Source organism: Erythrolamprus reginae, chromosome 1, assembly GCF_031021105.1.
Source record: "Erythrolamprus reginae isolate rEryReg1 chromosome 1, rEryReg1.hap1, whole genome shotgun sequence".
In the NCBI taxonomy this organism is placed as follows: Eukaryota; Metazoa; Chordata; class Lepidosauria; order Squamata; family Dipsadidae; genus Erythrolamprus; species Erythrolamprus reginae.
Window position 1 is genome coordinate 305,355,570 of NC_091950.1, and position 288,358 is coordinate 305,643,927.

General features: G+C 39.6%; 2 protein-coding genes and 1 long non-coding RNA gene across 3 annotated transcripts; 2 read left to right on the top strand and 1 right to left on the bottom strand.

Annotated features, from left to right (window-relative positions):
- Positions 1-61,828: 61,828 nt before the first annotated feature.
- TBC1D32 (TBC1 domain family member 32) lies at positions 61,829-167,909 on the bottom strand. The gene is made up of 34 exons (XM_070733436.1): positions 167,740-167,909; positions 163,445-163,599; positions 162,113-162,274; positions 154,854-155,031; positions 151,447-151,518; positions 148,263-148,388; positions 144,211-144,289; positions 144,025-144,128; positions 143,871-143,932; positions 143,025-143,172; positions 137,705-137,764; positions 136,690-136,789; positions 134,900-135,037; positions 128,386-128,475; positions 127,473-127,615; positions 125,432-125,562; positions 124,514-124,715; positions 122,755-122,837; positions 115,374-115,512; positions 114,750-114,837; positions 111,541-111,659; positions 108,344-108,460; positions 106,426-106,514; positions 101,509-101,631; positions 100,093-100,201; positions 98,979-99,072; positions 95,591-95,716; positions 86,884-86,967; positions 76,600-76,666; positions 73,344-73,459; positions 71,971-72,125; positions 69,692-69,832; positions 65,267-65,455; positions 61,829-62,577 (listed from the first exon to the last, which is right to left on the bottom strand). Exons 2-34 carry the CDS (start codon positions 163,597-163,599, stop codon positions 62,458-62,460), a joined length of 3,909 nt encoding a protein of 1,302 aa, XP_070589537.1. The 5' UTR covers positions 167,740-167,909; the 3' UTR covers positions 61,829-62,457.
- Positions 167,910-169,127: 1,218 nt separating this feature from the next.
- Positions 169,128-189,165, top strand: LOC139161029 (uncharacterized). The gene is made up of 3 exons (XR_011558056.1): positions 169,128-169,176; positions 170,635-170,723; positions 188,797-189,165. It is a non-coding gene; the product is annotated as an uncharacterized lncRNA (long non-coding RNA).
- Positions 189,166-211,779: 22,614 nt separating this feature from the next.
- On the top strand, positions 211,780-226,026 carry GJA1 (gap junction protein alpha 1). Its single transcript, XM_070733437.1, has 2 exons — positions 211,780-212,079; positions 222,441-226,026. Exon 2 carries the CDS (start codon positions 222,457-222,459, stop codon positions 223,600-223,602), a length of 1,146 nt encoding a protein of 381 aa, XP_070589538.1. The 5' UTR covers positions 211,780-212,079; positions 222,441-222,456; the 3' UTR covers positions 223,603-226,026.
- Positions 226,027-288,358: the final 62,332 nt, after the last annotated feature.

The window sequence follows — 288,358 nt, forward strand, 5'->3', positions numbered from 1 at the left end:
ACCCCGCCACTCTTGCGGCCAGTCAGCCTGAAACCATCTATTCTTCCATATAACGCCGAAACCAGCCGTCCCGGCTGCATCAGACTTCACCTGCAAGTCCCCTTTCAGCAGCATGTCTTGTCTCCAAAAAGATACCCCATTGTATGTATCCAGAAATTGCTGCCACACCCCTAGATCCCTCCTAACGCTGGCTGCCAAGCGAATCCTGTGGTGTGGCTTGCTCAGGCCGACCGTCGCCTGATAAAGTCTATACATGAACGCCCTCCCCGGCGCTATCACGCGGCATGCGAAATTCAACAGTCCAGCTAGCTCCTGAACCTGCCTGAGGGTCACCCTCCTGGCTGCTCGAACAACCTTCACTGAATCCTTAAGTCTGGCCAACTTGTCCTCAGGTAGCCTGCATGTTTGCACCACCGAATCGACCTCAATGCCTAGAAAGGTAAGCCTGGTGGTGGGCCCCTCAGTTTTCTCATGGGTGAGAGGCACGCCTAGATCTGTACATAAGTCCTGAAATCCTGACATCCGCCGCCTACATTCACCAGAGCCAGCGGGCCCTGCGAAGAGGAAGTCATCAAGATAATGTACTACCGACCTATTCCCTGTGCCCCTCATGTGGGCCCACTCGAGAAACGAACTAAACTTCTCAAATAAAGAACACAACACCGAACAACCCATCGGTAGGGCCCTGTCTACGAAGAAGCCCCCCTCAAACTGGAAACCCAGGAGGTCAAAATCAGCGGGGTGGATTGGTAATAGTCGAAAGGCCGACTTAATATCACATTTGCCCATCAGGGCCCTCACTCCACACCCTTGAACCATCGATATTGCCGCCTCAAAGGGTGTGTAGCGCACTGAGCACAGTTCCTCCGGGATGTGGTCATTTACTGAGTCACCTGGGGGGAAGGACAAATGGTGAATGAGCTGGAACTCCATGGCCGCTCTCTTGGGCACCACCCCCAAGGGGGATACTCGCAAGGAGGCCAGAGGTGGCTCCGTAAAGGGGCCGACCACCCGGCCCTCCCGCACCTCCTTCATAATCTTTTCGTGTACCACATGCCCCATGCCAGCCACTGACTTCAAATTATCCGATAGGCAGGAATTCCTAGGCCCCTCATATGGTATCCTAAAGCCCTCAGAAAAACCCTTAATCAAAAACTCAGCACCTTTCCTGGGTCGATAGCCGGTAAGTCTGTCCATTAACCTGTCCAACCTAATGGGGGTTGGGCCCCTTACCCTGAGCTCCTCCTGACTGGGCTTTGGGGGTGCCCCCTGATTCTTTGTTGCCGCCTCCCCCCCTGCCTTTGTAACATGCTGAGGTTGGGTGCCTACCGTTACACAGTGCGCAGGCGTGGTGAAAGCGACAAACCGGCCTTGAGCAGGCCCCCCTTGCTCCGTACTCATAACAGTACGCCGTGCTCAGAAAGGACGAACCCGACCCACTACGTTGTGTATGGCCCTGGGTCCCTGAACCCACCGCGGGGCGGGGGAGGGTAGCCTCCTTCCCTTGTGTCAGCAGCAAATGACCAGTGGGCGTCCGCCCACTAGCCGGGGTAGCCGCTTGCTGTGTAGCTTGGACCCATAGATCATTGTGCTTCATGTCCCAAGGCCAATGTCTATTATGTGCGGCGAACCTACGGAATGTCTCGTCGTACTGTTTCCAGGCCTCACCCCCAAACTCCTGGTACGCCTTCAAAATCAAATTTATATACAGTCTGAGTTCATGGGTCTTGTGCACGTCATCCTCTACTACCACTGAATGGTAAGCCAGAAAGGCATATGACCACGCTAATATCCCCTTATCCATCTTAGTGTCTTTTGGTTCCTCAGACCCCTTCTTATCATCTTTGTCCTTGTCCTTTTTTGACTTCTCAGGTAGTAATATACTAAAGATATCCACATATGCCCCACGCCATATTTTTCGCTTAAGGGCCTGGGACATATGCATGCTCAGTGGGATGTCTGGGAGGCCAGGGGCGAAAGGATTATCACTGTCACCCTTGTAAGGGTCAGTGGACTCCGTTGCGGTCAACTCGAAGCTATCCTTTGACGTGTCCCTCCTCCTCCTGCCCCGTTTTGCCAACTCCCATCGGCGTCCTCTCCCCCACACCTGTGCTGCCGTGCGTGAGTGCCATGTCCTGTGTGCCCTATGTGTTTTGCGTTTAACGGCCTGCTGCCTGCCTCGTGGCCCCCTTGGACGGGACCACCAATGCTTAGGCACAGGGCACTCACCCCAATGCGAAGAGTCGTCATCGGCATCCTCAGAGCAGGAAGCTGTCCTGCTTACCCGCTGTCTCTTGCGCTTCTTCTTAGCGTGACGCTCCGATCGCACCTTCTGGGACCGCTCCGCCGATTCTGAGGAGCTCCGCATCTCTTCCGCGCTTGTGGTGCCCGTGGCACCCTCCTGCAGGGGCCCGCTCCTCTTCCTCGGCCTCTTATCCAGTTTCTCGAGTAAAGAAGATAACAATTGCGTGGAAACCAAGAGCGAGTCATCACCTGCACCCTCATTCCTGGCTGTCCTCACGGTAGGGGCCCCCTCATCGGATATGCTAAGCTCTGAGCCACTGGGTTCCCCTTCCTCGGGTCCTGAGGCCCCAGCAACCCTTCCACGTGGCCCCCGTGATGGGGCCTGCTCCTGGCAACGGCCTTTCGCCCTCGCAGTTGGCCCCCTGCGGCTTGCCGCCCCTCCCCTGTGGCCTCCTTCCACCCTGGAGCTTCCTTCTCCCACAGGCCTCCTCACCTGCTTGGACACAGGGGCCTCAATCCAAGCCCTCTTGGGGGCCCTCTTCCTCCCCATACGGCGGGGTTCGATGGGGGGGTGCCCTGCTCGCCATCCTCCTCCCCCGCTGCCCTCCGCTGGGCTCCCGCCTTTCCTTTATGCCCCCGAGCCATTACAGCAGCCACCCTTAAAAAGGCCAACTAATAGCCTCGCACTGACCGCTAGCCCTCTGCCCGCTACAAGCCTGAGCGCTGAAGCCGAATGCCGGCTGCGCTGTCCGCTTCTCTCTTCGGCCTTTGGGCCTTGTCCCTCGCCGCGTCGCTGTCGCCGGGTGCTGCTGCTTTGTCCCATGACGCCAGGTGAAGAGGACTGCGCCACGAGGCAGCCCCTTATATAGGGCTGCCTCCCTCTCGCCTGGTGACCAATCGGTGCGCAGCACACCCCAAAAACATCACTGCGGCCTCCGGTGATGACGTGGGGCCGCAGGCTCTGCCCCAAAATGGCGGCCTCCTTCACCCGGCCACGCCGCAACGAACACCGGCTGGGTGAGTCGCCAACGGGCTATCTGTTGGGACAATATTCCAGAGCATCAGTTACCGAGGTTAAAAAAATGCTTTCTTCTGGGGCCCCACCAGATGGTATTCTCTAGCAGTCAGGCCTCAAAACTGCCTCTCCTACTAACAGGATATGTAGAGACACAGCCGCGAGCACAGCCAAGGTAACAATGAAAGATTAATTGTGATCTTCCAGAACGTTTGCAAAATGTTTCCTGTTCAGATACTAGACAGGGCTGTTATGAACAGAGGCCTACCCAATATCAATTCTCTATAGATATTAGCACTCCAAGTTATTGAACAAAAGAGGCATTCTTGACATCCAAAATTGAAATTCTGATAACCAATCCATACAGTATAATTTGTTGTAATATTTTAGATTAATGGTATTATAATGTAACAAAGTAATAAGCAGTTGACAGTTCAGGATAAACATAGCATGAATAATATTTGAGGCTAAAGCAAGTAGGAGAGATATATCTTTGTAGTCCAAAATGCAGATTGGCAAGCCATCATGGGCCTCCCAAGATATGCCCATGCCCAGTGATGGGCTATCAAAATTCTTACTACCACACTGTGGGTGTGGCTTATGCATTTTGTTTCAATATCTTTCAGTGCAAATTGGGTGCTCTGGGGTGGAGCTCCAAATTTTGCTATCAGAACTGCGTTCCTGACCGTTCCGTAGGAGCCCATCACTGCCCATGCCTCTCCAGCACTCTGCAAGCTGCATTGGCTACTCATTGGTCTCCGAAAGCAATTCAAAGTGTTGGTCATGACCTATAAAGCCCTACTTGGCATCGGATTAGATTATTTGAGAGACCATCTTCTGCCTCGTGTATCCCAGTGGATGGTCAGGTCCTATAGAGATGGATAGATAGATAGATAGATAGATAGATAGATAGATAGATAGATAGATAGATAGATAGATAGATAGATAGATAGATAGATAGATAGATAGATAGAGCGAGCTTATGAAGTCTTTGGTGTTCTCTTAACGTGATTATTTTCTTGAAGACATTGCATTAGCTTGCTAAGCAACATGTTCAGCACTAATAGGGAGTGGGGTTTATTTCTGTTTATAAACAGTAACATGCTTTATCAGAGATGGTGATGTGTTTCTTCTTGGCAGTTCTTTGGTTGTTTGTCTGGTGTTAATCTAATGCAAATGGCATTCAGAGCAAACAAGACACAGTTATCCTAATACATTTGATTCCATGAAAGAAAAATAAAATGATGGGAAAGAAAGGGTTTTCAAGACATTATTCTCTTTACAGAAGTCCATGCAAACTATAGCTATAGATGGGGAAAGCAGAAGAATAAACATGGAGCATTATTTCTTGTTGCAGTAAAAAAGGGTAAAGGATTTAAGTCTTCTTGCCATAACAAAGAAAAAACCCCAAGAATCTAACATTCACACGCACTAAAAGGGGATCTCTTGAGCATGCTGGAGGGCACAGCTTACAAGATTTTCTTCTTAAAACATTAAGTGGGGAAGGATTTATAGTCTAGGATGTTAAGAGAGAGAGAGAAAAAAAGAATTATGAAACTTTGATGTTTTTGTATTTTTGATGCATTTTTGTATTTTTATTTTGGAATCCTTCAGATAAGACAAATCAGAACCAGATTCTAATTTCAGGATGATTTTAAAGGATAGATATTTTTATTTCCTGGTTTATTTAAATATATTGGCTGCCCAACCCCAGTGCACTGAGACATAAACAAACACAGCTCAGTCCACTGGGATTGGGTAGCCAAGATTAGATTGGAGAGACTATAGAAAGGATAGAGAAAGATTGTATTTAGAAAGATACACATATGAAACTAAAATTACAGACATAATAATTTAGAGATATTGTTATATGAAATTAAAGTTAGAGAAAAAAACAATTAAAAACAAATTTAAAGGTTTATATTATAAATGATACATCAATGTACATAATAATTTAGCTCAGCATTTACTTTAGTTGACAAATTTATTTAGTGGACAAATTTATTTAGTTGACAAATTTATTCAATGAATGTGAACTTACTGACCTGCCAGAAGGACTTGCCAAGTATCCCTGAAGCAAATAACCATATGCTAAATTTGCCATGATCTTGTTAAAATTTTCACAACCTGTTATTCAATTGATAGCTGAGAAAATGCTTGAGCAACCCAAAATTGCAAAATCAATTTTGGGTTATTTTTAAAATTCATTTGGTTATCACTTGGCCAAACACTGAGCCCAATTAAGCAAGGGAAGCAACAAATCAGGTAATGGGACTAACCCTCAATACCAGTCAGCAGTGCCACCTGCTGGGATCACCCAAATAATATTGAAAACTGCACTCTAGCCTGTCCTCAAAGTGTTTTAATAGGCAAAATTCTGAAATCAATATGGCAGCAATCATTGAAATAATATGGTAGCAATCATTACTTATGTTTGAATTAGAGGTTCAAAAATTCCCATCCACCATATTCCCATTCTACTCATTATTGTCATCATTCCTCTTTCCCTTTTTTGTAAAGGAAACCAAAACCATTAGTAATTAAGCTGAAAGAAGCTAGAATTCCCACACCACACTGTGTATACCAACAGTATGCACAAAAGCACTGAGTGAAAAGATTTTATCAGAGAATACATGAAATTCCGGATAATCAAAAGAAAATAAAACAGAAAAGAGGAGAGAGAAGAGGAGAGAGAAGAGGAGGGAGAGAGAGAGGGAGAGAGGGAGAGATGGAGGGAGGGCTGGAGAAGAGGAGAGAAGGACAGAGGAGGGGAGAGCAGAGGAAGGAAGAGGGCAGGGGAAGGGGAAGGGAGTAGGGAAGAAGAGGAGAGGAAAGGAAGGGAGGAGAGGAGAGGAGAAGAAAGAGAAGGGAAGGGAAGGGAAGGGAAGGGAAGGGAAGGGAAGGGAAGGGAAGGGAAGAGAAGAGAAGAGAAGAGAAAGAAGTTACAGCTATCTCAGTTTTAGGCTCTAATGTTTTAAATTTATTTTTTTATCTGATGCTGACTTTAAGGACAAGTAAACCAGTTTCCATTTTCTTTTTTTTTAAAAAATATTTTTATTGAATTTTTTAAAAAGACAAACAAAGACATACAACACTAAACATTTAAGTTTCCATTTTCTTAAACATTTTGTAGTGGATGAAATCTTTTCAGTGTGTCAAGATTCGACTTGTCCGTGCATGTGGATTTGTGGTTCCACATAAACTACCATCAAGGTATGATTTCCTTCACTTAATATCTCTGACACATTACTGTATGTCTTCATAGTCTGCAGTTCCCCAGAGAAACCCTGAAATCAGGAAGCTCTGAAACTGTCCAGATATCACTGGTTCGTTCTATATAAAAATGCATGATAGATCTTTGCATATTGATTAGCCAGAATTTTTTTGTCTTCCATTTCTTGAAGAAAATAAAATGGTTCTATCTCACACATTTTGTTTTGTTTCAGAACTGTGCATGTGGACAGCTAATTAAACCCTCAATGGCCCCATTTCCCACCCCCCAAATAAAAAATCACTGCCAAAATCCTTTAAAGCTGTTGGATTCGAACTGCAAAATGACACAAAGATGCCATTTACATAGAGTTTTTTTCTTTGCAGTTGTCCTATTCTCACTCATCTTTTTGTAGTCTAGATTTAGCCAAGTCAAATGAGTGGGGGTTTTTTAATTCGATTTTTTATGCCGCCCTTCTCCTTAGACTCAGGGCGGCTTACAACATGTTAGCAATAGCACTTTTTAACAGAGCCAGCATACTGCCCCCACAATCCGGGTCCTCATTTTACCCACCTCGGAAGGATGGAAGGCTGAGTCAACCTTGAGCCGGTGATGAGATTTGAACCACTGACCTACAGATCGACACTCAGCTTTAGTGGCCTGCAGTACTGCACTTTACCTGCTGCGCCACCTTGGTTCTTAACTGTGTGCTACACTGTAGTCGCTGTTGTTGCATGTACATGAGTTGCAACCTACAAGTACCAGATCCAGATTTTTTTTACAAACCAGCCTTACAGCAACCATAATCATCTCCAATATACTCATCACCATCTTTGATTTCTATCATATCCTGCCTGAAAGTACATTTGAGATACTTTGGTTAATGGAATGTTAAAGCAAGCAACATTGTTAGTGTTGAGTCCTCATACTGAAGAGGCAGGAGGCAGGCTTAGTGACAACAGCTCTTTATTATAGTGAAGTGAATCCAGGAAAGGTCCAGCCGGCAGGCTCTCCTGTAAATAGAGGGCTGCCAGCTAGGAGAACCAATCAGTGCCCTTTATTCCCACTCTGCAAAGCAGACCTGGGTGGAAACAGCTTGCTAACATGCAAATCCTAATACATAACAGTTAGCATGTGTAAAAGAAAGAATGTCATCTTAGATATGGGGGAGAGGGCAAGTGAAGATACCAGTCACTCCTGGTATCTGCTTGACTAGTCCCTGTGTTTTTGCTGGCAAGTTTTTTTTTCCAAAACAGATTTGCTCTCGCCTCCTAAAAACGAGAGAGAGTGACTGATCCAAGTTGGTTTCATGCCTAAAATAGGACAGTCTTCTGGTTTCTAGCCTGATATCTTAACTCTCTACCCCAAACTGGCTCTCTCAAAGTGGCTTAGATATGAACCAATATATTTGGGTGCTTGGCATATGTTGTGGTTAGCTCTGGCCCAGCTCCTGCCCCAAGGACTGTGGATGTGGGGGAGACATCCACATGCTGCAGGCCTGTTTTGCCCCCGGTGGAACCTGCTGATGAAGGCTCCTCTGACCAAGAAGACATGAGTGACAGGGAGGAGGAGAGTGTGGCAGACAGCTCAGAAGGAGATAAATTATCTAGCTCCTCCTTGGATTCAGAACAAGAGTTAATGATACAGCCACGCATGCGGAGAGCGATGCATAGGCAACAACAACTGAGAGATTATTATCAAAGAAAATGAGGCCACCTGTGGTTGGGTGGGGCTGTGGTAATTAGTGAGGCTGCTATAAATAAGCCATTGTGGAGGATTATCTGATCGTTGTGTTTCGTGACTGCTTTACTGACTTTGACCTTTTGTGTGCTGATTTTTCCCCGCTTTGAAACTAAACCAGAGCAAAGTGTGTTTCAATTTGTGAAAGAAGAAGGACTGTGAATTGCCTCACAGCTTCAAACTAAGTATCACAGAACTGATAAGGGACTTGTACAAATTACTAGTTTGTTTGGAGACCAGTGCTCTTTGCTATACCAAAAGAGGGCTTAGTTTAAGTGAATTTTCATTATAAAGAACATTGTTTTGAATTTTCAAACGTGTGTGTGTCTGAAATTTGTACCTGTGAATTTTTGGGAGGAGTCTACCAGAGAGCCCGACAGAACAGCATAGTACCAGTAACCAATAATGTACTAGTCTCTTGGATAACCTTTAAGGGATGATGGGCTCTTTGGGTTTCATTGCATAGTCATTTAGGGACAGATGGAGATTGCTGCTCTGCAGTGCCAGTCACCAGAAAAAATGAATAAAAGAATATGAATAGAAACAAATAAAAGATGATGTATAGTTTCCACGTTTTGTACCTCTAAAGCTTTTTTCCTGCTTAGAATATCTAAAAACACTATGATACACTGATTTTTTACATTATTTATAGAAATGAGCAGTCCTTCTGCACTTTGCATGTTCATAAGCAAGTGCACAGAAATAATGTGTTATAAAAACTCCCCATATTTTTTTTCACCAAATAGCGTAACTAAGTCTTGGTGCCCTATGACATTTTGCCTCATCTTTTCTCAGACTCATTAGAGCCATGTTTCTCAACCTTGGCCGTTTGAAGATGTGTGGACTTCAACTCCCAGAATTCCCCAGCCAGCGTTGCTGGCTGAGGAATTCTGGGAGTTGAAGTCCACACATCTTCAAACAGACAAGGTTGAGAAACACTGCATTAGAGTCATTATGCGCAAGACACAATACATTCATATGGTTTGGAAAACTACCATTTGTACAGCCTAGAGTTTTTGTTTACGGTAATTAAAAACGGGCAAGTAGCCAAACCAGTAAAGTAATGCTGCAAAGTAGCCATGGGAAAAAGAGCCACAGTGAGTAATAAGGCACCTTTGACCTCTTTGTGTGACTTCAGGATAGTCACTCAAATTCTTTCTACCATCTCCCAAATTAAGGTAATTGCTGCATCTCATCACTAACAGTTAACTGCTGAACCTTGGAGATTTTGGCAAACTTCTTTCTGTTTTGTTGTTTAGAAAAGTTGAAATCAACATACACACATACTCTTCCGTACACAAGAAACAATTGTCACCTCAACCTCTATAACTGTCTGGTCCGATTCTGCAACCCCACAAGATAGACACAGATTTCAGAGGATAAGCAGAACTGCAGAAAAAAACAATGATTGCCAACTTGCCTTACATTGAGGACCTTTGTACTGCACAAGTCAAAAAGAGGGCAATAAAAATATTCACTGACCCCTCGCATCCTGGACATAAATTGTTTCAACTCCAGTTTTTCCCCCGAACGCCATCACTCTGCTAAACAAACAATTCCCTCATTACTGTCAAACTATTCACTAAGGCTGCATTGCTATTACTATTAGTCTTCTCATTGTTCCTATCACCCATCTCCTCCCACTTATGACTGTATGACTGTAACCTGTTGCTTGTATCCTTATGATTTATATTAATATTGATTGTTTCTTGATTGTTTATTTATACCCTATGACAATCATTAAGTGTTGTACCTGATGATTCTTGACAAATATATCTTTTCTTTTATGTATTCTATTCTATCCTATTCTATCCTATCCTATCCTATTGCAGTGATGGCGAACCTTTTTTTCCTCAGGTGCCAAAAGAGTGTGCGTGTGCGGTATTGCGCATGCACAAGTTCTCATACCTATAATTCAATGCGTGGGGAGGGCAAAAACAGCTTTCCCCCACCCTCCGGAAGCCCTCTGGAGGCCTGAAACAGTCTGTTTCCCAACTTCTGGTGGGCCCAGTAGGCGTGTGTTTCACCCTCCCCAGGCTCCAAAGGCTTCCCTGGATATGGGGGAGGGTAAAAACGCCCTTTCCCCATATCGTGGAGGTTCTTTGGAAGCCAAAAATGCCCTCCAAGAGCCTCTGTGTGAGCCAAAAATCAGCTGGCTGGCACACAAATACACATTGGAGCTGAGCTAGGGCAAAGGCTCATGTGCCAGCAGACTTGACTCCCCGTGCCACCTGTGGCACCTATATAGGAATATAGCAGACCTGGAAATTTCACAGTCCCCAGGCCACATCTGGCCATTTGGTTACCCCTGTTCAGCCTGCATGAGGTCAATCAGAAATTAGAAAACAAATGTAAATAAGCACACCACACAGGGCAGGAACTGAAGAAGCCAACTTTGTCTTTTCAAAGGTAAACAACTGCATGCAAATTTATACAAAACTCTACCTTCCCTTTTGGTGATACACTTCTTCTTTGTTGGCAATAGCACATTATAACCCTTATTGACTTTCCTATTTTCCTATAACTTTGCTCATTTAGAAATATGATTAATCATTCATATAATTCCTGAATGAAAGAAGGGTATTATACAATTTCCCTGATGACCATCAGTATATTTCAAGTCTTAACACCAACAACGGAACTTTGTCTCAGATGTTTTCCTAGGTGATCTCATTCCTTCGTTCCACAGTAAACTTTGTTCCTTTCAAATTATGTTTATCCCCTCAGAATCAAAAATATTAAGATTTCCTCATCCACTTGGTTGCTTGCTGTGCTCCTTATTTGTCTTATTTCTAACCCCACTTGCATTTCTCTTCCAGCTGAGAGATTTCCTCTTTAGGCCTCTGTGTGAACCTTGGCACAAGCATTTGTCTGGATTTATGAAATGAGATGCATTAATTAAACCGCAGCTTTCCGCTCCACATTTACTTTGCATTTTGGCATAAAATAAAAAGAGAATTGAATGAGGGAGATTGATCCTACCCACTCCCTCCCCCCCCAAGAAATGTAGCCCAATCTGTGGTATTCCAGATGTTTGGACTGGTGGATTGGAACTACAGGCGCTACAGCTCACTACATCTAAAGGGCCCCAAACTGGAGGAAAATCATTTATGGAAGCTTTAAATTATATATAAGGTAAAGTTATAACAAGTAAAGAATTCTCCCAGAGTTCTTACTATGCCTTACTAATTGTAACATGAAAATTGCATGCTTTACAATGATGATTTTTATTTCAAACCCTGAATAACTTTGGAAGCAACCTAAAGCCATGTTTACCCATTCTAATTTTAAAATCATGTTTTTTCTTTTCTCCAAAACTAATATGGTTGATGATGCAATTTACAAGCTGGACCTGACCAGTTCCTATTGGCTACTTTGAAGCACCCCCTTTCCTCCAATTTCTAGGCTCTAAGTTCCATAGCAATTTTGCCTTTGAGTACAATAGAGACTTCCACAAAACCATTCCTTCATATAATATCTGATCAGCACTATGAAAAGCATAGGTCAGATGTTACATGGATTCCTTATATGCATAGGTTTAATGCTCTTTTTTAAAAATGCTAGAACTGGGTTACCTTATATACTCCATCCTGTCTACTTAACACTTCTAGTTTGGCTTAATGCTTTTCTCTAGTCAAGCTATGAACTAATTTTTATTTTAAAAAGTCAGATTACTTTTCCTAGATTTTGGGAAATGGCTACTAAGATGCAACTCTGTTCATAGTTTGAATAGCTGACTCTGTTACATTGGTTTCCTCTCTCACCAGATGACACCCAAAATTTGATTCATTGTTTAATTCTAAGCCAGAATTTCAATTATATTTAAAAGGATCTGAGATTGACTCTCAAATCTAAGGTTGTTCAAATGTCCTCACAATCTCCCTGTTTGCATGGCTGTTTGTGGAATTTTAATAAGAAAATATTGATCAGGCATATCGCCGGCTGACTTACCGGCCCCACGGCGCTTTTGCGGAAGGGCCGGGCAGACTCGGACCCTTCCTATGGCGGCCGCCATCTTGGTTTTGGCCGAAATCTCGCGAGGCGAGATTTCGGCCGGGATTGCTTTGCCCACGTGGCTGGGCATGACGTTGGGTCCGGGCGGGGCCTGCTGGCCCTATTTAAGGGCAGCAGGCCTGGAAGCAGGCCTTTTCGCCCCGGACCCAGCTCAAGAGCAGACACTCGGCTGAGTGCTGCTCCGACGCCATTTTGGGTTGCCCTCGTGTCGCGGCCGCCATTTTGTGGCCGACAGAGGGAGCGAAAAGTTTTCTTTATTTCTCTTCACCGAATCTGCCGATTGAGGCTCCAATCCCTAGGACTCGTGGAGCTTTCTTCCAGAGGATCCCCCTCGGGCCCGAGGGGGACTGGTAACCTCCTCCCGGCCGGGAGGAGGGCGCGGTGGGGCGGTTTGGCTTCTGGGGTCCCCGGTCCTGGGCTGGTTGTAGGCCGGATTTCAGGCCTTTAGGGCCTACCTGTGAGGGGAGGCTTTCTCTTTTGCGCCTAAGGAAAGGGGGCCTAGGGGGTTGGCAAGGGCTTCTCCCCTTCCAGTAATTGGCTCTAGGTAGGGCCCAGTGGTGGGGGACCTTTGCTTGCCACTCAGCGTGGGGAGTTCAATCCTAGGTAGTATTTGAGGTTGCTCCCTGCATACTAGAATTTAAGAATTTGGGATGGCTCCGAAAAAGAGGCCTGCCACTGCCCCTACGGCTCCGCCGGCTGTGTGTCCCAGGAGGGCCCTTAGGCCTTCTGCCCGGGCTCGGGCCAGTAGGGAGGGGCCTACGGGGGTGGTCCCCGAGCAAGGGGGGTGGTTTCGTTGCCTCCTGCCCCTCAACCTGTTCTTTCTCCTGCCATGTCTTGGGCCAGGGTGTTGGAGAGGCTCGACGAGCTCGAGCAGTGGAGAAGCGGTGCGGGCTCCGGAGGGTCCCTTGATCCAGTTCCTGCGGCGTTGGGGAGAGATCCTGCCGCGGCCCAGGCTGGGCAGATGGCTCCGGTTGGACGACAGGCCCCGGCAGGGCCGATGGCGGCTTTCCCGGGCCCCGCAACAATGGGCCCCCCGTGGATGTCATCAACCCCGTACGGGGCAGGTGAGGCTGCACCACACACTACACCGCTGTCCTTTCTTCCTTCCCCCACCCCGGGTTTTCCCCCGGCGGGGGTTGGGAGCGGGTCCAGTTTTTTAGGGTCTTCCACGGGCACCTGCGGGCAGGTCTGGGCACAGCCGGTTCCTCCTTTGGGGCCGCCGGCGGCCGGCCCTGCCCCGCTGCCCGGGCCAGGTCCTACGGGGATACCTGCGGTGCCCGGGGCAGGGGGGTGGGTTCCTCCAGCCCCTGCTGTTATGCCCCCGCTCCCTGTCTTGCCCTACCCCCACGGTGCGGGAGTTTTTGGTGTGGCGGCCAACTCTGTATGGGACCCGTTCGCTTGCATTAAAGCAGGGGCTATCCCGTGCGGGTTGCCGTCCACCCCTTTAGGATGCCACCTTCACCCTTCGGTGAAGGAGGCTATATGGCGGGGAGAATACGTGGATCTTTTTTCGCTTTTGAACCGAGAGGTTCCTAAGCAGGAGAAAGAGATTGTCCCGGGGGAGAAAACGAAGAAAACCAAAGTAACAAAATGCTTCAGCTCTTGGCTGTATGCCTTTCTTACTTATGGGTCTGTGGTGATTCAGAGGCAGCCGGCTATGGCCTCTGCCATGTTTAAATATATAGATTTGATTGCCAGGGCCCACTTCGAATATAAGGGCACCATATGGCGCCATTATGATAAAGGCTTTCGTATGAGGATGGCGGTAGATTCTAACTTGCCTTGGGATATGGTGGTGCCACGCATATGTCAGGGAAGGAAGGGTGTGAGCGTACGGATAGTGGGCACTTCATGGAGGAGGAGCCTGGCGCGGCTTCGCCGGCCAAGGCGACTCCTGGTGTGGCTGGCAAGGGGGCCTCGCCCGCTTGTCATGAGTTTGCTGCAAAAGGGGCGTGTTTTCGTCCCTTTTGTAAGTACAAGCATGCCTGCGGGAATTGTGGGGGGTCCCATGCGGCTTCAGTCTGTCCCCGCCCCAAGAAAGGGGCGGAGAAGAAGGGCGGGGGTCCAGGAAAACCTCCCCCACCAGCTGGGGGAAAAGGGGCCCAGCCCAATTAATGTTTCTGTGCTCGAGGGTTGGTTGGTCGACTACCACCCTCGCCCGAGAGCCGAGTTGCTCTTGAGGGGCTTCTCCGAGGGATTTAGGATCCCTTATGTGGGCGTTAGGAAGGCTTTCATGTCCGACAACCTCAGGTCGGTTGTCGGACATGAGGACATTGTACGGGCTAAGATTCGGAAGGAGGTTGCTGAGGGCAGGGTCCTCGGGCCTTTCCCGGAGCCGCCCTTTTCGAATCTTAGAGTGTCCCCCCTGGGGGTGGTCCCCAAAAAGGCGAGTGGTGAATTTAGGTTGATTCACCATTTGTCTTTTCCAAAAGGGGAGTCAGTGAATGACTTCATTCCTGACGAACTTTGTTCAGTCCGGTACGCATCCTTCGATGCGGCCGTGGCCATGGTTAGGGAGTGTGGGGTGGGAGCCCTTATGGGTAAATGCGACATTAAGTCGGCATTCCGGCTCCTCCCCATTCACCCAGGCGACTTCGAGCTTCTGGGCTTCCATTTTGAAGGTGGGTTTTATGTGGACAGGGCATTGCCTATGGGCTGCTCTGTTTCTTGCTCCCTTTTTGAGAGCTTCAGTACCTTCCTGGAGTGGGTGCTCAGGAGGCGCAGTGGCCTGGGTTCGGTTGTTCATTACCTTGATGATTTCCTGATGGCCGGGCCGGCGCACTCGGAGCAATGTTTTGCTTTAATGCGGGACTTCGAAGCCCTTTGTGCTCAATTGGGGGTGCCTTTAGCCCCTGAGAAGACTGAAGGCCCTGCCACCAGGATTACCTTCCTCGGTATTGAATTGGATTCAGAGGAGCAATCTTCCAGATTGCCCCTGGATAAGTTGGTTAAAATTAGGACCAAGCTTGAGGCGGTCTTGGGCTGCAGGAAGGTTACTCTTCGGCAGCTCCAGGAGTTGGCCGGGATCCTTAATTTCGCCTGTCGGGTAGTGGTGCCTGGTAGGGCTTTTTCTCGCCGGTTGTATGATGCGATGAAGGGGCTACGGTTGCCCCACCATCGTACCCGCTTATGCGCTGGGGTCAAGGCTGACCTCTGCGTGTGGCGGGAGTTTTTGGAACATTTTAATGGGTTGTCTTTCTGGCGGCAGGAGCTTCTTTTGGAAGCGGAGCTGCAGCTGTGTTCCGACGCCGCAGGGACTTGCGGTTTTGGGGTGGTTTTAGGTGACCAGTGGTGCTGGTCGGCATGGCCTCCGGAATGGAGTGCCTGTTCATTGGTTAAGGACTTGACCTTTTTGGAGCTTTTCCCCTTAATAGTGGCCTTAGAGCTCTGGGGAGAGCAGTTCAGGGACAAGACTGTGCATTTTTGGTGTGACAATCTAGCGGTTGTCCATGTTGTGAACGCCCTGTCCTCTAAGAGTGACAGGGTAATGCGGCTTGTCCGCCATTTTGTGCACAGGTCCTTGTCTTTGAACGCCTTGTTTTTGGCTAGGCACGTCCCTGGTTTAGATAACGGGGTGGCTGACGCCTTGTCCCGTGGTCAGTTGTCCAGGTTTCGGACCCTGGCCCCGTGGGCCCGAGAGTCGCCAGAGGTGTTTCCAGCCCACCTGTGGAGCCTGGGCGGGCTCCCGAGAGCTGGAGAGACGAGGCCTCCAGGGCGATCGCCTTATCTGTAGCTCCTGGCACCCTGCGAGCTTACCAGCGTGCAGGTAAGGAGTTTGGGGATTTCAGGCAGGGTAAGGGTTACCCCCATTGCTGGCCTGCCCCGGTTGAGCACCTAGCTGAATTTTGTGTCCTGCTGAAGGGGCGTGGCCTTTCAGTGAGGACTATCAGGTCTAGGTTAGCCGGCCTCGCCTTTCTGTCCAAGGCGGGGGGGGTTGGTGATTTTTCGGGTGATTTTCGCATCCGGAGGATGCTGGAAGGCTGGGTGAGGGAGCGACAGGGGTTCCCCTCTGACACTCATCAGGCCCTGACGGTTCAGCAGCTGTCTTTGATTAATCAGACGTTTGACAGTCTGTGTGCCTCTCTGTACGAGGCCCGTCTGTTTAGGGCAGCGACTTGTGTTATGTTTTTTGGGGCCCTCAGGGTCAGCGAGGCAATGGCCTCCTCGCAGTCTGACTTGTCGCTCCGTGCTTTCCAGCTTACTGATCTGACCTTTAGGCAGGGGGGTGTCTCCCTTTTGGTGAGACATTCCAAGACAGATCAGTTACACAGAGGGGTTAGAATTGAGCTTAGCGCTGCCACCGATCTGTCGGTGTGCCCGGTGGCGGCTTTGCAGCAATTTTGTGGCTTGCGGGGGTCAGGGAGTGGGTACCTTTTTCAACACCTGGATGGTACCCCCCTGTCTCGGTATCAATTCTGGGCGTTAGTGTCAAAGGCTATGTCTCAGGTAGGCATGGATCCCGCCGGCTATGGAACGCATTCGTTCCGTATCGGCGCCGCCACTAGCGCGGCACTTTCCGGTTTCCCGGCCCAACGGATTCAGGAGATCGGCCGCTGGCGGTCAGCGGCATATTTGGGTTATGTTAGGCCCGCTGAGGATCCTGGGCAGGGTTTAGGCTAGGTAACCTCTCTGTGTGTGTCCTCTTCCAGGTTCCCAGTCCAGGCAGAAACCGACGGCGCTACTGTGTGGCCACAGCATGGTCTTCTGGGCCGGCCGCTCAGCAGCCAGAAGCGCCATTGGGACCCAGCTGTCGTTGGGACGGTGGGTCAATGTTGTTTGGATGGGCCGGAGGGGTATGCGGTGGGAGGGGCTCCTACCGACGTTGCTGGGTACTCAGCATCTCAGGGCGGTACCCGGCACGGCTGGGCGGGCGGCTACCCAGGGTCGCGCCCAGATGGGACTGGGTGGTCGGCAACCCATAGCCGCACCCAGATGGCTGGTCTTGCACCTCGGTGGCAATGACCTGTGCCTGCTTGGTGGTCTTCCATTGATCATCCAGGCGCGCGAAGACCTGCGGTGGCTTCGCACGGTATGGCCCACCACGCAAGTGGTGTGGTCAGAGATCCTCCCAAGGATCATTTGGAGGGACGCCATTTCCCTTAGGGCCATACACCGGGTCAGGCGTAGGGTGAATAAGGCCGTGGGAAAAACAGTCAAAGAATTGGGTGGGGTTGTAGTGGCCCATCCCCTCATCACCGTAGATCGGCCGTGGCTTTACCGGGCCGATGGCGTTCACCTGTCAGAACAGGGGAACGCCATTTTCTTACAGGACCTGCAGCGGTCTCTGCGTGAGCTGGCGCAGATAGAGGGGGGAGTCGGGGGGCCAAGATAGAGATCTGACCCCCGCTCCGTGGCAGGTTAGGGGCGGAAATCTGGGTGGTTTCAGCAACTGCGCGTTCTCCCTTGGGCATCTTTGGGGATGATTGACAGGTTCTCTCCAAGCCCATGGTGGGTGCTACCTGCGCACTTGGGGGGAACCTGTCTTTGGGTCCCGCTATTGAAGTCCCAGGGTAGGGGTGAGCCGGCGGGACCCCCCTCATGCGAGTGCATGGCAGGGTCTCAGGTGAGGGAGAGGTCCCTCACCTGGACCAGCATCGACTACGCCCTTAGTTGCCCAGGAATGTTGACCTTTTACGTCATTTCCGCCCCGGAAGTGTTTGTTTGACCCTGCAGGTCCACTGTTTCCGGGTCATAGTTGAATATGTTGATTTATGCAAATGTATGCTAATTCATGCTAATTTAATTAATAAATTATGCAAATTTATTATAATAAAAATGACCCAAGTTTAAATCCAGCTCTGGTGTCCGAGTCGTTACTCCGTCTCTTCTGCAATATCTGATCATAAATTTTTGACAGGCCACTAATAAACAAATGTCCACATTCTCTGACTATTCTTTGTTCAAACTAGGAAGGAAAACCATTAACCAAACCAAACACAGAACAATATGGTATATTTCACTGAATCTTCTATAATAAAGACCCTTCATTACACTGAATTACTCCATTTCTTCAAATATCCTGAATCACCGGTTTTCTTTTTTTCACTCTTGTTGAATTGAGATATTAATATTGCCATAGGTTATTGATTGCTTCTAAACCACTTGTCTTAATTATTATGTAACACATAATATTGATCAGTTATTAATTATGTTTTCATTTGGAGAATTTCATCTGGGTTGTAAACACAAATTTGCTCCACTTTTGAAAGCATGCTAAACTTGTGTACTGCACAAAAGTTCTAGAAATGTCATCCAACTTCTTCTAGCTGTGTGTGGCAGATTCTATCACAAATAAACCTATCTAGGTTTTCTGCTGAACACTGGGACCCATCTGACCATACTATTGCCTATTTTCATGACTTCATAGAAGGTAGTATTTTACATATTGAGAAGGAAACCTTAGGTGATGCCACAGGTTCAATACACATCAAACTTATCATGCAGGCAGCTTGAAAATTGGCCAAGCTCTTTGTCCCAAGCACCCACTTACACTTGCTCCGCTCCACCCTTCCATCCATTAAAAGAAACTGATTGATGGTTGTTCTTGGCAGCACGTGATGCTTGGCAAAGGGCGACTGATGTAGGGGAAGCCACTCAGGTTTAATCCACTTAACATTTTTCTTAATTTATCCAGCAAGGCTAGTACCGCTGAAACAGAACTGGTTTGCTATGCAGGGAGCACAATTTGTAATGGTATAGTTTTCTACAACTCAAGGATTGGAAGAATGCATTTTAGCAGAGCTACAAAAAAGGAGAGACTTCAGCATCTTTTCATCTCTTATTTCCATAGGAAGAATAGAAATGGGAATGGGAATAGAATAGAATAGAATAGAATAGAATAGAGAGTTAAAAGGGACCTTGGAGGTCTTCTAGTCCAACCCTTTGCTCAGGCAAGAAATCCTATACCAGTAACGGCTAATCTTTTTGTTGTTGCATTCCAAAAGTGCACATGCGCATGCCCGCATCCATAATGCAATGCGTGTGTGACACCCCACCCCATGTTTTCCTTGCTTGGCAGATGTGTAAGCAACCCCCTGTGATCCCCCATCCTCCATGTTCCCCATCCTCCTGTGCATGCATGTGCATATCTCATATGCAGCCCGCCCCCTGCGCATGCATGACAGAGGCGCCGAAAATCAGCTGGCCACTGGGAGGCACACACACATGTGTGATGGAGCCAAGCTGGGGCAATGGCTCACGTGCCATAAGAGAGGCGCTGCATGCCACCTCTGCCAAGCCATCATAGCCCTATACCATTTCAGACAAATGGTTATCCAATCTCTTCTTTAACACTTCCAGTGTTGGAGCATTCACAACTTCTGGAGGCAAGTTGTTCCACTGATTAATTGTTCTAACTGTCAGGAAATTTCTCCTTAGTTCTAGGTTGCTTCCCTCCTTGATTAGTTTCCACCCATTGCTTCTTGTCCTGACCCCTCAGGTGCTTTGGAGAATAGTGTGACTCCCTCTTTTTCTGGCAGCCCTTGAGATATTGGAACACTGCTATCATTGTCACCCCTAGAAAAGAAAGGCCAGGAGCGCACTGCATTTAAGATACTGCTCCTGCCTCAACCTATAATTCATTCATAGTGTTAAAAAACGGATTGCTTTTTTTGTCTTTATAGTGTCCCCATCATCTTCTCTTTGTTTGTTTATTTCACAGTTCTTCAAATATTGATATTGAGATCAGGGATTTCAAGAGGTACTTGAAATGATGATGCAAAGACGAACTGGTCATGTTGATCAGTCAAGATGATCAGGTCATGGCTAAAATAATCAAGTGTTGGTTATTACCTATAAAGCCCTACATGGCTTAGGATCAGAATTCTTACGTCTCGTGCCTCATGTATCCCAGTGGCTGGTCAGATCCAACCAAGTCAGCCTTCTCGGGGTCTCGTCAGCCAAACAATGCTGGCTGGCGGGGCTGAGGGGAAGGGCCTTCTTTATGGTGGCTCCAGTCCTCTGGAATCAACCCCCCTCCCAGAGATTCACCTTGCCCCTACCCTTCTGATCTTTTGAAAGTTTTTAAAACACACCTTTGCCAGCAGGTCTGAGGATGAACATTCTGAGCATGAATATTCTGCTCCAGCTGTTAGTATGTTTGTGGCATCGGATGAATCCTGGTTGAATTTTAATGTTTGGGGGGTTAAAATTTTGTAATCATTTTTATCTTGTACACCGCCCTGAGTCCACTGGAGAAGAGTGGCTTATAAATGTAAATAAACAAACAAACAAACCCTTGGAATTTTCTTCATGAGACAAAAGCAATTGCTGCATTATAATGACTCTTTGCATCTTGCTGGAATATATGCAATTCTTTCCCACTGAAATATTTGATCCAAACGGTTGAGGCATGGTTTTGATTGTGTGTGTCTCAGAATTATTATTATTATTTTTAAGTTATAAATGTCGCAGGCATTGGGAGAGCTTAGGAGTTTGTATGCTTTGTACATCGGTTCTAATTCTCTTTAGGATAAAATGGGATTGATTCCTTTTGCTTTGAACAGTCCACAGTATTGTGAAGAATGCCGATTAATCATAACTGGTAATCCTTTATGCAAATAACTAAGAAGCATGAACAGTTACATTTTAGGGTTTAGTACATGCTCCTAACAAACAGGGGTTTTTTTAACATGGAGAAGGATCTGTCTTTTCAACTTTCTCTTATTTCCAATTTTATTCATTATTCTATCTGATGTAGAACGAATCTGTGAATTTGAGTAAAAGACAGCATGAACAAAAATCCATGCCCTTCTCCACAGGCCAAATTCAATACATCAATCTGTTCCAGCATCACACCGAACACACTTTCCATGTAGCATAAATATGAGAAGTGGCAGCTGTGATTCATTGCCGCAAATGTGGTGGAATACATAAGAATTCTAACCCAGTCCTTTTAAAAGCTAAACATTCTAAGCATGGGTGAATCTGTCAGCTTTATTTTCCCCCACATTTCAATATTTGTTTCAGCCTTTTTTTTATCGAAAATGCTGCTGATTGGAGCATGCTTAAGCCCTGTAAATAAGCAAACAAATAAATATTTATGAATGTTGGTAAAAAAATTTTTTTTTTCAAAAATAGAGGAAGGAAATTAAATTCTCCTTTCATCTAACCCTCCAGATGTGATAACAAACTTCCTAAAGTCCCTCGGGGAAAGGCAATTTTGATACACTTTATATTTATTAACAGTTGTCGCTAAGGAGTTCTAAGGCAGCTTTACATTAGATCCTGACATGCCTTTCCACAGTTCACCAATGTGTAATGTACCATATTAGAGCTGCAAAAATTTGAAACGGAAAGAAAATGAATTCTTGGCTGCCTTTCACTCTCACAAATCTGGAGTTTTATAGCTGAGATACAGTATGATGCCTTGATTAATTGTTATAAAAAGGCAAAATCAATATTTTGTATCAGAGATGTTGCAATCCCCCTATTGTCATTGATGATGTTTGATGATTATGTGCCATCAAATCAAGGTCAACTCTTAATGACCTTAATGACTTCAGCAACAGAGTGGTCAATGCCTGGGGTGCCCTACCTGACTCCGTTGTTATATCCTCTAACCCTCTCAACTTCAACCTTAAACTGTCTAGTGTGGACCTCACCCCGTTCCTAAGAAGTCCATGAAGGGGATGTGCATAAGCACACCAGCATGCCTACCATCCCTTTCATACTGTCCTATTTATTTGTATTCATTTCTTTCATTCATATCCATGTCTATATTTATACCTGCTATCTTGTACATGTTTGACAAACTAATAAATACAAACACAAATACTTAGACAGAGTTTGTTGAAGAGATCCCCAAGCTGGTCTCCTGCTGGTTTTACTTGGTGGGATGTTGAGTGTGGATTCAACCTTGTTTTGGGATTTGAGTAACTCTTTCCATACTACACCCACCTCCTCAGAAACAAATGTCCCTATATGATTTGTCCTCTACTATTCTTAGTTGTAATGAGCCCTGGTGGTGCAGTGATTAGAGTGCAGCACTGCAGGCTACTTCTGCAACGTGGCAATTCAATCTCACCAAACTCAATATTGACTCATCCTTCCATCCTTCCAAGGCGAGTAAAACGAGAACCCAGATTGTTGGGGGCAATGTGCTGAATCTATAAACCACTTAAACAGGGCTATAAAGCACTGTAAAGCAATATATGAATCTAAGTGCTATTGCTACTGCTAATTATCAGTTTTTACTAAACAGATCAGTTTTTATTAATAAGGCCCCATTTTTGAAAAGCTGCATTTCATCAGAACTAGCTAATTCTGGCTTACAGGGGGAGTGGGGAATCTTCCCCAAACCTCAGGAACTCAGCACTTACTTACTTACTTACTTACTTACTTACTTACTTACTTACTTACTTACTTACTTACTTATTAGATTTGTATGCCGCCCCTCTGGGCTGCAAAAAATCTTGATGCCTATATGGGCTGCAAAAATTCTTGATGCCTATATGGGCTGCAAAAATTCTTGGTGCCCATTGGATTGCAGGAGAACTTCACAGCTTTTAGTATACTTTTTTGCTAACTAGTGAGTTGTGCAGATTTGTTTTATTTCCAGCATGTACATTTGAGAGTGTAAGGTCTGTTTCTGCATCCGTAGTTATTGGTAGTCTTTCTGCACATTAGACAAGGAGCCGAGGCTTGCTGGGGTTTGCAGACAGAAGTATAAAAACTTCGATTTGCACAGAGAAGCACTGAAAGTAGAGTTTAGTTCATTTTAAATTGGACATTTGTCAACTATTGGCCAATAGGGTCGGGTTAAATAGGTCAGCATTTTTAGAGTGTTGTCAGGTTATTGTGCTCCTTGGAGCAATTTATTCAATATTGGAAACATTTTATCTGCGATGTAGAATAAAAAGTTGGTCCTGTCCTTTCAATCTGTCTCTGATGATGGAAGACCTTTATTGCAGAATGGGTTTCTTCATTAAGGATGATTTTTCATGACAGGGTATTTTTGAGCAGAATTTTAACACCCCTTCAAGGTTTTATAGACTTCTAAAACTGGCATCAATAAGGCCTACTGCTTTGGTTTTACATAAAACAGAAAGAGTAGTAGACCTCATCAGTGGTATGAAAGAATGCCTGGTTTCATTGCAGTTTGTTCAAATGTCATTTGCTCAAATGTCGCTGTCTCATCTAACTACAAATACTTGGATCTGGTGCTGGAAAAATACTTCCCATCTGGTGTTCTTAGATATTCCGGATAATACTTTATTGAGCACAGTTGGATACAATTTGCTCTGCATTTATAGTCATTGTGGATTTCCAAATTTCCTTGATAGTCACCCCCACATTTGAGTTGCATCTGATGAGCTATTCCTTTGGAGGAAAGATGTTAGACTGTGACTTGACATTACTTTCACTGATCCACAGAGCTGGGTAACAATGAACCATTTCAGAGCATATTGTATACTTCCCAAAGGAAGCCAGGCACTGGAATTTTGTTGCAGGTGTTAAATAAAACTTGAAGTCAGTGGAAATTAGCTTCCTTTCTAAGCCAGAAGGTTGTCTGGACCAATTATAACATAACATTTATTTCTGATGTCCTAGTTTTGGAGCCAGTAAAACACAAAGCTTAGGAAAACAGTTATGCCATTATGGATCATTGTCTTCATGTCCAAAATGGCCAGCTAGTTCAATTGTGAAAAGGGATCAAATTGGGATAACACATTGAATTTAAAGCAAATACATTTTGAGCTGTACTTACTTATTTTAAAAAAACATTGATATGGCATTTAAATATAAATAAAGCATTTAAATACATTTGATAGTATTTTAAATTAAAGATATCAGAAACTCCCCAAATCCAAATAATCTAAAATAAAGATGAACAACTTATCGGGGAGACCAAGGAACAGATTAAGGAGGACAGCAAGAGGTCAGGCAGATCTGTGTTGCATCTGTTACAGTATGAGGATATTTTTCCACAGTGGACTAAGTCTATTCTAGGATTATCACACCTATATTATAGCACCTCTCACACAAATCCCATTGCAATGGACTGGAAACTGTGCCACTGATTCTCGCAATTATAATTATACAAAAACCTTTACTACACAACTTTAGGATTATGATACAAATTACTCAATGCTTGCAATTTGCTGCCATCTCTTGCCTAATTATATATGTTTGCCTATTTTTGCTTATAAGAGCCAGGGTGGCGCAGTGATTAGAGTGCAGCACTGCAGGCTACTTCAGCTAACTGTTAGCTGTAGTTCAGCAGTTCAAATCTCACCACAGGCTCAAGGTTGACTCAGCCTTCCATCCTTCTGAGGTGGGTAAAAGGAAGACCCAGATTGTTGGGAGCAATATGCTGATTCTGTAAACTGCTTAGAGAGAGCTGTAAAAAGCACTATGAAGCGGTATATACGTCTAAATGCTATTGCTATTAGTGAAATCATTAAAATTGATTACTGAAATTCTTAGAAATAATTGTATTCAAAAAGCGAATTTCCACTTGCTTTTCAAGGCAATCCACCCATGTATCTATCCATCCATCTACCCACCAATCGATCTATTTGTTATTTATTTAGTCTTAGAAAGCCTCGGTTTCATTCTTTCTAGAAATGAATCTGTCCTTGTCACAAGAGCCTATACATGAATACATTTCCAACACATTATTTAAGAAACCTATGCATAACCCTAATCCATCTGTTGGGAAGGGGGAAATGTTATACATGTACTTGTTAAAAAAATATGCTGATGCAAATGAAATAGCAGTTGAAACAAATGTGGCTAGGGAGGCTTTTCCTTAAATCCATCTTGAGAACAAATCACACCTTTTCCTGGATCAGAAGACAGTATTCACAATCATGCTATGGTAACCAAAGGGGTTATTGAAGTTCATTCAACATGGGGCTGCCCTTGAACCACTCATAAGACGCAACTGGTTTAGAATGCAGTGGCACAGGCACTTATGGCTGTATCTTATGTTATACTTATGCTCCACTTATACTTCTGGTTCTGTCTATAAACAATGCCTTTTGTAATATCCAGGAAGTGTGCCATTTCTGTTGCAACACCTGAGCAATTTGAAACCCAACTATTTCCCACCCACACCCAATCCTTCAGTGCCACATGGCTTTGAACATTTGTTCTCCCTTTGGAAGTAATGTCACTTACCATTTAAAAAGACAAAAAAATCTGCTTCATCTATATATAACACACACACTTGCTATTATTAAAGGCAGGCAACTGTGAAGCAATTGATTTATTGTGGTTCATACCTATAATTTTGTTGTATATTACCTTGGGAGAGTTTACCTTGAAATTTAATTTCTTTTGAATGAATTAAATGTAATTTCAGTTGGCATATTAATATTGTGTGTGTGTGTGTGTGTGTAAAAATAAAATAAGGTAAGGTTAAAACAAAAACCACCCCTAAGTCCTAAATAGCAATGGTTCAACCATTGTTGTTTAGGCCTTTGGGGGGTTCGGGGAGGTTTGTTTTATTTTTAAATCTTATCTTATTTTTCTAATGTCTTACACATATGCACTTGTAAGTGTTCCAAGTAACATTAGAGAAATAAATCAGAGTCCAATGCTTGGCCTTCTTTCAAGTTCCAAGTTATTAACAGAGCCATGTTGGTAGTCAACCCGATACTAACTTTTCCTACAGTTCTCCACCCAGAATCACATTGTGTTCTTTTCTTCTCTCCTTTTGCAGGACATACTTTTGTCTTGTGGGGGGGGGAGCTGTCAGGCCAAAGCCATTATTTTGAGTTAGAGACTTTGGCCTGCCACACGTAGAAAAGTATTCTGAGAATTGAGGAGGGGTGGTTGCATGAGAGAGAAAGATAATACTCACAACAAATTATTTCCAGAGTTTCAAGGTCATTCTTTGTTCAGCTGCAGGTGGAAGTACAAGGGAAGATAGCAGAAGTTGAGAGAACCGAAATGGTCCATGTGATGAACTTGTGGGTGTGAGGACGAGGGATGAACCTTAACTTGGGTGGAGAACTGTAGAGAAAGTTAATATCGGGTTGACTACAGTTCATTTAGTTTGTCGGATTTTACATTTATATTCCAACTTTTAACCCAAGTAGCCTTAGATAAAAGGTATCCCTTCCAATGAATTAAATATTGTAATTGATCTCTAAATATATGGGAGTTCTAAAATTTTTTTCACTTCATATGCATCTCCCCCTGTATTATTACTGGGGGTGGTGGGTGATTGAGTATGAGGTCTTATATTGGACCCAATTACTGGCTTAAGCAAGCTGCAATGAAATACAGGGTGAATTTTCCCTAGAATTCTAGGTAACGCAAGTTGCACAGTGACTGGGTTTATCACTTTCACTATGGGGAAAGGGCCTAAAAATTTGGGTCCTAGCTTTTTGCTACACATTCTCAATCAAATGTATTTGGCTGACAAAAAGACTTTGTCCCCCACTCTAAAAGGGGGTTGAAGTAACCAATGTTTGTCAGCTTGCTTCTTGTAGGCTTCTACCACTTCAACAAGCACCTTCTTGGTGTCTTCCCACCCCTTTTTTAGCTTCTCCATCCACTCTGTTAGGGAAGTCAAAGAGGAATGAAATCTTGGCCACTGGTGACTGGAAAGGGATTAGTCCCCTACTGCTATGGACCACATTGTTATATCCACTTCCGCAAAAGGCAACAATTCCACCCATTCGTCCTGTTGGTAGTCCACATAGCATCTAAGGTACTGTTCCACTAGAGCATTGGTTTTCTTTACTGCTCCCTTAGTGGAAGGCTGGAAAGCTGATCTAAGTCCTTGTGTGAACCCAAAGGCCTGAAAGAACTCCCTCCAGAACTTTGCAGTGAACAGTACTCCCCGATCAGATGACTCTCCTTGGGACTCCATGTAGTCTGTAAATGTGGTTAAGAAACAACTTGTCTAGGTGTCTAGCAGATGGCAATTGAGAACAGTCAATAAAATGAGCTTGTTTGGAGAACAAATCAATGACAGTCTAAATCACTGTGTTCCCCTTGCTCTTGGGGAGTTCCACTATGAAATCATCTCTATTTACTTCCAGGGCTTGCTGGAGTCAGCGACTTGTTGCAGCAGTCTGAGTGGTTTACCTGGTATGTGTTTCTGAGTGGCACAAGTGGCACAACTCCTTACAGTCTTCCACTTCTGCTATCATCCTTGGCCACCAGAATTGTCTTCAAGTGACATACAGTATTTTTAGGAACACAAAATGTCCTCCTGTTTTGGAATCATGACTTCGCTGAAGTATCTCTAATCAGAGACTGACAGGCGCATATACCTTGGTCCCTTTACAAGCCAGTCCTTCCCTCAGGGTTAGGATTTCTTTGTGGTTATGGAACCAGAGATTGTAGCTGAACTGCAGTAGTTAAATTCAAGGTCTTCCGCATTGTTAATAAGGAAATTAGCATGAAAAACAGCTGCAGAACTGATCAGTTGTGCTTCAGAAGAAGCAATAAAAGACCGTGTAAACCCAGAGGCAGGAGGGCAGGATTTATCCTCTGGGTTTATACCAGCTCCAAGCACAGAGAACCCAATCTGCATGTGTAGAAGAAAACAACACAGAAACCCCCCCCCCAATTTTTTTTTTTAAATGGTGGTGCCCACAGACTGGCAATAACCAAACTGGCTCAGTGACATCACCAGCAGGTTGCTACTGGTTCAGGAGAATTTGTCCGAACCAGGAGGAACCCACCTCTGCTTTGAAATACAGTCATACCTTGTCTTACGAACCTAATTGGTTCCAGGGGGAGGTTCGTAAGACGAAAGGTTCGTAAGACAAAACATTGTTTCCCATAGGAAACAATGTAAAGTCAATTAATCCGTGCAATCAAAAAAAAACCCGCAAAAAAAACCGCTGCCGCCCGGCTGTCACCTTTTAAAACAGCCTGGGGGCTTCCCAGCCATCTCCCGAAGCCGAACGCCAAACCCAAACTTCTGCGTTTGGCGTTCGGAGGCTGCTGGGAAGCCGCGCTGTTGTTTTAAAAGGTGACAGCCGGGCTGGGGGGCTTCCCAGCAACCCACCCACCCCGGCTGTGACCTTTTAAAACAGCTGAGCGGCTTCCCAGCCGTCTCCCAAAGCCGAACGCCAAACCCAAACTTCCGCGTTCAGCGTTCGGAGGCTGCTGGGAAGCCCCCCAGCCCAGCTGTCACCTTTTAAAACAGCCGCGCGACTTCCCAGCCGTCTCCCAAAGCTGAACGCCAAACCCAAACTTCAGCGTTCGGCATTCGGAGGCTGCTGGGAAGCCCCCCAGCCCAGCTGTCACCTTTTAAAACAGCCGTGCGGCTTCCCAGCAGCCTCCGAAAGGTTCAGAAAAAAATTGCCTCTTCTTACGAACTTTTTTCGTGTTACGAACACCAAACCCAAACATGGCGTTCGGAGGCTGCTGGGAAGCCGCGCGGCTGTTTTAAAAGGTGACAGCTGGGCTGGGGGGCTTCCCAGCAGCCTCCGAACGCCAAACCCGGAAGTTCGGGTTTGGCGTTCGTAATGCAAAAAAAGTTCGTAAGAAGAGGCAAATTTTTTCTGAACCCCGGGTTCGTATCTTGAGTTGTTCGTAAGACGAGGGGTTCATATCTTGAGGTACCACTGTATATAAATGGTTTAATTGTATATATTTAACCATGTCAATTTTTCATTGAAATTTTTCATTCTTGACAAATGTATCTTTTCTTTTATTTACACTGAGAGCATATGCACCAAAGACAAATTCCTTATGTGTCCAATCACACTTGGCCAATAAAAAATTCTGTTCTGTTCTCTTCTATTCTATTCTATCCTATCCTATCCTATTCTATTCTATCCTATCCCTCCATGGCACCTGACCAGATTATCCCAGGGACCGCCTTCTGCTGCACGAATCCCAGCAACCAGTTAGGTCCCACAGAGTGGGCCTTCTCCGGGTCCCGTCAACTAAACAATGTCGTTTGGTGGGGCCCAGGGGAAGAGCCTTCTCTGTGGCCCTCTGGAACCAACTCCCCCTGGAGATTAGAATTGCCCCCACCCTCCTTGCCTTTCGTAAGCTCCTTAAAACCCACCTCTGCCGTCAGGCATGGGGGAACTGAGATACTCTTTTCCCCTAGGCCTTTACAATTTATGCATGGTATGTTTGCTTGTAGGTATGATTGGTTTTAAAATAAGGGTTTTTTAGTTGTTGTAGTATTGGATTTATATGCTGTTTTTATTATTGTTGTTAGCCGCCCTAATTCTATGGAGAGGGGCGGCATACAAATCCAAAAAATATAAATAACTAAATAACTAAATAACTAACTAAATAAATAAATAAATAATCAGCTATAGCTTCTTCCCCAACACTATCTATGCTGAATCTGGCATTAGGGAACAATGCTTACTGCCTGGGGCTAGGTGACCATTCCATATTGAGCTTGCTTTGTCTAGAGCTACACAGGGTTGTACTGGGATAGGAGACCTCCATGAAATACTAGGGATGTAGATTAGGTTGGGAAATTGGAAAAAGCATCCCAGCAGAAGACAATGGCAAGCCATTTCCACAATTGTTGCAAATAAATATTACCTTTATATCTTCACCAGGAGACATACTTGATTTAAGACTTCAAGACATTCTTACATATATACTTGACTAGTAAAAGGAGAATAGGTGGTGAGCAAAGGAGTCTCCACGTGCTTAATGATGTGCCACATCTTGTTTTCTGGCACTTCATTCTTAGGGGTACTTTAACATGCTTATCACCTGTATTGGATGACATAGTGACAATAATAGGCAGTGGCAGTTTCCAGATCAAGTGACGGATGAAAAGCCTCGGTTTCCTTCATCATTTAATTTAGCTACAGGTTGATGAGTTTCAGAAGGTTTTGCATTTCACCCTGACATGAAAATCTTTAAGATGGAAATACAGTACTCACCCGAAACTTTCCCATGAGTCTGAAAAAAACGAATTAACTGCAAAAGCAGGAGATTGGCGGAATGGGATCCCTTAGCAAAGCAGCTAAACAAGACATTCCATTCTGCCTCTTTTCGCTCTCAAGTCAGATTAGTTTCGTATTGATTCATCATCTTACATTTCCAAGAGCTAGATATTATTTCTGAGAGCTTTGAACCAGAGGGGTCAAAGCAATGAAGAGATCAGCTTTGTTTTTCATCAATAGATTTCTCCCATGGACCCTTCCTCAGCTGTTTTTTAAGACAGTAGTTTCTAAGAAATGCAGTCTCTTCAATTTTCATTCTGCAGTCCAGGCAGAAGTACTTAAGATACATCACTCAAACTAAGGGTGGGTGGGTGGATGCCCTTCTCTGGATATGGACAATTTTAGGCTTGGTTCCCTGTACCATCCCATAGGACCAGAAATGAATTACGGTATATTTCAGAGTACAAGACACACCTTTTTCCTCCCTAAAAGAGGCTGAAAATTTGGGTGCATCTTTTACTCCGAATGTAGCTTTTCTGAAGCTTTTATTTCCAGCTGTAACTAGGTGCTAATGATCTGCCGGGCTTCCTTCTCTCTTTAAAGAAGGTTTTTCCCCCCAGCCCTAAGTCTTTGTACCCTTGTTTTCATCCCTACTCCCTCTGAAAAAGGCTTTTCCAGCCCTAACATGGTGCTAACAATCTTACTGGCTTGCAGCATATATTTTTTTGTTCCTACTCCCTCCAAAGCAGTTTTTTCCTGCCCTAAGTCTTAACAGGCTTGTTTTAATTCCTGCTCCCTCTAAAAAGGGCTTTTTCCAGCCCTAACCAGGAGATAAAATAATGTGCCAAAGCTGAACAGACTAAGGATGCTAGCCAGATGAATACCTGGTAGGTAGATTCCCCCCCCATTTCCCTCCCCCCAAAAAAACTAAGGTGCATATTATACTCTGGTGCATCTCATACTCCAAAAAATATGGTAGAATCTTCAAAACCCTTCTGCTATCAAGGTAGAGCAAGGCTAGACCATCTGCACCCCTCCAAAGATGTTGGATGCAGTACGCACTAGCCTAGCTGGCATATCCGTTCACAAATTACAGTGATAGATATAATTGGAAATATTTGGAGGGTGAGATTTTGCAGAGCGTGTCAGCTGGAGAACTCGGTGGTCTGATTTAGCCAATGGCAATGTCCTTCATTCCTAATGATGGGCTATCTCACTGCACCATATTTTCCCTTGTTGAGGACACAGTCCAAAAAAACCCAACAACCCTGAGACAAGGACAACCATTGTACTTAAATTTATTTAATATACATTTGGATAAATGTAATCATTCTGGCCTCCAGTTAAATATTGGATCATTTTCTATTCCTCGTTTTAGAGGGGTATGTATTATTGTATGCACGAGGAGAAATAAATGAAGAAAAAGGCGAAAAGCAAAAGGTTTCCAAAGCATACATCTCTTATGCTCTTGTAAAACTATCCTTTGTTTCTCCTTATATGAGAATAAGGAGAAAATGGGAGGTTACATTGGCTCTTTTACTTACCAGTATAATTACAAATAGCCACAGTAGATGTTGCTTTGCAGAGCAATCTAAAACAGGACAGATTTTCAACCAATCAATCAACCAATGGGACAGTTTTCCTTCAGAAGTTGTGGGAGCTTCATCACTGTATGTTTTCAAGAAGACATTGGACTGCCATCTGTCAGAAATGGTGTACTGTTTGCTTAGCTGGTGGGGGGAGGGGTTGGACCAGTAATAGGCTGCAAATCCCATCGCTACTGGTTTGCACACGTGCACGTGTGATACTTCTGTACGTGCACAGAAGCATCCAAGGTGGGTGGGCAGAACCTCCCACGACCACTGCTACTGGATCAAAGATCCGGGCCATACCGGTAGCAGCCCAATGTTGGTTTGGACTAGATGACATACAAGGTCCCTTCCAACTTTGTTAATCTGTATCTGTAGCTGGATTGAAAGACCGGTTCAATTTAATGTGCTGCTTCAACTATTCCGGTTGAAGTATCATAAAAGAAGTTACAATAGAATCCCTCTCACTAGAAGTGGCTCTCTTAGCAGTTTACAGAGTCAGCATATTGTCCCCAACACTCTGGTCTGGATCCTCATTTTACCAACCTTGGAAGGAATATAAGGTTGAGTCAACCTTGAGCCTGGTGAGATTCAATCTGCCAAACTGCTGGCAGTTGGTGATCAGCAGAAGTAGTCTGCAGTGCTGTACTCTAATCACTATACCACCATGACTCATAAATGTAGAAGTTGTACAGTATTAATTTTGTATTGTAACACCTTCTTTTCTTCTTGCTCTCTCATTAGATAATACAAAATGGATGCTTGAAGAGCTATGGAAGCTGAATTGGAGAATCCCAGTGGACTTTACTTCTCTATAATGCTCCCCCCTCCCAACAAACATAATAGAGCATTCCTTTCAGTTGAGTATCTCTAGGGCTTTGACTTTCTAATCTACGTTCCAATGCCAAAAAAAGCTACTTAATGGAGTCAGCAAAGTATCCTTCATTTCACATGCTAACATAATTATACTTAAGATCATCTGATTGCAAATTAGAGTCCTAAATGGAAAAGAGATGCCAGATGTTCAAGTTGGCTAAGGAACATGAGACATTGTTGCTCATGCATGTTGGATAATGGAGAAAGCCAAAGAATATAAAAAATAAGTCATTATGTGCTTCATTGATTATAGAAAGGCTTTTAATTATATCAATTGCAACTATACCTACAAAAATCACAATATTGCAAGCAAAGTTATTTCCCATGACACTCTACGGAAATGAAAGCTAGACTTTGAAGAAGTGGGATAGGAAGAATATTGTTGCTTTTGAACTTTGAAAATTGGAGAAGTCTCCTGGGATCTCACGAGCAACCAAGAAAAAAATGGATCCTCAGACAAATCAACTTAGAGCTTTCACTCCAGACGTGGTTCAAATTATCCTTCTTTGAATAGATTATGCAAGCTCTTTAGAGAAAGCTTTAAAGCTAGGAACGGTGGAAAGAGAAGAAGAGAATAACCAGAACAGGGGGATGGACTCAGTTCCTGTGGTGATGGTTTACCATTAGAAGACCAAAAGGATCAGGTTAAAGAAAGATTGTCATAGAGGAAATCTCTATATTTATAGAGGAAATATACAGTATATTCTGGAGGCTTATCTCTTGAAGTCGTGGTATTCCATCACTGGAGGGTTTCAAAAAGAGCCTGGACAGCCATTTGTCTGGAATGATATAGGGTCACCTGCTTGAGCAGGATATTGCATTAGAACAGTGGTCTCCAACGTTTTTTCCACCAGGGACCAGTTTCAGCAAGACAATTTTTCTATGGCCCAGTGGGGGCGGAAAGGGGCGTGGTTGGGGGTGGGATTAAGCATGGGGGTGCTGGTCCTCCCCGCCCCTCTTTCCCGCCATCATCCTGTGGCCAGCAGAACCTGCCTCCCAAGCCCTCTTGCCTAGCGGGAGCTAAGCGCTGGAGAGAGGGGGTCAGGCTGGCCCTCCTGCGTCCCCCCGGCCAAAAACGCAAAAGCGCCCCACGGCAGAAGGCAAAAGAGGCTTGAGCCTCTCGGTCCTTCCCGCCCCTCTGTCCCATCCATCGTCCTGTGGCCGGCAGAACCTGCCTCCCAAGGCCTCTTGCCCGGCGGGAGGCGAAGCGCTGGAGGGAGGGGGTGGCGGCATGAGGGCCGGCAGCTGCTGACTCCACGGACCGGTGCAACATGCCCCGCAGCCCGGTACTGGTCCACGGCCCGGTGTTTGGGGACCCCTGCATTAGAAGACCTCCAAAGTCCCTTCCAACCCTATTGTTCTATGTTCTATATATGTGGCTGCTAAGAGTTGATAGATACCTGCTTGATGCACATAATCAATACATATCAATCAATCCATCAGACTGACTATATTGATGTACAGAAAGAAAGAATGCATAATTGTTTTGGAAAAAATGAATAATACTCTGCAGGGTTGGGCTTCAAAAATTTTAGCAAGCGGTTTTCTGCCCAGTTGCCAGGTGGACATGGCCATGGTGGGTGTGACGTAGTCAGCTTCTTGTACAATGGTGGTGGGGGTGTTTTTTCCCTACCCAGCTCTGTAAAAGTTCATTGAGCCTCTGGAAGGGCAAAAATGGCCTCCCCAAGCTCTGGAGGCCCTCTGAAGGCCAGAAACAGGCCTGTTTCCAGCCTTACTAAACTTCTAGGCCCATTTTTTGCCCTCCCCAAATCTCTGCGTACACCCTGCTCTCACCTGCATCTAAAATGAGCCACATGGGGTCTCCTGGGAGGGGCAAGGCAGGTTGGCCAGAGCCAACCAGGAGTAGGATTTGTGGGTTCTCTGAGCTGCACAGGAACTTAGCTAGAGATTCTCCTGAACCTCTAGTAGCCCACCCCTGCTCTTGTGGCATCATATCTTTTCCTCTTTATATGCACTGCAGATGCAATAGATATTTACATGTGTTTGCACCCTTTTCCCAAGGTTCTCTACAGAAGGGCAGGTAGAGGTGCATCCTTGCAAACTTTAGTTCAGCCTGTACAAAGAACAGAAAGGCCTATGCTACTTTTTGTTTGGAGAGTTAGAGGCAGTTGCCACACTGGAGAGAACTGTGCAGAAAGCATTTCAGTAGTTGTTTAGATTTCTTCCATTGATTAGAATGGACAGACTTTTAGAGGGCAGAAATGGTGCATTCTTTTGCTTAAATTCAATTTGTGAGACAGAATTGAATCCCAGACTCTTACGTAAAAAAGTTGATGTGAGGTTAGCTATTGAAGAGATAAGCATTTTTTTCCCCTGCCCAACTTCTCATTTGCAGTACTGAAATGTTGTTTGAACTTTCAGTCTAAAGTTCCAACATGCACTCTCTGGCATCTCATGAAGACTATTCTTCATAATGGGCTATTTAAAATATGACTTTTGTTCTCTCTGCCCCTCTAAAACAATCAGTTTTCAATTGTTATTTTTGCTATTTCACAATGATATACATCATGACAAGTGAAGACTTTGGTTGGGGTGTGTGTATGTGTGTGTTTCCCCAGGTTTTTACATTTTACAAACATATCAGTATGTGAACAGAGTATTATAGATTTCATACAAGAAAATTAGTATTAATCATATTTGTTTCATTTAACAAGCTTATATAATACTGGTAATAATATACATCTTTATATTAAATTATAATCTTTCATTGTTTAATTATTCAATATATCAATATCTTATTTTTATACCAATCACCCTACCTTCATTATCATACTTTTTAATATGAATAAAATATTATCAATCATGTTTGTTACATTTAACAAACTTATATAACTAATATTAATGGCAACATTTATATTACATTAAGATCTTCATTATTGCTTATTCAACTTATTTGTTTATTCAATATTTCAATATATTATTTTTATATCAATCATCATATTCTACATAATACAACTAAGATATTATTAATCATATCATACATATGCATATACATATTGGATTATCATCTTTCATTTTTTGTTTAGTCAGTAATTCTATGTATTGTTTTTGTGCCAATCCCCATTTTATTTAAATGCATTTATTAATACCACTTTTCATAAAATATTATCCATCATGTTTATTACATTTAACAAACTTATATATTCCTAATAATAATAATAATACCATCATTTATATTAAATTAAAATATTTCATTATTTGCTTAGTCATTTTATAATCCTTCATTTTTTAATTATTCAATGTTTTGATATGTTGTTTTTATATCATCTTCTGCATATCATGTTTTAATACAAATAAAATATTGTTAATCATATTTATCACATTTAAAAACCTACCCACATTCATATTTAATTAAAATTTAGCAATACCATCCTTTCAATTTTAATTTCCTCTCTTGTTATTGCTTCTCCTTACTACAGAAAAATGTGTATTTTATTAATCCCCCTTTCTCTAAATCCTATACCTCTATTTTTTGTTTTGTTATGCCACTACTATATTAAATATATTCCCTTTTCTAACCATCATCTCTTAGCCACTTTAAAGCTCTGATTATTCTTGGCTTAGCTTATCTTAGTTTATCTTAGCTTAGTTCAGTGGAATTTAGCTGAGTGTGTGTGCATGTGTTCACTGTTGAGATAAGCCAGGAGAAATTTCATTATAACCATAATTTCTTTCAAATTGGGAGGCATATGTATAAAATACACACTTGGAAAATATTTTCATTTACAATTCTAAAATCTTGTAGAGGAGTGTGGAGAGAGGCTGAACATAAAGGTATTCCTTTGCAATAAATTATCCAGAAAAAAATAACTAGATTTCCTGGTAGGCAATCCCCTTCATGTTAAGAACTGGGGTATGTAAACTTTTGATCAGGGTCATTTGGGTAGTTTCTGTTGTCATTATGATTGCAAAAGAGTAAACACAGTTGATTGATAATAAATGGCTTCAGGCAAACACTAACCATGAATGGCAGAAAGGTTTTCATTTATCATTCATATTCTTTGAAAAATGGCCAGGAAATCATAAATTCTGCCAGGGTATGTAAACTTATTAGCACAACTGTATTGTATGTTCCTGTGTTGTTGCGGTTGAAGCTGAAGTAGTAATTGACAGGTAGGACATTGTAGCAGATAATTTAGGTTGGACCAAAGGTGTTGTAGTTCTAAATTGTTTAATCCCAAGATTTCCAGCCAGGAAGGAGCCTTTTCTGCAGCCACAGAATTGGAGTTTTTAAGTTTTAATTATTTTTTAAACTTTCATTTTCCTAGTTCTCAACTGAACTATTTTGAGAAATTTATCAACTATTTGGGAACATTTATCAGCCTCACAGAAGACTGATCTATTGACAGACAATTTCTTACCCTTGGTGTTACTTGGGTTTAAAAAGACTAGTAGACTTCTATCCAGGAATTATGGTGTCACATTTCCTGTACAGAGCATCTCCAAATTAGTGACTTGTTACTCAAGCAGTTGAAAAGTATCAACTCCCTACTCCTACCTAACCAAATGTTCTAGTCTTGTCCAAGCCTCACTTTAGCAAGAGTGTTTCCTACAGGCAAATATATTTGTATGGTACTTAAGCAGGCATTCCCTATTTCAGGGGTCTCCAACCTTGACCACTTTAAGACTTGTGGACTTCAACTCCCAGAGTCCCTCAGCCAGCAAAGCTGGCTGAAGAATTCTGGGAATTGAAGTCCACAAGTCTTAAAGTGGCCAAGGTTGGAGACCCCTGTCCTATCTGACTCTCTGGTCTTCCCATTCTTATCTAGACAGGACTCTTATTCTTTCTGGTTGAGGCAGAATACAAGGTTGGAAATATAACTCTTTCAGGCAACATATTTTAACCTGGATCCAGTAATGGGTTGCAGCCCGTATGGGCCACTCTATAGAGCGGTAGTAAAAATGAAGATGCATGTGCAGCTGTGCATGACCGGCAGCAGGCGCATGGACCTGTGTGATATTTGGCTTCTGTGCAAGTGCAGGAAGCCAGATCTCATGTGAAGACACTCGTATGTGCGAGATTTCACCAATTTTTGGTGGGGTTTTGCTTCTGTGCATGTGCAGAAACCCGACTCTCATGTAGATGCATGTCTGCCTGCCTGCCAGATGCCCGCACATCTATACTGGGAGTGTACCAGTAGCACCAAAGACAAGGAACCTCCCTCCTGCCTGGATCCTACACTGGAGCACTGGAAAGAACCCCATGAAACAGGAGAGAACAATATAAACAATATAATAAACTTAAATAAATAAATAAACAACAGAGACATTAACTTATTTCAAGTAGCAGATGCTTTATAAGGCTAAGCTCCAGCTGAAAGCAAAGCTTGTAAAATTGAATTTTCTTTTTCTTTTCATCCAGAATATTTTCATCTCAGAACTCAACCACCACATGTGGAAGAAGGTGCCATTGTTTTTTTTAAAATCTACCAACAATTTGGGCTCAATTTTGGATATATTTTAGCTAATTGGGTCGGTGCCCAATACCATCAATAAAATTGAATTTTCAATTGATCTGGAGAAAATCTCCAGGGGTAGAGACTGGTTATACAGTGGGGAACAAGCATATATGGACCAATCAGGCTCCTTGCACCTTTAACGTTATAAACTTTTGCTGGAAGGAAAATGCTAATCCCATTTCCACAGCAAAGTGAGCCAAATATAGGATAGAGTTGTAAATCAAAAAGATTGTGACAGAGAAAGTATGAATAGATGGCAAAAGAATCAGACAAAATATCCTGTGCCTGGCAGCTAGCATTTTTTACTAAAACTTCATTATTCAATCTATTAGATTTGATTTACCTGAAGAGCTAACAACTTTGTCTCACTCATTTTAAAAGACTTCTTAATCTGGTCATGTGGATTACAGAATTAAATTTCTTAAACAAGACCCATGAAATGAGGTACCAGTTCAAGAATCTGTTTGAATATGCAAGGATACAAGTCCTTTTTCTCCACGTTCCCACAAATGTGGATGCTTTCTTTTAAGATGTTCATACAATGAAGGCAATGAAAGGCTTAGAACTCTACAGGGTATCATAAAGTCATTCATGGAAAAGTGCTTCAGAGTTCTCTCTAAACATTCCTGCTTATGACTTCCTACAAAGATCTCAAGAGCAACCTGTGTATGCTAGGATTAGGGCACAAACATTCACCCCATGCACCACTCAATCATCCAAACAAATAGAATACAATAGAATTCTTTATTGGTCAAGTGTGATTGGACACCCAAGGAATTTGTCTTGGTGCATATGCTCTCAGTGTACATAAAAGAAAAGATACATTTATCAAGAATCATGAGGTACAACACTTAATGATTGTCATAGGGGTCAAATAAGCAATGAGGAAACAATATTAATAAAATCTTAAAGATACAGGCAGCAAGTTACAGTCATACAGTCATAAGTGGGAGGAAATGAGTGATAGGAATGATAAGAAAAAACTAGTAGTAATAGTAGTGCAGACTTAGTAAATAATTTGACAGTGTTGAGAGAATTATTTGTTTAGCAGAGTGATGGCATTTGGGGAAAAAACTGTTCTTGTGTCTAGTTGTCTTCATGTCTAAATGTCTCCATTTCAAGGATGGGAACCTGTGGCCTGCAGGGGTTGCTAAATCATATTTCCTAACTTGTTGACATTGGCTATGCTTGCAAAGGCTGCTGGGAGGTGTGTGCTTCAGCATCAGCAAGAAAGTATAATTGCTTTTTTGTTGTGTGGGGGAAAGCACCACCAGAATCCTGAAGCTGGAAAGTTTAAGGACAGGCCTTTGCTTCCAGGTCTTCTGCTCCCTCTTATTATCACGGAATCATATCTATTTTAAAGTAACTCCCTGAAGAGCTGGGGCATCTTAATAAATGCCACTGCCACTTCTATTTACCTTCCCCACTGGTTCGCATCCCAATGGAAGTGCACATTTTGTGTGTGCGTATTTCACTCAGTAATTAAAATCAAGTCCTTCCGCATTGCAAACAAGGAAAGGAGCACAAAAAACAACTGCGGGGCTGATCAGCTGGGCTTTGGAAGAAGCAATAAAGGTCTGTATAAACCCAGGGGCAAGAGGGCGGGCCCAATTCCAAGCACACAGAAAACGGGGAAAAATTCGGGAATTTTTTGAAAAAAATTCAAAATAAAAGATGGCGGCGGTCGCGGACAGGCACTGACTGAACTGGATCCATGATGTCATGGTGACATCATCAATGGGTTGCTACTGATTTGGATAAACTGGTCTGAACTGGGAGGAATCCACCTCTGCACCACCACCTCTCTAAAACAGTAATGCTGACTAGGCTCAGGTTATAAATATTAGAGGTAGGAAAGAAGATTTCTCTTCTTCTTTTGTTGTCCTCTACTTTCCCAAAGTGAACCAAAACCAGCAAGATTTCATCAGATATAATAAGATGAGAAGAAAATTAGACTGGGATCTGCAAATGAATGATAGATGTATGGCGAATGTAATGTTCTAATCTTTCCAAATACCAGCAGAAGAATTATCTAGTCAAGCCTCTTTAAGATTGGTTAAACTTGACTGATGGAAGCACCTAAACAGAGGCATATATTTGCTGAAAACAAGACAAATAACTCCTCTTCAAAGAATGTTTAAGTATGTCTAGGCACTGGTTTCCTTTTAAAATGGAAGAATATGGATTTTGATTGTAGAGATTAACAAAAATAAATAGACACCAAAGTGAATTGTCTTCCTGGGCAGAATGTTTTAAATCTTCTTCAAGTGTGATTGAGATGTGATATTTTTTTCAGAGAGGGTGGCTTTTCAGGGGGAAAAGACAATCAGGTGTAAATAATAGCATCTGGAGAATGAGGCTGTCAACCAAGAGGTGACATGAATCATTTGGTAGCAAGTAAGGAGCCAGAAAACATCAGTATGGAGCAGTGAATTATTAACCTCTGCACACCATGTGCCTTCCCTATTTTCAGTAAATATATGAGGCTGAAAGGCCGCCCCACTGTCCTTTAGTCATGCTGCAAAAGATTCCATTGATGAAGTCTGGGTTATTAAAATAAAAGTATTTTGATCCTTTTTTAAATCAGAAAGATAACATGATGGGTGGAGGGGCAAACGGCGTTTCCTTAACCTTCATATATTCAAGCATACTTTGCAGGCTTGAGAGTACAAATCCACCCTGCCCTTAATCATATAAATCCAAATGCCAGTTTTCTTCTGAGATGCAAAAATCTACAAGGAGACACACAGATCTGATGGTAGAAGTGGTACCACATTAGAAGGTGTAACATCTTTCAGATAGGGTAAGACGTAAAGGCCTGAGCCAATGGAACAATTTGAAAACATAATGCCTCCACACATCACATCCATGGCAAAAAAGTTCACCTTCCTCAGGCATGTTGGATTTATAGCTCAGCACTGGCCTGAACCTAATCGCTCCAGGCAGGATAGCAAAGTGAAATCCATCAACAATGGCATTAAAATAAAGCAAAGCATTAAATGGCTTGGAAAGCTGAGACAAGGTCTTTATAGGCAATTGTTTGTCAGTGTCCAGCACTTAAGGCAACAGCAATGAAGCTGGGTGGGAATATTAATCTTTCTCTCAAACAGCTCCTTCTGATGATCCAAGCATATTAGAATCTTTTAATTACTTTTATTGGAACATGGACACTGATACATGAGCAGAGGTTTCAGCACAGGTGAAAAAATGCTGATAACAATCCATTTCTAATTTGGACATTGCATTTCTCTCCCCTTCCCCCCTCCCCCCAAAAATCAATGCAATTAGTGATAGTCCTTTGGGTTAGGTTGTAGCAAAAGCGTGCCACTTGTTTTCCCCAAAGTTTTCTCAAGCCTTTGCATCTTTACAAACTGAAGAGTAGATCATCGCTAATTTTGTTATTGATTCTAGCAAAAGAGAGACACACGGATGTAGCTCTTGCTGCTATTTGACAGTATAGGAAAGGTTGCCAACTTAAAAGAAGAAACAGGGTTTATTTTTAATTCTGCTTGAAAGCTTTTTGAGCAGTGTTTAGGTACAATTAGATATCTGGAGAATAAAGGTATAGCTATTTATTTATTAAATTCATATGCAGCTCTCACACTCTGAAAATGACCCTGGTCAACTTATGACTAAAATCATAAGCATAAAAATATTTAAGATATTATATTATTATATCTCAATAGTTTAATTTTTTGCCTTTAAATAGAATGGGCAGAGGAGAAAGAAAACCAAATTATAGAAAAAAGAGGAAGAAAAAGAAAAAAGAGAATAAAACACCAAAAATAGAAGATGATGATGATGATTCCTTTACAAAGGTATTGTAAAAATTTGAAAAAGACAGTGATTGCAGACTGCCATCAGTCAAATCAATAGAAAATGCTAACAGTAAAACAAATGAAGCACAAAACCACTTATATCTAAAATAATATGCTATTTGACTGAATGCAGGGACATCCATCATTAAAATAAAACAGTATTAATCTAGGTATCAGAATGCTGAGTAATGCATCTATTGAAAACAGAACTCTGAGGTCCCTCTAAGAAGTCGTATCCACCCAGATTAAATTTTGTTTCTGATTTTTTTTTGCCAATGTGTAAGACAGAGTATTTGTTGCTTGAGATTTTGAGTTGCCAATTGTTTGATCATTCTGACAGATAGTCAAGGTCTTTTTGTAGGGTAACAGCATTGTCGGTGGTCTTGAATAGTTTTACATTCATCATTACATACCTGGTTTCAGCCAGGTTTGCTTCAGAGTTGACATTAGGATTGGGAGGTTTTCAAAAGTTAATTCCCAGAATTGAAGTCTAACATGTAATATTGTGAAAGAATAAATTTGCACCAATCATTCACCTAGACAATGAAGTCCAGAAAATGTTATTCAACAGCAATATCAAATGGTTGGGTCTGTCAAATACTGAAATTAGGCTCTAAAAAAGAATCAGCTCCAATGTAAGGCATTGAGGCTTGATTACCAAAATGATCAGAATTTGACAAAGTACCAACTCAGTGGAACAGCTTGACTGAAATTCTAAAACCATGATTGGATTATCCCACAGAGTTTCATTGGAAGTGAGGGAAGTGATGCACAAGTTCTATATGTGATAATGCATTTATACCTGGAACTCTCAAGTTATTGTATTTTGAGGTGTTAAAAAAATCATCCAATCTTTGAACTGTAGATTCTTTTAGATTACATCCATTTGTCAAATCCAGGCATCTGTGTCCATTCAAATACACCAAACCATCTATATTCATTCAACCAGTTGTTCTGGAGGGAATGGCTGTAGCTCAAGGACAGAATAAATGTTTTGAATGGAAAATATTTCAAATTTCTCCAGGCACTGAAGTAATTATTCATCCTGAAACCTTGGAGAATTGCTACTTGTCAGTGTAAGCTACCCCAGTCTAGAAAAACCAATGGACTGACCCAGTAGGTTCCTATGTCACAGTGAAAGGTCTGGATCAATAGAGTAAATGAAGCCATGACTTTATTAACACTTTCTTGGCAAAATCCCATGGTATTTTCTGACAGCTTGCAAAATCTCAGGGTTTATTTTCTTTAATGAACAAATAATGCTTTCATTATTTGTGCAAGTTTGCCCTTCACTCAGATAGATTGCGCACTCGGTGAAATAAATGTATTTACTGACCTGGGATATTTGGCAACAATTTTCTGCTTTCTGATAAAGAGCAGACTGGATCTTTTCTTAGAATTAACCAATCCTCTTGCTTGCTATTCAAAGCCTCAATTACTTTTTCCAGCCCAATCCTCTATCTATACTTTACTATTTCCTGCTTTTAACTAGACAGATTGTTAACCCAAATCAAGGCAAATATTAGAACCCTTTTAATTGGGAAATTATCATCAGATCAAAAATTAAAAAGCCTCAAAAATTAAACTCAAAACAACCTGGGTAATTAGATGAATTATTAAATATTGCATCATATTTGAGGTCTAAAACTTTTGCCCTTTTCTCCTCTGGCTGAATTCTTATAGCTTGTGTACATTTTAAATGTGTGATGGACAAAATGCTGCATTGCAGAACAGTATGACCTGTATTTGTTCCTTTAAAAATAAGGCTTGCTTTTCAAAGAGAGAAGAGCTCACTTATATACCTTTATACAACCAGTAAAAAAACAATCTCTTGATTAAAATCGTTTATATATGGATCAACGGAGGAGTCTTTTTTTTTGATGCTGTTAAAATTTTAAAACTATTAGGATAGAAGGCAGTTTTTATTTTATTTTATTTATTTATCAAACATGTATAGGATAGTAGTTGTTTGTATAAACATAACATAAATAAAAAGTAACAATAAAAGAGGGCAATGGGACAGTAGGACAGGGACAGTAGGCACAGAGATGCACTTATGCAAACCCCTTATAGACCTCTTAGAAATGGGGAGAGGTCGACTGTAGACAGTCCAAGGTTAAAGTTTTTGGGGTTTGGGGAAGAAACCATAGAGTCAGGTAGTGCATTCCAGGCATTGATATCACTACATCATGGTGTCATCAAATTATTAATATTATATTTGAACCTCATTTTCATAACATGTCAAATGCACACTACATGCATCACCTCATTTGCATAAGTATGCTTCTGGCATCACTGTAATTTGTACTAGAATCATTGTCACTAAGAAAAAATGGAGACACATACATTAATTTTTCACATCTCGTTTTCTGTATAGAGATCAAATGTAGAGATAATTCTAATCTCTATAATCATTTTATTACAATGCAGAAAATTGCCCAGGTGACCTTTAAGCTTGTGCAGTTTTTGGTCTAAATAGATTAAAGTAGTGCTATTAAATAATTGCAATAGCACTTAAACTTATATTCTGCTTCACAGTGCAAAGAACAAAAACAAAATTAAGAGTTGCTAATTGAATATGAACCTTTTAGACAAAAATGTGAAGGTATCTCTGCTCATTTCTAAGACAAGGAAGCTAACAGAAAGAAGTGTTCAAGTATCTTAAAGTTTAGTTTGTTGTCACCAAAGATCCTTTTCCAATCTCAAGAAGAACTAAGGTCAACTGTCAAAATATCACTCTAGATGTGATAAATTCAAAGTCTCATGTTTATAGTTATTTTTAATGTTATAATCTGTGATACCCTACGGAAAGTAAAGCAGACACACTCTTCTGCTAAATAACATTTTGTACTGATCAAAAATTCAGATGATATGACCACCAGGCATAAGAGCTGCTACAAGATTATTACAAACATAAATTGAAAATGATGGTTATCACCTTATAGCGAGTAGTTTCAAAATATTCCTTTCGATCTAGCTTGCATTTAGAACAGTGGAACATTTAAAAAGTGTAGTCTTCAACTCCCAGAGTTTTCCAGCCAGCATGTTAAGAAATAGTAGCTGAAGTCCATACAATTTATTTATTATTTATTTATTATTCAATTTATTTAGTCACCCAACTCAACTAAGTAACTCTGGACATCTTACAATTCTAAAAATATAAATCAATCAAAGTATTAAATCAATCAAAATATTTACAAAACAATCAATATTTTTTAAAATTACTGAGGTTGAGATATACTGAGTGGGAAAATGGTTGGTCATATCCTGTCCCACTTAAAAATTAGTGATTGTCTTCTGAATCCTATTTTACTGCATCACGAGATATGTAATACCTTGGTTCTGGGGATGAAAAAGAGCCTTGCCAGGAGAAGGAAGAATATAAATGGAATATGAAAGGAGGAAAATAAAAGACTACATAAGACCAGCTTTTACACTGAAGACCCAGTTGATCCCATCCAGATGTGATAGGCATCAAATCCCACAACTCTAGAGACCAGGCTCCTTCAAATTCTGTGAATTATAGTTCAATACAGCTCTAGGGAGTTTGATATGGAAAGCCTGGTTCAATGTCATTCAATTTCCTCTAGTACTGATGGAACTGAAGGATTAAATAAGGAAGATTTGCAGAACAAATTTCCTTTGGTTTTGCAGAAAGTGAATTCTATTTGGATGTCTTGAGAAGAAGTACACAACAGAAACTGTGCAGCATCATAAAAGAAATGAACCACAATGTGAAATTCAGAAGTAGATCAGCAGTACTCAATCTACACAAGATGTACCTGCAGATGAAAATATTTGGCCAAAGTTGGCAAAAGAAGGGCGGCTACGATGTTCTTTTTATGATCACAGCATTGAACTTCATGGAAACTTTCCAACTTTGAGAAATAAATTTCATTTTTTTCTATCTTTTTAAAATTTAATAAGTCATTCATTTAAATTTAAATTTCCAGGGCACACAGGGAGGCATACAAAATTGGGAAAAACAGAAAAGCAGCTGAAAATATTGCCTCAAACAGTATGCTATTTGAGCTGAGGGACTCTCCCAAAGTATTAACTCAGCACAACAAGATATCACAGATTATTTGATTACAGGCATCCACACAATAACTCACAGTTATGATGTGATTCTTCTGCAGTGTAACCTTTCCCATTGTACAGGTAAAATTATTATTATTTTATTTATTATTATTTATTAGATTTGTATGCTGCCCCTCTCCGTAGACTCGGGGCGGCTCACAACAATAACAAAGACAATATAAGAACAAATCTAATAATTTAAAAAACACTAAAAAAACCATTATTAAAAGCAAACATACACACAAACATACCATGTATAAACTGTATAGTCCCGGGGGAGATGTCTCAGTTCCCCCATGCCTGATGGCAGAGATGGGTCTTAAGAACTTTATGAAAGGCAAGGAGGATGGGGGCAGTTCTAATCTCCGTGGGGAGCTGGTTCCAGAAGGTCGGGGCCGCCACAGAGAAGGCTCTTCTCCTGGGTCCCGCCAAACGACATTGTTTGGTCAACGGGACCCAGAGAAGGCCAACTCTGCGGTACCTAACCGGTCACTGGGATTTTGAGAAGGTGGTCCCGGAGATATTCTGGTCCGATGCCATGAAGGGCTTTATAGGTCATAACCAACACTTTGAATTGTGACCAGAAATTGATCGGCAACCAATGCAGACTGCGGAGTGTTGGTGTAACATGGGCATACCTTGGGAAGCCCATGATTGCTCTTCGCAGCTGCATTCTGCACGATCTGAAGTTTCCGAACACTTTTCAAAGGTAGCCCCATGTAGAGAGCATTACAGTAGTCGAACCTCAAGGTGATGAGGGCATGAGTGACTGTGAGCAGTGAGTCCCGGTCTAGATAGGGCCGCACCAGGCGAACCTGGGCAAACGCCCCCCTCACCACAGCTAAAAGATGTTTAATTGTCCCCAACTCGGCCCTCATGCTGCTCTACATGTTGCTTTTACATGCTGACTTGCTTAGTGAATGACAAAGAACCTGCCTGAATGTTCTCTCCAATTATCCCTTATCCCAGTTCAGAGCCAATAGGAATACATTACACAGATGTGGTCACATGTAAAACTACATTGCGCAGAGTGCAATCTAACTACAATTCTCCTAATGCAATGTCTTAAACAAACATGTCTTGATACAAGCTAACGGTTTATGTCTGTGGTGACGGCACAAACAGACAAGCTAGTCCAAAAACCAAATCTAAAAAAACAAGAAAAAATGACAAAACAAATTCAAAGGTCAACCTACGATCTGGGGCCAAAGCCAGATTATGAAAACTTTCCAGAACCCAAGGAGAGAAGATACCATCCTTATATCCAAAGGATGCTGTTTCGGAGAGTGACATCATAAACACACATGCCTAATTAACTTCTTAACTAGGTCAAGAGTAAACTGAAAGAGAAACAAATGAGACAGGGTGGGTTGAAGAGAATGAGAAGTAAGCTTCTTAGTTATGATGAATGCATTGCTTCTTGCTAAGATTTCATACCCATCCAGGGTAATAGTTGAGTTACTGTGAAGGTCTTCAAGGTTGTCCTTTTAAAATAAAAAATAAAAAATAAATAAATAAAGCAAAAATAGATTGAATACTTTGTTGTCTTTTTTTCAGAATGTTTAATCTGCCCAGATGCACAGACTCCATTAGTGACTCTTTATTTTTGCAAATAATTTATTCTAACTTTCTGCCTTAGGTAAAAACAAAAAACAAAACACGTGCACCACATCTCATTGAGTGGATATTTTCTGAAAGGCTAGGCATTCTCTAAATGAATGAAAACACACACTTTTGTCCCCACCGAGCAAAAAAGAACAGCTTTCAAATGTTATTTCCAGGTAATGATGTGCTTGGGCTCGTGATAGCCAATTGTTACATTTTTCTGAACTTTTGCAAGCCGGTTGAGAGCAGAGCTGGCTTTTAAATATTTTCCAGCACACCAGTGCTTTCAGGATATATGTGTAGTGTTGACTTTTGAACTTTGCTGGAATTAGAATCAATCACAATGTGACCAAACTGGTAGATTCTTTCCAACCAAATGGAAGCAGACCTGTTTCGAAATAGAGGCCATTTTATGTTAGATGATCCAGCTATACAGATCAGAGCTGACCAAAGCTTTATAGAGATTCTTCAATTGGGCCAACTTTCAAGTAAATCCCTCCACTAAAGCATATGTGTGGATCAGTCCAAGTAGAGAACCATTTTAGTGCAATGAATCAAATTCACTATGCCTATGAAATACTTGGAAATGGCTTTTTCACTGTGATGTATATTTCTAGACAGTTTGCCTTTGCTTTGGGTTTCATTTACCTTTTCAAAGCCAGATACAATTCTCAACCTGCTGCTCTCTTTTATGTTAAGGAAGAAATAAACTTCTGTACTCCCCCTCTCAATGCTGCTGGGAGTTGAACAGGGCTGACAGAACTCTGAATATAGGTCTGATGTTGACTAGTCCAATATGTATTCTTGAGTCAAATCTGCTTGATTAGAATGTGAAATGTGTAAATTTTGCTTGACTAGAATGTGAATGAATGAGTGCCAGATTGTTGATTCTAAGGCCAAGCCATAGCAGCTTGTATCCTTATGATTTACTGTATGTTGAGTGTTTCCTAATATGATGTGATTGCTTATTTGAACCTGGACTATCAGGTTAAGTGTTGCACCTTATGATTTTTAATGAACACAGATTTTCTTTTATGTACATTGAGAACATATGCACAAAGACAAATTACTTGTGTGTCCAATCACACTTTGGCCAATAAAGAATTCTATTCTATTCTATCCTATCCTACCCTACCCTATCAAGGCTTGAAATTGCATATTTATCTATCTATCTATCTATCTATCTATCTATCTATCTATCTATCTATCTATCTATCTATCTATCTATCTATCTGATTCGATTTTATGCCGCCCTTCTCCTTAGACTCAGGGGGGATTACAACATGTTAGCAATAACATTTTTTAACAGAGCCAGCATATTGCCACCACAATCCGGGTCCTCATTTTACCCACCTGGGAAGGATGGAAGGCTGAGTCAACCTTGAGCCGGTGATGAGATCTGAACCGCTGACCTGTAGATCTACAGTCAGCTTCAGTGGCCTGCATTACAGCGCTCTACCTGCTGCGCCACCCCGGTTCAAATGAAATTGCATTTTCTCTGCTTGCCTTTTTCCTGTAGCTGCCTGTCTTTGTGATATTAGATCAACCTGTGATATTAGGTCAGCCAAGTTCTGCTGCCCCTGCTAACAAAGTTTGGACAGCAAGCCACAATCCTGAAATAGCTAAGTCCTATTCAGAAAAGGGCAAACTTTGCTTATACTATGTGGAAAAGAGCTTGGGAAGTGGGGCGAAGCCTATGAAACTGTCAGATAGCAGAGCATAGTCCACAATGGCAGGGGGTTGGGGAGAGTTAGGGGATGGAGAAAAGACCCTACCTAAGTTCTCTTGATTATAAAATTGATGGGGCAGAATTGTACCTTTCAGACTTACAAGATTGATGTCAGCCTTACAACTGGTTAAATTAATTCTAGTTTATTGTAAAGCTACATTAACAGAATCTTTCTTAGGTAGGATCCCTTCTGAGCCTCTTGTTCCATCCATAATGCAATTGTGGGGCTATGCTATTTCTTATCTGACCATTCCCGAGGCAGAATTTTTTCATCTTATCTCCCATGGTCTTTTTCACATACTGTACATGGGTCTTCTCCTACCAAAATAGTGCTGATAGGATAGGCCAAATATCCCAACTAGATTCTCACAGACCTCAGTGGTCAAAGATGACAAAGCTGCTAAAGGACAAGTGAATGAGTATTATTCAAGGTCATGTCAAGTCTGATATCCCAGAAAAACAAGAATAAAATGCCTTTTGTGGGGGAGAATTTTTTAAAAGCGTAGGTTGGTTTTGCATTGGTTTAATCAACACAGTTTCAATTCCCTGTTAATACTCTAGTCTGGAGGTTCATCATGCTTCCTTTTCTCATTCTTGCCTTCTTGCTTTAAAAGGGACAGCAGAGAAATCATTTTTAAAAAACCTTTTAGTAAAACTCTTGCAAGTATCTTGCTGAAACATGTCTAGATTAACATCTATTGAATAATTGACTCTCTCTACTACCCTGTCCTTCAACTTAAGCCAGAGCATGGCTTTTGAGGCTTCTTGATAATACCTTGTTGGTGGCCACAATTATTCAAAAGGTTGAAGATATGATGTTACTTGCAATAATGTATGAATGGTTTCCAGATTATAGGTTAGGTGCTGACAATTATAATAAAATATGGTCATCCTTTATTGAAGCTGTTGTGTAAAACTGTATATTGAAACATAGAAACATAGAAGACTGATGGCAGAAAAAGACCTCATGATCCATCTAGTCTGCCCTTATACTATTTTTATATTTTATCTTAGGATGGATCTATGTTTATCCCAGGCATGTTTAAATTCAGTTACTGTGGATTTATCAACCACGTCTGCTGGAAGTTTGTTCCAAGGATCTACTACTCTTTCAGTAAAATAATATTTTCTCATGTTGCTTTTGATCTTTCCCCCAACTAACTTCAGATTGTGTCCCCTTGTTCTTGTGTTCACTTTCCTACTAAAAACACTTCTCTCCTGAACCTTATTTAACCCTTTGACATATTTAAATGTTTCGATCATGTCCCCCCTTTTCCTTCTGTTCTCCAGACTATACAGATTGAGTTCATTAAGTCTTTCCTGATACGTTTTATGCCTAAGACTGTCCACCATTCTTGTAGCCTGTCTTTGGACCCATTCAATTTTGTCAATATCTTTTTGTAGGTGAGGTCTCCAGAACTGAACACAGTATTCCAAATGGGGTCTCACCAGCGCTCTATATAGCAGGATCACAATCTCCCTCTTCCTGCTTGTTATACCTCTAGCTATGCAGCCAAGCATCCTACTTGCTTTTCCTATCGCCTACCGGGTTAAGTTAATAATATATTAACTTAACCCTGGTAAGACGGAGTGGATGTGGATTTTGCATCCCAAGGACAATCCCATCTGTCCGTCCACTACCCAGGGGGGAGGGGAATTATTGACTCTCTCAGAGAGGGTCCGCAACTTGAGCATCCTCCTCAACCCACAGCTGACTTTAGAACATCATCTTCTTTTGGCTGTGGCGAGGGAGGTGTTTGCCCAGGTTCGCCTGGTGCACCAGCTGCGGCCCTATCTGGACAGGGAGTCTTTGCTCAGACACTCATGCCCTTATCACATCAATGTTCAACTACTGCAATACTCTTTACATGGGGCTACCTCTGAAGAGTGTTTGGAAACTTCAAATTGTGCAAAATGCAGCCGCGCGAGCAGTCATGGGTCTTCCTAGATACACCCATGTTTCTCCAACACTCCATGAACTGCTTTGGTTGCCGATTGGTTTCTGGACACAATTCAAAGTGTTGATGATGATCTACAAAGCCCTACATGGCATCAGATCAGATTATTTACGGGACTGCCTTCTGCAATTTGAATCCCAGCGGTTAGTTAGGTTCCACAGAGTTGGCCTTTTCCAAATCCCATCGACCAGACAATGTCGTCTGGCAAGGCCTAGGGGAAGAGCCTTCTCTGTGGTGGCCCCGGCCCTCTGGAATCAGCTACCTCCAGAGATTCGCACTGCCCCCACCCTCCTTGCCTTCTGCAAGATTCTCCAGACTCACTTATGTTGCCAGGCATGGGGCAATTAGATCAATTAGACCCCCCTGACCACTAATTGTGATGTATGACTGTGATTGAATTGGCTGACTGATTTTATGATATTGGGTTTTTAGCTTGTAGTCTTCAATTAATGAGATTTGTTTATATGCACTGTTTTATATTATGTCTTGTGAGCCGCCCCGAGTCTTTGGAGAAGGGCGGCATACAAATCTAATAAATAAACAAACAAACAAACAAACAAACAAACTAATAATAATTATTACATTATTTACTTACTTACTTACTTACTTACTTACTTACTTATTTATTTATTTATTTAACATATTTATATTCCGCCCAACTCCCAAACTACTCTGGGCAGCTTCCAACAGATAAAAACAGTTCCCAAACCAATAAAAACATGCATTAATAAACCCTGATTTAAAACACACATACTCAAACTAACATTCCTCATTCACGTCTGGATGACTTAGTATCAATGGTCCCAGATAATTACAGCTTTGCAGAAGGCTGGTAAGGTGGGGACAATTGGAATCTCGGAAGGCAGATCTAATTAAAGGTCAAAATATTTTTTAAAAAATCACATTTTAAATTAATTCACTCTTATCCAGTATGACCTGGTTGCAACCTGCTTATTTCTTCATTTTGAAATGAATCCCGAGTAACTTGCACAGGCTTAATATGAAAAAAATCAGGTGATCTTCTTCAGACATTTTAAACTCTTTACTCATTTATCTTGATTTCCAGTTCCCCAGATTCATTATTTGCATTTGTAAAATGTAAACTCTGCGGATATTTCTCTACAGTATGAATGTAAATTCCCGGAGAGAAAGAAAAGCTAGGTCATGCAGGGCAGAATATACTCTGCTGCCTCAAATTATCATTTTAAATGGAGTTAATAAAGGACCAATGTCACTGCACCATATTTGTAAGGTAAATTGCACAGAAATATGAGTTATCAGGCCCCATTACTGCCTAATTGAGAGCTATGGCCCATTGGAACACGCAGTACTCATTTTATATTCATTGAATGGGATAGACCTATTGGCAAGGATGTTTCATATATGGACTTATAAAGTTTGTATTCTTTTAAATATTCAGAAATGGACTGTGGGAGATTTCTAATTATCACTTCCAAGTATGCTCAAGGCTCCCAAATGGAATTGATGCAATACATGGTCCATAGCAGCAGTGGGTTTCAATTACTCTTGCTACTGGTTTGCTATTGGGAGTATGTATGTATGTATGTATGTATGTATGTATGTATGTATGTATGTATTTATTTATTTATTTATTTATTTGACTTGTATGCTGCCCCTCTCTGTGAAATCCAATTATTATAAATAAATAATCTAAAACCATTCTAAAAAGCTTGAAAAATTAAAAATAATTCATTCAGATTCAGGAACATACCACATACTTATTGGCCAGAGGCTAGGGTCTAGTGACCCCAAACCTGGTGTCATAAATAGGTTTTCAGATTCTTGCAGAAGGCAATTAGGGTGGGAGCAGTACGACTCTCCAGGGGGAGCTGATTTATTTCATTCTTTCTTTCTTTCTTTCTTTTTTTTCTCTTTCTTTCTTCCTTCCTTTTTCTTTTTCTCTCTTTCTTTCTTGATTTGATTTGTATGCACAGAGACGTCCAGGTAGGTGGGTGGAGCCTCCCACCACCACTACTACCATTTCACCTGATCTGAGGTGAACCGGTAGCAACCCACCACTACTCCACATATTGCTAAGATGGATCTAAGGGCACCAATATGCCTGGAAAATCTTTGTTGTGGAAATTAGGGATATGGCCTGTGCAGCTGGTAGTAGATTCGAACAGTGAGGAGGCAGGTGTGGTGATTCAACAGCAGCCTGTGCAGCTGGTACCAGAGTTGGACAGCGAGGAGCATAGAGAAGGCTCTCTACCAGAGGCAGAGATTCAGCCAGGGCCTTCAGAATCTCCAGAGGCTGCCATGAGTGTAGGAGGAGGAGGAGGAGCCTGTTCTCAATGCATTCTCTGCACACAGAGCTGCCAAAAGACAGGAATGGTTCCTAAGAAGGACTACTAGGGAGTAGGCTTGGGGCTAATTGGCCACTCCCATAGCCTATTTAAGCGATGAAACTGAGTGAGCAATTTTCAGGAAACAACTTTGTTCATTCCAAGTCCTGGTCTTTGAAACCCGAGTATCTGTTTCTGCTCCCATTTTGAAATCATCATTTTTCCTGCAAATTGCTCCTGGGCGTTTTGCCAACAATGGTAAGATTGTATGGATTATCTGCTGTTATCTGAAAGACTCTTTGTCAGAGGTGTGCTTTTGTTTGGACCACTTCTTAACTATTAAGGAGAATTAATTAACAGCCATTGCCAAGAAAAACTGATATATACATTATTTGACTTTAGGATGACTGCTAAAGAAGACATTTAGTAGCCGTTAATATTAAAACAAGGTTTGTACGGATGCTGTTTGTGCTGTGTTCCAATCTTGACACCTGATTGCTCAAACTCTTTGGTTTAGATTCTTCTAGTGAATATAAATGGAAGTCAATATACTACAAAGAAAAAGGCAGAATGTTTCGGTGCCACACAGGAATCTGTAGCTCAGAGTTTCCCCACCCCCAAAGTGCATCTTTAAACCCCCCTGACATTTAAGCTGAGGTAATGGAAAGAATCCCAGAGAATCAGGATATATGAAGGAGGGATCTTCCAGTTTTTTTAGAGCAAGTATGTTGTAAACTGATGAACATCCATCATGCCACCGATTTTGTGGGAAATGCCCTTAAGCTGCATATTTGATATACTTCCTGCAGACTGGTGTCCACTATCACTTTAAAATATTCTAATGGTTTTCTTCAAGTGCTCTTTCATCCGAGTTGTATATTAGGAAATGGTGTAAAAATGGAAATTGTGAATGTCATTTTTTTTACTGGATATCAATATATTCATTGTGATTAGCCTTTCCAGGCAATGCTGCCAAAATATAATAGCTGAACAAAATAGATCCACTTCATTGTAATGGTAGTGAGATTGAAGCTCCGGACTTTTTTTTTATATGTATCACAAATTACATAAACAAAAAACAGGGAGAGTTTATACTGCAATCAGGGCCACCATTTTGATTTTGTTTTACTACAACCTGCAGTATCTTTGCAAAAAAGTACAATTAAAAAAAAATAGTTTGACTATTTCCTGGTGAGGCTTAGAAGATGTTCTGCCGGGCTCTATGGTATGAGTCTCCCGAAAATTCAAGGGTACAAATTTCAGACACACACACACTTGAAAGTTCAAAAAAAAAGTTCTTTATCCCAAAAATTCAAAAGAAACAAAGCACCCTTTTTTGTATTGCAAAGAGCACTCTTCCCAAAACAACCTGGTAATCTGTACAATCCCCTTAATCAGTCCTTAAGTACTTAGCTAGCAGCTGTGAAGAAACGTCACAACCCTCCTTCTCCCACAAAGTGAAACACACACACTTTGCTCTGCTTTGGTTTCAAAGGCATGAAAAATCAACAAAGTCCGGAAACAGCAAGGCACAGTCCTGAAGAACAACGATCAGATAATCTTCCACAATGGCCAAGCCAGCATGCTGCTATTTATACCAGCAGCTCTAATTACTGGAGCCCCACCCAAACACAGGTGGCCTTTTATCTCCTGTAATATTTCTTCAATTGGTCTCTTCTATGCATAAGTCTGTGCCTGCGTGGGTCTAACACTTCCTCATCCTAATCAACTGAAGATAATGGAGATTGGCTTCCTGGGCTGTGTGCCAAACCCCCCTCTTCCAAGTCACCCCCACCTTCTTCTTCGTCCGAGGAAACTGCACTCCCTGACTCTGTCGGCAATAAAACAGGGCTATGACATGTTGATGTTTCCCCTGCATCCACCTCCACATTCCTTGGAGCAGGAGCTGGGCCAGAGCCAACCACAACAGAAGAACTAGTGCTTTCATAGAAAATAAATCTGAAACCATTGTCATGTTCAGTATTTCATATGCAATAAGCTTTATAATTCAGATTATGCAATTTATGTACAGCAGAAGCAGCTTTTCTTGTTAATAATTGCATATTCAGCTACAATTTTTTCATGTCATTATCCTCTATTTTGAATAAGGTTTCATTTTACAGATGCTATTTGTTAAGGTGTGTGTGGAACGACCCTTAAATTATCAAGGACATGCACAGAAGAAAAACGTGGGATTCTAGCAGATATCCAGCAGATATGAGTAATTATTCAGTCACACAAAACAGATACTTTAAAGTTCAATTAAAGTTTACTTTTAGAAATAGCAGCCAAGTTAAACAGTCTGGTCCTACACATTCAAATTAAGTCAATATCTCTCAGTATGATATTACAAGCCTGTCTTTGTCTTACACATCAGACATACATTACAGCTTACAAATACAATAAACTATCATCAAATACACAGAGCTTACTATATGAGTCACAGTCCAGCAGAAAGAACTGAGAGAGCAGAGAGAAAATCATGCTTTCTGGCTCCCTCTTAAGGCAACCTGAAACACTACCTCTTAAAGCTATAGTACTACAATACAAACAAGCATTCATTGTTAGCTTGTTTATTGCAAACCCAATTGTCTTGTACATAGTACTAACACTATTGTCTCCAGATAAACCTAGCTAGTAATGAAGAACACTAATGGGAAATATTTTTACCCCGGAAAATAAAAGTACCATTTCAGTAATTTGTGTGTATATTTATGTTTAAATTATCTCACTGTACAGCTACCAAGGCTCCAATGTTTCCCATGACTGCATTTCTATATCCCACTTAAAATACATGTCTTTGAATATTTGTATGGTGCATCTTTACTTGGAGCTTATTCATTTGTAACTAACTGAAATATTTCTGGAGTGAGTCACTTCACCTTAACTGGCAATGTGATATTCATTGGAAATATAGACGACCGCTTCTGCACTGAGTGTACTTCACAGTTGTGAAGGTGATCCAGCAGTTGGATCAACAATCTTGTGTGCAGCCACAACATTCATCGGTTACATATTGACAACAGCCACCAGCTTCAATGCATCTAAAATATACAGTTTTGTTCAATACTGTTATGAAATGGGATAACAAGCAATTAGTATGTCTCTAGTTCAACTAGCACAAAGAACAAATATAAGATATCAGCAAGTTGAATTCCACACAGAATTAAATTTGAAAACTAGATGCTGTTAAAAATATTTAACATCCTGGGCTTTCTAAATCAATGTTGAATTTAAAGGCTGGGAAAGCTCTTCTTCCAAAACAGGTTCTTTTTTTGTAGCATGTTAAATTAGGTATTTTGAAAACATGTGTACCATACAGACTGCAAATGTAATGCTATATTGCAAGGTATATTTGAAGGCAGTGCTACTATAGACATTAAATGTCCCTTTCCTTTTTCTTGCTTACAAGTTGTATTCTATTGCTGTTTCTTTTTCTTCAAAGCATTGCCTCCTTTGATTTAAGATTGTAATTAAGTTAGAATCTTCAAATGCAGTTCTGGGTAAATAAAAGCTGTATTTTTTTTAAAATTTACCATTCTTCTTTCAGAAGAAAGAATGGTGATTCTTAAATGTTTTGGAAGTCTGGAATTGGACAGCGTATAACACATCTGGCCTGCGAGCTGCGAGTTTGACAGCTCTGGTCTAGTACATAAAAATATGTTTACAACTGTAAGCCTTCTTTTTAAAATATTCAAAGCACACTGACAACTTCTTAATCGCTTCTCAGTCTTTAGGCTAAGATCAAGTGTGTGGGTAGTATGTTAGTCATGGAATGGAGGCTGACAATCCACAAATAGAGTTTACCTACATATCAGCCTCTGGCATAAAGTTGAAAAAAAACCCAGCAATCAGGAATGAAAGATCTTCTGAGCATTATTTCTAGATGCCAATTAGCTGTTCAAGCAGCTATAGCTGAAAGCCTCTGCATAACTCTGCGATACACGACTTGACTTGTCAGATATGTATGTATGTATGTATGTATGTATGTATGTATGTATGTATGTATATGTTTTTTTCTGTCAAGTCACCTGGTATACCTAAATATGGGAGGAAGCATATTGCTTCCTTTAATCCAGTGGTTCTCAACCTGGGGGTCGGGACCCCTTCGGGAGTCGAATGACCATTTCACAGGGGTCACCTAAGACAAATGGGAAAATACCAATTTCCCATGGTATTAGGAACTAAAGCTTCTATTCTTGCGCCTTGGAACATATTTTTTACAATCTGACCAATCAAGCGTTTACAGTGGGGGTGTCCCTTTGACCTTCTTGCCAATCAGCTTAAGCTCTGTTGTGAGAATTGGTGCTAGACTTATGGTTGGGGATCACAATGTGAGGAACTATATTAAGGGGTTGCGGCATTAGAAAAGTTGAGAACCATGTCCTTTTATTCTTACAATTTGTCAGAGAGAGGTTTGTGCAGTCATGCTGGTTTCTTATTGGATTTTTTGTTTTTCTTTCCCAGAGGTATTGTGCTGGTCTGGGCTTTTATGATATTTTTCCAAAATTCTTCAATTGTTTTTCCCTTTAGGATTTTTATCTAAGGAATCTTCCCCAAATTCTGAGTTTATTAAAATCAGCTCCTTTAAAATCTAAGACCTTGATATCATTGTGTTGTATTGTTTGTGTTTGCGTTATGTTTAATTCTAATAAAAAAGATGTCAGCCTAATGGATAGGTTGAGAAACATTATCTAGCATTTTTTTTAATCACTAGGGTTGAATAAATTGAAAATAATGAGTATGATTGATTAAATACAAAATGGACTGTAGATTGCATGCCAAACTCAGGTAAGTTAGGATAAAGGTTGATTCAGCCTTCCATCCTTCCGAGGTGAGTAAAATTAGGACCCCTATTGTGGGGGCAGTATGCTGGCTCTGTTAAAAAGTGCTATTGCTAACATGTTGTAACCCACCCTAAGTCTAAGGAGAAGGGCGGCATAAAACAAACAAACAAACAAACAAACAAACAAACAAACAAAGAACTAGGCTCAATAACTCTGATGTTCAATACTATTTCTGCTTATAAGGAACTGATACAAAGCAGATTAATGTCTTTTATTTTTTAGACCTTGTCATCCATTTGAATTGTGAACTACTGCTTCCAAAAGACAGGTCTTCTGTTTAGCTATAACCTTGGGCTGTGATAGCGAACATATGATTGGCGAGGGGAGATGGTTCTCCTACAGAATTCAGCACGCAAGTGGCCCCCTCCCCTTGCCCACCACCAAAAAAACAAGCAGCTCTGTCCCTGTTGCTCACTTGGGGCTGCCAGCTTGCAGCCAGGATTCTGGAGAGAATCCTAAAGTTATAGCATGAAGGTAGAGAAGAAGTGGGAAGTGCTTTTTGTGCCCCCAGTTCATTTGCTGCTGGTCTGGAAAGGAAAAAACACAGCTGAATTAGGCAGAATTTGCACCATCCAGATGCTTCCAAATAGGTCTTCCTATGGTAGCCTCTGTGCTGAACTACGCAACCCAAGCACCCTCTTTTTCCCACAGCGAATAAACTGGTGGAGGGTGTGAAAAGCGCTTCTTGCTTCTCCTTTATCTGCATGCTATAACTGGAGGATTCTGCTTCAGAATCCTGGCCACAAGCTGGCAGTCCCAGGAGAGGAGCAGGGGCAGAACTGCTTGTTTTTGGTGGCTGGTGAAGAGGGTTGGAAAAGAGGGGGTGGGTAGGAGGGTGAGAACCGCCGTGTAGCCCCAGGGCAGCAGCAGGTGGAGAGCTGCTTGTTTTGGATGGCAGGCAAGAGAAGAGAGCCACTTGTGACCAGGATTCTGGAGGAGAGCCACCCCCCATTGAATTACACACCCCAACAGTGATCGCCCACCAAAACATAAACTTCCTCCAAGCTCTTCTGAGCACCCCCTTTCTCCCACAGCTAACATGCTGGGGTGGCCAAAAAGTGCTTCCTGCTTCTTCTCTACCTGCATGCTATTAACTGGCTCTACCTGGTGGATACGGCCACTACCTGGGTAGATCCTGGGTAGCATGGCACTGCAACGGCAGCGTTTGCTGTGTCCAGCCAGCCAACCAGACCTGCCCTCCCCCCACCTCGCAGCAGAGTGGCCTCAGGTAGCAGCTTCTTCTTGGTATTGAGGGAGTGCAGAACCAGTAAAAGCATGCAGGTAGAGAAGTGGGAAGCACTTTTTGCATTTGTTCGCTGCAGGAAAAAGCGGGCACTTGGAGGAGCAAGCTCCATTTGGGTCGGGATCACGGTCAGGTAGCGTAGTTCAACGGGGAGGCTATGACTGGGAGACCCGTTTGGGGGACCTGGGTGGGGCAAGTCCCACCTAATTCAACCCCCTGGGGCTGCCAGCTTGAAGCGAGAAGCACTTTTCATACCCACCTCCCAGCTCATTCGCTGTGGGAAAAAGAGGGCGCTAAGAAGGGCTTGGAGGGCAGGCTTCATTTCAGTGGGCGATCACTGTTGGGTCAGGTAGTTCAGCACAGAGGCTACCGTAGGGTGACCTATTTAGAGGGACCTGGATGGGGTGAATCCCACCTAATTTGGTTGTGTTTTTTCCTTCCCAGACCAGCTCCAAGCAAGAAGTGCAGACAGCAGTGTGAGAGCTGCTGAAGTTTGTGTACCTCTTGCTTGGAACTGGTCTGAAAAGGAAAAAAGGGGCAGAGCTGCTTGTTTTCGGTGGCAAGCAAGCAGAGGGGGCAGCCTCCCACTTGTAGTCGGGAATCTGGAAGAGAACCACCACCACCCTCCCCAAAAACCAGCTACTGAGAACAAGTAGCGCTGTCACAGGAGCTGAGTCTGCACTGAAGGAGTATCTGGCCCCACAGTAAGAGACGCACCGGCCTAAAAGGAGGCTTGCCAGGCCCCAAAACAGGCAATGGGTATGTGTGCAACTTGTGCTGGGGTTTATGCACACATGCGATGGGAGAGCATGGGAATCACATGCACATTCATGGGAGGATTGTTAGGGGGTCACTTATTCATATTGATTTATTTTATTTATTTATTTATTGGATTTGTACGCCGCTCCTCTCCGCAGACTCGAGGCGGCTCACAACAATAAAACAGTGTACAATAAACAAATCTAATATTTAAAAATATCTAAAAACCCATTATTTTAAAAACATACAACACAAGCATGCCATACATAAAACTATATAAGCCTGGGGGAGATGTCTCAATTCCCCCATGCCTGGCGGCAGAGGTAGATTTTAAGAAGTTTGCGAAAGGCAAGGAGAGTGGGGGCAATCCTAATCTCCGGGGGGAGCTGGTTCCAGAGGGTCGGGGCCACCACAGAGAAGGCTCTTCCCCTGGGTCCCAGCAGATGACATTGTTTAGTCGACAGGACCCGGAGAAGGCCAATTCTGTGGGACCTAACCGGTCGCTGGGATTAGTGCGGCAGAAGTCAGTCTCGGTGATATTTTGGTCCGATGCCATGAAGGGCTTTATAGGTCCTAACCAACACTTTGAATTGTGCCGGAAACTGATCAGCAACCAATGCAGACTGCAGAGTGTTGGTGTAACATGGGCATACCTAGGGAAGCCCATGATTGCTCTCGCTGCTGCATTCTGCACGATCTGAAGTTTCCGAACACTCTTCAAAGATAGCCCCATGTAGAGAGCGTTACAGTAGTCGAGCCTCGAGGTGATGAGGGCATGAGTGACTGTGAGCAGTGACTCCCAGTTCAGGTAGGGCTGCAACTGGTGCACCAGGCGAACCTGGGCAAACGCCCCCCTCGCCACAGCTGAAAGATGGTTCTCCAATCAGAGCTGTGGATCCTAATCTCCGGGGGGAGCAGGTTCCAGAGGGTCGGGGCCGCCACAAAGAAGGCTCTTCCCCTGGGTCCCAAATTATGGACCCTCTCTGAGGGGGTCAATAGTCCCCCCCCCCAGGGTGATGGACGGACAGATGGAATTGTCCTTGGGAGGCAAAACCCACAGCCACTCCGTCTTATCATATGGTTGGGGGGCATTGTATTATGAATGTGGGTATGCATGCATGCTACCCCCATGCTTCCCCCTTTTGGCACATGATGGTGAAAAGGTTCACCATCACTGATCTGAGCCAAGTATATTTGTACAGTCCAAAGACTTTGCCTGAAACTGCTTGTGGAATCCACCTAAAGTTTTGCTTTGGTTAATTGCTTCTTATAAATAACTTAAGTTTCAGAAAAAAAACCTCATTTGAAGCTGGAGAGGATGCGAAAAGAAAAATGTTAACTTCTTCCAAAGGTCTTATGCTATTGAACAGGTATAATTCATCAATGTACCATGATGGATACCTACAGATTCATAATGACTCTCAACTGGTCTGTTGAGAATATAACTCAAGATCAAATAAACATGTTACCAATATTCATGTATGTTCCCAAAGTTTTATTTCTTTACATTTAGTTTTGATAAAACAGATAATAAAATCTACATTTGTATTAACAGATCTACAGAAGTGTTAATTTACAACTTCACATAAATACTTTCGAGTGTACAGTACTATTACAAAAAATATTTACAGAAAAAACCAATAACAAACCTTTCATTCAACTTCAAACTGAGCCACTCAGGACCTGTAATTATATTTTATTTTTGAGCTTCCAAGATAATTTTTGCAGCTCTCAAAAGTTCTGCATTCATTTAAATTACTTTTCCTTACTTCTGAACCTTCAGCAATTTAGAAATGTTTGGAAGCAAAGTTTAATAGTATAGACACTGCTTCCTGGAAAATATAAACAGAACATTTAAGTAATTCAGAGCTAGTTTCTGAAACCAAGTGTAAACAAACAATGACACCTGGCTAGAAAAACACATTATTTTTCAGATGATCCAATTTAGAGGATGTTGTCTTGTGAAAATGGTATGCTGAAAAAGCTTATTGATTTGGCTGCAAGGATAGCAACAATGAATACATTTTTTACGGAGAAGGAAATAAAACAATCACTGCCCCCCTTAAAGTACATAACCAAAATTTGAAATGATGTGCTCATCTGCTTGATCTACGTGCTTCGCACTCCAATATTCCTCATGTCTCTTAATAGAATTGGTCGGTAGGTTTGAGCCAAGTTTTCCATATACTCAACGTAATTATTCACCTGAAATCCATGGAGTGCTTCTTCCTGAACATTGTAGGAAAGAAAAATATCATCAGAGGAGGGAAAACAAAACCGCAGAATATGCTATTAAGTTAAGGAATTCTATTTTTCCCAAACTAGCTAATTTTATTTTTTCCTATTAATATTTACTTGGTACTTTGGGGAGTTTAACATGGTAAATATACATCATGTCAACAAAGAAAGCTAGAACTTTCAGTCCTATAGAAGAGAACGAGAAGGGAACTGTGCAATAAGGAACAAATAAGAATTTGAATCAGTAGTATAATAGGTAAAACTTAGAATCAGTGGTATAATAGGTAACAGCAATAGCACTTAGACTTATATACCACTTCACAGTGCTTTACAGCCCTCTCAAAGCAGTTTACAGAGTCTGTATATTGCCTTCAACAACCTGGGTCCATCAATTTACCCACTTTGGAAGGATGGAAGGCTGAGTCAATCTTCAGCAGGATTATTTTCCTTTCTGAGTTTTTGTTCTCTAAAATCATAAAGCAATTAATATTCCTGTTATCTGACAGGTTTGCAGTTACTTGCTTCAATAAGGCATGGGGAATCTGTATGCAAAACCAAGGTATAATGGAAGTCACCAATATAGATACAGATGTTCTTTTGTTACCATGCTCATCTGAATTCCATTAAAATGGAAGATGGTTGAGTGGCTTAACCATCTCATACAAGCTCATTTGTAACCAATTCTTATCCAGAACTAGAGGTAATTAAATAGCAATTTTAATGATGCATTGGTTTGCTTTTGTATTGTTAGCATTGTTTATTTTAATACAAATATTATATTCTTAAGAGTGTAATCCTTAACCAGCTAAATCCAGAGTAGTTTAATTAAGCCTCAGCTGGGATCAGTATGTTGTGGATTTGACTCGTCAACCCCACCAAGTCAATTAAATCAGGATTCTATGTTTTTTCTTCAAATATTTTTCTTTTATAGAATATAAAGACTGTTCTTCCCAATTGTGTTCCATACATTTTAATGAGAACTTTACAAGTTTTGACCTATAATTTGGCCTCTGTATCTTAAGAACTATGAAATCTTGACAGCTTGTCATCCTATGTTAACATAAGGAGAGTTGCTCTGGTATATTGTCACCTACTACATGATGAGAATTAAAATTCTGCCACTACATTTTAAAATTAATGTCAAAGATACCAAATTAATGGAATAGTTGGGCTTTCATATAAGAAGGTTCTTGTAGATAGACAGAGGCTTAATAATATGTTTTAACAATTAATTTGATTTTTCTTCTTTAAAAAATATTATTCTGCCTGGGTATCAAATTGGGCTAATCACAAACGTCAACAGTCATTTCTTTTTCATACACAAAAGTCAAGCTTGGAATTTTGGTCTTATATTCAATTAAAAGATAATAAAAGATAAGAGACAAATATGAATCCCACATAAGGAAGGGAGAGGAGAGATTAGAGAAAAATATACTACCCAAATTTAACAATCACAAAATGACAAATTCAATTCTTCTCTAGAATAGTTTAGCACTAAAGTAGAATTCTTCAACAAGCTCTTGGTAAGATAGTAGTTCTACAAATTAGTATGTCCTTTCTTGAACTGATATAGGCATAGCTGAATGAGCTACAGAACAGGAAATTTCTCTTCTGGTTAGCCACAATCATGAAACATGATGAGAACTAAAATTCTGCCACTGTATTTTAAAATTAATGTTGAAGATACCAAATTAATTGAATATTTGGACAGAAATGCTGAACAGGGATTTTGATATTTTTCCATAAGTTTGCATATGTTTGTATGTATACAGTATAGACCCATACCATATACTCAGTATCATACCAATCTTCCATTTTTTCTTTTTAACCCAGTAATTTTTTAAAAAAAGTTTTTGACCTGCCTGTGATTTTGTTTCTTTAATAAACAGACCAACACCCATACCCTCACGCAGCCCCCATATCCACAAACAGATGTATAAGCTGTTGAGTCATTTACAAAAAATGTAACAAAATTTTTATCAGTCATATACCCTTTCTTTGCATAGTTGATGCACAGTCTAAATCAATTAGGAACATTAAAAATTGCCTTGCTAGATCAGAATTTCAAAGACCTATTTAAACCAATGTTTTATTTCTAATGGAATCAGCCAAAATTCTGCAAGGGAATTATTGATTCAATGTCTGTCAAAGTCACAATGTTTGGTTTTTAGATCATTCTTGATAGAATAAACTAACAGGAATCTGTGCCATGGGAGATAGATATTAGATAGTATAAGTACTGTTTTGCTATAAAACACTGATACGCTTCTTTTTGTCAATAGAGAAGCATATAAGTAAAAATTAACCGGCTGAAAATTACCGTTATAAAACATTTGCTTTTGATGTCTCTGAATAACTCATTTAAAAGTCTTGTAAACTGTATAAAGAGAATAGGGCATCCTCTTTTTCCACAGGCCTTTTGAAGTCCCTCTCTGGCCTGATTGCCAAAGACAGCAACCAAACAATACCTTCCCAGTTAAAAGGAAGAAAAAACTAAAACATTTGTAAAATGTTAATCCAAATATTATTTTAAAAAGCGCTTTCCCTAATCTATGTAACACCCCCCCCCCCGGGATGGGGGGAATGGTAACATCAACTCAGCCATTTTCTACCACAGACCCCTCCCAACCAATCCCCTCAAAGATTGTCCAGTCCTACAAAAAGATAAAGAAGTGATTACTTTAAGAAAAACCTGAAGGTCCTGAGCCTGGGTATGCTGAAGGATTTCTTGTTGTAGATGTTTGAATACAGATATGCACATATATATCTGGTAATCCGGGCCAAGGAAAATGCAAATGGCAATATAATGACAAATCTCTCTCCAATCCATATAATTCCAGAAACACTGTGTGAGCCACTGCTGACAGATCTAGAACAATTAAAAAACAATTAAAATACCAAAATACCAAATTAAAAAAACAATTGTCATCATTACTTTAAGATAGTATAGTTGAACATTTCTGACCAATTCAGTAATCTACTATTTAATTAAGTCTTATTTAAGCATTCCATATGTGGATCACTCTAATCTAATCCAATTCTAGTGACAAAGTATTTTTACTCTTTTCTAATTAAGAATAGGTTCTTTAAAAAAATAGTTTTTCCCTACGGGCCATGTCATTACTGACAGTAATTTGTTTAAATGCAACCTTTCCTCACTCTCTGTTGTAGGCTGCCCTCACCACCCCCATTTTCTTGCAGGTGAGAGAGAGAACAAAGCATCAGGAACATAAACAAAATAATTCAAATTCCTTTATTGGTTAAAAAAGTGAAGAAAATTGGAGAAGGAAAACCCTTAGTAATGATTGAAGGGAGGGACCAAGTAGGTCCCAAGAGTAAGTTTTGAAGGAAGGTAGATGAGAAAGCTCTTTAAAGGTTCAGGAAGAATATATGTTGTCCCATTACATTTGGGAGAAGGCACAGGTCCCTATAATAGCTATCCTATAATGTTCAGAGGTAAGAGGCACATCTTCTGTGATTTGAATGTATTGTTGTCTACACAGATTCCTATGACATTGAGCAGGCTTACATCTGGCCATAGGCATTTGCATCATATTTTTTGGCATACTTCCCATCTGTCAAACATAAACCTAAGTAGGTTTCCACCTCAGCATAAAAACCAATCACTATCCTTTTAAAGCAGTGGTTCTCAATCTTTCTAATGCCATGACCTCTTAATACAGTTCCTCATATTGTGGTGATCCCCAAGTATAAGTCTAGTGCCAATTCTCCCAAAAGAGCTTTAAGCTGACTGGCAGGAAGGTCAGAGGGACACCCTCACTGTAAACGCCTGATTGGTCGGATTGTTTGGTCGGATTGTAAAAGTATGTTCCAAGGTGGCAGAATAGAAGCTTTAGTTCCTAACATCTTGGGAAATTTATCTTTTATCGTGGTCTTAGGCAACCCCTTTGAAATGGTCATTCGACCCCCAAAGGGCTCCCGACCCTCATGCTGAGAACCACTGTTTTAAAGCCACCAACTCAAGTCGCCTTGAGAAGTGTGGCATAGAAATCTAATAATTAAATCAATCAATCAATAAATAAAGCATAGCTAGAACAAAAAAAACACCCCTTCTACATTAAACCAAAATTATTTGTTTGGAAGATTTATAGTAACATTTATATTAATTTAATATGTGTTTCAATGAAGAAGAGTTCTATACTTTTTCAGCAAATCTGATAAACATCTGCTTATAAATTGATTTAAAAAGAAAAAGAAATGTTCTCATCCATATTTAAACTTTAGCACATTTCCTTTGACTATTACTGTTTTGGTTAATCTGCCCTACATATTCACAGCCAAAAGTAATAGTTTGACTTCAGAAAGAAACTTTCAGATATGTTATGAGTTAAAAAGGGAAAGAAAAAAAAATCCAACCCATAAGAATAAATGACACTGTGACAAACACATTTGTTTCAAGGAACCTAATAATGATACAATTCAATTTTAGACCACAATTAATTTTCCCTGATAACTTTAATCATGCATGCTTGCATCTCAGTAACTAATCATTCTGTATATAAATAGTATAGTCAGTTCGTAGGATATATTTCGCAAGACTTTAGGGTTGGGGTGGGCATAGACCAGGATATGGATATATCAGAAGGATGCAGAGAAAGGGAGATTCAAACTGACTGCCAATCAATTCTGCCTGCTGCTTTGTAATAGCAAAACATTTCAAAGAAAAGCCAGCTATGATATGTATTTAATTTTCAAGCAGGCAAAAGAATTCTATTTCAGAAGCTCACAGTTGGATTTCCCTGCTGATTACTCACCAGAAATAAGTTTAATTTATACCCTGAGTTGTGCCCACTGACGTATATTTAAGAATTTGAAGAATTATACTACAATTGCTCTTTTCTTTATAATTTCCAGCTCAGTTTCTCCTGCAACCCCAGGCATGAAGTGATTTCAGCTCTACAGCTGAAACTTACCTACTTGAAAGTGAGTTCTTTTGACAGTTCTGAGAAAGAAAGAGCAAAATGATGATGGTTCCGCTAAAAGTGGAGCTGAAGACTGCAGCTGAATGAAGAACTACAAAGAGGCTGATTCTTGGTAATTCTTCTTCAGACAAGGAAAGGATTTGAGATTGCCCACCAATGCCCCAGACAGTTGCTCCTTGTGAGGAGAATAGCAGTCTCTCAGAATTTAAACCCATAAGAGACGGCTATTCTCTTCACAACAAGCAACTTTTATGCTTTTATGGACTTTTTAACCTAAAACTGTAATTTAGATTGCTAAATATTAGATTTGTTACTATGTACTGTTTTTACCATTGTTGTGAGCTGCCCGGAGTCTGCGGAGAGGGGCGGCATATAAATCCAATAAATCTAATCTAATCTAATCTAATCTAACTGTCTGGAGCACTGGTGGGCAATCTCAAATCCTGTAATTTCTGAAAATGCCAGGAGTACAAAGTATCCTTTTGAAAGTACTGACTGTGGTTTGGGTACTTCTTACTCCCGTCATTTTCAGAAATTGCTCAGAAATTGTTTTTCAATTACTAGGAACTTTTGGATCAACATATTTTATAGTCCTGCTACTGCAGGATTGCAGGCTAATTCTGCCCCTAGCCAGGAGTTCGGTCCTGACTGACTGAGCCTTCGATCTTTCCATATTGGTGGGGGCAATATGAAGACATTGTAAACTGCTCAGAGAGTACTGGAAAGCACTCTGAAATGGGATAAAAGTCTAAGTGCTATTGCTATAGCACTGGATGAGTTTTCTTCTATCTTAAAAAAAGAAGTTTAGCTACAAGTTTAAGGACTTAATTCTTTTTTTATTTTGGAATACAAAACAAATTTCATTTTAGAAAGATACCAAATGAACTAAGAGTCCAGATGAATTTGAAATAAGATTTTGGAATTAATTATAATAATCCTTTTTTCGGAAAAATGTTTTTGTCTTGAATACTTTAAAAATAACATGATAGGATGAGATTTTTTCCGTGAGCTTGTTTGGAGGTTCTAGCAGGGGAGCGCAGCTATCATATACCCTTGACCGAAGATCAGTACACTCCTTCTATCTGGGAAGGTCGTCCACCGAGCGCACAGCTTTGGAAGGGATGCATATGGAGCGGTGAGGGAGGAAGGGGACATCTGCCTAGCCAACCAGATCAGATGAATCAACCCTGGCGATCAATGGGGTGACAGATGTCACAGCCAGATTGTGCTCACATTTTTTCCACTAGAAAGAATTAGAAACTAAAGATTACAATGAAAGGAGAAGAGCAGTTAAATCTATCTGACTAATTCAGAAGGAAGCAAACTATTTTAAAATTGGATAAATTGAAGGATATTTTTGAAAATTGACTGAGAAGTTGCCTCTATAGATAGGCTGTATTTAAAAGAAGCTATAGAAAAACAAATTTCATCAGACTAGACTGAGCCTGATCTGAAAATGTATTTAAAGATGACAGGCTACAAGTATCATGCGGCAAAAGATGCTACACTGGATATACAGGAGAAATCAGTTGAGGCTTTCATACTTAAAATGTCTACACAAGTAATATACCAAAAGACTGACCTGGGTAATTTTGGATTTACAAAAGAAGCTTGTTAAGGCTTTGAAGGATTTTGTGAGAAGGGACAAAGAAAAAAATCAAAAGAAATCAAATTCTAGGACATTATTTGAAGAGACTAAAGATCAACATTGTTAAAAGAAGATATATGAAGTCAGTTTATTTGATCAAAGCTAAAATAAGTATTTTTTTTTTTTTAAAATCAGTAATTCTGAATGGACACTTGATCAGGATTGAAATGAGGTTTTGCGGTTTTGTTTATAGGTAAGAGATGGAATATGGGAAGAATTTGTTTTTGTCATTTCTTTACATATTTATTTTTTGTATTTGCTATATTCTTTTTTATTTTTTTCTACACCTTCTACTTTTCATTTTTGTTTTTAGTTTGTATTATTTTTTATCATTGCAAATGTAATTATTAATAAAATTACTATTAAAAAACAGTAAGCTCCTTTGAACTCAGCAAGTAGACATTATAGGATCATATTACTGAAACTAACCAAATCATTTTAGTTACAGTTAGGCAACTGTCTTTTTTACTGGTACATCCAAGACAATTCTTCAGGCTATTTTTTTTCTTATTACCTGTGATGATGCAAATCCAGACATATGGAAAGCAGAAAAAACAAGTGGCAACTCAGCTTTCAGCAACATCTCAACATAGTGAGCACTGCAGAAGTAGACTGGATGGATGCCAGATGCTGCTGTTTCTACAGGCAGATGTATCTAACCATTGGAAAAAACACACACAAAATGGTTCCTTGTTACACAGCAATTGGAGCAGATTGTTACGATTACTCATAGACTGGCTCAGTTCTTGGAGAGTCCAAACTGAATACTTTGGTTTCCAGAAAATAAACACAGAAATCTCCACAATAATACCTGACAAATGTTAGCAACATTTTCTAGCTTTTAATTATTATTGCTAGTTCAAGAGCATTCTTTCCTTCATCTGATTTTCAATTTACTTGGCAGTAAAGGAGTACTTACATTTACTGCAGAGGCAGTTAAGAGGTTGCAAATGAATATGCAAAACAGCCATGAACCCCTCTATTGCCAGAGGGAGGGGAAAAGAGAGTAGTTTTGAATGAGCTTTTTGGCAGAGAAAAGGTAAGCACTCCATGCTGTTTTCTAGTCCAAATTCAGATAAGCAAAGGCATTAAGACTGTCTTGCATATTATATGCAATTAAGACCTGAAGCCATTATAATGTGTCAGAAAAATAAATTGAAACAAAGATGCACATATATCAACTCATAACTTAATTTCTTTTCTAATCCCCTGTTGTAGTCTCCTGAAAATCCGAAAGTTTGATAAAACATGGAGACGTAGATGGAGGGAACAGCAGGAATATACTGTATTTTTCGGAGTATAAGATGCACCTTAGTTTTTGGGGAGGAAAAAAGGGAAAAGAATCTGTTAATCAGGTATTCATCTGGCTAGCGTTCTTAGCCAGCACATTATTTTATCCCCTGGTTAGGACCTTTATTTGGAGAAAGTAACAATGAAAGAGCTTGCAAGCTAGTAAGAGCTGGGCACTTCATTAGCATCTGGAAAGAAACATTCAGAGCAAATAAAGCAACGGAAAAAAATCCTACAAAGACTTGGAAAACATTCTTCATAGAGAGTAACAATGAAAGAGTTTGCAAGCTGGTAAGAGCTGGGAACATTGTTAGCACCTGGTTAGGGCTGGAAAGAAACTTATTCAGAGAAAATTAGAGCAATGAAAAAACCCTGTAAAGACTTAGAGCTTGGAAAACATTCTTCGCAGAGAGAAACTATGAAAGAGCCTGCAAAGTAAGAGCTGGAAAGATTGTCAGCAGCTAATTAGGGCTGAAAAAATGGTACATTCCGAATATAAGACAACCCAAATTATCAGCCTCTTTTGGGGAGGAAAAAGGTGCATCTTATACTCTGAAAAATATGGTATCTCTTCTCTTTCCCTCCTTCTAGAAAGGAAACTAAGAAGCTCATTTCTATCCCTTCTCAGGACCAGAGTTAAACACAGGACCAGACCATTTTACTAGCCATCAGCAAATGAATGCCTATTCCAAGATGTGTGCCCTTGAATTCCTTACAAAATTATACATGATACCACAGCAGCATGTTTACTTGTTCACTTTCATATATAGTTCCATCACTAAGTGATGCAGGGCACAATGCTTTTTCACACTTACGACCATTGCAGCATCCCTGTGATCATGTGATCAAAATGTAGATATTTGGCAAATGGCTCAGATTTATGATGGCTGCAGTGTCCTGAGGTCATGTAATCATCATTTGCAGCCTTCTAACAAGCAAAGTAAATGGGGAAGCCGGATTCATTTAACAACTATGCTACCAATTTAACAACTAGAGTGAGTCACTTAACAACTGCGGCAAGAAAGGTCGTAAAATGGGACAAAATTCTCTTAACAACTGTCTCTACTTAGCAACATAAATGTTGGGGTCAGTTGTGGTTCGTAAGTCAAGGACTACCTGCAGTATCTAGTTTTGGTATAACATTTTTTTTTTAAATAATCTAGAGAATGAAAGCAATACACAGAGCAATAGTAATAAAAGGGCACTGAATAGCTCTCTCTGCCTGCACACAATTTAACACTGCTAATAAAGTGTGACTTACTTCTCATTTTAAAATCTAATAACTACAATTGATATCAGCCTATTTTTCCCTCCCGTTAGAAAACCGAGCTGATGTCAAATCCACATTCTTTTTTTTTTTTTGTATGGAGTACGTTTTTACGGATGAAATATCCAGTTAGAAAGTCTTTATGTGAGTGCCCTTTTAAAGAGGCTAAATTAATAAGCATTCACTAAAAATGCTCAAAGCAATTTGTCAAGGTTAAGTTTCTTTTGGAATCTTACAGAATTATGCAGCCGTGGTGCCCAAAGAAAGGCTGAAACTAGAAGATAGGAGAACTGTTGGAGAAATGTTAATGTCTTCTCTCGATTTCCCATCATTATTAGAAACACAGAAGATGCAAACCAGTCATAGCATACGTATCCATCCTGTTGATTATCTGTAAGAATAATTAAGGGATTCCAATCTTTTTGTCTTGTCCATTGTAGACAATTAGCGAATATTGACAATAGATTGGTTAGAAAAAGAAAAAGCAACACAGACAAAATATAGATTGTTGGCAAAAAGGAAAAGAAATGGCATTTTTGGAGCTTGATCACCCTGGTCTGAATTTTCCAACAGCTTTATCTCACCTAAGCACATTCTTTGGTCTTTCACCCCTCTCCCCCCCCAAATAAATTGGGAGGCAGCCAGCAGCCAACATGGATTTCCACCATGCTTTTTTCACTTCCAATTACAGAAACAAAAACAAGTGACTTCTTTTAAAGTTTCAATTGTTTTCCATGATAAATCTGAAATTTGAAAGCTTGGTGTATTTGAAATGCTTTAAGTAATGATACCTTTGGAACCCGAAATGCTTGAAACGCTTCAAGTTTTGTTCTTTCAAAAGAAACACAATGGAATACCAAGGCTGTTGTGTCCTAATCACAAAAGAAAACACTGTTTTCACTGTATCTGCCCCTACAGTGATGAACTTGATTGCAGAACTCCGATCAAGTTAGGGTCACCCACATCTTACAATTATGTGGCACCCCATTATTTCCAATAACGAACCCAAATTTGAAGCACAGATGGATATCTATTTTTTTTAGAGGAATGGGTGAAAAAAAATGTAATTTTCAAAAAGAAATGTAATTTCTTCCAACATGAATATATTTCATAAAAACTGGGTCTGCTTTTCCATAGCGAAAATTTATGTGGTCGCTAAAGGCTGAAAATGACTTGATGGCATATCACCATATGATCAATCAAATCAATCAATGTCTATTTTCATTAGTTATAAACAACTATTTTAAAATTTAAGAAAACAAATGAGGGTGCAATGGTTCAATGGTTAAAGATGATAAGCTTGTCAGCTACAAAGCCAACAGCCCCGGTTCGAAACCCAAGAGTCACACAATGGGGTGAACTCCCATTCCTTGCTCCAGCTCCTATCCATCTATAGCAGTTCAAAAGCATGCAAATGTGAGTAGATTAAGAGGTACCACTTTGGTGGGAAAGTAACCGTATTCTGACCACTTGACCATGGAAAATGTCTTCAAGCGATGAAAGGGAGATAAGCACCACACTCTAAAGTTGGACACAACTTGAAAGGAAAGCCTTTACTTTTATTGACAAAACAGCTGGTGAACTCTATCTTATTACAGCAAAAGGATACATAATGATTTTCTTAAAGGTACTTTCTGTTGTTTCAAATATTTTTCACAGTAGATAAGCACTTGATGTAGATCATTTTCTGCATTCTCCTTCAGCAGATTCAAATGTTTACCATAGCTTTAAAAGAAATAAACTATTAAGTAGAAGCAAAACACTTAATTATTATTATTTTAAACGAAAGAAGTATAATATTAACGTCAACATCTACAGGTAGATATATTAAAAGAAACAATTCATATTATGCTTATAAAACAGCCTTGACAATATCTCTTGGATTTATGCTACCAACCATTCTAGCACATTGCCAAACAGAGGAGGAGAACCTAGCTCATATCTCCTTCTGGAGGGACCAGCTGTCCCATTAAACAAGTCCATTAGGCAATTTGAAGTGTTTGCCCAAAGAGATTGTAAGATGAACTGACATCTAAGTGCCTGATCTTCATTTTTAACCCCTCCTCCCTTCCCATATATTTTCTCTTGTGAGACTTCTAAGAACTCTTAAGCTATTTTGGGAGTTACTTTAGATAAAAAATAAGGTTAACGGGCTTTAAATAAAGAGTGACTAAATAAATAATCCTACTGCAATAACCTTATCTACAATCCGAAAGACTGGACTCAGAAAACTGCTTTAGGCTCCTTATAAAAATTTCAAAGAGCTAAGTTGTGTGAATTTTCTAAACACGCAAATTATGCTCTCGGATTATTGCCATAGTCATAGATTTAAAAAATTAGCTTTGTAGCTTTGGAGATGGTTCTAACATTTTTCTGCAATTATTTCCTATTGTTCTACCTTGCCCCTGAGAAATAACATTATTTTCATTGTTCATTACTTTTTATAACATCTAGTGCTCTCTCTTAGCTTTTAATAATAGTATTATTAGTAGTTTGAAATGCAGAATGTTTTTTAATGTTATCGTTTAATTATTTTTTATTGTATATACATAGAGTCATGTTTTGTGACATGGGCAGCCACATAATTATGATATATAAATAAGTGAATTAACAAATAAATTGAATTGTTGTCATTGCCACATTTCTTTATGACAAGATTAAAGCAACTGCTTTAAAGCTCTTTAAAGTTGAAGAGTGCAACTGATTATGGCAGAACAAGGAGTTGGAGAATGGATCAGCTCCTTGGAAATTATCTCCAGAGCAAGGAAAGGACAAGGATTGCCCACAAATGTGTCATACTGAGTCTGTGCACAATGAAATTATAAGAAGTGGTCTCCAGTGGGCTTTAAAACTGTGAGTTTCAAGGAAAAGTCTCAGTTTAATGTCTCTAGGTATCCTGCTTTCTCCTATAGCACACTGATCTGGCTACTAAGGATAAATGGTTTCTAAATTCCTTCTACACATGTCCAGATTAATTCCAAGAAATTAGCAGATACTTTGAAAGAACACAATGTTTCTAGATCATTAAGACATCCATTTCCGGAACATAAGTTTTCAAAATTTGTCTTGCTATGCCTGTTCAACTGGCAACTTGTGGAGCCCTCGTTCAAAGGACTGGGAGGACTGTATATATTACAATGTATTAACTCCATCTTGATTGCATTAGTACGCCTAATTTACCTAGCCATTTCCTCAGATGATATACTATACAGTAGTACCGCTAGATACGAGCTGCTCCACATGCGAGTATTCCAAGTTACGAGCCACGACGGGAGCGAAATTTCTGTTCGACACCTGACCTCAAATTCGGGATACAAGCCGAGCTTCCACTAGGTGGCGCAAGAATCCTTGCTTCTGGTTATCTCGGCGCGGAAAAACAAAGTCTAAAGGAATTCGTTCGAGATGCGAATTGATCGACATACGAGCTCGGTTCTGGAACAAATTAAACTCTTATCTAGAGATACTACTGTAATAAATATAATACAACATAGCGAAGTACAATATAATCTATACAGTGTCTCCTAATTCCATCTTGACTGTACCAATATCCCTAAACCACATAACAGCAATTTTGTGAGGGAAGTTAGGCGGAGAGAATGATTGGCCCGAAGTTACTCACTGAGCTTCTGTGGCTTAATGTTGCCTCCCTAATCAAGGCAAACACCTTAACCACTGTATCATGATGGCTTTTTCATTTACTTTCTTCTCTCCTCCTTCTCATTTTAACATATGTTTTATTTAAAAGAAAATAACAAAAAAGTACATGCTTGATGTCTGATTCCTACTTGCAAGAAAAATTGGTTTTGACTGGGGCTGTGCAAACATCCCAAAGGGGAAAATCATCTTAAGGTACATAGGTACAAATCCTGTTAAGATATTCATGAACTGGGAGAGCCAATGGTAACAAAATCAGATCAATGAATAGGCATAGCAACAAGTCAGCCAATGGGAGCTAAACATATCTGAGTCTGTGCAGAGAATCAAAACTGAATCTAAAAGGCTGGGTGTGGCTCAGCCCATTCTATATTCTCTTGTCCACTCTGAACTCTGCAAAGAACTAAGTGTTCTGTCCTGACTGTGTGTTTGCTTGTAACTTCTTGAAGAATTTACATTGATATTGTATATATATTATTGAATATAAAGAACTTTCTTATTTAAATAAAACCTGCTGCATCAGTCTGCCTGTGTGTGTTTTCTAGATTTAATTTTCTGCAACAAACTCTGATAAATCCTTCCTTAAAAGTAATTCTATTACTTGGATTTCTTGCAGAGCTGTTTCAGCAGCTGCCTGAATCTATATATGCATGCACAGTTGCCTTGCAGGCAGACCCTGTAGAAAGGCTTTTCATATACACAAACACAGGTACATTTTGCAAAAGATATAGTTACTCTAATGCTCCAGTGAGTTCTTTGTGCCAGTGAGCTTTGCCAGGTGTCCCTACTGAATGCTTTACCAGCCCCAATAATGGCACCAAAGTCAATCAATATTCCATGTTTATTTGCAGATTCTCCCTGGAAAATACTGGACTATTATTTTATAATATTCAGTGATATAATAATTCACATTCATTAATCAAAATACGGCATACTACTAATATTTGATTAGTTATTTTAGATTTTGACATTCAGCTTGCTTGTCTCAAAGGCCTTGGAGGACTGTATTTATTATACCATGCTTAGTGCGATGTTCATTCAAGGAACATTTCTTGATTTCTTGGAAGTGCAGGGCTCCAAATATTACAAGCACTTATATAGTTCACTGCCATTATCTTTAAAATAATGTCTTTTCACATCAACTCATGGAAATAATAATAAAAGTGAAGCCTATTATAAACATCCATATGAAATATTCCAGCAAAAATTACCTTATTGTCATTTTAACGCCAAGTTGCTGAATTGCTGTAAGGTTTTTAATCTCCATATTTACATCAGCTGAAAACAAAAAGGGGAAAAACATACAAAGGCTACATTAAAATTCAAATTATCATAATCATTTTAACTGAAAATATAAGTACATTTACCACGATATATTTTAAAAGAGGGGGGGGAAGTAAGAAAGCAATATATTTTTATATATTTATGCATGAAGTGAAAGAAATTCAGTTTTTATTATCACAGTAAAATACACATTTTAACTACCTTTGGCCTTAACTTTTAACAACTGTACTCTGTACAACTACCAATTTTAAGTTAGATATAAAGGACTATTAAATCACAGTTTACTTCTCCCAGAGTAACTATATAAAACAGTATGAGCAAAATTACTCATGGAAGAAATGGATGTGCAAAACAGTGCTTTGATTATTATTCGAGTCATGTATTCTGAGCAAATACTTATATGCAGTAAATGCTGTTGCATTTTTTAGACAGTTTGCATGCTGCAAAGACAGTAATTTAATTTGTAATGTTAAATTTTAAAATTTAAAAGTTTGAAATGTAATTTAACTTAAGGTAAACCGCATCAAACTCTATTGGATATAGGGAGAATCTTCTACTGAGTAAGGGAGCAGAGAAGGCTACTTGTCCTACACTACAACAGTTTATTAAATTTGATGAAATACTTTTGAACTAGACCTTGACACAATGGACCTGACTGTCTTGAAACTATGTTATTTATTAAACCACTCTTCAACCTTGGATATCACAGCAATATTTAAAAAACAAATCCAAAGTTCACTGGAATACAGTCCAATAAAATGAAACCATGAAATATTTCCTTCTTGTTTTCTGCCTCAGGCAGAGCAGAGTACTTGAAAGAAAAAAAAGGAAGAATGAAATATCCTTTCAAAACCTAGGAAACTTCAAAGCTTCCTATACTGTTGAAGAACAAATTCTCTCAGACTCCAATTGGCTTCTTTGAAATGGAGGGCAAATGATTTACTCATTACAATCAATCAAATGCTTACCATGGAGATTTACAGATAATTTACCAACAAGAATATTTCTGATATTTTTTTCCAAGCCTGATAGTAGTAAGCAAAAGATATAATGGGATTATCCCTTCTTCGCATGATTTAAAGAAAGCCAAACTTCTCCCATCTGTGCATACTCTGTCCATTTCCTACAGGAAGAGGTTTATGCTGGAATATCTCTCATTGGTAAAGAGCAACTATGCTCTTGACAAATTTCAGCTAGAAATGGATAGAGTGATATTTAATACACATTTTAAAATGCCCCAATTGGAACTTCCCTGACTATTATGAAGCTAGAAAAAACATTTAAAGTTTCAGGTTGTACACATTTTCAATGTCTGTAGCTTGGAGGAAAGCCAAAAAGGCCTTGAAGGACAGGAGCTGTACTATGGCAAGAGTCAGGTAAGTGGAACTTGAGTGCTGATCAAGTAAATAATTTAAGAAAATGACTCAGAAGCCCCTCCCTAGTTCACATTAATATAAAGTATGGGAATGGTGAAGCACATTCGGACCTGAAAAAAGGTTGTTACTATAGCTGTTACAATAAATGTAATCCTGACCTGCATGGTAATTAGGTTCCCCCCCCTCTAATCTATTTTATAGGGCTCAGAGTAGTACAGGAAGATTATTATTATTATTATTATTATTATTATTATTATTATTATTATTATTTAGATTTGTATGCCACCCCTCTCCGAGAACTCGGGGCAGCTCACAACAATACTAACAAAGTACAAATCCAATATCTAAAAACACTATTTAAAAACCCTTATTAATAAAATAATCACACAACCCAGTCAAACCATACATAAAGCAGTAATTAGGGGAGGTGTCAATTTCCCCATGCCTGGCGGCAAAAGTGAGTTTTCAACAATTTACGAAAGGCAAGGAGGGTGGGGGCGGTTCTGATCTCTGGGGGGCCGGGGCTGCCACAGAGAAGGCTCTTCCCTGCCCCCCCCCCCAGACGGCATTACTAAGTCGACGGGACACGGAGAAGGCCAACTCTGTGGGACCTAATAGACCGCTGGGATTCGTGCGGCAGAAGATGGTCCCGGAGGTATTCTGGTCTGATGTCATGTAGGGCTTTATAGGTCATAACCAACACTTTGAATTGTGACTGGAAGCTGATCGGGAGCCAGTGCAAGCCGGTGAGTGTTGATGAGACATGGGCGTACCTAGGGAGGCCCATGATTGCTCTCGCGGCCGCATTTTGCATGATCTTCAGATTACGAACACTCTTCAAAGGTAGCCCCATGTAGAGAGCCTTGCAGTAATCAAACCTCAAGGTGATGAGGGCATGAGTGACTGAGGAGAGAATCCCGGTTCAATTAGGGCTGCAACTGGTGCACCAGGCGAACCTGGGCAAACACCCTCCTCACCACAGCTGAAAGATGGTGCTCTAATGTTAGCTGTGGATTGAGGAGGACGCCCAAGTTGCGGGTCAATAATCCCCCCCCCCCAGGCTAATGGACGGACAGATGGAATTGTCCTTAGGAAGCAAAACCCACAGCCACTCCGTCTTATCAGGGTTGAGTTTGAGTCTGTTGACACCCATCCAGACCCCAACAGCCTCCAGGCACCTCCAGACAACTATTGTATAGTTGTTAGTGTGTTGTTTAATGTTTCTCTATCTTTTCCTTTTTTCTTTTTCTGGTTTTTTTTTCTTTTATGTGTATGTGTATTATATTTTTTTGGTTTTTTTATAATTTACATAACTTAATAAAAGTTATTTTTTTAAAAAAAAATTACAAACTGTTTAACAACGACTGGGAAATCTCCAAAAGGAAACAAAATAAGTCCCTGCAGTTTTCTTGGCAACATTTTTGGAAATGGTTTACCACTGTCTCCTTTCTAGGGCTAAGAAAAAAATGACTGGCCCAAGGTCACTGACATGGGTTTGTGCCTCAGGTAGGACTAAAACACAAAGTCTCTGGATTTCTAGCCTGATGACAAATCTACTTTTCAAATTAAATGCTACGCTGTAATAGGCATCTCTGTATATTGATGATATTTACAATTGAGCATTATTCTGGGCAAAGCCAAAGATATTTCACAACTTTATAAAATTACTGTAAATTATGCTTGATGCTTCAGATTTTATCACTACCTTAAAATGAAAATAATATATATGATCAACTCTAGATATAATTAAATAAGACATATTCAGTTCGAAGTGCTAACATAACATTAAGTTAGCCAGCATTTAAAAACCACTCTTCAAAGTGAATTATAAATAAGTGTTCCTTTGAGAAGAGTGTTTCAAGGATGGAAAAAAAGATTAACACCAAAAGTGCAGATCTTTTCTCTAGAGGATGCAGTTAATCCCAATGAATCAAATAATAATCACACAAATGAAAATACTTGTAGAAGTCAACAAAAGGGAAAAAAATATTCTTTTAAAAACTACTTCCCCAGTGAGCAAGTGCATTATATTTTATAAGTATGTGATTATTGCTGAGTGTTCTGATAAAATTAAACCATAAATATGGAGTTTTTCTGCTTACAAGCAATGGCAGTTTCATTTTCCTTGATACTGACTTGTGCCTCAAAGTTTTTTCAGGAAAAAAGAGGCAATTATTGTAATGGTTCCCCAAAGCTGTGGTCTAGGTAGGAGGAGACTATCTATACCTTTCTTCCACAAGACTAGGGCAGCTTTGAAAATGCTTTCACCAATCACTACCAGTTGCATTCTATATTAGCTGAAATTTGAGTGATCTAATACAATATTCCAGTCTTGAGGTAATAAAACCACAAATAACTGTTGCCAGGGACATCTCACACCATAAAACATTTCCATCCTCCTCATACAATACAATACAATACAATAAATACAAGGAGCATCAACAATAAATGATAGGCAAAAAAGTTATTCAGATATTGTTTGCAATATTTGTCTCCTAATTTCTTATTTTGTTGCTGCTTAATTAGTCACTTTTAACTTTTTGTGACCTCATACACATACTCTAATCAGAGCTGTCTGTAACTGCTTCTTCAAGTTCTTACATAGAATATGTTGTGGTTAGCTCTGGCCCAGCTCCTGCCCCAAGGACTGTGGATGTGGGGGAGACATCTACATGTTGCAGGCCTGTTTTGGCCCCGGTGGAATCTGCTGATGAAGGCTCCTCTGACCAAGAAGACATGAATGACAGGGAGGAGAGTGTGGCAGACAGCTCAGAAGGAGATAAATTATCTAGCTCCTCCTTGGATTCAGAACAAGAGTTAATGATACAGCCACGCATGCAGAGAGCGATGCATAGGCAACAACAACTGAGAGATTATTATCAAAGAAAATGAGGCCACCTGTGGTTGGGTGGGGCTGTGGTAATTAGTGAGGCTGCTATAAATAGCAGTCTGTGGGTTTGGCCATTGTGGAGGATTATCTGATTGTTGTGTTTCGTGACTGCTTTACTGACTTTGACTTTTTGTTTGCTGATTTTCCCCCGCTTTGAAATTAAACCAGAGCAAAGTGTGTTTCATTTTGTGAAAGAAGGACTGTGAATTGCCTCACAGCTGCAAGCTAAGTATCACAGAACTGATAAGGGACTTGTACAAATTACCAGTTTGTTTGGAGAGGAGTGCTCTTTGCTATACCAAAAGAGGGCTTAGTTTAAGTGAATTTTCATTATAAAGAACATTGTTTTGAATTTTCAAACATTTGTGTGTGTCTGAAATTTGTACCTGTGAATTTTTGGGAGGAGTCTACCAGAGAGCCCGACAGAACAGAATAGAATAGAATTTATTGGCTAAGTGTGATTGGACACACAAGGAATTTGTCTTTAGTGCATATGCTCTCATAAACAAAAAGATACATTTGTCAAGAATCATAAGATACAACACTTAATGACTGTCATAGAGTACAAATAAGAAATCAGGAAACAATCGATATTAATATAAATCGTAAGGATACAAGCAACAAGTTATAGTCATAAGTGGGAGGAGATGGGTGATAGGAAGGATGAGAAGACTAATAGTAATAGTAATGCAGCCTTAATGAATATTTGGACAATGGTGAGAGAATCATTTGTTTAACAGAATGATGGCATTCAGAGAAAAACTGTTCTTGTGTCTAATTGTCTTGGTGTTCAGTGCTCTATAGCATCATTTTGAAGGTTGGAGTTGAAACAATTTATGTCCGGTATGCGAGGGGTCAGTAAATATTATGAGCTCATACTTGCAGTATATCATCAATATCTTCTACCTAGATGTAGCTTTGTTTGAAAGTACACAATTTAATTTCAGTGCTCTCTATCCAATGATGTCAATATGATGGATTCTTTTATCTTTTGTTACATATCTGCTACTCAATTTCCATGCCAAACTCTATTTCTTGCATTGTTCTGTAGACTAAGACCAAATGTTCCTATTACTCCAGTTGCTATTTTCCTTTCAGAGTTAGCAGTATAATTAGAAAGACATCTTTGTGTGTTATTACAAGTTGCCATAGAGCTATTCAACTTCTGCTTCATCTGTTTCAATGGTTAAAACGTAATTTATTGCCTTGAACTCAAACTATATTTATTCTGGGCATTGCATCTGAGTACTTTTTTGTTAATAAAGATGGCTATCCCACTTCTTCTATGATTTTTGTGATATGATAGATATGATTCTACAGCAATTCCTTTATACTGATTGTATGTGATTTCAAAATTTATGTTACATTTTAATTATTTCACATTATGTAATCTATCATGAGGCCTTTGTTGATTGGGATTAAAATCTTAATATCCTGTGGTGAATCTTTCTACATTTCTTACTCTTGTAGTCATGGGTAGGGATTAAAAAGATTTTAAAACTTCTTGTATGTTGAACTCAAACAAATATTGGACAATTAAATTCATTTATCTGCATTGATTTCACACAATCCATTTGGTACAGTTTGATCATCAGATTGAAAGAATGTATTTGTAAAACTATGCATAAAAATATGGTGTTTTTTCCTTCAAAATATGAGCTGTGTACATATTTGAACATCATCCTGCAACTACTGTCAGTCCTACAAGGTAGATAGAGTAAGAAACTAATTCAAGAGAACTTTGCTATATTGTCAATCCATTTCAGATTGCTGAATTGGTCATGATATGTCTGTTGTGACCATAACAAGTTCACCTTAGTTTACGGAGCTGACATTCCATGAATTAATGCTCTACTTACCTTTGGAATCTCAAACTTCTCTCTCTCTCTCTCTCTCGAATGTCAAGATCTGGACATTTTTTGGGATTTAACCCAGCCATATCATAAACACTAGTGCTACTCATACATAAAGGCTCTTTTTCAATTGTTTCTTGGGGTCCTGTCAACCTTGGAGGAAATCATGTTGGCCTTGACTTAATTTAGAATGCCTACTTGGCCCTTTTATAGAATAGCTGAATGTATTGCCATTTCAGTCTTAGCTTTTCTACAACATATTCATCAAAGGATTCTTCAGGGAATGTATATGGCCAACACTATAGCTCACGGTGTCACTGCAATGCACAAGCTCCTTCACCATTGCAACATAATGAATCATGAAGGAAACCACTTATATTAAAGGAATGAGGGATCATTCCCATTGATAAGGAATGAGAGAACATGTCATCTCTAATACATTGGTTAATCAAGTGTGAAACTGGTGTTCAAACTATATATATTTCAAATGGAAACAGAGTCTATAAAATTTAATGTTATCTGAGAGCCAAAAAAAGTAAAAATAATCCCACAATACAGAAAATTAGCCCATCAATTCTAATATGCACAAACAACAATAAGTAATAATACAGGGGAGACCTGAGTTTTAAGTATTAAAATTAAGATAGAGGGTATTATTATGTAACAAATTATTTTACACTTGTTTATCAATACTACACCCAACTCTAGAAGTAAACTTTAAGCAACATATTTTTACAAACATTAACATTTTAGGAAACATAGTTAATATTGACATAATCTTTTTTATTTTATTGTTAAAGGCTTAAGTTATCTAACTTAACCTAGTTTCAATTCAATTTCTTGGTTAATCATCGCAATTAGGTCTGGAATATCCATTCAGTGATGATGGCATCACTTAGCAGGAATCACTTACCAGTGCTAAGCAAGAATCAAGTGAGGACATACTGTGACTGGAATTTGCAATTTTCTACAGTTTTCAAAGCCAACAGGGAAGTTGGTAGAAAAACCATAAGTCCTAGGGGGCCTGCTAGCAAGCTAGTGGGCAGGTGAATACTATGAAGTCCAGATTATTATTATGATGATGATGATTATGATTATTGTTATTATTGTTATTATTATTATTATTTATTAGATTTGCATGCCGCCCCTCTCCGTAGACTCGGGGCGGCTCACAACAATAACAAAGGCAATGTAAGAACAAATCTAATAATTTAAAAAAACACTAAAAACCCCATTATTAAAAGCAAGCATACACACAAACATACCATGTATAAACTGTATAGGCCCAGGGGAGATGTCTCAGTTCCCCCATGCCTGATGGCAGAGATGGGTCTTAAGAACTTTACGAAAGGCAAGGAGGGTGGGATTCTGATCTCCGGGGGGAGCTGGTTTTAGAGGGTCGGGGCCGTCACAGAGAAGGCTCTTCTCCTGGGTCCCACCAAATGACATTGTTTAGTCGATGGGACCCGGAGAAGGCCAACTCTGTGGGACCTAACCGGTCGCTGGGATTCGTGCGGCAGAAGGCGGTCTCGGAGATATTCTGGTCTGATGCCATGAAGGGCTTTATAGGTCATAACCAACACTTTGAATTGTGATCGGAAATTGTATCGGCAACCAATGCAGATGGGTAGATGGGTATTTGACTTTGCTTTTGGAGATTGGCAGGGAAGGATGTAAATGGTGATTCAGTGACTGTGGGACACTGCAAGTATTCAAAGTTGACAACCACTCAAATCACAATCATGCAATGGTAGGGCTGCTATAACTGCCAGAAGTGCTATTTGTTCAGCATCATTGCAACCTAGAACAATTAGTGAATGGACGGGTCTTAACCAAGGAGTATCTTTAGTCAGTACTACCAATACATAAAAACCACTGTACTCAATAATGCACTAATAATAATATAATATATTTCTGTATGTGATGTTGGTGTATGTATGTATGTATGTATGTATGTATGTATCTCTCTCTCTCTCTGTTGTGTGTCTGTCTATAAAAAAATCAGCCAATGAGGAAGGTGTGCTCCAATTTACTTCTTCTTGCCACTCTAGTAAGACATGTAAATCTCTAATAATCATTCTGAAGTAACAGAGTTCCACACCTGGATTTCCCCCCTCACAATATCTTAATTTAAAATTGGCAGATATAAATATTATAGCTTCACTAATTTCCCCAGGACCTTATATACTAAGTTAGAAGCTAGCTGGATGCCACTTTTGAAACAGAAATAGAAAAAGGCAAACGTTCCTCCCATATATATATATAATCATATAACTTTCATTATTTGAAACTGGGAGAGATGCTCAAAGTCATATGAAGCTTAATATGTTGTTTGGGCAGAATATAAAGGTAAGTCATCCAAATCATTTATACATTTTCCCATGGTAACAAGCTGTACTCTCACTCGGTTAGATTGAAGAGTGCTCCTCCAGATCAATATTGGCAGGCAATCCTGAGTTAACTCTTTTTTATTACCATTAAAAACTACAGTTATATAAATGTCAATATATGAGCTTATTATTCTCCTTCACTTTTAAAACTCTAGCCAAAATTAATGTGATTTTTCCTGATTTGCACATTTTAATTCAATCCCAAGAGATTTCAGAACAGCTGGATGAACAGTGTTATTTTAATTTTAACCACCCAAGGGTTTAGAAAGCCACTGTAATTTAAGGTAATCAATTTCTCATTTCCAGAAACATGATAACATAGAATATCAATGCACTGTCCTGAAACCCACTTCCATATTAGATTGATTCTATTTCCCCAGAACGCTAAACTCAAGTCTTCTCATACTCCTTGTGTTCTGATATTTAGTCAAGGTGTTTTATGTGCTTGAACATGAGTGTTGGCTGTACAAGGTAATCTGTCGACATGTCAAATCTCAAATCTATCAGGTTTATTTTTATTTTATTTATTTATTTATTGGATTTGTATGCCGCCCCTCACCGTAGACTCGGGACTGCTAATAACAATGGTTAAAAAACAACATGTAACAATCCAATTAATAAAACAACTAAAAACCCTTATTATAAAATCAGACATACACACAAACATACCATGCATAACTTGTAATGGCCTAGGGGGAAGTAATATCTTAACTCCCCCATGCCTGGAGGCATAAGTGAGTCTTGAGTAGTTTACGAAAGACAAGGAGGGTGGGGGCAGTTCTAATCTCCGGGGGGAGTTGGTTCCAGAGGGCCGGGGCCGCCACAGAGAAGGCTCTTCCCCTGGGGCCTGCCAAACAACATTGTTTAGTCGACGGGACCCGGAGAAGACCAACTCTGTGGGACCTTATTGGTCGCTAGGATTTGTGCGGTAGCAGGCAGTTCCGGAGGTAATCTGGTCCAATGCCATGTAGGGCTTTAAAGGTCATGACCAACACTTTGAATTGTGACCGGAAACTGATCGGCAGCCAATGCAGGTTACTTTAAAAAACAGTAAGACATACTAAGATTTTTTTTCCCTTTACATTCCCCGTCATGCTATTTGGATTTCTTGCAGAGGTGATATTCTATAAATTCAGGCAAATTGCTTCCGCAAACCTCAGCTCTATCTCATCCTATTTCTGCATGTTTTGAAGCTGCATGCAGGCGTGCAAGCTGCATGTGCATGAGCAAAAGGCATGTGCAAACGGGGACATGTGCTCACATTTGCAAACCAGTAGGGAACATAAGTGAATGCCACTTCTGGTTTCTTGTATCTGCTATTTCTTGTATTTGCAATAAACAATTCAGTATTTTTTACACTTTAATAAGGAAGAATAGATTAAGTTAGAATAGGATATTGCAAGTATCTAATTAATAATCGTTTTAAAAAAATAGTTATTTAGTTATTTAGATTGTTGTCAAAATAATAATCGTTCCGTTAATATATATCTATATATTATGTTTCTTTGCTATATTTTTTATTATGGAGCCAATAATTAAAAGCAGCCAAAGCAATATGGGTACTATATAAATCAATCTCGTCAAACTAAGCCAGAAACGCTCTCTCTACAGCTCCATTTAGCTTCAAAAGAGAAGCTTGAACAAGAAAGTGTCTTTCTTTTAGTTCACTAATGCAGGCAAAATAATAATATTGGAAAATTACCTTCACATACTTTGCTGCTGAAATAATGTTCTGATGGTATTTCAAAGAGGTGCAACACAACTTTTTCAATTAATTCTGCCAAATCTGCAATAAGACAAAATGATTAAAGCAAGAGTACCATAAATTAAAATGCAGTACCAAAGCAACAACTAAATTAAAGCCTATAGGTGAGTAAAGCAATTTGAACGGCATGTTTATTCATACTTGCAGAGCAAAAACCATTCAAAATTTACCATCTAGTTTTGTATTCATAATATTCCCAATTTAAATTAAAATTTTAATGGCTTCACTGACAATCTATTCAGTGAAAGGGAAACATTTGTTATGCTTAGATTCTCCAAGGATTGCTTCAGAATATGTCAGACAGTTTTAGCATAAGGAAAATTAGCTGTAATTACATTCACTGTCTATGTTTGTCTACTGAGGAGAAACGTTTGGCTTTCATTTTGATATAAAGGTCAGCATATTTCAGAGTTTGTGATAAAGAGCTCTAGGTCAGCCATCCACATCTTTTGCATAAAAAGTCACTTTTCAGACAGAGTTGTTTGAATTAAACAAGATTACCTCAAAGGGCAATAAATTCCATATGCATTTTTTGCATAAAATAAATGTTATAGTGCAATCACCACCACCCGACATATGTGCAATGATATTTTCTTTGTGTAAGCAAACTAAAAGATCTTTTTAGTTATATGGCTTTATTATGAATTATTATTATTATTATTATTATTATTATTATTATTATTATTATTAATTAAATTTGTATGCCGCCCCTCTCCGCAGACTCGGGGCGGCTCAGAGCAGCAATAGAAAACAATATACAATATGGTAGTTTATTTTATTTATTTATTTATTGGATTTGTATGCCGCCCCTCTCCGTAGACTCGGGGCGGCTAACAACAATAATAAAAACAGCATGTAAATCCAATACTACTACAACTAAAAAACTCTTATTTTAAAACCAATCATACCTACAAACAAACATAGCATGCATAAATTGTAAAGGCCTAGGGGGAAAGAGTATCTCAGTACCCCCATGCCTGACGGCAGAGGTGGGTTTTAAGGAGCTTACAAAAGGCGAGGAGGGTGGGGGCAATTCTAATCTCCGGGGGGAGTTGGTTCCAGAGGGCCGGGGCAACCACAGAGAAGGCTCTTCCCCTGGGCCCTGCCAAACGACATTGTTTAGTTGACGGGACCCGGAGAAGGCCCACTCTGTGGGACCTAACTGGTCGCTGGGATTCGTGCAGCAGAAGGCGGTCCCTGAGATAAGTTTGACAATTAGTCTGATTGCTGATTGTTTATTCTCGTATACCAGGAGTGTCAAACTCAAGGCCAGGGGCCAGATTCAGCCTGCAGGATATTTAGATGTGGCCCATGGGACAGCAACAGTTAAAGACTGGATCACAGTTTTTCTGCCAGTGAAAACGGGCTCCTGAACTCCATTTTCAGCTTCCATGACCTCCTGCAACCCTCTGCCAGTGAAAAGGGAACTCAGGAAGGCCATTTTCACTGGCAGAAGCACCGTGAACCCTGCCAAAGCTCCATTTTCACTGGCAGAGGGTTGCAGGAGGTCGTGGAAGCTGAAAATAGAGCTTGGGAGTCTGTTTTTGCTGGCAGAGTGCTCAGGCCCCCTGATAGGAGTGATGTTGAGCTGGGCACGCCTACTCTGGCCCCCTGAGATCAAACACAACCCTGATGTGGCCCCCAATGAAATTGAGTTTAACACCCCTGTCATATACCATCACTAAATCTAATAGACAACCAGGAGTAGATACTCGTAGATGCTGCAAAGCATTTGAACAAGGCATTTTGTAATGGGTAGTATTTCTTCAAATCATATCTTTTGCAAGGTGTTTTGCAAGCAACAAAACTGCTTTTAATCATTCAAATATAAGCACTTGTTTATGTGTTTATGTGTTATAAAACAACTCATCTGATGAATCTTATTAAAGCCAGAATATGCCCTAAAGCAGGGGTCTGCAACCTGTGGCTCTGGAGCCACATGTGGTTCTTTCATCCCTCTGCTGCGGCTCCCCGTCACTCAAAATATGTATCACAACTCCTAGTGTGCAACACCCACCAGCACGTGATTTATTGAGCTTTTCGACCCATCTTTTTTTTCAGTATTCAAAATGTTTTTTGTTGCATGCTGAAATAAAAACGCGTTTTCTCTGTAGCAGGTTATTCATTTCATAAATGCAACACACTATAGTTTTTTTATACATAGCATAAAGGTAAAAAATGATATATGAATTGTTATCTTCCTTTTAGATGTCAAAAGGGATTTGTGGCTCCCGGGGTTTTCTTTTCTGTGGGAAGCAGGTCCAAATGGCTCTTTGAGTATTTAAGTTTGCTAACCCTTGTCCTAAAGAATACTTAAACAGGGCAAATCATTTACATTTCACGTAGGTGACCAAGTTAAATGTAATCTCAAGTATGTCCTAGATTTTTCTTCTGGTTCTCACATTACATAATCTGATAAAAATAATGGCCAAGAATCTGTAGTTTCCAATGGATATCCAAATCAAAATCAAATTTTTATTTTATTCTGACCTATGGGTCAGAAAGCACAACAATAAAATACTAAGATCTGTAAAACTTTACATTAAAAATATTATTGGGGTAAATGTATTTTACATTGCAGTTTACAATATGTTAAAAGACACAGATCCTCATAACAGGCCCTGAAATGGAAGTCATGATTGTAGCCCATCCAGTTTTTGGACTTGAAAAGAAGAAAGCAAATAAGCATTTTCTGCAAATGCAGCAAAACAGGGTTTGGGAGATGGGAACATATCCAATCTATCAAAAGATTGAAAGTAATCAAAATGTCCAAGTTCTGCAGTAGCTCATGCTTCCAGTGTTTTTCAAAAAGGAACTTCAGGCCAAGCAAATTAGCTTTGGAGGTTATATTCTTAGACTACGGTATGAAGTTACAAGGCAAACTGCCAGCCGCTCTTTTTCCGGTTACTGATGGTTCAATGTTGAAATATAACAATTGCTAGCTTTTGCTAATCTATTATTTCTAATTCTATATCTATTCTCACTGAATAATAGGAAAGCCAATCTAAGTGTCAGATGGAGAAATAAATAAGGTGCCTTAAATAAGCTAATCTTAACTGATGTTCTAATGCATTTCCTAGTTTTATTGCTTCAGATAATTGAAGACACATTCCTGTTCCTGATTTCTCTCAGGTGATTCTAAATTGAGGAATTAAAATGCCCCAATTAAAAAGATGGCCCTTGTCCTAAATTATACCTACATTTCCAGGAGATGGTGGTTACTACAATCCCGAAGTTCAATAGAATTTCTGCTTAAAAGTTGAAAAATGGGAAACCAGTTTGCACTAATTCTCTAACAAATAATCAGGTAAGTGGTTCTGGGAATGGACCATCAACCTTCCCAAAACAAAAAAAAAAGGTGAATTTCCAGATATATTATTGAGAAATATTAATAACAATAACAAACAACATATGGCATTCAAATAAATATCCCAATAAAGTTGTCACAGAACATTTCATGTTAGAAGCTAAATAATTGTCCTTAAGTTCACAATGCTGCTGTATGTAATCATATTATTTTCCTTTGTGCAATTTGGTCTCGTAGGGGTTTGTAAAGTTTTTTTTTTTTTTAAATTAAGACCTACATGTAAGATTTCCTGAGAAAGCTTGGCAAGCACCATAGGAAAATGCTTGTCCTGTCCAACATAGCCTTATCAAAGTTGGAACACACAATGTCTAGACAGAAGATGATTCTGATTTGGGTAGGTACATCTGCTTCAGAAATGAGAACCTTGTTGCCAAAATAGGGCATAATTTTTTTTTCTCGAGGCAAATCTAAGGTATTATACTCTGGTCCAATATCTATACCAAAAGTGTAATCATCTGTAAACTGCTAGTCTTTATATTTTTTAGTACTGCTTGTATGTATGCCACCCTGACTCCTTTGGGAGAGGGTGGCATACAAATTCAATCAATCAATCAATCAATCAATCAATCAATGTAAAAAAGTTACTCAGAAATACTTAGTTGATTCAAACTTTCTTTAAAGTTGAAAATTGCAATTATCTTTTTCAGCATTATAACTTCCTTTCCAATGTTGCTTAAAGACTGGAGGGATTTGCAGAGATCTCAATCTGAAGAGGGTAAGGATGAATATCCACATAGCCCCTGTAAATTCCCACTTAATTCAAATATGAATTAAATTAAGATTTTTCCAAGATCCTCTTGGCCTTCCTAAAGTGTTTGAAAACCTGGTTCTGCCAATTGGCCTAGGGCCCCAAAAGGTGTTCCACGCTGGAGGCAAGTTAGGTTTACTTTATTGTCATTGCACCTCATACAATGATACCGAATGCCATCTTCAGCGTACGTTATGACTATAAAAATAAAATACAAACACACATCCTTCACATTCTACACAGTTGAATTGAAAACCCAATATTGCATTAGTAATGCAGTGTACAATATAATTCAATATAGTTGCTGCCCTGGGATAGAAGCTATTTTTCAGCCTATTTGTCCTTGCTTTTATTACCCTGTACTATCTGCCAAAGAGAAAAAGTTCAAAAAACGGGTGCCCAGGATGAGATGGAGCTTTAACAATGTTTTGAACTTTCTTAAGACAGCGGGAGCTATAAAGCTCTTCCAAAGAGGGAGAGGGCAAAATCCTCTAGAGTTTGGGCAATGTTAACCCTCTGGAGTGTTGTCCTATCTGCCACTGTGCAATTGGCAAACCATACACAGGTGCAGTAAGTTAAAATACCCTCTGTGGTGCAGTTGTTGAAGGTCACCAGCAGTTTTAATTCAGTTGTTGTTTCCTGACAAATCTCAGGTAGTATAATCTCTGCTGGGTCCTTCTAACTAGTGCTGCAATGTGAGTGCCTCAGGTCAGTCCTCTTTTATGATAACATTAAAAACTGACCACTTGCTCCACTCGGTCTCCATTGATAAGCAAGGGCTAGATGTCTGATCTATTCCTTCTATAGTCCTCTATAAGCTTCTTGTCTTATTTGTGTTAAGAACCAAGTTATTGTAGTGGACCAAAAAAAAGTCCCACCTTGGCTCCATTGTGCATCCATTCTTAATTTGCCTATTTTTTGTTAATTTTTAATGTTTAACATTTTGAACATTTAAGGTTTTTTATGTTCTTGTTTTTTAGGATGTTGTAAATTTAAATTTAAATCAATAAATATAAATTTAATAAATAAATAAAATAAATCCTATAGCAGTTTCAGAGGGCAGGTGCTGGATCTCTGAGAAAGGTGCAACTGTTTTAAAAGATTACAGGTACTATATGCATGCCCATTGCTGGCTCTTTATTTATTTATTGTTATTTATTACTCTTAATCACATTTTGCCCTTGAAATCTGAATTTATGCACAGTCCTCACACAAAAGCAGTTTTTTTCTCAACTAGTATTTCTTTGTCATTTCTTTTAGTTGCTGTGAGCAAAGAAATATGTCAGCCTTCATATTTTGATCTTAACAAGAGTAAACATCCTTAAACTGTTTTTGTTTGTCATCCCAGAAGTCGTTAAGATAACTGATAGGACCTATTTTAAACCCAATTCAGTTGATTTCCTCCCCCTTGCAAGTTAATTAATTTTAAAAACCAAGAGTTATCATTTTCATATTTTTTAAATTAAGTAAATATTTTCCCTGAAAGTACTTACATATTTTTATATTCATCAGGCTACACTTGATTGACATTATTCAAGGCAAAGTGTAGGCTGGTGCTATATTATGAACACACAAATTAGTGGTATGCACCCTGTACTCTAACGTATTTTGAAAGCTTGCCTAAATACCCTTTTAGAACTGCTAGACAAACAAGAGGATTAAGAATAGAAATGTGCTATACAGTAATGCAAGCCTTACATTAAATTTATTTATTTATTTATTTATTTATTTATTTATTTATTTATTTATTTATTTATTTATTTATTTATTTATTTATTATTTGATTTGATTTGATTTGATTTGATTTGATTTGTATGCCGCACCTCTCTGGAGACTCGGACCGGCTAACAGCAACAATAAAACAGTGTATAATAGTAATCTAATACTAAAAACGATTAAAAACCCATTAATATAAAAACCAAACATACATACATACATACCATGCATAGAATTGTAAAGGCCTAGGGGGAAAGAGGATCTCAATTCCCCCATGCCTGACGGCAGAGGTGGGTTTTAAGTAGCTTACGAAAGGCAAGGGGGGTTTGAATGAAATGCTCTCGGTTCAGGCATGCCTGCCAGTGGTCAGAGAACGCTTTGTGCATGCACAGAGGGTAAAAGAACCCAAATGACGACACCCTGGCAGGTTGGCGAAGCCTCATGCTGCCGGCACTATGGCTCTCCGACCACGGGCTGGCACACCGGAACCAGGAGCATTTTATTCCTGCATTAAGGGTATTTTTCTTACACAATAATATACATGAACGTGAAAGGGATCCCATTCAAAAGGCTAACGGGTCCATCCAGTTTTGAGAAGTATAAGTTGGCGCCACATTCCTAAATTGGACAGGGGTGGCTAAAAAGTAGATGGGCCCAATCAAATTAAATAAATTTAGATTCACCTGCAAAGAGTGAAGGGCTACCAAAATTTTCACTACCACATTGGCTTATGCATTTTCTTTAAACATCTTTCAGTGCAAATTGGGTGATCTGGGGTGGAGCTCCATTTTCACTACCCCACTGCGTTCTCCCCCCCCCCCCCCCAATCCAGGCAGTAGCCCACCCCTGGATTTATCCCACATACATACTCAATCTCCTTGATATGTATGTGTGCATGTATACTCATACACTGACTCAAAAGATGACGAGAAGGCTCAAGGAGCAAAAGAAAAAGCCAATGTATGAAAGGAAACAAAAAAGAACGCGGTGGTAAATAAGAGATGGGCACAGGGCACAAAACATGGAAAGGAAAGGACAGCAAAACACAGCAGTGTGAGAGGAGGAGGAGAAAGAAGAAGAAAGAGCACCTGGGAGTCAAAGAAGGCAGAAATTCAAATTGAATAAACCAATTACTATTTAAAACTTTAGTAAATAGTGGAAATGTAGTGAGACCATAAAGACTGTGTAATAGGATAGTCAACAGAGAGGTTGACATGTCTTTGATATACATATGTATAGTTTTTTTCTTTCTCTTTTCTTTCTTTCTCCTTCAGTTTTCTTTCTCTCTCAATGTGTTTTTCTTTCTTTTTTTTATTTAACTAAGACAGTAAATATCTATTATGTAAGAGGTTTAATGCATAAGCCACATACTTGTATTCATTCCCATGTTCCTCATCTTCAAACTATTTTTCGTTGTCTTTTACACACACACACACACACACACACAGACACACACACACACACACATAGTTGTTTTTTCTTTAATAAAGACTTTTAAAAAAAAGGAGTGTGGAAAGTACTATCCTGTGAGCAAATTGACAGTGACACGGCTCACAAAGCACTTATGTATATCAAATGAAAATATATAAATAAACTATTTTTAAAAAATAGCAAAGAAAAAACAGACAAAGAAATACGGCAGTGTTAGGTTGAAGGGTCAGGTGTGAAGTCCAGCACATGGCAAAATTGAGAGGTGATAGATATGTAAGTCATAGAGAGTGTGTATGCGTGCAAAGTTGCCTTGGAGGGCCTTTCAAGTCCCAGGTTTTGCACTTCGGTTCTATCAATTCTCCCCCTGTAGATTTACAAGATTGTATGTTTATCAGTTTGGTGTAGAGGTTAAGATGCTGGCCTAGAAACCAGGAGACTGTGAGTTCTAGTCCCATCTTAGCATGAAAGTCAGCCAATAATTCTCTTTCAGCGCAATTCACCTCACAGGATTGTCGCTGTGGGAAAAATAGGAGGAAGGGAACTTACATATGTTCGCCACTACTGGTGAGCTATTTATAAACAAAGGCAGGATAAAAAATATAATATAATAAATAAAGGCAAGTAACCAAGCTCCTGGCTACATTAATGCAAGCAGAAGGATGAAGTTGGCAGAAGAGATCAAATTAATAGGGACAATGCAATTCCCTCCCTCCTTTTTTTTTTTATATCAGTTCTCTGGAAATGTCTCATTAAACTCTCTTTATTATTCTCTGTAGACACGTTTTAAAAGTGAAAGTAAATCTAACTGGGTTTTTTGCTTCTTGCTTCCTCTCCCCAAAACTTACATTCACATAAAGTGAACTCTTATGCATTCTACGCTTGACACTGGAATGGTTTCCCTGCAATATCTAAAGATGCAAAGAAGTGAGCGCGCATTTTCTTCATAAAACAGAAAGGTTCTACAAACTATAGATCTACATCTTCCGAGCGTAAGTCTCACTTCAAAAATAAAATCCCATCAGATAAATAACATTTGGACATAAAGCCTTCCTCTTTAAAAACCCACAGGCGTATCATGCTCTGTTGTGAGAGCTATTAATATTAGCGAACAAAGAAAAATCACTGGTTTGGGATAAAAATATGGCATTATGAGTTACAAAATGCATTTCTGACTCCTTTTTTCAGCCTCCCTTTTCTTGATATTTAGAAGATTCATAAAAGCACAGGTCTTTTGCCAGGTTTTTCATTATTAATCTATTTCAGTATTCATTTTAACATTTAATTTTTGTTTTTACATTTATTTTTTTTTAATCCTGTCAGTCTCATTGAATATTTACCCGAAAAGTGCATTTGTCTATAAATAAACAAAGAAATAAACTTACTGGCTCCACTTATGACATCTGGTTTCTTTTGTATGATTTCACAAAACTGCCTTTGAACATTTTCAAGCCATCCCGCCTGTTTATTTGGGTTTTTTAATACAGATAAAAGTTTGCTAACGTCGTCATCTGAAACAAAGATGAAAATACCATTGCAATTCTGAAAGTGGTAAAATGGTCTCTAGCTAGGACTATTCTGTTGTCCTAAATTTTGAAAAAACGGGGTTCAGGACCATCCAAACAATTGTTTTATCTGTGCATTCAAGTCAAACTTGACACTGGGAAAGTACAGCTATAATTATCAAACCGTTTTTCCCCAAGTATCTCCAATAAACAGAAAATAACAGATAAGTTTCAAAAATGGAAAGAAGGGCATATAATAAAGGCAGAATTTCTAAACAACCCAAATTTGCAAGGAAAGAATTGGGAAACTTAAGACTTCGTATGATTTAAAGCATGGGTATCTAACTTTTTGGCTTGTCTGGCCCATAATGAATGAAGAGGAATTGTCTTATGCTGATATAAAATATATAATATAATTAAAGTACATAAATAAGAAACTTACATTTTTATCTTTTTTAACTAGCTTGTGGAACCACATTACTACCTGTCTGGGACTATAGGTTGGATACACCTGATTTAGTTTGCTAACAATGGCAAAAATAACAAAAAAGGATCCTGTGGACTTGTGCAGAAAAAGAGAAAAGTTAAAGTAAGAATTAGTCCACTGTTTCGAGAAGATGGCAAAATGGTGACGGGCAAACGGAAGCAGTTTGAACTGTCTAATCTCCACCTTGCATCTGGTGATGATAGTACCATCGCATAGGTGATGTTATCACCAGAAGTCAAGTTCAATGCTTGTATGACTGGTATGACCTATCGAAGGCATCAAAGTCAGTATGCTTAATTTGGAAGTGAAAAACACCCAAACTCTTTCAACATGTTCAAGAAAACGATTAAATTCTAGCAATTGGAATTAGATTTATTTTTCACCAATATATAGATAAAAAAGGAGTTATATCCTGTACAAATGTTTACTCCAAGACCTTGATATAATACTTAGTCACTGTGAAATCACTAAGTTGCCAAAGAATAAAATATTTCCTCATGGACATGAGTATTAATTCTATGACAAATATATGCTAAATTTACTCAGGAGATCATAATTGGAATTTCAGAGTTAGCCATTTGTTTCCTGTAATTATTCAGAGAGATATGCTAGCTTTTATAGGTAATGTTACTGTATTCACAATTAGGGTTATTCAGTTAGTTGCAATATGGTGTTTCCTTCTCTGTCAAACTACACAGGGACAAGAATATATGGCTGTTCTCCAGAAAATCAACCTGCATTCATAATAGCAGAAGCTTCACTGGCTGAATGAAATGCTTTACTGCAAACAAAAAGAACGTGCATATACTTACCTGCCTATCTACGTAGAGACTCGCCTACTGCAGAACATAGCAATCAGATTGTACATATCAACCATATACCTTTCCTATTACACTTCTGCCTCAATGGATCTATGGCCATCCTTTATTCTGAGTCTGGCAAGTACTTACTCCGTGTTTACACAATACAGCTCAGATATTCATCCACCTCAGCCCTTGCACTTTTCACGCACGCATGTACATCTCATATTACTCAACTCATATATCACTCTCCCTAGTTTCTTTTTCCATCCCACAATTTTTTTTCCGCATTCTGTATTTATTGAGAAATTTTATTCCTTGTTTAATTTTGGCTACTTTTCAGATGTACTCTCAAAAGGCTGATTTTACTAGAGGAAGGTTAAGATTCCTCTAAGCATATAAAAGTGATTGTTTTGCTTCCTTGGGGCTTGTTTTAGCTGCAGTCCGGATGAAAAAGGGGTCACCTCATATTGTATTTCATTGATAGATGTCATAATCTCCCATGGGAGTCATTATAAAGGCTATCTATCTATTCATCTTTGCAATCGCTAGTGAGACAAAATATTTACATAGCTGCTTCCAAATATCAAGTAACTAAAATGCTATCCACATAGTTACAAATCTGATAAGCACTGAGGGAGGAAAGCATGGCATATCAACACAGCATGCTGCTAATTCATGCAGATTTGGAAGGGAAAGACTTCTGGATACATTTAAATGAGTAAAATGTAGTAGGTGAGGAATTGTTGAGTTTGTTTTTTATATTTATACTATCTATCCATTCTGATTTTCTCAAGGGAATAAACATTACCCTTGGAATAGTAATCAACTGAAGGAAATTTCCTTGCTTTGCAGAGTTCAGAGAGAAAATATTTTATGTTCTATTTTAAAAAACCTTACATGCTTAGAATCTATGAACTGAATGCAGTGCCTGTCTGGACAAGCTTCTCCACATATTCTGCTTCCTTCCACTCAAATAGTGCTTGGTGTGATTGCTATATCTGTGATAGTGGATAATTTAATAGTAAACAGAATCACGCTGCATTTGTATTTGTATTTGCATTTATTAGATTTGTATGCCGCCCCTCTCCGAAGACTCGGGGCGGCTAACAACAATAAAAAAGACAATGTGAACAAATCTAATATTAAAAATAATCTTAAAAACCCCAATTTAAAGAACCAATCATACATACAAGCATACCATGTATAAATTCTATAAGCCTAGGGAGAAGGAAAAATTTCAATTCCCCCATGCCTGACGACAGAGATGGGTTTTAAGGAGCTTGCGAAAGGCAAGGAGGGTGGGGGCAATTCTGATATCTGGGGGGAGCTGGTTCCAGAGGGTCGGGTCCGCCACAGAGAAGGCTCTTCTCCTGGGTCCCGCCAAACAACATTGTTTAGTCGACAGGACCCGGAGGAGGCCAACTCTGTGGGACCTAACCAGTTGCTGGGATTCGTGCGGCAGAAGGCGGTCCCGGAGATATTCTGGTCCGATGCCATGAAGGGCTTTATAGGTTATAACCAACACTTTGAATTGTGACTGGAAATTGATCGGCAACCAATGCAGACTGCGGACTGTTGGTGTAACATGGGCATACCTTGGGAAGCCCATGATTGCTCTCGCAGCTGCATTCTGCACAATCTGAAGTTTCCAAACACTTTTCAAAGGTAGCCCAATGTAGAGAGCATTACAGTAGTCAAACCTCTCAATGACAACATACAAACAAAAAGATGGAAGAAATATAGTGAATCCAACAATCTTCTATTTTCCCATAAATAATGTGTATATTTCATTTCACATACAGGAATTTCCCTAAAGATAAGTTTCAGTGTGTAAAAAAAAAAGTGGTAAAGATCGCTGAACTATCAAAGAGCTACAGAGAATATACGTAGACTACCGTAGTTAACACATGAAATTGCAGCCTCATTAAACAATGCATACTTTATACTTTTTGTAGTACATCATAAAGCCACAATGTACCTTTTCTTGAATGGTTTTTTCTAGGAAATTCAGCAAGATAGCATGCTGGCAAGGGATATGATGAAAACATTGGCCAAGGATATGGATCATCACCCTAAGGAAGAACACAGTGAAGAAGAAAGTTATGTTATATGATTTGTTCAACTCGTTTAATTAAGTGTTCAATGAATAACAAAAAAACAGTATCTTAATTCCAGCATAATATTCTTGATGCTACACTTTAATTTTATTATTAAAAAGCATATCACTCCTAATTTTATACATTGAGTTGACTGGCAGAAGTAGACTATGTTGGTCTATTAAAAAACAGCAATCCATAGATAATTATGAAAGATAATAGAGGGATATGCAAAACAAACACTACATAATGGGGGTATTAAAGTCAGTGTTTTACAGATATAATTAATATGTTAAATAGCAAAACACTTGTTATCCATATTGCATGTATTTAATGTCAGTCAGCTATACTCTTTAAAGTGGTGTTTATTATTTATCTATTATTTAGATTCTTTAAAGTAATGTTGATCCACCATGGAAAGGACAGAATGGAAAATCCAGTAAAAATCACTCACATTAGCTACAAGCTAAACAGGGTGGATAGCATTTGACGACATGGCAAGAGTTACTATCTTTAGGTGTTACTTGGAGATTTCGTGATATTTGTGTCATAAGAAAGTGGACAACATTCTAGTTTTGCCATCTGGGGACTTGATCCCTGATCTTTCTGGCTAGTTAAATGGCCAGTGATGCAGTAAGAATTTGAACCCAAGACTATAAGCAACACTTCTCTTCAGGAATTACAAAGCCCACTGATCTTTTAAAAGGCATTATTTTACACTCTCCTTAACTTAACAGTTGGGATCTTCAACTTTGGGAGTTTAATATTTTGCACACATTTGGGGAATAAACCTTAACACTGAGTAAGCAATGCATATCTGGGGCATAAACTCAGAAGGCATGAGAAGCATTCCAACACTGATTTTCTAAAGCTGCTATGAGGAGCAGCAAATGTTTTAAACAAATCATTGATTAAATAAAGGAGAAAATAATCGATTGCAACTATTACCTACAGAGAGGCTAGATGAAAAAGGAAAACATAAATTACATTTACAACCTTATGCAGTACTCTCAGAGGCAAGATCCGTTCGGTTGGGCCCCCGATGTGACTTATTCTAACAAGAATATGGTTTCTTTCAACCGATAAGCCATCAATTATAAATTGCCTGCAGCAAAACAAAACTGAACTGAGAAAATGACTACAAAACTCAAAATGTAACACTTGGGATCCAGATCATACACAAAACAGCTCCCATTCATTTGCCAGTGTGAGAGCGCCAAACTTGGTTTTGAGCAAGGATCCAGCAATTGGCATTACAAGTACAAAAATGGGGAATAGGCATACACCACCTTCCATTACATAGGTTTCCCTTAATGCCACACAAAATGGGTTTATTAGAGGTCAGGGTTTCAAACTCAATTTCATTGAGGGCCACATCAGGGTTGTGCTTAACCTAGATGGACAGGAATGGGCGTGCATGGGCGTTGATAGGGTGGATGTGGCCGCTCAATGTCACTCGTCTCAGGGATGCATGGGTGGCCCGAGCGCTCTGCTAGAGAAAACAGGCTCCTGAGATCCATTTTCGGCAGTCCCTCTGCTAGCCTCCTGCAATCCTCTGCCAGTGAAAACGGAGCTTGGGAGGGCTGCTCACAGTCATTCACAGCTCTGTTTTCACTGATAGAAGAACTGCAGGCCAGTCCTTCACTATTTCCAGGGCAGCCCCATGGGCCAGATCTAAGCATCCTGCGGGCTGGATCTGACCCCCGGGCCTTGAGTTTGACACCCCTGGTTTATACTGTACAGCAATGGCCTCCAACCTTTAGGCATTAGGGACTGGTTCCATGGAGAGAGATTCTTCTATGGATCGGAGGGGATATGTGGCTTTGTGTACTGTCTGCAACCTGCAGATGGGACTAAACTTGTTTGTGTGGCCCGGTGCCTGGGTCCCCCCAACACTGTATAGTATTTGTGCTGGTTCCTCTGGTTTCTGAGCTACACTAACACTACTTCTTAAGAGCATCTTATAAAACAAAAGCAAACAAATGGAAGTGGGTGACATATTCAATCAGATAACAGATGGTCAGACGCATGGATACTTATCACTGTTAATTCTTTTAGAGACAAGCTTTAAGAAAACAAGAGTAAGCTGAAACATTGGAATGCCAATTCACAGAAATCAGCACTTTTCTGCTACTATTACAGCTGCTGCTATTATTACTACATTTATCCCACTTCCTATTTTTTCCAGAACCACCACCCTGTAAGATGGATTGGGTTGAAAGAGTATGTTTCACACAAAGTCACCGAGCCAGATTTCATTTCCAAGGGTGTTTTAGAACTCATAGTCTCCTGATTTACGGGTCAACACCTTAAAGACTACTCAAAACTGGCATCTCTAAATATGCAGAGGACCAAGAAGAATACACAGAACCATGTTTTAGAGTCACAACATTTTAAATGATTATTTCTTACCGAGGAGTTTCAGAAATATTGATGGCATTTTCATTCTGGGCATCTAAAAGGACTTCTGTTACCTTGTATTGAGATTCTAGAAGCAGAAATGTATTTAGATCACAGCACAGCACATTTAATAACCTGTAAGACACACAATATATAGGAATGACAGTTAGATGTCTTGATGATGCAGAGATGTTAAAACCTAAACAGTAAGATTTCAGACTTAGCTTGTCCTTTATACATGAAGTAACATAATATGGAAAGTTCATATTGTTTGTTATCCCCATCTTCATCCCCAAATTCATTTTTTATGCATTTTGAACTGGAAAAACATCATGTGTAAGTCAACTTTGTACAGTCAGGCGATTCACATACTTGGCTATTGTCATCTATTCTGATGAACAGCTTTGTATTCTCTTTGTTTGGTAAATTAATTAAATAGTTTCTCTAGCCTAATATTTTCTCAACCTTGGTGACTTCAATTCCCAGAATTCTCCAGCTATCCATGCCCAATGTCTACACATTTTAAGTTGCCAAGATTGAGACATTACTCCAGTCCAGTGATGGCGATCCTTTTGGGGTTTGCATGCCAAAATGGGAATGGGGGTCATGCGTGTGCATGCCCACACCCATAATTCCATGGCCCCCCCTTGCGCATGCTGGCGTGACATCCCCCCTGCTCCCAGCACATAATGGCATGTCCGTTTTTTGCTCTCTCCAGGCTTCAGAGCCTTTCTAGGAGCCTGGGGAGGACAAAACTGGCCTTTCCTACCTCCTCAGAGGCCCTCTGAAGGCTGGAAACGTTCTGCATACCAACTTCCGGTCAAACCGGAAGTTCCGGTTTTTTTTACTCTCCCCAGGCTTCAGAACCTTTCTAGGAGCCTGGGGAGGGCAAAAACAGCCTCCCACCCACACCCCACTTGGAAGCCCTCCGGAGGCCAGAAATGGCCCATTTCACAACTTTTTCAGCTCATATACTATACATGTATACTATACAGATATTAAAGAATACATACAAGACATTCTATCCACTTAATGATATAGGGCATAGTATCATCAAAGTTATGGACAACATGACAAGACAGTATCTTAGCCCCTGCTTGTATTTTGTGGAGTGTGTAACATGTGGAGTCAAGACTTCTAGTTGCCTCTTGAAAAAGCACTTTAGGACAACCATGATCTGGATGACTGAGAATCTCCACAGACGACTGGAATGAATCTGAACAACTTTGTTATCAAAGTGCTCTGCCAACGGGCCATTGTAACCAGTTGTAAATTCTTGATATTGGCTATGCCCAAAAGGGAATTTGCCCTCCTAAAACATTGGGAGAGATGATGAAGGAAGATAAGAAATTATCTCTTATTGCTATAGCATGGGTCCAAAGCTCAGTCAGATCTAATTTTTTTATTGTTGTTTTCTTCCAGTGACATGTCCTTCATGTCCCAAAGGTCCTCAATACACTAAAATGTCATAACCATAGCCACAAGCTAACACAATGCCTTCTGTGGTAAAAATTCTTCAGCAGTATTTGATTATTTTTTAAAAACCCATTGAATTATATTATTTCGTGGTGCTGTCTCAAGCACTCTATCAGCTGGATCATTTTTAGTTTCTACTCCCACAACAATGAAAGCTGTTTCCATCATTTTTCAAGCATCATTCCCTTATGTATTGAAAAAAAGAAATTGATCAGAATTAAAGGAGTACACATGCACAATAGAAAACTGTAAAAAGAATAGATTTCTACCTCTAGGTAGAAAGCTTTTAATTAAAAGTACAGCTGACCTGACTAACTTTAGCCAACTCCATGTGGCTACAGAGATCTGGTGTTGCTACGATTCTGTTTTTTAAATCAATCAAAATGAGATGACAAAATTTTTTTTTACCTATGTTCTTTGAGAAAAATGGATGAGGAAAGGAAAGGAATTCTGATTATTTTATAGAACAAAATCTAATATGGAAGCAAACTTGTTTTTTGAAAATACAGATCTATAATAGAGCTTAGTTTTAGCTATGCTGTTCTTCCAAGAACCTATTTTCATGAGCAAGTGGAAATAATAATAGACTATTTTTCCTTTCCTTTGTCTGCTGCTAAAAATGGCAAAATTTAGAAAGTGCTACCTAGAAAATGCAGGGACATGCCCAAGTAATTGCAAAGAGTCAAGTCTGATTTTGAGATCTTATATATCTATGTTTGTGTGTAAATAATAGCACAAAGCTACTACCACGATATAAAAATAATATTTTGTTGTAAAAACATATTCATACGTTTATTCCATAAACTTCAGAAAAATCATTCATTTGTTGATATATCTCAAGGAATGATATTGTAAGATTAATACAGTAAATTCAGGCATACAATGTCTAAATATTTACATTGTCAATATTTATGCAACAATAGGTTTATGACTTATGATCATTTACAACTAATTAGTTTTGGGGGTGGGAGTGGGAACTGTGCTATGGTTTACTCAGAAATCAGTGCAAACTGTAAAAAAAATACATCAATGGTTTTTCACAGCCGTATAAATTCTTTGACAGCTTAATCAATTGCATCAAAAATAAAACATAAATATTGGCATTAGACTGAGACTTCACCCACAAGAACAACGTGGAACATGGTTTGTTCCCTGCAATGGTTTGTTCTCTCTTGATATTCCATAAAGCAGTTAAAATAGCATTAGTTCACCATGCTTTTAATAGTTTATGGGTGCTCAACGGGGTTAATATGTTGCTTTAAATAACATTGACTATCTTAGACTGTGAGTAACAGGTGCTTTATTTCATTCTTGTTTTCTTACATTCAGAGGCATATTTCCCCCTGTAAATGCTGTTTAGAGAAAAATCAAATGAGAAACTAATAGACTGTTACTCATTAAAATCCAGCATGTTGCATGATTACTATATTATCAATAAAAGTGACAACATATCAATTTTCTAGGATATTGTACATGCTTTCCAGAACTATAGGAAAACATGTTCCATAAAATATATATAAAAGTTCACTTAAATGTGGAAACTAGAATAAATCACACTTGCTTTGTTTTTTTAAATAAAAACTGGAGCGACTGCAGTAAAATTTCCAACAAACATAAAACAAAAATAGAGGTAATAAGACGGCTGATTATTAAATCCACACAGCGGTTCAGTTTCAATTCCAAAAATGTGTTTTCAAGCTCATGGGAGCATAAACAGAATGCCGTTACAACTCCTTACAGCAACTCTCCATACTGTGTGCTCTCCTAAGAGAGGCAATGAAGACCAACAATAAAACATCTGATATAGGAAATGAACTAAAACAACTATATTAATAACTAGTCTTGACAGGTTGCAAGATTACTGGAAGAGAATAATGGTTTTAATCCAGATAATGCATCTTCAAAACAGAGAATCCAATTTAAAACCCTTATGCACGGAGAAAGCCTTGTGGCACTTCAGGTACAAATCAAAAACTAAAATTAACTTGGGGCTTATCATTATGCTCAGAAAGGACATGCATATATAACTGAATGACAATTACTTTAGCACATTTACTTGAGAACATGCTGAGTTACTTACTTTGGGGAAAGGCTGCACATTCTCAAGAGTGTTAATGAACTGCTGTCAGAGAGAATTGGGAAACTGCTGATTTCTGAACTGAACTCTACAGGGAAATCTATTTTTTTTTAAGACTCCTCAACAATCTTATCGAACAGGCATCTATAATGGCTGCAAATTCTTCCAAGCACCACCATCTCTCAAAATGGTAGCTTTGGAGAAAGGATAAGCACAATGCATATTCCCATTCATAATAGTATTTATTTATTTATTCTTTTTTATATATAATGCCGCCCTTCTCCTTAGACTCAGGGCGGCTTATATGATAGCAATAGCACTTTTTAACAGAGCCAACATGTTTCCCCCACAATCCGGGTCTTCATTTTACCCAACTCGGAAGGATGGATGGCTGAGTCAACCTTGAGCTGGTGATGAGATTTGAACTGCTGACCTGCAGATCTAGCAGTCAGCATTAGTGGCCTGCAGTACTGGACTCTACCCACTGCGCCACCTCGGCTCATTCATAATACTACTACAGATCAAGATTTTGTGAAACAAATGCACTAGACCAGGGGTGTCAAACTCGTTCAAATTCACTGAGGGCCACATCAAGGTAATGTTTGACCTTGGCAGGTTGGGGTGGACGTAGCCAGAGTGGGTGTGGTGGCCCAAGTGGTGGCCAGCGAAAATCGGTCTGTGGTGGCCCAAGTGCTCTGCCAGCGAAAAAGGGTTCCTGAGCTCCGTTTTTGGCTGCAATGGCCTCCTGCAACACTCTGCCAATGAAAACAGAACTCAACTTTGTTCACTTAAGTGTAGCCAGCTCTAGGCAGAAAATGGACATCTTAGGCACCAGTAAAATTTAGAAATCCTCATGCCTATTAGGGAAAACATTTGGCCTACACAACATAGACATCAGTTGCAAGAGGTTGAGGTGCATGTTGTTATCTTCTATTTTCCAAGTGCATGGCAGGAAATGTATGTTATGATGAGTTAGTGCATTAGGATTTGAGAAATACATGTAAGGACAATACCTACAAAATGGAAGCTTGTAATTAAAATGAGAAAAAGGCAATCACACAGAGTTTCATTCTCATATCGTAATTCTGCAAAACTTTCAAAAGAATCTGGCTCCGTAAGAGATCTTTTCAAAACTGGAAGACTTGATGGCTGTTGTATTTCTAGCTAATCAAATACTGAATATCATAGTTATATGCGCTATACTATATAGCTATACTATATATCAATGTGAGATATTTTACTTGTCTCCATATTACCTCTCACTTTGCCTGGATTCTTAAGAGCTCATTTTAATTGAGAAATTAAATAGGAAATAACAAGGAGAAAGAGTTATGCATTTTACCTTGTTAAATATATCAGACAGAAAAGAATCTTACCTTAGTCCAAAGATATGAGACTGCTCATAGTTGAATAATGAATGGATTTTAGCTTCAGTGTTAACAACTACAAGCCTGTCAATTATATCCTGAAATACAAAAACTGGTTTTAGCAACTTTTGATCATCATTGCTTCAGGTGCTGTTAGTCTTTAAAAGCTGTGTTTAAAGTTGATGAATACTAGATCAGAATACTTTTAGATGTTCTAGGCTTTAAATACTGAGCTCCTTAGTAACCTTACCTTTAAACAGAGATTTTTTTTAGCTCAGATGCCAAAAGGTTGTGTGCCGTGTGCCCGTGCGCCCACACCCATAATGTAATGCCCTCCCCCCATGCATGTGTATACAACACCTCACACATAGAAACATAGAAGACTGATGGCAGAAAAAGACCTCATGATCCATCTAGTCTGCCCTTATACTATTTTCTGTATTTTATCTTAGGATGGATATATGTTTATCCCAGGTATGTTTAAATTCAGTTACTGTGGATTTACCAACCACGTCTGCTGGAAGTTTGTTCCAAGGATCTACTACTCTTTCAGTAAAATAATATTTTCTCATGTTGCTTTTGATCTTTCCCCCAATTAACTTCAGATTGTGTCCCCTTGTTCTTGTGTTCACTTTCCTATTAAAAACACTTCCCTCCTGGGCCTTATTTAACCCTTTAACATATTTAAATGTTTCGATCATGCCCCCCCTTTTCCTTCTGTCCTCCAGACTATACAGATTGAGTTCATCCCCATGTGCTGTCCCCCACGCATGTGTGTAGGCCTCACTGAAGCCTCTGGAGTTCCAGTTGCACGCTGGGGTGTTTTTTGCCCTCCCCAGGCTTCAGGAAAGCTTCGGGAGCTTGTGGGTGGCAAAAAGCGGACCCAATGGGCCTACTGGAACAAACTTCTGGTAGACTTGTTGGGTCCATTTTTTCCCCATCTGCAGGCTCTGGTGGCTTTCTTGAAGCCTGGGAAGGGTGAAAATGGCCTATCCCCGCTCTCTGAAAGCCCAAAAATCAGCTGGCAGCTGGCAAGTGCGCACATGTGTGCCTGGAGCTGACTTAGGGCAATGCCTCATGTGCCCTCAGATATTGCTCAGAGTGCCATCTGTGGCATGCGTACCATAGGTTCGCCATCACTGCTATAAGGGATGGTCAAAAAAAAGGCAAGATGGTAGCTGGGACAGTGTGACTGAAGCCCCTTCCTTTTCTCATGATGGTGTAGATAACAGAGGGACAAATTTCTATAATGTTGTCATGGACTCACTACCATAATGATTTTTGACAGACAGACAGACGGATAGATATGACAGATAAATAGATGATAGACAGACACCTGTGTGCACGCACGCGCACATACACACACACAGAGTCCCTTCTGATATTAGGTCGAGAAATAAAGCTGATTTTTTTTAAAAAGAAAAATCTGAAAGACCTTTCTAGCTGAATTATCTATGAAACCTATCTAGCTGAGTTTCATGCAGAGCCACTTCCTTACACTTAAAAAAAGAAGATAAAATCACAATTTTTGGTCTGCCAAGACCAATGAAAAGAAACCAAGGATTTCTAACTCTAGCTTGAAAGTAGTTATAAAATGTATTTATTTAGTTATGCAGGCTTCCTTATATATATGTTTTATAGTATGTAAATAACCTTCTTACCATAATCATACCTACCATTTAGGTGGCATATTTGTACAAAGACAAAAGAAAATAGCTTTTGCAAATTAAACTTTTACTACGATTATGGAAAGTTTAAGTGTAATCTGCACACAGACTGCCCCCATGCTGCCTGTAGTAAAACTACCAAAAATATTAAAGATTTATTGCCAATGTAGTAGAAAATCAAAACATTACATTTTTATTAGTCCTTGCAATACAATTATTCTATGTATCTTTTCAAGAGGATAAGGCAAAACACTACTTACAACAACATCTGTGGGAACTTCACGAAGAGAATACTCTGCTTTATTAGGTATCTCTTGATCACCAATCAGTTCATAAACAGCAGGGCAAGACAGCAAATTTATCAGAGCTAGGAAAAACTAAGGAGTAGTTAGTGGTATAGTTGGCAAGACAATAATAATGGAGATTCATTTAAAGTCTTTTACGTAAGCATTACCATTTACTTTGGGAAAATGTATAAAATAGCCAAACTTTTATCATACCACTTTTGGCTTCTTAGCTTCAATTAAAGCTTTCAAGACACACACAGAAAAAAGAGAAAAGAGCAAGACTAACAATGGGTAATTATTTATTAATGGATTAATTATTCGCAGGGTGTCTTCCATGGATTATAGAGCGGGAGGAATCCAATCCAACACCAATCACACAAGAACTCTTTACTTTCTGAAATTAATACAAATTCCTAAAATCAAAACAGATTTTTAAAAAGCTGGTCACTACATATAAGGGACATACAAGCATGAAGATATAACAGCGCCACACTCCCAAACAATAAAAATCTGGTTAAAACATATTTAAAAGACCTGGGTGAGAAATCACTTCCTTAATTGTAGTGACAAAACCAGGCTCAGCTTCATCAGCAAGCCATTCTATATTCTAGTCCTGCTATAGAAAAAACAAAATTAGCTGTTGCTCTAGGCCAGGGGTGGAGAACCTTGGCCGTTTTATGATTTGTGGAGCCATGCTGGCTCAGGAATTCTGGGAATTGAAGTCCACAAGTCATAAAATGGCCAAGGATCCTTATCACTAGTCTAGGCAGTCCTATAACTAATCTGGTCCCAAGCCATATAAGATTTTAGTGATATTGAAAAACAAAGAATGACATACTCTGCTGTTTCCAGATGGCAGACCAAGTATTTGAAGTCAACTTGGCAATTAGGTAGCAAATTAGATTTGTATGCCGCCCCGAGTCTTCGGAGAGGGGCGGCAATCAAATGAAATGAAATGAAATGAAATCAAAAATAAATAAATAAATAAATAAATAAATTAGGAGCAGTAACACCAGAAGCTGCCAAAAGTTTAAATTTTTCAGCGGCTTGCAATACCATCGACCACGGTATCCTTCTACACTAGCTAGAGGGGTTGGGAGTGGGAGGCACTGTCCTTTAGTAGTTCTCCTCCTACCTCTATGGCTGGTTGCAGTCAGTGTTAGTGGGGGCGTCAGAGGTTGGCCTCTAGGCCGCTCCCGTATGGGGTGCCTCAGGGGTTGGTCCTCTCCCCCTTGTTATTTAATATCTACATGAAACCGCTGGGTGAGATCATCCAAGGGCATGGGATGAGGTATCATCAGTATGCTGATGATACCCAGCTTTACATCTCCACCCCATGTTTAGTCAGTGAAGCAGTGGAAGTGATGTGTCGGTGCCTGGAGGCTGCTAGGATATGGATGGGTGTCAACAGGGACAAACTCAACCCTGACAAGATGGAGTGGCTGTGGGTTTTGCCTCCTAAGGACAATTCCATCTGTCCGTCCATTACCTGGAGGGGGGAATTACTGACCCCCTCAGAGAGGGTCCGCAACTTGGGCGTCCTCCTCGATCCACAGCTAACATTACTGCACCATCTTTCAGCTGTGGCAGGGAGGCACTTGCCCAGGTTTACCTGGTGCACCAGTTGCGGCCTTACTTGGACAGGGAGTCACTGCTCACAGTCACTCATGCCCTCATCACCTCGAGGTTCGACTACTGCAACGCTCTCTACATAGGGCTACCTTTGAAAAGTGTTCGGAAATTTCAGATCGTGCAGAAGGCGGCTGCGAGAGCAATCATGGGCTTTTCCAAATATGCCCATGTCTCATCAACACTCCGTGGCTTAAACTGGCTGCCGATCAGTTTCAGGTCACAATTCAAAGTGTTGGTTATGACCCATAAAGCCCTACATTAGATTTGTACAAGGTGTATTGTTATTGTGAGCCGCTCCGAGTCCTTGGAGAGGGGCGGCATACAAATCTAAATAATAATAATAATAATAATAATAATAATAATAATAATAACAACAACAACTATTATTATTATTATTATTATTATTATTATTATTATTATTATTATTATTATTATTATTATTATTATTATTATTATTATTACTGGCTGATGCATCCAGCTACCTCTTGCCTCAGCTAAAGAATACTAAACAGACTCTTCTATATTGGAAATAACACTGGCAAAAATTGGTAGTATATAACACTTGTTTGCTCCTTAGGTGGCAGATGCCACCAAGAAGCCATGGTATTGTCCTTCCTTCCTTCCTTCCTCCCTCCTTTCCTCTCCCCCACTCTCCCTCTTGAATTGTTCAAGAATTCTTACAGAACAGTCTAAGGACATAATGATCAAACTCTTTTTACTCAGCTTGCAGAACCGATTTAAAAACAAAACACACATATTCTTACACTCAACATAGAAGCTGGCCAAATAAAAATCAGTGAAGGAAATTATTGCTGTATTGCATAAGAATAAAAAGTGAGGCTTGTAATAGAATGGAGGAAAGAACTTGATGCTTCACAAAGCAACAGCAATTTCATTTTACCGCGGGAGTAGTCATTTAATATTACTTTGCAAAATACACTCGTTTACATTCTAACAAAGAACATATTATTTGCTGAGTGATGAATATTTGTAAAAACAGAAAACAATCATGATTTTATATGGGAATCATTTTTATGTGGATAATTGTTTTTATTTGTAGTTGTTAGTAAATGCATTTGGTATTATAGCCTCTGGCTGAGATAATAAAACAGGATTGATTGATACATACTGAAGGTAAAAATATCCTGAAGTAATTACACATAACTCTTCTTCTACACCTTAATATGCTGTACTTTGAAAATATGAACCCTAAACTGAGTATTTTTATTTGAGTTGATTTATTTAATTGTTCATTTATATAATTTATATGATCACCCATCGCTCTGCAGTGACTCTGGGCAACGGACAAAATTAAAACCACAACAATTAAAAAGAAGTTAGCTTATATGCTTTTCAGTTTTATGGCAAGTACCCTACTAAGAAGAGGTTCATACATGGACTAGTAGCTTTTGATGTCCTAGTATCAAATTAGGGAAATCAGAAATGTCAAACTACCCAAGGCTTTTCTCAAGAAAACATGATTCACAATGTATTCATACGAAGCATTCACAGTAATCTTTGTGAAAAAATCAATTCACCTTTTGACAGCTTCGGTCAATTGGATCTACTGGTGTTGGTCTGGGGTGAGTCATTCGGACATCATCTCTTCCACACTCCAGAACACTCCACAATTCAGTAATAAGGGCCTTTATAAATCCTAGAAAATAATGGTGGTTTTTTTTTCATAATCACACTTATCCCCTAAAGTATTAGATCTGCTAAAGGGGGATATTATATCTCTTTACTCTTGATCACTTACTGTGGGGGACATGCATGACCTTTGAGGATATACTTAGAACAGTGTTTCCCAACCTTGGCAACTTGAAGATATCTGGACTTCAACTCCCAGAATTCCCCAGCCAGCATTTGCTGGCTGGGGAATTCTGGGAGTTGAAGTCCAAATATCTTCAAGTTGCCAAGGTTGGGAAACACTGAATTAGAAGATACAGGAAGAAGGGCAACACAAGGAATGTTTGCATAATCTTGAAATGTGGCCATGGAACTTAGCAAAAATCTTAAAAACAGATATTGTCAGGAATATTTGTTTCATCACAGGAAACACTTTCCCTTAATAATGTTAATCCATCTGTCCTGCTATAGTTCTATAAAATACCATCATATTTATTTCAGAACAATATAATAGGCATAATTTGCTACTAAGTTCCTAATGTTGAGCCATGGTGGTGCAGTGATTAGAATACAGTACTGCAGGCTAACTCAGTGCTCATTGCCAGGAGTTTGATTCTGAATGACTTCCGAGTTTGTTTGTTTGTCTGTCTGTCTGTCTATCTATCTATCTACCTACCCATCTACCTACCTACCTACCTACCTATCATCCATCCATCCATCCATCCATCCACCATTCCATATTCTAGATCATGATGCCGAACCTATGGCACATGTGCCACAGGTGGCACACAGAGCCATATCTGCTGGCACGCAAGCTGTTGCCCTAGCTCAGCTCCAGCATGCATGTGTGTGCTGGCCAGATTTTTGTCTCCAACAGAGACTCTGGGAGGGTGGTTTTGGTTTCCAGAGAGCCTCCAGGGAAATGGGGGAGAGTGTTTTTACCCTCCCCCTGCTCCAGGAAAGCCTTTGGAGCCTGGGGAGGTGAAACATGAGCCTACTGGGCCCACCAGAAGTTGGTAAACAGGCTGTTCCCAGCCTCCAGGGAGTGGGGGAAGCTGTTTTTGCCCTCTCCAGGCATTGAATTATGGGTAGGGGCACTCACGCATGCACGATAGCACACTCCCACGCTCTTTCGGCACCCGAGGGAAAAAAAGGTTCGCCATCACTGTTCTAGAATCTAGATGATAACATTTCCATCTGTTCTAAAAGACTGAATATCTTATTAATAGTTTGTTCTTTGTTCTCTTCCATCTATCAGGAGATCAATGCATCTAATTTATAAGCCTCGGTTAGAATGCAGTACTGCAAGCTACTTCTGCTGCCTGCCTGCAATTTAGCAGTTCAAATCTCACCAGGCTCAAGTTTGACTCGGCCTTCCATCCTTCTGAGGTGGGAAAAATGAGGATCCAAATTGTTGGGGGCAATGTGCTGACTCTGTAAGAGAGGGCTGTAAAGCACTGTGAATTGATATATAAGTCTAAGTGCTATTAACTGTAACAGTTGGATTTCAAATGGACTTTATATTTTCAAGCCAGGTGTCCAGTTATTATTAGTTTCCCTCTTTTCCTCCAGCAAATGTTGAAACCGTCTTTAGTGCAATCAAATACAACTTATGAATCTGACTGACCTGTTTATATGTTTAGGCACTCTCCTTCACTGCTTTTAAAGATAAAATAAGACATAATACAAAATAATCAAAGGCTCTTTTCCTCATTATCCCTGAAGATGAGTTCTGGGAGAGCCAAAATCTCACAACCATTTGTAAACCTTCACTTCGTTTAACAAAATAAATGTTATAGATTCTGAGTAACTCAGTGTCCAGACATGCATGGAGAAAAAAAAGTTGTGTACCTGATTTCCATTAGTTAATATACCATTATTTAATTATAGATCTTTCCAAGACAGCTAAGTTAAAAAAAAAATATTATTATCCCATACTTTATGGGAGAGGACGAGAGTATGCAGAATACTTGATAAGAATTGATTGAAACCATCGCTGGCTGACACTGTCTGTATGCTGGTGCTGTATCCAGACATTTACAGCAAACAAATGACCTCTTTTAACTAGTGCCTTGCTCCTTTCCAGCATTTATTTGCTGTAAATGGAATCATGCTTATTACAAAAATTGTTGGGTATTTGCTTTACAAAAAAGATGGATTGTGGACAACAGAAAAACAAAGATTTTGTAGAAGTTGAGAGCTTCTATAAAGTCGGTAATCCTAGAGATCCTGGACAATTTGAGAAAGCTGAGCAGGTATTTGTCAGTGTACCTGGAGTTATTCCTATTATTAGACAAAATAGGCCTTTCATGAGGGCAGCAGAAGTTCATTGTTAAAAGAGATGGAATGTGGAGGTATCAGCTGAGGATGGGAACATTAGGTTGCAACTGAGGAGGAAGCTTCTATTTGATTTAGGTGGGGTAGCAGCACAGGAAGAGCCAGTATGGACCTGATGGGAATTGGGAAAGCGATGAACTGGCTTTGACCATGGTCATAGCCAAAAGACTTGGGGAAGGTGCAATATCCATTTTGTTTTGTTAGGTTTATTTTATCCATTACATCATAAACTTGCAAGAACAGCTCAGCAAAGACACTAACAGAGTAATCCAGCACATTTCTTTCTTCTCCATGTACAGAATAATTTACATGACATTAACTGCAGGTGTGTGCTAAAGCCTCTATTCCAGAGTCTATTGAAAAGTTGTATATAATACTACATAACATAATAAAAACCTTGCATTTTTGGCACATCTGATTACTTGTAACCAACTGGATAATACCCACACATCTATGAATTATCAATGGGAATATTTTCTCTATTTCAAAGCATTGCTGCCTATAATTGCAAATACACAGAACATGATTCATGTTCCTTGGTCTCCTGGGCTGCTGAACTTCCTTTTTCCCTTCCCTCATGGTATTTTTCCTCCTCCTCTATACAAAACCAGAAATCACCCTCAGGACTAGCACAAAATCAAAGGATAATCAAATAAATAAACATAGAATATAATTATCGATGTGGGAGAGATGTTCTAATGTAGACAGAAATCAGAGTTACATTACCGAGCTTTAATTACAATGATGTACAATAAAATGATATCAAGCAAAACAACATTACCCGAATTTTGTAGAGCTGCAGCCCCAGGGGCAGTTGCAGCTACTTGTGAAACAATTACTCCATCGCCAAACTTTTCACATCCACTCACCTGGTGCAAACAAGAGAATATGTTAGCCCCCAAACATATCATTTTCACCGAATGAGCATAACTTAATGGCTACAATAATTAGCCAGGAGCAGATTTTTGCATATACATCTTCTGTTTGTTTGGATCATTAGATTCTAATTAGCATTCTGAGACCAACAAATAGCTCTGACAGGAAAAGGTTACAGTGCAAGCAATCAGGCAAGCAATCAAGCGAAATAATTGTTTTTACGAATTTTTGTTCCAAATACAGTAGTACCTCTAGATACGAGCTGCTCCACATGCAAGTATTCCAAGTTACAAGCCACGAGGGGAGAAAAATTTCTGTTTCAGACCCGAGCTCAAATTCGGGATACGAGCCGAGCGTCCACTAGGTGGCGCAAGAATCCTTGCTTCTGGTTATCTCAGAGGGGAAAAACAAAGTCTAAAGCCATTTGTTCCAGATACGAGTTGTTCGACATACAAGCTCCCTTCTGGAATGAATTAAACTCGTATCTAGAGGTACTACTGTATATATATTTAGGAATGATAATGACAACCTGGAGGTTCTTCATGAACCTGTTGAACATGAAGGTGACACATTCAGTGACTGTTCCTGTGTTCTGTAGAAGGAGGAGACCTTTTGGTGTGGTAGCAAAATTTAGCAGGTCATCCAACAATGTTTCTTCTAATACAATACTGAGAGAGAGAGAAAGAAAAAAAATCAAATACAGTTCTGTGAGTACAACAAACAAAATCAACCCAGCACTTCCTTCTCCCATAAAAACTGTAATAGCACTTAAAGCTTTGTTTTGTTTTTCTTGTACAGAGGACGGCTTTGTAATATGAAAGACATATGCTCTTCTATTAACACATAATGTTTGTTATGAAAATGTTTCCCTTCCATATTGCCTCTGTTGCCCAATCCACCATCTGGTTGCAATTAATTCATGTGCAAAATCATCTGCATATCCATGTCTGCTCTACCTACACTGCAGCTGTCTCCCCTGAAGGTCCAGCATTCTCTAATAGGCTTGGCTATTAACTCCAGTAAGCACATTCTTCTCCAATGCCCAGGCAACAAAACTCCCCATGTTTTTATTTATGATTATAAAAACAACTTTACACCTCTCTCTGCTAAAAGGAAATCTGGAAGTGATTTACAAAATCCTAAATATTTAAAAAAAAAACCTCAAATCCAGTAAAAGGAAACATTAGTGAGAGAAGGCCTATTTAATAATGATTTTGAAAAAAAGTCTTAGAACTCATGACTACCACAACTCATCTACATGGTATCATATTATTCCACAAAGAAAACCTATTGCCTTGTCCCTGTCGAGTAACAATTTGCAAATTCAATCACGAGGAGCAGGACCTTTCTCAAAGACATTGATATTACCAGAGATTAATTGAAAAAAATAATGTTTGGGGCATCTGAATTGTACCCTGTAGTCTGACTGGTAAAACCAAAACAGGATATTTTAAAAACAACATCATATCTATATTCAAAAGTGGAAGCTCTTGTTTTTATGAGGATGACAATGATGATGATGATTTAATTCAAGAAAAGAAGGTTCCAGAATGCAGAATGGGTACAAAGCATGATAAATATAATCCATTGTGACAAACAAATCACTCGATATATTCTCAGATTGGTATAATTTCGGACGCAGAGCTAAATTCATTATTTCAGAATAGCAACAAAGAAGAAATACTGGTGGCATTTATAATGCGGCTAGTCCTCAACTTATGAGCACAATTAAGTTCAACATTTTTGTTGCTAAGCAAGACATCTGTTAACTGAGTTTGCCCCATTTTACAATCTTTCCTGACACAGTGAATCACCCCAGTTGTTAAATCAGTAACAAAGATAAGGGAATCTGGCTTCTCCATTGACTTTACTTGTCAGAAGATCAAAAAAAATGATCACATAACCACAGGATATTGTAACTGTCGTAAATATGAACCAATTGACAAGGACCTGAATTTTGATCATGTGATTATGGAAATGCTGCCATAGTTGTAAGTGTGAATAATAACAATAACAATTATTATTATTATTATTATTATTATTATTATTATTATTATTATTATTCACACTTACAACCATGGCAGCATTTCAATAATAATAATAATAATAATAATAATAATTATTATTATTATTATTACTATTATTATTATTATTTATTAGACTTGTATGCCGCCTTTCTCAGAAGACTCGGGGCAGCTCACAACAGCAATAAAACAGTACAATATAAATCTAATAGTTAAAACTATGACTAAAAACCCGTCACTTTTTTCAGTGCTTTTGTAACTTTGAATGGTCACTAAATGAACGGTTATAAGTCAAGGAACTAACTGTACCGATCTCTAGATTTTAACTTATCACATTAACAGTCTAAGTAATCTATGGAATTTACTTTTATGTTTGCAGAGAATTACATTATTTAGCCAGTATAGATCTAAAGCAAACTAAGGACTGCAAATCCATTTTGCAATAATCATAAACATTCTGTAGAGTTGAGTTGACCCCTGCGCATGTGCTCCCGGCATGCACCCCACCTGCCGCACATGTGCACTGTCCCCACACGCATTCCCCCGCACAAGTGCATGTCACCCCACCCTGCCCCCTGGACACATGTGCCAGAGACTCGAAGATCAGCTGACCGATGGCAGGCGCATGCATGGCAGAGCTGAGCTGGGGTAACGGCTCGTGTGTCCACAGAGAGGGCGCTGAGTGCCTCCTCTGGCACACGTGCCATAGGTTCGCCATCATGGCTTTACTGAGGATGGCCCATGTAGCACCATCATTACATGAACTGCATTGGTTACCTGTTTGCTTCCGGATTCAAGGTTAGAACCTTTAAAGCCCTTTTTAGCGTGGAACCAGGGTACCTAAGAAAGTATGTCATCCCAACAGGCCATGCTACAGAGTCCAGGACAAGAGCCTTTCCTACCACAGCTACAACATTTGGAACACTGTCATTTGAGGTGAGATCCACCTCACCTTCTTGGCCTACCAAAAGGTCCTTGACTCCCTTGGGGCTCCGATAGGGGCATTCCACGCTAGAGTTACCTGTTTGGTTAAGAAAAACATTCCATCTGTAAGCCCACCTGTATACCGATTCCTAGTTTACTCAATTCCTGGCAAATTTTAATATTTTTAGTAATAGCAATAGCATTTAGACTTATATACTGCTTCACAATGCTTTACAGCCCTCTCTAAGCGGTTTGCAGGATCAGCATATATTACCCCCAACAATCTGGGTCCTCATTTTACCGACCTCAGAAGGATGGAAGGCTGAGTCAACCTTGAGCCTGGTGAGATTCAATCTGCCAAACTGCTGGCAGCTGGTGATCAGCAGAAGTAGCCTGCAGTACTGCACTCTATCCACTGCATCACCGAGACTCTTTAACATTTTAATCTTTATATTTTTCTTGTTTTTGTGATGTGGCAAGTTGTCCAGAGTCATACAGTAAAGAGATAGGTGGCATATAAATTTAATATATGAAATAAAATAAATTTACCTATGAATAACTTTCTGGCAATGATCACCAAGACAAAACAAAAAGATGGGACAATGATCCACTGGATAAGTTTAAGACACTTAAATTGGAAAACAAACAAATGAAGCCTTAGAAAAATTCTGGCTCTGCTTTGTTCATGATGTTCTTATGGTATAGTATTGCCCATTATAATCCTCTCCACCATAGACACAAACTACTTATGGCATATTGCTGTTGTTTGGCGGGCCCCAGGGGAAGAGCCTTATTTGTGGTGGCCCCGGCCCTATGGAATCAACTCCCCCCCCAGAGATTAGAATGGCCCCCACCCTCCTTGTCTTTAGCAAATTACTTAAGACCCACCTTTGTCGCCAGGCATGGGGGAGTTAAGATATTCCTTCCCCAAGGCCATTACAAGTTATGCATGGTATGTTTGGTTTTTTATAATAAGGGTTTTTAGTTGTTTTATTAAATTGGATTGTTACATGTTGTTTTACATTGTTGTTAGCCGTCCCGAGTCTGCGGAGAGGAGCGGCATACAAATCCAATAAATGAATGAATGAATGAATGAATGAATGAATGAATGAATGAATGGTATGCATTAATAAGCCAGAATCTGGAGATGTACTTTCAGCAAGAACTGTATTTTCACCATCTTTCTCTCTACCTGTTTTTCTGCTGTTGCTGCTGCTGGGTTCCTCCTGCCAGCGCCTCCTTCCTCCTCCCCTCCCCCCCCCCCCCAAAAAAAAAATGAAGCTTCAATGGCTTCATTTCTGATTTGTTTTCATTATATGTGTTAGCAGGGAAGTCTACTCTGTTTTGCTCCTAACAGAGCAAAAGCGTATGCCAGAACAAAATTATGTTTTATGATTCTGAATTATTGAGAGAATAATAAATCAGTCCCTGATTCGCATGTAATGCTCAGCAAACAATGGATAAAGGAACCTGACTTGTTTGCTTCTTACAAGAAAGAGCCATTACAAGCATACAGCTCATTCCTCATAACTATGACTTATTATTAAATGTAAACACGACCAGATAAGATTCATGATCTCTTTCTTTCTTTTTTGTTTTTGCAAACTACACAGAAAAGACATGAGTTATTATGATCTAAAGAAAAACATTGATCTGCAAATAGATTTCCCAGGAAACCCAGACAAGAGGATTGGTTTGACCTTCAAAAGACAAAATTTACCCTGCAAATGTTTTTATACTGAAAGCACGGAAGGCATTATTTGGGCAACAAACATGTTTTAAACAAGGCATTAAAAGTGTTTTTTGTAGGTTTTAAAAACTAAACATGTTATTTTTTAAAAAATGTATCTTTATGTAATGATTCTTTTTTTCTTGGCATCAATACTTTGTATAAGATACTAAAAAACAATATAACTTCTCTCCTATAATTTGGCAGTAATATGATGCTCACATTTTACACATACAGTGGTCCCTCGATTTTCACGGGTTCGAACTTCGTGAAAAGTCTATACCACGGTTTTTAAAAAATATTAATTAAAAAATACTTTGCGGGTTTTTCCCCTAAACCACGGTTTTTCCCACTCGATGACGTCATATGTCATCGCCAAACTTTCATCCGACTTTAATAAATATTTTTTTAATAAACTTTAATAAATAAACATGGTGAGCATAGTTCCCTCTAAGCTGAGCAGTGAGCAATCGCTCACTTAAAAATCATCATCAACTCAGAGTTTTCCAAACCTGCCCAGAAGCCGAGAGGGAAAGAGTGAGAGGGAAGGAGAGAGAGAGGAAGAGAGGAAGAGAGAGAAACAGATAGAAAAAAGAGAGGAAGGAAAAGAGAAAGAAAAAGAATGGGAGTAAGGAAGAGAGAAAGAAAATCAAAATCTAGCTCAACTATTTAAGTGGCATTTTGATATTGATAGAGTTGCCCTATTATGAGCTCACTGTTATAGACACACAGTACAGTATTTTATTTTGAAATTCTCTGAGGCAAAACAGGGTGGGTTTTTTATTTGTTTGTTTGTTTGTTTATTTATTCATTTATTATTTCTGTGCCGCCCAGTCCCAAAGGGACTGCCGCTCAGACACTATACTTTTCCGCCCACCCCCCAAAAAAATTACAGGGAACGCTGATGGTGAGTAATGATCTAAATGGTTGCTAAGGGAATGAGAAATTACACTTTCAGGGTTTAAAATGTTAAGGGAAGGCTTGTGATACTGTTCATAGCCAAAAATAGTGTATTTACTTCCGCATCTCTACTTCGCGGAAATACAACTTTCGCGGGCAGTCTCGGAACGTATCCCCCGCGAAAATTGAGGGAACACTGTATTTACAACGCTGACAATATAAAAAATTTAAAGAGCAGTGGTTACAATTACAATGGGAAGAATCAGCCAACTTTAATCTAGATGTAGAATACAGATTACTGTCTTGGCAAATGTCTATAGAGATTCTCAGTCATCCAGGTCATGGTTGTCCCAAAGATTCCTTTTCAAGAGGCAATTGGTCTTTCTTTGTTTTTCCTTGAAGACGTTTTGCTTTTCATCTAAGAAGTTTCTTGGAGATTTCATCTGTGTCCTCAGGCTTATCTGAATATTGCAAATGGGTGTAGAACACCCATTGTAAACACAGTTTTCGGCAGTTCAAAAAATGTTCCACACCCATTTGTACTGTTCAGGTGATCCTGAGGGCACAGATAAACTTCCAAGTGGCCTCAATGACTCTCCAAAAGAGTCTAATGACCATATTATTGCACAAGGAGTATAAATCTTTCCTATCTTCACCATTCTGTCAGAACTGAAAAAGCTTCTTGGAGGAGAAACAAAATGTCTTCAAGGAAAAACAAAGGAATTCCAGTTGCCTCTTCAAAAAGTCCTTTTGGGACTGCCTTGGAAATATATTATGGTACATGGAATGGAATCATGAAGCAAATGTATAGATGTACATAGTAAGTGGCTTCAGTGGCTGCTAATGTCATTGTTGGAAAGTTACATAGATTTGTAGAAATATGGAGATAGACAAAGAAGGACAGGGCTCAAACCTTGGCATCTTCCTGACCACTTTAAAGTGCATTAAGTTGGGATATTTATTTATTTATTTATTTAATGTCGTTTGGCGGGACCCAGGGGAAGAGCCTTCTCTGTGGCGGCCCGGCCCTCTGGAACCAACTCCCCCCAGAGATTAGAATAGCCCCCACCCTTCTTGCCTTTCGTAAGCTCCTTAAAACCCACCTCTGTCATCAGGCATGGGGGGACTGAGATATTCTTTCCCCCTAGGCTTCTACAATTTATGTATGGTATGTTTGTATGTATGATTGGTTTTTAAAATAAGGGTTTTTAGCTGTTTTAGTATTGGATTGTCGCATGTTGTTTTTACCACTGTTGTTACCCGCCCTGAGTCTGCGGAGAGGGGCGGCATTCAAATCCAATCAATAAAATAAAATAAAAAATAAAAAATAAAAATAAAAAATAAAATAATAAAATAAAATAAAATAAAATAAATAAATAAAATAAATTAAATAAATAAAATAAAATATAAATAAATTTATTTATTTGATTGATTGAGTGATTGATTGATTGATTGGATTTGTATGATTTGTATAATAATAATCATCATCATCATCTCCCCTTGAACTGGAACTGGAAAATCTCCCTTTAGATTTTAAACCACTTTTAACAAACTATGACTAGTAGTGTTTATAGCAATTTCTAGGGTCCTATGAATTCCCATATAAAATTCATGAGTTCCGGAAAACATTGAAGCAACCCAGCTATAAGTAAATAAGTGATCATCATTGCAGCGCAAGTGCTGATCATTATGTAAGCCATGCAGCATTACTCCTAAAGAAGACAAGTCGAATTTGCCCTTGTTCTTCCCTAAATAATTCAATGCATCCACTGCATAGCTGAGTCTTCAGATTTTGCACAGCAGAATCAGAAAGTCATCAGGCAGGGGGAAGGTGAAAAGGAAGAGCAGGAAGAACTAAGAGCAATAAGGAGGACATTAAAAAAAGAAAGGATTAAATTCTAAATGGGAGATGAAGAAAAAGGGAGAAAAAGCAAAAATTGTAAATGAAAAATGACAGGAGAGCTGAAAATCAAACTAATAGAAGCCAGCAAAAAAGCTAAAGAAGAGAAATGATAGATAAATCAAAGCTGAACATGAAGCATATAATAATAATAATAATAATAATAATAATAATAATAATAATAATTATTATTATTATTATTATTATTATTAATTAGATTTGTATGCCGCCCCTCTCCGAAGACTTTGTATATAGATACAAAGACAACTAAGCAAGAGAGAAAGTGACACTAAGCCTTTTACTATTACATGCAATATCTCTGTAGCTGCAGCCATAATAACAACAAATGACACTAAAACTCTTTATCAGCAACAATATCCATTTCTAAACACTATCCTAACTACATATCAACATAGGAAATAAAATCACTTACCAAGTCTGAGGTTCTTGGTTTACTGAAGAAACAGTGTCTATCCCAGCTATAGGTGTTGGAATTCTCTCTGAAAGCAAACTAGTCTGTTGAATGATTAAAAAAAACACAGGAAATTGGGTCATAAGAATAAAACAAATTTAAGTACTGATAATGATCAATAAAGCATGGTAAGTTAAAATACTCAGAAAGAATTTTTTTTCAAATGGAAATTTTTGTAGCCTTTATTCAACTGAATAAGGTTGCCACAGATGCGCAGCGGTTAAGACGTTGGGCTTGTGGGCTGGAATGCTGGCAGCCCAGGTTCGAGACCCGAGCGCCATGCAATGGGGTGAGCTCCCATTCTCACTCCAGATCCTGCCGATCTAGCAGTTTGAAAGCATTCATATGTGAGTAGATAAATAGGTACCACTTTGGTGGGAAGGTAACTGTGCTCCATAATGTCATGCTGGCCACATAAGTGCGGAAATATCTTTGGACAGCACTGACTCAATGGCCTTAAAACAGAGATGAGCACAGTCCCTACAGTCAGCAAAGAGTAGCAGAGTAAAATCCACAGATACTTCTTTACCCTTTATATATATATCTATATCTACATCTAATAATATATATATATGATGGTCTTGGCATATTCAGGTTTCTTCCCGTGTAGGATTCAGAAATTTCTGGTGACGTTTCGACGAGGTCCCACTCGTCATCTTCTGGCTGGTGCTTCTGTCCTTGTTCTAGGGTGAGCACAGAACAAGGTTCGCCCTAGAACAAGGACAGAAGCACCAGCCTGAAGATGACGAGTGGGACCTCGTCGAAACGTCACCAGAAATTTCTGAATCCTACACGGGAAGAAACCTGAATATGCCAAGACCGTCATACCTGTACCCGTGAAAGTCTACGAAAACATATATGTGTGTGTGTGGGTGGGTGGGTGTGTATCACATATTTTTGCATATTTTTTCTAAGCGCAATTACAAAATATAAATTTTGTAATTGCGCTTAGAAAATATTGTTCTTGGTTTGTCTGCTTTTTACGACTACCATAAAATAAATGGGTACTTAACAATTGAACAAAAAGTTGTAACTTTTAAAAATCTTGTCAAACCACATTATAAACACAAACAGCAAATTCGGGCTTCTAAAACTTAATTTAATTGGGAGGAGTTGATGTCTATTATTCACAACTGTCTGTTTAATTAGAAAATATGTCTCCATGGTGACTTATGTCAGTTGCATGATGATATCATTAGGCTAACAATGTAAATCTCCATGGACATCGGGTATCTTGTTTTCAAAGCAAGGTGTAGCTAGATACTATAAATTGAGGCTTATTATACAAAAGTGGCTGCAAACTTTATGCCACAATTATATAAAGTGAGTAACAATACACTCCTTTGTTATAGGACAATCATGCCTCAAGCAAAAAGTAATATATATTTTACTCTCTTGATAAAGTTTATATTTGGGGTGTTGGAGTAGGGGTGGAGTTATGTCAATCTTTATTCCTGGTAATGCCTGGACAAATGTTCTTGGCAAGATTTTGGAAGTAGTCTGCCTCTGCCTTCTTTCTGGCCCAAGTTCACTCAGATAGCTTTGTTCTTAAGGTGGGATTAGAACTCGGGATTTCCTGTTTTAAGACCGATTCTTTAACTACTACAGTACACCAAACTGACTCCAAAGTCTATACTACAACGTGTTTATATGAAGAGTGACATTTTGGAATACATGCATCCATGGTAGAACTTCTCTACAAGAACAAGCATAAGACTACCTTTCTCCAAGCTTCAGCAATAGATTTATGTAACTGATAAGGCAGCAGCACCTCTAAGCCTTCGCAGGAACTATACATTTGACGGCATACAAAGATAAAAGCTCCTTTGAGGACTGGCAACATCTCAGATCCAGACACAACAGAAATATCTTCATCAAGAAGCTTCTTTGTAAACTGAGCAATAACATGTGCACCTTTAAGGCTAGAGACAAGACAAAATGTTTTAAAAGCAGTGAGCAATTAGCTGACATAATATGGATGCAGAAATTTGACTCTGTGTCTGTAGAAAAGATAGGGAGTGCCATGGGGGTGTGGCCTATTTGGTGTCCTGCACCATGGTGGGGGAAGGGTATTTTCGCCCTCCCCAGGCTCCCAAGGCTTTTCTTGAGCCTCCAAGAGGGTCAAAAACGGCCTCCTCCTGGGCTCTGGAGGCTGGAAATTGGCCCGCTATCAGACTTCCAGTACTTCCGGTGGACCCATTTTTCACCTTTCCCAGGCTCTGGAGGATTTACTTGAGCCTCCAGGAAAGCAAAAATGACCTCGCCTGGGCTCTGAAATCTGGAAATGGACCCATTTCCAGACTTCTAGTAGGCCCATTGTTCACCCTCCCAGAGCCTCCACATGGGCCCTGCACTTACTTGGCATCCAAAACGGGCTACATGGAGGGGAGGGGCTGGGTGAGTAAGCCAGTTCTTGGAACAACCAGTTCAGGGAACCATATGAAAATTAACATCCGGTATGAATCCCACCCCTGCGCCTTGATCAGCCACATTTTGAAAGCTACCAAGAAATCATACTATAATCTCAAACATGCTATTTGCTGTTAAGAAAAAAAACACCAGTTTATTAGTGGGGTAGCTAATGAACTGGTTTCAGTCTTTTAAGGATGTTGTTATACCTTATACCTATAACTCCCACCTTGTGTTTTCTGTGGCAAGAGACTTTTCTCCTCCATAAAGTAGTAGTGAAAGGCCATCGTCTGCAGCAGCAATTCGCGCTAAAATATCAGCTACATGTGTTAGAGTTGTTTCTGGGCAATTCAAATTCACCTGTGTGCATATTTAAAAATGTCTGAAGATAATCTGTAAGCACAGCTAACAGCAAACTAATATAACAACATTAATTGTTTTTAAGGCATTTTTCCCCCTGACTATAAATCAATTTAGTCAATGAAGCTACAGGTTTCTCTTGATATTTTTTTATTTTTCATATTTCTCAGTGAAATCCTTCTGTTTAAATTAATTTCATAATTTCTGAAAATCTTTTTTTAAAATGGCCCATTTCTTCAACTCTTCATAGATTTAAACTGTGGTCAGTCAGGTCATAGAGAGAAGTTTCTAAAAACTTGATATACACATAGACAGAGGAAAGTGAAGACTATTTGGACTAATTGTCCTCTATATCCCTCACTCCCACTTCCCCGGCCACCTCAACAGAAGGTTATAGCATATTTTAGCAGAGTGGTACTGCAGATTTCCTGGTAAAAGTAAACTAAACCAAAAATGACAGTTATGCCACTCCACATTGATCTTGGATGCAAATAACTTCTGGGAATATGTCCTTCTCTTAGCTGAAGAGCAGATTCAATTCCAATCCATTATGTTTTGTTTCACTATGCTTGCCAAACTATTTAGAATTTTGCTTGGCTTCAGTCACCACAAGTGCTCACTTACAAGCAAAAATAACACCATTCCCATTTAAAATTACAGCAATTATGAAGGAAAAAAATAACACCTTTAAATACCACCCAGATGGTTTGTTAGCACTAATGCATAATTATAGGCAAGTAACCTGATGCACAAAGTCAATTTCACATTGCAATTCTACATTGCGTAGCAAAAAAGGCCCATGGAATTCAACAGATCTTACTTTTAAATAGAAATCACAAAATTATACTCTAAAGCTTTGAAACCACCTTGTTCATTCTTTTCTGGATGAAGATAGCAATTAGATGGTGAACTGAACACTGCTAAGTGAAGTTCCTTCAAATAGCCGAACAAAGATTCAGGTTTCTTGTGTTGTTCAACTCAACTAAATTATGTATTATGTAATGTGGACTTCAACTCCCAGAGTTCCTGAGCTAGCATGATTGGCTAAGGAATTCTGGGAGTTGACATCCACAAGTTATAGAAGAGCCTACCTTGCATATCCTTGGATTAGACTCTAGATCAATGGTTCCCAACGTGTGGCCCATGCCCCACGGGGGAGGGGGGGAGGCAATTTGATTTTTAATGGGGGCAATTGAAACCTTGTTTAAACCAAGTTAATGGCCTTTTAGGCTTACTCTGCGTGGGTAGGAGTCAGTGTTCCCTCTAATTTTTTGGGGGGGTGGGCGGAAAAGTATAGTGTCTGAGCGGCAGTCCCTTCGGGACTGGGCGGCACAGAAATAATAAATAAATAAATACATACATACATACATACATACATAAATACATAAATACATAAACAATAAATCAATAAATAAACAAACAAACAAACAAACAAACAAAAAACCCACCCTGTTTTGCCTCAGAGAATTTCAAAATAAAATACTGTACTGTGTGTCTATAACAGTGAGCTCATAATAGGGCAACTCTATCAATATCAAAATGCCACTTAAATAGTTGAGCTAGTTTCAAACTAGATTTTGATTTTCTTTCTCTCTTCCTTACTCCCATTCTTTTTCTTTCTCTTTTCCTTCCTCTCTTTTTTCCATCTGTTTCTCTCTCTTCCTCTCTTCCTCTCTCTCTCCTTCCCTCTCACTCTTTCCCTCTCGGCTTCTGGGCAGGTTTGGAAAACTCTGAGTTGATGGTAGGAGTTCACGTTTATGTCATGGGGGAGGACATCAGAATTTTAGAGATGGTTAGGTGGGGCATGGCCAAAAAGAGGTTGGGAACCATTGCTCTAGATGGAATACTGCCATTGTGGGGTTTCCTTGTTTTCCCCCTGCAATAGGAAACTGCATAAAAATGAAAGATACCTCTGTTCCTTTCAGTAAATAATGTAGTGGTTGAAGAAGTTCTTCTATTACTGTATTTACATATAGACATTCAGTTGCACATTCTTTTCCATCACAAAGGACCCGGAGTATATCAGTAATGAGGCCAGCTGGAGAATAATTACCTGCGAAAATGTAAAACAAAAACAAGTTGTTTCAAAATAGTGGCAAGGCAAAAAAAATACACAACAATGTGCTTCTTTATTTACAGAACTTATATAGCCACCTCTGCCATATAAAAATCCCGCATGGTTCACAAAACCTGATAAAAATAAAAGTACCCTTTCCAATAGAGACATCAGGCCAAACGGCCTTCTAGCTCAAACCCCATTCTAGTCAATGCTTAATGGAAGAGCCAGATCTTCTTCAGTCTTCTGGAAGGCTAAGATAATAGAAATCCCATGAAGGATCTCAGCTTTCTTCCAAAGGGCTGGAATTGCAACCAAAGAAGACATGCTTCTGAGGTCCCATTGGGTCAAAATTCCCCAATCTTTTCGGCTTTGCAGACTAATGGAGGGAGGGGATGATTCCATGTGTGCGCACAAGCATTTGCCTGATGGTTGCACTAGTGAGGGTCAAAGCTCAAGGCCCAGTAGTGGACTGTGGCCCAGGGGTAGGGACCCCCTGCATTGGGTGAAACATTTAAAGGAAGGGAGTACCTGTCTAATACAGTAGGATGGGTTGACACCCTCAAGGTGAGATAGCCCTTCAAATAACCTGCTCCTTATTACTTTTTCCTCTCATTTCAACTCCAAAAGCCAGATAATAAAGGCTACGGAAGCTTCCTAGCACTTTGGATATTCATCTGTCTACAGAATAGATTAACCCTCAGCAGACATACTTTCCTCAAAGCAAGTTGTTTATAAAATAATGACATATAAATGAGAATTATTACCTGAATGCACAGTAAGGGGTTTAGGGCAATTTGGGGAACAATAAATAAGACGCGTAAACATTATGATGAGGTCTGTCAGTGTCATAGGATCTAGGGAAATCAGAAGAGGGGAAAAAATACTTGAAAATAAAAGCAACGTAAAATGCTTTTAGTAACAATGCATAAAACAATATTTATGTACAGATTCAATATAAACAAATGAAACCACATTTCTATTTCTTTCGGCTTAATCAACTGAAGCCATTAAATTCACCATAATTAGCTAATTTCAAGTATAGTTATCTTCTAGCAAGGTCAAAATAGTTTGTTGGATTCATTTATTCCTCCAAATAATTTAATCAAGATGGTTTGTTGCTGTATTAATAGCCACGGGGCATTGAGACCATATAAAGACATTCCATCTTTATTTTCTAGGATATTTTCCTAGTGTTTTGACACAGATGCAGGGAAATACTGCATACAGGCACTCCTCAACTTATAACTGTTAATAATTTAGTGACCCTTTGAAGTTACAAAATACTCACAAAAGTGACTTACAACTGGTCCTCACACTTATGACCTTTTTAGTGTTTCCACGGTCAAACGATTACGTGCTTGGGGACTGGCATATATTTATAATGACTACAGTGTCCTGGGGTCATGTGCAACTTTCCTAACAAAGTCATTTGGGGTGGGGGGAGCCAGATTTGCTTCATTGTCATTCACTTCATGACTTTGGGGATTTACTTAATGACCACAGTGGAAAAAAAGTCATAAATTGGGTATGACTCCCTTAGTAACCATCTTGCTTAGGGGTGGAAGTTCTTGTGCCAAATGTGGTCACAAGCTGAAGATTACTTGTACAACATAAATAAGTACATGCATACTACAAGAATGATCACAAGATGAGATGAGATGGGGGAGAACTAATTTTTTAGTATAGATAATCCCCACTCAGTTAAAGACCTCGGTATACTAATAACAAAAGATTTAAGTGCCAAAGCCCACTGCAACAACATAGCCAAGAAGGCTTCAAGAGTTGTAAACCTAATCCTACGTAGCTTCTGCTCTGGCAATCTCACACTACTTACCAGAGCTTACAAAACTTTTGCCAGACCCATCCTCGAATACAGCTCATCTGTTTGGAACCCATATTGCATCTCAGACATTAACACCCTTGAAAATGTCCAAAGATACTTCACCAGAAGAGCCCTTCACTCCTCCACTCGAAACAAAATACCCTACGAGACTAGACTTTCAATCCTGGGCCTAGAAAGTTTAGAACTATGGCGCCTAAAACACGATTTGAGTATTGCCCACAAGATCATATGCTGCAACATCCTGCCTGTCAGCGACTACTTCAGCTTCAACCACAACAACACAAGAGCACACAACAGATTTAAACTTAATATTAACCGCTCCAAACTTGACTGTAAAAAATATGACTTCAGTAACTGAGTTGTCAAAGCGTGGAACTCATTACCGGACTCCATAGTGTCATCCCCAAACCCCAAACCCTTTACCCTTAGATTATCTACGGTTGACCTATCCAGATTCCTAAGAGGTCAGTAAGGGGCGAGTACAAGTGCACTAGAGTGCCTTCCGTCCCCTGTCCTATTGCTCTCCTATATCTCCTATACCTTTCTTCTATTCCTATATCTCTTCTTCTATTGATATGGTCTATTACTATATTACTATATTACTGTATCTTCTTTTCTATTATTTCTTAGATATATTTTACTATGGGTATCTCCTCTATAACCTTCATCATGTATTTTACTATGTGTATATAGATATAAACCCTCATTGTGTATTTGACAAAATAAGTAAGTAAGTAAGTAAGTAAGTAAGTAAGTAAGTAAGTAAGTAAGTAAGTAAGTGCACTGACCCACATTAAAAATGAAATTCTGTTGCCTGCTCTCAAAAGAAAATGTAGCAAGTTACTTCTACCAAATGACCATAGAAAAAGTTAAGTTATAATCGTAAACATATAAGTGAATGGCACATAAAGTGACATGGCAAAGGACCTCTGATAGCACTTTACTGCTTTCCTCATCTTTGGCCAACATCTTAACACCAGAATTATTTTATCCTAATTCAATTGTAGTTATTTTTGTAGTATTGAAAACAACAAGAGAGAGAGAGAGAGAGATGAGGGTTCCCAATCAGGGTCAGTTTGTACAGAGTGAGAAAGCTAATCTTCATTGCATTTCTTTTGGGGCATAAAATCTCCAGCTAAAAACTATGAAGGGGTCAGGCAAGATATACACATTTGAACATGGTAGAATTAACACACTAGGACTAGTCACAGTTTGGCTTAAATATTATGCAAATCAGGGCAATGTTTTAAAACCAATTGTAGCTGTATACAAACTGAAAAAAATGACTTTCTTGATGACTCAGCCTCATGCGAAACTAGTATTGTAAAAATCATTTAGAAAACATTCAATCCAATCAGGGAAGCAGAATATATCTCTCTTTGGAAACTATTCCCATTTCCCTAGAAGAAGTCATTAATTTAAATGGGTTTAATCAACCGACTGATAGAAAATAACAGCCATGCTGTGAAATCCCAGGGATTCTCAAAGGTTAAAGTCTCTAATGTGTTTAGGTAGCTTTGTTTGAGAAGTTTCAGTTAATATAGCCTATGATTTGCTTTATGTTAAACAATAACTCATTATTTCTGGCTCTTCTCAACTGGATTCCTTAACAAATGAATTGAGCTGAAAAGTAGAATTGATTACATGGTACAGTATAGCCTGTGGAATGCTTTATTTATATAGCCAGCCAGGAATCGCCATTCTTTATAAATTGATGGGCATATTTCAACTTTTGGGAGCATTATTATTATTATTAATTATTATTATTTATTAGATTTGTATGCCGCCTCTCTCCGAAGACTCGGGGCGGCTAACAACAATAAAGAAGACAATGTAACAAATCTAATATTAAAAATAATCTAAACCCCCCCCCCCAATTTAAGAGACCAATCATACAAACAAGCATACCATGTATAAATTCTATAAGCCATAGGCCTGTGATGGTGAACCTATGGCACACGTGCCATAGGTGACACACCGAGCTTTATGGGAGGGCATGCGAGACTTCATCCTGTGTCAGCTCCAGCGTGCATGCGTGCGCTGGTCTGTTGATTTTCAGTCTTTGGAAAGCCAGTTTTGTCCTCCAGGCGCTTCAGGGAAGCTTCCCTGAAGCCCTGGAGACAAAGAAATCTCCAATGGGCAAACCGGAAGTTCAGGAAAACGCACTTTCGGTTTGCCCATTTGGGTGTTTTTTTCACTTATCAGCAATGGTGGGTTCATAACAGTGTAGTCCAAAGAGTCTACAGAGAGGGGCGGCATACAAATTTAATAAATAATAATAATAATAATAATAATAATAATAATAATAATAATAATGATGATGATGATGATGATGAACCCACTGATTTTCCACGATTTTTTTTCTGGTGTCTTCGTGTGGAAGAAGCCCTCAGCTGTGCTTCAAAGAATAAAGGTCAGCATTAAGACAAGGGTGGGCGGGAGGCCTTCTTCCACACGGAGACGGCGTAAAAGAAATTGCAAAAAATCAGTGGGTTCATACCGTTGTGGCTCTCTGGACCACACCAGCAGGAACCCACCACTGCCCACCAGGCTTCAGAAAGGCCTGCACGTATGCATGGAGGGCAGCATGGGGGGTTGTGCATGCTGGGGGGGAGAAGGGGTGTAGGCATGTGCAGCCATGCTAGCGCACACACACACACACACACACACCCTTTTGGCACGCAAACCAAAAAAGGTTCGCCATCACTGCCATAGGCCTTCCCTTGATTATTTCTGACCTTGCTTTGACCCAAGGAGCATATTTCAAAACAAAGCTCTTGACTTTGAAGCTATCATTATTTTCATTTGTGCAGAAAAGAGCAACAAATATGGTTAGAGGACTAGAATCTAAAATATATGAGGAGCAGTTACAGGAATTGAGTATATCAATCATAGGAAGGACTATGGGAGACATGATAGCAATATTCCAATATTTAAGGGGCTGTCACAAAGAGGGTCAAAGTCTTTTCCAAACCACCTGAAAAGCAAGACAAGAAACAATGGGTGGAAACGAACTGAAAGAAGCAACTTAGAACTAAGGAATGAGAACAATTAACCAATAGATAGCTTGCCTTCAGAAGAAATAGTTGCCCAACATTGGAGGCTTTCAAAAACAGACTGCATAGCCATTTGTCTGAAATTTATTTATTAATTGGATTTCTATGCCGCCCCTCTCCAAGGAAATGATAGAGGGTCTCCTATTTAAGCAGGGGATTGGGCTACATGACCTCCAAGGTCCTTCCAACTCTATTATTCTTTTATTTCAAGTCGAGAAGCCTTTTTGAAAATTACAATGGTGCTTACACTTAGGATTTTGCCACTGAGAATGTAAGTCTCTCATATGTTATTGCTATGAGCTCATGAATTAAATGTCATAGGCAGACAGAAATAGAGTAACAGATTTAGAAGGGATCTTGGAGGTCTTCTAGTCCAACCCCCTCTACCACTTCAGTCAAACAGTTAACCAACATCTTCTTAAAAACTTCCAGGGTTGAGCATTCGCAACTTCTACAGGCAAGTTGTTTCACTGATTAATTGTTCTAACTGTCAGGAAATTTCTCCTTAGTTCTAAGTTGCTTCTCTCTTTGATTAGTTTCCACCCATTGCTTCTTGTCCTAACCTCAGGTGCTTTGGAGAATAGCTTGACTCGAGCTTCTTTGTGGAAGCCCCTGAGATATTGGAACATTGCTATCATGTCTCCCTTATATCTCCTCACCTATATCTGGAAGTACAGTGATACCTTGCCTTACGAACTTAATTGGTTGCCGGGAGGTTCGTAAGGTGAAAAGTTCATAAGACGAAACAATGTTTCCCATAGGAAACAATGGAAAACCGATTAATGCATGCAAGCCCCCCCCCCCCAAAAAAACCAAAAAACCCTGCAAAAATGGGCGCTCCGCTGGGTGCCGCCGCCCGGATGTCACCTTCTGAAAGAGCCAGGCGCTTCTCGGTATTCTCCCGAACACCGAACACGGAGGTTTGGCAAAAGTTTGGGTTTGGGAGAACGCCGAGAAGCGCCACCGCCCGGCTGTCACCTTCCCAGAAGAGGCGTGGAGCTTTTGGCCAGTCGGGAGGCTCAAACGAAGGTGGGGAATCCCAATAGGGAATTCCAGGGGCGGAGCTTTGACGTCATGGAGACGTCCTTCCTGGAGTCCCCGTTTCAGCCGGCCAGGAAGGACATCTCTGTGAAGTCAAAGCTCCGCCCCTGGAATTCCCTATTGGGATTCCCCACCTCTGTTTGAGCCTCCCAACCGGCCGAAAGCTTCACGGCTCTTCTGGGAAGGCAGCATCCGGGTGGCGGCGCTTCTCATCGTTATCCCGAACCTGAACCCGAACTTTTGCCGAATTTCCGGGTTTGGCGTTCGGGAGAACGACTGACCCGAACTTATGACGAACTTCCAGGTTCGGCGGAACACCGAGAAGCACCCCAGCTGTTTCAGAAGGTGACAGCCAGGGGGTGGCGCTTCTTGGCGTTCTCCCGAACCCAAACATTTGCCGAACTTCTGGCTTCAGGGGAATGCCGAGAAGCGCCCTGGCTGTTTCAGAAGGTGACAGCCGGGCGGCGGCGCTTCTCAGCATTCTCCCGAACCCGAACCCAAACTTTTGCCGAACTTCCAGGTTCGGCGTTCAGGAGAACGCCGAGAAGCACCCCGGCTGTTTCAGAAGGTGACAGCTGGGCGGCAGCGCCCAGCAGAGCGTCCGGAGGCGGGGCATCCCGGTGGTGGCGGCGGGTTCGTAAGGCGAAAAAAGTTCATAAGAAGAGGCAAAAAATTTCTAAACCCAGGTTCGTATCTCGAAAAGTTCGTACGACGAGGGGTTCATATCACAAGGTACTACTGTATTTGTTTATATGGATGCAGTTGGCATATTGGCACTTCCAGCATCAAATGAGGAGACTTTAATACTATATTTACTCCTTAAACAGATTAAAGGCTAGTTCTGGAAAAGTTTATTTTTCCCCCTGGAGGTGCAATCCAGATTCTATTATATTTGGGAGGGGATTAAGGATTATTAATAATACAAGTGATGGAAGCTGTTCTTCTCAACTCTTTGGGAAAGGAAGGGTTTGGGATCCCTCTTACTGGTAGAATTATAAATGCATATACTATATTTGTCCCGCAAACTATAAAATGAAATCATCTGTTTGCAGTCATGCTGGAGAAGGGAAAGGAAAATACAGAATCCAAGACATTGTACCATATGCATATGAAGATGATTTACTGTTAGCTGAATTATTGTTTTCCATTCCATCTCTGCTATTGGCAGAGTCTTCTGAGTGTCCACAAAATTTATTCTAACTTTTCCATTCTCTTCCACAGCATTACCTATTCATTTTTCTAAACAGAAGATGAGTTTAACATATCCCAAATGGGAAACATTTGAGAAAAGCAATCATAAAATAGAACAAATTGTTATCTTTTTCATTAAGTCCTTACCTTTTCGGTTTTTCAATTGAATAGGAAAGAGTTTTCTGCCTTGTTTGTATATTAATAATCCGCCTAAGAGGCTCAAGGAATGAACAAAATGAATATATTGCAATTCTTTTCCCGTGTAGAAATTCTTTTGTTTATTGCCTTGAAAGAAAAGACAACTTATATCACTAGAAGTGCTTTCTTTTGCCCTCCCATTGAATACAGAGTACCACACCCGTATAATTAACACTAATGTTTACAAATGTTATACAAAACACATCTGTTAGCAACAGCTAGTTTCAACATTTCAAGAGGAAATCTTTAAAAAATAGAAAAAACAATCTGAAAAATGGATTTAGAAATTTTGAAACTAAATATATCCCAATAGTTGTGATGCTGCAACAGTAGTAACAGCCTTCTCCGGGTCCCGTCGACTAAGCAATGTCGTTTGGCAGGACCCAGGAGAAGAGCCTTCTCTGTGGCGGCCCCAACCCTCTGGAACCAGCTCCCCCCAGATATCAGAGTTGCCTTGCCTTTCGCAAGCTCCTTAAAACCCACCTCTGTCGTCAGGCATGGGGGAATTGAAATTTCCCTTCCCCCTAGGCTTATAGAATTTATACATGGTATGCTTGTATGTATGAGTGGTTCTATTGGGGTTTTTTAGATTATTTTTAATATTAGATTTGTCTACATTGTCTTTTTATATTGTTGTTAGCTGCCCCGAGTCTTCGGAGAGGGGCGGCATACAAATCTAATAAATAAATAAATAAATTTTCAGTCCTTCTCATGGATCAACACAGTCTAGTAAACATTAAGAGAAATACCAGGTTCCCTGAGTTACGACTGAAGGACTTTATGACCAGAAATCAAATCTCATCACCGGCTCAAGGTTGACTCAGCCTTCCATCCTTCCGAGGTGGGTAAAATGAGGACCCGGATTGTGGGGGCAATAGCCTAGCTCTGTTAAAAAAGTGCTATTGCTAACATGTTGTAAACCGCCCTGAGTCTAAGGAGAAGGGCGGCATAAAAAATCAAATAAACAAATAAACAAACAAACAAATAAATAAACAAACAAACAATGAAAAAATAGTCGTGAGTCACTTTTTTCAGTGTAACTTTGAATGGTAACTAAACAAATGGTTGTAAGTCAAGGACTACAACTTTGTAAATCTTAACCTCGTTAAGATTTACATGCTTTGTCTACCAACCATGCAGGGAAACAACAGGTCTACTCTATAGTAGCCTTCACAGTCCCCTATATCCCCTATAAAAACCTCCCTTTTTCAAATCTTGCAATCCCTTAAATCAGGGTAGAGTTGGAGCAACTGGATGCAGTTGAGTGTTTAATGGTCAGGTTACCTTCCTGTGTTCATAGCAAGTATTTTAATATTTCTGGGGTAGAAGAGAAAAATACTGCTACCCATGATTGAATTTTCAACCTTCCAAGTGGGAGGCGAACATTTTCACATTGCTTTTCTGTAGTAACTCTATCTGTGGTAGTCTATAAATGATTAAAATCACTATTATTCCAGTGAGCCTTTGACACAGGCTGATCTAATTGTGAGCATCTATCTTAAGTTATTTTCAATATCTTAGCTACTTTATTCTTGTTCAGTTTTGTTGCAGTTTTCTACATTTTTGGTTTAATGTTACAATTTTTTGCACAGAGCCTTTCAAGACGGGGATGGCTTAAAAAATGATGATACCTGCTATTAAAAATCTTATCGATATACCTGCTACTCACTGTACCAGAATAGCATAAATAACAAAAGGATTTTTAAAAATATTATACAGCAAATAGAAATAACGCGTACTATTATGTGGTGTGGAAAATATATTAAGCATTCTTGATCCATTCATTGCTGATTCACAAGCTTCCAGATAGATAGTACACTGCTCAACGGTTGCAATGATCTAAAACATAAAATAATAAAACATATAAAACCTCAAGTTTATGTATTATACAATTTTTAGACCCTCCAAACAAAGTTTTCCTCCATTTAGATCATTAGCAAAGTTACTATGGGTTTGCCTCTCTCCGGTACATTTTCTATATAAAAAATGCATATAAGTGATAAAATGAAACATAAAGTGTCGCTCTATAAACTATATCTAAAATGTGGCAACTGCCTATAGTAGTGATGGCGAACCTATGGCATGAGTGCCACAGGTGGCATGCGGAGCCATATCTGCTGGCACATGAGCTGTTGCCTTAGCTCAGCTCCAATGTGCATGTGTGTGCTGGCCACCTGATTTTTGGCTCACAGAGGCTCTGGGAGGGCGTTTTTGGCTTCCAGAGACCCTCCGGGGGGGGGGGGGGATGGCATTTTTACACTCTGCCGGCTCCAGGGAAGCCTTTGGAGCTTAGGGAGGGTGAAACACAAGCCTAATGGGCCCACCAGAAGTTGGGAAACAGGCCATTTCCGGCCTCCAGAGGGCCTATGGGGTGTGAGGGAAGCTGTTTTCAACCTCCCCGGACTTTGAATTGTGGATGTGGGCACTTGCATATGTGCGATAGCATGCATGCACACTCTTTTGGCACCCGAGGGAAAAAATTTTCGCCATCACTGGCCTATAGGTTCACATTGGTATGCAAGTAGAAATAATGAATGATCTATATCTCTTAGTTCAATTGCAATTGGTATCACATATACCCAGTTTCTTTTATTGATTAAAAAGTGCCTTAACTCTGGGTTTCATTAAATTCACTGCCAAAATGCGCACAAAGCATAATTCCCTAAGAACATTTTGATTACACGAAGTAACATTCTAAAGACTTAGAACTTTTGAAAACTATAGTATCTGAAAATTTAAGTAGCACAGACTTACCAAACATTTGTATTTCTTTTCAAGTAGCCTTAACACTACTGTTCTGCTGTAGTAGGCATGCTAATATCATAAAGCAGAGGTATAATACAGTTAGCATTTATTTCTGAATAAAATTTTATTCAATTCTTTCTTCAATTATTATTACAATAACATAGCAAAACTTGTGACAACATGGAATACAGAGAAAGTAGCACATCCTAACATAAATTCTATTCACTGCAAGATGAGAAATCAAGCCATTTTAATGAAAACTCTCACTTTTAGTGGAAGCCAAATGAACATATATTGCACAATTGCACAAAATACCACAATATAGTTTATGTCTGAAGTCAAAATAACAAAAGATTTGTTTCCTCCAAATGTTGTTGTTGTTATTATTTTTATTATTTTTATTATTATTATTATTATTATTATTATTATTATTATTATTATTTTATTATTATTATTATTATTATTTTATTATTATTATTATTATTATTATTATTATTATTATTTTATTATTATTATTATTATTATTATTATTAATTTGCAAATTCTGCTTTGGTCACTGGAAATAATATCCATGACAATAAGAAATAGGCATGAAAATGAAAGTAAAACTTTTTTTGGTGGCAATCTTTTCAAGCAAATGTGAAAATAATAATAATAATAATAATAATAATAATAACAATAATAATAATAATAATAGTTGTTGTTATTATTTCCATTTGCTTGAAAAGATTGTGCAAAATTCCCACCAAAAAAAGTTCTACTTTCATTTTCATGCCTATTTCTTATTATCATGGATACTATTTCCAGTTACCAATGCAGAATTTACAAATCTATAAAAACAATTTGGCTTCATTCAGTCAAAGTCTCCTATGGGCGCAACTATACCTTTGTCAGCAGGTTTCTGAGCTAGCATGCTGTTTTCTTATTTGGAATCTGCAGACACATACATTATTAATGAATATGCAAATTTACTTTTAACTTTGAGTCATGGAGAAGCTATGCCAGCTTCTACTCAGCTTTTCAGGGAGACATGAGGTGGCAAACTGCATTGCTGCACTCCCAAAAGATCTACATCAATAGGAATTAGTTTTGGGCCTAGCGTTGCCATACAAGAACCAAATACTGAAGCTAAATTCAAGACATTGGTTATATCCATTTAACCATTTAAACTGCTTCTCAGACAAAACTGGCCTTTCTGGCATATAGAGGTGAAACTCTAAAAATTAGAGTAGTGGGCAAAAGTTCATTTATTTCACTAATGCAATTTAAAAGGTGAAATGCAATATATGAGCGAGACTCATTATATGCAAGGCAAGATAGTTCAAGCCATGATTTGTCATAATTCTGATGATTATGAGGTACAGCTCATGAAAACCACAAATCCACCATCACAGAAAATTAGAATATCATGGGATCAATAAAACAAGGATTGTACATAGAACAATATTGGACCTCTGAAAAGTATAAGCATGCATATATATTCAGTACAGTAGTACCTCTACTTACGAATTTAATTCGTTCCGTGACCAGGTTCTTAAGTAGAAAAGTTTGTAAGAAGCAGCAATTTTTCCTATAGGAATCAATGTAAAAGCAAATAATGTGTGCGATTGGGGAAACCACAGGGAGGGTGGAGGCCCCGTTTCCTCCCAGGAGATTCCTAGAGTGGCCCCACAAAGGTTTCTCCCCGCCTTTTCCAGTCCTGTTTCCTCACAGGAGATTCCTAGAAAGGCCCCACTGTGGCTTCTCCTGCCTTTTCTGGTTACAGTTTCAGAGGCTCGGGTTTGTAAATGGAAAATGGTTCTTGAGAAGAGGCTCTTCTGCATTGTTCAGTCTTATGTCTCTCATCATTCTCTTGGCAATGCCCCATAGATTCTCTATGGCAATGATGGTGAACCTTTTTTTCCTTGGGTGCCAAAAGAGCGTACGTTCGCACTATCGCACATACGTGAGTGCCCACACCCATAATTCAATGCCTGGAGAGGGCGAAAACAGCTTCCCCCACTCCTGGAGGCTGGAAATGGCTTGTTTCCCAACTTCTGGTGGGCCCAGTAAGCTCATGTTTTGCCCTCCCCAAGCCCCAAAGGCTTCCCTGGAGCTGTGGGAGGGTAAAAACACCCTCCCCTATCCCCCCCGGAAGCTCTCTGAAAGCCAAAAATGCTCTCCCAGAGCGTCTGAGCCAAAAATCAAATGGCCAGCACACACATGCTGAGTTAATATTATTATTATTATTATTATTATTATTATTATTATTATTGTTGTTGTTGTCAAAACAACGAATTGTCATTGGCAACGAAAGTCGTGTGAGTTAGGGCAACGGCTCGCGTGCCAGCAGATATGGCTCCGCATGCCATTTTTGTGGCACCTGTGCCATAGGTTTGCCCTCACTGCTCTATGGGGTTCAGGTCAGGTGAGTTTGCTGGCCAATCAAGGACAGTAATGCCACGGTCACTGAACCAGATTTTGATGCCTCTGCCAGTGTGGGCAGATGGCAAGTCCTGCTAGAAAACTGAAGTTAGCCTCTCCATAAAGCTCATCTGCGGAAAGAAGCATGAAGTACTCCAAAATCTCCTGGTAGGTGGATGCGTTGACCCTGGACTTAATGAAGCACAATAGACCAACACCAGCAGATGACATGGCTCCCAAATCAACACATCTTGCTGCTCTCCATTCTTTCTCCATACTCTATATGAGTTTCTATATGGTTTCTAGATGAGATGCAAAAGTTTCCACAAAACGTTGCCACAGCGCATTGAAGCAGTAATTGCTGCACGTAATTGTTTTATTGATCACATGTAACATTCTAATCTTCTGAAATGGAGGATTTGCGGTTTTCATGAGCTGTACCCCATAATCATCACAATTATGACAAATCACTGCTTAAACTATCTTGCCTTAGAAACATACAAACATAGAAGATTGACGGCATAAAAAGACCTCATGGTCCATCTAGTCTGCCCTTATACTATTGCCTGTATTTTATCTTAGGATGGATATGTGTCTATCCCAGGCATGTTTAAATTCATTTACTGTGGATTTACCAACCACGTCTGCTGGAAGTTTGTTCCAAGGATCTACTACTCTTTCAGTAAAATAATATTTTCTCACGTTATTTCTAATCTTTCCCCCAACTAACCTCAAATTGTGCCCCCTTGTTCTTGTGTTCTTTCCTATTAAATGCTTTGCATATAAGTCTCTCTCAAATATTCATATATTACATTTTACCTTTTAAGTTGCATTACTGAAATAAATGAACTTTTGCACGATATTCTAGTTTTTTGAGTTTCGCCTGTAGTAGCCCTTGATTTACTATAGTTAATTTATAGTTCAACGTTATAATGGCACTAAAAAAAGTGATTTATGACCGTTTTTCACATTATGACTATTGCAGCATTCCTATGGTCAGTTGATCAAAATTCAGACACTTAGCAATTGACTCATATTTATGATGGTTGCAGTGCCTTGGGATTATGTGATCAACTTCTACAACTTTCTGACAAGCGAAGTCAATGGGGAAACCAGATAGACTGTTCCTAACTTAACAAATGCACTGATTCACTTAACCACCATGGCAAGAAAGGACATAAAATGGGGCAAAAGTCACTTAATAAATGTCTCACTTAACAACACAAATCATAGGCTGGATTATAGTTGTAAATCGAGGACTACCTGTTTTTGTCTTGAATGGGGTTAGGGAAAGTGAGATGAAGGGAGAAGGATCGAGAGCACAACGTTTTACAATTTGTGCTCCTTCCTTATGGTGCAGTTTATTCTTGGAAATCTGGATGTTACTCTCCCTGAGAGCATTCAGAAGTGTTGTGATAAATAAATATCTTAATTGCATGAAATACACTGGATAACACAATTGCCTGGACGAATTGCATATTTCATCGAATCCTTAAGTGAATACAAGTTGGCCCAATCTCTCCATAGCATAAAGTTAAATGCAAATTTCTTTTTTTTTTAAGTTAAACGCAAATTTCAATGCACACTGGATTCAAATCCAAAATAATGAAGCATGAATGTTGCAAGTAAAATAATGTCAGTTGATTTAATAATACTTTCTGTTTTTAATCATAAAATTTTATTATAAGGCCCAGAAAATTTTTTACTATAAGGCCCAGTGACTTGTTTGGCTTGACTATATTTAAACAGAAAAATGTGGGCTAGACAGCATCACCATTAGGTGGTTCCCAACCAACCACACTCAAAGTATAGTCCTCAATAATACTGGATCTACATGGAGGGAGGTATGCAGTGGGGTATTTAATTTTTTGAGAAGTCTTTGATTTTATCAATAAATGATAAAATATAAGGTATAATATAATATAATATAATAATAAAATATAATATAATATGATCTTTATGATTTCATCAAAGGCTTTTTGAAAATCTAAGCAGATTATGTCTATTGGCTTACATGTTTATTAATATCCTCAAAGAACTGTATAAGTCTAGTAAGGCAGGATCTTCCCTTAGTAAAATCATGTTGGGAATTCTTGAGCAAGGACTATGTCTCTAAATGTTGGGTAATTTTTATCTGTGTACCAGTTTATACTATTTAAAGTGACAAGCCTCTAATTTCCATATAAAGTCTTCTAAAAAATTATGTTGGCCACCTTGTAGTCTTCAAGTGCAAACTGAGGTGGGTTATATATTTTAATTATAGAAGTTCTATCATCTCAGTTTGGAATAGATGCCATTGGGTTTGGTGATTTGCCTATGTTAAGAAATGGAAGTTATATGGAATTACTGAGGTCAAGAAAAGACCTGGACAATCAAGAACAATAAAGTAAAGTAAAGTAAAGTAGCCACTTGGCAAAACAAAAACAAAAAACCAACAGATCACTGCAAATGACTGTCTGAAAACTTTAGATTCACAAGCCTACAACATTATGTAGAGATGGAAGGAAGAATAGATTCAGTTAAATATTAACATTTCTTGGAAATTGGTGTCCCACCATTAGCAAAGATAAACACTGAAGCTGGTAAGAAAATGGATACTTAAGGGGCGTACATAAGTGCACTAGTGTGCCTTTCGTCCCCTGTCCAATTGTCTTTCCTTTATCTCATATATCATATATATTTTCTTCCTTTCATATATCTTCTCCTCTATTTTTACATATTATCTTTATATATATTACTTCATGTCTATTCTCTTCCATATGTATTGTATATTGGACAAATGAATAAATAAAAATAAATAAATACTGTATCTCATCAATACTTTTTTCTAGAGATATACTTTTGCTCCATCCACTTGCATCAAAGAAAGATCCTTGAAAAAGTAACAAAATAAAACTGAATATCAAAAAAGTGAACATATCCTTACCATCCATTTTTTAAACCATACAGCTTTGAGATCAACCAAAGCCAAAAAGTACACTGGATCCCAAAATTCGGAAGAAGCCATCTGACTTAAATTATTATGCCTTACAGCCAGAAGGGATAAAGTACTCTCCATTATTTCTTCCATATACCTAAATCAATTTGGGTGGGGGGTGGGGAGAGAAGAGCTTCATAAATATCACAATGTTGGTACGGGTGCTACTTATGCCTAAGCTTTCTGTTAAATATTATTTAAAATTCTACAAATTGTCTCACTGCACCTTGGACCAGCCACAAATGAGAACTTAAAAATTTAGAATGCTTTATGAAAAACTGGAATATTGTGGGGTTTGCTGTGAAAGAGTGCTTATATTATGAAGTTAGTCTGGAAAAATAATTTAAATTAAGCAGAATGTCATTGCTCAAACTGAAGCAAACCTAAAGTCAAATCAAAAGGAAACTTGATTCTAACTGCATAATCTTGTGAGATTAAAATAGTCACATAAAATTTCAATGGGATACATTCCTAAGTAACAAACTTAAGACTGCAGCCCAAATCTTCAAACATAGCATGTAAAACCAGTTATGGTTATATAAGTAGACAAATAGTACAAAGAATAAAATTTGGGGGTGGCAGGGAAAAAAAACCAAGGCTCTTATTCTCCTTATGTATGATCCTGTTTTTTATAAACTTTCGAAAAAAAATGCAATTTCAGGTACAAAGGATTTTCAGTCAAAAGCAAAGCTTATGATAATCTAAGCAAACTTTTTTCATCCCTTTCAATCAACATAAGAAAACTGATAACACAAATGAAAACAAACACAAACACATTAAAAAAAACATATATACTTTTCTGGATGACGTATCCAAAAAGAAGAGACTTCTCTCTGGTACTCATTCAAGAGTCGCATCTATGAATAAAAGGATAATTGTTCTATTTTAAAACCCTTGATTAAAAACATCTTAAATAACTAAATAACATTGGGAAATAAGTACATTGTACCTTTTTAAGTAAACGTATTATGTCTGGGTTACTTATGTCAATACCCATTGATACACTAGGAATGTAATTATCTTCAGCAAGAAAATATGCCTCTAAGTACTTGGCTGTAAAGAGAAAAAATAATTGCCAATTAATTTAAGACACCCAGTGAAAATTGTGGTCATTTGTTTCTGAAAAGTAGCTCACCTAAGCTTGTATAGAGTTCTCTTGTCATATTTAATGGAGAGGAGGAAAATGTCTTGGCATAAAATTTCAAGACTTTATCCTGTAAAAAAATGAATTAAAGCCAAGTTATTAGCTAGCCCTGATGATTTCAAAATGATGACATCTGATCTGAGATGTAATATCAAAGTCAAGCTTCACCATTTTATACATGCGTCATGACACTACATACAAATATGTAACAGTTGTGATGCACATTTAGTTGTTTGCCTCTTCTTGGTCCTACAATTCAGCTGCTTTACTAGGTTCATATAATCCGAACCAAACCTTTACCACAATATATACTGATCTCTTTTACCTATATTTTCCCATTTATATCCTGACTCTCCTTCAAGGAATTTGAGGATTCTAAGATTATTCCTTTATTACTAAGATTGGTTATGCTCTTTTCCTTCAGAAGCAAAACCCCTCCAAACTAAAATGAACTGACAATTCAAAATCATCCGGTTAGCTTCCCTAGCTGATGTATTAAAATCTGTGCCTCCCAATCCTTATCTCTTACATTGTCCTTGTTAATTTTGCAAAAAAAACATTCTCAAAGAGCAATACTGATTTTTACCTAAAAGACAATGTCAGAATTGGATATTCTGACATTGTCTTTTAGGTAAAAATGCAGGGAATGCTTTGACAGTTTAAATAGGGCTTTTCTATTTAATGTTTTGGGAATTTTGTACAGCATTTTATAAAATGAGTAAAATTGGTTTACTATATACTTCACAGAAAACAGAAATTATGAGAACTAAATATACATGAGATACAAAAGGGAACAAGACAAAGTTGCTCCCAGTCTTCTCTTCTGTTTATTTTGCTTCTTGAAATTCTGAGTAAAGATATAAAATAAGATGAGAGGATTGCAGGAGTAAAAAAAGTTTTAAAAAACCTAAGAGCTTTTGCAGGTGCAGCTGGTTTTGGAAGATCCTTTCAAGGGAATCAAAACACTAATGGGAAAGTGAAATAATTTGGTGCATTAGCAAGTTTTAAGATTAACATACAGAAGACAAAGATGACAACAAAATATGAAGATACAAGATCAAATTTATGTTGGAAATGTAAACAACAAAGGGAGCATTTTATCATACTTGGCGAATGTTCAACAAAGCCAGAAAATTTTGAATTCAAATGCACACACCAATTCAGAAGATTGTAAAAATGAATAATTCATTAAAACCATAGAGCTTTTCTTTTAGGCCTGATGAATTATTGGGGGGGAAAAATCATGGAATGTTGTTTTTATACAGGATACCTGTAGCAAGATTATTCGTGCATATAGGCATGAAGCAAATACTTCAAAGGAAAAGGATTTAGGGGTAGTGATTTCTGACAGTCTCAAAATGGGGTGAACAGTGCAGTCAGGCGGTAGGGAAAGCAAGTAGGATGCTTGGCTGCATAGCTAGAGGCATAACAAGCAGGAAGAGGGAGATTATGATCCCCCTATATAGAATGCTGGTGAGACCACATTTGGAATACTGTGTTCAGTTCTGGAGACCTCACCTACAAAAAGATATTGACAAAATTGAACGGGTCCAAAGACGGGCTACAAGAATGGTGGAAGGTCTTAAGCATAAAACATATCAGGAAAGACTTAATGAACTCAATCTGTATAGTCTGGAGGACAGAAGGAAAAGGGGGGACATGATTGAAACATTTAAATATATTAAAGGGTTAAATAAGGTCCAGGAGGGAAGTGTTTTTAATAAGAAAGTGAACACAAGAACAAGGGGACACAATCTGAAGTTAGTTGGGGGAGAGATCAAAAGCAACATGAGAAAATATTATTTTTCTGAAAGAGTAGTAGATCCTTGGAACAAACTTTCAGCAGACGTGGTAGATAAATCCACAGTAACTGAATTTAAACATGCCTGGGATAAACATATATCCATCCTAAGCTAAAATACAGAAAATAGTATAAGGGCAGACTAGATGGACCAGGATGTCTTTTTCTGCCGTCAGACTTCTATGTTTCTATGTTTCTATATAGGTAGAAAGATTCAAATTTTCCTACAATGGAGAATGGTTAATGAAAATGACAGAATTTGAATCAGAGAAAACATATCATCTAAATTTATTGCTGACTGGTATGAAATAGAAAAATAATGAAATTATGATATATGGTTTTTATTATCAGAAAAAATAAGATTGTAGGAAAAATTAAAGTCATGCTGTAATTAACAAGTGATAATATAAAACAGATACAGTGATCCCTCGATTAGTACGGTCTCGATTAGTGCGAAACGCTACAACACGGTTTTTCAAAAAATATTAATTAAAAAATACTCCACGGTTTTTTTGCTATACCACGGTTTTTCCCACCCGATGACGTCATACGTCATCACCAAGAGTCACTTCTCTGTCTCTTTCTCTTTCTTTCCTGTCACTCTGCTTCAATCATTTTCTCATTTCTCTTTTTTTCTCCCCTTTTTTCTATCATTTCTCTCTCTCTTTCTTCCTCTCTCACACTCTCTTCCTCCCTTCTCTCTCCCCCCCTCCACTTGCCCGCGAGAAGAAAAAAAGCAACCTCTGCCGGGCAGCTCCCCTTGTGCCCCCGCTTTGTGCCTGCCTCTTTTGGGGATTTTTTTTTCTTTTCTTTTTTGCGCTGGCGGCGGGAGCTGTTGGGGAGGGCTCTGCCGGGAAGGCCTCTCAGCTGCAGAGCCGAATGGGGGCGGAGGCAACAGCGGAGCCCGGCGCTGGGGCCATGCGAGGCTGTTCATCCAGGGGGGCGTGGACTGGCAAGTCACCCTCCTTTCTCTCTCTTTCTCTCTCTTATACCACACCGGTAACAGGGAGAGAAAGAGAGAGAGCGGAGGGCACCTTGCCGGTCCACGCCCCCCTAGATGAGCGGCTCCGCATGGCCCCAGTGCCGCCCAGGCAAAGGGGAAACCCCAAGATCGCTTGCCGCTTGCCGTATTGCAGCGAAGGAGGCGAAGCAAGGCTCCAAGCTGCAATACGGCAAGCGGCAAGCGATCTTGGGGTTTCCCCTTTGCCTGGGCGGCGGGAAGACCAAGGGAAGGTTCCTTCAGCCGCCCAACACCTGATCCGCTCCGCAGCGCGGCAGCAGCGAGGAGCCGAAGATGGGGTTTCCCCTTTGCCTGGGCAACGGGGAAACCCCATCTTCGGCTCCTCGCTGCTTCCGCGCTGCGGAGCAGATCAGCTGTTGGGCGGCCGAAGGAACCTTCCCTTGGTCTTCCCCGCCGCCCACACGCAAACTCCACCATCTGCGCATGTGCGGCCATGAAAAAAATGGTGCGCATGCGCAGATGGTGTTTTTTACTTCCGCACCACTATAACGCGGAAATCGATTAGCGCGGGAGGTCTTGGAACGTAACCCCCGCGCTAATCGAGGGATCACTGTAATATGAGTAAGAGGTAAATTTATAACTGTTGTAAAGAATCTGAGCAGCAATTTTAAAATGTCTTCTTTCCTTTTTTTAAACATGTGCACTTTGTCTTTCCCCCCCTTTCTTCCTTCCTTTCTTCTACATTTGAGTTTCTGATAGTATTTATCATTATTAAAACCTAAATAAAGTATATTTTTAAAAAATAATGTCTAATCGTTGGTGAAATGACAGAAATGAAAATTACTGTGCAAATATATCAGCTACAATGAATTCATTAGAACTACATTCATGTTTATGTATACAGAAAGCATTATCTATTTCATCTTACTAACAGATTAATAATTTTGCATCCAATATTTCTGGAGCTCTGGCATGTTACACTTTTCTAATTCAAAGAAAATTCTATAATATTATCATACATTAATAACTCTTCTGGATTTATTTATTCAGAAGTTATTCAGGCATTATTTATTCAGACATTATTCAGGAAACTAATGTTTTTTTTAAATAATGCCTGAAAATGTAATAATAGTTTGTCTGCTTCTTTAACCAAACAGTAAGAATCACTTTAAATTACCAATTTCTTAGGCAAATGGTAAAAATGTTTGGAGTTTCTGTATTATATAAATTACAAACAATTGAAATATTGGTTAAGAATAAAAAGCTTATTAGTATCTTTACACTGAAATTGGAATCAGGATCCGAGAGTGCTGTTGCAAGATGTCTACGTAAGGTACTCCAACTTTCACAATTTAAAATATCAGATGGGGGTGCAGAACACAAGGTTTGAATAGCTTCTTGGCGGACCTAAAAAATCAAGGAAAATTGAGTAAAAAGCCCTGCATTATTAAAATAAAATTAAAATATAAACCCTAATTATTAAGAATGATGATAAAACATCTTTATGTCTTTACCCTTTTCTTTTATATACCTTTAATGTCTGCTATAATTGTTTTACTTTTTACTTTCATAAAGCTAATCAAGCTCAGAAACTGTCCAATTTGGCATAGCAACTAAACAGGACCAGTAAAGACTTCAATAGAAAGTTAGGACTGCAAAAAATTTGATTGCAACCAGCCTGTCTTTCATTAAGGACCTGTATACTGCATAATTCAGAAAAAGGACTGAGAAAATATCTACAAACCTCTCACATCCTGGCCATAAACTGTTTCAAATCCTCCCCTTGGGATGCCACTTTAAAGAATTGTATGCCAATACAACTAGACACACTGGGTTTTTTTTCCCCTTGTGCCATCACTCTGCAACACCTAATTCCCCCACAGCCACTGTGTTATGTCTAAAGAAACCCTATGTAGTAGGGCTGTATTATTATTATTATTATTATTATTATTATTATTATTATTATTATTATTATTATTATTATCCTTTTTCCCATTACTTTCTCCTATTGATATCTTGTGATTATATTATCCTGTTGTTTATATGTACAGAGAAGCTATGCACTAGAGATAAACTCCTTGTGTGTTCAATCACACTTGGCCAATAAGGAATAGTCTAGTCCAGGGATAGGCAAAGTTGGCTCTTCTATGTGTTGTGGACTTCAACGCCCAGAATTCCTAAGCCAAACATACTAGCTCAGGAATTCTGGGAGTTGAAGTCCACATGTCATAGAAAAGCCAACTTTGCCTATCCCTGGTCTAGTCTAATCTATATATTGTATGCAATCCTAATCAAGCTCAGAACCTGAAAGATCCCAAGGTTGTAGGCTAGAATGAGACGTCAAAAAGCATCCTAGAAGTCAATAGCAGACCATTCCCTTAGCTATGCTTTTGTCAGGAAAGGTACCTGGACTATCTTTTCCCATTCTCTTCCCAACATTGGAAAGATTCAATATTGCAATTTCAGTTCAATCTAAGCATACAATGCCAACCATTGTTCTGCTATTTTAAAGAAAATAAAATTAAGCATGTCGGCTCTAATAAAACTTTTGTAGAGTGCAGCAGCCAGTGAAATAAATAATGCACCTGTTTAAAAAGTTTAAAAGGTGAAATTTTACAGCCTCCCATATATTAGTACACAAATGCTTAACAAATGAGATTCAGGCTGTAAGAAAGATCCTGATACAAATATTTCAAACCAAAAAAAGTCCATACTTTCACAATAGATACAATATCATGTACTTTAGTCGCTCTTTGTCTTCAACACCTGCAGTTCTCTGTTTCCAAACTGGGCAACTGCAATGTTTATTTCATTAAATGGAATTGCAGAGAGTTGTTCTTGGCAAACTAAAACCAATGCTATCTGATTTTTTGGGGGGAGGTGGGAGGTGTTTTCTGGAAAAAATATTGATTAGAGAATTGTTTTTAGTCTCACATGTATGCACATAGTTTTGCTATACTACATTCCCTCGCCTCTACTGAATAACTTTTATCAAAGCTGTTGATGCTAGTAAGATTTATGAAGAACCATCTCAGGGAAAGGAGTAGAAATAGACTATGCTTAAAGTATAACATTGAGAAGAGTCTACGGAGAGGGGTGGCATGCAAATCTAAATGATGATGATGATGATGATGCTGTGACACAGATGATCCACTGGAACTTGTGCCGGAACTACCATTTACCAGTGGCAAAGAACTGGTGGGATCATAAGCCCGAAAAGGTGGCCGAAAATGAGCAAGCAAAACTACTGTGGGACTTCCGACTTCAGACTGACCGAATTCTGAAGCATTGTGATCGTGGAGAAAAAGAAAGTATGGATCATCGACATCGCAATCCCAGGAGACAGCAGAATTGAGGAGAAGCAGCTAGAAAAATTAGTGAAATACGAAGATCTAAAAATCGAGCTGCAACGACATAAGCCTGTGAAAGTGGTCCCAGTGGTACTTGGCACGCTAGGCGCAGTGCCAAAGGATCTCAGCGGACATTTGAAAACCATTGGAATTAACAAAATCTCCATCTGTCAATTGCAAAAGGCCGCTTTACTGGGATCGGCAAACATAATTCGCCGCTACATCACGCAGTCCTAGGTGCTTGGGAAGCGCCCGACTGGTGATGAAATACGAAATCCAGCATAGTGATCTTGTTTGCTGTGTTGTACTGACATAATAATAATAATAATAATAATAATAATAATAATAATAATAATAATAATAGTAGTAGTAGTAGTAATAATAATAGTAATAATAATAATAGAAATAGTTAATCCAGTGGGAAACAGATTTTGTCCCTTTAGATGAGAAGACATATCATATATTTCCATCCGTCTGCCAAGTACCCTCACATCATAGATCACATCTCCACCCCTTTTACCCAACCCCAGTGATGGCGAACCTTTTTTTCTTCGAGTGCCAAAAGAGCATGGATGCATGCTACCACACCCATAATTCAATGCCTGAGGAAGACAAAACAGCTTCCCCCGCCCGCTGGAGGCCCTCTAGAAGCTGGAAATGGCCTGTTTCCCAACTTCTGGTAGGCCCAGTAGGCTCATCTTTCACTCTCCCCAGGCTCCAAGGCTTTCCTGGGCCGGGGGAGGGTAAAAACACCCTCCTCAATCTCCCCAGAAGCCAAAAATGACCTCCAGAGTCTCTGTGTGAGCCAAAAATCAGCTGACTGGCACACACAAGCATGTTGGAACTGAGCTAGGGCAAAGGCTCGAGTGCCAGCAGATATGGCTCTGCATGCCTCCTGTGGCACCCATGCCATAGGTTCGCCATCACTGCCTTCCCCTATGCTTTTCCTTGAGTTTTATATTTTTTAGATTACAAAAATGAAACTGCTTTACTGGACTGAGAAGTAGTTCACCAAATATGGGCTTAACACATGACAAAACCAAACTTTATTTGTCCATGCATATGCAAAAGAATTTTGTTTTCCCAAGCAAACTTTTTTTAAAAAAAAAACTTACCTCTTTAGGTTGTGTCGGATCGAGTCTTTCTACAAGCAGCTGTAATTGTTCTTGATTCATAAATGTGTAACTCTGTAATACATTATGAAAATGCTCACTAACCAGATCCAACTAACTGAAATTGACTTTACAGGATTTTAGATTGCTATTTTAAAAAAAAGAAAGAGCACATTTTAATTATTAAACCTTTTTTTAAAAATGATGCAATGCTTTAAAACACACACTGCCTCCATAATAACCCCATGAAGAAGTAGGATAGATAAGCGATTGGCCCAAAGTCAATCTCTGAACTTCCGCATTTATGGATGGATCTTTGTCATAAACGCCTCCCTATTGTTCCAGCATGAATTCAGTCTATGTGCATGCCTATAAATATAATGTAAACCTATGTGTTATTTAGAGCAGTGTTTCCCAACCTTGGCAACTTGAAGACATCTGGACTTCAACTCCCAGAATTCCCCAGCCAGCATTCGCTGGCTGGGGAATTCTGGGAATTGAAGTCCAAATATCTTCAAGTTGCCAAGGTTGGGAAACACTGATTTAGAGAGCTGATGAGCTAGCTGCAGCCATATTTTAAAAGAATTGACATCTCCAACGTTGTAGGCCTGCTTATCCTTTGTTCATCATCTATCTTCCTTACTCCCAGTGGTCAATTTTTTACCATTTTCCCATTCCCATCCCAACTGTTTATTCCACTGCAGTGGCTGGTTTATGCCAACTGCAGTGGATGGCAAAAAAAATGCTATGGATATTTTGGATGCCTCTCCTATATTACATTATAGTGAAGATATGCAATTTAATTCCCTTCAGAACCGTGGCTAGTGAGAAATCTTTAAATGGGAGAATATTGTGTGTGCCCCAGTTTCCATAAGGCACTCTCATGTATTTTGTCTTCCGCCAAAGAAAGTGCACGTCTCTAAAAATCAATAGGCCTCTAGACTTTGCTTTAAATGGAATAGATTTTACTTATTGATTTTATCATAAGAGTTTCAAGAAAATACAACTTTAAGTCTAGCAGCGTAAATTAGAGAAAACAATCTCTCATTGCCTTTGTCAGCAGTAAACACTAAGAACCACAAAGAAAGAAATGTCTATTCTCCACTAACATTGGTGGCAAAATCTTCTATCATGCTGACATAAATTTATGTGACAAAAAACCTGGTATGATATGTTAACAAATACATAGACTGCCCTAGTCTTCCCTATCACATCCCAATTTCTGCCCTTTTTGGTTTTACAATGTAAGAAATACCTTTCAAAAAAAAACCCACCCCTATTTATACTGTAATCAGAAGCAATCCATTCTTAAGCTCACATATTTCCCCACCCAACAGTACCTTGACTCACTGCCTCAAGATGCTAGTTTATCTCTGTATATGGCAAAGGGTGAAATTGGAGGCACCAATAGCAACAATCACAAGACATGGCTGCATATGCATAAGACAGACTACAGGAATGGTGGAAGGTCTTAAGCATAAAACGTATCAGGAAAGACTTAATGAACTCAATCTGTATAGTCTGGAGGACAGAAGGAAAAGGGGGGACATGATCAAAACATTTAAATATGTTAAAGGGTTAAATAAGGTCCAGGAGGGAAGTGTTTTTAATAGGAAAGTGAACACAAGAACAAGGGGACACAATCTGAGGTTAGTTGGGGGAAAGATCAAAAGCAACATGAGAAAATATTATTTCACTGAAAGAGTAGTAGATCCTTGGAACAAACTACCAGCAGACGTGGTTGGTAAATCCACAGTAACTGAATTTAAACATGCCTGGGATAAATATATATCCATTGTAAGATAAAATACAGGAAATAGTATAAGGGCAGACTAGATGGACCATGAAGTCTTTTTCTGCCATCAGTCTTCTATGTTTCTAACTCATCCAATATAAATAAGTACTTATAAAAATGCAAATCTGTTTACTAATAAAGAAAAGCATGTATCTTCACCATCCATAGAATTAAAATAAATTATATTTTAGTACAGAACTGAATGTATGCACTGATCACTAATCGCTGAGCTAGCTAATTTAGACACATATCTATTCATTGGCCAATGCAGAACTCAAGCTGAAAACATGGTTTCAGAACTAATCTTTTATCTTCTCCAAGATAGACCAGCTGTATCCCCCTTGATAATCCACATTCCACCTCGATACTGGTATAATCTTCGTTTCTTTCTGTTCTAGTTCTCAACACCTCTTTCAAAGTTAAAAAAAGTTTCAAAGTTATACGCTTTGGTTTGCTCCTGTCTTCACAAGCAACTTTTGTCTCATAATATTCAGATACACCATCTCTTGATCTACTGGAAGCATACAATGCTCTAATTTGACTAAGAAGCGTGAAGCTTTTGCCAATTTTTTAAAATTATAAACAGCTGGAATCTAACAAACAACAAGACACTTCTTTTAATTATCTGGGACTTGTTTTCTGTTCTCCTTAATATCAATCACACTAGTTTCAACAATTATGCCCTATTGTTCCTCATTTTCCTCTCAAAATTTCTATTTTTCAAACTAATTATCTGTGCGTGTACTTTTAGCTTTACTGGTTAGAGAGCCCTGTCATTTCCACATTGCCTCATTCCTTGGCGTATGCTTTCTTCTCTAAATCCATCTTCTTTTTTTCCTGGGAGGGCAATTTAAAACAACATACCAGTCCAAGGAACAGGAAATAAATATATTAATTGAGTCATTTTTCTCTTTTGAAATATAGATGCTTCTGAACGTGTTAAAAACAAGGTCCGCAAGTTTGGTTATGAATGATAACTTAAGACATCTGGTGAGATGATAGAGCATGAATCTGTAGTGTGTAGTTTTTGACAAGCATTCAGACGTTTTTCTCATTGTCTGAAATATATGCAGTTTATTAATTGAGTATACAAATGAGCAAAGACTGAAAGTTAAACATTTTGTTGCACATTTGTATTCAGTGTGAGACCACATAATTTTGTCAATCCTTTCCTGTTAAGGTTATAATTGCAACCCAAAGCAGGTTTTCCAGGAACATTGTTTTCTAGCTTTAAACAACCATGACCTAAAAAAAGAAATAATCAACTGCTTTCTCTATATTCAAAAAGGAATACATTTTGGAAACTGAATGGTGAATTTTCTTTTTCTCCTTTATGGTCTTCAAAACACTAAATCTGAGTCTAGAGAGAAACCTTATCGCTGGGCTATGACAACAAAGCCTAGGCTTCATCTGATTTCTTTTTGCTATCTGGGACAACAAAAAAAGAAGTATAATAAGAAGGGGATCAGAAGAACCAGAAGGTTAAATAAATGACAAATGAGATAGAAGCCTAACTTGTGAAAATATTATCTTCAACAAGTGTTGTGAAACTCCAAACAGTCTCTGTCAGTCAGTCAGTTTTTCACCCCATCCATTCCTTTGTATAATTGCTTACCTGGTTAAAGGAAGAATCACTATCAGAACAGTTATCTGCATAATAACTGCTGGATGGTTCTGTTTTCACTTTTCTTTGCATTTCTTTGTAGCGCATTTGATCTTCTTCGAACTTGTTAATTAGAGATTCAACTACGACCATCATGACATTCTTCAGTGAATGCATCATTTCTCTATACCTTCAGTTTAAAAGTTGTTTTAAAAAAACCAAATTATTAAAATCCATGTGTTATATGATGTACAAGCTAACTTCCTAACACTCCAAGTTAGGAAGAAAATCTTACAGAAATGGGTGAGTACTGTCTAAAGAAAACCATACACTGAGAAGAAAACATGCAATCTTGCATATACTTATTCAGAACCAAGTCCAACTGAATCCAGCAAGATAAATTGCCATATAAGAGTTCAGAATTGCATCCTAAGTTATTCTGAATTCAAAATATTATTTTCCACTAGGCCAGTTCAGGATAATATAAAAATGGATATTACAGGTAGTCCTCGACTTACAACCATAGTTCCCTCTAAGCTGCGCAGTGCGCTATAGCGCAGAGGTTTTGAACCCCCAGCCCGGGAATTTCAAATTCCAGCGCACAGGACCGATCGCTGCGCCGGAATTTGAAATTAAAGGAACTGCTGCTGCTCTGTAAACAACAGTTTGCAGCAACAGTTCCTTCAAGTAAAGGCGGGAAAGAAAGGGGCCAATTATAGGCCCGCTTTCTTCCCCACCCCTTAAATCCCAGACGTTCTCCGCGTACACCCACCCCCCCCGCAGCCAAATGGTTGTTTAGCTGCTGGCCCGGTAAGGTAAGAAAACCGTTGGGGGTCCCTGGGTCTGGCGGCGCGGTCTGCTGCCGGGCCTTCTAAGCATCCATGGGGTGGGGGTGGGAACTAGGGTGGGGGGTGATGACCGGGGGCCCTGGGCCAGGCCGCCGGCCTATCGCGGTTCCCCCAAGACCCGGATGCCGGCTTGCCGTGGCACGCCCACGGCTGCCCAGACCCGGCCGGCAGCCTACCGCGGCTTCCCGGCCACCGCGGCTTCCCCGGCTTCCCACGGCCCACCTGCCACTGCCCAGACCCGGCCGCCAGCCTACCGCGGCTTCCCGCGCTGACGCGGCTTCCCCGGCTTCCCGCGGCCCACCTGCCACTGCCCAGACCCAGCTGCCAGCCTACTGCAGCTTCCCCGGCTTGCCGTGGCCCACCCGCGGGCGCCCAGACCCGGCCAGCAGCCTACCGCAGCTTCCCGCGCTGCCGCGGCTTCCCCGGCTTCCCGCGGCCCACCTGCCACTGCCCAGACCCAGCTGCCAGCCTACTGCAGCTTCCCCGGCTTGCCGTGGCCCACCCGCGGGCGCCCAGACCTGGCTGGCAGCCTACCGCGGCTTGCCGCGCCGCCGCGGCTTCCCCGGCTTCCCGCGGCCCACCTGCCACTGCCCAGACCCGGCCGCCAGCCTACCGCGGCTTCCCCCACCGCCCAAGCCCGGCCGCCGCCCTGTCTCAATTCCCCCAACCTTCCCATGGGTACTGCCCGGTGCCTCAGCAGTCTACTTCATTACGCGAATTGCTCGGGGTGATGGCGGGGCTCTTGCCTCCGAGCCTTTTCACCCCAAATCCGACGGCCGCCTTCTCCGGGTCCCAGGGAAAAAGGAAAGTTTCCCAGGAAGCCCCCGTGCTTCTGACCCCAAAAAACATATTTGTGCGAGTGAGTGGTGTTGCAGGGCAGGAAAAATAAGAAGAGAGTAAGACAGAGAGAAAAAAGAGAGGAAGGAAGAGAGAAAGAAGGAAAGGGAGGGATGGAGAAATAGGAAAGGAGGATGAGAAAGAGGGAAATAGTGAGAGGGATGGAGGGGGGAGGGAGAGAGAAAGAAGAGAAGGGGGAAAGAGAGGGAGGGAGGAAGAGAGGAAAAGAGACAGAAACAGATAGAAAAGAATGGGAGCAAGAAAGAGAGAAAGAAAATCAAAAAATAGTTTGAAACTAGCTCAACTATTTAAGTGGATTTTAAAGCATAGATTTATTAATAGTTTTGTTTTTGTTTTTGCTGGTTGTTTTAGTTTTAATAGTAATAGATTTTGGTTTTGTTTTATTATTAATTTCAATAAAATAGAAGGGAAATATATATAGATATAGATATATAGATATAGATATAGATATATATATATATTTCAGCTAAAAACATTATATATATATATATATGTATATATTTTCCTATGCCGCCCAGTCCTGAAGTGACTGCTGCTCAGACACTAGTTTTCCGCCCACACAGAAAAAAATTAGAAGGAACACTGCTTACAACAGTTCAAAATTACAACAGAACTGAAAAAAAAAGTGACTTATGACTGTTTCACACCTATGACCATTGCAGCATCTCCACGGCTATGTAATCAAAAATCAGACATTTGGCAACAGACTCATAATTATGACCGAGGTCATGGGATCTCCTTTTGTGACCTTCAGACAAGCAATAATAATAATAATTTATAATAATAATTTAATAATGTATGCCGCCCCTCTCCGAAGACTCAGGGCGGCTCACAACACAATACACAATATAGAAATCCAATATTAAAAACAGATAAAAACCTTTATTATAAAAAGGTTCATCACACAACCCTAACAAAACCATACATAACTCGTATTAGCTTAGCAAAGTCAATGGGGAAGCCAGATTCACTTAACAACTGTGTTACTAACTTAACAACTGCAGTGAGTCAATTGCAACAAGGTTGTAAAATGTAAAACTCACTTTAAAAATGTCTCATTTAGCAACAGAAATTTGGAGGTCAATTGGGGTTGTAAGCAGTGTTCCCTCTATTTTTTTTGGGGGGGGGCGGAAAAGTATAGTGTCTGAGCGGCAGTCCCTTCAGGACTGGGCAGCACAGAAATATTAAATAAATAGATAAATAAAGAAATAAAGAAATAAACAAACAAATAAATAAAAAACCCACCCTGTTTTGCCTCAGAGAATTTCAAAATAAAATACTGTACTGTGTGTCTATAACAGTGAGCTCATAATAGGGCAACTCTATCAATATCAAAATGCCACTTAAATAGTTGAGCTAGTTTCAAACTAGATTTTGATTTTCTTTCTCTCTTCCTTACTCCCATTCTTTTTCTTTTTCTTTTCCTTCCTCTCTTTTTTCTATCTGTTTCTCTCTCTTCCTCTCTTCCTCTCTCTCTCCTTCCCTCTCACTCTTTCCCTCTCGGCTTCTGGGCAGGTTTGAAAAACTCTGAGTTGATGATGATTTTTAAGTGAGCGATTGCTCACTGCTCAGCTTAGAGGGAACTATGGTTGTAAGTCAAGGTCTTACCTGTATATCACATTTTCTAAACAAAAATACCCTGCTTTATTTAAAAAATCCAAACAGGTATTGTATGAACACTACCATCCAATGTTTTAGATTCCCAAATATTTAACAGAATATAGGCATGATACCTAAACATTACAAAAAATATCAAGGTGATTTTAGTAGCAATTCTTGTAATTCTTAGATGAATGTATTCAGCACTTGTAATCATCTGTGCCTTTTGGTTGGGATTACTGTTTATATCAGCTTGTGATTACAACTGTATTACCGTATTATGCTCTAGCAGATTCTAATGCTGTTATTTACGCACTTTCCTAAACAACATTTCCACCTCTTGGAACGGTATGTTGTGTTAATAAACCAAGGAGAAATGTATGAATGCACAACACATGCATAATTCTGATGAGATTATGTAAACATATGAAATTGTCAGACGCTTGTGAAATAATAAAATGAATTGAACAGAAAGCTTGAGAAATTGTATATCATTTTCAAGCACAGAGGGAGGGAGGGAGGGAGGGAGGGAGGGAGGGAGGGAGGGAGGGAGGGAGGGAAGGGAGAAATTAAAAATGCAAAAATATATTTATAGAGGCTTTCAGATTTGTTTTGGATATTGTATAATTATAGGTATGATAGTAGTTATTACACAGGTATGAATGCTGCATGACCAAAAGATAAACAATATTTATGCTTTTTAAGGAGTGACTTCTTCCATTATAAAAGAAAGAAAGAAAGAAAGAAAGAAAGAAAGAAAGAAAGAAAGAAAGAAAGAAAGAAAGAAAGAAAGAGAACCTCTCCTAGCTGGTTCAATTCCCAAATGTAAATAAATGGCTTATTAAAAATACAGCAGGCCACACATGCTAATTTATAAAAGCAATTAAGTGCTGATTAAGTAACAAGAGTTTTTCACAATGACATTTCTAATTTCCTTTTACAGAACATGGCCATCCATATATCACTGCAACGAACTATTAAAACGTTTGTAAGATTGATCTCGTCATTAGAGTTGGACACTGAACATTCCAGAAGAGGGTTCTTTTCGCTCTTGGTATTTTTGCCTTTCTATCCTATGAACTACTGCCTGACAGTTTTATATGAGATTTTACCAAAAAAAATTACACCTTTCCCATTAAATTTTGACTGACACAAATGTTTCCTCGCATGTTGATAAAGGAACATTTCATTCAGCATATTTGTTTTCTTTCTTTTATCAGATGTGGCAGTTTGTTAATATAGTTTCCATTTGTAAAAGGCTGCCATATATTGCTAAAACCATAAAATCAAAATTGTAACTGGAAGATTATCTATGTGTGCAAAAGTACTAATGTGTGCACGGTATTTGCTAAGCTCAAAAAAACAACAGCACATCCATTTACATTGTCCTCAATAATGAAAATCTCACTTAGTACTAAGAGTCCTTGACTTATAACTACAGTTAAGGCCAACATTTCTGCTGCTAAGCAAGGCATTTGTTCAATGAATTTTGCCCCAATTTGCAACCTTGCTTACCAGTTATTAAGTGAATTATTGCAATTCCTAAGTTAATAACATAGTTGTTAAGTGAATTTGGCTTCCCCATTGACTTTGCTTATCAAGTCACAGAAGGTGATGAAGGACACTGTGACACTCATAAAGAGTCAATTGCCAAGCATCCAAATTTTGATCATGTGATCACAGCGATGCTACAATGATTTTAAGTATGAAAAACTTAAAACACTTTTATCAGATTATTGTTCATTTTACATAATTGAACAAAGCTGCGTGCTCCTATTTTATATACACATACATATACACACAGAAAGAGAGAAAGATTATAGAGATATAGATACACACACACACACTTTAAAAACTTTTTACAGTGCCATTATAACTTCCAACTATCACTAAATGCACTGTTGTACACCAAGGACTACGTGTCGTCTTTTTTTTAATTCTGTACTTCTTTACAGTAAGGTATTCTACACTATAAAATTGTCAAGACTGGCAAAACTTTAATGCTGAAAAATTAGTATTCAGTGAGCTTTAGATTTTTTTCCCCTTCTCTGTTATTTTTCAAAGACATTTTTTATGTTTGCTTAACAACCCAGAGGAGATTATATTCAGAACACATCCTTCCTTTGTACTACTATTTGGAAGAAATCTTGTATAGCATAAGTTGACTATATTTCTCACACTGCTTTTCCTAAAGGTATTTGATGTAATAAAGAACAGCAAAGCTGAATATCGGAATTTGCTTTAGAGGAGAACAGGGATAGAATTGTAAACTGGTATGGGACCATTTTAACAATCAATATTAATCCTTGGTTCAGTGCAGAAAAGCATCACACTGCATAATGGCAAGTTTAAAGGCCAGAGCCCTGACAATTTTCAGGAGTTCCTACCTGTCTGAACTTACAAATTAAGAATGTTATTTTGAAAGCACAAAAGCATTATATGTACGTACGAGTGTTTGTGTGTGTGTGTATCTATATCTCTATAATCTCTCTCTCTTTCTCTCTTTCTGTGTGTATGTGTGTGTGTGTGTATCTATATCTATAATCTCTCTCTCTCTCTGTGTGTGTATGTGTGTGTATCTATATCTCTATAATATCTCTCTCTCTCTTTCTGTGTGTGTGCGTATCTATATCTATAATCTCTCTCTCTCTCTTTCTGTGTGTATGTGTGTGTATCTATATCTATAATCTCTCTCTCTCTCTTTCTGTGTGTATGTGTATGTGTGTGTGTATCTATATCTCTATAACCTCTCTCTCTTTCTCTCTTTCTGTGTGTATGTGTGTGTGTGTATCTATATCTATAATCTCTCTCTCTCTGTGTATGTGTGTGTATCTATATCTCTATAATATCTCTCTCTCTCTCTCTTTCTGTGTATGTGTGTGTATCTATATCTATAATCTCTCTCTCTTTCTGTGTGTATGTGTGTGTGTATCTATATCTCTATAATATATATATATATCTCTTTCTGTATGTATGTGTGTATCTATATCTATCTCTCTCTCTCTCTTTCTGTGTGTGTGTGTGTATCTATATCTCTATAATATATATATCTCTCTCTTTCTGTGTGTATGTGTGTGTATCTATATCTATAATCTCTCTCTCTCTTTCTGTTTGTGTGTATGTGTGTGTGTATCTATATCTCTATAATATATATATATATATATATATATATATATCTTTCTCTCTGTGTGTGTGTGTGTGTGTATCTATATCTCTGTAATCTCTCTCTCTTTCTGTGTGTGTGTGTGTGTGTATCTATATCTCTATAATCTCTCTCTCTCTCTCTCTTTCTGTGTGTATGTGTGCATGTGTGTATCTATATCTCTATAATCTCTCTCTCTCTCTTTCTGTGTGTATGTGTGCGTATGTGTGTATAAAATAGGAGCAGGCAGCTTTGTTCAATTATGTAAAATGAACAATAATATGATAAAACAAGGAACAGTGAAGAAAAAGAAATTTTTCAGTCATTACAATATTCCGGAAAAAAATCCAGGAGTGTAACACTAACTCAAAAACAAGAAGAAAGGAATAATTTACAGGTAGTCCTTTATTTACAACAGTTCATTTAGTGACCATTTGAAGTTACAACTGAAAAAAGTGACTTATGACCATTTTTCAGCTATGACCATTGATTGCACCATCCTCATAGTCACATCATTTACATTTGGATACTTGACAACTGACTTATGATGTAGGGCCATGTGATCATTTTCTGCAACCTTCTGACAAACAAAATCAAGGGGGAAACCAGATTCTCCTAACAACTGTGTTATTAATTCAACTGCACTGATTCAAATTCAACAAATGTGGCAAGAAAGTCGTAAAATGGGACAAAACTCACTTGACAAATTTCTCACTTAGCAACATAAATGTTATGCTCAATTGTGGTTGTATGTTGAGGACTACCTATAGTTAGGCATTCGCATTTGGAAATTGAGTTTTAGCTATGTTTCTACATATACTTACTCCTTTGATTCCCGGGTTTTTTTAGTAACATGCTGGACCAGAGTGTCATAATTTGAACCTTCCCCTTGACTTTGGGCTGAGGTACATTTTTCAGTTTCTTCTTCTATTACGGACCCCAAGATGTTACTTATATATTCTCTAAGATACTTTACAAATTCATAGCTGTAATAACAATTAAAATGTAAAACATTATGTTTAATGGAAATTTGTTTTTAATAATAAACACATTTCATCAAGCAACTATAAGAATATTCTATTAACTATGATAAAGAGTACATGGACATTTTGGAAATTAAGCTGCAAGCATGCACACCAACCCGCCAGTTGTGCAAGTCTTGTGTACACATATGTACGCACACCAGACTGAGGCTCAGGCGGCCCAGTTCCCCTTCTCCCCCCACAACCAACCCAGCGAGGCTGCCAGATTAGGGAATCTAATGATTCGGATAACAGAGGTAAATACAAGGACCAACTGGATGCCATATCCCAAAACTTGAAATATTGCAATTAATATCTATTAGTAACATAGATATTGTGTAGATTAGATAAAGAGCAACAGGTATGATTAAAGAAATGGAGCACCTCCCTTATGAAACCAGATTGCAACGCCTTGGTCTCTTCAGCTTTGAAAGACGGCGTTTAAGGGGTGACTTGATCGAAGTGTATAAAATCATGCATGGGATAGAAAAGGTGGATAGAGAAAAATTCTTTTTTCTATCATACAATACTAGGACGAGGGGGCACTCCCTAAAGCTCATAGGTAAGAAAGTGAGGACAAATAAAGGGAAATATTTCTTCACCCATAGGGTCATTGGTTTATGGAATTCACTTCCATAAGAGGTCGTGACAGCTGTCAGCCTTGATAGCTTCAAGGCAGGATTAGACAGATTCATGGATGCCAAGTGGTTATTGAAACGGATGTCCATGTGCCGCCTCTATGTTGGTTGAGGCAGGCAGGATTCCCTTGAGTACCATTTGTTGGAGGTCAAGGGAAAGGAAGGCTTTTGCCTTCTCTTTCTGCTCAATTGATGGGCCACTGTGTGACACAGAATGCTGGACTCGATGGGCTTTGGCCTGATTCAGCATGGCTCTTCTTATGTTCTTAACATTATTCACAAGAATTATACATTACTGTTTCTTGGTAAAATTCATGTGGTTTGCCCTTGCCTGCTTACTGAGAGACAATGAGTAGTCCAAGGTCACCCAACTGGCTTTGTCTAGAATTTGGGCTCTAGTTTCTAGCTTGGTGCCTTAACCACCAATGAAGAGTTCTGAAGAAAGAGACTCCCTTTTAAAATTATCACAATGTCAAAAATCATATCAATAAATTACTTATGAAAGTTCTCATCTGTTTCTTCCAAATGGAGTAGAATCTCTTCGGCACATTCTACAGATGGTGCTCCTGTGATTTTTTCTTTCACACTTTGCAATAGCTGTCTGAGCATAGGTTGTAAGAGAGCTTCATCCTCAATAGAAAAATGAGACATCTAGAGAAAGAAACACAGAAGCAAAATATGAGTGATCTACCTTGCAAAATATGAGTGATCTACCTTGCAATATCTTATTAACCAGCTTTGAAGTAAACACAATATATCTGTTGGTCTGTAAATCCTGTGTGGGGATGTTGAAAGTATAAATTCTACCCCCTATTTAAGAGTCAGAGAGAGACTAGAAATTAGTTTTACATCTATGGCCCCATTCTCTGAAACATCCTGTCTAAAAATTCAATAGATCGCACTCTCTCTTGATATCAAAGAAAATGTTAGAGATGTGATTCTTCAGGAGAGAATGCTTATCGCTTCAGACATAGCTGAATGTGTGCCACATATCGAAGAGTTATAATAATAATAATAATAATAATAATAATAATAATAATAATAATTTATTAGATTTGTATGCCGCCCCACTCCGAAGACTCAGGGTGGCTCACAACAACGATAAAAACAATATTATACTGGCACAAATCTAATATTAAAAAACCCCTAAAAATCCTATCATAATTAAAAACCAAACAGCACATACATACCAAACATAAATTATAATAAGCCTGGGGGAAAGGTGTCTCAAATCCCCCATGCCTGGCAGTATACGTGGGTCTTAAGTAGTTTACGGAAGACAAGGAGGGTGGGAGCAGTTCTAATCTCCGGGGGCAGTTAATTCCAGAGGGCCGGGGCCACCACAGAGAAGACTCTTCCCCTGGGGCCTGCCAGACGACATTGTTTAGTCGACGGGACACGGAGAAGGCCAACTCTTATCGGCCGCTGGGATTCGTGTGGTAGCAGGCGGTTCCGGAGGTACTCTGGTCCAATGCCATGTAGGGCTTTAAAGGTCATGACCAACACTTTGAATTGTGACCGGAAACTGATCGGCAGCCAATGCAGGCCACAGAGTGTTGTATAATAGTACTTTTAATATACTATTTACATTTAAGGAGAAATTTCCTGACAGTTAGAACAATTAATCAGTAGAACAACTTGCCTCCATAAGTTGTGAATGCTCCGACACTGGAAGTTTTTAAGAAGGGATAGGACAACCATTTGTCTGAAATGGTATAGGGCAGGCATGGTGAACCTTTTTTTCCTCGGGTGCCGAAAAAGCATATGTGCACACTACCGTGCATGTGAGAGTGCCCACATCCATAATTCAATGCCTGGAGAGGGCAAAAACAGCTTCCCCTGCCCCCAGGAGGCCCTCTGTAGTCCGGAAGTGGCCTGTTTTCCCACTTCTGGTGGGCCCAGTAGGCTCATGTTTCACCCTCTCCAGGCTTCAGAGGCTTCCCTGGAGCCAGGGGAGGGTAAAAATGCCCTTCTCCATCCCCCCAGAGGCTCTCTGCAAGCCAAAAATGCCTTCCCAGAGCCTCTGTGTGACCCAAAAATCAGCTGGCAGGCACACATATGCATGTTGGAGCTGAGCTAGGGCAATGGCTCACATACCAGCAGATATAATAATAGTAATTTATTAGATTTGCATGCCGCCCCTCTCCGAGGACTCGGAGCAGCCATAGGTTCACGATCACTGGTATAGGGTTTCCTGCCTAAGCAAGGGGTTGGACTAGAAGACCTCTAAGGTCCCTTCCAATTCTGTTCTATTATTCTATTCTATTCTATTCTTATTTTTATTGTATTCTATTCATATATGATTTTCAGTTTATCATATTTTGTCTTATGCTATAAATTATACGTAGTCCTTTAGGTATAAAAATAAAGTAAAGAATTAAAGACAGTGTATAAACTAGAAGGCAAACAAAAAATAATATCCTAAAAATTAAAAAAGGAAGTCCCAAGGATGAACTATCTCTAGACTCAGGTATTCCACTTCCTTCTGCAGCAAAGGGGCATAAGGCAAAAGAGGAGCCATGTGCCACAACTTCAAGGTGAAAAAAATGAATTAAAAATGTAACCTGCTAATATAATTGATGTAGTTCCCATGCAATTCTAAGCCAAAATTCTATGAGTTTACTTACCAACTATTTACAAATAAACTTGGATTCTTAAGCAACACTTAAGTTTTATTTCTACCAACAACCAATTGATTTATTGAAGTCAGCATCATTATTTTTTATTGTTTTGCATTTTTGTAAATATATTACTTAATTATTAATATAGTTAAAAGTGGTGGCCTAGAAATCAAGAGATAGGAGTTCTCAGCCTCTCTTAATCCAAAGGGTGAGTTTGGGGCAAGAAATACACACTCTCAGCCCAACCCACATCACAGGGTTGTTATTGTGGGAAAATATGTTTGCCATCTTGAAATAAATATAAAAGCTAGGATGAAAATATAATAATAATAATAATAATAATAATAATAATAATAATAATCATAATGTGCAGACTCTGTAAAGAAACAGATGAAACAATCGATCACATACTCAGCTGCTGCAAAAAGATCGCACAGACTGACTACAAGCATAGACATGATACTGTGGCACAGATGATCCACTGGAACTTGTGCCGGAACTACCATTTACCAGTGGCAAAGAACTGGTGGGATCATAAGCCCGAAAAAGTGGTCGAAAAATGAGCAAGCAAAACTACTGTGGGACTTCCGACTTCAGACTGACCAAATTCTGAAGCATAACACACCAGACATCCTGATTGTGAAGGAAAAAGAAAGTAGGGATCATCGACATTGCAATCCCAGGGGATAGCAGAATTGAGGAGAAGCAGCTAGAGAAATTAGTGAAATACAAAGATCTAAAAATCGAGCTGCAATGTCTCTGGCATAAACCAGTGAAAGTGGTCCCAGTGGTACTTGGCACACTGGGCGCAGTGCCAAAGGATCTCAGCGGACATTTGAAAACCATCGGAATTGACAAAATCTCCATCTGTCAATTGCAAAAGGCCACTTTGCTGGGATCAGCAAACATAATTCGCCGCTACATCACGCAGTCCTAGATGCTTGGGAAGCGCCCAACGGGTGATGAAATACAAAATCCAGCATAGTGATCTCATTTGCTGTGTTGTATTGACATAATAATAATAACATGAAATACTTGATAAGATTTCACTTATCAACTATCAAAATTTGCTCATTTGTTACTATTTAATGGACACCCTCTCTCTCCCTAAAAATGTACTTGAACGTGTAGCACAGTATCCATAGTACAGTACAATACATGATCTCAGTTTGTCTCTGGCTGGAAAACCATTAGAATATAATCTAATTGTTGTCACAGCCATGGATATGGGTAATTAGAGTACATCCACCATTTTTCACTTAAGATTTGTTGTACTATATATCCTGTATGCTGAGAAAAATGTTATACAAGACTGAGGAATTTTATAGGAACATCCTTTGGAACTGTTACCTCCTTTTACAGTCTGCCCCAGTTGACAGTAATTATAGGACCTGAAGACATATATAGTACAAAAAGTATTAAAAGAGAATAAAAACATTGAATGAAATTCCTATTGGAGTAAAGCCATACAACCATAACCAGCAATGAGCATCCTTTGCAAACCCACTTAGTACAAAATATTAATAAATTTCACAAAGATCTGAGTTTGCTTCCTGATCACTACTGTGACAGATACATGTTGTGGGATGGGGATGGGTGTTAGTGGCAACCATATACAAGCAATTTATTTTTGCATTCTTTGGAGATATTACCATTCAGTTTTAGGAGGTTGATTTCCCATCCGAGTTCTTAATCAAGCTTAATCCTATTTTGGTTTCCCCAAATCAGCCACCTATGACTAGTCACTGCCACCTGCTGCCATCAACCAGCAAATTTTATATAAAATACCCAAATTATATAAAGCAAAGCTAAATTCGGAGGAAGCCCAATCGAGGATTGCCTTCCAAGGGTACATAATCATGCACGAAGTATCAAATCGTGTGCTGACATTCTCTTGATTTTAGGGGATGAGTTGGAGTTAACGCAACGTTGGAACAATGATTTATTCGAAGCAAGAAATGCGAGGAGGGTCAATAACCCGTACAACGCTGGCACGTCAGAATCTGCCGCTCTCTTTAAATGCGTGGATGTAGAAGCACCCCAAAGTGCGTGGATGGTTAGGGAGCACTGGACACGGGAAACAGGAGGACAACGATGCTGGAAAATCTTGGTAATATGGATAGACCTTACATAGAGTATAAGAAGGGTTGGATGGGGGAATTATGATTACCCTGAATCTGTATTTTGCCAAGCAGAAGCTCTTTTTCAAAGCGGGACCGCTCCAGCCAGCAGCCGAGGGTCCAGATCCCAGGAAAATGCCCGGGATTTGAGGCTGGGCGGATCCGACGATGGCGGCAACGGCGGCGGCAACACAAACGGATGAGAAAATAAGCCAAGCACTCAGGAAGAAGAAACGGGGGCAGTGCTTCCGCGCCAGAGTCGCAAGCGCAGACGCCTCGCCCCTCTGGTTTCCTATTGGCCTAGGCAGAGTGGGGGAGTGGCCATAAAAAGCTGGATATAAGGATGCTGTTACACCGCGAGTTAAGGATTTGGGTGCTTAGTGGGGTGGGGTTAGGTGGAGCCGGCGCTCCTGTGCAATAATAAGGCTCCCCCCCCCCCAAAAAAAACTTGCGTATTATATCATTACTGAAAATAAAGCGCCGGTTTCTGAGTTTCCCTTCCTTTTTAGCCAAATGCTCGTACTGATAATGTAAATGTGTATGCTACCAGACTCAACTCTGAGTAGAAGCACAATAATTTATCCAGGGGGGATGATGATCAGAAAGTATGGAAAACTTGGGTTTTATTTTCCGTATAAAGTTTTCTAACCATTAATGTTTTAATAGTTTTTATTCTGGGCTTTTTTGTTTTGCTTATGCTGTAAATTGATTTATTTGTTTATTTATTTATTTATTTGATTGATTGATTGATTTCTATGCCACCCTTTCCCTCAGACTCAGGGTGGTTCACAACAGCGAGTATTAGTTTAATACTACAGTTTATAACATCTATTTTACTCTCCAAATTCATGGAGAGTTTACCCTGTGTGGATTTGTCCCAGAATTATAATTTCTCATTTATTTTAGCAGAAAATGTAGACGGGGCAGACATGAAAAGTCAGCGTCCTCCTAAGCATACTAATGCACTACAAACTTGTTGGCCATGTCCATTTTACTCTCCCGGTTTATGCAGGCCTAACCTTAACTCTATGTGAGATTGCCTCCAATGGGATTTTTCTATGTATTTTACCAGAAAACATAGACAGGGCAGGCTCGTAAGCTTACCAAAGCACTTTGAACCAGGTAGTGACATTCATTTTGCTCTTCAAGTTAATGGGCTTCTAACCCTAAGTGACCCAATGAGAGTTTTCCATGTATGTTACCTGGAAACATAGATAGGGTGGGCTGGGAAAGTGTGCCCTGTTAAGTTCAATGTGTTATGGACACATTGGCAACATTTATTTGGTCTCAAAGATAATGGAGAACTAATCATCCTAGGTGTGTTGACTAATGGAATTTTCCCATATATTTTCCCAGGAAACAGGGGTCTCAAATAGTGAGGAGTCCTGGTAGCACAGTACTTAAAATGCTGTATTGCAGGCTAACTCTTCCCAAAGTCTGGAATTTTACCCTGACTGGAGGTTGACTCAGTCTTCCATCATTCCAAGGTCAGTAAAATAAGGACCCATATTGTTGAAGGCAATATGCTGTCTTTTTAAAATATTCCGACACTTCTGGACATTTAATGTCACTTTAAAATATCCCAATCTTCTGAAAAACTAAAATACTGCATGTTAGATGCTAAGAAAATTGTACTTTTAGCAAATGTAGCATTCCTTTTCTGTTTTCCTTTTACAAGATTTTAATGGGATGCTTATACTGTATTGCCTCTTTTATTTTTCTAGCTTTTGCTTTTTGCTAAATCACTGAATAATTATATTGCTTTTACATTTCACTTATTAGTCTTCTGTTTATTCGCCTTATGGTGTTGTTAGATATTAGATTGCATATAACTCAGTATAATACCAAGCCACTGATTGCATATAACTCAGAATAATACCAAGCCACTGATTTTCATCATCTCAACAGATGTTTCTGTTGCATATGGGAAAAGCTATGAGCAAAACATTGTAAATTGTTGATGTTAGTTCTTTAACATGTATTGAAGGAAGACCAGAATGCAATAACTACCCTCATTTCAGGAATATATCAACTACAAATTGTACAAAAATGAAGCAATGCATGTTTGAATTCCATGTCTTTTGTGAGTTTTCACTGTTAAATTTGCAACAGATGGTGCCATGTTATGGACATATTGTTTGTGTCTGTATTTTCTGTTTTTCCCAAACAATGGAGAAATAGCATCACCCAGAACTCTGCTTTGCTACTGTGTTGTTAATATACTTGTTTTCAATGAGTCATTCCTGAGCTAAAATTTGGATGCTTACTTGACAAATGTAGAGTGAAAACTTTTGACTGGGGACATGTGGAGATTATGAAAAATTATGCTTGCCTATAGGCATATGTCTGCATCTGTCTGACTTCCATGTATATTTCAGTCTTCTATTATGAAATAGTTATCTGTCGGTATTTATGTGAACTTAAAATGACATATACACTAAGCCTCACAAAAAGATTTTGAATTAGAAACATAGAAACATAGAAGACTGACGGCAGAAAAAGACCTCATGGTCCATCTAGTCTGCCCTTATACTATTTTCTGTATTTTATCTTAGGATGGATATATGTTTATCCCAGGCATGTTTAAATTCAGTTACTGTGGATTTATCTACTACGTCTGCTGGAAGTTTGTTCCAAGGATATACTACTCTTTCAGTAAAATAATATTTTCTCATGTTGCTTTTGATCTTTCCCCCAACTAACTTCAGATTGTGTCCCCTTGTTCTTGTGTTCAGTTTCCTATTAAAAACACTTCCCTCCTGGACCTTATTTAACCCTTTAATATATTTAAATGTTTAGATCATGTCCCCCCTTTTCCTTCTGTCCTCCAGATTATACAGATTGAGTTCATTAAGTCTTTCCTGATACATTTTATGCTTAAGACCTTCCACCATTCTTGTAGCCCGTCTTTGGACCCGTTCAATTTTGTCAATATCTTTTTGTAGGTGAGGTCTCCAGAACTGAACACAGTATTCCAAATGTGGTCTCAATTGAATATCTTACCAGCATACAGTACTGTGAGAACACATTCCAGGTATTATCTATCAGTACTAATTTCATTTCATTTTCCTGCTTATATAAAGTTTCATAGCAATAAAGCAAGGACGTCTAATGATCTTTGATATTCTCTCAATTTCCAAGATATTTTAAAAATTACTTTTTAAATCAGCAAACTGAACAATGTTATTCATATCCAATTGAATTCTATATGTAAATACACATTGCCAAATTCAGTGTTAAATCCAACCTGTGAGCAAATAACAAAATCTCACCCTTTTCTTTTTTTCTGTCTTTTTCCTCCCCCAAATCTTGTTCTGCTTATTGACAGAAACTCCTGGAGTAGATTTGGGTGATGGGTATATTTTTATTTACATAAAAAGAAGACTGGGTTTCCCCAACCAAATAATTTACGTTTAAAATGGGAGTGCTTGCTTATATTAAATAATTATATAATTATATTAAGAGAATCCTCACTTGACTGCACAAAATTAGAATTAGGATTTTACAGAAGAAAACATTTTGGAATTAAGTCAGGGGTCCCCAATCCTTGGGGCATGGACAGATACATATTTGTGGCCTGTTAGGAACCGTGCTACATAGTTGCAGGTAAATGGCAGGCAAAGCAAGTAAAGCTTCATCTGTATTTGTAGCCACTTTCCAGAGCTAGCATCACAGCTCCAGCCTCCATCTCAGATCACCAAGCATTAGGTTCTCATAGGAGCGCAAATTCTACTGTAAAGTGTATGTGTGAGGGATCTAGGTTGGGTCCTCCTTCCTTCCTCCCTACCCCCAGTCTGTGGAAAAAAATGTTTTCTGTCCTGCCGGGCGCTCTGGTAGGAGCCTCCCAAAAATGCAAGGGTACAAATTTCAGACACACACACGTTTGAAAATTCAAAACAATGTTCTTTATCACAAACTTCAAAATAAACTAAGCACTCTTTGTGTATTGCAAAGAGCACTGATCCCAAAACAACCCGGTAGTCTGTACAATTTCCCTTAAGCAGTCATTAAGTACTTAGCTAACAGCTGTGAAGAAACTTCACACTCTTTCTTCTTCCAATGAAGTGAGACACAGACGTTGCTCTGCTTTGATTTCAAAGGCGTGAAAAATCAACAAAGTCCAGAAAACAGCAACACACGATTCCTGAAGAACTGCGATCAGCTACTCTTCCACAACGGCCAAACCCACACGCTGCTATTTATAGCAGCAGCCCTAATTACTGGAGCCCCATCCAACCACAGGTGGCCTCATTTTCTCTTGTAATAATCCTTCAGTTGTGTCCTATGCATCACTCTACGCATGCATGGATGTGTCATTAATTCTTGTTCAGAATCCAAGGATGATACAGATGATTGATCTCCTCCTGGGCTGTCTGCCAAACTCCCCTCTTCCCTGTCACTCACACTTCCTTGGTCAGAGGAGGCTTCGTGTGCAGATTCCATCGGGAGCAAAACAGGCCTGCGGCATGTGGATGTTTCCCCCAAATCCACCTGCACATTCCTTGGGGCAGGAGCTGGGCCAGAGCTAACCACAACAGTTTTCCATGAAACTGGTTCCTGGTATCAAAAAGATTGGAGACCGCTGTGTTAAGTGAAGCCATCTTTTTTTAAAAAAATTCTGCACTTCCCTAAAAGAGAAATGTATCTGAATTTAAGGTAATCCTCCTAAACAAAAAGGAACACTGTACTGAAGAAAGCTAATCTGTTTCCACATTCATTATTTTCTCTCCATTTATGGATAAAACAAATACGCACAGTTGTACAGAACTAAAAGCTTTTAGCTGAGGTCCAGCCTACTTTTGTCTGGCTCTCATAAATCCATTCACATTTTAAGGCCATTGCAATGATCCTTTAAAAGCAAGTCAATTAAGATTCCATCTGTTTCCCGGTTAAAATGAGTATAAGCTAATTCAGGTGATAGCTCTTGCAGTTAGTTAATGACTATTCCTTTTCTCTCAGACTCTGTTTAAGCACAGCTGCTAATTCAATAGTTGCAAGTAAACTTGCCAAATTTATTCTTGACACCCAGTAAGTAATCTGTAAATTAAAGAAAAATAATATGGGTAACTAATTGTTTCAAAATTGTTTTTGTTTATAACTGTTTAAATTGTATGCTAGCCATCAGAACAACAGGTGAATTGATCAGCCATGTAACTTTAAATAAAATGAATAATGGAAATAATACACCATTGAAACTTTTCTTTTTACATAATAGTTTTCACCATATAGTTTAATTTTGCTGGTTTGTTTTTAAATTTTCCACGTGTCAACCAGAAGAAATAACAAAGATTGATGGTTCTCTTTCTGCATCCTCAATTTGTAGCTCCTAATATTATGGATTTAAATATTTAAAACAGACATCTTACTGGAATATGTATTGATCACTGAAGCTGAGAGATATGTACAGTATATGGGTATGTGTTGTGGTTAGCTCTGGCCCAGCTCCTTCCCCAAGGACTGTGGATGTGGGGGAGACATCCACATTCTGCAGGCCTGTTTCCCTCCCCCCCCCCATGGAATCTGATGATGAAGGCTCCTCTGACCAAGAAGACATGAGTAACAGAGAGGAGGAGAGTGTAGCTCCTCCTTGGATTCAGAACAAGAGTTAATGAAACAGCCACGCATGCGGAGAGCGATGCATAGGCAACAACAACTGAGAGATTATTATCAAAGAAAATGAGGCCACCTGTGGTTGTTTGGGGCTGTGGTAATTAGTGAGGCTGCTATAAATAGCAGCCTGTGGGTTTGGCCATTGTGGAGGATTATCTGATCTTTGTGTTTCGTGACTGCTTTACTGACTTGGACCTTTTGTGTGCTGATTTTTCCCCACTTTGAAACTAAACCAGAGCAAAGTGTGTTTCACTTTTTGAAAGAAGAAGGACTGTGAATTGCCTCACAGCTGCAAGCTAAGTATCACAGAACTAAAAAGGCACTTGTACAAATTACCAATTTGTTTGGAGACAAGTGCTCTTTGCTATACCAAAAGAGGACTTAGTTTAAGTGACTTTTCATTATAAAGGACATTGTTTTGAATTTTCAAACGTGTGTGTGTCTGAAATTTGTACCTGTGAATTTTTGGGAGAAGTCTACCAGAGAGCCCAACAGAACAGGTATGTATAGGCTTGTGTCTATTTATCCAGTCACCAACATATGAAATGTTGCATTAACACAATGTTTGTGAAGAGAAGAGAGTGTTGCTTAGTTTTTACTGTCCTTTAGTGTCCTTGCTTTTATTGTTGAGGCATTGTTTTATTGCTGCAAAATCACCCCTAAATGGTAGCACAGTGTAAAATTAACTGCTGCCATGAAGATCTATATGCTGATGTCCAACACTTGTCTACTGTTACTTCTACATACCAAAAGGTGGCACCAAGGTCGAGGAAAGGTTCATCGGAGGCACCTCTTCCAGATATTCTTCATTTAGTGCAAAACTTACTTTCGCTACATGTGAAAAAGCAGTGTTACTCCTTCCCTGATATATCTCTATCTCTATTCAGATATATCTTGGCTGCTTTATCATCACGTGTGGACAGACTTGTATGAGCCTTCAGGAATGTTCCATTCTATGCAATGCACCCTTCATTCTACAACACCTTCATTCATGCAATTTGTATGACCATCCATCTCGGCAACTGACTTTTCCATCCATCATAATGCAATATCAAAATGGTGTGCTTGCAGCGGCCTGACAAGCCACAGGGTCATTATAGGTCTTCACTGAGTATGGACATGATTTCATAGGTCTTCTGTTGTTATTTTTTCTATGTCTGCTGAAAACCCAGGGGCACCTGATGGAAGACATGACAGGAAAAACATGGAGTTCCAGCAGCAAATGCTGGAGGAGTCGAGAACATAGTAGCAGCATAGTCTCACCTACCTCAGTGGAACCAGAGCTTGTTCAATAAGGTAGAATACAGTAGCCCGACCAAACATTGGCAACAGCTGGAAAACACCATTTTTGAAAGGGAACATGGAGATTCCCTTCATAGTGACTAACATGGGCTGAAGGCAATGTGTGTTGCTATCTTTGCAAGACAGTAAGTGCACTGTGCTCACATCAGGGCAAGCAAGATGTGTGGATGAGACTCAAGTCTTGCTGTTTGTTTGTTTGTTTGTTTGTTTGTTTGATTGATTGATTGATAGATAGATTGATAGATTGATTGATTTTTATGCCGCCCTTCTCCTTAGACTCAGGGCGGCTTACAACATGTTAGCAATAGCACTTTTTAACAGAGCCAGCCTATTGCCCCAACAATCTGGGTCCTCATTTTACCCACTTCGGAAGGATGGAAGGCTGAGTCAACCTTGAGCCAGTGATGAGATTTGAACCGCTGACCTTCAGATCTACAGTCAGCTTCAGTGGCCTGCAGTACAGCACTCTACCTGCTGCGCCACCAGTTTCTGCAAGCATACCCTCTTCTTTTCAAACTCTGTGGTTAAGAACTGAAACATTGCATAGGAACCCCAGCTAGCAAGTGGTAGCAAATAGTGAGGACAGCAAGATTCAGAACAAAGGAATTAGGCTATACTGTATTTCACATTACCAAGTTGCCTTTTTCTCTCTCTCTCTTTCTGCCTCAAAGATCAATGCCTGCTGAGTGTGGACAGTTTTCCAAGCCAGATGGCCCATAGTCCATTATTATGCTTTTAGTTTATGTTGCAGTTTTGCAGATGTTTGGATGTATACAAACATATAAAGTACTTCTCTTTAATTGCTCACGGACCCAATGCTACCAAATTGCATCATCATCATCTTAGAAACATAGAAGACTGACAGCAGAAAAAGACCTCATGGTCCATCTAGTCTGCCCTTATACTATTTTTTGTATTTTATCTTAGGATGGATCTATGTTTATCCCAGGCATGTTTAAATTCAGTTACTGTGGATTTACCAACTACGTCTGCTGTAAGTTTGTTCCAAGGATCTACTACTCTTTCAGTAAAATAATATTTTCTCATGTTGCTTTTGATCTTTCCCACAACTTTGACAATAGCTTGTTTTTCTTGTGACCCAAAATTATTTTGGGAGCTCAAGAATGGAGGTTGGTTATTTAATTTAATTTATTTAGTTGTCAAACATGTATAGGATAGTAGTAGTTTGTGTAAACATAACATAAGTAAAAAAAATGATAAAAGAGGATAATAGGACGGTAGGCACAGTGGTGCACTTATGTACACCCCTTACAAACCTCTTAGAAATGGGGAGAGGTCGACTGTAGACAGTCTAAGGTTAAAGTTTTTGGGGTTTAGGGAAGAAACCACAGAGTAAAGTAGTACATTCCAGGGATTGATCACTCTATTGCAAGTTGTATTTTCTGCCGTCGAGTTTGGAGCGGTTTACATTTAGTTTGAATCTATTACATGCTCATGTATTGCTGTGGTTGAAGGTGAAGTAGTCATTAACAGGGAGGACATTTTGGTATATGATTTTATGAACTACATTTGGGTCAGATCGGAGGCGACATAGTTGTAAATTGTCTAATCCCAGTATTTCAAGTCTGGTGGAATAAAGTATTTTGTTGCGAGGGGAGGAGTAAAGGACCCTTCTTGTGAAATATTTATAGACTCTCTTGATTGTATTAATGTCTGATATGCAGTGCAGGTTATGTTGCCTACTCCTGTGTTGTTTCCAAAGAGTATTAGGGGTGGGGAGTGAAGCAGAAAATAGTCCTCTATAAACTGTTTTATTGTGTTGAAAGGCAAGCAAAAATGGTTCATACGCATTGACCTTTGAAAGTTCCTGCTACTTTTGGTCATCTGCATCATCAGATCAATTGATGATAAAGTCAGGGCACATTCTAATGGTTCCATGTACCTTTCATCCAGGACAACAAAATACAGATTCACTCATTACATTATTCATTTAAGTTTGAGGTCCTTTGTTGTATCTTTCCAAAGAAACCACACTGAATCATTTACTCTAATTTTATATCTTTCCAAATGGGTTGGGTGGTAAGAATAACTGGCGTTCTCTGTCATTTTGACAGCTTGTGCTGCTTATGTTTTAACCAAGATAAATATTTCAAAGAAGGTAATAAAGACTATTGCATTTCCAAGGAAAGCTTTTTGTAAATACACTACAGCATTAAAACATGCTTCAACAAGTTGACGCTTTTAGTCACTCTTATTCATAAGCTGTCAAGTTTTAATAACAAAGTCAAGGAATGTGTTCATTATTCTACCATGCTGTACCTATCACAAGGTAGCGTAAGAAAACTTATCCCTAGCAAATGATCTTCATTGTATAAGCTGTAAATATGTAACATGAGGAAAGCTGTAAACGAGTATGCCTAAGAATGATAGAGTTTATTAAATTGAAATCATTTTGTTCTTACAGCCTTTGTTGACTCTGAAGGTACAATAAATCCGGTCTCTTTTATTTCTATTCCATGTGATCTATGTAGAAATATATGTGGGTAGTAGCTTTAAATGTTTTGAGGACAATTTTCAGCGGTTGTAATGCGTTACGAAGATTCACGGTCTGAGTTTAAGTTTTTGACAGCAGGCCTGTTCCCTTAATACCTTTATATTATTGTGCTGTGCCAATTTCAAAGGACTAAAGAAAATTGAATCTGAGGCATGTTGTTTTCTGTTAAATGTCAGAAAGGCATGATGGTAGTTGTTTCCCAGTTTTAAAATTATATTTATTTTCTACAGCAGTCTGCTTAACTAATCAAATGTTGCAAGTGCTCTTTATTAGTTTTATGTCTTAAATCCCAGCAGGCAGCAAGAATGTAGAACAGAGTCAATGAAATCTGTTTGAAAATTGCTGGTGATTTCAAGCTCCAATTCTATATTAGAATAGAAAGAAAAATAAGCTTAGGTATAATAGATGAATTGGTCAAGGCAGTAAAGAAACGGAGTGGTGAATTGTTTTTCCAACTACATTACAGAGCTGTCTGATAGTGAACCTACTTATGAGTTAGTAGTCTGAAGAATAAACGGTGGTTCCAATAAACAAGCTTACAGAAGTATTCAGAAAGTTTGGGTTTTCATTTATAATATTATTCAGTGGTTTCTTAAACTCTGAGAGACCCTAAAATGCAGGTGTGCCTCTCATCCGTGTATCATCTGGAAACGGACACAGGTATAGAACATCTGAATGCTGTGTTGGAGCAGTCCTTGCAGTGCTGTAAGTTTAAGCTTAACTTTAAGCAGGGCAACTGGGTTGGTGGAGTTTGTGTACAGTAACGTGCAACACACCTCGACACAAATGTTCCCATTCCTAGAAACCTATGGTTTCCATTTGCGCCTATTCCCTTTGGCTCCATCGGACTCTCCGGTACTGGCCTCTATGAACTTACTGCAGGAACTTGCCGTCACACACTGTAGGACCAGTTGAATCATGCCATGAGGTTCTAAGACCAGCACCAATGCCATGTCCCTCCCCTGGCAGTGAGTGACTGGGTTTGGCTCTCCACCCAGCATCTTCCCCCAGAGTTGGACAACCGATTCCTGGACCCTGGGATTTCTTGGAATGTGTGGACACTCCCTTGAAAGCTTCCAAAGATACCTCTCCAGATGTCAGCTCAGAGGAGGATGAACCAGTTCCAAGCAGCTGTCTGAGAGGGATTTGGCTGAAGTACAGCTGCAGCCGGATAGTCCTGAGCTGGCTACCCTGTTCCCTCCAAAATAAGACATCCCCTGATAAAAAAACCCAATTGGGCTTTTGAGTGCATGGCATTAAGGCCAAGTGCTTATTTCAGGGTTCCAAAAATATATGATAGGGTCTTATTTTCGGGAACCATTGTATTTAGCACAGTAGACAAATGGAGGCTCTGCTGGGAACACCATATTTGTTTCCTTGCTGTGTGTTGTTGCCTTGAACTTCAGATCATGTCTCTTCAATTGTTTACTTAGCCTAGCCTTGCCTTGCTTTGCCTTTGCTTTTAGGAACCTGATTTTGCCTGGTGGATTGGACTTGCCTTGCCTTGAGGAGTAATGTTGGCTTCCTTTGAATAGCCTGTGGAACTCTCTGCGATTGAGCTGGTGGTTGCTAGGGAATACAATTTAGGCTCGGAAGCATTAATAAAGACTCTTTACAACAGTGGGGTGTAAACAGCACAGTACTCCAGCAACAGAGAATAATACCATTCCTGATGTTGTGATATAATTACTAGTATTCTTCAGGGATCAAATTCATAATGGAGTGCATTAGCTTTAAAACTTTACATAGCACAGCACTAGGATATATTACGTTCGTCATAACATAAACTGATTACTATCTGATCTAGACATATAAGGAGGCCGATTGTGGGTTGCCTTTCTTAGTGAAGTTCACCATGGATCAGGGGACAGGCTTTCTCAATAGTGATCTCCATTCTTCAAACATTTCATCTGGAAAATAATGTTGGCTTTATCTCTATGTTTCACAAAAAAGTTATAGCTGTAATTTGTATGGGCATTCAGCCCTTACTTGTTCTTCATTGCCTTGTTTACATGCTTTTATATCAGTTTTATTTTTTTATCTACCGATAATCAAAATTGCAGAGTTATATTAATAAGGGACATAAACATATCTAGAAATTAATTATATAATATTGCTTGATATCACGGTCAATTATTTCTTTCACAAATGAATATATGTGTCCCAGGATAATGTTGCAGAATCCAATCTGGGTTGGTCACTGGGACCACAGAGGAGATCCATGAGGATGGGCTCCAGTATGAGCCCAAAAGTTCAGAAGACAAAACCTATAGTCCTGGTGACCAACCCAGATTGGGTACTGCAATTATTTTGGTCTTCCGATTTACATGGCTAGAGGACTCCTGTGAACCTGTGAATGGTTGTGAATTGCATACAAAAGCATTTGAAATGAAACTCAGAACAGTGTACAGAGGTACCTCTACTTATGAACTTAAATTTGTTCTGTGACCAAGTTCATAAGTAGAAAAGTTTGTAAGAAGCAATTTTTCCCATAGGAATCAATGTAAAAGCAAATAATGTGTGCAATTTGGGAAACCACAGGGAGGATGGAGGCCCTGTTTCCTCCTAGGAGATTCTTAGACAGGCCCCATGGAGGCTTCCCCTCGCCTTTTCTGGCTCTGTTTCCTCCCAGGAGATTCCTAGAGAGGCACCACGGAGGCTTCTCCCTGCCTTTTCCGGTTACAGTTTCGGAGGCTCGGATTTGTAAGTGGAAAATTATTCTTGAGAAGAGGGGAAAAAATCTTGAACACCCGGTTCTTATCTAGAAAAGTTCGTAAGTAGAGGCGTTTGTAAGTAGAGGTACCACTGTGTTTTAATAAATCATTTAAATAGTAACTTTCTATTAAGTTATTCAGAGATTTTTAGGGTTAAAGCATAAGCTTTATTAATGAATTTGGCCTTCTCACATTAGATTTCACAACCATGATGTTTGTGCATATAGAAATGTTAGAAACATCCAATTTGCATCTCCTTGTGTGTCTAGCTTGGATGTGAATCAGAGTAGGGGCATCTTCTCCAGTCTAATTCTCAAGATTGGAGAAGAGCAGCAATTTGTTATGACACCTTGGCGAGTGTGTTATTTCACAATGATCCCTTGCCTGGAAGTCAATTCCACTGCATCTTCCAATTCCCTCCTGCGCATCAGCCTCAAAAGTGTTGGGTTTAACTACTCTACTACATGCTTGCACTGTCTTGTAAACACATCTCTATGGTCAGGTTGCAATTAACTGACCAGTGTGTCACCTTTTGATGACCAAAAGGGGCAGGTACTCTGCAGACTATATAAACCTCTGCAGAGTAGATGCTCCCCCCTTCTGATCCTCTTTTCGCCTTAATGACCCTTCCTGTGTGCTCCATTGTCCTCGGCTGAGGACACATGTGTGAGATGAAATCCAAAGCCATCCTCACACATGGGACCATCCAGAAGTTATTAATATGGACTGGAATATAAACTTACCTGCCTGCAATTTGTAAATTGCATGAATGAACATAATTGTAAGTAAAGATTGTATTTTTCATCTTTATGAAGGAGTGGTTATTCATTGCTAACAAATGGGATTCTGAGCCACGTGTTATTTCTTGCCATGCTAACTCCGCTGCAAATTAAGCCAGCTGAACTCTGCTAATACAAGTAATATTAATAATAATCAAAATACCCAACAAAAAGTAGGTTTAGATTATTGAATTAGCAATAAAAGATGCCGAAAACTATCTGGTAATAGAAGGGTTCTCCCAGAGCATATCAATTTGGCTGCTCCAGTAGCAGTTCATTTTCCAGAATAGTTCTGCAAACTGTTTCTTCAGTGCATTCCAAAAGAGAGATAGAACATTTTAGGGAACAGTGGAACATTCTGTTACAAAACCAGAGTTTTGCACAAAGATTATAAGATGTTTCTTCTGCTTTTCTTAACAGATCTCAGTTAAAACATGAAAAACTACTCGGGTGGAAGAAGATGATTTGTTGATTATTCACTCTTAACTTAAGAGCTCCAAGCTGCAATGGCTAAACCCATGCAATAGTAAATTATTCTTATGTACTTTATAATTATATTGTGTTCTTCCATAATAACTATATTTCTTTAATGTCACTTAAAGTTGCTATGCTTATTTGAAGTGTTTTAATAATAAGATCAGTGCAACTTTTTTGCAGGTCATTTTATATTTTGATTGTAAAGTTCTAGATTGTTTCCTGATTTCTTATTTGAACCCTATGACAATCATTAACTATTGCGCCTCATGATTCTTGATATATCTTTTATTTTATGTACACTGAGAACATATGCACCAAAGACAAATTCCTTGTGTGTCCAATCATACTTGGCTACTAAATTCTATTCCATTTTAGTGGGTCTCATGCTTTGCTTTGTGTTGAGTGCATTATCTTTTAAATTTAAAGGTCAGCATTTGGGGATGCATCGAGGAGTAGTTTTCTCCTGCATTCCTATGGGGCAATTTGAGGGCAGTAAATTGTTGCATGTTGATTTATTACCACCTCCATCATAATCTCATTGTGTATTTCAATCATCAGTCAACCAACCATTTGTGTATCTACATTTTCAAATTAGCTGGATTGATGGCTTGGTTAAAGTTGCAAGTGGATATCACATAAGATCCTGCTTTGAAATTCAATTAGAGGAAATTGCCTATAAAATAAGTACTCTGTCACCCTTCAGTTTGTCTCAGCATGTGCATAAAGATGAACTGATAGGCCTGGTCCTGAGGCAGTTGCAGCGGTAATTTCTATACAGTGATGCCACAGTGTGATCCACAACATGTAGCAACTTGCCAACTAATAAAATAGTGACATACTGAAATGGAAGTAAGGAAAAGTGAACTATGCATTTGAAAGTTATGGATGAATTCCAGTGCTGCTTTACAGAAAAACTGGGATGAAAGAAGAAGGTATTTTCTAAATCAAATAGATTCAAAACTGGGCTTTGTGGCTACTGAGTTCAAGTCTTATTTTGTACAAGCATTCTCTTTTTAAATATTTTTATTACTTTTTAAATATTTTTATTAATTTTCCACTTCAAAAAAAGAAAACAATAGTAAGTACAGAAGAAAATCAAAGAAAATTAAATTAATAGTAGTATATACAGATATTAATGTTATATTAGCATTAAAGTTACTATGTTTATATTATATTAATTATACGCCAGACTATATTTTCTTTCAAATATATAAAGTAGTACATGCTTTTTCCCATTCACAAATTAATTTCATATATACTTCAATGATTTATCATGCAGGCTATATTGCTCCCCCCCAACTTGTAAAGTCTAGATTTTATTTATTACATACTTCAAAATATTTTAAAAAGTAAAAATAATAAATTAACATTTGTACAAGCATTCTCATTAAGACATCCTCTATTTGAACATAACTTGTGAACAGGCCACTACTCTTTGGGAAATTTGTTTCTGTTTTGAATTGATCTTACTGTTAGGACATTTTTCCTAATACAATGTACACATTGTATTTTAATGTACACAATGTATGTTAATTTGTTTCATTGCATTTTCCTTCAGAGTATGTTTTTGGATGCTTAAATAAATGGAAAAATAGCTACAAAATATTTTTTTAAAAAAATAGAAAAGGGTTAAAACTATCCATTTAAGTTCTTCTGAGCTTCTCAGTTTCCTGAATGTAAGGTTGTTCGACCACTCCAATATCTATTTGTAAATTCAACCCCCAAAATTGATTGGGAATTTCAAGAATGTGCATGGCAAGTCAGGCTCTTATCCATACTTCCCAAAAGCCCAGTCTAAATGGTCTTAATTATTTTACAGTTGTAGCTGTTTTGACAGTAAGGTATGTTTTCCTCTCTAATTCTCAAACCACTGTTTTTTTGCTGCTCATTTTGCATAAGGTTGCATAACCTCACAATGGCATCTCATCCTTAACTTGTTCCTGCAGATATGCATGACTATGTTATTTGGATTATTTCTGTGGGTCTTTCAGGCTCCATTCTTATCAGTCCCATCTTTGAGGCAGGATGTCACCTCAGTTCCAGAAACTGCCTCCCAAAAATGTTTTCCTTCCTGTCCCTCATCCTACAAGCTGCTGGTAATTATAAAAGCGTTCTACAAATGACAGTGTCAAACCTCTGGGCCATCTTCACATTCCAAATGGATATCATATTGGGGGTTGTGGTTGCCAAGGTTTTCATTTCTGGGCAAGCTCAGCCTGGACATTTAACTCTCCCAGAACAAAATATCTAGAACAATCCATTGCCATTGTGGAAGTAATTCCGCCCCGAGTCTACGGAGAGGGGCGGCATACAAAATAAATGAATGAATGAATGAATGAATGAATAAACAAACAAACAAACAAATAATAAATAAATTCTGGCTAGGCCAGGATTAGTTAGTTACTTAGTTAGCTAGTTAGTCCAACACACAATAATATACAATGAAGCTTATAGAGATATAGTAGAGAAGATATAGGAGATATAGGAGAGACTATAGGACAGGGGACGGAAGGCACTCTTGTGCACTTATGTACACTCCTTACTGACCTCTTAGGAATCTGGAGAGGTCAACCGTGGATAGTCCAAGTGTAAAGTGTTGGGGGTTAGGGAGTCTGGTAATGAGTTCCACGCTTCAACAACTCGGTTACTAAAGTCGTATTTTTTACAGTCAAGTTTGGAGCGGTTAATATTAAGCTTGAATCTGTTGTGTGCTTTTGTGTTGTTGTGGTTAAAGCTGAAGTAGTCTTTGATAGGCAGGACATTGCAGCATATGATCTTGTGGGCAATACTTAGATCATGTTTAAGGCATCGTAGTTCTAAGCTTTCAAGACCCAGGATTGTAAGTCTAGTTTCGTAGGGAATTGTTTTGCAGGAGGGGTGTGAAATTCAAGAACCCAAGGGCCAGGGCCAGCCTACAGTGCTTAGACCTGCCCCATGGGGCTGCCCTGGAAACAGCAAAGGACCAGCCCACAGTGCCTCTGCCAGGAAAAGAGAGCATGGGAAGACCACATGCACCCCTCATGAGCTCTATTTTTGCTGGCAGAGGGTTGCAGGAAGCTATCACAGCCGGAAATAGAGCTTGGGAGTCCGTTTTTACTGGCAAAATGCTTGAGTCAACCCAGGCCCCCAAAATCAAACACAACCTTGATACGTCCTTCAATGAAATTGAGTTTGACACCCTGGTTTTGGAGCATGGGCAGTAGACATAACAATATCCCTATGCTGTCCCACAATCCAAATGTAACAGCACACACTAAGCATTGGTAGAAAAGTTAGATGTACCCCATTCTCAATGGAATTAAAGTTCTGTAGACACTGGCCACATTGTCTCCCCAGTCATCAATCTTAATCTATTGTATCACAAAGAAACCTGTGGTGCAGCTTCCTCCTCTTTTGTAATGCCGGATCAGCATTTTCATAAAGATTAAATCCTGGGTTACGGATGCGTTCAAGCACCTTACTTTCTGAATCATATGGCTGCAGGTCATAGAGTCATATAATGCCTAGAAAGATAATTGCAACTATTTTGGGGCAGACTCTTAACAATAGTACTTCATAAACCAAAAAGGTTCAGAGCGCTAGCATCACATCACTGCTTCTTTTGGCAGCTCAGCAAAATATTAAGCTTAGCAAGCAGCAAGGGCTAATTGACCAGTGCAAGTATAATTGTTACTATGGCCATCCCTGGGCATTGCAGTTGTGGTCCAATTGCATAGTCAACATGCCTGATGCACTAGAGATGCAAAGTTTGAACACAATACAGTGAAGTCTTCTCGCTGGGATTTCAGCTTTTGCTGCTAGTTTTCAGAACCAGTCTAGCTCAGTAGGTTTGAAATGCAAACGACTGTAAGACTGCTAGGATAATATGTAATCCCTGTGGTCTCATATCCTAGTTCTTGGCAATTCTTTCTTTACAACAAACAGCTCTTTTAGCTGGAACTGAAAGATGGTGCACTGTTGAATCGGCTCATAAACAGCTGACAACTTTGACCAGCCATGTAATTTATTTGAAAGTATTGGCAAGTCTTGATGTATGAGTAGAAAACATATAGGAAGCTACTTCTTCATTGTCAAAACTATCATGGCTTCAGTGTTTAGAATGATTCCTAATCCAGCCTCATTATCAGCGGTGGTCTACAAGCCAGAATGCTAAATTGTGCTCGATGCTGTGACTTGTAAGTGGTTTTGGGGCCAGTGTGATTTTGCTTCTGCACCTGTGGAAATTGAGGGGGTTGAAAAATCAAGAAGAGACCGAATATTATAAAATCTGGGGTGGGGGTCTATATTTGGTTGAATAGAAGAAATTCTCAATGAATCCAAGACTATGTAAATTTATTATCTTGAAATGTATATAAATAGAGATAAGTGTTTTCTTTCATTTGAAATGATCTAATTAACAAAAGTTTTTTTTTATTATGGAGATTACTATAGCGATTGGAGCTCCTTTTTTTGTTATGTGTTTTGTTTTCTATTTTTATGTATATATTTGTCTTGTTATGTATTTGAAAATAATAAAAAAATTAAAAAAATTATAAAAGGAAATTGCGTACGGAGCTGCAGGTGCTCCCGTGTTTCGGCGAGGTTTTCCTGTGACTTCCACAGGTGCAGAAGTAAAATCGCGCTGGCCCCGCAAGCACTTATGAGCCACCGCGGCGAGCGCAATTTATTGTTCCAGCTCATAGCCCACCGCTGCTCATTATAATATAGAACAGTCTGAAATGTGGCCAGACATGACACTCACTGAGTAGGCCTGCCCTCCACTGGCTCAGAACAGCTCTTTTAGCAGCCCTGTCATTAAATTTGGACTACAATCCACAAGTGGATGTATGAAATCAAGTCATACAGCTTTTATTTCCCCAAAGATTCTGTTCCATAAATACTCTACCAAAAAAAAAGCTCCGATATTGATCAGTCTTTGTAAGGATAGTGGGGAGGAACAGTGTGATCTAAAAATTACAAGTGTGTGTGTGTGTGAGAGAGAGAGAGGGAGACAGAGACATTTTTATTATTATTATTTATTAGATTTATATGCCACCACTCTCCGAGGACTCGGAGCGGCTCACAACAAAAATAGATACAATAAAATACAAATCCAATATAAACTATATTAAAAACCCTATTATTATAAAAAACTAACAATTCTAAAACAATCATACCAATCTCATATGTTGAGTCAGGAAAGGTAAGGGGAGAAATCAATCCCCCCATGCTTGGCGGTATAGATGGGTCTTCAACATCTTATGGAAGGCAAGCAGGGTGGGGGCAATTTGAATCTCAGGGGGGAGTTGTTTCCAGAGGGCTGGGGCCGCCACAGAGAAGACTCTTTCCCTAGGTCCCACAAGATGAATTGTTTAGTCAACGAGACCAGTGTTCCCTCTAATTTTTTTTTTTGGGGGGGGCGGAAAAGTATAGTGTCTGAGCGGCAGTCTCTTCGGGACTGGGCGGCACAGAAATAATAAATAAATACATAAATAAATACTGTGTGTCTATAACAGTGAGCTCATAATAGGGCAACTCTATCAATATCAAAATGCCACTTAAATAGTTGAGCTAGTTTCAAACTAGATTTTGATTTTTTCTCTCTCTTCCTTACTCCCATTCTTTTTCTTTCTCTTTTAATTTCCTCTCTTTTTTCTATCTGTTTCTCTCTCTTCCTCTCTTCCTCTCTCTCTCCTTCCCTCTCACTCTTTCCCTCTCGGCTTCTGGGCAGGTTTGGAAAACTGAGTTGATGATGATTTTTAAGTGAGCGATTGCTCACTGCTCAGCTTAGAGGGAACTATGAACGGGACCCAGAAAAGGCCGACTCTGTGGGACCTAATCGGCCGCTGGGATTCCTGCGGCAGAAGGCAGTCCCATAGGTATTCTATTTTCTTCTTGTTCTACCCCATTTGTCACAGATTTGAGAATAGCCTATGGCAGTGATGGCAAACCTATGTGCCACAGGTGGCATGTGGAACCATATCTGAGGGCATGTGAGGCATTACTCTATGTCAGCTCCAGAGTGCATGCGTGTACTCTCCAGCTGATTTCCGGCCTTTTTGGCCATTTTTGCTCTTTCCAGGCTTCAGGAGGCTTTCCTGAATCCTTGGAAGAGTGAAAAATAGCCCAACAGGCCTACTGGAAGTCCGGAGGCTTCAGTGATGCCTGTGCAAATGAATGGAGGGGGGGGGGCGGGCGATGCAGGGGGTTGTGTGCATGCATGGGGAGAAGGCATTGCATTATGGGTGTGGGCACACGCACGCACACTATTGTGCGTGTGTGCATCCTTTTGGCACCTGAGCCAAAAAAGATTTGCCATCACTGGCCTATGGGATAACCTAGTATTCCATCCGTGAGGAAGAAAAGGGAGCATGTTTAGTGGATGAGGTCATTTCCTATGATTGGAATAGGGATGGATATGATAAAGCTAATAATATTAGTGCATACTGGCTGCTATAAGGGGAACTTCCATTAAAATGGTTTGGGTAAGGTAAGATGGTAGATGTATTTCAAGCTCTGCAGTTGTTTTGTCTATTCACTTTTTTAAAAAACTAACCTTTCCCAATGTGGTATCAAAATATCGGTCAGTCTCAAAATGATGGAAATTGCAATCCCAAAATTTTTATATACCAAATTGAGTACAGTTAGTTTAGGACAAGCATCGCTCACTCATAAATACCTTACCATTTCTAGATTTGGGCTCTTAAAATGCAATCCTGGAATTTTTTGGGGTTGATTTGAAAAGTAAATAACTCGAAATCTAAGACCTCATTCTAGGGCTGTTTCATATGTAATATTTTAAAGACAAAACTGACATGCCCACAAGATCATATGCTGCAACATCCTGCCTGTCGGCGACTACTTCAGCTTCAGCCACAACAACAGAAGAGCACACAACAGATTTAAACTTAATATTAACTGCTCCAAACTTGACTTTTAAAAATATGACTTAAGTAACCGAGTTGTCTAAGCGTGGAACTCATTACCGGACTCCATAGTGTCATACCCAAACCCCCATCAGATTATCTACGGTTGACCTATCCAGATTCCTAAGGGGCGAGTACGGGGCGAGTACAAGTGCACTAGAGTGCCTTCCGTCCCCTGTCCTATTGCTCTCCTATATCTCCTATACCTTTCTTCTATTCCTATATCTCTTCTTCTATTCTTTCATTGATATGTTCTATTACTATACCTTCTTTTCTATTATTTCTTAGATATATTTTACTATGAGTATCTCCTCTATAACCTTCATCATGTATTTTACTATGTGTATATAGATATATACCCACTAAAACCCTCATTGTGTATTGGACAAAATAAATAAATAAAATAAATAAAATGTTTTATATTTCCATGTTTATTAACATGAAAAAAGGGTTTACTGCTCTATAATAAGCATTTCTAACTATATTTAATACACAACAATGATACTTGTAAAATATATAAACACTAGGTGGCAGAATAAGGTTAGAAAAATGTGTCCAATGCCACATTTATAAAATGTGCAGCCAGTGGGAAATGTTACCATGTGAGAGTATTTTGGACAGTGGTGTTTTAATTCTCTCCATTCTTTTTCCTCTTGGTTCTGTATGTTTTGGAAAATTGTAAATTTACATTTTCAGTGTCTATTTGTCTCCTATAGGTCAGAAATGTAAGGCATTGTCTGCCTGCAACAACGTACTAAAAAAGGTAAAAAATATCTCCTTACTTACTTACATATCTTCCTCCTAGGATATCTCTCAACATCCTGTGTAACTTACAACCTTGGTGTTTCCTGGCAATCTGCAATTCAAATACTAAGGAAGCCAGACTCTGTTTAGTTTCCAAGCCTGTTGCCGCCACATGCTGAGTCAAGATAAAAAGTAGAAATAGCCCAATGGAAAACAGAGTTATCTAACACATCAGTCAAGGAAATTGAGTTCAAAGTATATTAGAGATGTACAAGGGATGACCCAGACTGGAATCTTAATCCAAATGGAAGGAACTTTTAATATTTTGTACCCACTGCAATCCCACCCCAGTAAAAATCAGTCAAGCCCACTGCTTAGACTGGGGGCAGGGGAGTCTATGGGAATTTTATCTAACGCAAATGTTGCCTATGTTGAACAATGATCAAAATCAATATCACAACAGGAACAAAATGTTATCCACAAAATGTTACACCAGCAATTTACTTTTTAAAGTTTGGCTGTATTTGATTGATTATGTCAATTTCATGCGTGAATTGACTTACACTGCATGGAAATTTACACAATACATGTAAAAGTTGCATCTAATTTTAATTAAAGTTGAATAAATTTTAAATAAAGTTGAATTATGTGCCTTACTATTCTTCTATTCTTCTTGCAGTATGCGATGTCTGAAAAATGTGGATTCTCCTCCCAACACACACACATCTATAGATTTACACATGGTAGTAGATTTCCAAATATACAGTCCTCTATAAGCCAAAGTGATGCAATCATGATTATGTGGTTTCCATCCTAAGAAGTCCTTCCTCTGTATAGAGATCCACAATTACAGAAAAGGTTTTCTCTGTCTTTTCTTTCCAATATGATAACACTAATACTAGTACTAATAGTAATAATAATCGCACCAATAGGTGCCTTGGATATAATCCCAAAATAACTGGAGCACCACCTTCAGCACTGACAAATTCACCATTAGTCAATTTCAAAAAACAGCTTTACTCTAAACATCAACATCTGTTTGGGAAGGCCAAATCCAGTCTGAGCACCTGGTTGACTGAGTGACGAAAAATAGTTTATTAAATATATATCGGGTGGGTTCTTCCTGGTTTGGACTACATCCCTGAAACATTATCAACCTGCTAGTGATGCGAAGAGGGCATCACGGATCCGGTTCAGTCTGTTCTAGTCTGCGTGCTGCCATTTTTTTTTCAGAATTTTCGGTGATTTTTTTTCAGTGTTTGGATGACTTCTCAGCATCTGCTTTCACAAAAGCCCTCACTCCCACCCCTGGATTAATACCGATCTTTATTTCTTCACCTGAAGCACAGCTGAGCAGTTTCTCAGCTGTGTTTCGGGCTGAAACCACCTTCTGAGCATACGCAGAAGTGAATTTGCATGAGGGGATGTGCATGCACATGGGCGGGGCGAGCGAGCCGGTGGCAAAAGTAGGTGGAGCCCACCCGTGATGTATATGCTGCTTAACTCCTAATGAGTGGTTTTCAAATGGTTAAAAACATTAAGAAAAAGAAACACCAAAAAACACATACAAAACCACACAAAGTTATGAGGGACAAAGATGTCAGAGAAAACAAACTCACATGAGAACAAAGGGGGGTGGGGAATGATAAAGGGTCTCCATTATCCTTGTCAAAGTCCTGGATGAATTTTCTTGGTATAAGCATAGTAAAAAGACATCCATCCTGAAATCATCTGCTGTTAGGCCGCTGGAAAAAAAGATAGCTAAGGGTTGCCAAAGTGCTTTTTGAGGCCTTTTGAATAAGGTTCTGACAACTGGAGTTCAGGGCCTGACCACGAATCCCAGCATGAATCCCAGATTAGGTCCCACAGAGTTGGTCTTCTCTGGGTCTCGTCGATAAAACAATGCCGTTTGGTGGGACCCAGGGGAAGAGCATTCTCTGTGGCGGCCCTGGCCCTCTGGAATAAGCTCACCCCGGAGATTAGGACTGCCCCCACCCTCCTTGCCTTTCGTAAACTTTTGAAAACTCATCTATGTTGCCAGGCATGGAGGAATTGATATATCCTTAGCTTTCTTGATGTATGGTATTGTTTGGATTGTATGGTTGTTTTAATAGGGGTTTTAAAAACTGTTTTAACATTGGATTTGTATATGATGTTTTTACTTGTTGTGAGCCGCTCCGAGTCCTCGGAGAGGGATGACATACAAATCTAATAAATTAAATTAAATTAAGTAACTGTTCAACCATCTTGAACTCCCTCGTTGAGCTCTTGTGGGAAACCCAGGGTTAAAAACTTGTGTGAGGGGTGGGGAGAAGTGGGATATATGTTGTTCAAGGGACAAAAAGTTTGGTGTGGAAAGAAATGAGCATGTTTCCCTATAGAGACTTCAGGAGCTATAGGATCACAAGTTGGATTATTATTTCTATTATGAGGGTGGTGCATTGTATCCTGCTTGTTGCCAGAGGGGCATTCAAAATGATTAAAATTTATTTGCCCAAACTTTTTGGAATCAACTATTAACTATTTCAGAAAAAGATTATTGACTTATTTTCTGAATTGTGGAAAAAAAGCAAGGCTTGAATGTGCTTTAACTCTTGAACAAAACACTGTTCATTTCAAAGAACGAAGATTAGGCAATAAATATTTTTCTTTTAAAAATAGCAAAGATGTAAAAAAAAAGAAAAAGAAAAATTAGCGATTAACTTGTCTAGAATGTATTTCTTGTATGTCTTAATATGGAAAAGGATTTCCTCACAGACCTGTTTGTTCAAAAGTTTTTAAAAAATGCTTACGTGAGTCGAACTAAAGAGCCTACATTAAATTATGCTTTATAGTTTGCGAAGATATTATTTTCCAAATAGCTGTATGATGAAATAACATTGGAAGAAGGAATTCCCTATGTTTAACTCTGTGGTGCCCAGAAGAGGGAGCCAAATATGAGAAAATGTACCATATTCTTTCTTTACTCGCTGTATACTTGACCCTCTTTCTATATTTATAGAACCTATTTCCTTGTGTCGTTCTTGTTTTGTTGTGTTTATGAAACTTAAACTTGCTTTCTACAAAATGAACTAAACTGAACAAAAACAGTGTTTTTGAATGGTCTTTTTTTTTTGACCAACCATGTTATTAAGATGGGACTGAATGGACTATCTTCTTAATTTAGGACCAGTTGGCAGCCAGTTGCGGTTGAGCTGTCCTGCACAAAAAGATGGGCAGAGAGAAAAGGCCATCCTTCATTGTAGTGCAACGATAGGGAGTCACAAAGCCTTCTGTTATAATCTGTAGCATTTGGAACGCACTAGGAAAAGTCAGGACTTGTTAAGTTATCTAATCAGGCTGCCACAGAGAAAAAGGGAGTGAATAATGCAATGCAGCTGAATTCAGAAGAAAACAAAAGTGCATAAAGAGGATGGCTAGGATAATGTAGCTACAAGCTCACACCTTCCATGAAAGACCATGCCAGGCAGTGGATCCTGGTTGTAAACTTCTCTCCCTTCTTGGAACCCAGGGTGACTCAGGGATCCAGGAATGCAATTGCATTTGCATCAGGCTAGGAAGTCGGATTTATTTGCATCTGCTAGGAAGGACTCTTGTCAAGCTTTCTTGCAGTTTACATCTAGAGGTAGTCATCTACTTGCTACCATAAATGGGGCCAGAATTTCTATGGCTAAGCAAGACAGTTATTAAAGTGAGTTGCACTCAATTTTGCAACTTGTTTTGGATCAAGTTATTAAGCAAATTGCTGCAGTTGTTAAATTAATCACATAGCCTTTGACTGAATCTGGCTTTCCCCATTGACTTTGGTTATTGAAAGCCACCTGGGAAGGTTGAAAATGGTGATCACGTGACCTCTGGGATGCTGCAAATATTGCAAAGTGTTGGTTATGACCTATAAAGCCCTTCATGGCATCGGACCAGAATATCTCCGGGACCGTCTTCTGCCACACGAATCCCAGCGACCGGTTAGGTCCCACAGAGTTGGCCTTCGCCATGTCCCGTCGACTAAACAATGTCGTTTGGTGGGACCCAGGGGAAGAGCCTTCTCTGCGATGGCCCCAATCCTCTGGAACCAGCTGCCCCCAGAGATTAGAACTGCCCCCACCCTCCTTGCCTTTCGTAAACTCCTTAAAACTCACCTCTGCTGTCAGGCATGGGGGAATTGAGACATCTCCCCCGGGCCTATACAGTTTATGCATGGTATGTTTGTGTGTATGTTTGCTTTTAATAATGGGGTTTTTAGTGGTTTTTTTAATTATTAGATTTGTTGTACATTGTTTTTATTGTTGCTGTGAGCCGCCCCGAGTCTACAGAGAGGGGCAACATACAAATCAAATCAAATCAATCAATCAATCAATCAATAAATGATGGTTGCCAATCACTCAACATTTGTTCATGTGACTATGGGGATGGTCATAAGTGTGAGGACTGGTCATAAGTCACTTTTTTCACATGGGACCACAAACAACTAGTTTGAAGGGCAGAGTTTTATTGTATTCTATGTTCAAAATACCTCCCGGTACAAAAGTGATGCTATTTGTTCTAAATTCAGTTTTCTCAATCCCTCCAGATTGATAATCTCCAACTTTCCTATTTTACCTCAGCACCTCAGTTTGTTTCATTCTTATCTATTTTAAAAAATGATCCAATCCTTATTTATAAATGAATAAATGTAACATTAATTCAAACAAGCTAACATATTTTGGCATTCAGTTTACCACTTAGAACCCTATGGTGGTCTGAACTAGCAAGCCAGAAAAATATGTATATTCTCAGAATACTTTTTTCCCTTAATTGAAAATGCATTTTAAAAAGACTAACACATTTAAATAAAACTGGAGCAAGCAGGGGTTGTATTAATTGGGGAGACGAAAACAGATTGTACTATAGATAGTACAATCCGGAGTCTGCGGAGAGGGGTGGCATACAGATCTAATAAATAAATAAAATAAATAAATAATAGCAATAGCACTTAGACTTATATACTGCTTCATAATGCTTTACAAGACCTCTCTACACTTACAATCCATCTCTACACTTATGACCTTCAAGGGGAGATTGGACTGCCATTTGTCTCAAATGGTGCAGGGATTCCTGCTTGAGTGGGGAGGGGGTGGACTACATGACTTGCAAGATCCCTTCCAACTCTAATAATAAATCTAATTCTAAGCAGTTTACAGAGTCAGCATATTGTCTCCAACAATCTGGGTCCTGATTTTACCAACCTTAAAAGGATACAAGGCTGAGTCAACCTTGAGCTGGTCAGGATTGAACTGCTGGATGTTGAATGCAGAGTCAGCCTGCAATACTGCATTCCAACCACTGTGCCATCACGGCTCATGAAGTACAGTAGTCTTCATTTAGCAACCACAACTGAGATCAGCAGCTTGGTCATTAAGCAAAATGAAACTCTGACTGTTCTTGGGATATTAATTTAATTTCCTTTGGTTTTCAGATTATTCAGTTATTTTTCCATCACCATGGAAACAGCAAACTTTGCTAAACGAAGACTACCTGTATTTTACAATCAGGTTTCCATCAACTATGCTACAGTGCAAAATATTTTTTTAATTGAAAAGTAATTATGTAAGTGATTTTTCAACATTGCTAGGTAAGTGCAATGTCAGCTGCAAGGCACAAAGTTGACATTGGGTGGGTGATGAATACACCCTATTACTTTAGTCTTTTTTTAGTCAAAGGATGAACTCCAAGAACTCAAAACTCTACAAGAAAATAAATGATTGCAGCAATCAATCTTCTCATGACTTTCATTAACTGAAACTTATGAAACTGTCTAAATAACAAGTTATTGCTAGATCCAGTTGATGTTCTGTGGTGTAATGTTAAACTCATAACGTATGTGTCTAACAACGGTGCATGAAATATGAAAATTTGGAAATTAACACTAGCATAATTAGGTCCATTTACCATAATATGAAGAGGAATTTAATTGGCCTGAGATTTTTTTTATTGTGGAGGTATTGCATTTCATTAAATAAATAAAATTTCATTATTAATTTGTTCAAACGTCCCTGGGACCAGTTTTGAAAATCAATGGTATTTTACCTTTATATTTCATAAGATGCAATTCATGTATATTTCATTGTAATCAGTCCATCACATTAATTCATCAAAGTGGCATATCCTAGAATGTATGGCAAACCTATGGCACGTGTGCCACAGATAGTTCGCAGAGCCATATTGGAGGCCATACTAGGTGTTGCCCTATGTCAGTTCCAGCACGCATGCTTTCAGCTGCAGCTGATTTTCGTCCTTGGGGAAGGCCATTTTGCCATCCGGAGGCTTCAGGGAGCCTCGGAGTGCAAAAACCGCCCAATGGGCAAGCCAGAGGTCAATTTTTCTGAATTTCCAGCTTGCTCATTGGGCTGTTTTTTCACTGACCCAGATTTCAGTGAGGCCTGTGCGCATACACGAGGACAGGGGACAGGGATTGTGCACATGTGCAGGAGAAGTAAGGGGGTACGCATGTGTGGGGGTGGGAATAGGGGTGGGCATGTATGCACATGCTAGCATACCACATGGCACACAAACCAAAAAAGGTTTGACATCACTGTCCTAGAAGAATACAGATTATTCTGTAATATTTTCTATACAAAACGTATGTCCCCTTTCCATGTTATTGCTCATCTCACCTAACCTGGTGAGTTTAACCTGATTTAGTGCTTTAAGTAGGCTGTTACCATGTAACCAACGCAACAATATTTTAAGACAGTGTGTCTTAAAAAATTATACAGGCCATCTATGGTTTCTGAATAAGGACACCGTCCTGATTAGCTGCCTAATCCTCAAATGCAGAGAAGAAAACATGGACTTTATGTTTTCTTCAGCCAGCTCCCTTAATTATTTTGTTTCTGCACAATGTTCTTACACAACAGAACATCAACTAGATCTAATAATAACTTGTTATTTAGCCACCCTGAGTCTACGGAGAAGGGCGGCATGGAAATCCAATAAATAAATAAATAAATAAATGTAGACAATTTCATACTCAGTTAATGAAAGTCATGAGGAGATTGGTTGCTGCAAACATTTATTTTGTTGTAGAGCTTGAGTTCTTGGAGTTCATTCTTTGACTGAAAAAGACTAAAGCAATAGGGTGTATTCATCGCCCACCCAATGTCAACTTTGCATTAGAGCCAAACATTAGAGCTTTGCTGCAATCAACACAAAGAAGTAGAGTCTGGAAGCTAGACTTTCCCTAAATTGAGCAACACTCAAGGCCAAAGAGGATGTCGTGGTGGTAGAACTGTGATTCTGAGTCAATAATTTATCTAACGACGTGTAGAGAACACACAAATTCAGCTTGATCTCTCTCTCACACACACAACAACTTTCAGGGTACAGATGGAGGAGAACAAAAATTTAGTCTAAGAAAGCTGAAGATCACAGGACGTTTATCACTGGATCAGATCAGTGATTCATTTTATTTAGCATCATATCCAGAGCTTAACATGTTGATCACGACACTTATATCCAAGGCAGTAAAAAAAATCCACTTTGCTGCTCAAGAGCATCACGCATATAGAGGTCAATTCCGAGAGCAGTGGTGAAGCAGTGGTTAGTATGCAGCACTGCAGGCTACTTCTCGTGATTGCAGGCAGCCTGTAATTTGGCTGATCAAATCTCACCAGGCTCAAGGTTGACCCAGCCTTCCATCTTTCCAAGATCGGTAAAATGAGGACCCATATTGTTGGGGGAAATATGCTGACTCTGTAAAGCTGCTTAGAGAGTGATGTAAACAGGGCTGGGCAGCAGGCAGGACAGGGTGGAATATAGTTCTACCAGTGGAAATGAAGCTGTGTGCCCAGCTCCAGCTGACTATTCCCTCCCTCCCCCCATCCTCTTCCTCCTCCTCGGAAAGCAGCAGGGAGACCAGCACCGGCAGGAGTTGCATAGGGCCCATTTCCTCCCCCCTCTTTTCTCAATACCTGATTGGCACCCATTTGCATAGCTACCCAGCCTGAGGCAGGGGGCGACCCAGGAAGGAGAGCACAGGAAATTGTCACCCCAGAAAGCGACACTGGTGAGGTTGTAAGTCGAGGACTTAACAGTTCACTTGAGATACACGCAGTCTCTGATCTCAATCCTGCTGATACTCATTCACAAATACTAACCTCTAACTTATACACTCACCATACACGACAAAACAACGCATTGTCAGACAAACAATGCCTGCTAATTTGCAGGTACTATCTCTCCATTCCCCACTTGTCCCTTCCCATACACAAATCTCCTTCTATCTCTTCACCTATCTACCAAACAATATAGTACTCTACCAACTCTAATTGTAAATTAATATATGTATCAGATAAAAGTATATAAACCTTAAATGTTGATAGCAATGTGATAAAATATGATTTACACAAAATTATGTACACAATATTCAGTATTATACATCGTATATTATAGGCATTGATTTTATATGGATATATATCTTTTCTCAACATAATCGCAAACTTTGAATGTAACAGAATTATGTCTAATCCAATATCACGAACGGATATATAACAAGCTATACATGTTACAGATGTTAACAGGATTTGTGTATTCCCTTTTTTGGTTGTCCCTTTTAATACCCTTCTTATCTTTCTGTATCCCCTGTTCCATCTTCCCTTTTCAATAAATTAATAAACTATTTAAAAAAAACAAAACACTTCACTTAAACGATGATCGTTCAAGCCACTCCCACCTGGTCACATGGCTGGCAAGCCTCTTCTACCAACTCACATGACCATCAAGCCACACCCACAAAATAAGCCACACCCACAGTGTGGCAGTAAAAAGTCTGTCTGCCCATTACTGGCTGTAAACAGTGACGGGCTCCTACGGGAATGGTTAGGAACGCAGTTCTGGTAGCAAAATTTGGAGCTCCACCCAGAGCACCCAATTTGCACTGAAAGATGTTGAAACAAAATGCATAAGTCACGCCCACTGTGTGGTGGTAAAACCTTTGGTAGCCCATCACTGGCTGTAAAGCACTGGGAAGCGGTATATAAGTCTTAAGTGCTATTGCTATTCTGCTAAACATTAATATTCTAAAAGATTGGCCCTCAACCATTGCAACTTGGCAGTCCAGTTGGGAAAGAGACAAGTGGTGACATGTGAGTGGTGGACCGGCAGGCACACGCACACCCTGCAGCTCAACTCGCGCGAGTGATGGGTCAGCATGCACATGCATGTTGCACACGTACCTCATCTGCAAGTTGAGCTGCATGTGCATGTGTATAGATGCCCTACATCTGCACAAGTCAAACTGCACACGTACATATGTGTCAGCCCAATACTCCCGTGGCCCAGTTGCAAATAGTTTCCGGTAGTGAGCTATGGCTCCGGGGTTGGTTTATTACATGGGTCCTGTTCCAAAATGTCCAATTCTTCACATGTGGCCACTGTTTTTGGTCAAGCTCTTTCTCATTTCCATTATCAGCCTGAAGTACTCTATAAACCTCAGGCGTTTCTTAATTCTTGCCAGACAACTACATGGGCTGTCAAGGATTAGCTGGAGCCGGGACCCTGCAGCTGATGAAGAAAATAAATAATTTCCATACATTTTAACAGCCAAGAGCAGCTTCTGTTAAATCAGAGGCAAGAGGCCGAAGAAAGTGACAACAGCTCTTTATTAGGCAATCAGGAACAACCTCAAGAATCCAGCTCGCAGGCTGGCAGCGAAATTAGTAAAACCCCGGCTAGACCCGCACTTATATACTTTGTTGCCAGTGCCGGGATTGGTGACATTGTTTCAAGACTTCGCGCTGAAGCTTCCGGTTGGTCGCGCTTTGCAGGCTTTCTATTGGTCGTGCCTGCGGGTTCCTATTGGCTGCGTCTGGTCCAATCGGGGGTCTTCATTTTTTAACAACATGCAAACATAACAGCTTCTGTCTATGAAGATGATGAAGCAATACTTGTATCCAGGGGTGGGCTACTGCCCAGACAGAGTGGAACGCAGTGGGGTAGCAAAAACCAAGCTCCACCCCAAAACACCCAATTTGCACTGAAAGATGTTGAAAGAAAACACATAAGCCACGCCCACAGTGTGGTAGTAAACATTTTGATAGCCCTTCACTGTCTGTATCCCTGTTCACACTCTTTCTCCCCGTCTATTTCTATATCTGGAGCATGCAATATTGTTAGTGCAATAAGTCATCTTGCCCACCCTACCTTTCGCCGCTACCGTAACACTCCTGAAGACCAGCACAGCATGTGGCAGAAGCCAAATCTCATGTGAGGACGTGCGTGAGAGTGAGATTTTGGTGTTTTTCATCAATATTTGCTCCCACGCATGTGCAGAAACAAAAAACCCCACCAAAAATGGATTAAATACATTCTCGCACGAGATTTTGCTTCCGGCATATGCGCAGAAGCCAAGATGCGTGCCCATCTCCATTTCCGCTAACGGATCACGGATACCACCTGTACCAGCTGCAACCCACTACTGATCTTGCAGCTGTGTTTTCAGGTCCTCCATCAGCAAAGGAGTTTTTAATAGGAAAGTGAACACAAGAACAAGGGGACACAATCTGTAGTTAGTTGGGGAAAAGATCAAAAGCAACATGAGAAAATATTATTTTACTGAAAGAGTAGTAGATCCTTGGAACAAACTTCCAGCAGAGGTGGTTGGTAAATCCACAGTAACTGAATTTAAACATGCCTGGGATAAATATATATCCATTGTAAGATAAAATACAGGAAATAGTATAAGGGCAGACTAGATGGACCATGAGGTCTTTTTCTGCCGTCAGTCTTCTATGTTTCTATGTTTGGGGAGTTGTTACTTCACTGACCACTTCATGCTATTTTTTTTCTCCATTTGGAGAGATAATAAATCCACAAAGATGCAACTCTCCACATGGGAGATGGCAATTGAAATAACTTGCAGAGTTGCAGATGCACCCAATTTTAAAAGTTTCTGAAATATTTTGTCTCTTTCCCTAGTTAGGAATGCTAAATGGTTTAAATAATTTTAGGGAAGTTATTTTGACTGGAAACTGAAGGTTTAATACCAACTAAGACTGAATCTATTGATGCCAATGTTTTCTTGATTAAATGGCTGGTGATCCACTCAATTTTGAAGATTACAGGATAAGCTTACTTCCTCTGAATCATGTGCTATGGAAAAAAAAAGACCTAAAAGTAAGTGTGTGTTTGGGAGGGGGGAGTTGCATCTAAGAAGAATCAGTACAGAGATGTCATAATGTTCCTTGTGGCCTTTGGACTGAATGATGGGCAGCAGATGCAAACTCAATTTACCTAAATTCTTCATATTCTCTTCGTTTTCTCAATCTCTGGGTTAATGGAAAATTGAGTCTGGCAATTTATTTGTTTTTTTAATTGTATGCATTTTCTCAAGCAAAAGATATATACTGTGATCACCTTATCTTTAAATTAAAACAAATCCCTCTTTTGTCAAAGCTTTTCTGCTTAATCTTTTTGATGCAATTTCAAAACAATCAGAATAATCTCTGTCAGCAGACTATCTTGTCTCTCTGCTACAATCTACAACTTTCATTAAATCAACCCAAGTTGATTTGATGTTTAACTGTCTTTCTTTCTGCAGTTCTCTGCGCTCCCTAGCCGCAACTCAAAAAAGGTGAATTAAAGATTTAGATACTTCAGACAGCTTGCAAGCAAATTTTAGATGTACAGATTTTATAGCATTATCTAACAAATTTTAGATTTATGGAACTTTAAGACAGCAAATAGTAATAAACCTCCTTCATTTACTAGGCAGTATCTGACGTCTTCAAAAATGTAATAAACTGGTCCATTTTTCTAAGTTGAGACCTGGACACTCTCTTAAGATCCTGCCCTACTGTTACCTTCAAGCAGAGGTAGGATTCAGTTGGTTCTGACCAGTTCTGGAGAACTGGGAGCTGAAATTTTGAGTAGTTCAGAGAACCAATAAATACCACTTCTGACTGGCCCTGCCCCCATCTATTCTCTGCCTCCCGAGTTCCAGATGATCAGGAGGAAATGGGGTTTTTGCAGTAACCTTCCCCTGGAGTGGGGTGGAAAGAAGATTTTTCAGTATCCTTCCCCTTTCACACCCACTAAGCCACACCGACCAAGCCAGGCCCACAGTACCAGTAGTAAAAACAAATTGAATCCCACCACTGCTTTGAGGGACAGAAAATTCCAGAAATTTCTGTAAGCCTTCTGCAAATGTTATTGTAATTGAGTTTCTATGAATTAGGACCGTGATGGCGAACCTTTTTTTCCTCAGGTGCCAAAAGCATCTGTGTGTGTGTGCTATCGCGCATGTGTGAGTGCCCACACCCACAATTCAATCTGGAGGTGGCAAAAATGGCCTCCCTCTGCCCACTATGAGGCCCTCTGGAAGCCTAAAACAGCTCACTTCGCAACCTCTGGTGGGCCGAGTAGGCCCGTTTTTTGCCCTCCCCAGGCTCCAGAGGCAAAAGTGCCCTCTCCCATTCCCCCCGGAGACTCTCTGGAAGCCAAAAATGCCCTCCCAGAGCCTCTGGGTGAGCCAAAAATCAGCTGGCCAACACACACATACACATTGGAGCTGAGCTGGGGTAATGGCTCATGTGCCAGCAGATATGGCTCCGCGTGCCACCTGTGGCACCCATGCCGTAGGGTTGCCATCACTGAATGATCTTAAACATCACTTTAAAAAAATGATGTTAAGGAATATTTCCTTTGATCTTTCCAATATCTCCTATCAGCCAGTTTACTGTGTGTACCTGAATTCTAGAGTTGTGACAGCCTTCATTACTTTATGATGGTTACTTCACAGTTCAAAGATCAACATTATCAGCTGGTAACATGATGAGGTTCCAGAGATTAGGGTGGGTTGTATTTTAGATTTAAAATAACAAAGCCTTCCTATATTGTGGGACTAATTCTGAAACTTTTTTTCTGTGCTTCATTTATTTTACCCCGACATTTCTGTGATTCGCTGACCAGGGCCCAAAGATGCCCAAAGCATATTTTCTTTTCTTACTCAAATATGTGCCTTATGGAGAAATGAAATCATATATCTTTGGCTTATCTAGAAGAGAAGTACAAAGTGCCAAGAATCAGAATGTAACAAAATGGCAAAAACCTAGCTACAAGCCAAGCAAATGGCTGCAGGTTTTCTCCTAAAACCAGATTCTTGCTTTTTTAAGAAACAAATGATATTGGTATCTAGCTGATTAACAGTGTTGTCAGAGCATGCTGGGAAAAAGTATACGCGTAAGTAACACAATTAAACTTGGGGCAACATGTTCTCTTGTTAAGAAAACAGCAACAGTAATATGAACAATTTTGTTTGAGCAGTTTTGAGAAGACATAACAAAGATTAGGGTTTGACCTAAACGCTCTTGGGTATGCGTATTTGTGGCATTGTATTGTACTAATTAAATGAAAGCTTGCAGGTGGTATTTAATATCAAAGAAGAGGTCTCTTGCTTAATCTCTTCCACTCTCCCTGCTTCTCCTCCAATTTACTCCTATATAAAGAGATAATTTTGAAGGCGCTCATAAAATTTCAGGGAAAAGCAACATTTCTCTACGCCTTTTCCACTGATTTGAAGTTATTCTGTCCGCACATAATTTGGATGGCAATCAGGATATCAAAGTGAATCAAACAATATATTTATTCAAAGACCTATTTAGACACAGCACAGTGGTACCTCTACCTACAAACACCTCTACTTATGAACTTTTCTAGATAAGAACCAGGTGTTCAAGATTTTTTTTGCCTCTTCTCAAGAACCACTTTCCATTTACAAACCCGAAACTGTAATCAGAAAAGGCAGGGAGAAGCCACCATGAGGCCTCTCTAGGAATCTCCTGGGAGGAAACAGGGTGGGAAAAGGCAGGGAGAAGCCTCTGTGGGCCTCTCTAGGAATCTCCTTGGAGGAAATAGGGCTGGAAAAGACAGGGAGAAGCCTCCATGGGGCCTCTCTAGGAATCCCGTGGGAGGAAACAGGGCCTCCACCCTCCCTGTGGTTTCCCCAGTGGCATGCATTATTTGCTTTTACATTGATCCCTATGGGAAAAATTGCTGCTTCTTACAAACTTTTCCACTAAAGAACCTGGTCACGGAACAAAATAAGTTCGTAAGTAGAGGTATCACTATATTTTCATGTGTTGCATTAAATTAATGCACAGGTGTCAAACTCGATTACATCACATGATGTGTCAAGAGGTATTACAATGTTTTTTGTCTTTGTGGAGCCAGGGTGGGTGTGGCCTGTGCATGATGCATCCAAACCACAGGCCGCCAGTTTGACACCCCAGCCTTAATGCAAGAAATGGTATGGTTCTCAATGCTCATAGAGAAGAGATGGGATGTGGGTCATATCTTTGCCTCTCTATAATCATTGCCACGAGACATCTCCTTTGTTCATTTCTTTATAGCCTAATTAGTAATACAAGGTAGGATTTCAGTAACGTATAAGTAAACAACATAGCACGAAAGCTGAACATGAGAGAATAGTGGAAATAGATCAACTTGTCAAGATATACCATGGTTTCTCTGTTGCTAAGATTGTGTAATGATATCAAAAGATGACAAGGCCAGAATGAATATTATCTGAGCAGTGGCCTTCAGTGAACCTCCTGAAATCTAACAGCGGTGCAAAATCCTCAGCTGTCAAAATATAGGCACAGCACAGAACAATCAGCTTGTGAGTTGTTTAAACAGCATTTGCTGCTGGAATATCTGTTATGCCTTTCAAGGAATTGCTGAGACCTCCAGAGTCAAAATAAGGATAAAGACCAATTTCCAAGGTGAATGTTGGCTGCTATTCTGTTGTTTTTAATTTTGCTGAAGAAAAACTGGAAGAGGGATGTCTCCAAACTACAAGGGAGAAACAGAAGCTGATTAACTATTATTTTCTATATATTTTATTCCACTCCACCTTTACTATTTTTAAAATTAAGGCCTCAAAGCATTGAATATACCTAATATTCCTTCCTCTTCCTGTTTTCTCCACAGCTACAGCTGAAGTTAATTAGGCTGAGAATCAGTGAATGTCTCAAAGTCACATAGCTCGCAGAGTTCCTCCCTGAGGTAGATGGGTGGCTTTAAAAAATTGATAAAATAATGTTATCAGGCTAGAAACTGGGAGGTCATGAATTCTACTCCCATTATAGGAGTAGAATTCATGGCCTCCCAGTTTCTAGCCTGATAACATTATTATGTTATCAAATTTTTAAAGGGACCCATCTACCTCACAGAGGAACCCTATTAAATCCTGTAATAGAAAATTACCACTTCAGGAGAGCTATTTTAATGGAGAAACATACACACACATTTCTTAACATACACACTTGATATTTACCAATATGAAAACAAAACAATATTTAAATGTAGAAGCTTTCAAGTAAAATTAATAATGCCCAGCAGTTTGAACACCTTGAGTTCTCCGCTGAAAGATTTCAAGGAAAGAACTGGAATATAGGCTAAAGGTCAAACTATAAATTGCATAGTTCTGTTTTTAATGGTGACAATACATTATTCAATGTATATGCTGCCCAACTCCCAGGGATTCTGGACAGTTTACAAACATGTTTAAACCAAGAAAACAACACAATACATAGAGCAACAAAGATGGCAGAGACAACAAACCCATATGGGGGATAAAGATAAAGAAAAGATGTCTGTGTTCTCCTTGCTAAAGGCCTAGGACAGTGATGGCGAACCTTTTTTCCCTCGGGTACCGAAAGCGTGTGGGCGTGTGCTATTGCGCATGTGTGAGTGCCCACACCCATAATTCAATGCCTAGAGGTGGCAAAAATGACATCTCTCCACCCACCTGGAAGCCCTCTGGAAGCCTAAAACAGCCCAATTTGCAACCTCTGGTGGGCCCAGCAGGCCCATTTTTTCCCCTCCCCAGGGCCCATTCCCCCCAGAGACTCTCTGGAAGCAAAAAATGGCCTCCCAGAGCCTCCGGGCGAGCCAAAAATCAGCTGGCCAGCATGCACATGCACATTGGAGCTGAGCTAGGGTAACGGCTCATGTGTCAACATATATGGCTCCACGTGCCACCTGTGGCACCCGTGCCATAGGTTCGCCATCCCTAGCCTAGGGTGAAGGCACACATCTACAGGGCCCTTCAAAACACCCAAAGGGTAGTGGTGTTCAACTTTTAGGATGGAGCAATAGATGGCGTATTGTATAAAGATATGTGGAGAGAGAAAAAAAAATTACCCACAAACTTTTAGGATGGAGGAATCTCATTGACAAGAGAAAATAATGAAGAAAGCATATTTTCAAAGCCCTGGTAGGTAGCTTTATTTAAGTGAAGGAACCCTGTTGGAGATAATAGTAATCTTATTGTTTCTTCTCTGCCCCAAGTTGCTTGAATGAAGTGAAGACAAGATATTAATGTGTAAAAAAAAAATCACAGCAAAGAGCTCTTTGGAAGGGCTGTTTTGCAAAGGGCAATCAATGAGTTTACCGTGGCTTTTGGGGTAGTGATATTGTCAAGCACTGGCTAAAAAGAGGGGACTCGCTGGTGAACTCTTCATCTATTCTCTGTGCCTTTTTGTTGCTAACTCCTCTGAAGAAGCAAACGTGAGGAATCTCAGGAACATTTGTTTATCTCCCTCCTTCCATTTCTGCGCAAATCTGCAGATGGAAATGAGTAATGGAAGATGGGGCAACTATGGCATTTACTCCAAGGAAATTAACCATAAAGAGGAAGCAGAGCTTGCCCAAACACACACACCCGCCTCTCAGAGCTGCATCAATAAGGAAGTTTCTTTTCCCTAGAACTCCATGGCTTGCTGCCTTCAGACAGAAGAGGGAGAATCTGTTGTTTCAAAATATACATGGCAATTCAGTTTGGCTGACTTGTTCACATCCCAGTGACAGACTTCTCTTTGCCCACAGGGATCCCCATGAAAGGAAGCAAAGGCTCCAATCATCAAAAGGTCAACTGGATTTAGATTTATCACCCCACATGGCTTCTCAGAAAGAGGTTTTACAGAATGCGCTGGAACTTATTTCTGAGTAAATTGTGTATAGGGATTAACCTGAAAGGCTTACTCTTTTGTGAGTTTGTTAAGTTTAAAATAAAACTGAAAGAGCTGCCAAGAACATTATTTATTAAATTTTTATCTCGACTATATTACTTTGTAAGTAACCCAGGGGTACTTGGGTTACTTACTAATACTCCATCCTCCTCCTATTTTCTACACAGCAACAACCTTGTGAGGTGAGTTGGGCTGAGAGAGAGAGAGAGAGACAAGAAGGGAGGGAGAGAGAGAGAGAGAGAGAGAAAGATTGGCCCAAAGAGACCCAGCTGTTTTTTTGACCCTAAGGCAGGATGTTAAATCAGAGGCTAGAGGCCGATTAACAGGATAACAGCTCTTTATTTAATAATCTAAAGTGACCACCTCGCAGGCAGGTAGCGACTTAAAAAACAAGCGGCCAAAACCGCACCTTATATACATTGTTACTAGCGCAGGGATTGGTGACAATGTTTCAAGACTTCGCGCTGGAGCTTCCTATTGGTTGAGCCCGGAGGCTCCTTATTGGTCGCGCCCAGGCTTCCCATTGGTTGCGCTAGCAGGCTTCTTATTGGTCGCCCTGCTCCAATCAGCGATCACCTTTATTCTAACAACTTGCAAACATAACACAGGACTAGAATTCACAGTCTACTGATTTCTAGGCCACAACCTTAAGTACTGCACCAGGCTGGCTCCATTTCAACTCCTTAAAGAGAAAATTTCACATTCAAGCCTCCAATTCAGAGGTGAGATCTCTAAATTCTTGAGCTCCGGCACAAAAGGTGCAATGTGAGTCCAACAAAAGCAAAACCATTTGCTTCACTCTTAGATGTTATGGCAAAAGCACAGGCGCTCTTGGTTTGTTTATACTGATGATCAGAGAACTTCTTGGAGAGGCAGAAGATTGCAGGAGTGAGACAAACATGTTTGTGTCTCCACTACAGCAGCAGAGCTAGGAAACTCAGCATGGCTGATCAATTCCTTGAAATTTAGATAAAGATAAAAACAAGCACCCAAAACAAATAAATATAGAAATGCCATATCACTCAGCTAGTTTTCGGCACCCGTAACTTGCTTGCATTTCAGTCTATGAAATGTTCCCCCCCCCCACAAAGTCTTGTTCCAGGAAACCAAACTAGGTTTATATCCAAATATTTTCATATTACAGTGTTCCCTTGATTTTCACAGGGGATGCGTTCCGAGACCTCCCGCGAAAGTTGAATTTCCACGAAGTAGAGATGCGGAAGTAAATATACTATTTTTGGCTATGAACAGTATAACAAGCCATCCCTTAACACTTTAAACCCCTAAATTGCAATTTCCCATTCCCTTAGCAACCATTTAGATTATTACTCACCATGTTTCTTTATTAAAGTTTATTTAAAAAAATATTTATTAAAGGTGGACAAAAGTTTGGTGATGACATATGACGTCATTGGGCGGGAAAAACCGTGGTATAGGGGAAAAAACCGCAAAGTATTTTTTAATTAATATTTTTGAAAAACCGTGGTATAGACTTTTCGCGAAATTCGAACCCGCGAAAATCCAGGGAACACTGTACTGTAGTTATAAATTGCTGATTAAAGGGGGGCATTTAAAACGAGACTAAGAGCTAGAGTTTAGTTATAAATGTACTTTTCAGATATCAGATTAACACAATTAGAAGGGACCTTGTAGGTCATCGAGTCCAACCCTATGCCCAATCAGGAGACTCTTACATCTGCCTCTACTTAGGATTGAACTCACAACCTCCTGATTGTGAGGCAAGCGCTCCAGCTCTATGCCACAGCAGTTTCTGCAAAATTCATGTTGCATTGGCCGGGAAATGAACATGTGAGAATTCTACCACTGAACCACCAATGTGTCATTTAATGCACTTTAACACTTTAATGCATTATGATGCTCATCTTCCTAGGCATAAGTCAAGTTTTGACTTTGATAAGCCTTTCTCACAAGGGACCATGTGTTGAACTGTTACCATCAGTTGTGAACCAAAATTAAAGACTAAGAGTAAACTCTCACCCCCCAAAAAAATCCACCTTTAAATAAATGTAAACTATATTCCTCTTTAATTTTAATCATTGCATCACTGGGCCGCAATACTGAAGATGGCCACTTGGTGGAGGCACAGAGTTAGGATTTTCTGAGCCAGATGTGGGAGCCTATGTAAATTATTCATTAGCTTTACAATAAAGCTTTCTCAATTTGGTCTATATAACTTGTCTATATAATTTGTTTTTTTAGAAATAAATGGAAGTAGTTTGAATGGAAAAGGGAATAAAACTAATTTTAATCTTCTCCTTCTTGGCCACGTACATAGTTGCAGTGCAGCTGACTTTGATTGAGTCTGTATAGTTGATCCCATATCTGCATGGGTGCAAATGAGCCAGAAAAGCTACATCATACATTTGTTGTGGTAGGGAAAGTATGAAGAATCCAGCTTCTGGAATTCTTTCCAACTACTTAGTAGTTGCTCTGCCCTGGGTGACATCGCTAGGAAGGAGGGGGCTTAGAATGGAGCGATCCACAGCATTCCATGTCGCTGCCCACCTTCAACTCTCAGCTGGATGAACCCATTTTGGGGAACTGACCAAAATAACACCATTTGGGGGTTGGGCTGAAAAGAATTAAAAAGCAAGTCACTGTGAAAATAATGGAAATAATAAAAAGCTACAATATTATCTAGAGAAATTGAAGAAATAGGGGTGGTTCTCTCCAATTTTCATTATTTATTCATTCATTCATTCATTCATTCATTCATTCATTCATTCATTCATTCAATTTTTATGCCGCCCTTCTCCTTAGACTCTGGGTGGCTTATAACATGTTAGCAATAGCACTTTTTTTTAACAGAGCTAGGCTATTGCCCCCACAATCCGGGTCCTCATTTTACCCACCTCGGAAGGATGGAAGGCTGAGTCAACCTTGAGCCGGTGATGAGATTTGAACTGCTGACCTTCAGATCTACAGTCAGCTTCAGTGGCCTGCAGTACAGCAATCTATCTGCTGCGCCACCCCGGCTTAATTTTCATTAATACAAGCAATCCTGTATTACCTGGGGTAATACAGGATTACCTGTATAGACCCTGAAAAAGGAATTTACCACCCAGATTCTAAGTTCTGAGGTCAGCCCTGCTGACATGACCACATTTTGGGCACCAGCCCACATTTATAGCCATTTGCAGTGTCTCAGGTTCCCAGGTCTCTAATTTACAATATTTTTGCTGAAAACCAATGTTTATTTCCGGTTCCTGGCAAAACCTGACCCGAAATGAAGAATTGGTTTACCACCATTTTCATTCTACAACTTCTGCCTTTACTTCATGATTGCCTTGTGTTGACCACTGTAAAAAATGATCATAAAATAAGACACCCATTTTATGACTGTTATGATCTGTGAACTCAATTATGGTTGTTAAGTCGAGGATTTCCGGTAGGGTCAATCTATGTTAAAAGCATCCATGACACGAATTAGAAGTGAATTTGGGAAGGACCAAAGGAAATCCTGTTATTACCTGCTAGAATTTGCTGTCTGGAGAAGCTAAAGTTTGGCCAGGAACTAAAGGAATTTAAGCATGTCTCTGAAGGCTACTGAGAAAAAAGTCCATGTGTCATGACTTTTCTGTACAATAGTGTATATTTGGTCGAGGTCAGAGGTGAAATTCTACTACTTTGGCCCAGTCTTGGGGTACCAGTAGCGTGGTTCGGAAAATCGATAGTGTCCGGAGCGCGAGGCTCCACCCACCCACCTGAATATCACCATTTTCTGCACGTTTCACCGCTTGTCTAGGTAGTTAAAGCACCAGGCCAGAAACCAGGAGACTGTTCTAGTCTTACTAGCCATGAAAACCAGCTGAGTGATTTGGGGCATCTGCTCTTTCTCAGCCTACCCTGAGGGTTGTGACATGGGGAAGAAGGAGCATTAGATACCTTTAACACCTTTAGTTACTTATTATTAAGCAATAAAGGTGTGATTTTTTTTAAAAAAAATCTTTAATGTAAAATGAAGCATGCTGAAAAGAGTTAGCAGGAAATGAATTCTTTCCAGAAGCATTGATTTTAGTGGCCGCTGTAGAAATCAGGAAGGCCAACTTAGTTGGCCTTTCATAGTAAACAAGTTTGATCTAATCTTGGGATAGATTTTATTTATTTATTTGTTTGTTTGTTTGTTTGTTTATTTATTTATTTATCAGATTTGTATGCCGCCCCTCTCCATAGACTCGGGGCGGCTAACAACAATAATAAGACAATATAAACAAATCTAATATTTAAAAAAAAAACTAATTTAAGAAACCAATCATACATACAGACATACCATGCATAAATTTTATAAGCCTAGGGGGAAGGGAAAATCTCGATTCCCCCATGCCTGACGACAGAGGTGGGTTTTAAGGACCTTACGAAAGGCAAGGAGGGTGGGGGCAAATCTGATATCTGGGGGGAGTTGGTTCCAGAGGGTCGGGGTCGCCACAGAGAAGGCTCTTCCCCTGGGTCCCGCCAAACGACATTGTTTAGTCAACGGGACCCTGAGAAGGCCAACTCTGTGAGACCTAACTGGTCGCTGGGATTCGTACGGCAGATAATATACAACAGTATTCTCTCCTTTTAAACTCAAAGCTAGGCTGTTTACGCCATACACACATACTAGCAGACTGCTACCAGAGAGACACCGATCAAATGTCATGTATGTAGAAGTCACTCCAAATGTGAAGAACGATATAATTTGAGCGTGCTTCTCATCCTTCCCTATACTTAGTTAGGGTTAAGAACTTAGCTCTTAGGATTTTTGACATTTCTTTTTTTTAAAATTTCTTTATTGAATTTTCAGAAATAGTTCAACTCACAATTTATTCCGTTTTACAGATCGTAAACCATCTTTGTTAGTGTTTTTTAGTAATTTTTTTTACCTATTACATTCCGTCGTATACATTAAACTTTATACATTTATTATCTGATATTTATTACATTCACTAAATGATAAATAAAAATATTTACAAGGTAACTGTAGTTTATTTCAATTGTACTGTTGCTTCATAGTGTATTATTTCTATATTCTCTTTTGAACCCATTCATGCCATTTTTGCCATGTTCGTTTTGATTCCATGATTTTGTTTCCCTTGATTGAATTAGTAATTTGGTCCATCTCCACACATGTATATATTTTATCTATTATTAAATTTTCCGTTGGGGTCTGATCATTCTTCCAAAATTGTGCTATCGCAATTCTTGTTGCAGTGTTTATATGTGTCGATTTTTGACATTTCTATCCATTTACCGAAAGGGTAGGTCTTGTTTTATGTTAATAGCTGCCTATTCCAAACCAAGAACAAGTCTTTGATTCCAAAACTCTGCCACATATGTTTAGTAACAGGTTTCTCCTTCATCCTTCTTGTCCCCTTCACTCCAGCACTTGGAAAATTATTGAATTGTGTAGACTCTTGCAAGGACATTGGGGAGGGGGCAGACTCAGAAATACACGGCTGAGAAAAAAGAGCAGTGAAGGCAGCCAAGCCAACGTGTGGCAACCACTAGGGGGAAGTCACTCTAGATGTATTGTCCTACCTTCTGAAATTCTCCAGGGAGAATTCACCCTGGATTGTGGGCATAAACCCTTTGTGGTGCCACGGCTTCTGTTACTAATTCCCATATGTTTTTTTAATTTTTATTTTTTGGTGGAGGGAGGGTTCCTGAGTTGTGGCAGGCCAGCTGCTGATGAAATCCGGTGTAACTCATCACTGGCCCATGGCAAACCCAGTGTGCAGGTACTTCACACACCTTTGAAGGGATGTGTTTCATGCAGCAAATTAAATGGTGTCACTTCCCTCCAGCAAGAGCATGTCTGGATACCATCCCAGTTTGGTCTCTTTCATGTATTCTTTAAAATGATGTGCTTACTCAGCCACTTCAGGCTCTCCTTTCTGTCTGCCTCCCCCACCCCCCACAGCCCCATTTCCCACCCCCCCACACCGTCTCCTGCTTCTGTGTCTTCTCTTGCGCTTCCTCCTCCCCTCCCTTAGCAGTCCCACCTCTAAGACTTTTCACCCCTCCTCCTGAGCTCCTCCCTCACAACTAGTGGCTGGAAAACTTTTTAAAAGCTCTCTCAGTTCTTCAAGTGAAGGGTGAGAAAAAGGGGGTGTTTGGGATGCGAGAGGGAGGGTGTGCTGCTCTCCCTCCCCTCTAAAGGCCGCCTCAGCAGTTTTCTTCCAGGCAAAAGGGGAAGGAAGGACACCAGCCATCCTCACCGCAGAACAGAGGGGAGACTTTTAAAGTTTAAATAGGCAGGTCTGAGTGCCTGAAATAGGCACTTGAGTTTAACCTCTGGAGGACTGAAAAGCTGAAACCCTTCTCTGCTGAGCAGGAAGGTAAGGATGGAGGGGGGAGGAGATTTCATTCGATTTCAAACTTTCAAAGATTTCAAACTTTCTTAAAGGTTATGGTTACCTGTGATTAGAAAACGATGTGTGTGTGTGTGTGTATGTGTGTGTATAAGTTCACATGTGTATATATGTTTGTGTATACATACATATATATACATTGCATATTAATAATATATATATATTAATATGCAATGTGTAATATATATTATACACACACACACATATATTTATAATTTTAAATATATTTTAAATGTTTTTATATGATTCTTTTAATGTTACCTGGTAATAATTATAATTTCATTTGATATTAATGGGTTTCTTGCCTTTTTCCAAACTTTTCTTTTTTAAATGTGACTACATCTCTACTAGATGAATCAACTCCAGAGGAACCATTTGTTTTAACAGCTTAGGAGTTTAGCCTTCTCGCCCAAGTATAAACTTTTTTTGTTTAGTTTTCACCTTATTTACTCTTCACCTTACTTACTCTGAAGGAGAATGCTTTTGTCCGTGTAACAAAAAACCCTTTACAGCCAAACAGGCAAGCAGCCCACTTGGAGGAGAAAAGGTACCCACGCAGGCTGCGGCAATCTGCTGGTAGTTTCTCCCATTACAGTACTTTCAAAACTTCTCTCAGAAATCTGAAATGACCGTAACTTTTTCAATTCTCCCTCCCTCCCCCTCCCGCCCTAAAGATGCACACGTACGCACATTTTGTTTTCCTATGGAAATGTGCGATTCGTGTTTACGGGTTCCGTACCAAACAAGCATGGTCCTTAATTGGGGCTTTGTTCAAAGGCTGCTGCTTCTGCTGCTCTTAACTACTAATCGGATGACTTTTCACGTGGTCTCCCCTCACCTCCACCTCCCTTCTCGTTAATGGAAGCAAACTTTTGGCGAAGGGCTCAAAGCGACGTTGCGTGCAACTGGGTTACCTTGAATCCCAAGAGCCCGTGGGACCCGAGCGGCTAGAATCCCTTCTGCTTTAAATCAAAACTTTTTGTGGCGACATGAAATTGTGCAAGGCAGACGTTCGGGGAATAGTAATTTGGTTGTGGCAAACTGGTTCCTGGGATCGTAGTAATCGCGCCTCCGTACTGGAAGGAAGAAGAGTCCGTGTCTTATGTTTGCTGGGAGGGTTTTTTTCCCCCTCGCCTGCTTTTCCTGAAGGCAGTCGTTTTACTCCTTCTAGTTAGCATTTGGGAAAGTTTTTGGTCGCTAAGGAAGGCTGAAAACCAAAACAGCCAATCTCGTTTTGGTGAACTCCTTTGCCTCTTCCTTTACTTCTGCCCTAGTAGATTGCTGAGTCTACTGTGCCTGCAATGTTTAAAAGGGAAGAATTTTAGGAGAGATTTGTTGGCAGAGTTTTGTTAATGCCACCTAGGTCAACTGAACAGAGAGAATGGGTCTCTGTTTCAGAAAACTGCTCCACTCTTTGGGAAGAGGAGGTAGAGGAACGGGCATCCCTTCAGCCATGAAGCCATGAGTTTCCAAAGTTTAAAGAAGTGTTGTTGATAGCCGCTCTAAGGAATGGCTGGTGTTAAACTGCTACATTCCATAGTCTACAAATGAGAGAGGCACTTTTGGAATTCCACAGGAAAGAAATTGGATGTCCTGTTTCTTGATTTACAAGGATAAAATTTGTTTAGCAAGAACTGCTGCCTTGTGGCTGAGCGGTTGATCTGGATGAGGGGAGATGCAAACCCAGGCCAAAACCCAATGATTTTGAGGTTGTAGTGATGAGGAGATAAAACGACCTTTAAATTTTAAAGGGACAAAGGGGATAGGATGGGAATTAATTTTTTAGTGCTTTTAATCGGTAAAAGAATTTTGCAGCAAAACAAACAAAACCCCCAAACTTTTAAAGTGAGTTGTTCCCATTTTATAGCTGGGTAAATGAGACTCACAAGATAAGTAACCTTGAGAGAATTTGGAACTGAACCTAGTGACTAAGGTTGTGTTCAATGAAACTTACCCCTTGGTATAACTTTTAAAAAAATTGCAGCTTTAACTTCCATAACAAAGGAATTCAGATTTGTGACTCCTAAAAGTAATTTTTATTGCATCCAGTGAGATTTGATTTTGCAGTAAATGAGCTTGGAGTTGTTACATAGCATTGCAAATATAATACAGATTTACTATGAATAAGTCTCTCTGAATGTTGTGATTTAACCTTACATGTGTAGGTTAAGCTGCCTGTCAGCCAGATGTGAGACATTTCACACAAACTCATACATAATGTGTATGTGCCTATCCAATTGACTTAACTATATTTTTTTCAAAGAACATTGCTACAGAAAACTACATAGCTGTAAAGAATTGTTCATGCCTGTTTTTCAAAATGTTTCATAGGTCTGAGTAGACCATAATCTTCAACAAATGTGTGTAGTTTTAGCTATAGGATAGGATTTAGATGTAAGTATTTTTAGAATTATTACAGAATTAGAATTATTAGAACTATTACTGCTACCAGATCTGACTTGTAAAACTCCATATAACTACCAGATGGCAGCAATAATCTCTTGACATTGTGAAAAAAATTCATTGCCTAGTTTCTGTACTTTTTTTCTTTTCTCCCCCCCCCCCCAAAAAAAAATAAAATAAAAAATCCCATCCCACCTCCCAGTCCCAAAACTATTTTAGGCAGATTAGGCTGAGAATGGTGACTGGCGCTAGAGAGCACAATGAGCTTGTGGCTGAGGATGAATCTGAATTTGGGTCTGCCTGAGCCAAATCCACTTCTCTAACCATAACAGACTGGTTTAGCAATAATCCTATACATTAGGGTCCTTTCAGGTCTCTGCTGTAACTGGATTTGTATTCTTATTACAGAGGCTTTTAGAAGGATTTCTTGGTTGTTTGGATGTTTAAAAGGGAACTTAAGTAACTATCCGCTAAGGCATCTTCCAGTATGAAATTCCCTATTATTCATCTGTATTCAAAGACATCTGTATCTGCATTCAACTTTTCCCTGCTAGTTAATTACTGCTATTAATTATTACTACTAATTACAGCAGCCCAGAGTCTGTTGGGAATTGGGCGTCATACAAATCCAAATAAATAAATAAATACTGGCCCAATTTTTCTATCCTTTGAGCAATTTCTGTAGACACTGGAGGATTATGTGTGACACTGGTTCTTTTTCTAAATCAGGCCCAAGTCAATTGACCCAGACTGGAGAGAGATGCAAAGTACTAATCTTTGTATAATATATACCAGATTTGTATATAGATTCTGTCGATCTGTACTAGGCTCCCTTCCTCTTCACTCATCAGCAAAAATATGTTACATTCCTACATACATACATACATACATACATACATACATTTATGCATGCATATGTAAATACATACACACACACTATATACACATACATATATGTGTGTATGTATATATATATGTGTGTGTGTGTGTGTGGTGTATGTATATGTGTGTGTGTATGTATTCTGCAGGTTTATACATAATACATCACCATGAGGATGAAGGCCTCTTATGCATGTTTACAACCAAAATGTGTATGTGTGTTTTCTATACTATCACCAGTTGATAGTTAACTACTACAATATACTATTGCTTTTCAATTACTTCTATGAAAATGTTTATACCATTACCTTTTTCTCATTATAATTAGCTACATCCTAGGCTCCATACTGTGTATTACTCTTATGCTTTAATTAATGTCTCTTTCTTAAACATGTTCTACTTTATTATTTATTTATTAATTTATTTATTTATATTTATTTATTTATTTATTTATTTATTGGATTTGTATGCCACCCCTCTCCGGAGACTCGGGGCGGCTAACAGCAATAATAAGACAGCGTACAATAATAATCCAATAATAAAAATGATTAAAAACCCATTAATATAAAAACCAAACATACAGACAGACATACCATGCATAAAATTGTAAAGGCCTAGGGGGAAAGAGTATCTCAATTCCCCCCATGCCTGGTGGCAGAGGTGGGTTTTAAGTAGCTTACGAAAGGCAAGGAGGGTGGGGGCAATTCTAATCTCTGGGGGGAGTTGGTTCCAGAGGGCCGGGGCCGCCACAGAGAAGGCTCTCTTTCCCTGGCTCCCGCCAAGTGGGACTTTAAGTCTCCTTGTCAATGGCCAGCATATAGAGAGCCCTTGCACATTGTTTGTATGTTGTGCTTTATTTTCCTGGGTTGCTATATTTTTCCTCTACATTTAGAACATTTGGAGAGGGGCAGCATACAAGTCTTAAAAATTGAATTGAATTGAATCTACTCCTGAAGGAAAAACACCTCTTTTTCCCCCTTTGCGCTATACTCTATTTGCTGGGGACTTGCAAAGTTGCAAAAACTCTTGCATCTCTGCCATTCTCCTCCCACACCTGTGTCAAGACTTACCTGCAGTTGTGCAGATGCTGGGGGAAAGGCTCAAATGGGAGGGAAAGAAGGCAGCACAGGTGTTTGCAATTTTACTAATCAGCCTGTTCTCCCACAATATGTAAAATCCACCACATCTGGAGAATCTGATATAACTTTGTCATTGCATACACAGGGTAGTATCCACTTTTCAATCCCTGGAACACTCTTGATTGATTTTCTGTCAGTCTTTTCTATCCGAAAGCTAGGTGTTGAATTGCAAAAGCTTTCACATACAGAATTCTGCAACACAAATCCCAAACAGCTAGTGAAGGGCTACCAAAATTTTTACTACCACACTGTGGGCGTGGCTTATGCATTTTCTTTCAACACCTTTCAGTGCAAATTGGGTGCTCTGGGGTGGAGCTCCATTTTTGCTATCCCACTGCGTTACCCCGCCCCCCCCCCCCAATCCCCAATCTGGGCAGTAGCCTACACTGCACACAGCTATGACTTGGAATTCTGTGTGGCTCCTGAGACTCCATTCAGTTATAGGTGCTTAAAGTTCATTGCGCATCCTGGAAAACATGAACCATCTAATATGATTCATACACCAACTTCCTTCATATTTCTATTTCCTTTCTTTTCCTTTTAAAAGAAACACAATGACAGATCTATAATCTGAGACTGCTACTTTCCCATCTCTCCTGCTAACAATAAAAACCCTTGTCCATTTACTATTGAAGTACAGATAGGCCTCAACTTATGACCTAACCGAGCCCAACTCTAAGCAAGACGAGTGAGTTACGTGAGTTGTACCTCATTTTACAACCTTTTTGTCACAGTTTTTAAGTGAGTCACTGCAGTCACTAAGTGAATCTGGTTCCCCCCATTGACTTTGTTTGCTGGAAACTGACTGGGACAGTTACAAATAAGTGACCATATGAACCTGGTACAGTGCAACTCTCATAAATACATGCCAGTTGCCAACGCCAAGTGCCCAAATTTTGATCACATGACTGCGGAAATTCTGCAACGGCCATAAATGCCATTGTAAATCTGACAAAAGATGGCGAGTGAGAACTACCTGTAATATATGAATACTCTCTGGAGAGCTGTAATTTCAACTTTCCTGCCTTTCAAAAGTTGCCCAATGGATGTGACAGCCCCGTTCTACCAGCCAAGTTCAGCAATAACTGCATGTTAAACTAGTTGTTGGGCTTTTGACACGCAATGCTGCCTTTGGCCGTCCCCTGACTGCCTAAGCCTGACAAGCAGCGTCAATACAGTTGGCTGTACTACATTCACATCTGGCTTGGCAGAAATGAAAGCTTGATTGCCACAGAGGGAAAGGAACACATTGCATTTTCCACAGATGCTTCCCACATGCTTGGCTGTGAACCAAAGCGCCCAGCCAACAGCATGGCAAGCTTCTGTGTAAAGAAACAGAATTTGGGGAGGGTTCCACGTGAACCCTTTCAGTCACTATTGCAATTTGCCATAAGCAGAACTTCCTTGAGATGTCATTTTTCTAGAAAAGTAGCTCAGCTAGTTGCCGGTTTAGGACTGACTCCTGAAAAATAAGTGTCTGATACCTTTTCTTCTTTACAAAATTATGCCTACAGTTTTTAATTATCTATGAGTGTGGTACAGATTTGTTTTTTTTTTATTGATAAGGTCTTGGTTTCTCTTATATTTTCTTCCTCGTGGCACAGGAAAAAAGGGTGCTTTTTAATACCTAAACTAGTTGAAGATTTGCTGTGACAGCACAGGTGTGGGCTGAGCTAGGTGCAAGTCAGCAAAATGTTGTGAAACAGTAATTTATGACAATAGTATGCCGATGGCCAAGATAACATCAGAAAGAAGATGGTTGTTTAAGAACATGGTTTTGATACTTATTCACATTCAGTTCTGCATGGGTACTGAAAATATGAACCTTAATCATCATCCGATTTCAAAGATTGTTATGTATTTTTTCCCAGCTAGCATATTTCAAGGCTTAGCATCTTAAAAGGAACAATGGACATGTACATCTCTTTAAAATTCAGTTGATATCACAAGTATTACCTTTTTCAATAGTGACAAAGACTGACAGTTCTCTGAATTTGATATGTTGTCATTGCAGTACTTATTAAACCTGTACAGTAAGTCTATGGTTGATTAGAAGTCTATGGTGTGTGTCTTCTAGTAAGTGAACCATGCAGTAATTCCCACTTGATTATTATCCGGATTTCTTTGAATATGCAAAACATGATTGCCAGAGAAGCAAAATATTTACAGGCACTGCTAGGAATTAATTCATGCTTTCCTTTGATTCTCTGATTGCATTGGGAGGTAACTTGCAAGCGTAGAATAGGAGTTGTAGGCTAAAGGCCACAGATTGCATCATTTCCACTCAGGAGTATCAAAGCATTTCTTAATGGAGATATTTAGATAGCATTTCTTAATAGATATATTTTACACATTCAAAACAGCAAAAAAGAATCTCATTGCCTAGTATACCATTGAAACATTTAGACCAGAGGTGTCAAACTTGATTTTATTGAAGGCCATGAAGGGCCGCATCAGGGTTGTGTTTGACCTGGGGTGGGGTGACAGTGGGCAGGAGTAGTATTGCCAACTTGATGTCACTATGTGTGTGAAAATAGAGCTCCCAAGTTCTTGGTTTTTTTTCAACGGGCTCCTGCCACCCTCTGCCAGCAAAAACTCTCCTGAGTCTTCGAGAGGGACGGCATACAAATCTAATATATTATTATTATTATTATTATTATTATTATTATTATTATTATTATTACTACTACTACTACTACTACTACTACTACTACTACTACTACTATTACTATTATTGCTGGTCTGCATCTTGCCTGTGGGCCTTGATTTTGACACCCCTGATTTAGATGTTAATTATTGGGTCAAATGCTTTTGCATCTGTCAGGTTGAAGAAGAGAAAAAAATGCTTAGCCATTCATATATAGATGCCAATGAAATGTTCAGCCTCCTATCCAGAGGCTCTTGGTGACTCTCATTAGTATTCTTTTAACTTTATAGCATCCTTGAACTAGAAAGCTGTTCAAAAAATAGAGGATGCTTGTTGAACAGAGAATTGTCCTTAGTCTGTCCTTCAAATGATTGAAAAGAGACACTAGCAGTTGGCATTATACCAAGTTACATAAAATAAACAGTATTTAAAAAACGAAGCAGGATTCTGTAGCATAGGACAGACACATCATCAGCCTACATGCAACACATTTGTATATATATTTAATTAGAGAAGCCCCATTGTGTTCAATCAATGGAGCACAGTGGTAAGTAACTATGTTTAGGACTGAAATCTCAAAGTGATCATTACGTGTATGCCAGTGTTATATAAACAAAAGGGTGGGATATGAATAAAATCTGTTAACATAGATATTTTCATTTAAAGAACCACACAAATTGCCAAAAGACAAAACTGGAATCCCTGTTCTCAATTTTTTTAAAAAATGTATCTTCCGGAAAAAAATTCCCAGGAAATTTGAGAGCTGCACGCCTTTAATCCCGGCCATCTTGGACTTTTCTGGGCTGCCAGAGGAGCCTTTCAGTGGTGCTTAAGGAGGCTTTGGCAGTCCAGACCGAACAAAGTATTTTTCCTTTCTCTTGGCACTTGGATAAGAAATAAACCTCTGCCAGCGCCCAGAGAAAAGAAATGCTCCCTTCGCTCTGGACAGCCCAGAGCAAACGAAGTGTTTTTCTTTCTCTGGGTGCTTGGATAGGGAATAAACCACTTCGCTGGGGTGACTCCCTCGCATTGCCTCCCATACACCTGGTGCAAGGTTGCCTCCTGGAGCATCTGGGCGTGGAAAGGCAAAAGGGGGCACTTCACCCCGGCCGGATCAACTTGGCTTCAGCCAAACTGAGGAGCCACCACAGTGCAGGAAAGGTGCTGACTACAAAGTGAGCAAGCAAGAGGAGAGGGGAGCCCTTCAGCATGGGAAGGAAGAGAAAGCAGGTAGTAGCAGCAGCAGCAGTAGTCACCTTTTGGTCAAAGGAGCAGGAGGTTTCCCCTCTAGCCTGGGTTTCTCTCTCTGGTGCAGTGTATAGGAGGCAGCCTCGCACTGAGTGTATGGGCGGTGCGTGCCTCCTCAGAATCCCTCTTTTATTTTTAAGCCTTAAAGTTTGGGATTTTTTTTTATTGCCCTCACCTCATCTTCCTTCAGCAGCAACTGTTCTCCGCTTCTTCCTCCTCCTCCTCTGTTGTGGTTCCGTCTGAGGCCCCTCAGGGAACGGCTGATCTTCTGTCGGTTTCCAGCTCAGAGGGAGAGGATGAGGAACAGGAGGTGCAGGCAGACGAGGAGGAGGAATCCCAGGCTGAAGAAGAGGGAGGACAGCCAGAGTCCCCCCAGAGGGAGCTCTCCCCAGCAAGCAGCCTGGATTCCTTAGAGGAAAATGCACAAGCCATAATTGATCTGCGACAGAGAAGAGCTACACAGCGAAGGGACCAATTGGCTAGGTACTTTCAGCATTAAAGAGGCAACAGCTGGGTTTGGGTGTGGTGCTCTTTGGAAAGGCTAAAAGGCATACCCACCCTTCCTGGCTTGTGGAGTTTTATCTTTGAGAGTCTTGGGACCTAGCTGTGAACTTTGGCGTCTTGGAATCCTGGTTTGTGCCTTTGACTACTGAAACCTTGGGGTGGGTGTGCCAGCAAGAAGCTTGCTGTATTGTCTGGACATCAGGACTCTGCTGTAAAGTATTATAGCCTGTCGGGAAGAACAGGTTTTCCTCTGTGTTTATTTTTTCCAGCTATAAAGTACTTTTGCTTTTACCAGAGTGTCTGGCTGTTTTTTCCAGTTGGTGTTGAGGTCTGGGGGAACCCAGACAGAACATCCTCCCTCCCAAATTCTGAGCTTTTATTTCTTTCCTAATGGCTTTCCATGCATTATTTGCTTCCATTTGCCCAGAGTTGAAAGGAGCGTTTCTTTTCTGGGGAAAATTGCTTTTCTACTTACATACATACACACAGACATATACAGCTATAAGAATTCTTATAGAGCTATAAGAATTTTTAAAATGAATCAATGTTGAAAAACATTAGAATTGTTTGAGTAATTCATACAAGGCTTTCCCTTTCCCCCCTCCTGGCAACCTAGAGAGGCAATGAAGTTAGCTTGTTAGAACAAATTTAAAAATCTATATTAAGTTGAAAATTGATACTTCTGTCTTTTAATTAAACAGAAAAGATATGGGCTACACCCTTCAACAGTAATGGGCCAAAGCAGGACTGTCTGTTTTATTGATTAGTATACTTTATTACAGTATTTTCAAACTTTCCTAGATTAATATGTTTGTTTTCAATTGCAATTGCAGGCTAAGATAGCTTTATAGTAGAAAGAAATCCTAGAGCAGTGACGGCGAACCTATGGCATGGATGCCACCGCAGAGCCATATCTGCTGGTACGCAAGCCATTGCCCTACCTCAGCTCCAGTGTGCATGTGTGTGCCAGCCATGGCTTGCATAGAGGCTCTGGAAGGGTGTTTTTGGTTTCCAGAGAGCCTCTGAAAGGATGGAGGAGGGCGTTTTACCCTCCTTCGGCTCCAGGGAAGCCTTTGGAGCCTGAGGAGGGTGAAACGTGAGCCTATTGGGCCCACCAGCAGTTGGGAAACAAGCCATTCCTGGCTTCTGGGAGAAGCTGTTTTTGCCTTCCCCAGGCATTGGTTATGGTTGTGGGCACTCACTTATGCACAATAGCACATGCTCATGCTCTTTCGGGACCCAAGGAAAAAAAAGGTTCACCATTACTGCCTTGGAGTGTAAATGATAATGGCATAGGTGTGCTCACAAATACTCCAAAGAGCATAGGCTTGTGCAATAAAACTTTCCAGATTTTTGACCTTGTTTCACCACATGAGAAAATAGGCCTGCGATCATAACTCAATTGCCTTTCTTAATTTCACACGCAGGTTTCGTCATCCTCATGCACGCACTCTTATGAATGAATTATGCAACCCATGCTTCAGCTCTTTCCTTTGTTTCTCTTTCAGGAAGCAGCTAGAGAAGATGGGTGACTGGAGTGCTCTCGGTAGGCTCCTTGACAAAGTCCAAGCCTATTCTACCGCTGGAGGAAAGGTGTGGCTCTCTGTCCTTTTCATTTTCCGAATTTTGCTTCTGGGGACTGCAGTGGAATCTGCCTGGGGAGATGAGCAGTCAGCTTTCCGATGCAACACTCAACAACCAGGTTGTGAAAATGTCTGCTATGACAAATCGTTTCCGATATCTCATGTGCGCTTCTGGGTGCTGCAGTTCATTTTTGTTTCGGTGCCAACCCTTTTGTATTTAGCACATGTCTTCTACGTGATGCGAAAAGAAGAGAAACTAAACAAGAAAGAGGAAGAGCTCAAGTTGGTCCAAAGCGAGGGGGTGAATGTAGACCTCCCTCTGAAGCAGATAGAAATTAAGAAATTCAAGTATGGGATTGAAGTACACGGCAAGGTCAAAATGCGTGGTGGTCTGCTTCGCACTTACATCATCAGCATCATTTTCAAGTCTCTCTTTGAGGTAGCCTTTGTGCTGATACAGTGGTACATCTATGGATTCACTCTGCAAGCCATCTACACTTGTGAAAGGGTACCATGTCCACACAAAGTGGATTGTTTCCTCTCTCGTCCCACAGAGAAAACCATCTTTATTATCTTCATGCTGGTCGTCTCTATCATATCTCTGACCCTCAACATCATTGAGATTTTTTACGTCACCCTCAAGAGCCTTAAAGATCGCATGAAGACCAAAAGCAATCCTTTCTCTCCTAACAGCTTAAGTCCCTCCAAGGACTGCGGATCCCCCAAATATGCCTACTTCAACGGGTGCTCCTCTCCAACGGCCCCTTTGTCTCCCATGTCTCCGCCAGGATACAAGCTTGTAACTGGAGATAGGAACAATACGTCATCCTGTCGCAACTACAATAAGCAAGCCAGCGAACAAAACTGGGCAAATTATAGTGCTGAACAGAACAGGATTGGACAAGCCGGGAGCACCATTTCCAACTCTCATGCCCAGAACTTTGAATTTAACGATGATCCGGGGAACACCAAAAAAATGGACGCTGTGCACGAGCTCCAACCTCTCACCGTTATAGACCAGCGGCCACCAAGTCGAGCCAGCAGTCGAGCCAGCAGCAGACCACGGCCTGATGATCTAGAGATCTAGCCCTTTGGGATTGCAGTAATCAAGGCAACTATAACACTGTGGTGTTCATGTGGTTCCCACGGAGGTGGTACTTTAACAAAATCTCAGCCAGGAGATTTTAGAAAAGCAATATATAATTTTATACGTATATATATTAAAAAAAAAGTTGATTTTTTTTTCTGGTAACTGGGAAGCAGAGGTGATGTGAGGGAGAACAGCACATAGTGGTATTTAAAGTAGCTGGGTTTTTTTAAAAAAAATCTTAGTCAACGCAACAGTAGGGGGAGTTGGTTTTTTTTTGTCTTGTTTTAGAAAGATTATATAATGTCAGGAAATGTATGTCTATAGTTTGTTGATTTTTCTAAAAAAAATTCATTTTTGTTATACTAAAAAGAAGTTACACTGAAATAAATTTGGGGGGATGGTTTAGGATGTGATGGAGATAACTTTCCTTTACTAAACAACTGGCAGCCTTAAGTCAGATATTGATCGTCTTTCTATTAAAAACATTCCATTGCTAAAATGTGCACTTTGGGACAATTTCCTGGGATGAACTTATCATGCAGTTGTTATCTTTTTCCCTGGAATCAATCAATTACATTTCAGACAAGGCCCACCCAATATGCTTTGACCATTTTCAGATCTTCCAACCTACATTAAGGAATTAGTTCAAGGAGTTTCCAATTTTATTTAAATTCCATTCTACCACTACTTCAAGATTCTACCGACTTGCATATAGGATGCTATTCAAAGTCTCATTATTTTAGCTATGGTTGGGTGACCATCCTGAAACAAGCCAGAAACATTTTACAGATGATCAAAAAAAATCATGGGTTGTTTGTTTTATTCTTGCTATGTTTCCCCCCCTTTTTAAACTTTGGTTTTGCCATGTTTCTCTGTGATTATTAAATCAGGGATATCAAACCCACATTATCACGGCAATGTGTCTTGTGCTAGTATGTCATGTGTGACATAACTGGAACTTTTTTCTCCCCTTCAGTAAACTGGGTGTGGACATGGCAAGTGTGTGATGCATTTGGCCCACGGGTCAGTTTGACAGTCCTAGGTTAGATGCTAGGGAGGGATATGAAACCAAATTGGAAACCAACCAGAATCCACAAATAGACAATGCATTCACATGCATAATCATTTGAAGCTGTGGTTGCAGTTAGTAAACCAACAGATTATGATTTCCAACTGTATTTTATTATAGCCTATCCTACCACCTACTAGAATAAGCAACAACCTGCAAAATGACTCAGTGTCATCTGTGAACCCTACCATAGCATACATTAATTACTAGCTATAAAATGTGAAACAAATTTTGTCTGATGCGGTCACCTATTAGATCTAAAATCTTTTCACAGTTAGGTTCCATCAGAAGCAGGACATCAGGGCAACTTTGTGGTTGGAATCACAGCCACTATAACTGGAGTTATTTGTGGTTGTTATACAATCACACTAACATACCCATAAAATGGTTAACTATTCTGGGTTATCATGGGTCACTATCGTGTTTACATTAAAAGATTCCAGCACTGCAAAGAATTTCAATATTTCCATATATTTTGTAGTAAGTGTATTTACAAATTAAGGATATTTTAAGAAGCAAGTCCTGGTGGCTGTTGAAAAACTTCCATTTGCATTCTAGCTAGACTTTCTGCCATAATAAAACTTGTCAGTAAAACATCCAAAGTCGCATATTTTTGCAATCAACTATCTTTCCTTAAAATTAAGGAAGAATTCTGCTTGTTTCTCCACTTTTTTAAAAAAATTATGCTTGAATAACAATGATGGTAGTATTGGGAGAAGGGAAGATTGTTAGCCTGCCAATAATGTGAGAGACTTGAGGATAAATTACACATCCATATTGTGCAGTACTGCAGTGATCATGTGAGCTCTTGAGAGGTGGAGAAATTAATTATCTGCACGGCAACCTCATTGGGTGGTGTAAATAGATCCTTACATAAACTGTTTAGAGCTGTACTAATAATCCCTATGCTGATTTTAAGATATCAAGAAAAGAATGTTACATTTGTTGTTCACTTATAAGTTAGTTCAATAATAATATGGTTCAATTCACTTTTCATAGTCCATTTTTGTTTAATGACCGTTTTAATATTTGCACACATTTTTGTTGGGGTGTAAGTGAGGCTGAAAGAGTACAATTCTAATTTATTTGAAATATATACTAAGGAAATATACCAATGTTTATTTTCCATTTTCAACCACAGTGCCTTTTAATTCAACACAGTTCATGCAGCCTCGGTTTCATTTTGCAGCAACACAGATTTAAATGTTTATCTAATATGTTTTACTAAGTTGTTTGACATCCACTTTTAAAACTATTGTCAAGCTCATTGATTGCATGCATACCGCCATAGTTCATCAAATCACACTGTCTGGAGAACAAACCTTAGTCAATAAAGTTTAATTTAGTATAAACTGGTTTGTCAATAGTCATTCTGTGTGTTGGTTTAACTTGGTATTAAGGGGGCAGCTTGGTCCATTTTCTGCCTTCTAAATGGCATTTTAAAATGACAATCCATACAAAGCAATTTATTCATTGTTACGTCAACTCACACATTACCAGTGCGCAAATATTCACATAGCCTCTCATTAAATAGGAGCATTTACAACATGTTGCACTATGTGAGGTAAGCTAAATATGGGGAAACTGGGCCAAGGTATGTAAAGTTTTATAGTGTTATGACAGCAAATATTTTTTTTGTTCTGAAAATTTGCAAGAAAGAAGAAATGAGCAATTGAAGGGGATGAGGGATACTTATCCAACTCTTAGACTACCTGTTTCCATCTTTAGGGGGCTGCCCAGGGGTGGGTTTCAAAACTTTTAGTAAGGGTTCTCTGCCTGGTTACTGGGTGGCTGTGGTCTAGTGTGCTTATTGCACCATGGTGGCGGGAGCATTTTTGCCTTACCCGGGTTCCGAAGATTTTTCTCAAGCTTCCAGGAGTACAAATAACACCTCCCTAGGCTCCAGAGGCCCTCTGGGCCCATTTCTGGCCTTACCAAACTTCCAGTAGGCCCATTTTTCACCTTCCCTGAGTCTCCACACACACCTTGCACTTACCTAAAATGGGGCACTCCTGGGAGGGGCGGAGTGAGTGTGGCCGTCCTGGAGTGGGATTCTGCACAGAATCTTAACTAAAGATGCTCCTGAACCTCTGTGAACCCCCAGCAGCCATCCCTGGAGCTGTTTTAATTAAGCTTTCAGACAATGCCTTAAAATTATGTCATTTACACAGGATGCTTCATTCAACTTACAATTCAGAATGAAAACTCTATAAAACCTTAGTAAGGCCACATCTAAAATAAAGCATCCAGTTTTTGTCACCACACTATTAAAAAGTTGTTGAGACTAGTGATTCCCAAGGTGGGGCCTACACCCCACAGGGGGGCAATTTGATTTTTAATGGGGGCGGAGCCTCGCGCTCCCTTCGCAACTGGCTCTCCAATGACTGACAGGCACGAGTGAACTGGAAGCATTTCACCCCTGGCTCATTTTAAAACTTATTTTAAAAAGCATATCCTCTTTAAGATCTAAGAAAATACAAGAAACGTGGCATGTATTTAAACCAAGTTAATGGCCTTTTAGAGCTTCCTCTGCGTGAGTAGGAGTTCACTTTTTGAATAGTAAGAATTATATGTCATGGGCGGGGGAGATCTGGATTTTAGAGATGCTTAGGTGGGGCATGGCCAAAAAAAGGTTGGGAACTACTACTCCAGAAAGAATGCAAAGAAAAGCAAAAGATGGGGTGACTGGAGGCTAAAACATAAAGAATGGTTGCAAGAATTGGGCATGGCTTGTCTAGTGAAGAGAAGGAACAGGGGACACATGATAGTGTTCCAATATTTGAGGGACTGTCACAGAGAGGAGGGGGTCAGGTCAATCTGTTTTCAAAAACACTCAAAGGCCAGACAAGGAATAATGTATAGAAACTGATCAAGGAGAGATTGAATCTAGAAATAAGAAACTTTCCAACAGAACAATCAACCAAAGGAATAGCTCATCTTCAAAAATTATGGGTGCTTCATCATTGGAGGCTTTGAGGAGAGACTGGATAGCCATCTGTCAGAAATGGTGTAGGGTCTCCTGCTTGAGCAAGGGGTTGGACTAGATGACATACAGACAGTCTGCAATGTCTTTAATATGTGCACATCTACAATTAAAAACTACACTAGTAAACTTTCATCTGAAGTTATCATCCAGTGGAGAGACATCTACCAATCAATATTGCTATGACTGGCAGATGGTTTTGACAGGTGGCTATGATCAAGTTTATCAGTCTCTCAAAACCCTTATATTCTGCTTTGCACAACTGTGATCAGTTTGTGTTGTAATTATAACCACTCACTTTAATGTCATATGTGACTTGCTAGAAGACCAAAAGTCATAGTCCGAGAATCTGTTTTAATGTTAGCTTATATAGTAAACAGTATCTCTGGGTAAAGTCTGAATACTAAGGACACTGAACCCCCTGCATGTAAACCTTAGAGGACTGCTTGCGCTTCCATATACTGGGAAGTTACAGTAGATAACTAAATCTCCCTTGAATACTTTCTGTGTGGGAAACATGACAATTAAAACATCTCTAAATACACAAGTTACAATGTTAATAATGGACAGGAGCTTTTGTCTTCTGTCTTTCAGGTGATTATGGTAAAACTTTCTGCAATCCTTTGAATTGCACCTTGGATCACAAGTGGCTTAGCTTTAAAGTTTGTACAACTCAGCAGCACTATGTTTATAAACTTCCCACAGTAGGAGATTAGCACCCATCCCTCTCCTAGAAAAAATGAAATATTCTAGAAAATATTAAAAAGGCAGAATATTGTATAGAATATCCCCAGAAATAATGCTTTAAGGCATACACACAAAAAAGATGACTCACTCTTAGTAGCTTCCACCTTTGTCAATGTGCCACCAAGAATGGTCCAGCTCACTCATCCCTCCCCCACTTTTGATAGCCTGGAGCAATCTACATAATAAAGATCTACCTCCTTTAGACAGCCATATTAGGAATTGCCCAAAGCGCTTTCATTACACCATCACCCAGCAAGGTTCAGCCAAACATGAACTCAAAAACACAGCCTACAGAGTTGTCCTGGCATGGCCCCTGGGACTCTGACCACCAATCAGAGTGCATTTCTTATACAGGAACAGGAAACTCTGAGGTAGGGCCCAACAGAAGTTTTTCAGGGACACTCAGCAACTGCCCTTTTCTCTTCACAACATCTCTTCATGGGGTGGCACAGCAGGTAGACTGCTGTACTACAGGCCACTGAAGCTGACTGTAGATTTGTAGGTCAGTGGTTCAAATCTCCTCACCGGCTCAAGGTTGACTCAACCTTCCATCCTTCCGAGGTGGGTAAAATGAGGACCCGGATTGTGAGGGCAATATGCTGGCTCTGTTAAAAAATGCTATTGCTAACATGTTGTAAACTACCTTCAGTCTAAGGAGAAGGGTGGCATAAAAATCGAATAAATCTGGAAGCATGCGATCCACCTTTTCTATTCAGAAACTCATGCCGTGTGTTTTTGTACACCAACCTTCTTTCCAAGAATTTCCATGAATCCAACACTCCGCACTCTGCATTGGTTGCTGATCAGTTTCCAGTCACAATTCAAAATGTTGGTCATGACCTATAAAGCCCTTCATGGCACTGGACCAGGTTATCTGTGAGACAGCCTTCTGCCGCAAGAATCCCAGCAGCTGGTTAGGTCCCACAGAGTTGGTCTTCTCCGGGTCCCATCGACTAAACAATGTCATCTAGCAGGACACAGGGAAAGAGTCTTCTCTGTGGTGGCTCTGACCCTCTGGGATCAGCTCCCCCCAGAGATTAGGATTGCCCCCACCTTCCTTGCCTTTCGTAAACTTCTTAAAACCCACCTCTGCCATCAGGCATGGGGGGACTGAGAAATCTCCCCTTGCCTATATAGTTTTGTGTATGATATGACTGTGTGTATGTTTTTATATATTGGGGTCTTTTTCTTTTTAGACTTTGTAAAACTGTTATTTTAAATTTTAATTATTAGATTTGTTACCATGTATTGTTTTTATCACTGTTGTGAGCCGCCCCAAGTCTGTGGAGAGGGGCGGCATACAAATCTAATAAATGATAATGATAATGATAATGATCCAGTGGTTTTTCCCCCCCACTTGGAACTGAACCCCAAAGAATATTCCTTACCACACCTCTATATACTTCCATGGAAATCTCAACTACAGATGTGATGTGATCACATCAACAGACCATGCCTAGATTTCTCCTCTTGAGAATTGTAAAACATTTCAGAGGAATACACAGGCACTGATTTTTGGCTTTGCAGAACATTTTGTTGAAATTATTTTGCAATGCAATGGTATATTTTTTACAACTTTTAATTTTAGCCAGTTTCTTACATGAACTCTAAAATTCCCTCTCAAAAGGTAGACTACTGTTTAAAACAGGGAAGGTCTTTAACAAAAAAGCAAACTATGAACTCATAGACACCCACCTCTCAACCCTTGGCTGGCAAACTCTATTCTCTGGCTGTAACACTGCTGATGACTTCTATAACATCTTCTTGCTCAAAGTCAAAAGAAGTATGAGACTCCACGTACCACTAATAACCACAATAACCAAGAATAAACAATCTACACATATCAATAAAGAAGCTACAATTAAAAAAATCCCTCTGGGGAAAAAGCAAAACAGCCAATTTAAAAAACCACTACAAAAATATATGCCACCAAATAAAGATGGAATGCTTCAACTATCACAACAAACAAGAGGGAAACCTTCTGCGCACCAAATCCAACCACACCTTCTACAACTTTGTAAATAACAAACTCAAGGACTCGAGACCCCACCACCACCACTAAAAGGACCCAACAACAAAGAATGCTATGATGAAACAGTCAAAGCTAACTTCTTCAATATATTATTTGGCTCAGTCTTTGTAAACAGCAACAGCTCATGGACAAAATTCCCTAGTCGTACCACAAATAGATTTTACACAAATATAACTCACTGAAGACAATGTTGAAAAAGTACTATACAGCCCCAAACCTTCTCTATCAATTGGGCCTGATGGACTGTGCATACTTCCTAAAAAAGTTCTCCACAGCCATAGCTGAACCACTAAGCATAATCTTTGAAAAATCGTTCAGGACCAGTTCTCTACCAAACATTTGGTCACTAGTCATGATCATCCCCATCTTCAAAAAAGGAGATCCCAGCCTAGTAGAAAACTACAGACCAATCTCTCTATGTTGTATCACATGCAAAGTCATGGAATCAATCATAAACCAACACAACCCTTGACCTAGAAACCAACAACCTACTCTCTAACAATTTGGTTTCATTAAAAAATTATCCTGTAACTTGCAACTCCTACACTGCAAAAACATATGTACTACACATCTCAATCAGGGCAAATCAATAGATGCAATTTACATAAACTTCTGTAAAGCCTTCAACTCAGTGGTTCACGATAAACTACTTCTAAAACTCAAATCCTACGGCATCTCTGGAACCCTACATGACTGGATAACTGTGTTCCTATCAAACAGATAGCAAGTGGTCAAAATAGGGAACACCCTATCTAATCCTGTTCTTGTTAACAGTGGTGTACCCCAAGGCAGCGTACTAGGACCAATACGCTTCATATTCATATCATATTACAAGCAACTGGGTTCTCTTCGCCAATGATGTAAAACTCTTCAACACCACCAATAACACTGCTACCTTCCAAAAAGACCTTGACTTTGTGTCAGAATGATCAAATATTTGGCAATTCCAAATCTCAACCAACAAATGTTCTGTCCTACACATTGGCAAAAAGAATCATAACACCAAATACAAGCTGAATATACAAGACCTTGCAGATAACCCTCACTTTGTAAAAGACTTTGGAATACTCATATCAAATGACCTAAGTGCCAAAGTGCAACAAGATCGTCAAAAAGGCTTCAAGAGTTGTTAACCTAAATTTATATAGCTTCTTCTCCAGTAATATCACACTACTAACCAGAGCATACAAAACTTTCTCCAGACTAATCCTTGAATACAGCTCATCTGTGTGGAACCCACACAGCATTTCAGACATAAATACATTAGAAAGTGTCCAGAGATACTTTATGAAAAGAGCCCTCTACTTGCAACAAAATATCTTATGCAACCAGATTTGAAATCCTAGGCTTAGAAATCTTAGAACTATGTCCCCTGTTAACAATATTAGACTGGGAGATAAAAATTGGAGAATATATACAAATGACAAAATTAATAGTAGACAAGTCAATTCACAAAATACAACTCTAACCAAACCAATGCTGTTTGATATACTACAGATAACATAGCAAGGCAAATTTATGTCTTTGGAATATAGTTTAAAGGAAGAAAATTATGAGACAATAAAAATGTAGATAAAAAGATTTGAAAAGATACTAGCAATAATCTTCAATATTTAACATAAATCATAAATAAGTTGTAGTAAGAAACAAACGAGAGGAGAACATGTCACTAGAAAGTTTTCTCATTTTTTTTTTACTTTTGCTTAGTAGTTGTTTTTTTCTTTTATATTACTATTGCAATAAAAATATCTTTAAAACAGACAAACCCTTTCCTCCATTTGTTTCCTAAGCTGCAAAACCGTTCACTGTTTATGGAACCTTGACTGCTACACACTAAGGAGGTCATGATTAAGAGCACACCATGCAATCATATTCTCTGGATTTTTTCTTCTTCCTGGACAGAAGGCCAGATGATATTGACCACAGATAATTAGCAACATATCAGCTAGAACTGTTTTAAAAGCCTTTATCACACTATGGTCTGCTTCTGGGAGGTGGAAGATAGGGTTCAACTAACAGCCAAACTGGGGTTTTCATCTTGTAATTCACAAGGTGCATGTTTCCATTTTATAAATAAATGCAACTATTAAGTCTCTGCCTTCAGAGACATAAGTGATCTGCCTTAGAATCAAAATAGGCAAGACTGCAAATCTGGGGTTCCAGAATACTTGATTCTCCATCACCAAGACACTCGGTTTCAAAAAAATGAGTATCTTTTAAATCAGTGAACTCAACCTTGGAGACTTGGAAATGTGTGGACTTTGACTCCCAGAATTCTCCAGCAACCTCAGACTTAATTGTTCATAAGAAAGACAAAAAGTTCTGGATAGTGAACCTTGCTGTATGGAGACAGCAGAAAAGGAAGAGAGAGAGAGAGAACTGTAATAATAATGATAATGATAATGATGATGATGATGGTGGTGGTGGTGGTGGTGGTGATGCAACCTAGTGGTCTCATTTGCTGTGTTGTATTGTTGATAATAACAACAACAACAACAAAAATATATAAAGACCTGCAAATAGAACTATTGCAAAAGAAAGCAAAGGCAGTACTAATAGTAATAAACATATTGGGTTCAATCCCAAAACATGTGGAGCACTACTTAAACATCTTTGCCATTGACAAATTTATCATCAGTCAATTGCAAAAGGCAGCTTTATTTTGCTGCTTACATCTCACATACCGTCAAAGAACACCTGCCTATCCCAGGTCCTTGGGAAAGAATAAATAGATGGACAAAAATGGCAAATCCAGTCTAAACATTTGATTGACTGTGACCAACCATAATAATGAAAATAGCAATCTTATGACAACTCATAAATTTTTGCTGTTGTGTCCGAATCCCAGAAATAACGAGGCGAGGTGACTGTCATATGCCCTGTGGCATTTTTTAAAGAGTCCGTATTTCTGAATGCAAAAGTAGATCCGCCCCATTTGTTTTCTGGGAAAGAGAAACTCTTTTTTGGCCCCAATACAGAAAAACACCTGTATTATTACTCCCTTGGGCTGACAGGAAAAGAAGAAAGGAGTCCCTGTGTGGAAAATCTGTAATTTTGGAGTGCTGCCTTGTCTGCCTAAGCTGTTCTAACTTGCCTGAAGATTAGCCTTCCACACTGTGGTTTCTAGATTGGAAGACTTGTAAGATTACATTTTCATCAAGTGCTTTGGTGCTATTATGATTTTATTTTTGCTGCTAAGCAGTCAAAACATGCCTGACCATGTTATATTTCATACCTAGATTCTGCCTTCCTTGACTGTTGAGCAGATTCTTCCTTTCTTTGCCTGGGGAACCACAACCAGTGTGCTTTATTCCTCATGAAATGTTTGCATTCTGCATTGACAGAAGTGACAGAAACACCAGGAGGTAAGTTGCTGGGTACCAAGCTCAAGGCTCAAATTCACTGTCTGTACCTTGCCATAAAGTTCAGGATAAACCAAATAAACCAAACCAAGCAGGGGAAATAATGTGCCGGTGTCTGGAGGCTGTTGGGGTCTGGATGAGTGCTAACAGACTCAAACTCAACCCTGACAAGATGTGGATTCTGCCTCCCAAGGACACTTCCATCTGTCCATCCATTACCTGGAGGGGGAACTTCTGACCCCCTCAGAGAGGGTCCGCACCTTGGGCATTCTCCTTGATCCACAGTTGACTTTGGAACATCATTTTCAGCTATAGTGAGGGGGGGGGGTGTTTGCCCAGGTTTGCCAGTTGTGGCCCTATGTGGACAGGGAGTCTCTGTCACTCATGCCATTATCACCTCAAGGTTTGACTACTGCAATGCTCTCTACATGGGGCTACCTTTGAAGAGTGTTCAGAAACTACAAATTGTGCAGAATGTTCTCCTCCATAGATTGATTGGGGGAAAGGCAGGACAGAAGCCTCCTGCAGGACCCTGCCGGCCAAAATGGAGTAAAAGGGGACTTCACCAGCCCCCCTATGCCCCATTTTGGCCAACAGGATGCTACAGGAAGCATCAATCCTGTCTCCCCCTGACTTGGCCAGCTCACGAAGGAGAACTACAATACTGTTCCAGTTTGACACCCCTTCCTCAGTTTCCTGCAGCACCCTGCTGGCCAAAACATGTTCCTTATTTCATCTTGTGAGATGAACTCTGTCCATTATGCATATCCTTTTTGATATAATCAGCTCTGTTCAGCCATTCTAAATCTTCTACCGCTAACACCAGCTTCTACTCCACAAGTTTCTACAAATATATGATTATATTTAAAGCTCTAAACTTGCCTTCTTTCTTAATAACCCTTAACATAGATTTTAATTGAATAATTGTTGCAATAATAACAACTGTATATTGCGTTTTGCTGCCAAGAGTTGTCTAAACACTTTTCTTGGAAAGTCATCACCCGTTCAAACTACTAACTTTGTCATTTTGAATCAAATTTCTCATTTTAAAGCCTTCCTCCAATCTAGAGATTGGAATTTTTGGAACTCTGCCATTTTTTTAAAAGGGTTGGTATCAAAAGTAAATTTGACCAACAACTAGCCCTAAGTCAAGATAATTTATGGACAAAAGATAGTATAAGCTCAACCATTTATATCCTTCCAAGTTAAGCACTGTCCATTTATCCCTGTTCTCTTTGTAAAGGTTCATTTAATTTAAAAATAACTAAATGTGATAGTAGAAGGGTCATTTTTCCCCCATTTGATTCAACAACACAATTCATTCTAGATCCTAGGTCACTTCCCTACTTCCTCTCTCTCTCTTGAATTTTTTTCCTTATTAGTACAGTATAACCCATTCCCTTCAGATGCCATCCTTATTTCATTTTTCATGTCGTGATCACCCCGAGCTCCTTAGTAATAGCATTTTTCTTCCATTAAATAATGGGGTCAGAAATTATTACCCATCATGATTATATGGAAGAATCTGTACTTTTGAAGATTTGTTTGGCATTAAGTTCTCCTTGACTTGCTGAGTGACATCAATTTCAGGATGTCCTTACCTTTCTGTCCCATGCAACAGAATTGGGTAGGTACAAACTAAACATGAGCATAATTGTATCTAAGTTTTGATAGAAAGAACTTAAACTTTCAGACTGTTTTTCTGTCCTGCCCATTATCCAAGTTTCTAGTGTTCCAATTTCTAATCTAGAACATTAGAAATCTATTGTTCCAAACAGAAATAATAGACAACATGAAACACGTACTCTCCACTCCAGCAAGATAATTTATGCTCGTATGAGCTTAACATGATTAATGTTCTTTCATTTTGTTCTGTCCTACTTCAGATTATGTAATTTATATTATACCTATCTCTATGTGCTTCCTTCTTTCTTTCCATCATACAGCAAAAGAAACAAGCCAGTCTAGTGATTAATACATAAACATGCACAAACGCTCAAAATTAGCTTCCACTTCACCCCGAACCACAAAATTTTAAAAAGATTTTAGTTAAATAGAGTAGAGGTTGCCAACTGTGGCAAGTTTAAAACTTGTGGACTTTAACTTCCTGAATTGAAGTCCATACGTCTTAAAGTTGCCATGGTTGGAGACCCTTGAAATAGAGCATTAAGCTGATCCTTAAATTATTTCAATCTAGTTTTTTTGAATAATACTTTTTACTATGGTAAAGATTAAAAAAAACCCACTACTGTGCCAGACGTTGACCCACAATTCCCTGGTTTAACTTTTCAACCTAAAATTGAGTATTTTTGCCCATCTAACCCTTTCATTCATATACAGATATATAAGCTTGGAAAGAATTCATGACATATCGATATTTAAGGGGCAATTTTTTTAGTATGTATCCTCATCATCATTTTAGCCATTGTCTATCCACTGCAGGATGAAGGCCTCTCCTGCCTGTTTTCAATCAATATGGTCCTGAGCTTCCTTTTGCCAATTGGACTCACAATACTTGCTGATGTCATTGATCCATCTTGTTTTAGGTCTCTTTCATGGATGCTTTTTAACAAGTGGGATCCGTTCTACATATGACTGCATTGGTCTACCTGCAATCCGTTCTTCTTGCTGTGTGATCAGTCCATTTCCATTTCAATTCTTTTACCCTCTTGACAATATTGTATACTTTCATTTGTTCTCTAACCTATGTGCAGGTCTTTCTATCTTGTCTTTAATGCTGAGCATGTATCTTTCCATGGCTCTTTGTACCACTCATAGCTTTTGTATCGATTGTGCGGTTAGTGTCCAGCATATGTTAGCGCAGGTAGCACACACTGATTCAAAGTTTTTCAGGCATAGATGGAGGTTGTTCTTGAAAATATTGTTTATTTTGCTGGATGCCTGCCAATCACATATAACATGTCATTCAATTTCCTTTATTGTATCCTCTTCCATTGAGATCCATTGGTCAAGGTGTATGTAGTGGTACAGTACATATACATAAAACTTTCAGAAATACATTGGGGGAGGATTAATCATTCTATAGTCCCCCCCCCCCCCTTCTAATGCTAACTAGAGACAGTTTAAAAATGGAGAGACTATAGAATGAGTCATGAGTGAATAGGATGGGATTTGTCATTTTATCCCTAAGGAGCCTTAGTATTGAATGTGGCCACTAACTTGAACTGGAAATGTTGCTTTCCGTCCTTCAAGTCGTAACACTTTCAGGTTTATCTTTCCCAACTAAAAGTCTCCCACTCTTCAAAGTAAATTTTAAAACATTTGGTTCAAATAAACTAGATTGGGGTAAATTTGTGACCTTTGTACAGAGATCACAAATTCAAAGCCCGAACACAAACACTCCCCTTAAATCCATTCAGCTATTTCTCTGCTTCACTACTCTAAAAGTCTTCCTGAGAAATTTGGGTGCTGGAGGAACTTGCAGATTTGTTGTACAGAGCCTCAAACTCTTTTGGAAATTAAAACAACAGGGAAAATAATGCTGATATATTTTTGTCTGGGACTGAAAGTAAAATGATAGCAAAAGAATAGAGGCCCCTGAAATTTACCAGGGCCCTCCTATCCCATGCTGACATAGAGAATAAAACTTTAGAATTTCCAGAACCATAGACGCCTGAAGGTATAAAGTAGGTATTTCAAAAGTGCTAATGTTCCAGAAAAAAAAAACCCCTAAGAATATCCTTAAGGGAAAGATCTTCCAGTAACACATAAAAAAGAGCAGAGGCTTAAATTGTATTCCAGGAAGAAAAAAAGCTAGCATAGCCTAACAATGCAGAAATCCTAGGGGGAAGTAGACATTTTAATTGCCACAAGACCTGTGATGTAAGTCAAAAACAGCCATAGCTTAGGTCAAATTGAATTAGATCATGTAACCTTCCAACAGTTAGAGTCAGCGTGGCATTTTTGATATGATGAGAATAATTCTTTCTATTCCTCTAACGTAAATACCTATTTCCTCTAAAGTAATGACAATATTTTATTCCCAGTAGGGGTTCATAAATTTCTTTGGATTATTTTTAGAATGCCTCTCCCATTAATGGCTGGGGTTCCCCCCCCCCCCCAACTTCTGGAAATCACGAGGTTTTCCTAAGGCTGTTATAACCTGTTGGGCTTGTTGTTACTATTTGGCCAATGCATTTATTTCTGTATTATGAAAGTAGAAAGGATAATGAGAGAGAGAGAGAGAGAGAGAGAGAGAGAGAAAGAGAGAGGCAGACAGACAGACAGACAGACAGACAGACAGTACTGTATTTGGTTGGCCTTTCCTGGGTCAAAATCTCTTCTTGATTGTCATGAAAGTATTCCATGGGCAGGTAAGAGAAAACATGAGAAAATAATTTCTCCAGCAAGACTTTATGCAATTGTTTAATTTTCCACATTCTCCCACTTTCTTCCAATATATGATCAGAGGTGGAGGTTAAAATGCAGTTCCCCTTACTCCATATTGGAACAGGACTGGGGTTCAACACTGGAATCCCCACTGTGAAATATCACTCAATAGGTGATGAGGCACTACACCTCCTTCAAAGATGAGCCCAGCACCAATTCTTGCTTGCCATAAGAAAATAATGTTCCTCCTTCTCTTCTTTTTTCCCTCTTCCTTTCCTGTCTCTTTGTTACTGTATTTTAGAACAATGCCATGTGGGATATAGCCTCCCCCCCCCTTTTGCAATTGCAAATGAATACTTAAATCTGTCTCCAGCTGCATAGGTTTGGATGAAACCTGCAGGTGTTGCCCAATGTAATTATATTGTTTTGGGGCCAAATAGCTGAATAAAACATTCCCCCCCCCTCTCTCTCTCCTGACAGCTGAACAAACTTGTCTGGGATTTTCGTTTCTGCCGCAGTTTGTAATTAAAGCAGTCTGAAATGGCACTTATGATGCTGGTTATCTTCATTTCCTAGTTTGTTGTTTGTAACAAAAGCAATATGGGCGAACTGATTAATCCAAGCTTTCCATTCAGTGGGTATTCCAACTGGTTTTAGAAGCAGGAGCCCCTCAAGAATGCCTTGCTACCTACAATATATGTAGGGCAATAACTCATCTGGACAAAAGCGTTTGAATAAGGTTCTTTTTATCTTCAAAGTGTTTGGCAGCTCTTGTGCAACAAAAGTTGCATGGCATCGTCTTTACATATGATAATGTCAAAACCTCATGATCCCCAACAAGAACAAAGAAGAAATTGTTCAGCCACTTGAAACACAAAGGATAACGACCATTCTCCATCACTTTAATCATATTTAATAGAGAGGGCTGAACAGGGACCTTTCAGTACTTTACAAGACATATTCTGTGCGACTGGTACTACATTGTCAGTCATACAGGCAAACTTCCCATTGGCAGAACCGTAAGAATCTCTTTGTTTTTAATCGGCTACTGAATGTCTTCCATTGTTTCAGGAAACAGTCACACAGTTTTCATTCATTCCTTTGATATTTTGGGGAGGTGGTGGAGGGACATTAGTTTACTACTGACCCCTTGCATCCTGGACATAAACTGTTTCAACTCCTACCCTCAAAATGTCGCTACAGAGCACTGCACACCAAGACAACTAGACACAAGAACAGTTTTTTCCCAAACACCATCACTCTACTAAACAATTCCCTCAACACTATCAGACTTTTTAATAAATCTGCACTAGTTTTTCTCATCATTCCTTTCATCCTTTTCCTCCCACTTATGACTGTATGACTGTAATTTATTGCTTGAATCCTAAGATTTTTATTAATATTGATTATTTCTTCATTGCTTATTTGACCCCTATGACAATCATTAAGTGTTGTACCACATGATTCTTGACAAATGTATCTTATTCTTTTATGTACGCTGAGAGCATAAGCACCAAGACAAATTTCTTGTGTGTCCAATCATATTTGGCCAATAAAATTCTATTCTATTCTATTCCATTCCATTCCATTCCATTCCATTCCACTCCACTCCACTCCATTCTATTCTATTCTATTCTAATGCAATGGGGTAATATTTAAATAATGAATTAAAGGGGAGGAATAAAATGGCAGGATCGAGCACCCAGTGGACTGTATTAAAAAAGGCCATCTTAAAAGCCACTGGACTGTATGTAAGGCAAATAACTAAAGGTAAAAGGAAGAAGAAACTGCTATGGTATATAATAATATTTTCTCATGTTGCCTTTGATCTTTCCCCCAACTAACTTCAGATTGTGTCCCCTTGTTCTTCTGTTCACTTTCCTATTAAAAACACTTCCCTCCTGAACCTTATTTAACCCTTTAACATATTTAAATGTTTTGATCATGTTACCCCTTTTCCTTCTGTCCTCCAGACTATACAGATTGAGTTCATTAAGTCTTTCCTGATACGTTTTATGCTTAAGACCTTCCACCATTCTTGCAGCCCGTCTTTGGACCCTTTTAATTTTGTCAATAACTTTTTGTAGGTGAGGTCTCCAGAACTGAACACAGTACTCCAAATGTTGTCTCACCAGCGCTCTATATAAGGGGATCACAATCTCCCTCTTTCTGCTTGTTATACCTCTAGCTATGCAGCCAAGCATCCTACTTGCTTTTCCTACTGCCCGACCACACTGCTCACCCATTTTGAGACTGTCAGAACTCACTACCCCTAAATCCTTCTCTTCTGAAGTTTTTGCTAACACAGAACTGCCAATACAATACTCAGATTGAGGATTCCTTTTCCCCAAGTGCATTATTTTACATTTGGAAACATTAAACTGCAGTTTCCATTGCTTTGACCATTTATCTAGTAAAGCTAAATCATTTACCATATTACAGACCCCTCCAGGAATATCAACCCTATTGCACACTTTAGAGTCATCGGCAAATAGGCAAACCTTCCCTACCAAACATTCCCCTATGTCACTCACAAACATATTAAAAAGAATAGGACCCAGAACAGACCCTTGCGGCACATCGCTTGTAACCTGTCTCTGCTCAGAATACTCGCCATTAACAATAACTCTCTGATGTCTATGCTTCAGCCAGCTTGAAATCCACTGAACTATCCAGGGATTAAGTCCAATCTTCACTAATTTATCTATCAGCTCTTTATGTGGAACCGTATCAAAGGCTTTGCTGATGTCCAGGTAGGCAATATCCACGGCACCACCTTGATCCAACACCTTTGTGACATAGTCAAAGAAATCAATGAGATTAGTCTGACATGATTTGCCTTCAGTAAAGCCATGCTGATTTGGGTCCAATAATTTATTGTTTTTTTGGTGCTGATTTATCCTCTTTTTGAGTAGAGTCTCCATCATTTTAACTATAACTGATGTCAAGCTAACTGGCCTGTAGTTACTAGCTTCTTCTCTACTGCCCTTCTTGTGGATAGGCACAACACTGGTCATTCTCCAATCCTCAGGAACATCTCCTGTTAACAGGGATTGGTTAAACAAATCAGTCAGGGGGGGGGGGTAGCAATGCCAGATCTGAGTTCTTTAAGAACTCTGGGGTGGATGCCATCTGGACCCATTGCCTTATTTATCTTTAATCGTTCAAGTTCTTCTAAGACATCAGCTTGTAAGATCACTGGAGCTGAATCCGTACAGCTGGAAGCAATGCTATATCCCTCTATAGTATTATTTTGTAAGGTGTCTTTTAAGAAAACTTAACAGAAGTAGCTATTGAAATGGTCAGCGATCTCCTTATTCCCATCAATGCATGTATTATTCCCGGTACTAAGCTTCGTGATGCTGCAGTTTTTCTTCTTAGAAACATAGAAACATAGAAGTCTGACGGCAGAAAAAGACCTCCTGGTCCATCTAGTCTGCCCTTATACTATTTCCTGTATTTTATCTTACAATGGATATATGTTTATCCCAGGCATGTTTAAATTCAGTTACTGTGGATTTATCTATCATGTCTGCTGGAAGTTTGTTCCAAGGATCTACTACTCTTTCAGTAAAATAATATTTTCTCATGTTGCTTTTGATCTTTCCCCCAACTAACTTCAGATTGTGTCCCCTTGTTCTTGTGTTCACTTTCCTTTTAAAAACACTTCCCTCCTGGACCTTATTTAACCCTTTAATATATTTAAATGTTTCGATCATGTCCCCCCTTTTCCTTCTGTCCTCCAGACTATACAGATTGAGTTCATTAAGTCTTTCCTGATATGTTTTATGCTTAAGACCTTCCACCATTCTTGTAGCCCATCTTTGGACCCGTTCAATTTTGTCAATATCTTTTTGTAGGTGAGGTCTCCAGAACTGAACACAGTATTCCAAATGTGGTCTCACCAGCATTCTATATAGGGGGATCATAATCTCCCTCTTCCTGCTTGTTATGCCTCTAGCTATGCAGCCAAGCATCCTACTTGCTTTCCCTACTGCCTGACTGCACTGTTCACCCATTTTGAGACTGTCAGAAATCACTACCCCTAAATCCTTTTCTTCTGTAGTATTTGCTAACACAGAACTGCCAATACAATACTCAGATTGAGGATTCCTTTTCCCCAAGTGCATTATTTTACATTTGGAAACATTAAACTGCAGTTTCCATTGCTTTGACCATTTATCTAGTAAAGCTAAATCATTTACCATATTACAGACGCCTCCAGGAATATCAACCCTATTGCACACTTTAGAGTCATCGGCAAATAGGCAAACCTTCCCTACCAAACCTTCCCCTATGTCACTCGCAAACATATTAAAAAGAATAGGACCCAGAACAGACCCTTGTGGCACACCGCTTGTAACCTGACTCTGCTCAGAATACTCGCCGTTAACAATAACTCTCTGATGTCTACGTTTCAGCCAGCTGCAAATCCATTGAACTATCCAGGGATTAAGTCCAATCTTCACTAATTTATCTATCAGCTCTTTATGTGGAACCGTATCAAAGGCCTTGCTGAAGTCCAGGTAGGCAATATCCACGGCACCACCTTCATCCAACACCTTTGTGACATAGTCAAAGAAATCAATGAGATTAGTCTGACATGATTTGCCTTCAGTAAAGCCATGCTGATTTGGGTCCAATAAGTTATTGTTTTTTAGGTGCTGATTTATCCTCTTTTTGAGTAGAGTCTCCATCATTTTAACTACCACTGATGTCAAGCTAACTGGCCTGTAGTTACCAGCTTCTTCTCTACTGCCCTTCTTGTGGATAGGCACAACACTGGCCATTCTCCAATCCTCAGGAACTTCTCCTGTTAACAAGGATTGGTGAAACAAATCAGTCAGGGGGGTAGCAATGACAGATCTGAGTTCTTTAAGAACTCTGGGGTGGATGCCATCTGGACCCATTGCCTTATTTATCTTTAATCGTTTAAGTTCTTCTAAGACATCGGCTTCTAAGATCACTGGAGCTGAATCCGTACACCTTCCTATCACTAATATATCTGAAGAAGGTTTTATCCCCCTTCTTTACAGATTTTGCAATTTCTTCCTCTTTTGAGGCTTTAGCAGCATATATTATCTGTTTCGCCTCCTTCTGTCTCATTTTATACACCTCTCTATCAGCTATTTATACCTCCTATAGGCAGCCTTTTTTTCATTGACTATAGCCCTTACATCATTGCTAAACCATAGCGGTTTCTTCTTCTTTTACCTTTAGTTATTTGCTTTACATACAGTCCTGTGGCTTTTAAGATGGCCTTTTTTAATACAGTACACTGGGTGCTCGCTCCTGCCATTTTATGCCTCCCCTTTAATTCATTATTTAAATATTCCCCCATTGCATTAAAATTGATATTCTGCCTCTCTCCGAGGACTCGCGGCAACTTACAACATATAAAAGAAACAATGTGAACATCCTAATCCAATTAAATTAAAAGTAGTTATTCTAAAACCCCCAATAATATTAAAAATCAATCATTACCATTCACACAACAAACATACATTATGTTTGTCGGCCATGGGGAGAGAGTCTAATGGCCCCAAGCCTTGCACCATACGTGAGTCTTGAGACTCTTGCGGAAGGCGAGGAGGGTGGGGTCAGTGTGAATCTCTAGGGGGAGCTGATTCCAGAGGGCTGGAGCCCTCACAGAGAAGGCTCTTCCCCTAGGCCCTGCCAAGGAACATTGTCTAGTTGATGGGATCAGGAGAAGGCCGACTCTGTGGGACCTTGCTGATTACACTTCCTTAACAGGCTATCTCTTGGGAAATGCCTGCCTGCCTATCATTGCATAAACTAGAATTAAATAACAGGTCATCTCTACTTCTGTCTCATTTTCCACCAATATTTTTCTTTCATTCTACAACAAAGGGCCTCCAACTTTCTCTCCGCTTTGGATTTCTCTTCCCTTTTGCTCTTTCTATCTTCATCACCCAAACTTAGGGCTATATAGATAACCTTTGCTAAAATATTAAATGAATTTCAACGCCCACACCCCTTTTTTTTTCAAGAGAAGAAATTTCCAGCAAAATTCTACAGAAAGACTGAGTGTGCTTATGAATGCCCAGTCCTCTGTTTTACAACTAAAGTACAAATGATTTTGCAACTTTTGTGGCTCAAATTGTGAAAGGTCATGAGTAAAACTGTGGTATGTAGTCAAGATAGTTGCTGAATTACATAAAACACAAAACCAAAAACAATAGTGACTGCATCTTCTCTGACACTGCATCAACTACATGGACTGCCAAAAGATATTCAACAGAATTTCTAATATTGTCAGAGAATCTACATTTCCCTCTGATTTGCTATAGGAAAAATAAGTTTCAGTATTTTGCAATGGGAGAAAACTTTTGTCCAAAACCCTTGATTTGTAAATTCCATTTAATTCAGAAATTGGGATGCCAATTTTACTTGGTGATGGTACTTTTTTCTTCTGCTCTTGTCATTGGAAAACTAGGGTAGGCAAATCTCTGTTTTTAATAAGAAAGTGTGTGTGGGGAATTCTAAAGGAGGGGGGGAGAGAAGGAGAGAGAATTCTGCAACCTTTCACTGTTTAGAAAGTGAAATATGAGGTTTGATATGTTTGGATCATTGGTGACTTCCTGAACATCAAAAAGGCATTTCCATGGAAAGAGGCACTTCTGTAGAGTTTCAAATCTGGTCAAGAGTGTTAAGTATTTCAAATTGAGGACAAAGAAAACCTCATGTGTTCAACATCTGGTAAAGCTTGAAGGGAGTTTATGAACATGTACAGTTAGATTAATGGTACATTACTCATGAAGCATTGATTGTGAAACCAAGCAGATTATTCCAGGAAAAGATCAAGTAGATGAACAACATTTTTTGGATTTATAGCAGAAGGAATCCTACATCTAGAGAGAATCTACCTGGGCTCACCTAACACACTTAACTCTACAATTTAGTTACAAAACATAATGTCTTCATATAAACTGCTAGATCTGAACAAATGTATAGTTTTCCTACAACTTGCCCATTCCCAATTTAGTCTAGATAGGTTGTTGTGTGAATCTAATCCTGAATTCTGCTATAATAACCTAGTGTGGCATTAGTAGGCAAACTTTGGGCTACCGGGCCTGCATTATTATGGGCAATTTTACAACATGGCTACTAGAGTTGGTAATTCAGCCACAAAACGCTCGTTTATCAGAAAGCAAACTGATTTGTTTGCTTTTTTGTCAAACCACCACCTTATTGTAATCAAAAGACTCTTGGCAGCTTACAAAGAATGTAAAATATAAAATACAGAATATAAAACAACAACAACAACAGAGTTGAAAGGGACCTAGAGGGCTTCTAGCCCAACACACACACACACCGAGGTTACCACAAAGAAGTTAAAACATTCATGGTCCTATTTTTTAAAAAAGAGGGAGTATCAACAATGGGTATAAAAAGGATAATAAAATAAAAACAAAAAATAGAGGGGGAAACATGGTCTTTTAATAAAAGAATATTTATTTATTTATTTGTTTGTTTGTTTGTTTTTTGTTTATTTAGTCCAATACATAACACACATTGAAGAGAATAGATATGTAGTAATATCTATATAAAAGTATAGGTGAACAAATTTGAAAGGAAGAAAAGATAAATGAGATAAGGAGAGACAATTGGACAGGGGACGGAAGGCACACTGGTGCACTTATGCACACCCCTTACTGACTTCTAAGGAACCTGGAGAGGTCAATCGTGGATAGTCTAAGGGAAAACTGTTGGGGGTTAGGGGTTGACACTACTGAGTCAGGTAATGAGTTCCATGCTTCGACAACTCGGTTGCTGAAGTCAAATTTTTTACAGTCAAGTTTGGAGCGGTTAATATTAATATCATTTGAAAGAATCAAGATTTTCCTGAAAAAGGGGGGAAAAAACAGGAGGGAGGGGATAGTCTGATAAGGGAAAAGGGAATTTTTTTTCACAAAATCACAAAATCAAAGATTGTGGTGTTGGAAAAGATCCCAAAGCTCATCAAATTTAACTTTGTGCAATATGCAAGAAAACTAGGTTTTTCACACAATAAGAGCAAAATGCAGATAAAGCAGTCTAAGAAGAAAGTCCAATTCATCAACGCTAAAAACATTACAAAAGCTTTGCAAAAAAATGAAAAGACGGAATGGCAGAATCAGGTCAAAATGTTATCAATCTTCTGAGTCAGCAACAGCTAGAGCACCCTAAGGATGATCTTTCCAAAGTTCTGTTTTAAAAAATGTTTCCCACAAGAATGATTTTTATTTCAAATATCGTTTACAACTGATCTTTATTCTATATAAAGCATTGGTTCGTTCCTGTAACCGAATGTGATTCAGAAGCAAATGTTCTTCATATACTCTGATAACATTTGCTATCAAACTTTGCCAGCCCTAATCTTAACTCTGACCCTAAACTTTCAGAAGAGATAAAAAGTTTTATCAGCTGTACTAACCAATCAATAGCAAAGAGAACTGGCATATCCTCATTTACATGCTGGATTTTAAGAATTTGTCTGAAGCATTTATGTTCTTTTTCCTGGTAATATTTATTCATTATTTATTTATTACTTAGATTTGTATGCCGCCCCTCTCCGAAAAATTTCAACACAAATTACGTTCAGAACAGAGTACATTGTAGCAAAGAAGATAAATGATACATTGCAAGTCAACATATATTAACCATGTCTTAAATATATTTACATGGCCATCTTAATTATGACCACTTAGCGTAATTTGGAATAGAAGCAACATAATAAATCTGGGTAACTTAGTAGCAAATATTTAATAGAAGGTATATTTTATTGTTTCCCTTGAACAGGTGTTATATACACTGGAAAAGAAGGTTTAGAATTCTCGTACAGCCTTCCCCAACTTGATCTATCCAGATGTCTTGGAGCTACATGCTAACCAGAAATTCTAGGAATTTTCCAGCATATTGGAAGGGAATCAAGTTGGGTTCTATTTAACTTATATGTTTACTCTGTGAGAAGCAAGGGAAGCTGAAAAGAAGACTCCAGCTCTATTTTCTATTCTTACTTTTCATCCTTGCCATTCTCTGACCATAGAAGGAGATTATCTAGAGAGTAAGCTGCCTTCATTAATTGAGGATCTGCTCAAAAAAATTGTATCTGAAATCAATTTTTGTAAAAAAAAATTAAATAAATAGCCACAATAACCAACAATTTGTTATTTGTAATTTATTTGGTAGGATAACTATCTCACCCCAAATGATAATGACACAGTGTCTCTTTAGGAAGATAATAACATTCTTGGACTAAAGGAATCAATGAATAAGAAGCACAACATAAACAGGATGTTTTGACTGTGTGTGTAAGCAGAAGAAAAATAATGTGGATTTAGATTTGCCTAAATCATGGAAATTACCTCAGTCTGTTTCATCACTAGCAAATATTTATATCATCAGCATGCTTAAAATAATCTCCTGCACCAGAAACGGTATCAATTTCCCCCAGTTTGCATGAGAAAGAAAGAAAGAAAAGAAAGAAAAGAAAGAAAAGAAAGAAAAGAAAGAAAGAAAAGAAAGAAAGAAAGAAAGAAAGAAAAGAAAGAAAAGAAAGAAAAGAAAGAAAGAAAGAAAAGAAAGGAAAGAAAGAAGAGAAAGAAGAGAAAGAAAAGAAAGAAGAGAAAGAAGAGAAAGAAGAGAAAGAAGAGAAAGAAAAGAAAGAAAAGAAAGAAAAGAAAGAAAGAAAAGAAAGAAAAGAAAGAAAAGAAAGAAAAGAAAGAAAAGAAAGAAAAGAAAGAAAAGAAAGAAAAGAAAGAAAAGAAAGAAAAAAAGAAAAGAAAGAAAAGAAAGAAAGAAAGAAGAGAAAGAAGAGAAAGAAGAGAAAGAAAAGAAAGAAAAGAAAAAAAAGAAAGAAAAGAAAGAAAGAAAGAAAAGAAAGAAAGAAAAGAAAGAAAAGAAAGAAAGAAAGAAAAGAAAGAAAAGAAAGAAAGAAAGAAAAGAAAGAAAAGAAAGAAAAGAAAGAAAAGAAAGGAGGGAGGGAGGGAAGGAAGGAAAGAAGGAAAGAAGGAAGTAAGGAAGATTTATTCCAGATGTTATAACAGGAAGCTGCACAGCTACTGGATATGATATCCCAGAAAGGGCTCTTGTATTAGGTCCCAATGACAGTTGTGTAACAGCTCAATGTTGTTTGACTCTGTCACTTTAGAAACACAAAGTGCAATTGCGTAAAAGCACAGCTGTCCATTCCTCACCCCCATATCAGTTTTCAGTGCTACTAAGATAGGAAAGGTTCCTCATGGATTGCACTCTATATTGTATAACCCAGCGGTCCCTAAACTACGGCCCGGGGGCCGGATGCGGCCCGCTGAGACAATTTATCCGGCCCGCGGCAGCCTACGAGATTTTATCTATAGATATAATAAGCTCCCGAATCTCCTATCAACTCACCGTGGTCTGCTGCTGAGCAAGGAGGCGGTACAGAGGCAAGGGGCGGGGAGGATAGGAGGGAGATAGAGAGAGAGGGAGAGAGAGAAAGAGGGAGAGGTACAAAGAGGGAGAGAGAAAGAGAATGAGTGAGAGAAAGAAAGAGAGAGAGAGAGGGACAGAGAAAGAAAGAGAGAGAGAGAAAGAGGGAGAGATAGAGAGGAAGAGAGAAAGGGGGATAGATGGAAAGAGTGAGAGAGAGAGAAAAAAGAGAAAAATGAGAAAATGATGGAGAGAAAACGAGGGAGAGGAAAATGAAACAAGAGAGAGAAAGAAGAAAAGAGAGAGGGAAGAGAGAAATGGAGAGGAAGGAGGGAGGGAGGGAGGGAAGGAAGGAAGGAAAAATGGAGGGAGTTTGTTGATTTAAGTTTAAATTTACTTGTTAATAAAGAAGTATAAATTACTTTATTACTTAACTATTTAATTACTTCTTTATTTTAATTATTGTATTTGTTCCCATTTTGTTTTTTACTTTAAATAAGATTTGTGCAGTGTGCATAGGGATTTGTTCATAGGGGTTTTTTTATAGTCCGGCCCTCCAACAGTCTGAGGGACAGTAAACTGGCCCCCTGTGTAAAAAGTTTGGGGACCCCTGGTATAACCTAACATTTTGTATTTGACTTATTGTTATACTAGATGCTGTCAAACACACTTCGATTCCTATTTTCTTTCTCAGCATGTACCAAGGACTTTACCATGAAAACTATTTTACACAAACTGCAACATTGTTGTTGTTATTGTTGTCATTTTTGTTGTTGTTGTTGTTGTTGTTGTTATTATTATTATTATTATTATTATTATTATTATTATTATACTTAATTCACTTCAAATGTGCTAATCCTTGCCAAACAATGGAGGAGATTCAATTAATTAATTTAGATATGCGTGGGTGGGGTCCATAAACTTAGTCTGGAATATTACCTCCACACTGCATCTTGGTCTCGCTCTCTCGATTCAATGATAAAAGCTGATGTTATCCAGTGAAACTGAGAAGGAACTCTCATTTCACATGGCATATTTCACTCAAGACAGAGTGGGAACTTTCAGCTTGGATAGCTTCACAGAGAAATTTAGAAGCTGCTTAGATATTACTTGCTTATATTCTTTATACTCTTCCATTATGTATCAGGAAAGACTTAATGAACGTATCAAAACGTATCAGGAAAGACTTAATGAACTCAATCTGTATAGTCTGCAGGACAGAAGGAAAAGGGGGGGACATGATCGAAACATTTAAATATGTTAAAGGGTTAAATAAGGTCCAGGAGGGAAGTGTTTTTAATAGGAAAGTGAACACAAGAACAAGGGGACACAATCTGAAGTTAGTTGGGGGAAAGATCAAAAGCAACATGAGAAAATATTATTTTACTGAAAGAGTAGTAGATCCTTGGAACAAACTTCCAGCAGATGTGGTAAATAAATCTACAGTACCTGAATTTAAACATGCCTGGGATAAACATATACCCATCCTAAGATAAAATACATAAAATAGTATAAGGGCAGACTAGATGGACCACGAGGTCTTTTTCTGCCGTCAGTCTTCTATGTTTCTATTATGTTCTGTAACTCAAGAGTGTATACATAATGCTTCTTCTTTCTCCTATTTTCTCTCCAAAAAATCTGCGAGACAATTCATTCAGGGTCATCCAGCTGTCTTCTGTGCCTAAGGGAGGACACAGTTTCTAGCCTTCTGTCCCCTCTCCAATTGTCTCTTCTTATCTCATTTATCTTTTCTTCCTTTCAAGTATGTTCACCTACACTTTTATATCTTTTCTTCTATTTTTTTTCTTTATTTATATTATTACATATCTATTCTCTTCAATGTGTATTATGTATTGGATAAAATAAAATAAAATAAAATAAAATAAAATAAAATAAAATAAAATAAAATAAAATAATAAAATAAAATAAAATAAAATAAAATAAAATAAAATAAAATAAAATAAATAAAGTAAAATAAATAAAGTAAAATAATAAAATAAAATAAAATAAAATAAAATAAAATAAAATAAAATAAAATAAAATAAAAAATAAAATAAAATAAAATAAAATAAAATAAAATAAATAATAAAATAAAATAAAATAAAATGAAATAATAATGAAATGAAATGAAATGAAATAAAATAAAATAGTCTAGCATCTTTGATACTACACAAAACTGTCTTTTAGATTAAGGCTATCAGTGGCTACTAGCTTGATAACAATATATCTTCTTTACAGGAGTCCATACCCCTTCAAAAACATGAACAAGAAAGGGCTCTGGAGCTCATTTCCTGTTTGAAGATTTCCTGCTTGGAATGGTCAGGTCACTGAAATAAAATGCTTGACTAGACAGTCTGGAAAGCTTTATCTGATGAAACACTAACTCTAGTAAAGTGAATAAATTCTTGCATCCACTGATGCTTTCAATCAGGGGTGGGCTACTGCCCAGATGGAGGGGGGGAAGCCGTGGGGTAGCAAAAATGGAGCTCCACCCCAGAGCACCCAATTTGCACTGAAAGATATTGAAAGAAAATGCAGGGCGTCCTGCATAAGCCACGCCCATAGCGTGAGAGTAAAAATTTTGGTAGCCCTTTACTGCTTTCAATACTACCACACTGCCAGTCCAAGGAAGATATTTTTTTAAAACACACAGAGTTATGACAAATACCAAAATAAGAAGACATGGTCTGAATGCCACTTAAAAGAACAGCAAAATACTATACCACAGTACAACTTCCAAATGCAACACACAGCATGTATGATGTGTGAGCCCTTCCAAAGTTTGTCATCAAATGTTAATCTTTAGCACACCAGAATTTAATAGATGGCATCCAAAAGCTGGATCTTGGTCTTGTCTTGATATGGAAAGACTTGTGTCTCCATGTTGCAGTGCTCTTAGGAGTTGTGAAAGTGCTTTCTCACATTCAGTGGAGGAGAAATATTTAATTTTCAGTAAGGCATTTGTGAGTTGGAAAGCAATAGATCTCCACTGGGTATTATTACAGTTTACAGAGAACTAGTGTAGTGATAGATGACATATGCAAAAAGTTGTCATAATGTCCTGCCAACTGAGCAGCCTGATTAATTGCAGTGCTCAATTAAAAATAAAAAAGTCCCATTACAGTCTCTGAAGAAAACACAGGCAGTAACTAAACTGTCCTGATTGTAATAGCAGGGCTCCCAATGGATGTCACCATAATAAGGAAACAATTGAAGCTCTGTTGTGAAACAGGCCAGTACATTTGATAGTAGCACTGTCTTTTTATGGACAGAAAGGACCTGGAGGTTTTGTCAGTATTTCTTGATGGCATTAAATTGGATGCAATATTTTTTTGATTCAGCTTTATTTAATGGATTAGAAAAAAATATGTTCCCACAATCCATCTTAACATCTTCAGAACCACTTCCATATCTCCTTTTCCCCACTCTCTAACATCTCACCAAATAAGCCCAACATCTCACTCAATCTAACCTGTGGTCACCTATCCTTGTGCTAACTATAAAATGTTGAGACGTGCAAGGAACATCATCACAAAGCAGCCATTTACGTTGCCCCTCCAGCTGACTAATGCAAGATTATACAAAGCATTATCTGAGCAGTGTTTCATGTTCCTGACTGATGACAAATCCTGGAGTCACAAAACTCTCTTACCCGTTTTCTAAATAAAAGAGAATCATATAAAAAAAGTGGCTCGTATGCAATCCCAGTGTTTAGTATATGTCTAGTGCGTCTGTCTGATAATTAAAACAAAACAAAATAAATCCGCTATGAAAGATAATGTCTGGCTGCAAAGATATTATTTCTGTATTAGATTTAATAGCCTCTTGGCAAGATATGATGGTAAAATGATACTCTACAGGCAGTTTTCTTTACAGATGTTTTAACCACTGTTTCTAGCTATAGGCAACTGCAGGGAGCAAGGGAAGGCATATGAGCCTTTGACTCAGTGGTACATGACAAACTACTTCTAAAACTAAAATCTTATGGCATTTCTGGACTCCTGCTGTTGTGAGTGCTCCCCGTCCACCTCTGGTAATGATAGATTCTGAGGAGGATGATCCAGGCCCATCTTGGTACCCTGGGCCAGTGGTGTTGCCAGCTGAAGCAGAGAGTGAGAGTGAGGGAGAAATAGACCTGGAGGAGCCCAAAGGACCACCAGAGGTGTCAGATATGCCAACGACAGTAGAGTCTGACTTAGAGGAGGAGAAGAAAGATCTGGAATCTTTGCTATATGCCCACTTTAGAAGATTAAGGAAGAGACAAGAATACTTGTATGAAAAAAGGAAGTAGCCTGTGGTTTGTTAACTCTAGGGAATTGTGACCAATTCCTACAGGAATTTAAGGGTGGCATATAGGTAATTAGGGGTGGAGTTACACAGTTTTGCAATGGATTTGGAAGATGATTTGAGGCCTCAGCCAAGTTATGCTAGCCGTCTGTTAATCCCCTGCTAAAAATCCTTGGAGAAAAAGTGCCTTGTCTGCTGAAATGCTGGGACACTGTAATTTGTAAGTCTGTGAAACCAGAGAATTCTTATCTCATGAAGAAATGTGAGCAGCTTTGATCTTTGGCAGCAACCTAGCCACAGAACTGTTATATGTTCATTAACCTCACTGAATATACTTCTTGTATATTCACAATCATGTTTATACTTTGTTTGTAATCATATACATGCTTGAATGAATGAATGAATGAATGAATAAATAAATAAAGGTTTATACTATGTGATGCAAGTTCTGCCTCTTTTGTATGTTCATCATACAAAATGTCGTTTGGCGGGCCCCAGGGGAAGAGCCTTCTCTGTGGTGGCCCCGGCCCTCTGGAATCAACTCCCCCCGGAGATTAGAACAGCCCACACACTCCTTGTCTTTTGCAAGTTACTCAAGACCCACCTATATTGCCAGGCATGGGGGAACTAAGACATCTACCCCAGGCTTTCTTATATTTTATATTTGGTATGTATGGTTTTTAACAGTTGGGTTTTTTTATATAATTTTTATTATTAGATTTGTTCCATTGTTATTATTACTCTTGTGAGCCCGCCCCGAGTCTTCAGAGAGGGGCGGCATACAAATCTAACAAATTATTAATTATTATTATTATTATTATTATTATTATTATTATTATTATTATTATTATAATATATCGACATCTGTTTATTGCAACAGTTGTTTTTGAACCAAATATGTTTATCTTGGTCTCATTGGACAATAGGGCATGATTCCAGAAATCCATGTCCTTTGGTTTGCTGCTTGACTGCAGCAAACCATTTGCAGGCTTTCTTGTGCTTCCTTCTGTGACAACAGCCCTGCAGACCAGTTTGATGCAGTGTGTGACGTAGGTCTGAGCACTAACAGGCTGACTCCCCCATCCCTTCAACCTCTGCAGTAATTCTGGCAGCACTCATATGTCTATTTCCAAAGCCATCCTTTGGATGTGATGCTAAGCATGGGCACTTAGCTTCTTTGGTCAACCATAGCGAGGCTTATTCTGAATCTGTCCTGTTAAATCGCTGTATGGTCTTGACTACCAAACTGCAGCTCAGTTTCAGGATCTTGGCAATCTTCTTAAGCCTAAGCCATCTTGATGTAGAGCAACAATTTGTTTTTTTCAGATCCTCAGAGGTGTCATGAGGTGTCATGTTGAACTTTCAGTGACCAGTATGAAAGAAAGAGAGCAATAATGCCTAATTTAATTTTGCTCCTCCTTCACACCTGAGACCTTGTACCACTAATGAGTCACATGACACCAGGAAGGGAAAATGGCTACTTGGGCTCCATATGGACATTATCACTTAGGGGATGTACTCACTTTTGTTTGCAGCAATTTAGACATTAATAGCTTGTATGTTGTGTTATTTTGAGGGGACAACACATTTACACTGTTATACAATATACTTTACATTCTAGCCAAGTGTCATTTCATCAGTATTGTCACACAAAAAGATATACTTAAATATTTACAATATGTGAGGGGGTGTACTCACTTCTGTGACATACTGTACTTTTTGCCTTCTGGTAATTCTGTTTTCCCTATTTATCATCAATTTTTTTTTGCTCAAAAAATAACAATAATTTACTCTGGTGTAAGAGTAGTCAAAAGGGTTCATTTTGATAAGCCAGAGCTTATCAACCAGAAAACATACCCTATGATCTGTACCTTTAAGTGCCTTATAAAGGAAATTGAAAGGGCGGTCTGTATGATATAACAAATCTGTTTTACTAAACCCAATAAGGAGTTGTTTTCTCCCTTTCACAAAAAATGTATGCCACTCTCTTAAGCTAATAGGATGCAGACATACTTGAGTTGTGAGAGAGAACACTTTGTGGAAATTAGATGCCTAATTTAGCATTTGTGAAAAATGGCTCTATATGTAAGCATTTTTTTTAAAAAAAATTATTTGTGTTCTACTCCTTAGTGCATCCTGGCCAGAAATAACACAAAGAAGCAGATTTAGATTTGATTGGTGTCTAGACACTCCATGACTGGTCTTACCAGTTGGAAAGATTTGGAAGGCAATCCAGGTGGCAGGTCCCGATTGAGGACACTGATAATTAGTTTTGTTCATTTATCCAGTCAAATTATATATTCTACATTGTAAACATTGATTGCCTGTTTCTCTAATGAACACCACCAACTTATCCAAATAAATAAATGTTAGAGAGAGAGAGAGGCAAAGAAATATATTTAATTCCGTAGGTCTCCTAAAGCAAATATTTGTTTCTGGATCCATCTCAATTCTTTGGATTAATTTCTAAGAATAGACAGACGTATTAGGAGAATGGCCAAAAGTTGCACTTGAATGTTTTCTGGAGAGAGGGCAGAAGGCAACAGTGAGAAGGCACACAGATTGCCTCAGGAATTGGGTATGTATAATCTAGTGAATAAAAAGGATTAGGGGTGACATGATAGCAGCTTTCCAATATCTAAAGGGCTACCATAAAGAAGAGAGGACCAATCTATTCCTTAAAGAATCTGAAGGCAGGAAAAGAAGCAATGGATGAAAATCAGGGGTGGGTTCTGTCTGATACGACAGCCAAATATTTTAATACTCACAATACAGATGACAAATCTGGTTCACAATTCAAATGTTTATTTCAAATAAAAAAGCATTTGCAAAGGCGGTGTCTAAGTCTCTTCCCACGTGGATTAAGCACAAGGCGAGCAAAACACATTCTACAATGCATAATTTTATATTTTTGATTTGATTTGATTTGATTTGATTTCCGCACCTCTCCGCAGACTCGGGGCCGCTCACAACAGTAATAATAACAAAATACAATGTAACAAATCTAATATTAAAAGAAAGTATCTAAAAACCCGTCATTTAAAAAAAAGCATACAACACAAACATACCATACATAAACTCTATAAGCCTGGGGGAGATGTCTCAATTCCCCATATACCTTCTACACAAAGCATACCATGCCCAAGAGGCCCTCCCAATACCCTTTATTCTCCTAGTAACTTCTTGAGTCATTCTATACTCTAAGAGGTCAGCGTGACAATTTCTCCAGAGTAACAGATATCTTATCTTGTCTTTTACCAGTTGTCCGGAGTGTGGGCTTCTTTCCTTGAAGCTGACACATAGTGACTAGCTCTTTATCATTTGTGGTTTTAATTTGGCCTTGCTCCTGAGGCTTGCTGTAAGAGTCATTGACTTAAATAATATAATTTTAATATAATTTTAAATATAATTTTAATATTAGATTTGTTCCATTGTTATACTGTTTTTATTATTGTTGTGAGCTGCCCCGAGTCTTCGGAGAGGGGCGGCATACAAATCTAATAAATTGAATTGAATTGAATTAAAGTATTGTTTTATAATTCTTCTATATATATATTATAAAAGAATAACTTTCCATCCATTCTCACAGTTTTAACTTACCTTGCTGCTAGTTCGCTTCCTCCCACACACGCATGCGCAGTCCTGAATTTAAAAAAATAAAAATAAAAAGCCAAAAATAAGATGGCAATGCATGTGCAGTAATGGAACCTCAACACAGAAACTCAAACTCAACAGTTTTTTAAAAAGAGAGTGAGAGAGAGAGGTGGTGGTGCCCACAGACCAACACCAACCAAACCGGTTCTGTGGTGTTATTGTGATGTCATTGTGAGTCTGCGGAGAGGGGAGGCATACAAATATAATAAATAAATAAATAAATAAATGAATGAATGAATGAATAATAGTAATAATAATAATAATAATAATAATCATCATCATCATCATCATCATCATCATCATCATCAGTGAATTGGTCCAAATAGGGGAAGAGCCTTCTCTGTGGTGGCCCCAGCCCTCTGGAATCAACTCCCCCCAGAGATTAGAACGGCCCCCACCCTCCTTGTCTTTCACAAATTACTCAAGACCCACCTTTGTCGCCAGGCATGGGGGAGTTAGGATATTCCTTCCCCTAGGCCATTACAAGTTATGCATGGTATGTTTGTGTGTATGTTTGGTTTTTATAATAAGGGTTTTTGGTTGTTTTATTAAATTGGATTGTTACATGTTGTTTTTTATCATTGTTGTTAGCCGCCCCGAGTCTGTGGAGAAGGGTGGCATACAAATCCAATAAATAAATAAATAAATAAACAAACCTGCATCTGATGAAAACTAATCAAGGAAAGAACCAAGCTAGAAGTAAAGAGAAATTTCCTGATGGTTAGAACAATTAATCAGTGGATTGATTTGCCTCCAGAAGTTGTGTGTGCTCCAAGGTTTTAAAGAAGAAATTGGACAATTGTTTCTGAAATGGTATAGAGGATTCCTGCTTGAGCAGAGGGTTGAACTAGAACACCCCCAAAGTCCCTTCCAATTCTCTTATTCTGTTCTGTTATTTTGTTTGTTGATTTATTCTTTCTGCAGGATAACTGGTATGTGTGTCTGGAGGAAGGGGAATTGTAGTTTGTTTTGGATTTACCCCAGAGGTGGGGGGTTGTTGTTATTTCCCCATGATCAGTCACAGAATGATGGGAACTTTGAAGCTAGGTTTTGGCACTTGTATCACTGAAATGGTCCACATGTAATCATAGTGACAAAGATTGCCAACTTTAAAGTGTTATTGAAAGCTACTCCGCTGCCTCTTGCTTTGCAGAAAGGAACTATTTGCCATTCTACTTCTGTAAGTAAATTGTTTTAAAATAATATCATGTTGCATAATGAAGTACAGAAGATTGTTGACACCATGAAAAAGGGCCTTGTTGGTGGTGGCCCCTTCTCTAGGGAAAGTCATTCCCCTCAAGATAATGGTTGGACCCCATCCTGTTGTTTTTCTAGCAGGTCTTAAAGATGTGGTTTTGTCTGCAGTGGGTAGATTATTTTGTTGTGATGGTGGTGGAAGCTTATATTGTGGCTTTTTAATGTTGTAATCCACCCAGACTCATCCATGTCTAATTGGACTATCATATAAATTTATTTAATGAATAAAAATACATACATACATGCATACATCAAAGCCAGAGCTGCCCACATATGTCTGCCCAACATGTGGCAGAACATTTCGTGCCCATATAGGCCTTACCAGCCACCTGCGGACACATTGCATACACCCACAACCCATTAGATGTCAAGGTCCTCTTCGAACATGATGGACGAACATCATCATCATCATCATCATCATCATCATCATCATCATCACATACATACATAGTATATACATATACACGCACAAACACTGTGTGTGTTTGTGTGGGTGTATATATAAAATAACTCAACAAGACAAGAGTGCTTTTCAGGTTTTTTTGTCTTCTTATTTTTATCTATCCTCTGCCTGCCTGCCTTCATCTATCTGTCTGTCTGTCTGTCCTGTCCTGTCCTGTCCTATCTATCCATCCAAACATCCATCCATCCATCCATCCATCCATCCTTCTTTCTATCTATCTATCTATCTATCTATCTATCTATCTATCTATCTATCTATCTATCTATCTAATCTATTTATTATTTATCTATCATCTAACTTCTAATGATTACTATATTAATATCACCAATATACATTTGAAATCTTTTTTGTCAAGCAAAGGGAGATGCGATTTTTAAAACCCAGAGACCTACTTGTTTATAACACCAATTGCTTAGGATACGGAACTGCTCAACTGACTTTCCTAGAATTATTTGAGGGGGTCCCGAGGCCCCCCTTTTCTGCCTTGAAAAAGCTGATTGCCTTACACAGAAAAGGGGTGGGAGGGTGGGGAGGTGGCTTCTACACAACCCAAATTATCAACGCTTTGCAAAATTAAACCAAAGCTTTTCGTTTTGGATATTTTCATGAAGCATTTTTTTTTTGTCAGTAGTACAATGGAAGAAGTTGTCCAGTAGTTTTCCAGTCCCCACATATTATAGAAACATCATTTGGAAAAGAAAGCTCTTGCTCAAACCTGTCCAGATGTTCACTTAGTCATTTTGTGAAAAAGTTCACAGCTGTTGTGTGATGCAGTCACCAGTCTCTCCCCCCCCCCCAAATGGACATATTTTGCAGCTCTGGCTTTACAGCAAAGCAAGAAAGAGGAATTATGTCCATATGAGAGGGAAAGAGAATGAGTGTCATTGTTGATCAGCACCCAAAAGTTAAGTACCCCTCTTGGACCTTTTTCATTTTCATGTTCTGTTCTGTGTCTGGCTCATGCTGGCATTATATTTTCAAGAGCTTGCACATCCTGAGATTTTAAAAGACTCTGAGAGGCTGGGAGCAAAACGCTCACTTGAGTATTCCTTTCCACTGTCTTCTGTCTGCATCAGAAGGTAAATGATATTTTTTCCTCCCTTCCTCTCCATTCAAGTCAATACTTCTGGGATCAAAATTCTCTGGTAATTTTGAACTGCTAACAAGAGCTTACAAAACATTTGTCAGACCAATCCTAGAATACAGCTCGCCTGTATGGAACCCACATTGCATATCTGACATCAACACAATTGAGAGAGTCCAGAAATATTTCACAAGAAGAGTCCTTCATTCCTCTTCTCACAACAAAATACCTTACTCCACCAGACTTGAAATTCTTGGTTTAGACCAGTGATTGTCAACCTTTTTTGAGCCTCGGCACATTTTTTACATTTACAAAACCATGGGGCACATGGGGGGGGGGGGCCGCTAAAAAAGGTTTGGACAAAAAAATTCTCTCTCTTCCTCCCTTTCGCTCTATTTCTCTCTCCCTCTTTCTCTCCCTCTTTTTTTTTCTCTCTCTCTCTCTCCATCCCTCTTTCTTTCTCTCTTCCTTCTTTCCTTTTTTTTGCTCTTTCTCTCTCCCTCCCTACTTTCCTGTATGTCTTTCTCTCTCTCTCTCTTTCTTTCTTTCTCTCTCTTTCTCTCTTGCTTTCTTTCTCTCTCTCTCTCTTGCTCTTTCTTTCTCTTTCTTTCTCTTGTTTTCTTTCTCTCTCTGAGCTTCGCGGCACACCTGACCATGTCTCGCGGCACACTAGTGTGCCACGGCACACTGGTTGAAAAACACTGGTTTAGACAACTTACAACTCCATCATCTCCATTATGACTTAATTATAGTTCCTAAAATTATATACCAAAATGTCCTACCTGTTAACGACTACTTCACCTTCAACCGCAACAACACACCAGCACGAAATCGATTTAAACTAAATGTCAACCGCTCCAAACTTGACTGCAAAAAACACGACTTCAGCAACAGAGTAATCAACGCCTGGAATGCACTACCTGATTCTATGGTTTCTACTCTTAACCCCAAAACCTTTAACCTTAGATTATCTATAATTGATCTCTCCTCCTTTCTAAGAGGTCTGTAAGGAGCGTGCATAAGCGCACCATTGTGCCTACCGTCCCTGTCCTATTGTCTACTTTTTATCATTACTTATCTAATGTTTAATATGTACAAATTATGACCCTATAATTGTTTGATAAACAAACAAACAAACAAACAAAATATGTTAATTGAATATTAGGCACCCAAAACATGGTAGCATGAGGAACCTCCTTCCAGTTTATATTTGGCATTGGGGGACAGGAGAGGAGGATCTGGGAGTATGGGTAGAAGGATGGTTTTGAGGAAAAAGTTAAATTTTAGGATTAGCAAAATTCCCATCAATCAAAATGCATACATATATAGGGCCTGGGAAACAAGAATTAATTTGCATAACTATGTTGTAATATTAAGTAATGAAACAATTTTCAAGAATGAAGGCAAGATACATGTCCCGGGATAATGTTGCACGATTCAGTCTAACCGGTCACAAGGATCAGAGATTTATTCTTCCAAGCTTTTGGACTCATGCCGAAGTTCATTCTCATTTCCATTCTCAACTTCTCACTCTCCAGAATTTATGTGCTGGGTTGTTTTATTTTTCAATTCTGAATTTCTGAAACAATTCCTGCTGGTGGTTGCAAACCTGGAAAAAAAAAATCAATTTATAGGTATGATTGTGTTCATTTGATTCCACTTGATTTTGAAAAAAGGAAGGAAAACTTTGCAACAGAGAAAGTACATAGGGGCAGGACTGGGATCTGAATTATGAATGTGAAATGAGCAACTAAGAGGGTCGCCCAGAAAGTAATGCACCACTTTTTTCTTCTTCAAGAATTATTTATTGAACACAATGAAACTTACACACAAGAAAGAACGATGTTTCTGCTACACTCCCTATTTTTCCACATAATCTCCATCCCGTTCTATGGCCTTCCTCCAATGAGATACAAGGGCATGTATGCCCTGTCGGTACCACTCCTTGTTCTGATCACGAAGCCATTTCTGCACTGTGCAAATCACCTTTAATGGTCTCACCCTCTGTGTCCAGTGACTAACCATACTTCTGTCGACTGTAGATTCTCCATAAACTTTACACAAATGTTTGTGAATGTTCCCAACAGTTTATTTCACCGCAGTGAGAAATTCAATGATGACATGCTGCTTGTAACATACATCACTTATAGATGACATTTCGAAACACTGCTGCAACTACGCTATCTATCTAAAAAAATGCAAAATTTAGACACACACTCCTGACAATTCAAATAATGTATATCTAAAGTTTCACATTCATATCGTTACTGTAGGCTGAGAAAAAAAATGTGGTGCATTACCTTCTGGGCGACCCTCATATATAAGTTAAATAAATAAATAAAATCTGGGATGTTATCCCAGATGTTAGGGACCAGGAAGAAAGCTAACTCAATGAAGAAGCAGAATAATATCAAACCATTTGTGAGTGAAAAGTTGTCAAACCTGGCAACTATAATCTGAAAAGACCAAGGGTACATATTATCTTTGATATTACAGAAAAGATAGACATATGAACAGACAAGTAAGTAATTTTGGTCAATGAATAAGAGCCTTTATCAAAGGAAGTCATGAGCAAGATTTTCTTTATGAAAGTATGGGTTGGAGAAGAGAGCATGTTTCTCTCATGAAACAAACTACAAGTGTAGATAAAAAGAAAAAAGCAGATACCATCTCGTAGTACAGAATATCTGAAAATTTTGAGGAAATAATTGTGTCCGTTAGAAATTGGAAAACAGAAGGTCCAGGAAGATCAAATGAGAGATAAAAGGGAAATATTGCAATTAAACATATAACATGTTATGAAAAACATTTAAAGCATTGATTGATTGATTGATTGATTGATTGATTGATTGATTGATTTGACTGCTAAGCCACCCAATCCCAAAGGACTCAGGGCAGCTTTATCTCATGTTGGTGCGGTAAAGCCTTTACTATTGGTGACTGTTCACTTTCTCAAGTCATTTTGAAATAGCCAACAAGAGATGAAATATTGAAGAGTAGTTTCTGAAGTGTATTCAATGAGAGTGACCAGAATTTTTTACCCCAATGGGCAAATTTTGTTGAGCACCCTATAACAGGTCCTGATTTTTCCAAAAGAAAATGCCTAAAGTATTCTAGCCTAAGGTAGGGAAATCTTTCAATGAATTTGAGTCTCAACTCATAAGAACCTGGGGAAAGGGACTAGTATATTCAAGGAGAAAGCAGATTTTTTTTACCCCAATGGACATCCCGGCATCCCTATTTCCCGGAAACATTTAACATTTCTATTACACAACTGGCAGGTTCTAATTCAGACAAAAGTCCAATAAATGAGCATATGGCCTCATTCTTGTGACAACTTTCTCTGACCTCCAGCTGAAGAAGATGAAAGTCATTACCTCCATCATCACTTAAGAATTTTCTTGGTTGGATGGATGCAAGCAATTTAACCATCAAAATGTTCTGCAAGCTCATTGCAATGTATATAACTCATGCTGGTATCAATAAACTGTGCACTTTAAACTGTAGAATTCAGAACCACCATCCCAATAATTAAATATGTTTAATGATAGGGTTCATAGCTCCAGTTATAGGATGATTAAAAGTTTTGGTCAATAAAGGCAAGTAGTACTTTATGATTCTGCCACATTGCTGTTAAAGAAACAGGAACATCTGTTGTGGTTAGGAACAGGCAATATTTTCTCAGTTCCAAACATTGGAAACAAGCAAAAAAAGTTTATCAAGGGATGCAAAAGGATCACAAAAACCTGACATTCTTTTTAATATGCTTTCTGCACAAAGTCAAAGATTCTGCAACAAGTGTCAAAAAATAACCCTTGTTCCCCCTCATTAGTTTCTTTACACAAGTAGTCCTTGACCTACAACTGTTTCTTTAGTGACCATTCAAAGTTACAATGGCATTAAGAAAAGTGACATACGGCCATTTTTCACACTTACACCCATTGCAACATCCTCATGGTCAAAATTCATATGCTTGGCAATTGACCCATATTTAGGACAGTTGAAGTGCCTCGGGGTCACATGACACCTTTTATATCATGTGACCCCAGGAATTGGGCGGCTCACAAATCTAATAAATGAAATGAAATGAAATTTTGTGACCCTTTGACAAGCAAAGTCAATGGGAAAGCCAATTCACTTAACAACCGTATTACTAACTTAACCACTGCAGTGATCCACTTAACATCTGTGACAGGAAAGGTCATAAAATGGGGCAAAATTCACTCAACAACCTATCTCGCTCAACAACTGAGAGTTTGGGCTTAGCTGTGGTTGTAATCTGAGAACACCTATAATATATTTTTCCATTATAATTTCTATTCAATTTTCATGGTAAAAATACAATTGGCTTAGTGGAGAAAGTGATGTGGCTATGGGTCCTAAAACTGTAAAATATCTTCCCAATAGTATCATTTGTTTGGCTTTGTCAGAAAGATGTGAGGACTTCATTGGTGCAATAAGTCAAATTGCTACAAAAACAATATAACCTACCTCTAATTCACCTATTCGTTGGTATTGGGTATAAATCACAAAGACATTATACATTGTCATTGGCATATAAATCCAATTAATAAATAAATTAAGATATAAATACATTGTGCAAATGATGCATATGACATTCTTTAAATCCTAACTTCATTTTATTTATTTATTGTATTTTATTTATTGTATTTATATGCTGCTCACTCCAAAATGGACTTTTTTTTACAGCATCACTTACCCACAGATGTCTATGTGCCCATTCTTTATTCCTAGAGTGGAAAGAAAATGTATATTTCATCAGCTTGCACACCTTGAGCTCATATCTTCTAGTGCTGTAAATCAAAAGTCTATGGAGATTCTCAGTTATCCTGGTCATGATGTCCCAAAGGTTCTTTTTCAAGAGGCAACTGGACATTCTGTTTTTTTCTTTGAAGATGTTTTGCTTCTCATCCAAGATGCTTCTTTAACTGCTTCTTCAGTGCTGGAGAACCTTCTTGGATAAGAAGCTAAATATCTTCAAAGAAAAACCAGAAAGTCCAGTTGTCTCTTGAAAAAGTACCTTTGTAAACAAAAAGGGACTAAGAACAGATAAAAGAATTTTTTTCTCTCTGTCCAATATAGTTTCCTATGATTGGGAAAACAAAGCCCCTTTTCACTAATCTTATTCTATATATTTATATATTAAATGAAAGTCACTAATATTTCTAGATATGTTGTTTAAAAGGATATGTAATATGTTGTAAACAGAATATAAAAGTCATTAAAATCACTTGGATTAAAGTTGATGCAATTGTTATATATAATATAATACTTTTAATTTGAATCTAATATTATGCATTGCTCAGATTTCTAACAGGCAAAACTCGGTTGTTCCCAGTCTCATTCATAAAGTTCAGACAGAGAGGAAGCAAATGCTGATTTATTCTTCCATGCTTTGTACTGAGTTTAATTCACTCCTAAATTATGCCTTGCATTAATAAAATAGCATGCTGCAAAGATTAATAGTCGTGAGTCTGTGTGATGTAAACAGAACATTAGAAAGATATCCACTGCTGCAGAGAACAACTGTTCTCTCGCATCTGTTCAGCCAAACAAATCTTGACCATATGAATTAAAATTGTATCCAATTATGTTGAGGTCAGTTGGTTTTCATGGATGTAGTTGTAATTGCTCCTTGATGTTCTAAAAGTTTAGGCGGTACTCCTAGACATCTCTTTGTTCATCTTTAAACCACATCAATTCACCTCCTTATTGACATTTTTCAGCTGTCCAATTACAGCAGTCTCATAACAGCCTGCTTGGACCTTAATTCCAAGAGTGAAGAGGCCAGCCTAATGAGCCATCAGCAGTTTGTATTGGATTACCAGGCTTCTGTTTAAAACTTCCCCATGGATTTTAACCAAAACCCTTGGATCCTGGATCAGTACTTGTATGTAAATATTCCATGAGTACATAAAGAAACTATGAATGTGATTGTTTTAATTGCTTTCAGAGGCTCTTAGTTCAGCCCATTTTTTTCTTATCCTTCCTTTTTAAAGGATGTTCTACAGCAGTGAGGGCGAACACTTTACCAAGTGCCCAAACTGCACATGCACGCATGCCCAAATGAAAGGTGCATGCATGTATGAATGTGCACGCCAACATGCATGGACATGCTCAAGCACATGTGTGATCATGTGCAGCAGAGACCCGAAGGAGACAAAAGCTCACGAAAGAAACACCACGGAGATCTGACCTGGGACAATGATGTGCATCCCAACAGAGAAGGCTGTGCATGCCACTTCTGGCATGTGCACCATAGGTTCACCATCATAGATCTACAGCATTAGAAAAGATAGAAGAGTTGAAAGGAAACATGTATGAGGGATTCATAAAAACTCTCACATATAGAAGTGATGTTTAACAGTGTATCTTTTACCATTTGAGCCAGCAATGTATAATGATGGTTGATAAATAATATTTAACGTAAAAAAAATAAAACACCCTCTAAACAAGTATGAAGCAAGAATGATCCTTTCCCATTTGCTCTTGTTCAGATATCAAGCTATGATTAAAACACAAAAGATTTGAAATGGTAAAAATGTGATTTTTGTGCCAGCAAATTTCTTCCATAGTTTAACCAAGCTGACTGCAAAACGTCAGATTTCTCTTTTACTTTCTCCCAGGAGACAAAAAACAAACAGATGTTATAAAGGAAGACACTTCAGTCTTCAAATTTCAGTGCTCATAAAATAAACTCTTCATACAAAATCTTATTTTAAAAGGGTTTGGGGAGACTTCCAGATTTATGGGAACATTTTTTTTTCCATTTCAAAATAAATTATGGCTCCTGAACTGATTGTGACAGCCATTCTGCAGCAAGCATTTTTAACTCGGTCAGTTAATAATTCTGACAAGATCATTTTGTGGTTATTTTAAAAGTGTGATGAAACAATGTCAACAACATTTTGATAAGGGAGAATGAAATATTAATTAATTCTCTTTAAAGAATTAGCCTCCCAAACATAATAAAAAGCCTTGTTTATTCTTTGAGGCAGAAAAACTTTATTTTCCCTGGTCTCAAGAATACAATTAAAGCTATTCTGGCCAATTATTTTTTATTATTAATGCATATTATGGATAGCTTTTAAACAATATTGCTATTTTAGACTTTAATTTTGATCATTTAATTCTGCCAAGATAGGAATGCAATAAAGCTGTTTATATGGGGTTATTGAACTCAGAAATCATTAAGCTCAGCAGGAAGAAAAAAGCTACAGACTTTTCAAAAAGATAGAAAGCCTTGAAGTGCTAAGGAATGGATTTTTTATTAGAATTTTCATAGAAACACAAGACCTCATGGGCTGCTCTAATAACAAGGCCTCTTGTGAGAGGATGAAATGGGAGGAATAAAAGATAAATAAGCAGTCTGATAGTATTTTAAATATCTCACTCGCTCCCTGGAAAGTATCTTATAAAAATATACATCTAATAAAGAAAGGACACAGGTTTAGCTGAATCAGTAAAATATGTGAATATAATCCAACCAATGATGAATGGTTTCAAATCCCTTGTTTCACCAGGAGGATTAAGGACATAGTAAAGACTCTCTTATTAGAATATGGGTTTCCTGAAGTTGTGCAGCTTTCTAAATTTTATAAATAAATAAATGCAAATCTGTGCTACACACGATTAATGAATGGAATTTACTCCCAGGTAAATCTGCATGAAAACAAGTGCATGTATCTCCCCTGGAATAAATTAAGGGAGCATCAAATGAACTCTAACGGGATCTATGTATCCCAGCAGCTATATGACCTGCAACTAAATTTCAGGGTGACACTTTTGTCATTAGTTGGAAGCACAGCAGCATGGAAGGATAAGGCTTGTTCCTGAAACCCAGTACAACTCCTGGACAGTTTAATATTCTACCTAGGACTGAATTGTACTTTCCCATCATTTCAAAAATCTTCAAGCTTCCATGCCTCTACTATCACTTAAGGTTGAAAAATCTATCTTAAGGGTGAGATTTTGACCTCCCTGAGGAAAAAGCCTGAACTCAGTACAAGACCAGAGCACTTTCAGGGTGATTTTTGTCAACCCATTCAAAATGGACAAGACATCTCTAATTTTTTGAATCTCACCAGGCTCAAGGTTGACTCAGCCTTCCATCCTTCCAAGATGGGTAAAATGAGGACCCATATTGTTGGGGGCAATATGCTAACTCTGTAAACTGCTTAGAGAGAGTTGTAGAGCACAGTGAAGCAGTATATAAGTCTAAGTGCTATTGCTATTGTTGCATCTTTATTTCAAAGCCCTGTGTACAAGCATGTGTCTTTCTATGTGTATTTGTGATCAACATCAACAAAAAGAGCCGGGGTGGTGCAGCAGGTAGAGTAAAGTACTGCAGGCCACTGTAGATCTGTAGGTTAGCGGTTCAAATCTCATCACCGGCTCAAGGTTGACTCAGCCTTCCATCCTTCCGAGTTGGGTAAAGTGAGGACCCCGATTGTGGGGGAAATATGCTGGCTCTGTTAAAAAGTGCTATTGCTAACATGTTGTAAGCCGCCCTGAGTCTAAGGAGAAGGGCGGCATAAAAATAAAATAAAATAAAATAAAATAAATAAACATTACATTCACACCTTTCTTTCAGGAGCTCAAGACAATATATAAATAAGGTTCAGGAGGGAAGTGTTTTTAATAGGAAAGTGAACACAAGAACAAGGGGACACAATCTGAAGTTAGTTGGGGGAAAGATCAAAAGCAACATGAGAAAATATTATTTTACTGAAAGAGTAGTAGATCCTTGGAACAAACTTCCAGCAGACGTGGTAGATAAATCCACAGTAACTGAATTTAAACATGCCTGGGATAAACATATATCCATCCTAAGATAAAATACAGAAAATAGTATAAGGGCAGACTAGGTGGACCATGAGGTCTTTTTCTGCCGTCAGACTTCTATGTTTCTATATGTACATTCTGTCGTCCTGTTTGAGTAATTTTGAATGTGATTTACTGAAAATGCCCAAACAATTTATTTTTTATTTCACTTCAGTTAATTTGTTCATTCAACTTTCCATTCCTCTCTTCCCTCTCCTCCTCACCCTTTTTTCCTGTCTCAGCATCTTATATTCTGTTTTGTTTTACTTGTTTAAGGAAAGTAGTTTTTCTATTAAAATACTTTATAGATAGTCCACTTCCCTCATTCCTTTCAAAAATGTATTCAATTCTGTTTTTTTTATTTTATTCATAGGCAGAGGTGAAATGCTACCTTTTTGGAATGGGTCTCCTGAACTGGTACTAAAAAACTGCTATTGGTTCAGACGAACCTGTAAATCCGATGATCAGCTGTACGATGATCAGGTGTGCCGTGTGACCTAGATTAGCTGGAAATACCGCCGGCTGACTTACCGGCCCCACGGCGCTGTTGCAGAAGGGCCGGGCAGACTCGGACCCTTCTGATGGCGGCCGCCATCTTGTTTTCGGCCAAAATCTCGCGAGGCGAGATTTCGGCCGAGAATGCCCTGCCCACGTGGCAGGGCATGACGTCGGGTCCGGGCGGGGCCTGCTGGCCCTATTTAAGGGACAGCAGGCCGGGAAGAAAGCCTTTTCGCCCGGACCTGTGCTTAAGAGCAGACACTCGGCTGGTGCTGCTCCGATGCCATTTTAGGTGCCCTCGTGTCGCGGCCGCCATTTTGTGGCCGCCCGAAGGGGCGAAAAGAGCCTTTCTTCTGTCTTCACCGAACCTGCTGAGTGAGGCTCCAAGCCTCAGGATTCGTGGAGCCTCCTTCCAGTGGATCCCCCTCGGGCCCGAGGGGGACTGGTAACCTCCTCCCGGACGGGAGGAGGGCGCGGTGGGGGGCGGTTTAGGGGAGGCCGGAGTTCGGGCCTGTCAGGCCTACCTGCGGGGGGGAGGCTTTCTCTGTGGCGCCTAAGGGAAGGGGCCTAAGGGTGATTAAGGGCTTCGCCTCTTACACTAATTGGCTCAGTAGGGCCCAGTGGTGGGGTCCTTTGCTGGCCACTCAGTCAGGGGGGAGTTCAATCCCAGGCAGTAGCGTAGGTTGCTCCCTGCTTAGTGGAATTAGAAGTGTGATGGCCCCGAAGAAGAGGCCTGCCACTGCCCCTACGGCTCCGCCGGCTGCACGTCCCAGGAGGGCCCTTAGGCCTTTGGCCCGGGCTCGGGCCAGTAGGGAGGGGCCTACGGGGGTGGTCCCTGAGCAAGGGGGGGCGGTTTCGTTGCCTCCTGCCCCTCAACCTGTTCTTTCTCCTGCCATGTCTTGGGCCAGGGTGTTGGAGAGGCTCGACGAGCTCGAGCAGTGGAGAAGCGGTGCGGGCCCCGGAGGGTCCCTGGATCAAGTTCCTGCGGCATTGGGGAGAGATCCTGCGGCGGCCCAGGCTGGGCAGATGGCTCCGGTGGGACGACAGGCCCCGGCGGGGCCGATGGCGGCTTTCCCGGGCCCTGCAACAATGGGCCCCCCGTGGATGACATCAACCCCGTACGGGGCAGGTTAGGCTGCACCACACACTACACCACTTTCCTTTCTTCCTCCCCCCGCCCCGGGTTTCCCCCCGGCGGGGGTTGGGAGCGGGTCCAGTTTTTTAGGGTCCTCCGCGGGCACCTGCGGGCAGGTCTGGGCACAGCCGGTTCCTCCGTCGGGGCCGCCGGCGGCCGGCCCTGCTCCGCTGCCCGGGACAGGTCCTACGGGGATACCTGTGGTGCCTGGGGCAGGGGGGTGGGTTCCCCCGGCCCCTGCTGTTATGCCCCCGCTCCCCGTCTTGCCCTACCCCCACGGTGCGGGAGTTTTTGGTGTGGCGGCCAACTCGGTATGGGACCCGTTTGCTTGTATTAAGGCAGGGGCTATCCCGTGCGGGTTGCTGTCCACCCCTCTAGGATGCCACCTTCACCCTTCGGTCAAGGAGGCTATATGGCGGGGAGAATATGTGGATCTTTTTTCGCTTTTGAACCGAGAGGTTCCGAAGCAGGAGAAAGAGATTGTCCCGGGGGAGAAAACGAAGAAAACCAAAGTAACGAAATGCTTCAGCTCTTGGCTGTATGCCTTTCTTACTTATGGGTCTGTGGTGATTCAGAGGCAGCCGGCTATGGCCTCTGCCATGTTTAAATATATAGATTTAATTGCCAGGGCCCACTTCGAATATAAGGGCACCATATGGCGCCATTATGATAAAGGCTTTCGTATGAGGATGGCGGTAGAGCCTAACTTGCCTTGGGATATGGTGGTGCCGGACCTTTGGTTCCGGGCCACGCATATGTCAGGGAAGGAAGGGTGTGAGCGTACAGATAGTGGGCATTTCATGGAGGAGGAGCCTGGCGCGGCTTCGCCGGCCAAGGCGACTCCTGGTGTGGCTGGAAAGGGGGCCTCGCCCGCTTGGCATGAGTTTGCTGCAAAAGGGGCGTGTTTTCGTCCCTTTTGTAAGTACAAGCATGCCTGCGGGAATTGTGGGGGGTCCCATGCGGCTTCAGTCTGTCCCCGCCCCAAGAAAGGGGCGGAGAAGAAGGGCGCGGGTCCAGGAAAACCTCCCCCACCAGCTGGGGGAAAAGGGGCCCAGCCCAATTAATGTTTCTGTGCTTGAGGGTTGGTTGATCGACTACCACCCTCGCCCGAGAGCCGAGTTGCTCTTGAGGGGCTTCTCTGAGGGATTTAGGATCCCTTATGTGGGCGTTAGGAAGGCTTTCATGTCCGACAACCTCAGGTCGGTTGTCGGACATGAGGACATTGTTCGGGCTAAGATTCGGAAGGAGGTTGCTGAGGGCAGGGTCCTCGGGCCTTTCCCGGAGCCCCCCTTTTCGAATCTTAGAGTGTCCCCCCTGGGGGTGGTCCCCAAAAAGGCGAGTGGTGAATTTAGGTTGATTCACCATTTGTCTTTTCCAAAAGGGGAGTCAGTGAATGACTTCATTCCTGACGAACTTTGTTCAGTCCGGTACGCATCCTTTGATGCGGCCGTGGCCATGGTTAGGGAGTGTGGGGTGGGAGCCCTTATGGGTAAATGCGACATTAAGTCGGCATTCCGGCTCCTCCCCATTCACCCAGGCGACTTCGAGCTTCTGGGCTTCCATTTTGAAGGTGGGTTTTATGTGGACAGGGCATTGCCTATGGGCTGCTCTGTTTCTTGCTCCCTTTTTGAGAGCTTCAGTACCTTCCTGGAGTGGGTGCTCAGGAGGCGCAGTGGCCTGGGTTCGGTCGTTCATTACCTTGATGATTTCCTGATGGCCGGGCCGGCGCACTCGGAGCAATGCTTTGCTTTGATGCAGGACTTCGAAGCCCTTTGTGCTCAATTGGGGTGCCTTTAGCCCCTGAGAAGACCGAAGGCCCTGCCACCAGGATTACCTTCCTCGGTATTGAATTGGATTCAGAGGAGCAATCTTCCAGATTGCCCCTGGATAAGTTGGTTAAAATTAGGGCCAAGCTTGAGGCGGTCTTGGGCTGCAGGAAGGTTACTCTTCGGCAGCTCCAGGAGTTGGCCGGGATCCTTAATTTCGCCTGTCGGGTAGTGGTGCCTGGTAGGGCTTTTTCTCGCAGGTTGTATGATGCGATGAAGGGGCTACGGTTGTCCCACCATCGTACCCGCTTATGCGCTGGGGTCAGGGCTGACCTCTGCGTGTGGCGGGAGTTTTTGGAACGATTTAACGGGTTGTCTTTCTGGCGGCAGGAGCTTCTTTTGGAAGCGGAGCTGCAGCTGTGTTCCAACGCCGCAGGGACTTGCGGTTTTGGGGTAGTTTTAGGTGACCAGTGGTGCTGGTCGGCATGGCCTCCGGAATGGAGTGCCTGTTCATTGGTTAAGGACTTGACCTTTTTGGAGCTTTTCCCCTTAATAGTGGCCTTAGAGCTCTGGGGAGAGCAGTTCAGGGACAGGACTGTGCATTTTTGGTGTGACAATCTAGCGGTTGTCCATGTTGTGAATGCCCTGTCCTCTAAGAGTGACAGGGTGATGCGGCTTGTCCGCCATTTTGTGCACAGGTCCTTGTCTTTGAATGCCTTGTTTTTGGCTAGGCACGTCCCTGGTTTAGATAACGGGGTGGCTGACGCCTTGTCCCGTGGTCAGTTGTCCAGGTTTCGGACCCTGGCCCCGTGGGCCCGAGAGTCGCCAGAGGTGTTTCCAGCCCACCTGTGGAGCCTGGGCGGGCTCCCGAGAGCTGGAGAGACGAGGCCTCCAGGGCGATCGCCTTATCGGTAGCTCCTGGCACCCTGCGAGCTTACCAGCGTGCAGGTAAGGAGTTTGGGGATTTCAGGCAGGGTAAGGGTTACCCCCATTGCTGGCCTGCCCCGGTTGAGCACCTAGCTGAATTTTGTGTCCTGCTGAAGGGGCGTGGCCTTTCAGTGAGGACTATCAGGTCTAGGTTAGCCGGCCTCGCCTTTCTGTCTAAGGCGGGGGGGTTTGGTGATTTTTCGGGTGATTTTCGCATCCGGAGGATGCTGGAAGGCTGGGTGAGGGAGCGACAGGGGTTCCCCTCCGACACTCGTCAGGCCCTGACGGTTCACCAGCTGTCTCTGATTAATCAGACGTTTGACAGTCTGTGTGCCTCTCTTTACGAGGCTCGTCTGTTTAGGGCAGCGACTTGTGTTATGTTTTTTGGGGCCCTCCGGGTCAGCGAGGCAATGGCCTCCTCGCAGTCTGACTTGTCGCTCCGCGCCTTCCAGCTCGCTGATCTGACCTTTAGACAGGGGGGTGTCTCCCTTTTGGTGAGACACTCCAAGACAGATCAGTTACACAGAGGGGTTAGACTTGAACTTAGCGCAGCCACCGATAAGTCTGTTTGCCCGGTGGCTGCTTTGCAGCATTTTTGTGGTTTGCGGGGGTCAGGGTGTGGGTACCTTTTTGTACACCAGGATGGCACCCCCCTGACCCGGTATCAATTCTGGGCGATAGTGTCTAAGGCTATGTCTCAGGTAGGCATGGATCCCGCCGGCTACGGAACGCATTCGTTCCGTATCGGCGCCGCCACTAGCACGGCACTTTCTGGTTTCCTGGCCCAACGGATTCAGGAGATCGGCCGCTGGCGGTCAGCGGCATATTTGGGTTATGTTAGGCCCGCTGAGGATTCGGGGCAGGGTTTAGGCTAGGTAACCTCTCTGTGTGTGTCCTCTTCCAGGTTCCCAGTCCAGGCAGAAACCGACGGCGCTGCTGTGTGGCCACAGCATGGTCTTCTGGGCCGGCCGCTCAGCAGCCAGAAGCGCCATTGGGACCCAGCTGTCGTTGGGACGGTGGGTCAATGTTGTTTGGATGGGCCGGAGGGGTATGCGGTGGGAGGGGCTCCTACCGACGTTGCTGGGTACTCAGCATCTCAGGGCGGTACCCGGCGCTGCTGGGCGGGCGGCTACCCAGGGTCGCGCCCAGATGGGACTGGGTGGTCGGCAGCCCATAGCCGCACCCAGATGGCTGGTCTTGCACCTCGGTGGCAATGACCTGTGCCTGCTTGGCGGTCTACCGTTGATCGTCCAGGCGCGCGAAGACCTGCGGTGGCTTCGCACGGTATGGCCCACCACGCAAGTGGTGTGGTCAGAGATCCTCCCAAGGATCATTTGGAGGGATGCCATTTCCCTTAGGGCCATACACCGGGTCAGGCGTAGGGTGAATAAGGCCGTGGGAAAAACTGTCAAAGAATTAGGTGGGGTTGTAGTGGCCCATCCCCTCATCACCGTAGATCGGCCGTGGCTTTACCAGGCCGATGGCGTTCACCTGTCAGAACAGGGGAACGCCATTTTCTTACAGGACCTGCAGCGGTCTCTGCGTGAGCTGGCGCAGATAGAGGGGGGAGTCGGGGGGCCAAGATAGAGATCTGACCCCCGCTCCGTGACAGGTTAGGGGCGGAAATCTGGGTGGTTTCAGCAACTGCGCGTTCTCCCTTGGGCATCTTTGGGGATGATTGACAGGTTCTCTCCAAGCCCATGGTGGGTGCTACCTGCGCACTTGGGGGGAACCTGTCTTTGGGTCCCGCTATTGAAGTCCCAGGGTAGGGGTGAGCCGGCGGGACCCCCCTCATGCGAGTGCATGGCAGGGTCTCAGGTGAGGGAGAGGTCCCTCACCTGGACCAGCATCGACTACGCCCTTAGTTGCCCAGGAATGTTGACCTTTTACGTCATTTCCGCCCCGGAAGTGTTTGTTTGACCCTGCAGGTCCACTGTTTCCGGGTCATAGTTGAGTATGTTGATTTATGCAAATTCATGCTAATTCATGCTAATTTAATTAATAAATTATGCAAATTTATTATAATAAAAATGACCCAATTTTAAATCCAGCTCTGGTGTCCGAGTCGTTACTCCGTCTCTTCTGCAAACGAAATTTCCTGCTTTTCAGCTAATCTAAATCATGCAGCATAGCCAATTTCCACCCCCTTTGCTGTGCAACTTACCTTGCAGACTCTGATGGCTTCAAAAGGGTCCTTTTCAACTCTGCACAATAGTGACTGTGGTGCACACACATGTGCACCGCACATGCACATGCAAAGTGTGCACGACGTGAACCAGTAGCAGAGTTCAGAGGATTTCATCCTTGTTCATAAGGCTGTGCATGTATCCACATGTTCCTATGTGTGTTAATACATTAAGCAATCTCATCAGAGACAGAGGATGGTACAGGGCAAAGCGGCAGAATAATAGAATAGAATAGAATAGAATAGAATAGAATTTTTATTGGCCAAGTGTGATTGGACACACAAGGAATTTGTCTTGGTGCTTATGCTCTCAGCGTACATAAAATAAAATATACATTTGTCAAGAATCATGTGGTACAGCACTTAATGATTGCCATAGGGGTCAAATAAGCAATGAAGAAGCAATATTAATAAAAAATCTTAGGATATAAGCAACAAGTTACAGTCATACAGTCAACATGGGAGGAAATGGGTGATAGGAATGATGAGAAAAACTAGTAGAATAGAAGTGCAGATTTAGTAGAAAGTCTGACAGTGTTGGGGGAATTATTTGTTTAGTAGAGTGATGGCGTTCGGAAAAAAACTGTTCTTGTGTCTAGTGTCAATCAATTACTCCAGGAATAATGGGTAGGTAGAGAGAATACTATGGGAGTGGCTTGATTAAATAGTCCCCATGCCATAAAGAAACTTCTGTATTAATTTTTATAACTTTTGGTTTACTTTATATCCTAATAAGATTCTAGCTTTCCCACAAATCACAGCCGGTTCTGGTGAAATGGAAAGATTTTATTGGCAATTTAATAAACCACACTTCAATTTAAAAGAATGAAACTTAAAACATTTGACATTTCTTTATGTGAAATGTGGCATGCCTCAATTCCTCATAGTGCTCTAAATTGCCGGCAAAATCCATTCTTATTTTGATGGAAAAGAAAAATATTATTTGCATTGTTACATATTTGTATTCTTCATATATTAGATAATAGGAGGGTGGAGCTCCATTTCCCTTGATTCATGCTCCAGAACAAGGGATGAGTCAGGACAGGTTGCATATCATGCCAGCATAAGATGGTCCTGGCCACATCTGAAGCTGAGGATCTGGCCACAAAGCTGGGTTGGCTGGTTTACCTACTGCCTCAGCCAAGAAGTAAAAGAGGATAAAAAGAAATGGAAATGTATCAGTTCCAGAGAAAGGTCAGAGACTTCCAAGAACATAAGAAGAAATTAACCAAGCTCAATATATTTTGAACAGGGATTTTCTTCTTGCAGTTTTAAGTGCAAATTCAGATGAAGAGTTAAAGTGTTTGTACTATTTTTTTAGATCTAAAACAACTTAGTAAACGTGACACACATACACTCACACCCACCCACATATCCACATCCACACAAATGTAAAAATGATTGTTCAAGAGTGTCCCTGAAAATTTTAATTATAGAACTGTAAGAACCATACAGATCACCCACTCCAATCTCTCTATTCATAAAAGAAAACCACTATACAATATTCCTAGCAAATAGACATCTACGCTTTGTTTAAAATCTCTAAGAAACTTGTTGAAAATGCATTGAGTTAAAAAGTTGTATCCAGAGATTTTTTTCATTTCATGATGTTTGAAAAAGAATGGAAGCCATTGTTCCTGTTTGTTTATTTCTCACTAGCCTTGCCATCATTTCAATGTATCACATCTGTCCTTTTTATGAATTACATGTATATTCCAGCAAGAGGAATCTTCTTCAAGTTTCATCTTCAACTAGTGAGCATATCACTTAGTGCAGTGTTTCTCAACTGTGGCAACTTGAAGATATCTGGACTTCAACTCCCAGAATTCCCCAGCCAGTTGAAGTTGAAGTCCAAATATCTTCAAGGTGCCAAGGTTGGGAAACACTGACAGTGAACGGAATTCCAGCTCCAATTATGGTTGAAAGTCAAAGGCAACCCTTGTAACACGGCTTCTAAACTAAAATCAAACTTTAAGGGCACATTTGCACATTTACTAGCATTATCACCAGGGTCACCAACACGGCTTGACTAGTCTGCTTCAAAACTGCTGTTTTCCTAGTTAAGCCAACTTTAGCATCTTCAAGCAGTAGAATAGATAGCAGTGCTTCTTCCTGACCCAGTGACAGTCCCAGTGACTGCAAATTATTACTACCACACTGTGGGCATGGCTTATTTTGTGGGTGTGGCCTGCCAGTCATGTGACAGGTGGGACTGGCTTGGTGATCATGTGACCGGATTGCTACAATAATGAAAAATTGCACCATTATATGCTAATTTCCATTTTAGAAGTACTTATTAATATAACCAGTACCTCCCACAATTCTGGTCAATTGTCATCTGATCACAATTTCATACATCTGATCACAATTTCATATATTTCATACATCTTAGAAATTGTTCAATGAGGAACAGGAAGAACGTGAATTTAGAGTTGGAAAATGCTGTTAGCTCATCTCACCAATCAATCTCTCTTGCTAGGAAGGTTTTGGAAATAGGGTGTTTCTAGAAATATACCCAAATATACAAACACTTTTACTTTGCACATGAATAAATAACTCGTATGGGGAGAAACTGTTTGGTTCCCTTTTGAAATTCAGAAGAGCTGCTACAAAACTGGGAAGTTTTCCCATACTGATTCGGTGTATTTATCCTCACCAGTCCCTTCCCTTCCTTTTCTGTTAGGAGAGCCACCTGCAAAAGGGGCCAATCATTCTGATTGTTCAATGTTGGGGTTTTGGTTTTTTTTTTTGTAGTGCAGGTATCAGGGAAGCAACCAGGAAAAGCAGAAGGACAACTCCAGTGGATAAATGGGTGTGGGGATGTTTTCCAGCTCAAATGAGGGGTGGGTTCCAACTTAGCTTACTGCCAGTTTGTGGACACACGTATGTGCAGTAATAAAAACCCAAATAAAATAAAATAAAATAAAACTAAGCAGAAAAAAAAGATGGTGACCACATGCACAATGCCAGAACTCAGAACGCTCAAAAGGGGTGGGGGGATTTTAAAAAATATTTAAAAATGTTTTTTAAAAAAGATGGTGCCACCCATGGACTGTCACTGACCAATCTGGTTCAGTAATAGGCTCATGACATCACCAGTGGGTCGCTACCAGTTTGGAGAAACCGGTCTGAACTCGGAGGAACCTACCCTTGCACTTCAGTGTTACAATTTTGATTGATTAGGTTTCCAACATTGGACTAGAGTGTGCAGCCCTGCTTTGGGGAAACACTGGAAGAGATAATGAAAGCTTTCAAGAAAACTGTTTGCTTCTTGGCCCCGTTTTATGCTTGCCCTATTCTCCGTCTGCTGTCTTGATATTCATTTCTCCATGATGCAATGATTTTAGTTTCTTAGATCTCTGCATGCAAGTTGTTTACATTAAAAAAAAAATTACAAGTCATGTCAGTAATGGAGAGTATTAATTTATGAACAATTCATTAATTGCAGATTTTCTATGTTCAGCACTAACACAAAGGGTGCATATAATAACCCCATATTGTTTATGTGTGGTTATTTTGGGGAAGTAAAATCTTTGGCAGAGAAACAGTTACAACATTAAATTAAGTAAACGTTTAGCTAAAATTTGATTAGGAAGATGTCTGAAGAAATACAAGACAGTTGCAAAGTTAAAGCCAGTGGTTAAGATTACTGGCAGTCTAATACAGGCCTTTCCATCCATCATTCTGTTACTGTTACAGCCCTGCCAATATTTTACCCTTTCATATGCAGCATGAACAAGTAAATACAAAGCCTTGGAGGAAGCTATTTTCTTCTTTGGTACAACTATGGTGATTCTCCTTGGACATTAGATTTATTTTCCCCATGCTCAACTACAGTGCTTTGCCATTTTGTATATTATTATTATTATTATTATTATTATTATTATTATTAATAATAATAATAATAATAATTTATTTGTCATACAAATATAGTATTGTATTGTAGTATGTTTAACATAATATAAGTATAAAGTAGAAATAGAAAAGATAAAAGGACATTAGGACAGGAACGGTAGGCACGAAGGTGCACTTATGCACGCTCCTTACAGACCTCTTAGAAAAGGGGAGAGGTCTATTTTGATAATGTAAGGTTGAAGATTTTGGCATTGGGGGAGGAAAGAGTCCGGTAGTGAATTCCAGGCATTGAAATTGTATTTTCTGCCGTCTAGTTTGGAGCGATTTATGTTTAGTTTGTATCTATTGTGTGCTCTTGTGTTGTTGTTAAAGGTGAAGTAGTCGCTAACAGGGAGTACATTGTGATGTACGATTTTATGAACAAAAGTTAAATCAGTTTGGAGGCGGTGTAGCTGTAAATTTTCTAAACATAGTAATTGAAGTCTGGAGGAATAAGGTAATTTGTTGCATGAGGAGGAGTGGAGGACTCTTCTTGTGAAGTATTTCTGGACTCCTTCAATTGTATTAATATCTGTTATGCAGTGTGGTTTTCATACAGGTGAGCTGTATTCAAGAATTGGTCTGACAAATGTTTTGTATGCTCTGGTTAGTAGATCAGTGTTTCTAGAGAAGAAGCTGTGTAGAATTAATTTTGTGACTCAGTGCTTTTTTGGCAATGCTGTTGCAGTGGGCTCTGGCACTTAGGCCATTGGAAATGAGTACTCCAAGGTCTTTGACTGAGTGAGGGTCAAACATATGAAAGGTAACAAGAATAAGTATGAACATAAATATGAACAAAGGAAGTGAATACAGGTAAATGGGGACAGTGAAACAGGGATGGTAGGCACAATGGTGCACTTATGCATGCCTCCTTTAAGGACCTTTTAGGAATGTGAGGTGAGATCCACAATAGACAGTTTGAGATTGAAAATATGAGGGTTTGAGCAGTATCGGGTTGCTACCTGGTACGGGCCACACTGTGAACCGGTAGTGAAAATAGAGCTGTGTGCGAAGCTCTGCATTTCCAGTGTGGGCACGTCCGAGCAAGATTTTGCTTCTGTGCATGCGCAGGAATCAAAATCTTGCAAGGGGACATGCTCACGTGTGAAATTTTGACAATTTGTTCCCGAGAAGGGCGGCATACAAAATAAATAAATGAATGAATGAATGAATGAATGAATGAATGAATACATTTTTTTGCTTCTGTGCATGCATGGAAGCAAAAAAATCACCAAAATCTTCCACGTGCACATATCCTCTTGTGAGATTTTGCTTCTGCGCATGCATGCACGCTGGTGACCCAAAGCTGGTAAGTAGCAACTCCTGCCTGGGTTTTTGAGACTGTAACAATGGAATCAGGTAGGGTATTCTAGGCGTTGACCACTCTGTAGCTGAGGACATGTTTTCTGCAGATTGAAGCAGTTTACCTTGAGTTTGTATTTGTATTTGTATTTATTAGATTTGTATGCCGTCCCTCTCCGAAGACTAGGGGCGGCTAACAACAATATAAAAAGACAATGTAAACAAATCTAATATTAAAAACAATCTTAAAACCCCCAATTTAAAGAACCACTCATACATACAAACATACCATGTATAAATTCTATAAGCCTAGGGGGAAGGGAAAATTCAATTCCCCCATGCCTGACGACAGACGTGAGTTTTAAGGAGCTTGTGAAAGGCAAGGAGGGTTGGGGCAACTCTGATATCTGGGGGGAGCTGGTTCCAGAGGGTCGGGGCCACCACAGAGAAGGTTCTTCTCCTGGGTCCCACCAAACATATTGATTGTTTGTCCGTGTATTATTGTGATTGAAGCTGAAGAAGTCATTGACAGGCTGGATGTTATAGAAGACAATTTTGTGTGTTATGCTTAGATTAGACTGTAGGCAGCGCAGTTCCAGGTTGTCCAAGCCCACAATTTCAAGCCTGGAGGCATAGGGGATTCTATTGTGAGTAGAGGAATGGAGTACTTTTTTTGAGAAATACCTCTGAACCTGCTCATTGTTAATGTCCAATATAAAGTGTGGGTTCCAGGAGGATGAATTGAATTCAAGAATTGGTCTGTCAAAGGTTTTGTATGCCCTAATTAACAATACTCTGCACAAATACTCCCCCCTTTTTAGCACCCTTTAAATTCTCCTGGGATTAAACAAATTACCTTTGTACCTGGCTATTTTATATATTTTAAAACTGTAGTGTTTTAACAATGTAAATGTTAAATAACAATATAAATGACTCTTTGTCTGTTTGCTCAAGATATCTTGTGGAATCCTTTTCCTGGCCTAACCTTTTTTGAAGGGTTGACAGCCACCAATAGTATGGATAAGACCCAGAAGATGGACTGGTAGCTGGTAAAAGAACAAATTGAACTAAATTGAAAAAAAAAAATAATGTAATGGAATCGTGCAAGAAATTATATTCACAAAAATCTGTATTGGGATTTGGGAAGAGTGCTTTACAACTTGTTCATACATAATCTGGAATTACAACTGAGTAGTGAAAGAATCAAGTTGGTCATAAACACTAACTTTTAGGAAGTTGAGGAATTTGTTCAGTTTCTTGCAGATAAAGTCACTCTGACCTGGACTCCAATTGGGCAATACAGATCGAGGTGACAGGGTCAGGTCTTAGTTCCATCATTTGGGAGGAGTTTGACCTGGTAACCCCTGAGAGCTGTGAGTTCCTCCACCTGCCTATTTGAACCATGCCCCCCCAGGCTGGTTTTGGCCAGTCAGGAGGTGACACACAGCTGCATCCAGGTGCTTATTAATCCTTCCTTGAGAGAGGGGTCATTTCTGCAGCCATTAAAGGAGGTGGTTGTGCGAACTCTCAGGAAACAGTTCCTGGATTCAGCCGAATTGAAGAACTATAGACCAGTCTCCAACCTGCCCTTTTTGGGTAAGGTTGTTGAGAAGGTGGTGGCACTCCAGCTCCTGGATCCACAGCTGAACCTAGAACACCATATTTCGGCAGTGGCCAGGGGTACCTTTGCCCAGGTTTGCCTGATGTACCAGCTGCGACCCCATTTAGACCCGGAGGCTCTACACACAGTCGCTCAGGCCCTCATCACCTCCCGTCTTGATTATTGCAATGTGCTCTACATGGGGCTATCCTCAAAAAGTGTTTGAAGACTCCAAATGGTCCAGAATGCAGCCGCGTGAGTTGTCATGGGTGTACCTCGGTACACCCATATAACACCTATACTTCCAATTAGTCTACGGGCACAATTCAAGGCATTGGTTATCACATATAAAACCCTATATGGATCAGGGCCAGATTATTTATGGGACCGTCTCCTGCCACATACCTCCCAGAGACCAATTAGAGCACACAGAGTGGGCCTCATCCAGGTCCCATCAGCTAAATGCAGGTTGGTTGGGCTGTGGGGGAGGGCCTTCTCTGTTGCTGCCCCGACTTTATGGAAACAACTCCCCCATGAGGGCTATAGGGGCCTCACCCTGCTGGCTTTTCGTAAGACCACGAAGACCTGGCTATGCCGGCAAACCTGGAGGCTATAAGTCAACCACTAGCTTGTCCATGTATATGAATTGGTATGAATGAGTAGTATGTGTGTTGTTGAACTGTTTTTTAAGTTTTAATTAGGATTTTAGAAATTGCTTGGTTTTTTTACCTTGACTTCTTTTTATTGTTTCTGTAATTTTTACTGTTGTAAGCAGTAAGGGATTGGGCCGCATAGAAATATAAATAAATAAATAAATAAATAAATAAATAAATAAATAAATAAATAAATAAATAAATAAATAAATAAATAAATGAACGAACGAACGAATAAATAAATAAATAAATAAAAGCAAAAAAGACTAACAACGTTTGCAAAAATTGCATCATCCATACCTTGCTTGGATTGAATTTCTGAAATGGTACTCCATAAATTCCAGACAAAATAGTCAATGATAAAGAATGTTGTAATACAGCAACATCTGGAGAATCAAAATTCTACCATCCCAACATTGATATAAACATGTTATCCATGGAATGTCTAGAAAACAAACAGTGAAATTGTTCACAAAAATTAAATGACACCATCTTATTATACCCGGACCCCATGTCTTTTATCAACTTCCCATCCATTTTACAGTGGTAATAATGTGCTGGTATTAACCTTCAGTATTCGATATGTTGGAGATTATTATGAAAGGTTATTTTTTTCCTTCTGACTCGAAAATAAATTTAAAGTGTTTTTACTGAATTTACTTGTCAAATGAAGTGCAAATAAGGATTGCAAAAAAGAAGGTTTTAACAGTAATAGGAAGGGTGATCCATTATTAGAAACTCTAGCATTTTCAGCACTTGGTCAAAACCCATTTCCCATCAGTTTTACAAAGGTGTTTTATTCATTTACACATCTTGTTTTTATTTTGGTTCAATGGATTTTTCATTTTATGTTTGTTTTGCATTTTTGCACATTTTATTTATTAATTTGACTTCAATGCCACCCAATCCCATGGATTTTATTTTTCTGTATTTATATGTATTTTAAAATTATATTTATTTATATTATATTTTCTATATCTATATGTACTCAGTGAACTAATAAATAATATGGATATGCCATGGAGTTCAGTATGAACATGTGCCAGGCTTGCCATCAATTTAGTTTTGAAAAGAATTAGGCAATTTCATGGAGAATTGAGTGATGTTATCAATATCTCTCATCAATACATTACAAAGTCATTGTTCTTGAGTGAATTCATTCTAAATGCCATTCATTTGAACAGTAGCAGCAGCAGAAGGATCTTAAACGTTTGTTCTTCTAGTGGATTAATCATACACATTTAATTAGTTGCTGGAAGAAATAGGCATCTAGACACAAACAGTTGATTGGATGCAGCAAGTCAGTTATGCCTTCATGTTTCTTACTTATTTCAGTAAAGCTTAAAACATGTTAGAATTAATGCCAGCACAATTAATGGCAGCACAACCAGCAGAAGAATCAACTGTATATGCCCAAGCCCATTAAAATGCTTCTTAAGAATCATTCTTCAGTCCCCTCCCTGCTCTATGTTTGTTTTTGGCGTCTGTAATATGGTAAATGATTTAGCTTTACTAGATAAATGGTCTAAGCAATGGAAACTGCAGTTTAATGTTTCCAAATGTAAAATAATGCACTTGGGGAAAAGGAATCCTCAATCTGAGTATTGTATTGGCAGTTCAGTGTTGGCAAATACTTCAAAAGAAAAGGATTTAGGGGTAGTGATTTCTGACAGTCTCAAAATGGGTGAACAGTGCAGTCAGGCGGTAGGGAAAGCAAATAGGATGCTTGGCTGCATAGCTAGAGGTATAACAAGCAGGAAGAGGGAGATTATGATCCCACTATATAGAATGCTGGTGAGACCACATTTGGAATACTGTGTTCAGTTCTGGAGACCTCACCTCCAAAAAGATATTGACAAAATTGAACGGGTCCAAAGACGGGCTACAAGAATGGTGGAAGGTCTTAAGCATAAAACGTATCAGGAAAGACTTCATGAACTCAATCTGTATAGTCTGGAGGACAGAAGGAAAAGGGGGGACATGATCGAAACATTTAAATATATTAAAGGGTTAAATAAGGTCCAGGAGGGAAGTGTTTTTAATAGGAAAGTGAACACAAGAACAAGGGGACACAATCTGAAGTTAGTTGGGGGAAAGATCAAAAGCAACATGAGAAAATATTATTTTACTGAAAGAGTAGTAGATCCTTGGAACAAACTTCCAGCAGATGTGGTAGATAAATCCACAGTAATTGAATTTAAACATGCCTGGGATAAACATATATCCATCCTAAGATAAAATACAGAAAATAGTATAAGGGCAGACTAGATGGACCATGAGGTCTTTTTCTGCCGTCAGACTTCTATGTTTCTATGTTTCTATGTTTTTAATCTATCCATATCTATCAATGAATTAAAGATAGTATACATAACATACTTTTTATACAGTATATGGATATCAGTTCATAAGGTAGATGGAAAGAGAATGGTTCACAGCTATTAAGACAGCTTTGCAATTGAGGGGGGATGACCTTATGTTTCCCTTACTTCGAGTCTGAAAAATAACTAGGACTTTACCCACCTAACTATGTGGGCTGTTTAACTAAGGCAAAACATCCCCTGATAATAAGCCCAATTGGGCTTTTGAGTGCATGGCAATAAGGCCAAGCGCTTATTTCAGGGTTCAAAAAAATATAAGACAGGGTCTTGTTTTTCTGGAAACACATTATAACCATAACTATTGAACCTTGCACAGAGTCAGGAGAACCAGGAAGGTTACTGAGGTTATTTCATGGATTGTTATCCTCTATTGCAATAGATTTCATCATTACTGAATACTGGCATGCTTTTTGTTGCACTTACTGTATATGACAGGGTTATATACCCTGTTAAGAGTTATTAAATAGATATTCATGCAATGTCTTGTCTCTTAAAAGTACAGATGCATAAGCTGTTTCCATATGATCTGGAAAAATGCAAGTGTAATGATATTATGAGAATTGCAATGTAGCAGATTGATGAGGAAATATTATTGTGAGGCATTGCAGATACTTGTGTCTAGAGTTAAAATAAGAGACATAACACTTCACCTTCTTCCATAATCTAATGCAGCAGTCCCCAAACTATGGTCCACGGGCCGCATGTGGCCCACTGAGGCCATTTATCTGGCCCGTGGGTGAGTGACAGGAGCACAGGATACGTCGGCATCCTGTGCTCCTGGCCACTGTTCCCTCTAGCGGCTAGGGGAGCTGGGGGTCGGAGTTGGGGTGGGGAGCGGCAAGGAAAGTGTGGGGAAGTCTTGCACCTGTTCCACTGCCAGCCCGCCATGCACCGGGGGGTGGGGAGGCTGAGCACACTGCCATGAACTTCCAAGAGGCTTGGCACTGGCCCATCCACGGTGGGCGGTGCCAGGGGCGGCAGCGGCTCCCTCTCCTTCCCCACTGCCTGTGTCTATTGCTGGCACCAAGGTGGGGATTGTGCCCGGAGGAGGCAGTGAGTCTCTGTGCCCACTCGCTGAGGCACCTCCGCATCTGAAGCTGGATCGACAGCGATGAGAACGTCCCCCTCGATCTCATCTCACCCGAGGTAAAAGAAGGCCTGTCGAAAGCCAAGCCGGCCACAACATGCACACACCCGCCTCCTCCTCCACTTTGATTTGCCAGCTCCCATTTTCTGAATGGGGATTGAATAGGAGTCAGGGATTGGAGGGTGGAGGCTTGTCAGGCGAGGCCTCCGTGGGGAGAGAAGAGGGAGGGTGAAAGAGGGAAAAAAGAGAGAGAGAAGTGGAGAGAAAGAAAGAAAGAAAAGGGAAAGAAAAGGGAAAAAGAGGGAGGGAAAGAGAAGTGGAGAGGAAGGAAAGAGGGAGGGAAGGAAGGAAGGGGGTGAAAGAGAGGGAGAGAGAAAGGGAGGGAGGGAGGAAGAGAGATAGCAAGAGAGAGAGAGAGAGCAAGAGAGAGAGAAAGAGAAAGAGAGAAAGAAAGCAAGAGAGAGAGAGTGAAAGAGAGAGCGAGAGAGAGAAAGAAAGCAAGAGAAAGAGAGAAAGAAAGCAAGAGAGAGAGAGAAATCAAGCAAGAGAGAGAGAGAGAAAGAGAGTGGGTGAGAGAGAAAGAAAGAAAGAAAGAGAGAGAGAGAGAAAAGGAGAGGAAGGAAGGAGGGAAGGAAGGAAGGAGAAATGGAGGGAAAAGGAAGGAAGGAAAAAAAGAAGGAAGTAAGAAGAAATGGAGGGAAAAGGAAGGAATAATGAAATGAATGGAGGGACAGAGGAAGGAAGGACTTTTTGGGGGGAGGGATGTAAATTTTTCTCTCAACATACATTCAAACAATACAGTGTACCATCTAATTTTCCATGAATAAGATGCGGTATTTTGTTAGTAACTAATATCAATCATCAAAAAAGTTGCAAAAGTTTTTTTTTCTAATGTTGTCATCCAGATACATACTTTTTTAAAATTAAATTCCCTCCTTAATGTTCCTTCAAAAAGTACAACACCAATTATATTTCTAACTTATTAACCATTATGCCAAAGTTCTTCCTTCTTTCTTTATACATTTTTCTATAAACCAAGAAAACCTTGTATAGCCAATCAGATGTTAACAAAAGAAAATTAAAAACAAAACATAAACATATATGAATTTCAGACTTCTTCCCCCCTCTAAATAGTACGTTCCCATTTTGTTTTTTACTTTAAAATAAGGTATGTGCAGTGTGCATAGGGATTTGTTCATAGGGTTTTTTAATAGTCTGGCCCTCCAACAGTCAGAGGGACAGTAAACTGGCCCCCTGTGTAAAAAGTTTGGGGACCCCTGATCTAATGGGAAATAAAACCCTTCCTTAACCGTATCTTCACATTCTTACTTTTACACTGAATACTTTATAGCGAAGTACATCATTGAGAATCTTACATAATTGCCGTTTGTCAGGACATGCTACCTTGAATGTCTTTCAAGGTTAACTAATCTTATTTAATACTTCCTCTTCCTGTCCTGAGTTTTGCTCCTTTCAAAGTGTGCATTGATTGTACCTGATTTTACCAAATATCTGCTTAGAAATCTAGAAGTATCAAGAAAACAAATATTTTCTTAGTATTTTCCACTCAAACTACAGCTTCTTTAATAGATTAGTAAATAAACTACATAGAAAATCAAGGTATAAAAAATGAATCCAACAAAACAGGTAATCTCTAAGAATCACAGCATTGAACATTCATAAATTGGTCTTTTAGGTCATTTATCCTCCTGGGTTCCCATGGTAGGAATTCACTAAGTCATTCTCAAGTAGGTCTCATGTGAAAATATCCATTAACTGTTCTTTTGCTTATCAAGGTATTTTTTTCAATGCTCAGTCTGAGTTCGAACACTACTGATAGTCTTTGACTTACAACAGTTCATTTACGTGTCTGTTCAAAGTTACAATGGACTTACAACCATTTTTCAGTCTTATGGCTATTGTAGCATTCCCCGGGGCCATGTGATTTACATGGTTTCAGTGTCCCTGGAGGCAGTTGGGGCCTGGATGGGTGTCAACAAACTCAAACTCAACCCAGACAAGACGGAGTGGCTGTGGGTCTTGCCTCCCAAGGACAATTCCACCCGTCCATCCATTACCCTAGGAGGGAACTACTGACATCCTCAGAGAGGGTTCGCAACTTGGGCATCCTCCTCAATCCACAGCTGACATTGGAACATCATCTTTGCCCAGGTTCACCCAGGTTCGCCTGGTGCACCAGTTGCGGCCCTATTTGGACAGGGAGTCATTGCTCACAGTCACTCATGCCAGCATCACCTCGAGGTTCGATTACTGCAACACTCTCTACATGGGGCTACCTTTGAAAAGTGTTCGGAAACTTCAGATCGTGCAGAATGCGGCCGCGAGAGCCATCATGGGGCTCCCAAGATTGCAACGCTCTGTGGCCTGCACTGGCTGCCAGTCACAATTCAAAGTGTTGGTCATGACCTTTAAAGCCCTACATGGCAATGGACCAGATTACCTCCGGAACCACCTGCTACCGCACGAATCCCAGCGACCGATAAGGTCCCACAAAGTTGGCCTTCTCCGTGTCCCGTTGACCAAACAATGTCATTTGGTGGGCCCCAGGGGAAGAGCCTTCTCTGTGGCGGCCCCGGCCCTCTGGAATCAACTCCCCCCAGAGATTAGAATGGCCCCCACCCTCCTTGTCTTTCGCAAATTACTCAAGACCCACCTTTATCACCAGGCATGGGGGAGTTAAGATATTCCTTCCCCCTAGGCCATTACAAGTTATGCATGGTATGTTTGTGTGTATGTTTGGTTTTATAATAAGGATTTTTAGT

Coding starts and splice junctions, on each gene's coding strand:
- GJA1 (XM_070733437.1), top strand. CDS start 222,457: ATGGGTGACTGGAGTGCTCTCGGTAGGCTCCTTGACAAAGTCCAAGCC.
- TBC1D32 (XM_070733436.1), bottom strand. CDS start 163,599: ATGTCTCATTTTTCTATTGAGGATGAAGCTCTCTTACAACCTATGCTC. Junction 144,290..148,262: donor ATCCTGATTCCAATTTCAGT/GTAAAGATACTA, acceptor ATTTTTTTACAG/GATAAAGTCTTGAAATTTTA. Junction 143,173..143,870: donor TGGATACGTCATCCAGAAAA/GTATATATGTTT, acceptor AAATTGATTTAG/GTATATGGAAGAAATAATGG.